This window comes from Corvus cornix, chromosome Z (genome assembly GCF_000738735.6).
Source record: "Corvus cornix cornix isolate S_Up_H32 chromosome Z, ASM73873v5, whole genome shotgun sequence".
NCBI classification, from domain to species: Eukaryota; Metazoa; Chordata; class Aves; order Passeriformes; family Corvidae; genus Corvus; species Corvus cornix.
The window spans coordinates 3,132,624-3,420,981 of NC_046357.1; the positions used below are offsets into that span (position 1 = coordinate 3,132,624).

General features: G+C 36.8%; 3 protein-coding genes across 4 annotated transcripts in view; 2 read left to right on the plus strand and 1 right to left on the minus strand.

Annotated features, from left to right (window-relative positions):
* The first annotated feature begins 728 nt into the window (after window positions 1-728).
* ADAMTS6 (ADAM metallopeptidase with thrombospondin type 1 motif 6) lies at window positions 729-149,246 on the plus strand. The gene is made up of 25 exons (XM_039567294.1): window positions 729-1,062; window positions 6,220-6,587; window positions 7,308-7,672; window positions 14,783-14,951; window positions 20,235-20,452; window positions 20,973-21,056; window positions 21,552-21,697; window positions 59,169-59,212; window positions 62,707-62,812; window positions 75,918-76,064; window positions 85,217-85,358; window positions 95,286-95,393; window positions 100,690-100,835; window positions 103,069-103,132; window positions 110,766-110,868; window positions 112,275-112,408; window positions 114,126-114,249; window positions 114,807-114,887; window positions 119,497-119,660; window positions 121,373-121,511; window positions 131,220-131,349; window positions 134,873-135,077; window positions 138,670-138,846; window positions 140,022-140,178; window positions 145,460-149,246. Exons 2-25 carry the CDS (start codon window positions 6,491-6,493, stop codon window positions 145,567-145,569), a joined length of 3,360 nt encoding a protein of 1,119 aa, XP_039423228.1. The 5' UTR covers window positions 729-1,062; window positions 6,220-6,490; the 3' UTR covers window positions 145,570-149,246.
* Window positions 149,247-186,056: 36,810 nt separating this feature from the next.
* CWC27 (CWC27 spliceosome associated cyclophilin) lies at window positions 186,057-287,478 on the minus strand. Its single transcript, XM_010395323.4, has 14 exons — window positions 287,285-287,478; window positions 286,521-286,617; window positions 284,823-284,935; window positions 283,472-283,615; window positions 282,679-282,777; window positions 282,415-282,518; window positions 281,363-281,432; window positions 278,815-278,894; window positions 276,648-276,681; window positions 272,645-272,820; window positions 218,162-218,259; window positions 208,033-208,142; window positions 205,137-205,240; window positions 186,057-186,468 (listed from the first exon to the last, which is right to left on the minus strand). Exons 1-14 carry the CDS (start codon window positions 287,324-287,326, stop codon window positions 186,306-186,308), a joined length of 1,434 nt encoding a protein of 477 aa, XP_010393625.3. The 5' UTR covers window positions 287,327-287,478; the 3' UTR covers window positions 186,057-186,305.
* Window positions 287,479-287,547: 69 nt separating this feature from the next.
* SREK1IP1 (SREK1 interacting protein 1) overlaps window positions 287,548-288,358 on the plus strand; it is a 9,533-nt gene continuing 8,722 nt past the window's right edge. The window contains exon 1 of one of the 2 annotated variants that reach the window (XM_019283445.2): window positions 287,548-287,642. In XM_019283445.2, the coding sequence (XP_019138990.1) occupies window positions 287,636-287,642 (7 nt within the window). In that variant the 5' untranslated portion in view covers window positions 287,548-287,635. The other variant, XM_010395322.2, reaches the window with a different exon arrangement.

Here is a 288,358-nt window from a genome sequence, read left to right on the forward strand (position 1 = left end):
ACCTTTCCAGCCCTGCCAGACGGGGACACGGTGCCGCGGCCCCCGCCCTGCTCCCCGCCGCAAATGAAACTGAAAGCGCTGTGCGGGCAGGGCCGGGACCCTCAACCCTGGCGCGGTGCTGGCCCGGCTGCCGCTGGCCGCGCGGGCTTCAGACACCGCCTCCCATCCGCTGGAAATGGTGTTGAAGAGGTTTCCTTTTATTAACGCCCGTAACGGGGGCGCGGGACGGGCAGGGCGATGGCAGCGGGGCGATGGCAGCAGGGGGCGGCCCCAGCTCGCCGCCCACCGGCAGCGCCCGTACCCGGCGCCCGCCGCCGGCGCCCCGCGGCTGGGCCGGGCTGCCCTCAGGCGGCTCAGCGAGGGTCCCGCTCCCCCCCCCGCCCCCGCCGGGCGCCGCTCCCCCGGCTGCGCCCCTGCCCCCCGCCGCCACGTGACGGGCGCGCATGCGCGGCGGCCCGGGGCACATCTGCAGGCTGACGTCAGCGGGCCCCGCGCCGTCCCCCGGGCGAGGCTGCCAAGGCTCCCCTGCTGCCGCCGCCGCGCTCGGCTTGGCCCGGCGCCGGCAGCCAGAGGAGGAGGTCTGGGGCTACTTCAACCAAACTTTCCTGAGTCCTTCCTGCTCTGCCTGCCTTCCCTCTACTCCCCCTCTCTTTCCCCCCCCTTTCTGTCTCCCGGCCCCCCTCCCTCCCCCCTTCCCCCCCCCACCCAGATGATATTCACATGGTATTTTGCACAGAGGAGGCTGCTCAAGAGGAGGGCACCCACCCCCACCCCGATATAAGCCTGTTTTTCCCTCCTTCCTCCTCCCCCCCTCTTTTTTGTTGGAAAGACAAAATGTGCAGGGTGATAGCTTGGGTGAATTGATGGCATCCTTCCTCCTGCCAAGCCAACCCGTTTTCTAAAAACCCCTTTTAGGAAGGCTAGAGAATTTTATTCTGTTGGAGAATATAACCCTGATGGTTGCTTGCACAGAGGGGAAAAGCAGAGAGGAATACGGGAATCGTCCTGTGCAATCTCTATTGTTTGAAACTTACTTTATATCAGAAATTGAAGATGAAAACGGTAAGGAAGATTTCACACTATTCAATGAAACTTTTTGCTTTTTTTGTGTCCCGAATAATGGTGCGTGCAGGGCTTTGGGGAGCGGGGGGAGATTTATTTTGCATTAGGCGAGGTGCATTTGGAGTAATTTCAGAGAGAAACCTCTGAGGATGGGGGAAGGGGGTGCGAGGATTTTTCAGCCGATAAGAGAGGTGATTGATCAGGTACCATCTCGAATAGTGCACTTTAAGAAGATTTTTTTAATATATACTTTGAATACTAAGTCGTTGGTAGAAGCAGGAAAGGAAAAACAAAACCAAACCAAAACCAAACAACAGACGAAAACCAAAGCAGCCCCCAGACCCCAGCGACAGCCCAGAGCTATTCCGGATTGCTGCTGAGTTGAGGAAGCCCCACTCTCGGCCGTGCCGTGTCCGTCGGTGTCCGCTGCCGCGGTCAGACAAGTGCACACTTTGTGCCGGGGCTCGGAGGGTCGGCGCGGCCGCCGTCCCGCAGAGATGCTGGCGGGGATGTCGGGCTCTCGCTGGGCTCATCAGGAACATGGAAGCGTGTGGTTTTGATTTACTTCGAGCCGCTTGGGATTTGCCAGACTCTTAACCCCGCGGACTCGTGTTTGTCGGTGTATGTCTGTCTCCGCAGTGGCCTGGGGTTCAAAGGGACTTTGTTTGGTGGGAGGAGGTAAGTAGGCTCTCGCTCCCCGGCGATGTGTGTGCGGATTTTGTCTACGCTACTTTCTTTCATTGTTGTACAAGAAGAGAGAAGGGAGAGAGAGGGAAAGAGTCAGACTCTTGTTTTTATTTGGGCTGCCGGTGCAACGCGTTTGGGCCAAACGCCAAGTGTCTGGGTCACACGCGTTTTATCCAAATAGATTCAGCGCTGCTGTCTGGAAATGGGCTGCTGAAAGTTAACTTTAGGATCAGCTCCACCACAGCAACCAGACTCTTCCCTGCTGTCTCTCTAGGGACGACGGCTTTTTTTTTTCTTCTGAATTTTTTTTGAGGGATGTGTGTCTGGTGACTTCCAGTTTGCTTCAGTACCAGTTTTTTTAACTGTGTGCAGACGTGTACGGATAATGTGCATGTGTGTACGTGTTGAGCTGTGTGTGTAGCCATGTATTTTTCTAGCCGGTTGACTTTTGGGGGGGGGTGAATGTTGCTTTTTCGGTAGATGCAGTGACAGCTGCCCCCTCGGCACGGCCGGCGGGGGAGCCCTGGGGCTGGCGGGGGGGTGGGGGGTGTGATTCATACGGCGGCAGCCCCGTCGTACGCCGGGGCCCGCACAACAGTAATTTTACTCCCCACGCCTCGGCTTCTGGTTAATTCCCGGGGAGGAGGGTTCGGTCCTTTCCCTTTGTACGTGTCCCCCTCCCGGCCACCCCCGGCCCCCTTCCTTTTCACCGAGCTCTTCCCGGCGCGGTCTGCGTGTCGCAGTTCTCGCCTGGGGAAGCTCCCGGGGGCACGGCTAATCCCCGGCTTTTGAAACCCTGCGACGCTTTTCACGGCCAGCCGCGATACCTGTAATTGAATTTGTGTGATTGATGCCCGTCCCCCGCCCCGTCCCCTCCCGCCCGCCCTCCCCATTTCCTTAGCAACCACTCGTAGTGCCGGGCGGGCGCACGGCCGCCCCCTGCCCGCGCCTCACCGCGGGCTCCCGCCGCCCGCACGGCCCGGCCGCGGAGGGCGGGAAGGCGGCGGGGGCCGAGCCGCGGGGGCGGGGGCGTGGAGGACAACCCCCTGCCCGCCCGCCGGAGCGGCGAGTCCCTTTCCCGGTCGTCGCTCTCCTCGACCCCGCCCCGAGGCGCAGCAGCGGTCTGGGCGCTGTGGTCCGGCGGTGCGGTGTCGTGTCTTCTCGGGCACCTCGGCCGCTAACGGGAGACCTTGGCGCTGCCGCCCCCGAAGCGCGCCGGAACCTGTCGGTTCTGCGGTGAACGCCCCTGGTGTGGCGGTTGTCTTGGGACACCAGTCTCGGATGCTACCCCGTCCTAAAACTTGAGCTACCTTCTGGTTAAGTGATGCGCCCAAGGCACCTTTGGTTAGATGGAGGCTCCCATGATGACTGCTCTGAGCAGTTTGGCTAGTCACCTCCTCGTAATCCACTTTATCACGGAATCATTTAGATTGAAGAGGACTTCTGAGGTCATTGAGTCCAATTTATGATCGAACACTACCCTGTCAATTAGACCGTGGCACCAAGTGCCACATCCAGTCTTTCCTTAAACGCCTCCAGGGATGGTGACACCACCACCGTCCTTAGCACCCCATTCCAATGTCTAATCACCCTTCTGTGAAGAAATTCTTCCTCGTGTCCAGCCTAAACCACCCCGTGCAGTTTGAGGCTGTGATCTCTCCTGTCGCTGGTTGCATGGGAGAAGAGACCAACCCCCACCCCGTCACACTTTCAGGCAGTTGTAGAGAGCAGTAAAGTCATCCCTGAGCCACCTTTTCTCCAAGCTAAACACCCCCAGCTCCCTCAGCCACCTCTCATAAGACTAGTGCTCCAAAAACTATGGCCTTTTTTTTCTCCTCACCGAGTGTCACTGAGTAGGAACTTCATGACACCAGTGACAGGACTGCCACAGTTATCATCACTGCCTTCACAGAAATGCCAGTGCTATGCAGCTGCTTTGTCATTGGCATCAGGAAGCATCTTGTACTATTCCTTTCCTATTTGGCAGAGCTCTTAGAGTTAGACGGGGTCTGTGGTTGTCGGTGGTGATTGAGGACACTGGTAAACCTACGAATGTGTAGTTCCCCACATGACACACTAGAAGTTTCTTACTGTAAGCTTATTTGTTGACCAAATTTTGCATCTTAACAACAGTCTACAGTAAAATGCTGAATATAGGCTGCCAAGGAAGGTGGAAATAAATAAAAAAAAAAAGGTATAGAGTCCAGACTTTGAGGTTCCTACCAAATATCATACTGAAAGTATTTTATCTTGAGGTTACCTGAGTGCTTTATCATTCACATCCATTACCACTCTTCAACTGGGAACATTAATATAGCTTCATATGATCAGGTTGTATCCATGGTCAAGCTGGCAATAAATATTTTTGAAGAAGAGGTAAAAAAATCTGCTGAAACTTCTGCTGAAGCTTAATATGAAAGGAGATTGGTCTTATACGAAGCTTGAAATGAGGGAGACCACTTCAGGGACCCCTCCAAGGACACTAGACATGAGTGACTGTTTGACAGTATTGACCAGCATGTGGTTATGGTCCATCATGTGGGCCATTGGTGGGTAAATAATAAATAATGGTACTAACTAATGGGTGCTGTTAATTTATGTCCAGTATTCTGAGCTATCTAGCTCCTTAGGTACTGCCGTTTCAGGAGATCTTAATGCTAGGATAAGTTATTATCAACCTAACAGGCTGAACGTGAGCTCCCTGTTAGGATATTTTGGCTAAGTAGAAGCTGTAAGGCAGTTATTACCTCTATATATGGCAGTAATGAGCCATGACTGGACTACAGTGTCCAGTTCTGGTGTCTGCAGATGAAAAGGGATGCTGGTGATTTGGAAACAGTTCAGAGAAAAACTGCTGAAATATTTGGCCATCTGGAAACTGGATTATACCGAATGAGATAAACTAAATAGGTTGAGCTGCTTATCAGGAAGTGTCCAGAGGTGCCTGTATCAGATTGTAACTATGCATACAAGGAAAAGAAACCAGCTCATTAGCAAACAGGGATGAAGCAAGATGCAGTGACAAGAATTTGAAACTATACATTCTCAGATTAGAAATAAGGTGCGTTACTTATTGTACTAACCTAGCTGAAAGAGTACGGGGTAATTATGTATCTTCAAAACTTGCAAAATTCTAGGAACTGTAACTAAATATTAGCTAGGAAATAAAGGTTCTACATAGCAATGCAAACAGCTTTTTTATTGGTGTGCTTTGAGGCCTTGCCCCATGTGAATGGCATCACAAAGTCTTTATGCTTCACCAGGAAAACAATACTACTAAGCACAAAGCATGTTTGCAAAATATCTTTTAGTCTCTTTATAAACCTGATTAAATCCTGGGTGCTGTCTTGAAAGATATTTAAAAGATAAGATTAACCTCATTTGCAGATTAACAATTAGATAGGTTTCAAATTAGCTACGTTACCTAAATATTAATTGTAATGTTGGTAAATGGTATTTGGGTGATGTGATTTTTTCTTGATATTTTAGGTTACAGCTCTTTATAAAACCTTCACAAATAATCCACTAGCTGCAGCTGTATTACCTGTCTGAATGAGTGTTTTAAATCATTCCAAGAATTTTAGAAAGACAAATTTATCTGGTGCATATGTAAGTGACTCTGTATGCTTGTGGAAATCGGATTTTAAACAAGCTCCCCTTCTTAGGTGTTCTGTTTCTCCATTGTCTGCTTCAGCAGAGTTTGTGCACAGGTGTGCTGCGAGTGTGTAAGTGGACTGATGAGTACCAGCTGACACAACACATAGTTTGGTGTCCCATGACAGTGGACTGTTAGTTGACTGGATGGATCTTCCATTTAATCCCTGGCTGCAGCTAGAGCTGCTTTTTACGATTGTTGCAATAGTATTTTAAATGAAAAAAAAAATGACAACAAATATTTGAAATATTAGAATGTGTATGATGAATAGCTTTAGATACTGAAATCTGTTCTTTAGTATTCTAACATGCAGCATTCCCATTTAAGTGAATGGGAATTCTGTCTGCATAAGCAGAACCCTAGCCCAAGCAATAACAAAATACATGCTTCAGAAAGATCAGATAACTGTACTCTGGATTCTTTCCCAGGTTCTTCCTTTATCTACCAGTATATTGGGACCTGTTATTAACAGTTGAAATCAATGAGTGCATACCATTGATTATAGGTGGAACAAGTCTGAACACGGTATTTGAGCTACAAGAAACACTAAATAGGTGTAAGAATTCATAAAAATAACCTGAACCCGATAAGTGTGTCATAACTGTATGGATCTGCTTTTCAAGGTTAATGGTAACCCTTTTTCTATTTTTTTTCTTTTTGTAAGCTCGTGATCTTGGAGGTGACCATAAAATTGATACTGAATATTATTTCGAAATGTTGCCCTGTGTAGTTCACTATCATGGCTTAGTATTTTCCAGCATAGATCTGTTTTAATAGAAAGAATTTGCCTTGACTCATATTCTTCTGTTTTTCAGGAAAAGAAATGGAGCAAGTTCAGTAACTATCCAATCTAACATCTGTCTCATATCTTAAGGAATCTTACAAATACTTGTTTTGAATTGAGAAAATGACTGCAGCTATAGAAGAAAGTACCTGTCCAAAAAGTGGAACATCCTATAGTTAATTCGGAAGTAGTATAAAATAAATAAACCTGTTATGGTGCGATTCTGGAGTGAAGTTAACTCTATAGCACACAGGTAGCTCTCCAAGGAGAAAGAAAAAAGAACTTTCTGCTTTTTCTAAATTATGGAAATTTTTTGGAAGACGTGGACATGGATTTTGAGCCTAGTCATGGTTTCATCGGAATTTCACAGTAACAACCAGCTCTCATACAGTTCTCAAGGTAGGGATTTGATCTCTGTAGCTGGCAAGAAGCATGTGTTTTTGCATTTGTATTTGTGTAATATTTTCTAAACCACGTTTATATAATTCATAAACTCATATGGGCTCTGCTCTTAGTTTTATCATGATTAATTGTCATGCAGATTAAATTTCCTTGTTCTAATATCTCTTGGTCTAATTTTAACTGTAGGAAAGCCTTGCAAATTAAATCTTGTAAAATGTACTTAATAATGCTTGAGAGGCTTGCTATGATAAAATTAACATGCTTTTAGACTAGGGAGTAAGAACCTAATCTTGTTTTTACAGTATAATCCTTTTCATTACTACTGTTTGTATTCTTGCAAGTGGATTTTATAGCTTTTGTCTTTGAATGGTATCACTGGGAAAAATATGCCCTTCTTAAGTTAGCCCCAAATATTTACATATTTTTTGGTAAATAGGAAAAGATATGTATTAAAATTTTTTCATATTTCCAGTGATAAGCAAATTAATAGGAAACCAAACACATTTCATTGACTTACAAAGAAAGAAAATAATGTTTTATTTTATGTAGTAAAATGCTGCATTGTGTGTTTAACTGAAAATGACTTTTACTCACGAGAGTGATGAAATTTACCCAAAAATGGTCTATGTTTATGCTACTACTTGTTGTTTCCTGTTATATTTTCTTTTCTTCTATGCCCACTCCCTGGACTGTCTTACCTTGTGATTGATTACAAAGAGGAATTCCTGTCTTACCTTGAACACTACCAACTAACAATCCCAATAAGGGTTGATCAAAATGGAGCCTTCCTCAGCTTTACTGTGAAAAATCCTAAACCCTCAAGAAGGAGGAGGAGCACAGACCCTTATGACCAAGAACTGGCAGCATCTAAATTATTTTTTAAACTTTCTGCCTATGGCAAGCACTTTCATTTAAACCTGACTCTCAACACAGATTTGGTGTCCAGACATTTTACAGTAGAGTACTGGGGGAAAGATGGACCACAATGGAAGCATGATTTCTTAGACCACTGTCATTACACAGGATATTTGCAAGACCAACACAGTACAACTAAAGTGGCCTTAAGCAACTGCAATGGTCTGGTAAGTCCATATTAAATGTTATAGTATAACAGTGTGCTTGTCCCTTTTAAATTACAGAAGAAGAATTAAATTGGCATATCTTTCAGTTTTTTTGAGTCCCTGTGGGAAGCAAGTAGACAGGAAGGTGCAGAAAACCCCTAAAACCTGATCTAGGTTGTGGGGAAAAGTAGTTGTTTGTTTTTCAAGCTTAATATAAGTAGTAAGACTCAATTCTGTAGTCTTCTAGCTGGCAACCTCTTTAGTGTTTACAGTGTCTGCACTAGGGCTGCAAGATTAGGTCTGTGCTGAGATCTTTAGAGTTGTAAGAACCTTCCAGGCTCAAGGGGCAGGAAGGAGGAAACAGTGGATCCTCCAGGATGCTGAGTCTCTACAGAGAGATGTTGATTGAACTGAACACCTGCTTGTCTTTGAGTATTTGGGTTTAGAAATTGAGTAAATAAAACAAGAGGAATTGCTTGGTGTAGACATCATCATTGCTATAGGTTCAAAACATGAAAAGTCTTTAGCAGGTACCAGTATCAGAAAGTAATTATATAACTTTTTTACCAGAAAGATTTTGTTTCTAAATTGTAAACCTTTGCATTTAGAAGGAAGATTGGAAGTTCTTACCTCATTTAGTCTCATCTCTTCTCTTACTGGTGATCTTTTGATGACATGACAGTAGTACCTTCATGGGAGAAAGAAATTAGAAAACGAATGCAAAGAATTAAAAAAGCAAGAGTATTGAGTAACAAAATACTAAAATAGAAAGGCACTAAATCAAGAGCCAGTGTTTTCTCTAGTAAAAATATACATGTATATTATGGTTACTCATTCTGGTTTTTATTATGGTAGAATGCTGGTCGATATTCTTGTTAGGAATAGGCAGATCTAACTAATTGCTAAGTAAAAAAAAAGATTACTCAGATTTGCTAAACTATTTCCATTTATCCTTGGAAGTGCTATTGAATAATGCCTCTTGGCATGTTATTTTCAAAAAAAAGCCAGCTGTTTCAGATCTAGATAGGTTGCATTACACCCATCTACTTGTGATATCGCTGATACAGTCTAGTTTAACATTTCAGAGGATTCTTGAGGAAAAATATTTAATGGGGATTTCAAGCGTTAAGCGAACACTTTTAAAGAAATGGACTTAAAACGATGTTCCATTGAGTGTGGTATCACAGTTTGTTCATGTAGACTTATAGTAGATAGGTCTGAATTTAGTACAATTTTCACTTTGATTGCAGTTTCCATGTAATAGCTTTTTTTTTTCCCCTCTGTCACAGTTATTCAAGCTTCAACGTTAGTACACTCCATCTTTGCCTTTGAGTTCTTTTCAGCTAAAAATATGATGGAGACCAAGTCCCTTCTTTCAGAACTCATTTCTTTAAAAGAGGCTGCATGCCTCTTTATTTCCAGAATTTCTGCTAATTGGTGCACAGACTAGTTGGTCCCCTTGGAGCCTGCAGTAAGTGCCATGGTGATCCCATTTCAGTTCCTCTTTGACCTTGGCTAAGGCAGTGAGCCAAGAACTCCTGCCCTTGCCCTAGCTGACTCTCGTTTTCCTTTCATGTTAGGAAAATAAAAGTGGGATGAAGCAGAAAAAAGCCCATATTTTCCTGTTGTCTTTGCTCATCTGTTGCTCCTCATGGCACTTAATTTTCTTCAAAAGCGCGTGGAAGATGTCATGAGGAAGCAGAATCTTTTTTTTTGCTTTGGTTTGCCCAACACCCTGAGGTGACAGTTAGCACTCCCATTGCTGCAGGTTTTCCCTTTGCCCTCAGGCTGTCCATTTTGCTGGAGTGAAGGTGCCTGTGGTTCTAGGTGTCAGTATGTTAACTTTGTGTTTGTAAGTTAACTTCAGTGTAGAGTGTTTCCCAGTTAAATTGTCATCTTCAGTGACTGTGGTTGTTGTCAGTTCTTTTGTCTGTCTTTCTGGTATTAAGGCAGCCTTAATTCAAATTCAGTCTTTAGGCACACAAGTTCAGATAAAGCCATCACAATGTTATTTTTGAATGATGTTTCCTAGTAATGAATGTTTTGTTCCACAGCCGCTGGTTAGAACATGTTTAATAAAGCCATTGGCAGTGAATATTGAAGACAATATTACTTGTTTAAACTTAGCAATAGTTCAGAATGCTTTATATTTAAGGCATTCATTGTATTTTCCAGTTTGATTGCTGGTCTGTAAGTGACTGCCAATCATATTCTAATAGCCCTTGATTGACATCTGTATCAAAGCCGGTCATTGGAAGTTTAAAGCAGGTAATAAGTAATCATTAACAGTGAATGTTGCTCACAAACAAAATGTATGCGTTACATTTACTCCAGTTGTCCTGTTACGTTTCACTGTTGACAAATAGGTCAAATTTCTTCCCCTTATTGAATGTCTTGAATTACTCTGTTTAGTTAGTTAGTTCAGAGTGGTTATGTGAGAGCATGATTTAAATAACATATGTTGCATGACTTTGAAGAACACTTATATTTAAGATAAGTGTAAGGAGGGCTTTCTCTCAGTTTCATTATAATAAAAGTGACAAGCAGTCAGTTCATTTTCCTCTCACTGTTTCTTGTTTCAGCCTCTCCCTCTATATTTCTCATTACCAAGTGTCCTAGAATTACAGGCTGCTGCTTACTGAAGTTTCACTCCAGCAGTTTCCATCTGCTGGGCCCTGATTATGCTATAAATTGTCTGAAGTTGTGAGGAAAGCTCTATAATCCAGTGAGCATTCATGTGAGGAAACTGAAGGTCTTGTCTGCAGGCTTGCTAGCTTCCAAGCTCATATGTGCTGTAGTGGATGCTGCACTTGTGGATGGATTGCAGGTTTGGCTGTATCATGAAAGAGCCTGCAATGAGCAGCACTTTAGGACCTTTAGGCAACCAGACTGAGGCATTCTCTAAGCTGAGTGTTTCATACTGAAGGAAAGAAGAAAAGAAATGGTGGTAGACTGGCTGAAGAGAGAAGAACTTCACCTCTGGGGAATGGAGTTTGACTGACTCTGAAAGGAGCAAACCTCAAAGAAGTTTTGGAGTCTTCGGTAATGGAATCAAGCAAACCCCAAACTTTTCGCATTCTCATTCACCTTTGTCTTCTGCCAGGTGTCAAAGCTCTTAACTGAGTGCTCAAACAAGTTTTGCATGGTAGCAGATTTTGTAATTTTGGGCTGAAAAGGTCAGTAGTAGGAACTATTTTGAGGCTACTGTGGTCCCAAGTAAATGGTTAATGTAAAAGACACAGTATTTCCATATATGTGAAGTTTATGCCTTGCATGATGTTTGTGCTGGACAGTTACCTCCATCCAGAAATGATAAAGAAAGCACAGGTAGGTGGCTGTGGCTTAAAAGCATGAGCTTACTTGTTTAATGGGCAGTTGTTGGAATTTCTGGAAGACTTAATGTTTGCTTCATGTATTTCTAAATACATGTATTTATAAATTACTAATAATTTTCCTAGGAGTTAGCTCATTTGAAGGCTGAATTTACTCTAAAGAATACATCTAGTTTTATAGATTATCATGTGCATGTACTATGGTATTTTTGACTGTATGTGAAATAATTCTATATCAGTGTCTTTAGGGCTATCTTTGATACTTGTATGTTTTTGCAGTATAACATTATTCAGAAAGTTATATACAAGCTCTCCCTATCCTAGTTTTAAGATGCATTGTTAGATTCCATGATGTGCTGTCTCAGGCCAGATCACTATTTTTTTCATCTTTGAGAGCGCAGTAAGTTAACGGAATCTTTTTTTCTCAGTCATAAAATCACAGTGTATAGCCAAGTGTTGACATACTGAACAACACTGACACATTTTCAGAAGTTCCCGTTATTACTACTTTATATTAAAAATGGACAAAGTATAAAGCCTAAAAAGATTCAAGACATGGAAAAATTGTGAAACAGTAGTACTGTGTGGAAAAGGCATGCGCTTACTTGTCCCCCATAATTCTGTTTCCTTTTGCAACTGATGGATGTGCCCCATCTGAAGGAGGTTAAGGCACTGGCTGGACGGCCTGACAGAAAAAGATTCTTTTTCACAAATTCAGGGGAACTCCACGTGGATTCACAGATTTGTCTGAGCATGTCAAACTGCTGGAACCAGACCTTGTATATGTTAGCATGAGTTGGCAGTCTGTAGTGGGATTGGATAACACAGGACCTCAAACAATCTGTTTTAGATAATAATCTTGGGAATGTTCCTTGTAGTAACGTACTTGGTGCATTCAGCTTGTTTCTTATATTCATGGTATTTTGTCAAAACCTTTTCTGGTCATTCTTATGTCTTAATGATATTTCTGATGCTTTGGAACAGAAGTTTAATTTATGAACTGCTAAAATACAATAGCGACACTTAAAAAGAAAATGAAAATTAATTCATTTTAGTGCTTTAAATGGGCATTATTTCAAACTCCTTTTTCAACTGAAGTCTTGTTTTCCTTAAATAGTGGATTATAAGTCAAAGCTGCTATTTAGAATGTTGGTTTGCATATAATAGTATACTTCCCACTATGTATTAATCAGGCATTGCTGAATACATAAACAATGGAAGTATCTCTAGCCACATGAATTTTTGAAACTCAGATTATATGCTGGCTGTCACCAAGGTACTTTTTAGTCGCAGAACTTAGAGTGCTTCTTAAAAAGCTGTGATTTCACTGTTGAATCACTGTGATTCAACAAGATCACTTGCATCAATTTAGCACTGGAAGAGCAGTTTTGTTTGCAAGCAAAAATACTGTTAGGCTTAAAATGGTATACCTATGCCAGACTTATGGGAAGTGCATATGCTGGGTCAGTGTGTTTCCGTGCTGATGGAATCACTTGTTTGACTGCAGTGACTGACTACATATATGTTTTCACTGCCTGCTGGTAGATTATGTTAAAATTTATTTGCAGTTCCTTAACTAAATGTTATTAAAATATCTCTTCTTAAACACCATAGTGTTTGGGCAAATGAGATCAGATATCAGCTAGGCATTGGAAAAAGTTGTGATACTCTCCCTACCATTTTAACTGCTGGTACCTGAAGGAACTGTGACCATTGTTTGCAGACATTTTTTAGTTATTTGAAGGAGCAAATATGCAATTTGTATAGAGAATTAGTGCTGCAATTAAGTATTTATGCTATCTGAATTGACTTAGTTCCTCTGAGGTAATCTTGCCACTTACAACTACCAGTTTCAGTACCTGATATAATTATCTTATTCATGCTTAGGCTTGTAAACATGGCTGGACTTGAGTACAGATAGGAAGGATGTATGCTCTGGAGGAATTTAAATTAGGACCCACTCAGTCTGAGAGACAATGCCACAGATTGGATGGTACCTCTGTTTTCTCAGGCTTGGCATGAGGCAGACAGGCTGATGGGGTTGGCCAGAACCACTCTGCAGGACTCTGTTCCTGTGGGAGCATAATAGCAGAGCTTACAATGGCTCAGGATTCACTTGAACCCAGATGTCTGACATCCACACTGGATGCAGTCCAAACTGTCAAGGTTCTTTCTGCGCATCTGGCAAGCCCAGTTACAATTTGGTTTATATTTTCAATACTATTTAAGCTGCAGTATACCAGTAAATGATTTATTTTCTAGTAAAACCTTAGACTTCAAGTAACAAGAAGGCATTGTGAGAGGAATTTGATACTGGCATCTTCCAGGTGAATTTAGACCCTGATGTTACATTCTGAGTTAATAATTGAGTTAGTAATGAAAAATACCCCTGAAGTATTTTTGCATTCACAAATGAGTAATTGAAAGCTGTTCATACATATACTTTTCACAATTTATTATACAGTTCTGTTTGGAAAATACTGTTGTTTCTGACATATTGCATAGGATTTTTTATTTTATAAGTTTTATGTTGTTGTTTCAGAAGTGAAGAACGGTAGGCATTTTATGTACAAAACGGTAGCAGGATGAGAGCTTTGACCAAGAGTACAAAGGCAAGCTCTGATCTTTGAAAACAGCTTTATGATACTTAGAGCAGCTATGGAGCAAGTAGTCTTATGGCTGATCATAGAGGTCTTAAAAAAAGATTCATGCATAGTACTTGTTTTACAGATCAGAGGTGTGGTAGAAATTTGAGATTCACCAAGTCAGGATATGAATGTAGAAGTTCCTGCTCCCAGGCCCCTGTCTGATGAATAGCTCTTCCCTGTGTAGAAAGTTTATACATTCAGAATTTTCTACATAAGGGTATCAGAATTTTTTGTTTAGCAAATATGGGTGCAGAAATCTGTTGGGGCTTATTCCCCACTATTTCTATATATCTGAAAGGATCCAAAACCTGAATTTTTTGCTAAAGTTCAGTTTTAATTGCTGAAGGTTCAGGAAATTGCATAGTTGGCCTGAAATCTCCCCTTTCTTCCATAAACCACTTCCTGTTTGGAAGAAGCTGAGTTCACAAATGTGAAAGTTATGAGAATAGAATATCTGCTATTCTGCACTGCAGTATGAGGAAAAGAAAATGTTCATTTGTTATGGAGAATGAGGTGTAGTATACAGTCTGCAATAACTCTTACTTGCTAGATTTGTGGCAAGACTTTTTATGGACTGAATGCTTTGTAGACAGTGTAACCTAAGTCAATATAAATAATTTGATTTCTATTAACTAGCTCAGTTTTGGGATTGTGTCTGGATGTAAAATAATAAATAGTTTCTTTGAATATGTGTCCTAAAATTAATCCTTCATGGTGTTTGTCTTTGAAGTGTTTGGCTTTAAGCATATAGCAATGTGGCATCACAGAGCGATATTGGACAGATGTTGCCATAATGGCTTGGTGTAATTTTTAATGGGAATCATTGTAGTTTTGGAACATATCTGTGAAGACACTATTTGTAATATTCTGAGAATATCTCTTGCTTTTTTAACTGCATCCACCAAAAAAAAAGGTGAAAGTACTCCAAAAATAGGACTATAATAATTTTATTTTTTCTCACTGTGTTGTTTGTAGGCTTCCACTCCTGCTCATACTAAAATCAGCAGAGGAGAGCTGGCTCATGCACTGTTTTATGTGTTGGCTTCTAGCTGTGGATTTCTTCACAGAGAATGTTTTTCAAAGTTAAGTTTTGTGGTAGTAGTTTCATGTTGTCTTTTGTAAGCTTTTGTTTTCTTATCTGCTTCTTTAAGCATGGAGTCATTGCTACAGAAGATGAGGAGTATTTTATTGAGCCTTTAAGGAATATAACAGAAGATTCTAGTGACTATAGTTACGAGAATGGTCATCCTCATGTTATATACAAAAAATCTACCATGCACCAGCAACACCTCTATGATCACAGTCACTGTGGAGTCTCAGGTAAAGAAGAATGAGTGTCATTCCTTTTAAAAAATGATAACCTAAGATGTATTTTAAGATCTTGCTTGTTTCATATTTAAGGCGCAGTGGAGAATATAGCAATGAGAATCCTCCTTGTGGGTGTTCTAATATTTTGTTGAAAAGTAGTTTTGCTTTTTTTTTTTTTTTTTTCCCAGCTTCAGATTGAGAATATAGTGTATTTCAAAAACTAAGACATCGGGAATAAGTCTTGTTTTATGCCTGTGTTGTGTACAGTGGTGGAAGTGAGCACCGGCTTCCTCAAAATGGGTATAAATGTACTTCATTCCTCAACAGGAAAACATGATTGAGTGACTACATATTACAGCTCAATGTTTAATATGTGCTTCATCTCATTTGAAGAAACTTGATATGCAATAAATATGTCAGCATTATGGTTATCAATATGTTTGGAACTGAGTCCACATCTTTCTTGTTTACAGAGGTTTATGGTGATTTGGTACTGGGTTTTGGTCCAGTTGGTTGATATTATTCTGTTATAGTCAAATATGTGATTTACATGTGCCTTATGGGAAGGATTATATAGTTTTGATGGAGAGATATTTTCTTTGTAAAGTAGTTTTAACTTCTACAGATATACTTTTCAAGTACTCTGACATGGCCCTTGATTAACTTTAAAACTAATTTCCTGAAGACAGCATGGAGTAAATCTGACAAGTTCTTTTAGAGCACAAAAGTAATTGTTTTTTTAACATACTTAGAAAAATGTTCTAACCTTGTCAATTGTTTATATTTCAATAGTAGCTTATTCTTAAAAGTTCGGTCCAGACAGTTGTATTCCATGAAATTCAGTGCATGGAGCAGACAATAACTAATCTTAAAATAAAAAAAAATCACTCCTCTTTGATGTAATTTATTTTAGCTTCTTTTGGAGTTTATAATGTTTAGTGGTACCAGCTGTCTAAGCCTACAGTACAGAGTGTCTACAAGATCCTATTCTTGGGAGACAGTTTTTTTTCTTGAGTGTTTCAGTTAATTGTGTTTATGGAATGTCAGACTTCATGTATGTAACTTCTGTTTTGAGAGCATTAATCAATACACATTCTTCTAATATTGCTAAACAAGTCTCTTAACTGTTACTGCCTGCTAATTAATTGTAAAATAAGGTGGTAGTATATATTCATTTTGCAGGGACAGCTGTCACTTAAGCCCCTTGAAATAAGTGGAAGGTTTTGAAATGTAGGAACATGCAATTTTTACCCTTATTATATCCCTACAAAAAGAAAGGATATTGGCTTCTGTTGGATCTTGTCTTCTAGAGTAATGCTTAGAAGTCATTCTCCTCCAAGCTATGAAGCAGAGGGAGCTAGTTTTGTCAGGTTGTGTTCAGTTATTCTGGTGGTATCTGTCGCATGGATCATAGGTTGATTAGAGCTATACATCTTGCATGCATTTTTTGTAAAATGTGGTGTAATATTTAGCATTTATTAATTTGGATAATTGGTGATACCTTTGTTCTTGGAAGCTCCTGTGCACTCCCTGAGCTTTTATATCCCAGAATCCTTAATTACTGAAGTACTAAAGCACTGCTTTTTACAAGCCTGAGATTATGACGATGCTCATTCATCTCAGTTTCTCCTTTTCATGTTGTTCTGTATACTATTTGCACTTCATGAAAATGTCTAAAAAAATTTGTTCTCTGCCAAGACTGCAAGGTCTTGCTTTTCCAGATGACATTCTATTTTACCCTCATGGGTACCAAAGCCTTTTAAACTCATTTTCTGAGCACTGTTGCAGCTTTATCTTGAAGGGAAATGGCATACAAAGCATCCCGAAATACCTAAAAAAATGTAATAGCTAAAAAGTAAAGTCAAATATTAATTTTCAGTTTTGCAGCTTTCACACCCAAGGATTAAAGCCAGGTATTCAGTGATCTTTAGGGAATTTGACTGGTTTGGGAAGTTTCGAACAGTCCAATTTTGTGTTTTAAAATGCAGTCATGACAAAGCTGTAACTACCTCTTGGCAGTGTATGATTTATTTTGTCTGGAGACCGATTTTAACTTTACCTTCAGAACAGTTTTCCTAGTATTATATTCAGGGAGGAATCTGCTTGAGTGACTGTGTGAGTTATTTGTCACGTTTCCCCTACTGTAACCTAGTTTGTTCTGTACCTGTCTCCATCAGGGAAATGGTCAGGATTTTGAAGTGTTGATAGAGACAAAGGGAGTGTAGTTTCTGATCTTTCTCAGACAATAATAGAATAGAAAGTGGAATACAAAATTTGGTGAAGGCATGATCAGAATTGACTGGGATGAATAAGTGATGGACTGCTTCATAATAGATGGTGGAATTATGATAGCTAATACAAAAGGAGAATTGGAGAGGCAAGGAGATTCAGATAAGAGCATAGGATAGATTTTCACAATTTAAATTATATTTTAAGCATTTAAACATAAAAATGTTCCAAAAATAAAACATTGAAATTGTGTGTCATGTATGTATTGTCACCAATTAATTACGTTTCAATAAATACAGCTGAAATCCCTAAGGCCTTGGTAAGAAATTTTCCACTGCCAAATTCCAATTACTTCAGTGGGGTTTGAGACCACTGGATTATCTTGCAAAATGCTGTATTTGGATAAGAAACAACGAAAATTGACATATGGAAACTGCAGAGTGGCAAATTATTTCTGGATAGCTCTACTATATTTTGATATAAATAGTGATTTCACTTGTGTCAGACTTTACAGTTGGTGTATTATAAAATGAAATAAAAGCTTGCTAGATGCATGAAATAATGGTGCTAAAATATTTAGAAAAAAGCAGCATAATGTTTCTCTTCAAAATATTGTCATAGTTGCATCTAACATAAGTTTGCTATTTCATTTTGAGATGTTTTTCTATTTGTGCCTCTTTCTCTCCACCTTGACCACCACCCAATATCTTAGATAACTGACGTAGGAAACCTTGTGAACTGTAGTTGTGAACTCCATGTTTACATGGGTTTGGATTTCTTTGCAGTTGCAGTGTAAAACCTAATTTAATACTATTGCCATAATTATTTTGGGGTTAATTATAGTGTTTTTCCTGATTTTTTTGGGTGGTTTTTTTTGGTTGTTTTTTTTTTTTTTTGGTTTGGTTTGTTTTGGTTGGTTTTCTTTTTTTTTTCTTTATTTTTCCTTTCCATTTTTTCCCTTTTCTACTTCCTTATAACTATGTTCAATGTTGATTGAGTTTAATTTTCTTTTTTTTAACCTATGAATATGGCGAAAGAATGATGTAAGTTGCCACATAAGTATTTCTGTTAAATAAATTGCAGATCTTTATTTATTGATATATTTCAGCATTTTAAATAATTTAGCCAGCATTATTTAGTGCTTTTTAGAGAAAAACAGCATAAGCATTGATAGATCCTGGAGCGCAAGGACTATTTCCAGCTTTCTCATTACTTTGAGATCAGCTGGAGCCTAAGCTTCTTATCTGATAAGAAAATGAGAAATGGTTGTTCTTTTGAAGTCTCCTGAAACCTTTGTTTAAAAGATAGTATTAAGATGATTCCAGAATAATCTTTTTTGTCCTCTGTAAGTTTTATGCTTGAAGTCAGAAGTTTTCAAATGTTTAGAATAATTTGCATCTTCGAGTGAAAATTTTGAATTAATGTGGAAGCAATATTGCGTTTCTAAACTACTTCTAGCACTCCAAGAGCATCAGAAACATCAGCATTTGTTATTTGAAAAAGAATGAATTAAAAAAAATTTTAGTACAGTAGCTATCAGAGAAAATTCGACATTCCTAAGTCACTGTTTAAGTGAGATGAAAATCTTTGAACTATACAAGAAGCTTTGAATTTTGTACAATAGAGGTGAAAACCAGGAAAAAATTTATTAGTCAGTGTAGAATCCAAACCAGGCTTTAATACTTTGTGCAGGTTTTTTTTTTTAGAATGGATTGCAGAGTGAGGACAATTTTGTTACTGGTGTTTTTATAACTACCAGGTTGATTTAAATTTTTTGACTTTTCTAAAATATGCGCCTTTTAAAGCCAATACCATAGCCTCAAAAGTGATGAAACACTGCAAGAGTGAGAATGCTGAAGCTTTGTATTCCTGGTTTTGATCTGAACATACATTCATACCTTGCGGTGTAGTTTTCCTCTTTGAAAGCAGTGTGCGTAGCTGACTTGCAGAAAGCACTGCTTTTATATGGGAGGTACTGGTTCTATCTCTAATCATCCTTAGCTGACCTTATTTTAGTAGAGGTAATGATGCATCTCAGAAATTGCTCACTTGAGGAGTCCTGTTCAGACAGTTATAAATGTATCTATTAATGTTCTTATGCTCATCTGTAAATACCAAAAATAACTTGGGTATTTTGAAATTCTACTTGGATAAAACCAGACTAGCAATATACTTTGCTAAACTTTAGCTTGAGATCTGTGTTGGCTCTTGTGGAAAAGGGATACACACCAAAAAAGCCAGTTTTGCAGGATAGGATGGGTTCAATTTTGTCCTGAGGACAGGAATTAGAATTCAAAGTCAGTTTGTAATATTTGTTTTGCTGATAATTACAGCTCCTTGGATTTTTAATGATTTATTTCTTGCAGACAAGAAATATTTTTTTCTATATATTTACCTGAAAGAAAAACAAGAATCAACATATTTGAACTGCAATTAGTGTTAAAATAACTGTGGCAATTATCTCATGTCAGACCATTTAAAACTTTTTGTTATAGTTAGTTCACAAGGTAGATAAAATATAATCTGATAGCTTTCTGAAGAGAAAATGGATTCATTTTAGGTATGTAACCCTAACTGCCTAAAAATTACAGACTTTTGCAGGAGAGAAAAAACTTTTTAGTGTTTTATGAGCATATTTAATTTGTTAGTAAATTTTGATAACTTTTACATTAATTTTGGATTTTTGGTTTCTAGTATTTTTTTTTCCCAGATGTTGTAGCTGTCTTGTTCTCATTCCTAAAACTCTGTCATGTGCTTGTGGCTAATTATAAGTAATCTTTAGTAGCAACATAAATGTGCAAAATCAGATTTGTTAAGAGAAGACTGTAGATTTATCATCCTAATTCAAATTTAAGGAGAGTTGAGATTATTGGAGTTCAAAGTAGGCTTTTCATTATATAAGTTTTTAAAAATAAGTTAGGAATTAAATAAAGTTGATTTTTCTTTGCCTCAAGAAAGACTTCTTTGTTAGAACCTTGAAGATGGCAATCTCAACATAAAACAGGTGCATTTGAATGCGTTTTACTAGTGACCCCCTCTCAAGAATTTAATTGTTTTGGTTCCTAGAAGACCTCACAAGAAGCGGCAAATCTTGGTGGATGAATGATGCATCTGCTTTTCCAGCTTCACTTCCAGTCAATGACACACTAAGTAGTCATAGTCGGCAGAAGAGATCTGTAAGCCTTGAACGGTTTGTGGAAACGCTGGTAGTAGCAGACAAAATGATGGTGGGATACCATGGTCGCAAAGACATTGAACACTACATTTTGAGTGTAATGAATATTGTAAGTTTCATCCTTCTCTGTGTTCGTATCAATACATACGTACTGTAATGATAATGGACCTGTCGAGTGTTTATTTATTGCCAGGAATAATGCCTTAATATATGTACTAGCTTGCAGGAATGAATAGTTAAAATACTGAAAATCTTAGCATTTTGGGAAAAATGCAGTACTTTTTCTGTCAAGACGTATGTTGTGATCACTTTTAAATTGTTGTCTTTAATATTGAATTCAAATAATTATGTACAGATTTTACAGTTCTATTCTGCTTATATTGACACTCTAAATCCTCATTGTGCTGGATGATTTATGAAACGAGATATAAACAGTTTCAATTGAAAAGTATGACTCAAAAGGTTTTTTTTTACTGAATTTTTTGGTCAAAAAATAACTTGTATTTAGGTGACAGTGATACCTTACATTATGGAACTACATGAGGAAATTGGGTTAATTTTTAACCATTTAGGAAGCAAGTAGTGTTTCTTGTCTGACTTTGTGCCTTTTCTTATTTTCTGGAGGTCAGGTTGCCAAACTTTATCGTGATTCCAGTCTAGGAAACGTTGTGAATATTATAGTGACACGTTTGATTGTCCTCACTGAAGATCAGGTAAGGACTGTTGTGCTAAGCTTTATACCTGTGAAATACAAAGCACATTATTGTATAATACAGAGTTCATTTAGTTATAGCTTGAAGTGGCTGCCTCTAAGTACAAACCTATCATGTAATTTTTCACTACTTTAATCAAGATGAAGCAGTTCAAATGAATATTCCTCGTGTATCATCTCAGAGAGATCTATTCTTGCTTCAGGTGATTATTATTACACCTTCGGGGATGTCAGTTTTATTTTTAGATCTGTATTTTGATTTTTTTTTTTTTCTGTATTGACATAATGATTATTAAAGTTGGAGCGGAAAGAATGATGGTTCAGTAATACACAGCTGAACTTGGGGTCAGATTTTACAGAAATAAAATTTGGCAAGAAGAGTTTATTCCTAGAAACCACTGCTTCTAATTATAGTCCCATTTTAGTTTTCAGAAGGCTTAACAACTGACCTTAGTAATTTGTTTGGAACATTTCTGGTATGCATGTTGTATTGCAGCCAAACTTGGAGATAAACCACCATGCAGACAAGTCCCTCGATAGCTTCTGTAAGTGGCAGAAATCCATTCTCTCCCACCAAAGTGATGGAAACACCATTCCAGAAAATGGGATTGCCCACCATGATAATGCGGTTCTTATTACTAGGTATGGTCATTATAAGTATTGTGTTTATTTTATTTCTTGTAGCTTTCTTGTTCTTAGCATATGTATGTCTAGAGGCTAGTTGCAAAGTAATATAATTGGTAGGTAACCTTAAAAGGAGGAAAATTAATTGATGGCTTGTCTTAAATATATCAGATTATTAAAGTTTAGATTAAGAATTTGGAGGAGTAAGATCTGCAAATCACTTGCTTCTGCTGTTATTTTCGCTTCATAATTGCCAATGCAAAGTATTACAGTAGAAAAGATTGATCCTATTGAACATTTTATACTTTGATAATTGGAAAGAGTTAATAAGATTGTGGAGAACAAAACAGGAGGGAAAATGTTTTGTTAACCATGTAAAGTGTTTTTGTAAGAATTTCAAGCCAGAACTTCAACTAGTATATTTCTCTGAAAACAGGTTCTTGCAGATTCCGGCAATATGAGACTCTACTTTGTAGCTGGTTTGATTTATTATGTTTAATTAAGATGAGAACTGACAATTTTAATAGGTAGTTTCAAAGCCTGCATATGTGCCCATTTGTTTGCTTCTATTTCACTGTTAGTGTGATGAATTCAACAAAACCTGCACTGTAATCTTGAGATCCTGATAAAGGCATTTGTGTCTGTCCCTTTGCAGTTAGGGGTAGGCAACTGTACTTTATTAGGAGATAAGTCTCACTGTTGTTTAAGGGCACTATTTATTCTCTTCTGTTTTGTTTAAGTAGCAGCAGGTGCAACAGCTCTAATTTGGATTAGGATCTTTTTATTATGATTTCTCCTTTCCAGGACAAATTCTGTTGTATGTAACCTATTTTGGAATCACTGCATTCACTGCAGAAAAATTGAAATAAGGATTAAAATAATGCATCTTCTGTATAATTTTGCATAAAAGTTGTGAAAGTTTGGGTTTTTTCCTGAGGGAGGTGGTGTTTTTTCTTGGTTTTGTTTTGCATAATGAACAAATCTTTTTATTTTTGAGAGGAAATAGAAGCTAGTGAATCACTTGCATGTATTTTGTATTCATATTTCAGATATAATTGTTATGTATGGTCTTAAATAGTAAAAATCAGAGTGTTAAAATGCTGGAGTGATTCAGAAAGCTTCTACATTTCAAGAAGTATAAAAAAAGATTAAAGTCTAATACAAATAAATTGAATGAAATTAAAAACAAAATAGTTGCATTCTAAGGTCTTAATTTTTCACAAAGGCTTTTGTTTATGATCAGTTTTTTTGCATATAAGTAATTCCTTCACTAGGACTTGTGAAACTGAATGTGTCTTTACAGCTTTGCTACACATTAAACTTTTACTGGTATAATTTAGGTGAGAGAAAAAGTGTAATCCATGGGTGATGTAGTTGTGTCAGTTGCAGTCCCTCAATATACATACGCATAAGTTGTATTGGCAACTCTGTATGTAGTCTGCTATGGCTGACTAACCTGACACTTTGTTGGTGTTATTCTGGCACTACAAATCACAGTTGTTTTCTGTCACAGTTGTGCTTTAATATTATTATTATTACTGTATATTCTGTACTGGCTTCCCTGATAAGGTAGGTTGTTCCCAGTGTAGCTATGAACAGTTCTGTGTTCCAGACAAAAGCTTAAGCCAGTGTTAACTCTCAGGCCTCTAACTGTAAAGTAGCAAATTTTGAGAGAACATCAGTAATACCTATTGAAAATAACTTTTTTTCATCAAAACACAGTAAATACTGAGGACTTTTTTTATTCTTCATTGTGGGGGCTGTAATTATCTAAGTATGTAGCATGTGTATGCTGTCTTTTAAAAGGGATATAAGAATTTTATAACTTCCTAGTTTACTTCTAAGAAGTTTACACTTCTAAGTATATACCTATATTTTAAATCAACAAAGTACCTCAGTGTTGTGTCTGCAGGCTAGTAATACCTACCTTTATAAGGTTCAGTTATATATGCTTTCACAACAAAATGCTTCTATTCATTTATTTATATAATAATTATAATTCCTTGAAATCATCATAAGGGCTACACTAATCAATTTGAGTGGATAAATCAAGCTTTTACTGAAACTGCTAGCTATCCTGGCTCTTTCTAATAAAATGAATCAGCTTATGTGAAGAATAGGTAGTTCTTTTTTGGGTTGGAATGAGTAAAGACAAATTTATATTCATATAAACATGTAAGTCCACTAACTTTAATAATTCTAAATGAATTACTGAAATGGGGATATACTTGTTTTCATTTTGTTGTCTATCTTCCACTTGATGAACCAGATTTAAAGCATTAGATGTGAAAGAGAAGGATATAGCTATGGTTCTTTAAATTCATAATGTACTGGAGAGGTCTTTAGTAATCACGTCTTTCCAAAGGAATTTGAGCCTATACTACCAAACATTAGGATACTTTTTAGCCACTCCAATAGTATTTTGAAAGCAGTTTCCTGAATCTGTCCCACTGATGCTGCTCTGCTTTGTATGGAGTAATTACATTTTTATTGACTTTGACACTGGAATCAATTTTTGCTCATTGTGTGTACTTCTATTTTATGGAAAGTAGGGAAGTTTCACTTCAACATTATGAATAGTTTTGTGTTGATTAAAACCAGATTTTTCAGTAAGTAATTTGATGTATTTGAAAATATTACCTAGTCCTAGTTAAGTATTTAAGTTTGCAACAACAACAGTCTTTATCTGAAATGTGGGGCAAAGGTTTTAAGAAGATGAGTCATTATCTTCAACCACATAAATGAAGACAACACGTCAGCTTTTCTTTGCAATTCTTCCATGTTGCTTTCAAAGATGACATGGTCTGATCTGGGAAAAACAGTATTAAGGCTGCTCGTTCCCTAGGGAAGTCTGCTTGATCAATGCAGATAGTTTGTATCCTAAACAAGCTGTATGCTAAAACCAGGTAGCCTCACTGGAGTGGAGGTATGCCAAACTGATCTCTTAAGTCCCTTGGAGGCGTTGCTGTGCCTATTAAGCCACCAGTCTTTGGACAAGAGCCTGGTGTTTGGTGCCTGGCGTGTGGGCCTATCTGTCGTGGTCCTGCAGCCACCCTCCAGTCTGCAGGTCGATACTTTACTAGGTGCATAGGGAGTTGCAGAAAACTTCTTATTTACTAATTAAAAATAATGCAGGCCAGAGACTGGTCTAAGTAAGTCCTTATATTATGTACCACCTACATTTTTCCCATAAGAGAATATTTAAGTCTCAGACTTCAATGTTTTATCCTGAAATTGTCCCAGTTGGGTTCTTGGAGGCAGGTGAAAGTAAAATACTCAGCAGACAGACTTGAAGTATGAGGTTGATTAACGGTGTAGTGCTGTTAACACAATGTTGTCTTTTTTTGGTGAAGATTTTAGATAAACCTAATGATTCCTTTAAATTATTTTGTGCTACAAAATAGTAAAAATAGGAGAAAAACTTGTATGGATCTCTAATCTCAAATCCTTGGGTAAAAAAAAAAAAAGCTCTTGCATTTGGTTCCTGTGTTCCTGCACCATTATGTGATAATCTTGCTTTTTAGCATAATGTCAGATTGTCAGATAATTAATTTTGAAAGCCACTGTAAATTTTGAGGCTTGTGCATCCCACCCTGGTGTAGAAGTATCAATTTGCCTTTTTGAAATTAGTTCTTATTTGGCGATTTGTTTTTTTTTTTTTTATCTTCCCTGTTAGGCTGCTTCCTCTTTTTGTTTCTTCAGGAACTCTTTTAAGAAATAGGGTCTCCATAGATTGCAAGTCCACAAAACTTAAGAGCTACAGAGCACAGCTGTTACTTTATTTTTACTAATACTTTGAACAGAGCTCCTCTTCCATTTCAATCAGTTGCTTCCTTCTCTTGATCCTTAAGATCATAAAGTAGGAATTGTGGTATTCCTTAGCAATACCTTTGTTAACTATACCTTATGAACAGAACTATTCCTTTTCCTATGTACCTGCACAGAATGGTAAGGGCCAGAGGGTTGGATTCTAGGTTACACTTTATATCAGGATTGAGAAGGTGAAAAATTTTTTTAAATGCCTTTTGTTTTTCTTTTAAGCTGTAGGAATTCTCTAGTGCTACATTTCTCTGTAGCTCAAGAGAGTTAGTTTGATTTGTCCAGGTACTAAATAGTTGTTTATCCAAAGGATGTGTGACTGACTCTCTAAACTTTGCACCAATAGTGTTTTGCTGCTGAGAGGAAGATTACCTTGCCTCCTGGTGTGTTAGTAGATCAAGTAAAAAGGCGTACCAGACAGGCCATAGAAAGGAAGGTTTCAGGGGGAAGTTGAGGTGTGTATCTTTAAACGACAGAATCTGGTCTTTGAAATGCAATTGTTTTAAACAGAGAAACATTTGAAACCTCATTCACTTAAGGAGACAGTACTTCTCAAAAATTCCTGAATGAAATGTCATCTACTGTTGGTAGTTCACACACCATGGGTTTGTTTTACGTTTTAAGAAGAATACAAGTTCACTACACTTGACAAAAGCGTTAAGATCTCCTTGCAGCTAGGGTGCTTTTATGGGAACATTCCTTGCAAAACGCTTACTAGAATTAATTTTAAGACTGCAAACCTGTGTGGTTTTTTGTAGATTCACCTTCTGAAATTCTTGACTTAAAATACCTTGAAATACAAAAATCTTTTACTTGGATTGAAATCCACTTAAGTTCACGAGTGGTTTACTACTTTAGCAACAATTAATTCCACAGCCCCACTGAACTGATACTGTTGGAAGAATCCTTATTTGATTGAATAAAGAATCAGAGCTGTAAGATGTTTTTATTGATTAAGTCAAATACACCTGGATTTGCAGTTGTACTGATGAGGGTAAAAATGTTCAGTACCACAGATGGTATATTTTTTCTATTTGTCTGGGTCTTAAGTGGGTTTGTATATGTTAATACCGCGAGACAGTGAATGAGCTCTTTCTTAATAGACACTTATATTTTTGCCAGGTATCACTGTACTTGTAACTCATTAAGTAGGTGTATTGCCAAGCAGTGTGGTATGGCTGCTGTTAGCATTAACACCACTGTTAGTATGTGGCATTTCTCTAGCAATGCTATTGAAGCCCATATGGGAGGCATTGGCATTGTTACGCAGTTGGTGGTTTTTTCAATTCTTTCAAGGAGAGAATTTTACAGAACTGGTTTATGTTTATTGTAGATATATATATATAAGATTAACTTCAAAGTGCTTCAGTCGGTTCCTCATTCACGTGCCCTTACGGGTAAGGGGCACTTTCATTTGTCTGTGAGATGCATCCAATGTGTAGGCCAATGCTGCCTGTTTTTCTTAGGGGCCAGAAAGTATATTTAAATGGCAGCAATTCTAAACTCCTTGTAAGTCCTGTGGTTCTAAGAACAGAAATGTTTCTGACATTGCTGTAGATACTCAAGAGGAACAAAACGTTTCTTGTTTCATTTTGCATACCTGTGTAGAGCTGACCACAATCATGCCTTTCATTTTTTTAATAACTTTAAGAGTTTTTAGGCAGCCGGGGAGGGTTTTGTAGTTGCATTGTCCAGATAGCAGTCCTAAAAGGAAATTCGTTTAATGGACATTGTTGCCATTTTTCATGTCAGTTGCCTAAAGGTTAGTAATATATTTTTATTCTGTAATAGTAAGTAACATTACCACATCAGGTTCTGCACTAGTTAAGGCATTTGGTAGTGAGGTGAGGCCAACCAGCCAGGACTCTGCGCATTCCTTTTCTGCTGTAGGTCCAAGATTGTTATACTTATTTTCTGAGGCATTTTTCCACTTTTCTTCTTAACTTTCCACTTTTCTTCCACTTTGCGTCTTAACTTCTTGCAAAGATTCCTCTTTTATACAAGGCACTCTGACCCTGGTCTGTGAGCACAATTTCCTAGCTTTGTCCAATAAATCTGTAGATCTTGAAGCACTTCTGTTCTCATGAAGCCTTGTCTCTGATCCTCATCCTGTGGCTAATTCCTCTGTTAGTGAGAAGAGCTCCAATTTCAAGCAGTAATTCTGTGTCTTGTTTCTTACTTGACTCTGAAGTCCATTAAGCAGTTTTCACCCTTGTTTATTGTGTAGCCTTTTAGTTTGTTCTACTGAAGTTCCTTGAAATGAATTTAAGCCCCCGACAGGAGACTCTGTTTCCTTATTTGATTTTTGTGCAAAAATTGTAACAGTGTACATTGACTTAGTTTTCTTGTGACCACATGTGTAAGATTACTTCACTGAGGGAGAGGTTTGAAAAGCTGATTTTCAAAAAAAAAAGGCGTATATTGCCCTTAGTATCTGTCTCTGCAGATATATAAAGTATAAGGAGCCAGCTTTCCAAATAATAGCACTAAATTCCCATTCATCTTTGTTTTCAGGGAATTGAAGGGATCTAAGAGGAAAAAATGTATCTGCATATTCAAAATTATGTATTTGGGAAAAAAACTCTAACAAAACTGCAATGTACTAGGGCTCTGCTCAGCAGACTGAAGAAAGTGAGGCATTTTATTTTGTGTATGGTGCTTCACACAGGAATATTAACAACAAGGTTTCTATACAGGGTGTATTCCTTACACTCCTTTTTAGAGACCTGCTACTGACCACTTGAATCAGTCATGTTGCTAGATATGGCACCACTGTCATAGCTTTTATATTCTTACTTGTGTGTCAAAACCATGTTTGGGGTCTTTGCTATCTCCTAAGGCATATTCTTTGGAATGATGACGCTAAGATTGACAAAAGAGAAATTGTGACTGAGACATGCAGCATAACAATTGTGAGCCATTACAGCAATACATGATCTGTGTGTAGATGATTCACTTTAGGTAAATCTGGGTCTATAGCCATGTTCCAAGATTGCAAGTGCTGTGGCGGGGATAAACCTATTCAAAGATTGCAGGGAAGAATTCTCTGTTATCCATTTTCTGTATGTCTTTTTGTGAGGTGAGAGTCTGTAGGCTGTGACATGATAGAAATCAATAGATAACACAGGCAACAGAAGAAAACAGCAAGGAGTTGGGAATTAATAAAACCCCTTGGCATATTATGTAATTCCCCTTTCTGTGACAGTCATAATCTTGTTGGGTGGGTTTTTTTACTCCCCCACCTCATGTTAGCAGAATAAGGTTGGAAATATTGTTCAGGTGTCCACTCTTGGCTGAGAATGTTTTTTGTTAGTGCTTTTTTTTTTGGGGTTTTTTTTCTTTGGTTTTTGGCTTTTGGCTTTTTTTTTTGAGGGATAGATTAGGGTAAATTTTCTCTTTAAACTTTATTCCTAGATTTTGTAGCTGAAAGGAATCAAATAGACTCTGTGGGATTTGAGAGAACGCATGTGGAACAATAAAGTAGCTAGAATGTGAATCTGAAAAACTCCTTATTGCATGGCAAATGTCAACCAGCAGGTTATTTACAGCTAATTAACAAGCACAACGTGTGAGTGGAATGTTTTCTAATCAATAAAAAGGCTGTTGTTTTTAATTTCTGATGACATTATTTGACTCTTAGTGTACAGTTGGTTAGCTACAAGATGTGTATTCTGATTTAATTTATAAAATTTGAGTCTGTGAGGGTGAAAGGATGGAAAAGGTATGAGGTATACCCAGAGTTTGCCTAATCCATTCCAGATGGACAAAATGTGTTCAAAGTGTGCTTTACTTAATACCAAATCCAGAAGAGTGACCAATGTCGTGGAGTAGAGCTCAGATTTTTATGCTCTGACTTGAAGTCTGAACGTTTTTTTCTTTTTAATATTTTTTATTAGATTGATTAAAATAAATGATACAGAATAAAAAGACTTAGTAAAAATAATGTCCTCCTCTCTCAACTGAAGACAGAAATTTTGAGTGTAATTCCACAAGCTTATCTTAAGATGTGCTCACTGAGGGGAGCTGGTTACACGCCTGATGATTTTCTGAATTGGAAAACTTGAGAATATCTACCAGCACACAGGATAAACAATGCAACTCATAACTGCCCCAGTTAAAGTCTTCCTCTAAATGTGGAAATGAAACTTCTGGCAATTAAAAATGCATCAGGATAAACCTATAAAATGCCAAACTACATATGCTGTTGAGAGTAATGATATATTAATGTCTTCTGTAGTTTACAAATAAATGTTTCCATGCACTAGACTTACTAGAGAAAGAAAAAAATCCAGTGAGAAATACTTTTTTATGCTCTATTCCAACCCCTCCCTCTCCCCCCCCCCCTTTTCTTTCTCCAGGCATTCACCTTCTGAGTTGCACAAAGGGTCATAAAACTATTCAAATTGTAGTTTTTCCAGGAAATGTTTGGTGGTAATAGTTTGGGATATCTGCTAGAACACTCAGTTACTGCTTGGCCAGATATCTGACAAAGGGCTTTCTAGCAGTTTGAAATGTTGTAATTTGCTTTCTTTTTTTTAATGAAGTACACACACTTGTTTAAAAATCTCTCATTTTTAAGTTTTCTTCATAGTCTAAGTAGAATCCTTACCTTCTATGTTCTTGCCTTCTCTTGCTCAAGTATAATATTGAGGCTGTTACTATTTTCATAACCTACAATGACTGGCAGAATAATACATTTGTTAGTGAGTATTTTGTTTCTCATTCTTAACAATCCAGAAGAACATATCCAGCCAGTTTATTTGCTGGATTTTCACCAATTTTGGATTTTGTCTGTGATCTGTTGCATAAATTCTGTCTCTTGCCACACATGAATATGTACTATATTTTCATGTTTGCTTCACATTTTAAACATGAGTCTGGGCTATTTAGCTCAGCTTTACAGCTACCTTTTATTAGATTGGTTATATATAAGAGTACATTAAAAACATGGTTTTAACTAGGACACTGGTTGTAAATTCATTCTTTCAGTGGCAACATCATATCTATTTAATTTTAGTATTCTCTTGTTTTTGATAATTTACACCAATCTTTCCTAATGAGGGGCATGATTCTTTATGCTTTGAGGTCAGTTGCAGCATACCCATTATTTCAGTTGGATCTGGATAAAATTTCAATTTGAGTTCATGGCTGGTTCATTTTAATTATGCAAATAATGAAGTAAAACCTAAACTGATCACTGTCTGTTCCATGCTACTTAAAACCTTCTGAAAAATGTTGCAGTGAAATAATAAAGTAATGTGCATCAGTGTCTTAACCTTTTTTAAAATTAGGTGTGGTATTTTCTCTGAAGAGTTATCCATTTCTGTATTAAATTAATGGCTTTTATAAACTTCCTAACTAATTTTTAAGTATATTCAATGTGTTAAGTGTACTTTCCAAAGTGATTAGCGCTACTTACAGTGGGTTTTTTTGTGATTTCTTTTTCCCCCTGCTTGCTTGCTCTCTGTGAATTCACAGCAAAGAAGTGACACTTGAAGGCAAGTGTCTGGAAATTTTCCAGTCAAAGAGCAGGTGTGAATAGGCAGGAGCAGAGGATATTACAGAATCATCTTGAGTAAAGAAATAAATTGTAGTTCATGTCTGCAGTTGTATCTGTTGTGTTTCATAATGTATGATGAAATGTAACTTTAGTAGCTATTAAAATTCTGACAGAACTGTATGGTGGAAGTAAAGTAAAAATCTGCAGTTAATATTCCATGCTTGAATATTTTGTAATTGGCGTGCTGAACTAATCACATGTGCAGGGTTAATTGGTACTGAAGCTGATTTTGAAATCAGATCTGCTAAACAAGAGATAAATTTTTTTGTTAAACGCAAATAAAATCAAACTCTTTCGATTTCAGCTCAAATACAAAGGTTCTAATGAATGAGAAATTTGATAGACAAAATAAGAAACCACATTTGTTTATATGTGGTATATTCAGAATTAAATTACTGCTTGTGTTGCATTCCCAATTATTTCCTTACCTGACACTTCTACTTTTCTAAAGATAAATGTTTCACAGTCATTACTGTATGAAGCAAGTTAAGACACATATTATGCAGTCTTTGTTATATAAAGTTAACTCTGGAAAATATGGTTGCTGGGATATAAAGACTGAGATAACACTGAGAACTAACTGAAATTCTGGTCAAATCTTTTATTTTGTCACAGCCTGTGAAAGAGCAGTTGTCTGGCAAACTGTAAAGCATTAAAAGTGCAATTATAAACACATTTAATGACTAGCAAGTCTTATGTAGATTTGCTCTTTCATACACTATATTCCAGTTCCTCCTACCATTATTTTTTCTGTTTTCTTGTGTTGCCACCACATTGACCTATTATCAGCAGGTGAAATTGTGGCAGTGGGAGTATTCCAAATGGGAATATACTCCACAAATGCAAAAATTTCTGGGTTTTTTAATGCTTTAATTCTTACTTATTTTTAGATTTGTAAATCTTTGAACTTCTGAATTCCAGCCTTTACTAGCTGTATGTCTTCTCATCAAATACAGGCCAGCAATAACATAATCAACACTGTGAATAAAAAAATCTCTTCTAATATTGCATTATCAAATGTCATTCCTAGATCACTAGTCATTCATGAAACATCCAAACATGCACTTATGCAAAATTCTAGATACTCCTAATTTAAACTATTAATATACACTATATATAGAATTTCAAATCTGTATTGAAGCAATCCATGATACCTGCTCTACTGCGGGCTGATGGGGTCCATCTGTCAGAGTGGAAGAGGAGCATCTTCAGTCATAGGCTTGCCAAGCTGGTGAAGAGGGCTTTAGGTGGAAATTGCTGGAGGAAAGAAACCTCAGTTTGTTCCACTCCTACCAGTTTGATCCCAGGGCCAGCAAGAGATGCCCAGAGCTTGGAGAGAGATCCCAGGTCAGCAGGAGAGCATGTGAAGAGCAGCACAAAGGGTACCCAGCTGCTCAAGCCAGTAAGTTGGCTTCATCCTTCATCAAGGACCTATTTTAAGTACCTCTGTGCTAATGCATTTAGCATGGAGAATAAATGAAATTGAGTTTGAAACCTGTGCATGCCTGCAGGGCTATGGCCTTACCAGTTGCAGAGATGACTCCTATGACTGAGTGTTGGAATGGAATGATCAAGGCTGTTTAGAAAAGCAGGCAGAGGAGACAAGCAGAGGATGTTGCCTGCTGTGTCAGTTACCAATTGGAGTGCATGGAGCTCTGCCTGATGATCCATGGAGAGCCAACTGCAAGCTTACAGATCACGATCAAAGGGAAGACAGGTGACATTGCAGAGGGGATCTGAACAGGAAGACCAAGTAGATGAGGCCCTCTGTAGACAGATAGGAGCAGCCTCATGTTCCCAAGCGCTGGTCCTCATGTGTTGAAGGGCCACTCAACTGTTGAAGGGACAACATAATGGTAGAGTACTGTGGGATAAAGACTTGCATAGGGAAGAGGGGCCCAAGAAATCTGCTTAATATTCAAGGATCATATCTTCTCGGTCAGAGGCAATGCATCCTAACAAAGAGGAAGTCAGGCAGAAGTTCCAGGAGGCCTTCAAGGATGAACAAGGAGTTTCTGGACAAATTCAGGCACAAAATAAAACCTACAGAGGGTGGAAGCAGGGAAAAGTAGCCTGGGAGGAATACAGAGAGATTGTGTGAGCAGCCAGGGGTCAGATTAGGAAAGCTAAAGCAGTGATAGAATTAAGCTTGCTGAGGGCTGTCAAGGGCAACAAGAGAAACTTCTCTCAGTATGTCAATGATAAAAAGAAGATTAGGGAAAATGTGGGTCCTCTCCAGAAGGAAGCAGGAGACCTGGTTACCTGGGACATGGAGAAGGCCAAAGTACTTGATTACTTTTTTTCCTCAGTCTTCACTGGCAAGTCCTCCAGCCACATTGGCTGAATTGCAGAAGGCAAAGGCAGGAACTGGGAGAATATAGAATCACTGGCTGTAGGAGAAGATCACGTTTGAGACCATCTAAGGAACCTGAAAGGGCATGAGTCCATGGGACCTGCTGGGATATATTCAACTGTCCTGAAGGAACTGGTGGAGAAAGTGGCTAAGGCACTATTCATCATATTTTTGAAGTTACGACAATCCATTGAAGTTCCAGTGACTGAAAAGGGGAAACATAACCACCATTTTTAAAAAAGGAAAAAGAAAAGATCTGGAGTACTACAGGCTAGTCAGTCTCACCTCATGCTCAGTAAGGTCATTGATCAAATGCTCCTGGAGACTCTGCTGGAGCACATTGGAAAATAAGGAGGTCATTGGTGACAGTCAACATGACTTCACCAAGGGCAGATCATGCCAGACCAATTTGGTGGCCTTCTGTGTCTGAGTTATAGTTTCGATGGATAAGGGAAGAGTGAATGGTTGATGTCATCTACCTGGACTTCGGAAAAGCTTTTGATCCTGTCCTACATGACATTCTCATCTCTAAACTGGGGAAACATGGATTGATGGATGAACTACCCAGCGGATAAGGAATTGTCTGTGTGGTTGCACTCAAAAGATGCAGTCAACAGCTCAAAGTCCATGTGGAGATCGGTGCCAAGTGGCATTCCTCAGGGATCGATACTGGGACCAGCACATTTTGAATTCTCTGTTGGTGACATGAACAGTGGGATTGAGCACACCTCAGCAAGTCCACTGAAGCACCAGGCTGTGTGGGGCAGTGACACGCTGCAGGGAAGGGATGGCATCCAGAGGGACCTGGACAGGCTTGAGAGCTGGGCCAGTGCAAACCTCATGGAGGTCAACAAAGGCAAGTACAGGGCTCTGCAGTTGGGTTGGGGCAATCGCAAACATGGATACAGGGTGAATGGAGAATGGATTGAGAGCAACCCTGCAGAAGGGGTCTTGGGGGATCAGCGGATGAGAAGCTGAACATGACATGTCAATGTGCATTTGCAGCACGGAATGCCAATTTTATCCTGGGCTGCATCCAAAGGAGTGTGGCCAGCAGGGCAAGAAGGTGATTCTCCCCCTCTACTCTCATGAGACCCCACCTGCATCCTCCATCCAGCTCTGGGGCCACCATCAAAAGGAGGATGTGGACCACTTGAATTAGGTCCAGAGGAGGGCCACAAAGGAAATCAGGGGGCTGGAACTGTTTAGTTTGGAGAAGAGGAGGCTCAGGGGGACTGCATGGCTCTCTACAACTACATGAAAGGAGGTTGTAGTGGAGTGGGGGCCAATCTCTTCTGACAGGTCTCAAGTATAAGGACAGGAGGAAATGGTCTCAAGTGGTGCCAGAGAAGGTTCAGATTGGATATTAGACAATATTTTTTCACTGCAAGTGTGGAATAAGCATTAGAATAAGTTAGTAGAGTCACCATTTCTGGAAATGGTCTGGGTGTGACACTAAGGGATATCGTTTAGAGGTGATAATGGTCATGCTGGTTTAGTGGTTGAACAGATGTTCTTGAAGGTCTCTTTCAGCCTTGATTATTCTGTAATTCTCTAAATTGAAAGAGGGTGGGTACAGGAACCAGCAGTGCCCTGGCAGCCAGGAGGGCCAACAGTGTCCTTGGGGGGCATTAGGCACAGCATCGCCAGCCGGGCAAGGGAGGGGATTGTCCCGCTCTGCTCTGCACTGGGGTGGCCTCACCTCGGATGCTGAGGGCAGCTTTTAGCAACACAATGTAAGAAAGATTCTAAACTATTACGGAGAGTCTAAAGGGTGCCATAGAGATGGTGAAGGATATAGAGGAAAAGCTGTGTGAAGAGCAGCTGAGGTCACTTGGTCTGGAGAAGAGGAGGCTGAGGCAACACCTCATCATGGTCTACAGCTTCCTCACAGGGGGAAACAGAGGGGCTGACACTGATCTCTTCTCACTGATGACCAGTGACAGGAGCTGAAAAATGGCATTATAGAGGAGGTTTAGATTGGATATTAGAAAACGTTTCTTCACCCAGAGTGTGGCTGGGCACTGGAACAGGTTCTCCAGGGAACCTTGTGCTGTGATGACAGCACCAAGCCTGACAGAGTTCAGAAAGTGTTTGGACAATGCTCTCAGGCACATTGTTGTGATTATTGGGGTGTCCTGTGTAGAGCCTGGAGTTGGGCTCAATGATCCTTATAGGTCCTATCCAACTAATGATATTCTATGATTTAGATTAGTTATTAGAAAGAAATTTTTCACTACGTGGGTGCTGAGGCACTGGAAAAGGTTCCTCAGAAAAGCTGTGAATGCTTCATACCTGAAAGTGTTTGAGGCTGGGTTGGATGGAGCTTTGAGCATCTGGCGCAGTGGAAGGTGTCCCTGGCGATGGCAGGGGTATTGGAAGTAGGTGCTCTCCAAGGTCTGTGGTTCTGTGAACACGTTATGGAGACAGCCCAGAGTTGTTCTGTGTGCATTGCCACGGCTTACCACTATTGATATATATGGTAGAGGTACCTCAAGCCAATACATTTAATCAACAATTTTTTTTTTTTTTTTTTAAGTTTATGTACAGTTACCTTCTTTTGAGTAATGACTGATCACTTCATTAATAGGCAACAGTTATATTCAAGCAATTTAGAATGGTTTCTCGAGTCAAAATGTTAGTTTCTCAGTAGTGATGGGTATTCTTATATTTGATGCTTTGGCACTGAATTGTGTGTAAATCCTTTGTACTGAATGTTTCATGTACTTTTGCTCTGTTGCATTTTGTCAGTATTTTATATCAATAGAGAAGTGGATTTAAGTTATAGATGCTGTTGAACTAGACTTGGAACAGTAGTCAAGATCAGTTTCAACTATCACAAATAGGAAAATACTGCTTTATATAAAAAGTGCTTTTATGCTTAAGAAGCTTTTTATATTTAGGTTTTGCATATTAAGGATAAACTTCAGGTCTTATGTAAGGGGAACAAGTACTAAAATGAGTAGGGTTGTGCATGTTTTATTTTAACACCTTTTTTCATACATAGTTAGGACAGTAAATTCCAGCAATATGGTAATTAACAGTAGAAAATATTAGACCTAGTGCAGAGAACCTCTGGGTGATGTCAACTCAAACTGCCATGAAGGTGTTGCTGATTATTTGACTTGCAAAGTTGACCCAAAAATCACTAATTTTTTAGCATATATTGCAATGGTCATTTTCTCATTCTAGTTTTATGTGAGAATTCTTTCTCTTTCTCTATGATTTGTGGACCCAAGCCTAAAACCATGATTAAAAGTGATCTTGGGTGGATTTTAAGTACCTAATTTGTATCTTCAGAGTAATTCCTCAAGTACACTGTACTTACTTTTGTATACGAAGTAAGTAATAGGCAAAGACCAGTCTTAACCAGCTAAAACCCAAAGAACTTTTTGTTCACCTTTGTGTCTCTTCTCATCTACTTTCATCATGCATGGTGGAAATATTCTTTAATTTTGACTAGAATTCTTTTTGTACGTTCTCAATTTATTCTCTATTATTCTCATTTTTTTCTCTGTTTTGGACTAGATTATCACTAAGTCCCTTCAAACTGAAATAACACCTTTCTTAATAGTTTATGAAAGCTTTTACTTGAAACTTATTCAGGCAAGCACTGACTATATAAAGTGTTTTAGTGTGGAAGGGTGTAGTGGTGAACTTGCATTCTTTCAGAGAGAGGAGAGGTATTTATTTTCAGTATGTATTTTCCTGCCTGAAGATTAAAATTTCCTTTAAAAATCTTTATACCACAGTACAATTTTTTTTTGTGGTAGCACAGTGCAGTGAAATATAGTACATTCTAGTTGCAGCAAAATCATTATTTCTTACATGCAGCAGTTTTATTTCAATAAATTAGATACATCTAGTTATGTGTAATGGATAAACTACAATTGTTCTGGCCATTAGAAGAATAAAAAATATATAAAAACATTTAGCTGTTAGATATCAGACACACAGATACAGTGTGGCTGTTTTGGATGTAAAAGAAGATTTTAATCTTCCTCAGCCTCATCCAAAAGGCCTTTCTGCCATCAGAATAATACATAATTATATAATTATAATACATAATTTTATCATGCTTTGTGACCTCTATACATGTAACTTCTCTTTAAGAGTTTCTGTTTAGTGAGTTATCAGGAAGAGTATTTACTATGGCTACAGTCCTGTATTTTGATATATAAGTCAAACTCTAATACTAATGCCAAGTGCCTTAAATATTAACTTGGCTCTGCACAATTATATGTATCTAAAAACTAACTCTGCATGAATACATCATATTGAAGGATTTAGGCCATTTAAAGGGCAGAGTACTTTCTTCTTGCTTATAGGTGATAACATCTAGATTTAGTGTATGGAAGGGAGGGCGAGGAACACAAGAACATTTTGTGTGTGTGCATGTGTGGGGAATGACACCAAAACCACTTTTTCCTTCCACACTTTAAAGCCAACAGAACCATGTAGATTCCTCAGCCTGAATCACCAAAGTGTGGCTCTTTAAACAAAATGTAGTACTTGGGACTTCTTTTACAATGTCATGGTGTTATTTTTAAAAAGCATTTCTCCCAGCTTCACATGCTTTTTTTTTCCCCTGCCATGCTGAAGTTGTGACTTGAGTTCAAGTTATATGACTTCTGTAGAACTAGGAAAGAAATTGAAATGTTAATGGTATTTTCTTTAAGCATGCAAAATTATTTCTGCTATTTCAGTGACGGTATTTCGCTGTGCCTTCTTTCAGGTGTTAGTGACCTACTTGTATCTTGCAAATAGTGTATGCCATAAGCTCTTCTGCCATCCTTGAGATTCAGATGCATCCTTTGCTCCCTTGTTGTGTGTTAAAGAGAGTCTTCTCCCATACAAATCTTAAATCTCTTGTTCCCCAAGTGTCTGGTGCAGCTGTATGGAAGTATTTTCTGTGAGGTAGTCTGGAGCAATGTTTTGTGGGACTGGTGATACAGATGTGTTTTAGTGTCCTGTTTCTAAAATCACCTCATCTGTAGAAATAGAATTGCTCTATTGTTAAACACTTATTTGGAATCATACACCCATAACAGTGTAAAATAAATGTGTACTTCAGAAATTTTTTTTTAAGGTCTAGAGACAATAGATACATAATAAAAACTCACAAAACTGAAGGGTTCATTAAGGTCTTTTGGCTAAGAATTTAGTTCCTGTGCTACTCTGTAGTCTTGTGGAAGATTTGGCAGTGAGAAGTCATGCTCAACTGTGAAGGACTTTTCTCATTTAAAATTCTTTTCATTCCCATTGGGTATTTCATTAAGGAATTTCAACCTTTCTGTTGCTAGATCATTGTCTTCAACTTTGGAAATACTGGTGTCCCTTGATTCCACATAGTTGGAAATATGCAGCCTGTAAAGTCTGTTCAGAGGCTCAGAGGAAAAATTTTTTTATACTTAGTAAAACAATATACAGTCCTCAGTGTGTAAACCTCCTTCCTATGAGTGCATGAATTTTGGGTTTTGGACACACTGGTAAATGTATTTGATATTTGCAAATGACAAGCATATGAGGAATTTATCAGTATGTGTTTTCAGAGACAAGACACTTGGATAATCAGTTTGAGTGGAGCTATTTCCCCCAGTTTCTTTTAGCTTTACTGTTTCAGTGTGTGTAGTTTATTCTAGTTCACAATAAAATACTTTGTTTCTGGAATTGCTGTTTCGATTGTGTCAAATACTGCGATTTTTGTAGGTAAACTAATGTGTAAGATGCTAGATTAAAAACTGGGTAAAAATTAAAGAGTATAATAAAAAAAGACAGATTTTGTGTTTGATAACACAATATCAAAGATACATATATGTGTAAGTGGCAGTTTAGTGCAGTATTTTGAATAAAGGGGATTATAAAGACACAACCAAGAAAAGGTCATGACTGTCTCATACATCTGAGGAAATTTCAAACATTACCCTTTCTCCTATCACAACAAGCTCTTGTAAAAAGTCTCTCTCTCCAACTTTCTTGTAAGCTCCCTTTAGGTACTGGAGGGCTGCCAGAAAGTGTTCCCAAAGCCTTTTCTTCTGCAGGCTGAACAATCCCGCTCTCTCAGTCTGTCCTCACAGGAGAGGTGCTTCAGCCCTCTGATCATTTTTGTGGCCTCCTCTGGACTTGCTCCAACAGGTTCGTGTCCTTCCTGTGCTGGGACCCCAGAGCTGGATGCAGCGCTGCAGGTGGGGTCTCAGCAGAGCAGAGCAGAAGGGCAAAATCCCCTCCCTGGCCCTGCTGGCCACACTGCTTTGGATGCAGCCCAGGATGTGGTTGACCTTCTGGGCTGTGAGCACACATTGCTGTCTCATGTTCAGCTTTTCATTCACCAGCATCCCCAAGTGATTCTCAGGGCTACTCAATTCATTCTTCACCCAGCCTGTATTTGTGCTTGGATTCCAGAAAGCCAAATGTGGCCTGGGTTGCATCAAAAAGATGTGGGCAGCAGGTTGACAGAAGTCATTCTGCTGCTCTGCTCTGCTCTTTGAGATTCCACAGGGAGTATTGCATCCAGCTCTGAGGTCCTCAGCACAGGAAGGGCAGGAGTGAGTCCAGAGACAGAATATAAGATGATCAAAGAGGAATGTAAAACCTCTCCTATGAGGAAAGGCTGAGAGGCTAAGCTAAAAGGAGACTATATGGGGGCTGGAGAGGGACTTTTTACAAGAGCATGTAGTGATAGGGCAAGAGGGAATAGTTTTAAAATGAAAGAGAGTAGATTTAGGTTAGATATATGGAAGAAAGTCTTTACTTGCAGTGGTGAGGCACTGGGAACAGGTTGCACAGAAATGTATCTGATGCCCCATCCCTGGAGATGTTCAAGGCCAGCTTGGACCCTGAACAGCCTGGTCTAGTGGAAGGGCTCCCTGCTGAGGGTGGTGAGGTTGGAACTAGATGATCTATAAAGTGTGCTCCAATCCAAATCATTCTATGGTCTCCAACACAGGGATGAGCGTTCACTGTGAACACCAAGTGATTGCTTGGGATGGATGTGGCTCTGTGTAGAGATACATAGTTGCTATTGCCCTGGATCCCAGGAACAGTCTCCAGAAACTCAGTGCTACATTGCAGTCCCCTAAAGCAAAGATGATGTGTATTGATGGCACTGTGAGAAGGAAGCAAAATTACTACTGGTATCTACTGTGCATCAGAATTTACATTGATGCACCATGTTTTCCCATCCTGCTTTCTCCCTTCTAAGTCTTCACAACCTTGATTTTGAAAATTAGGGGAAATTGTCTGAGTGTATGGAGCAGGGGAAATCATACCAAGTCAGTACAAACCAGAAAAAGAATGGTTGCCTGTCAATACTAGGGCAAAAAAAGAAGTCTGTAATCATATTGGTAGTAGTATTTTTATGAGAATGTGCATTTGGATGAAGTATCTTGAAGAACCCTGTTTGTTGGCAAGTAACGTAATTTATGTGATCCACCAAAATATCTTACTTTTTTTCAACTGTCATTCTGCCCTTAATATGTCACAGCACATATTGTTGTTAGGAATTACATCAGTTTTATATGCTGAAATCAAGCTGAGAAATTCTTGGTTTTTGGTGTACTGTACACTCCCTGAATACTATATGAGACATAATTTTATAGTTGCTCTCAAGCCAAAATCTTGATGATCTCCTACTACACGCATCTATTTTTTTTCCAAATAGTTACCAAGTAATTTCCTGTTACATTTGGTAAGGTTAAATCCAAGACTGCCAGCTCATGATTGCTTCATATTTCCAAATACAGCTTTTCTAAGGAAGCTTCAGAAACATGGTCAGATTTCTGAAGTTTTGCTTTCCACAGATGAAATATTTAAATTTTTTTTTTGAATAGCCATCATAAAGCTGTGGTTGATCATACTTGAGTAAACTATCATCTGTATATGTTTGAATGTGTTTTCCCACTAAGATAGCAAAACACAAGTGAGGCAAGCTATTTGAAAAATGTAATGAAGGAGATGAAAGAGTTGAAATCGAACACTATACAAGTGTTGTAATAGTCTTCATGCAGCTTTTAAGTTTGGCAGGGGTTCCAGTAAGGCAATGTGCTATTGTTTTACTATGCTGTATTGGAAAACAAAATTTACGATAGACCTATGACCTTTAAAGAGACATTGGCAATGCAGTTTGTGCTCCGTTTCTAGTACTTTTCACTGACCAGATTTCAGGTGTGTATTGTGTACTTAGCAAATATATAAAGCACAGGAGGAATTGGTTCACAAACATCCAGAACTGATGACTTGCATTGTACAATTTAGGTTAAAGAATTTGAAATCTGTCCACAAATAATATTCTGCTATATGTGGCAGAGTCAGAAACAGAACACACTAAGAGGTTATGTACTTTTCTTTGACTACTTCACATGCTTCTAGAAGTAGTTAATTTTGCTGGAAAAGTATGCTTCAGGTTGATTGTCAACAATTCTATTAATCCAAAGGTCAAATAAATTCAGAATATCTTCTGTAACTGGTTCTTTATGTTTTTATTTTTTAATATTTTATCCTCCAACATAATTATACTCAACACCAGAATCTCATATGAAGGAAAAGAAAGGCATAAAGGCCTTTTTCAGGTGTCACTTTGAGTATCTTTGTGTTTCTGTGTCCAAATATGAGGGTTTTTAAAGAGGCAGAATATTCAGAGAGTGACGTCTTTTACTTGGAAACCAAAGCTCCTAGGTTATTTAGAAATAGAGGCATTAGAAGCTATTCAGAAATATTTTAAGTGTAGCTATTAATTCAGCTAAAACACTAGCCCACTAAGAACACAGAATCACCATCATATAAATTGTGGTAATATTTAAAAATAAAAAGTTTAGATTTTCAATAGGAGATAGAAAGCACTTAAATATTGCTTTAAAAATTCCTTTTCTTTTTCATGACAAAAATATGATTTGCTGGTTATATTATAATTAAGTTATTGACTCAGTAGATGGCACTCTTCCCTCTGAGTCACCAAGGTGCCTAGGTCATCTATATTTAAGGTTCCCTTTTTTTTGATACAGTATGGAGCTGATCCTGACTCCCACTGCTCATTAGAACATGAGTATCAATTGTCATATTCTGACAAAATTTCTGTTTAATGATTACATTCTGCTTGCTTGTCTCAGTCTTTGCTATTGCTGCTTGATAACATTTTGTTTTGTGAACCTCTGTGTGTGTTAGTACTAAAATACTTGTTATGCCTCCCCATACATACACTACTCCCCCCTTCACTCCTCAACTTGCACCTAACAGGGCCTGATTGTCAAATCTTTAGTCTTATGACTTCAATGGAGTTGTTTTCTTGCCAAGATGAAAATTCTCTGTGTAAAACTTGCTTATCTTTCTTAACTTAGTTATCTTTCAATAAAATTTTTTGTGAAACTTCAAGACATTCAGTTGTGTTGATACTCTGCACTCACTGTATCCAAACAGATCTCTTACCATGGATTCTTATCTGCTAAAAGGTCTGATTGTGCCACTGCAGGCACAAATACAAATAACCAAGAAACCATTTTAAATATAAAGTACAGTACTTAAATACCTGCTTTTCATATGCATGTTATTGAAATTCACCTGAAAGTTAATTTCCTGGCAGTGTCCTTGGGTCATATAAAGTTACAGTATTACAATTTTGACTGTTAGTACCTTTGTCCATGCCATGCCACAGATGTCTGCATCCCCTGAAACCATGGCAACAAGAAAAGTGGGCTTCACTATTACTTCATTATTCTTAGTACTTATGCCAAAGACACTGTACTTTTTTGCCATCCACAGACTTGTATAGTGTGTGCTTTTACTTTTAGTCCCTTATATAGCAGATTAGGGTGGTCTGGATTCCTCTGGTTTTGTGCAGCCTGATCATTGAAAAACGACATCCACACCTTCTTCATACCTTTTCTCTAGTTTCCGCAGTAAGAGAACTTAGAAAGTTACAGATGGAAATAAGAACCAGGTTTAGAAATATGCTAATGTAATATGTAATGCTGCTCATTCTGTTTTATGATACAGATTTGAAGTAGCATTACTGGACACATCCAAAGTTTTTTGGTTTGTGGTTTTTTTTTTTAGTTTGCTTTTTTGTGTTTTTTGTTTGTTTAGTTTGGTCTGGTGGTTTGTTTGTTTGTTTGGGTTTTTTTTTGAGAGGACAGGTAAATCAGGAAAGACAATCTTAAGCTTTTTATAGCATTCAGTGAGAGCTTCCACAAAGCAGAAAAGAATGCTATATGCTTAATTTTTATAATTATGCTTAAGACACATCTTCTGCTATTCCTCATGGATTTTGTTTTACTCTTTAATTGGAGTCTTTCTTTTTCTTTGGAATCTGGTAAAATGAAAAGATAAATTCTCTTCAGCCACCTAAACAGAAATTATGACTGAGGTGTACTCCTCTGATGGTTTTGTGATGTTTGGTTCCTGATATCTGTGATATATTTTCAACCAGCAATCTATGACTGGTCTAGTAAAAGCCATCAGTTATCTGCCCCTGGAATTGGTGATCTGTTATACAGTGACGAGGACAGAGGAGCAGGTTCTCCCTGAATCACATTTCTTTCTGTGGTGACTTTGAAAGCAGAATCATGATTTTGTGCCCTTTCCTTCTTTAATGCACTACTAGCCACAACTTCCATTTTTTCTCCAGATTGGATGGTAGATCATCTTTCTTTCTCTAGAATTTTAGGTTAGATTTAGACTTTTAGACACTATTATATTTCTAGATTCTAAGTTTCTAGATTCCCACCTGCCTATCCCCTGGCAAAGAAATCTTTACATGACTCGAAGTAGTTAATTACCTGGGTTTTTTCTCCCAAGCCCTACTTGGGCGAACAGATTATCTTGAATATGTCCCCACAGCTTAAGTCCACAATAATTTTGAATCAGTACCTTCATGAGTTTTCAGAGTTTGACAGTTTACTGTTAGTCTGCAGTCTGAGTCTTTGTGCATGTCGTATTGCAGTTTGCTGGAAAGATACACTTGTGTCCTGGGTACTGCAGAAAAAGGATGTTTCTACACATGTGCACTTTATATATATATATATATATATATATATATACACATTTTAAATGAGCAATCATTGTGACTTTCATAATTTGGAATCGAATTTTTAAAAATTATCTCTCAGAACATAATTGTCATTCGGGACAATTCTCTGTTTAGGTAATTATTATAATTAGTATTTCTCCAAGTAGAAGATGATGTATGCCATATTGCAAAAGTTGCTGCAGTGACTGACATTGTTTTTAGCAATCAAACTGCATTAATGATCTTTAATAACTTATAATAATAACTGATAGAGTCTTGTATCAGTTTTGGGGAGATGCTGTGAAAACACTTGCTCTGGCATTACAGGTACTAAGACAGGTCTGTGGATAAATGGAGAGATTTTTTCCCTTGTAAAAGCAAGTTATTATTAGTTGTTAGGAATAAGAGATTTAATTAAAAATACTTATATAGAAATAAAAAAGGCACAAAATATTACATTGTTTCAAGTCAAATACTTACTTAATTTTTCCCCGTTTCTAATTCTGACACTCCACTCCCCCCCAGATAAAGTGATTTTCAAAAGAGTGAGATAATTTCTGATCTGTTGTTGTTTAAAAAACCAGAAAATGTTGTCAGTAAGATTTTTCTTCTTAGTAATGAGATGTAATTTTGGTAGTCTGGAATTTTTGTAACCTTACTAGTTACTCACTCAGGAATGATGAAATCTTGGAGCTTTTAGTAATGGCTTTAGATTCTGTATAAGACTAACTGGACTGTCAAATCCTGGTCAGTCTAATGGAGAAGGAAGACTATTCAGATCATTTAACTGAAATATTTTTTCATGTGTGTGCTTGGATTCTTTCTGAAGTTGAGACTTGTTTCCTAAATGACTTACAGTTTTACGTGTTTTGGTGTTTTAAGTACCTGTTGACCAATCTGACTTTTCTGGGAAGACTCCTAGATCTACACAGAGTAGACAGTAGGAAGTACCAACTAGATAATAGAAGTTAACTTAGTCCACAAAGCTGATTGTTTCATTGTCAATAAGCTGAGAGTTAATGCAGTTATGATCTTGAAGGACAAGATGCCCTAGTGTCAGAGCAGGAAGGATAGAAACTGCCAAAATTTATTATTTCTTTTTCATATGGCCAGTTACAAAACCTTGTTTTAAAATTAGCTTTGTACTGAGTTGTTGAAGGAATGACTATCCAATACTGCTGTTTGAATCACATCGCTGCTGTAGGTATTTGTAATATTATGTTAGGACATCAGGTGTAAATTATTAAAGTTAATATATTTGTTATTTCTGAACATTTTGTTCAGGTTTTGTTCTGAAAACTGTGGAACTTGTATTTTTGGGAGCTGATAACATTCAGCTTCCAAATGTATGTGATTTTTTTTCAGACCTTTTAAGATGGCTCTTTGGAGAGCACTGAGGTTGCATTTGGATTGCCTTCACACTACTTCAGCCAGACCCATGTAAATCTCTCATTTATTACTCTCAGCAGCTTGAAAAAGGGAGTGCTAAGTGATTGGATAAATAGGCAGGAAGAGGTACAGGCAGTTCCTTAGCTTGCACATTAATTTAGCTGTAATGAAAGGTATTTGCTTATATTGTTATTTTAGGACAGTTAGTCCTGCTTAGAAATTGCAAGGTCATAAGTAACGCTGACAAATGTTCATTGTCCAGATTCTTTCAGAAAAAATTTCTGCCCTATGAGCTCTTTCAACCACCTGCCAAAGCAGAGTGAAATATGTTATGCAATTCTGAATAGTGTATTTGGAATCACTAAAGAACAAGAAATTGTACTTCAAATATTAGCAAAACCAAGGAATTTTTCAGATGTGTGAAATGCAATCTGTTAGGCCATGGAAGAGCTTATGGGTCTTTGACCAAGACTGGTTTTGAAGCTATTCCATTTTAGTCAGATTTTGGCTATGATTGTTAATTATTTAGTGGTTAAAAAAACCAAGCATAATACAATAGCAATAGTATGAGATGCAGTTGGTCAGGAGAATTGCGATGTTTTGCAATTCTATTTTTGGTTATGTCTTGAGTCAATTAAACAGATTGTTTGGCAGTCCAAAAATCTGTTCCTGTATGTCCCTTCCTAAAAATGGCATTCTAAATAGTATGGTGCTATGCTAGAGGTAGTAACTTCACTGAAACACGTGGTTCTTCTTTACAGTCTGTTTACTGTTGAAGTTGCCATCTCTCCCTACATTATCGGAAGGAAACTCTTCTTCTGCACATTCTCTTATGAGCTCAAGAACTTCAACAGATTTATGCATCTTGATTTTATAAAAATTTTTAACTAAAAAAAAAAACCATTTTAATTCAGATTTTTTGCTTTAAGCTTTTACAAGTTAGAGTCATAGAATAATAGAATCATTAAGGTTGGAAAAGACATTTAAGATTATCAAGTCCAACTGTCAGCCCATCATCACCTCCATTAAACCATATTCTCAAGTGTCATCTTCACATGTTTTTTGAATGCTTCCAGGGATGGTGATTCCACTACTTCCCTGAGCAGCCTGTTCCAATACTTTACAACCCTCTCTGTGAAAAAATGTTTCCTAATATCTAATCCAAACCTCCCCTGGCACAACTTAAGGCCATTTCCCCCTCATCATGTCACTGGTTGTGTGGGAGAAGAGGCCGACCCTCACTTTTCTACCCTCCTTTCAGGCAGGTGTAGAGAGTGATAAGGTCCCCCATTGAGCCCCCTTTTCCCTGGGCTAAACACCCCCAGCTCCTCAGCTGCTCCTCACAAGACTTGTGCTCCACACCCTTCACCAGCTCTGTTGGCCTTCTCTGGTCTTGCTCCAGCACCTCAATGTCATTCTTGTAGGGAGTGGCCAAAAACTGAGCACAGCACTCGAGGTGTGGCCTCACCAGTGCCAGTTCAGGGGGACAATCCCTGCCCTGGTCCTGCTGGCCACACTGTTGCTGATCCAGGCCAGGATGCCATTGGCCCTCTTGGCCACCTGGGCACACCCTGGCTCATGTTCAGTTGCTGTCAGCAGCATCCCCAGGTCCTTTTCCTCTGCGCAGCTTTCCAGCCACTCTGCCCCAGCCTGTGGAGCTGCCTGGGGCTGTTGTGACCTAAGAGTAGAACTTGGCATTTTGCCTTACTTGACCTCATTCCGTTGGCCTCAGCCCATGATCCAGCCTGTCCAAATCCCTCTGCAGAGCCTTCTTGCCCTCCAGCAGATCAACACTCCCACCCAACTTGGTGTCATCTGTGAATTTGCAGAGGTTTATCCACATAATTGATAAAGATGTTAAACAGGACTGGCCCCAGCACAGTCCTGAGGAACACCACATGTTTTTTTCCAGGTTCTTCCAAGCAAAAGTGGGAATTTGATTAAAGTATTTACATTTATAAATGACTTGTATTTATTGAATAAAGCCATGCTTAACAATATTAGAAACACTAAAATAACTTAAACTGAACAAATGAGAACCAGACTACTTTGTATATAACAGAAATTACAGTTAATAAATTTTAAAAAATCAAATAGTGGTATTTCCTACATGTTATCCAACCTCTTTTAAAGCATCCTTACTTTATTAAACTTCTAGATTGATCCTTCATTTTCTATAAATGTGGGGAGAAGTTAAGTGTTTTTGTTCAGTAACTTTACATAAATGAAACTAATAATTAAAAAATAGTAATTCTACTACCTTAATACAATGAAATTCTCCCCATTTTTTCAGCCACAATTGAAAGAAATATTTTCTTGGATGTTAACCTTTCTTGTTTGTAGATTTTATGGTATTTACCTCGAATTATTTATAATGGTTTAGCTACATCAATTTCTAAGATTTACTCAGGTGAAAAGAAATAAGACATACTTACTTTTCTTTCAGCTGGAGCTTCCTGGATTTCTTACAGTTAGTGTTTTAGGCAGTTGTGTTGGCATCACAGAAGAGACCGTGCTTTACAGAACATTGTCAGGTGTTTCAAACTTCACAGTCAACTAATTGGGGAATGAAGTTCAAGAATTTTCATGTGTAGTTGTTAGGAAGATGTCGAATTGTTCCAACTTAGAGTGGAATGGAGAGGGAGCCTCTTCCCCCAGTTTTCTGTATTGATAAAACATTTAATACAATACAATAACTATGGTTCTAATGATGCTTTCATTTTGAGTATGTAACTTACTTTCCAATGAATATTCTGAACAGTTGTATTAGAATGTAATATTTAGTTTTCCATGATTGTTAATTAAATGATGTGAGGATTTTTAGAAAACACCTACTTAGAATCTATGGGATTCAGTTCAAAAGGGAGCTCTGGAGGTCTTCAGTCCAATGTTACCCCCTAAGCAGGATGAGCTATGAGATAAAACCAGGTTTCACAAGGCTTTACCCAGTCAAATCTTGCAAAACCTATTTGGGCAGACAACTTTACTGCTTTACTGCCCTCATGGGGGTAAAGGTTCTCCTTAGAGCCAGCCAAAATTTCTGTTCAGCATTTAAAATTTTATAAAACTCATGGGAATAATTATTTTAATAGTCTCATGGTAATATTCAGTATGTGGTAAAAAATAAAACAGAAGGTCATGTCAATTTTAATATGAAAGAGTAGATTGTCACTTTAAAAAAATAATGGAACTTTTCTTTCATAACATCTGTAGGGGGAAACAAACTAGTATTGGAAATACAACTGTAACCATTTACAGGAAAGACAAAAGTGGCTAAATGCTTAATGGGCTTAATAAATGTAATGAAGAGGAATTTATTAATTTATTTTTCCACTTCAAGATATAGGTTAGCTTTGAAAGACTAGTTTACAAGTTCAGACTTGAATAATGTATGGAAGGTTTAAACCTAAGGAATCACTGAGAAATTCCTTTTGACAATCATGTAGTTTTAATATGGATTGAAGAATTCATATACAGAGAAAGGAGTCCTGACATGTTCCTCCCTTTGCAAGACAGATCATGGTTTCTGCAGCCCCTTTTTTTTCCTAGCTAGTTCTGTGATTCTTTTTTTTTTTTTTGTCAGGAGTAATAAAATAAATTGGACCAGCTTCACTCTTATATTCTTCAAGGTAAGGGGAAGTAAGAATGTATGTCTGCAGACAGTCTGGATAGATACAGTTGCCTAATCCTGACTTGTATACAGTAAGAGTAATATGGTTTATGAGGAACCACTGCTGTAAGTTAGTTAATGTTCTCATGGTATTCAGCCATTCATTCACGACAGTTAGTTGCTGTTGTCATTAAAATGATTTGTAAAAAATAAGTTAGAAAGAAAGTGATCATAGATGCTACACAAACTTTTTTTGTCTTCAATAGAGCTAATATTTCTTCCTGGCTTGTATTACATGGAAAAGAAGATGAAACAAAGACTTACGCAATTCTGAATTGTATGCATGAGTTCTGCTTTTCATACAGACACACTTCAAAGATCCATGTGAGGTGCATGTATTTCATTTGCCAGCCCCTTTTCAAAACACAGAAAACCGAATTAAGTTTCTTCTGGTCTTAACATGACAGGTTGATGTGCTCTAACGAACTTGGACAAGATCTCAAGACACATTTTTTTCCTTGTAAACTTCATCTGTGTATTTCTTTTAAACTGATCCTCTTTGTTAGAACAGTCTTTGCTTCTGCTGCGGTTTCATTCTATCACTCTATGTATTTCTTTTCCTTTCAGTTCACCAGCGCACCAAAAAATATGCTAGCTTCAAACTTCGTTAGCTGTATTTCGCACGTCATCTGGAAAACTACCACAGATGAGCAGCAGTCAGTTGGCTTTGTATTGTTCTTTAAGCAATCACATCAAATCGTTTGCTGAAATTTCTTGCAGAGAAGAAATTCTTTATTGTTACTTACTGTAACACATAGAAAAAAGCACTAAACTTGTAAAATATATTGCTGTGAGTTTGCTCTCAAGACAACAAATTCTTTTGATTATAGTCAGGGTTAAAAATTATTTGGGTGAAATGACTGTCTTTGTTTTTGACCTTTAGAAGAAGTCAGCAATTAAACTTTATTGCATTGACTGAAGAAGGTTCTAATTACTGCATTAAGCTACTGAAATTTAGCTCTTTGTGTAAATATAACTTTGTGATTCTTTAATTCAGCCCAAGCACAATTGGGCTGAGTGTACCGTTCTCATTATTTTAAAGAAAAATAAGTTGTGACAGTATATGAGTAAGAGTTTCAGTCTTTTTCTCAGAAATTTTGTACAAATATCAACCAGAAGTAGCAAAAAACAACCACTGTTCCTTTTATTGGGTATTGTTTTTATTGGGTATATTTTATTATTTATTGGGTTTTATTATTACTTTTCTGAGAATATTTGGGCTACATGTCAAGTATACATCGTTAATCCAGCCAAAAAAAAAAAAAAATTAGCGATTATTTGGAAAATAATAAAGAACCTTATTATGCTATTGATTAAACGGGGCATGGTATCCTAGATCTTGAATAGTTTGTATTATTCTGGCCTTCTCATCCCAAAAGGTTTTAGGAGAATTGGAGAGGAGAAGCAAGGATGACTTAAACATACATGACTTTCTTTACAAGGAATGACTAAGTTGAGGACCCTCTTACTTGGAGAAGTCAACTTTTAGAAAAGTCACATTTGGGACAATACTACAGTGATCAAACCAGTTACAAGATTGTATAGAGGGCATAAATGAGAAAAAAATCATTCATAGCATCTTTCACCACAAGAACTTGAGGTTGCCCAGAAAATGCAGAAGAAGAAAGACTCAAAACCAGGAGAAGGGAGGCAGCCCTTTTTAATGCAAGGTTTAGCTATTGTTGAAACTTCTTGGCAAGTCACTTTATGGAAGCTGAACTTATGTATAGGTCGAAAGGTTGGCTAGGCAAGTTCACAGAAGAAAAATCCATTGAAAGTACTAAATACACAGAAGCACATCTGTCTCAAAAAATCTGAGCCAAAAATAGTTGGGAGAGTACTGGTATAATTGACATTTTATGCTTGCAATGGTGTTATTCTTTCTCGGGACTTCTCTTAGTTCATTGTGAAGGCAGGGTACTGGGACAGTGGAATCTTGCATGGTCTGGCCCATGTTGCAATTCTTAGGTTCTTCTGTACCGGGTGTGGTCCATCATCCTAATGAACTACTATTCTTTATAGCCAATGCTTAGCCTTTTATGCCATATGTGGTGTCAGTAAGGGTAATAAAGTGGACCTTTTGTGTATAAAGATGTGTGATCTTCTCAGAGATTGTAAACTAATTGTTCACAATATTCAGAAATTTAGAAAAGAAAGAAAGGCATATCCACAGAAAAATCGCAGAAAGAAGTCATAGAAAAATGTAGAAATATATATACAATATGCTATTGCTCTAACTTATCTAATTTATTTTTGTACAACTGAACTGGAACTTGGTTAGCAATCATAGCTGTTAGCTGTATTTCCCTTCTGCCAGAGGTCTAGACTGGTTGCTTCCTATTTTCTGCTGTGTGGCAGGATGCCCCCAACCACACCTATGTAATTAGTTTTGCTAGCTTTCCTTTTCCTCAGACTTGGTTGCATTAGCACATTCTTAAAAATATTGCCCTACAAGCTGCTTGAGCTGTTCACTGTCAATGTCCTTTAAAAAAAACTTTATGTGTTAGTTGCCAGACTTATCCTGAATGTACTGATAGAGAAATTATTAGCAGTGTACTTGGGAGTAGATATGTAGATATTTCTGGTTTATTCTCTAGCCCAGTTTGAGCTGGCTACATCTGTGTAACTCCATCTAAATTGTGGCTCAGTACTGAGAATGCAATAAAAGTTTCAATCACTTTTGAGATTCAGAATGAAACAAATTAAGTATTTCCTACTTCCGGTGATAGTGCAAATGCTGAATCTCTAAATTGTTTCTGAATATTATTGAAATCACCATTGTCACTTAGGGAGGTGGCTCTACATTTCTGATGCACTTGCATAAAAATTTTTGTGTGGATCAGGAGTTGTCTGTCCTAAGGGCAGTGGTAATACTACTGATTGTGATAAACTTGCAAATGCTACTGTAATGTTATATTGCCGAAATTGATGAATACAAATGACAGCTTTAAAAATTTTTTTCAGAACTGAGTTTATTTTTACTTTTTTGAGTGCATTAGCAGTTTAGAAAATGTAGTATTAGAAGTGTTTCATTTACAGTGCAATTATTTAAAAGATTTATATAAATCAGGAGAACTAGAACTTATAGCAGCAGTAGCTTTTCTGGCTGTAACTCAGAATTTATCCACCCAAGCAAAGTATCAGAACAAAGTCCAACAGAGACAGACTTTGGTTGTCTATGGCAGCATTAAAGACATGGAAAAATAATAATAGAAAAAGCTATTTCTGATGAGTGATATGTAACATGTATGTTATTCCTTTCCTTCCTTGGTTTAAATAACTCTTTTGGTTTGAGGTTTTTGAGGAAGGAATCAAATAAGACATGTTCTTTATTTTAAGGCAGAATGCTGTTGTGGTGTACCACTTTCTGTAATGCTAAGCTTTTAGAAAGACATCAAAAATACTGTGTAGTAGAGAGTATTACTGTTGGTAACCTGTGCAAATCTAATGAATGACTCGTTGTCTTAGCAGTTATTAATTCCATTGCAATTCTCTAGTATTAGTGACATCCAGTTCTCTAGCAGACATTGTCTGCACTTGCAAAATGACCGCTTTTTAAATATAGCCAAGTATATGTATACAAAAAAATATGGTGAAAATACAGGCTAGCCACTGGGGTTTTTTTTCTTTTTATTTTCCATACTTTAGAAATAGGAGTTGGAGTTGTCAGAGGGTTTTGATCCGTTTAAGAGAAATCTGAGATTTCAGTCTGATCTGGCAGCAGTTCTGTTTATAGTAGTAGGTGTTGGAACTAGATTTAGTTTTTCAAAATAGGTATCTTTTTGCCTGGTGTTTTACCTTTATTCAAAAATGAGACAGCTATGATTGGGTACATAGATAAATCATGTTGCATAGCATGAAGAATAAAAAGTAAAAAAGATAAAACTAAGGAACATATTAGGCTTATTGTTGAGCAAGGGTGTGTGAGAAGCATGGTCCTTATTTAAATAGCTTGTTCTTAAAACCTATAGTCATTAAAAAGTGAGTGTCAAAAAGTATAATCTGGTTTAAAAGTGAAAAAAAAACCCTTGCTTTCAGAGATAACATGTCTGGAAATGTTCCCTAAAACTGAAATCTTAATTATTTGTAGTATTTAGCTCTGTTTACTCTTAGTCAGGAGAGACTCAGTTCTGAGGCTTTATTTTGCTTTCTGACAACCTTTTCAAGCAGATTAACTGGAAAATGGTCTAGTATTATATATATGAAGTACATGTTCACCTGTCTGAAACTTACAAAGAGCTTCATGTCCAGTCATACATATTTGTTGGTTTTGTCTAGCCTGAATTTTCTTACCTTTTTTTTACATTTAAATTCCATCTGTCTTGGTAGGTTTTCCCTCAGCGATTTGCTGTGATTGTATTTTTGTCTCCTAAATTCTTTTCCATTAAGAAATATTCCTTCAAAAGCCTTGGTTATCTCTGTCAATATATATCTTAAATATTACTCATACTTACTGGTAACTTTCAGAGTAATTTTGGAGTAGTTTGATATATGTATAAGTAAACAGCTGGTGTTTCATACTGATTTTAAACATTTTGTTCTTCTAATAAGAATTTTCATGCTTTACTCACTTACTGTACTTAAATAAAAGATATTGTGGGGGTTATTCTTGTTGTTTAATGAAATTCTTTAAAGTGTATCTAATACTAGTATTCATATATGTTCCCAATCCTATAACAGGTGTATTTCTATCTCAGTGTTAATTTGATGCAAATAGTTCTTTCTGGCACGCTGGACATTTCCAGTAACATACAGCTAAGTAATGACAGTGTTTTATAGAGACTCTTTTCAGTGAATGGGCCAATTTGGATAATGAGACTGATAGAAAGGGTAATGCTATCCTTGAATTTATAAATACACATTAACATGTAAGAAGAAATAACTCATTATGCCTTTGTATCTACTACTGTTAATGCTACTGTTAGAACAACTTTTTAAATTGTAATACATAACTTGAGAGAGTTTAAAAAGCCTGTGAGTGCCCATGGTGGTGACAGAAGGGCCACAGTGTAACAGTACAATGCTGAGAAATTCCATATATTAATCTGATTTAGAAGAAAATTTAAAAAGTTATTTCAACGGGACAGAGCTCTACTCAAACAGGGGGACTCAGCTTTACTGATAAAGGCATAACCATATCCTCGAGACACTGAAATAATTTCATTTTTCAGAATAAAGAGGAATTAACGAAGGGCTGAAGACATTAAAAGAAAAATCAGTTAAATGATAAGATGCAATCTCTGTCTCTGAAGTACTCTAAGCCACAGAGCTGGGGACTTCTATCAGGGAAGGTATGAGTATGAGCTGTCCTGTTTTCTTTGCAAACAGTCAAAAATGACTGCTGTGGAGGGAAAGGAAGATAACTGGGTAACCTAGTACAGTTGTTCTCAAATTATTCTGTAAACAATTCTTAATGTGAGATTGAATAGCTTTTAAGGAGTATCTTTTAAACTTCTCTAGCTTCTAGAATGAATTACTTACATTTTTATTCTAAGAGTGGGTGGAAATATGATTGAATCATTGTGATGCTTTCTTATAATCAAATGTGTGAATTAGTGTATCTCTTTATTTAGTATTTATTTTTATTTTTAATGTGGGAATACATTTGCTTTCATAGAACTCAGTGGGAGCTACATAGTTGCACAACTGCATGCATTAGGCCTGAAAACGGACAGTTTGCAGGGATCAGGACGAATCTTCTCTCCTTTCTCTGCAGTGTACCAGGAGACAAATGGCTGTATTCCCCTAAGGTGCCTGGGATTGGCTGTAGCTGCAGATAACTTACCTGACAAGTTTGATCAGTGCTTACAATATTCACAGAGAATTTGTCTTCCTTATCTGTTTGACTTAAGTGTCCTACTCAAATGATCAGGATCATGCTAGTCATCAGATTTGCAAAGGAAATGGATTTTTCTTCAGGTTAGAGTTACTGATAAGGGAGACTGCTTCAAGAGATAGTCTCTAGCTTACATCTACACTAATACATTAAATAAACATTTTAGTGGCTTTTTTATTGCACTGAATACCACTGGCACAGATCTTGTGTACACACTACTAAGATGTCTTCTCCAGAAAAGATTAGCTTTGCATGTTTTGCCTGTTAATAATTGTATGTGGCCATCTCCACAACTTTTTATGGGAGTTCTTTGAGATCAGTTGTTCTCATGGGCCAAATCTATGCAAGGAACTAAAATTGTGATAGTTTTAAAACAGCTTAATAATGCAGATAGTAGAATTTCAGTGTCTAGTGTGATTCCTTTCACTTTTTAATACAGAGTGCAAGTATATTTTAGCATGGTGCCTGCATATCCTGCCAAAAAAGACTAGAATTTTTCTTTTTAAAGTGTCATTGTATAGTGCTGTTTAATCCTGGCCTGACAGGAGTGTATTGCTGCTCCAGTTCTTGCCCATTGTGTTGAACAGATAATGGTCTGTCTATGGAGTTTCCTTCTGGCTGCTATGTCAGGCAGAGTTGTCAGTGACAGTTGTAGTTTCACCATGCATTTTCTATCTGTCTGCTGTAGCTCTTCAGCAGTCCCACAGGAATGCCCAGCAGTCCCAGACCTCTTCCCCATCTGCCTCATGAAACGACTTCTGATTTGTTCAGGGCGGGAATGGCCATGTAATGAACCATCTTCCCTCCTACCTCTTTTCCATTCCACTTCCCCAGTGTGGTCACATTTCAGGGGCAGTGCACCCACTTTATTTGGAGTTATATGATCTTCTTTTTTGGCTTGGGCAGAGGTTTTTCTTGGCTGTCTCAAAGTGATCTGGCTGCCATCTTATCCTAAGTTATTTACCTCTGTAACTGTGTTCTTTCATTCAGCTTTTGTGTGGTGTCCCTCTTACACCATCTGTCAGTGAATTGAACAAACATTTTTGCAGTTGTCATAATCATGACTGTTGCCATAATCTTTAATAGTTAGTTGAGATAATTGTTGGCTTGAGAATCTACCTTTTGGGTCTCTTTAGCTCCTGAAGCCTTTACTAAGCTCCTGGTGATCAAATTGCACCTTTGTGCTGTTTTTCTGGGTGTGAGCTTTTTGTTTTGTTTGTTTGTGGGTTACCTTTTTTTTTTTCTTTTTTTTCCCATAGCAATTAGACCTATCTAATCTCATGGGCAGTCATGATGATTTGTATTTTCAGTGGTTTCTTGGCTTAAAATTACTATCTGTCAAGTATTGCATCTGTAGTCTTCCACATTTTGGAACCCAACAGGGCTAAATGGATTCCTTGAAGATTCAAAATAAAGTTAAAGGAAGTGATGTCAAAACAAAAAAAAAGACAAGTTAGTCTGATTTAGTTACATCATATAGAGAAACAAATAATGGAAGCAAGCAATTTGGTTCATAAGAATGCCATGAGCGTTCAGACAAATCACAAGCAGAAACCATTCATATGAAAGCAAAAAGATGAAAAAAATGGAGCCGGAAGATGATGTAGCTAAAGTAAATCACTGGACATTGAAAATTTATTGGTTTTTTTTCCTGGTAAACTGGGTCTAGGAGAGTTTATGAATACCCTTGCAGGAAATTAATCATTGTCTATAAAATTTGAATATTTAATGATGGCATATTTAGAACATGTTACTACCCATGTATGTTCTTGCAAAAATAATCAGTGAATTGGAAAATAAAGTTCTCTTTTCCTTAGTTTTATTATCTAATTTAAGTTTCATTATCATCATATTTTCTTAAAAATGCTAGCTTATGTGTAATGAAGAACACACACTTCCCAACAGAAATTGAAGAATACCATGGTCTTTGTTTTTGAAAAATGTAACAGAAACAAGGGACTTAATTCATATCATTCTCTCTTGTCACAGTTCTTTGTGAAACTGAACCTTAGGTGAGGAGTAACTTCAGATTCATAAGTAAGTAAGTTGACTCAGGCCATAAGGCACATTTTCAGCTCTGCTGAAGTCAGTGACAACATTTTTCTTGAGTGGAATTTGCTTTATTATTAAACATCCATTTTATCTAAGGATGTATGCCTGTAATAGTTTTCTCTGTATTACCGTTGGATATTAAAAAGCAGAAGACTAGTACCTCCTGTGTATTTCAGAGACTACTTTGTAAAGACATTCAGTTCTCAACTATGTTCTAAAGAATTTAGTTAGGGTTTTCTCACTAAATAAGACTGAGCCCTGTCCGCTTTCTCTGAGGAACAAATTTTGGTTGAACTTCAATAGGATTATGTTCAGGCACTGTCCTGAACACAGAAATAAGACATTTACTTTCTTAATTATGTAAAAGGCAGGAAATGTTCAGTCAAAATCCTTCTTTTGCTCTGAATCTGTGTAATCTTGAAACTTAGGGACATTTTAATGATTATATTTCAAGAGAAATAAGAATGGTTTTTATGCTGACTTGGTTACCTTCCCCTACTCCAGACAGCAAACGGAAAATTAGTCCGCGTTTGAAGCACCTCAATGAGATTAGTGCACATGAACATTTAAATTCAAAATTATAGCTTAATCCCACAAACTGCTCCACACTCAGTACCCTTTAAAAATCAAAGGAATTCCATGTGGTCACAGCAGTCTGCATGCATAGAGAGTTTACTGGATTTGTTCCAAATTTTAAGCTTTGTTATTTTGTGCATGGATTTGGCTTGCAGACAGACTATAACTCTTTTAGCAGTGAAAGGTATATGTCTTGTGATCAGACTCCTATGTGATAACAGTCCTTACGGTATTTTTAACAGAAAATGTCTGGTGGCCTGAAATTAGTAACTATTTGGGTTTAAAATGAAAGCATAAAGATGGTGTCTTTTCATATTTTTTTCACTTGCCTTTCAAAAGAGTAGAAATTATTCTGAAGCATACTGCAAGGAAATTAGTTTAAATCCTTGGAAATCAATAGCCTTGTGGGAGTGTTCTTTTATCACTAAACATATTATAAGATTGCATATTCAAAATATGAAGGTGTAATTAATGAGTGACTGCTGCATGACCACTGCTATTTTAAAAGCTATGCCACAGAAAACATCTTAATTTCATTGCTAGCTCCAGATATTTATGTATTAACTACACAAAAACTCATTAGCTTATGTATGTGAAGGATTGTATTTACAATGACAAAAATGTTCCTTTAAAGAAATTTCTTAGCTTTTTTCAAAAATGTTTTTCATTTCAGTTTGTTGGCACATATTATTAAGATACACTATAATTATGGAAGGATAATGAGAAGGGTACTACATTGACAGTTCATAAGATGTTTTTTAAAAATGGTGTAACAATTTAAAGTTCAATTTTTAAATTCGAATCAAAGTCTACGTAGTACGACTTACACATAATACTTTTTAGTTGGTAAGTGTTAGACTGTAAGACGCTTCCAATTATGTTGATTCTTGAGTAAAATTTAAGGTTTAAGAATCAGTAGCAGTCTATAGCCATGCTGCTGTAAGTACATAACAGAATGGTGGACTGCTTTATGGAGCTGGTGATTACAAAGATCCACTTTAACCATTTTTTTCTTACTGGCAGGTGTCCCACTGGCCTGAGGCCAGCGGCTGTGAGTGTACTGCAGCTTGTGGTTTACACCAGAGTGTAGAAAATGCCGACACCAGCTGGCTGCACATAATTAAACTGATTGCGGTCTGACAACTTGGACTGTGATACAGATATGTGATAAATATACAAAGTATCTTACAAATGTGATTCACTGACATACTCTATCTACTTTTTTTTCTTAACAGATACGATATCTGCACTTATAAAAACAAGCCTTGTGGAACACTGGGTAAGATTATAAAGAGAAATTTCAGCTTGTGTTTGCTGTTTCCTTACTTTATACTTAGCTATTGATTTTTTGACTGATTAGTTATTTTAAAGTTTGTACTTTCAAAATTTTGTAGTTTTATAAAGCTGAAAAATAAAAGATACTCGAGGTGGATTTTGGCTTTGATACATTGCTGGAAGTTTGAATTATGTCAGCTGGTGCTGTGTATTTCATCTCTGACAGCTGTAGTTCTGATAAAAGCTAGAAGATGACTCAATTTTACTTCTTACAGAACAGAACTTGCTGTTTATTTCCATTTACTGGTCTCCATAATCTAGTTTAAAAAACAGAAGCAAAAATCCTCAGGAAAGTTATAAAAGTACCCCCATAAACCTTACAAAAGAAATGGACTTTGAGGTTTACACTGTTGCTGTGTTGTACACAGTGAGTGCAGCTTCATATTTTTCCTTTCACAGACTTAGGAAAAGATAGCACAGTGAGAGAAAATACAGTAACATTGAAACTACAGTGCTTTGGCAATGGAGAAGTGCACATGGCAACCTTAGATGAGGGACAGAGAGCTATTGTTCTCTCCATATCTAAATATGTCACCAGAAGTTATTTACTACAATAAATAACTATAGGTGACCTATAACTATAGGTTGTTGCCTCCAATGATGCTTTAGTATATAAAGGAAACATTGTTCAAAGACTAATGTAGCACTTGTTTAGATTTTTTTTTTTTCGGTTTGTATCCTTTCATAAGCCTCATTCTTGCACGTGATTAAAGATAAAATTCTAATTCAGCTAGTTCATATTATTAATACTTTTCTCAGTCAGAGTTCATGATTGTATTTCCTTTGTCTTTCCCTGTATTACTGTATGCTTTATAGCCTTAACCCATGTTAATTTTTCTGTAAGTCTCTTGCAAGTCAGTCCAATGCTTTTGGCAGAAGAGTGTAGTTTACATGGGGAAAGGTACCAGAATTTTGCCTGCTATAAATATAAGCAAAATCCAGAACATGCTTTAGTAAAAGGCAAATCATGATGATGAATTTCTAAATGTAATTCATTTTATTTGACATTGGAGGTGACGAAACTGAAGAGACTGTCTATATTGATGTCTTAGAAGTAGCTTTGCAAGCATTAAAAGAAAAAAGGTTGAAAGAGAATACATTAGTGCATGAACTATTTGATATTTTTATATGATGCTTTTAACAGAGATCATTAGTGTACTAGTTCTTACTGTATCAGATCTTGGCATAAAGCCAAATTCTGCTTCACTTGAATGCAGTGTAGCAGAGGATAGATTTGGCAAATATTTTATTAAACAAAAAGTTTAATTAAAAAAAATTAAAAATAAGAGTCACATATGGTATCAGTTCCTACTCACTGTTATAGGAGTCTTGGCAACAAAACCATGGCAATTTTTCTGCAATATAGGCATTGAACTGGAGAGGAGACAAGGCCCTGTAGTCCTCTTTTGCAAGGCATTTCATACGCTTAAGTCACACTGACATCCAGTAACTAAAGTTAATCATATATATAAGGAGTTTGTGAAAAAGGGTCACAGAGAGGTCTCAGAAGGTCAGAAGAAACCTGAATAATTGGTATTCTAGGAAGAGACAGAAGTAAAAGATTTTGTATGGCATAGACATCTGTATCCTGTTTCAGACACCTGAAGCAGGGGACCTTTCATGGAACCTCTTAGAAAAGATAGACCTCAGACATCTTTGCAGTTTTTCTGTGGCTCCAGTGAAGGACAACAGCTTTTGAAATCTGAGCCACTGACTGAGTTCTTAACTTGATCTCTGTCTCTTTCTGCAAGCGTGGTGTGGAATTATGTTACTCTGGTCTTCTAAGTTGCCGAAGCAAGTCCTCAGTTATAAGACATGAAGATGAAGATGACTTTATCATTCAAATATGGTGGACTTTGCAGGGGAACATGATAGTTGTATATCTATATGTATTAACATGTTATCTTCAGAATTTCCTCAGTTGGAGCAGCATAGGTGAACTGTAATTGGTTTTTTTGCAGGTTCCACACTGCAAACTCTCCAGACACACATTGTCACCTTTCGCCCATGTCAATTTGGCTGTCAGTAGTTTTGGTGTGTCCAAACTAGATTTGTTTGGGAGAAAACATGGAACACATACCCCCCAAATGGTCTCTATATGCCTGCAGGAGACCTGAGATCACCCATGGGCTGTGTTCTCATGATACCCCTACAATATTTTTTCCCTTCAGGAAGCTTTGAGCCACATGTGTAGTGACATTCAGCCCACAGGATTCAACTAGTCAAGAATGTCCAAACCAGCATGCAATGATACCCGAAGAGCCTCAACATCAGGGCTTCACTGTGCTGATCCACTCCTATGTCTTGAAATTAATTGCTGATGTGGACACAGCAGGAAGCACTTGTCATATTATGACTTCTTACTGTTAGTCCAAATAGAATAATTTGAAGTCCCTGCTCATATAAGGAGTTTGCTTTCTCTCTTCTCCATCCCCTGTTCCATTCACTTCATCTCTCAACCAAAGTTAAACTTTTTCAATTTTTTTGTTATTATTGTTGGGGTTCTTTGGGTTTGGGTTTTTCTGGTTGTTGTTGGTGGGGGTTTTTTTGGGGGTTTTTTGGGGGTTTTTTTGTTGTTGTTGTTTCTCTGGGTTTTTTTGGTTTGTTTTTTTTTTTGTAGTGTAGGTTAACTGAAGAGGTAACTTCCTTAAAGAAAGGTTTACTTCTTCTTTCAGATAAGAAACTCTAGGGAGAAATACATTAAATAAACCTGATGTTTAAAGCTTTCTCTAGTGGCACTAAATTAAGACTGCAGTATGTTCTGTAATAATCTGTTGCTGAAAAATGTGTAAGATACAGAAGAGTCATAGTCCATAAATGCCAGTGAAAGAAGAAAATTTTTAAAAGCCCTTGTAACACAATAAGGTTTTAATGCCAGAAGATGATGGGTGATAAATGGAAAAGACTTCCGTGGTTAAATGCGTGTTTGTTATTAACATGTCTCCTCTCTCTTCACTGATGCATTCAGTTTTGTTTTTTTAATTTTTTTTAATGTACCATGTGAGGTTTTTCATAGCTAAAAAAGTTGCCTGTATGTTTTTATGAACCCACTAAACTTAAACAGATTTCTTTAGAAAAATAATGTGGATACATTTTGCTTTCTTCAGGCTCAAGAATGTTAAAATAGAAATGCTTTCCTGAATTCCCTCTCCTGGCTCAAGTTACTAGGTGGTCCCAAGTTAACAGAAGTAAAATTTATAAATCTAACCCCTAGTCTAGACATTTTCCAGCACTGACTGCAGTTCAAAAAATATTAATGTCTAGCCGGCAAAGTGAAATTCCCCCCAGTGATTTTGCAAATGACTAGAAAGTTAACCTTTTGCCAACTGCTCCTTCTGTGCATAGAAGTTATTAAAAAGAATCCAGGCATTTATAACTAGGGCTTTTAAGACTGAAACACCTTGGCATGACCCTTTGTGTCTCCTTCTGTTTATTCAGGCTTGGCCTCTGTGGCTGGAATGTGTGAGCCTGAAAGGAGCTGCAGCATTAATGAAGACATTGGCCTAGGTTCAGCTTTTACCATTGCACATGAGATTGGTCACAAGTGAGTGAGTTTAAAATAAGAATACATTTTAATTCATCACCTTTTTAACGTTAGTTAATAATAGACATAATTTTTTTCCTGCACCAGCTCTATTCTGATGTTCCATGTTTCTGTATATGGTATTCATGAGTGGCAATACGTTTTATTTAGTATCTATTACCAGGGCCTTTAAATTTAGAACTGAAGACTCATTGTATACCCTTTGATTTCAGATTCCAGTTAAATCTGTCCTTCTGAGACTTGACTCACAACCTTCCTAATCTGTTTCATATTTTTAAATGTTTGGCTTTGAAAATTTTCTCTCCCCTGTTACTTTTGCTGCCTTTCTTTATGTAAGAGAAGTGGTTAAAAGGTAAATTTTTTTTGCTCTTTTTTATTTTGTCTTTCATATAATTCAAACTCTTATCACTGAAACATTGATTCCATTGTCAGTATTCATATGCTTTAAGTCCTCTTTCACTCAAGCATGATCTATATAAAACAGGCATAGAGCAGTCATAGCATCAGTTGTTACATTTAAAGTATCAGCATATAGTTTTAAAGAGTATGTTGTTTTGACACTGATAAAATCTGAGTATTGTTTGGTCTGGAAATATTTCAGGTCTTCCCTCAAAGGACAGCACTGTTAGTACACTGTGATGACTAAAAAGACTGGGCATCTTCTTTTTATCAAGAGGCTTCCTTCTTTTACATGGCTTGACCAATACAGATATGGATTACATGCTTTTCCACTCATTAGCTGATGAAACTGTCAAAAGTTGCAGTGTAGACTGAAATGAAAGCTAGCGATCTGCTGATCAAAAAAAGTAAACAGTTATTTTTAGCCCACCTCTTACGTGAGATAATCACTGGGCAACTGTGCTCTCATTTATATTATGTATGAAAAAATCTTCACATCTAGTGTAGATGAATTTTAGAATTCAAAAGCAATTATATAAGATCTGAAAAATAACAATTTAAAAATACATGTAATAACTCCCTTGACCTACTTTCCTTCCTTCCTTCCTGCCTACCTGCCTTCCTGCCTGCCTGCCTTCCTGCCTTCCTGCCTTTCTGCCCTGCCTTCCTGCCTTTCCACTGTTGAGGAAAGAGCTCCTCCAATCACTAAATATTAATAGTTCTAAAATTCCTGTAAATAATGTCTTGTATTGTATCTCGTCCAAACCCCTGCCAAGGCAGGGTCACTCAGAGCAGGTGACACAGGAACCTGTCCAGCTGGGTTTTGAATGTTTCAAGAGAGGGAGACTCCATGACCTCCCGGGGCAACCTGGTCCAGTGCTGTGCCACCTTCAATGCAAAGAAGTTCTTCCTCATCTTGAGTGGAACTTCTTGTGTTTTAGTTTTTGTCTGTTGCTCCTTGTCCTGTTTCTGGGCACCACCGGAAAGAGTTTGGCACCATCCTCTTGGCACCTGCCTCTGAGATATTTGTATGTGTTTTATACATGTTATTCCAGAGATACACAAAATTAATTTAATATGTGCCACTATTTTATCAGGCAAATATGGAATGATGACCAGAATTTATTTGATGAGCTTAGACTGGTTAGAATCTGGAAAAACCCATATAGTGATAGTGTATATCCTGTGATCATAGGAGCGTTTTTACCATCGATCTTTGTATGTTTGATATCTTTTGGATTCTTATTACATAAGATCCTTTAAAATTCTGAAATCTCAGCTCTTTGAGGCTTTCAGCTAATTCTATAGAGGACATGATATGTCAGATTCTGGTTTTATAAGAAGAGGTAATCATATTCTTTAGCTGTTATACAATGCACAGTTATTAAAGAAAGTTACACTACAAGCTTGGTTTTAAGAATTAGCATACCATATAGATACCATCAGTATAACCTGGGAAGAATACGTGACCAAAAAATCTTCAAAATCTATGTTTTGTGGTAGTCACACATCACCTGTCATTCTACCCACGCTGTGACTGAATGCCCCTACAACTATGTTAAAGTTGTTCTTCCTCTCAACCTCCTAGTTTCCAGTACCTGCTAGAAGGTACTGGAGTAAATATGCGAGTAAAATAATTGTTTCTGAGAGCCTTGTAAACATTTTTCTTTGGCTGTACCTCTTTTCAGACTTGGAATAGGAAACTGACTTCATTGTTAGGTGAAAAATAGAAGCATTTAATTAAGGGACGTGCCTACACTGAATATGTAATATGCAACATAAAAGCACTAGATTACACAGAATCACAGAATGGATCAGATTGGGAGGGACCACCGTGGATCATCTGGTCCAATCTCCCTGCTCAAGCAGGGTCATTGTAGAGTACATAGCACAGGTTGTATCCAGATCGTTCTTTAGTATCTCCAGTGGGGGAGACTTCACAACCTCTCTGGGCAACCTGTTCCAGTGCATGGTTACCTGCGCAGTATTCTTCCTTATGTTCAGGTGGAACTCCTGTGCATCAGTTTCTGTCCTATTCCTTAGCATCTCTGAGAAGAGCCTGGCTTCATCTTCTTGGTACCTCCCCTTCAGATACATATAGACACTGATGAGGTCTCCTCTCAGTCATCTCCTCTTGAGGCTGAATGGGCCCAACTCCCTCTCAGCCTTTCCTCATAAGAGAGATACTCCAGACCCCTAACTATCTTCACACCCCTCCACTGGACCTGCTCCAGGAGCTCCATGTCTCTCTTGTCCTGAGGAGCCCAGAACTGGACACAGCTCTCCAGGTGAGGCCTCACCAGAGCTGAGTACAGGGGCAGGATGTCCTTCCTAATGCCCCCCAGGATACCATTGGCCTCCTTGGCCACCAGGACACTCTGCTGGCTCATGGACAGCTTGGTGTCCACCAGGACCCGCAGGTCCTTCGCTGCAGAGCTGCCCCCCAGCAGGTCAGCCCCAGCCTGTGCTGGTGCCTGGGCTTGTTCCTCCCCAGGTGCAGGACCTGGCATTTGCCTTTGCTGAATTTCAGAGGGTTCTTCTCTGCCCATCTCTCCAACCTGTCAAGGTCCTTCTGAAGGGCTGCACAGCACTCCGGGGCATCAGCCACTGCTCCCAGCTTTATGTCCTCAGTGAATGTGCTGAGCAGGCATCTGCCCCTTCATCCAAGTGATTGATGAATATACACATAAAAATGTACAAGTGATGAGGAACAGAAGCAAAAAGAAATTAAAAAAAAACCCTATAAATATTTAACAGAAAGTATGACTGAATATTATAATCACAAACAGACTATTAATCTCTTAGGTTTTCAAGGAGAAATGCTTTTCTGGATAGCATTCTAGTTAGATAAGAATGTGAGAATTTCACTTTGAAAGATCATGTTTTTATTAATTGTACAGTTGCTATGGAATACTGAGTTTTAAAAACCTTTGAGCTGAGGATCAAAATTCTTTTGTGATTAAGAGAGAACAATTATGATAATACATATTCTTGATAGATTATCCACAGTTTCTCCAGAATTAGATTTATAGGCTTCCCTGATGGGAATATGGCTCAACCTGTTATTAATACTTTACTGAATTATAGAGTGATGAGAAGTCATTAGATCCTTCAGTCTGAATTTCTGTATATCATAGTGTCATAAATTTCACTCCTTTAACCTTGTATTCATCCAACTTAGTTCCATTTGGTTGAAAAATACTATCCAGGAAGTACTTCTTTAAAACTTAAAAGGACTGGTAGTCTGAGTGTGATTGTAACACACTCTGTTAAATATTTTATTAAATATTTCTGTTAAATATTTTCATTTTTTAAAAAAGTTTTTTTTTGGCTTCCATTCCTTACCACTTGTAGTGTTTATATGTGTATAACCTAGTTTTGGTGCTGTCCAGCTGTGTGCAGTTCAGACTCATAACCAGCTGTTTCTATTGTAGATGGTCATACACAGTGGTTGTTTCTTTCTTGAGTGCATAAACAATGGAGAAACTAACATTTTATGATTGTTTCTCCCTAGCCATGGTTCAAAGAACAGCCTTGTATTACTCTTAGTACTTCTGTGAATTAGATACATTTCAGAGTTGGGTCTTTAGACTTCCACATAGGTTCTCTAGAAAACTAACTTCTGATGCTTGACATGCAGAATGTCTGCTTTCCTACCATTATATTTTTCACACCAAAAATGCTTAAGATTTCTGGTAAACAAATATCACAAACTGATTTCTTGTACCAAGAGTGAGAATTGAGCGTGTATCCCCTAAATTGTCAAGCAAAGTTTGACTTTTTCTTCTTGGTGAAAAGAGGAACTCTTTGCAGGCCTGATCTCGCTTTTATCTCAGACAAGTTAAATGATGTAAGATCCAGTCCCATTTTCCGTTTCCCTGTCAGCTGAGTTAGGTGGCTTTCTGCTCTATGCTTTTATATTTGGATACATTCTAAAATGTCTAGCATGTCCTGTGCATGCTGTATAGCATACTTAGTTGAACTGGTAAGGAATTCCAGATTTCACTTGAAGAGGTATATTGGTAAAAGAAAGGCATTTTGCCATTCATTGTTGCAGTCCTCTGGAGGAGTTAGCTGTGATTTGAAAAGTGAAAAACAAAGTGAAAAAGAATAAATACAATAAAAGTGGGTAAACAAAGGAAATGTCAAAACATGAGGGTGGTGGACTAGGCTTAGGGCAGAAAGTTGCCTGTAGAACTTAGAGTAAGAATAACAGACAAGCATTGAGGGCTGTATGAAAGGAGCTGGTAGACAGGACTGGTCGCTAAAATAGTTTCTGAAAAGTCAGAATTGTCTTGACTTATAGATGATGTAATGAATTTAAATTGGACAGTTTGACAGTCATATCTTGATAAAAAAAGATGTAAGAAATAATAAAAACATAGCTTATAGTCCAACTGATTAAATTGTCTTCAAGATGAAGAACAGCGATAGTTTCAAGCATGTGTTTAGTTCTAAATTAGTTCATATAGCTAGGTCTGCAGTTCTAGCACTTTTTAAAGTCTCTTTTCAGCCTGTATGCAAAGTGAAAAATATTATAAGTACCTCTCCTTCTATATGAGAAGGATAGTCTTCAGTGCTGGAGTAAAACTTGTAATCTGGTGGTACTTACGGAAGATGCTTGTCTTTACCTCATTCTTCAATGACCAGTGAGCTTTATGTTTGATCAGTGCACTGGGTTTGCATGGTCAGGTTTTAGTAGCAGGCAGGCTACAGGGGTGTCTTTTGTGGGAAGCTGCCAGAAGCTTCCTCCATGTCCCATAGAGCCGATGCTAGGAGGCTCCAAGATAGACCCACCAAGGCTGGGCCCATCAGTGAAAGTGGTAGGGCTTCTGGGATAACACATTTTAGAAAGGGGGTAGAAAAGTTGCTGCAAAGCAACAGCCAGAAAAGATGAGTGAGAATAGGTGAGGTAAACAACTCTGCAGACACCAAGGTCAATGAGAAGGCACTGGAGCTGAGGTTTCCCTGCAGCCTGTGGTGCAGACCATGGTGAGGCAGCTGTGCCCCTGCAGCCCATGGAGGAACACAGGGAAGCAGAGATCCGCCTGAAGTCCATGGAGGACACCGTGTTGGAGCAGGTGGATGCCTGAGAGGAGGCTGTGACCCTGTGGGAGGCCTATGCTGGAGCAGGCCCCTGGTAGGACCTGTGGCCCTGTGCAAAGAGGAGCCCATGCTGGAGCAGTTTTCCTGGAAGAATCCCATGGGGGACCCACACAGGAGCAGGCTGTGTCTGAAGGACTGCACTCCATGGAAGGGGCCCACACTGGAGCAGTTCGTGAGGGACCGCGGCCCATGGGAAGGACCCATGTTGAAGAATTTAATGGAGAACCGGCTCCAGTGGGTGGGTGGGAGGGACTGCATTATGGAGAAGGAAAGAGTGTGAGGCAGAAGGAACAGCAGTGATGTGTAACTGACAGTAACCATCATTTTCCATTAAGGAGTAAATCTGAGCCTGGGAAAATGGGGTGAATGGGGGTAAAGTTGTTTTAAGATTGGGTTTTTATTTCTCATTCTCCTACTCTGATTTGATTCGGAATAAAATTAAGCTAATTTCAGAAAGTTGAATCTATTTTGCCCATGATGGTAATTGGTGAGTGGTCTCTTCCTGTCCCTATATCAACCCGCAAACCTTTCCTCAAATTTTCAGCTGAGGACAAGAGGGGTGGGCACCTGGCATCCAGCCAGGGTCAACTCACCACAATCAGTCAAACCTCAGCTGCAGCAGAGGACCTGAGTTTTAGTGGGATGTTTTCTAGAAGAAGTGCGTGTCAAGAAATGTATTTGGTGTACAACTACAAAGAAAATATTCCAGTCTGAGGTAATAGAGACACATATACCAAACTTCACAATAGCTTTTTTAAAACTAATTAAAACACAGCTAGGATGGATTGTACTAACATCACCTCCTGTCAGCTCTCCAGCTGATGCAATTTTAATTGTTTTGTCTCTGACAATGATGTCTTCCATCTTTAACTATAGCAGACTGTCTCAAATCTACAGTGTAGGAACACCTCAACAGCAAACAGAACACATTAAGCTTTTTCCTGCTAGATGTCTAGGAGTGATGGAGTTCAAATGGCTTGAATTTTAGGGACAGTTTAAGTAAGTTTTTTAGTTTAAAAACCGCAAACCAAACCAAAACGAAACCCAGAAAAAACAAAATGAAAAAAAACGAAAAGAAACCAAACCAAAACAACCAAAGAAGCAAAAAACCGAATAAAACAAAACCAACAAAAACCTTAACCAAAATGTGTCCACAAGCCACATAAGACCATATAATTATTTTCTAACTCTCTCACCCCCCACCCTCCATCCCCTGCCTTGATCTTTTTTGCTAAAGGAATGTTATTTTATGCTTGCTTTTATAATATTGCAAGTTTTTAAAAGTTTTCTCTGGGACTTCAGTTTTAATGACATGCATATAGAATGAAATATCATAAACATAAGGCAAAACCTCCCAATTATGTGACACGTTTATATTTAAAATCTGAAAAAAGTCTGTCTCTACATACCTTTGAAATATTATTTGAAGTTTAGAATTTGCAATACTAAAATAGTTTTTCTAACAAGCAATTTTATCAAGGAAAATGGATGTAGTAACACTTCACAAGTCTTAAAAAAAGTGCAAGAGAATAAATGGGGGTGAAGTGGAAGGTTATCATAACCTTCAGGGCATCTTGAATTTCCAAAGGAAATCTGAACTCAGAAGTTTGCTTCCTGATTGGAGCCAATACTTTCCACTTTGGCCTGCAGTGTAGATACCTGATGCATTTGCACTATTGGCTTTGTGTAGTACACAAGCCTTACTTGATGGTATTATTGTGCCATGAAGGCTGGATAGCTGTGGCAGTGTAATCCAGGAGAAGTTTGTGCTCTGCTTTTTTGTAATAGTCCCGTAGAACTCTGTCATTTCCCCATGAGAAAGTTCAGGTTTCTGAATAAACTGCATTGGTTTTTAGTAAATTAGAAATTGCTGTGCTTTTAAGAGCCTCATATGTTATTTAATACTAAATGATGCTCATATATAAAAATTCTACTTGATGGGGTGTTTTGTCATCATCCAGGACTGAGAGGAGAACAGTATTTAGGAAGTAAATAGGAAAAATTATGATAGAAGTGTGCTAAAATTATGTTGAATTTCATAGCAGATATGCTTTTTATAAATCTCCTATTATTGAATTAGTTTGTTTCCCAAGTTTTCAAGGACCTAATGTGTTTGACCAAAGTTAAAGTTTAAAATTTTGCATTACTTCAAAATAAAACATTAAGGATATTCCAAACTGCAGAATGATCTCCAAATGCAGGAAATCAGCAGTTAAGGTTAAAAATCCGTGTTAAGATATGAAAATAGAAAGTGAAGTAACTAATTAACCTTGATTCCTCCCTTGAGGAATATGTAGTGTTAGGTAGTTTCAATAAATGCTATCAATGTTTGGAATCCTAAATTAAAATAAATTGATTTTTCAATACTTTTTGATTATTTATCCCTTCATTTGTAATGTCATTTAGGGGCAAATTTTAATTTTCATGCTGTTATGTAGCTATAACCAATACTTTTGTACCATTGACTAAAAATATATGGAGGACTACATAGAAAGAGGAGAATTTTCTGTTAAGAGATGTATGGGGAAAATATTTATAAAAGTAAAGAAAAACTGCTTACCTTTGTTACTGAGAAAACATAAAATCTGATGATTGTAAGGTCTCCAAAATTTACCATAATCTCGTAACAACTGGAAAATATTTCACTCCTAGTAGACATGAGAGTAATTAATAAAATTACCATGACCATGTATGTCCACATAGAAATTGTGCTTTGTTCTGTGTAGCTCATAGCTCTGATATTGTAGGCAAAAAAATTTCTATTATTGTTTAATAGCAGTTTATGTTCATATTCACTCACTTTTTGTTGAACAAAATAATGTTGAACGTGGTTCTCCCCTTGTGTATTTTCTACTGACACTAAGAAAAGGCGTATTTAAAGCCATGCCTGTGTTTACAGATGTAGGGAAGCTGACATTTCTAATTTTTCAATGTAGGCCCTAAATAGACATTCTAAGCTATATGAAATACATATATAGATATTTAAATTACACATTTTAAACTATGAGAATAAATACAATACACTGGCAAAATTACTTAATACAAATTTTATGAAAATTTTTGCATCTAATGTAATAAACTCAGTTTCTCCAAGCAAATTATTATTTGCTATTTCAGTCTTCTGTCAAATACAAGAATACTTTTTCAAGCATGCCTACACTCTGGTCGAGATTTACTTTTAGAAAGTTTTAAAGTATTCTTCACTGCTGCACTTTATGACCCTTCCCTACCCTTTATTTCACTCTCCATAAATGTTAGATCAGTGTGTCTAACATGCTGAGACACTGGAGGAATACTTGCAGTGTACCTAGGTCAAGATAATTACTTGAAAATGGCCCATTTCACTCTTAGCATGTGTGTTTATCTCCTAGTACAGATAATTAATATCATAAAACCTCTTAAGGTGTAAGTTTCTTTACTTTGTTTTAGAAAGATAGGGTGTCAATTCTTTATTCTGAGCATATGTCATCTTTGCAGCTGTGAATCAGCTTCAGATAATGAACAAGAAGATCCAGTGCTTGACTTTACGGTATTTCTCTTGCTTGTGTTCCTGTAACTTTGTTTCCTCACCTGTCTCACAATTCTGTCTCTGGCATACTTCTTCCTAAGGCTGTTAAACAAGTGGCGGAACAACATAAAAGACACTGCTTTAAAAAAAACTGGGTCAAATTCAGGTAACTCATGAATTGGTAAGAAACAAAAAAATTAACATGAAATAAATTAACTCTATTGTATTTAAAGAAATTAAACATTAGCAATTTGTGCTTTTCTGAATGCTCCAAACCCTAAGAAAGCTAGGGAAGGTTTTGATATGCAGATAATTAGTACTTCAGTCAAATAGCAGAGATAATTGGTTGAGAAATGGCATTTCACCAGAGTACCACTTTTAAAGGTAACTTCAGTGCTAATAAAGTACATGGTAACAAAGTAAATCTCAGCACAGATTATGGAGATGCATTGGTATGGATCTATTTTCTCTGAATCTTAAGTATCTGGATAGTAAATAAGAATGGAAGCGTTCTGGCTGTCTCACAAGAATAACTGCTGTAATTTCATATGTATCAGCAGTAAGTGTTTTGGCAGCCATAACCATCATGGTTTAGAACCATCAAATGTATCAGTAACCAAATGGAAATGTAGGGACCTGCAATGTTGGGTTTTTTTTGCAAGATAAAGGAAGGCTAGACAAGAAGTTTACATTCACATCCTTCCCTCTGCTTATACTCCAGGGTCTCTCCTTATCTATTGCTGTTTTATTCAGTGCAGCTGACACTAGTTATCTCCCCTGTGATTTTTGAGGTTGGATCTTAAGTAGGATGTGTATTACAAATAACTTCCTCAGATAATTTTTTCAGATATAAGGAAAAACAGATTGCCAAAAGGAAAAAAATCTGTTCAGTTACAGATGTTAGTAAGCGAAACAGGCAGTGAGCACTACTAGGATGTGCTGCCTTAGAATTTTTTAAGAAGTATACAAACTAGAAATAATTTGCAGGAGAGTTTCAATTATAGTTTTAAGGTTCTTAGTGTTTCTACTTTGCACAGTTCTTAAATGTAAGGTAAGTGCTCTCTTGGGAAATGAGGAGCCATAATGCTTGAAAACACAAGAGCTGCTGGGTTAAACATTCTTCCTTGAGATTTTAGGTGGAAAGATAACTTCACATAATAACTTCTGTATCACCTGAGGAGACTTCAGTCTCTGCTCATTCATCTGGCTGTTCTTGTAAAGACAAAATTATACTGGTAGTTTTGGACAGGCTTTTTAAGCCAGTGAAAGGAATACAGTCCGTGTATGTTTAATGAGTTTGAAAAAGGTAGGCAAATTATAACAGTGGCTCCACAAAGAATATTTTATGTTCCTTACTTTCTTCTCTACCTTTCCATGCCAATCCAATTGCAAACATGCTTTTGTAAAGACCTAGTTTTAATGTAATGATGGTCAAATATGACCGGCATGTTCTGATGGAAATAAAACTGGCAGTTTGGTCAGAAATGTGTTTCCATCTGCAGTCCTGCCCATAGGAGTGCAAATTACTGGACTGTAATGGCATGCTGCCACAACCATCTTTGGAAATGATGACAGTAATTGTAAAACCCCTCTGCAAACACCAGAAAAAGTTACCTGCACCTCATGATCACTTTCCTCCTAAATTCAGAAGCAAGGGCAAGTAGAAAAGCCTTCTTGGAAAGGAATAGATGATGTCGGTGAATGAATATTTATAAAAAATGAGTATACCATTGGCTCATGGAAAGGCATTGATTGAGTTCCCATGTGCATCAGAAATTATGGCTTCCATTCACAGACATGCTTTTTATCAGACATATCACTGCTACTGCCGCCAACATCATCTGTGAGAGCTGATGGAAGGAAAGTTATTAAACTATGAAGTTTGTTCTTTTAATCATATGCCCAAAAGATAAAAAATTTCAGTTCCCAGAGAGTTGAAATCAGTAAGATTTTTAGAAAATGGAATACACTAATTAGAGATAAAATGAATGTAAGAATCATCCAACTCATTTCTATAAACAAGTAATTTATGGGGATTATTTAAAAAGAAGGTTTTCTGTTTTCAGAAATGGTACAGAGACAATTCAAAAAGGAGTATTACTGTTTGAAGTACCTCAAATTCTAGGAGATTATTGCCATTGATAATACGTAAATAAAGCACATTTTTCATTGTTAAATTCTGGTTCAGTTTGTTGCACAAGACATCTAAGTTCTTTCCTCTCCTAATATGGACAGGTATCTGATAAGATCATAAGAATTAACACTGGTCTGAAAGTTTCATTGCGTTACGTACATTGCTCAGATAAGTTAATTAAAGCTGTATTTTTTATATGCGAGGGACATTCTTTATTTGATTATATAACAGTCTAAGCTGTCAGACCTTTCCAGTGTATAATACAGTATACAGCATTCTGCATTTGTGAGAGATCAAAAACAGCCAGATACAGGCAGGCATTGCTGCAGAATAGGTATTCCATAGGGAGACATCCCATAGGCAAGGAAGCCGTGCTTTTTTGTTGATTAAGTCCTTCCTGGTATTGTAGGAAACATCCATCATTCACAGATGTTCTTTTTTTTTTTTGGAAGGAATGGTACCAACACCTTCCACTTGTAAGTTATTATGATCATCTGAAGAGGTGAAGTAGTACTCAGTGTATTGAAGCTCGGGGTAACATTAAACTCTTGGGGTTTTATACCACATTCTGGAGCAATGTGTTTAGATTAATATAACTCAACTGCCTCAGCTTTCAGTAAAGGAAGTGGCATGAACTGGTATGAAGTGGTATTGTCAGCTGATAAATGGTCAGTTTCTTATGTACTACCATAGTACATTTGTATGTTCTTGCAGTCAGTCCTAAATACTACAGAAAATCAAAACTGAGTGCCTCAACACATTTGTGTTCCTGAATGATGAGTAAGAAATCAGAGAGCCTTTTAGCATACAGAAGACTCCAAAGACAGACCTCTTTGCATGATTCTGGAAGTTCAGAGTCTCAGTTTTGGCATTGTTTTAATCACTTCTCTGTCTCGTAAGTTCCTGTGTCTCTTACTGTCTGCCCCTCTGATTTCCTAAGCCTTGTACCCTATTTGAGAAGGAGTAAATTTGACCAAAGCTTAATATTTAAAAAAATAAGAAATGAGGGAACAAATTTTTTCCCCCAAGTGATTAATGGAAATTAATCAAAGACTAAGAGAGTGGAGTTTTAGAAATGTGTATACTATTGAGAACTATATGTGTATACTATTGAGGTGCCTCATTTATGTCACGTCCATAAAGTACACATTGTTGATTGTCCTAAACAAAGACAGTCTGCAATGAAAGTCTGTTCAAATAGATGGCCTGTGAAATTCTAGTTTTAATTTAATGGTTATGCTGATGATCTGTAGTTCAAGGGGTTTTTAAGACATAAGGATTCTTTAACCATATTTTTTTATGAGGGTCATATCATCTTTCTTGAAAGTTAATTTCTTGCCTGAAAACCTCATCTGTCCAAGTTCCATGCAGAGGTTTCTTATCACATTTTCTATTTTTAATTGTCTTCATTTTGACATTCTTTGACAAAGCAAAGCTCTAATAGAAGGGCTCCAAGTCCTTCTGTGAGTAGATACAGAGGGGAAGTGTGAGTACAGGATGGCCCTAGGAATTGCAAACCCCATGTTTGACTTGAATTATCCTTGTTTTCAGTGTGCCTATATATACTGTATTGTTACAGCAACAGCGCCTATTTGTCCTTTTTTACTAATCCAAGAGTCCGAGCTAAAATAAATATTCCATATCCAGGTACCATACCAAATAAAGGCTTCAGTGCTCTGTATTCGTCTTGCAAGGATACTGTTATGTTTTCTTTAAAAGATTTAGAAAACAAATAAAATACTTCCAAAAATCCATAGGAGGAAACATGGTTATGTAATTGTGCCATATTCTGAGATCTGAATAAACTAAACAGAACTTAACTGACTGTACACTTAGGAGCTCTCCTGCACTGTGTTGTTTTGGGTCCAACATGATTGCTGTAAAGGTGACATTATGTTTTAAGAGATATATGATGCCATAAAAGAGTAATGGGCTCTTTCTCCTTCTCTTTTGAGCAGTTTTGGTATGAATCATGATGGAATTGGAAATTCCTGTGGGACCAAAGGTCATGAAGCAGCAAAGCTAATGGCAGCTCATATTACAGCAAACACCAATCCTTTCTCTTGGTCGGCCTGCAGTCGGGATTACATCACCAGCTTTTTAGAGTAAGTAATCTCTCATGAAAAATGAGTTTTCAAAAAATTGACACCTTTTGGGATCAATTGTAGAAATAGAGTGATCTGTTCTGATGGTTTACATTTTTATATTGAGTAGACAGAAATATAGTGAGTCACTTAAGACCTTTTTTCTGTAGAGCATTGTTTCTATGTAACGGCAAAAGCTTCTTTTGCTCCATTCCCAGTTCTCTACTGTTTTTAATCTATTCAAAAATTCTGAAATGCTGATCATACCTCATTACTTCATTAATCTAAGAGTGAGAACTAGAGAAGGGCAGAATTTGTCTATGGATCATGTTTTGCATGCATGCGTAATGTGAGGGAATCTAATAAAGGGAAGAAGGCTATAGCTCTGTTCCTTTTACATTTCATTCGTCAGATGTTTTTTATGCAGTCTTGTGGGTTTTTACCTATCAATGTTCTTTGGTACCATTGGTGAGAATATAAAGATTATAGAAGAGGATGGCATAGATCTTTCTATTAATACCTTAAAATTCTGATAACCTCTACTTCTGTGGTGATTTTTATCCAGAAGTAGATTGCTACCTGAAATTTCACTGTGAAAAAATTCAGTCGAAATATGTTATTCACAAAAATGTACTCATATCAATATATTCACTGGTATAGATGATTCATAATGACGCTTTGTATGTGTTTTAAATTTTGAAGACAAGTACATATAACCATGAGTTCACCAATAACAGATTCATAACAGATTTTTTAGATGCTGAAAGAATGGCTTTATTGGAGGAAAACAACATTTAGTTGGCAGGTTCAGTGTCATTAGTGCAGTCATTCCCTTAGGAAACACAGGTTGTTCAGTAACTCAGACACTTACTGTACTTTAAGGGAGGGACTTAAACCAGTCAAGTGTTTAACTGTCAGGCTACCAAGAACAAAATTAGCATCTCCTCCTCTTTCAGGGATCTAAATTCAGAATAAGATGCTGTCTTCTGTATCTTGTCTGAAGGGACTCATCCAGACCAAAACCTTTAGGTTGATTCAAATGTAGCTTCCCACAGGATGTAGAGAATCACTGACTTGGGCTGATGAGGTGCTTGAGCTTCCTATAGAGTCAGTGGACAGAGACAGACATTTAATGTTGTTGCTATTCAGAGGAAGAAAACTTGTCATCAGTTACTGTAATAGGTGGTAATAGGCATTTTGTATCAGACCACTGAACTGTGCACCCACACAGTTTTATGTACTGGTGTATTTAAGATTAATATCTAAAATAAAGCAATAAATGTATAAATCATCCTTACCATATATGTGTGATACAGGTTTCTCACAATATAATTTCATTTGCTAAGTAGATATATATATATAGGTATATATATATATATGTATTTATTTAACACTAGCATTATTTAAAAATATATACATAGTTATTTTGTTTTATAATTACCAGTTATTTATTTTCATTCAATGCTGTTCCCATTAGTAGTCTTTCTAGTATGTCATTGCAGCCTGGTTTTGACCATGAAAAAGATTAATGTTTTCATATCTCTTCTAAGATCATTTCACAGCTTTGTAGTCCTGACTGCAGGCTTACATAAGTTCAGGTAGTATTTGGGAGCTTGTTCTTCTTGTTACACTTCTGCAGTTCTCTGTCTTATTTACTTCTATTTGTTGCTCTTCTCCAAAAGACTGCATTTTGGTCCCATAATTGTCCTGACAATAAGTTGTCTGTTGACGAGGACATAATTCAGCATAAAGTGAAGAAGTTATTTCTTATTTATGGATTTTTGGGAAAGGAACATGATAAAATTCTGTGGCTTGTGTTGTTATGCAAATATAATAGAGCTGGACATTTGTTTATAATGTTCCTGCACAGTTTCAAATTTTAGCCTGATGTATGCAGTGGTCTTTCAAATTTTTACTGCCAGTTAAAAACATTTTTATCTTGAGCCTTTTTACATCATGGTTTTTCAATTGATTTATTTTATTATTTACTTTTAGCATCTCCATTATTCTTTTCCATTCCATAGGTTTGATTTATGGTTAAGTTTAATTTTGTAGTATATGGGATGGCAGTGAAATTGCACTTACATCAACATAAATCCAGAAGTATTCTGTTGAATCTATTCCCACAGTTCTAATCTCCTCAGGTTTTTTAAGATACTTCTCTATCATTGCCAGTGTTTGCAACTCTACTCAAATTACTACCATCTATGAATTAAAAAAAAAAAATTACTGAAGATACTAAGTGATATCTGAGCTAGAGTAAAACAAAAGTCTATGCATAGAAGATTCAATAATGAATTATTTTTTATAATACTTTAGCTGTATTTTTGTAACCTGGAATGGAAATGTTATTTTTTTTCAAAGCCACCTTGGACACACATTATTTTACACATTGCAATTTTTATAGATTTTCGAGTTTTATAGAATACTGTGTTAAATACTGTTCTAAGAGTCAAATATAACTTTTCTTTCATCTAGTAGTTCTGGAATCTGTTTTTAAAAATGTCAGATTTCTCAAACATGATCTGTTCATTATAGATCTATGCTTATTGTCTGTGGATCTAATATCAATTAATTGATAATTTTTTTCTTAAAATATTTGATTTATTATTTCATAAGGTAGAGTAGTCTGTAAAACTGTAGTTTGTTTCTCCAGTTTCTAGTATCCTCACCAGCTTTTATGCCATCTCAATGACAACAGGAAGCTGTTAGACTAACACAAGTACCTGCAGGATAACTGTCAGAATGCAAAATCACTTTTTACCCATTCACACCTTTCCTTAAGACAGAACAGCTCTAACAGCAGATAAATTTCAGTTGTAGGTAGTAATCAGTTAGCAAGAAGCAAAGAAAAATAGCAAGTTTCATGTGGCAACATTTCCTTGACTGCTTTTAGAAGAGCAGAAATCTGCATCCTGATGAGAATTTTTTTTTCCCCTCATATTTCTTCATAACTTAGCAACAGGTGAGAAAGATGCTGATGTAGAGCTTTAGAGGCCAAGCTGGTTTGGAATTCATTTAGCTGTGTCTAACAAGAAAGATAGGACACAAGGATTTTAAATGCTCATAGCCAAGCAGAAACCTGGTCTGTGAGACCTTTTAGATTTATATCTTTGGATCTTTGTACACATTTGGGCCAGGCTATCATAGTACCACATTAATGCAATTGGGATGAATTTTGATAGAATCTCATTATGTGTTGAGAGTGTTTTACGGTAAAGTAGATTAATGTGGATTTACTCATTTGCCAGTTCAGGTCACCACTTGCTACAGCAGTTTTGCACCGAGGAGTAACCATTAAGTGTCACCTGGAGGGTATCAGTTCAGTCAGGCAGTAGTTGGGAACACAGATTATTTTGCGGAAGTGCTGGAAGGAGGATGGAAAGAGGATGAATATGGCTCAAAGGATGACAATAAGACAAAGAAAAGTTGTGTATTGCTAATAGATCTACCAAAACTCTCAGCAAGGATGGTCAACCAGCACAGATATAGCAATGGCCAAAGGAAATATTTTTTTTCTGGAGAAAACGTTCCTTGAAGCACATAATAGCTGTTGTCTGCCAAGCTTATAATAGCTGTTGTCTATCAAGCTTTTAGGTAGAGTGAAAGATTGGCATCATTCCATTTATCAACTGAATTGTTCATAAGTGCTTTGCAATGGCTCTAATTTCACTAACATTATATGGAACTAATTACAGTTTTACTGACTGAGAATTCAAGGCTTGGAGAGCAGTATCTGAGGACAGAGATTCCCATGGGATGAATAGAAACCTGCAATATCTGTTCATAGGAGAAAAGGACCAAGCCTAAAATTATTTTTAGTGACTGAAGAACAATTAGTATAAATTTCATTCCATGCAATGTGTGTGTGTATCTATTACTACTGTGCTTTGTTATAACAAAGACTGGGTGATTTCTGGAATCACAGTTTATTTTTCTTGCCATTATCAGGAGAGGAGTTAAAAGAAGCAAGATGGCCAACTCTATCTTTCAAAGGCAGGATTGTCTTTTGAAGATGGAGGAGAACCAAGAGTCTTAAATTATTTCAGTAACATCTATCACCGAAAATTCTTGGAGACACTCTATGATTGCCATACAGCAGGATTTAGATCTTAGACTACAACTTTGTAACTCTGGAAGGGAGCCAAAACTATCTTGGTCTAAACAAGCCCATGCAGACAATATAGACAAAAATTAGAATTCATTCAATGTTCTGGTCCAGACATCACCTGCCCAAGAATCTTGAATATACAAGTGGATATGCAAGCTAAATATAGGATACATCTATATATGCCTTGTATACCATCTGTGGCACACTGACCAGTTCCCTCATACTCCAGAAATGAAAAGTAACTTCTGAAAAAAAGTATAAACCAAGACTAGTTTTGAAAGATAAAATCACATCAATCGTCTCAAAATTTAGTATCTCTTTCTACAAATCAGTGGAGAACATTCACATTCAGTATTATGTGTTGACCAACACTTTGGATTATAATTTGCTTCTTTAATTAAATTATACTAATATTTAAATTTTTTTTTTGCTAACGGATAATTAAATAAAAAGCACCTGTCCTCAAAGATTTCTTAAACTTTGAAAGTCTTATGTTTTACTTAAAGGGCTACCTAGTTGAAAAAAAGACCAAAGATTTTCAGTAATCACGGGATGGCAATATGGCTTTGAGTGTTGACTTCGCAATTATTACTCTTTGTCTACCTCTTGAGTTATTTAAATATAATGAAATTGTAAAGGGCAGAATCAGCAGCAGATTTCCATTAACTTATTTGTAGAATATCTGATGAAATAAATGATTGGTCCAGTATTTTATAGCTGAGTATCTCCTGAACTCTTAAAACCAGATTTTGATAGGAGGATGGTTTTGATACATGAACAAATAGATTTTTCTTAGTATGGCTGCTGGATAATTATTCCAATGAATAAAATAATGCTTTGGAACACAAGACAATATGGGGGATAGTATGCATTAAAGAAACAGCAAATTACTACCACCAAGCAAAGGACAATTGAGTGTGATTAAAAGATTGTGCAAGATTACAAAGCCTTTTGTATGAAATAGATAGTAAGACAGAGCCAACCTTACTTAAAAGATTGGAAAGAAGAAGATTTTTATCAGGAGTGTGAGTGGCAAATCTGAATTTCCCTAACATTCAAGAAAGTTTTAATTTAGTAATTGCATTTGGCTTCATTTTAATTTTAAGCACACCACTCCAAATCACACTTCTGTTACTTATGTCCAGATTCTCCAAATATTTATGCTTAGATCTGTAGACTACTGAGCAGTGTGCAGAGTTTACCCATTAATGTCAAGTAAAGTAAAGCAGCTTTTGTAACCTGTACAGAACTATATCCTTGTGCTCTTAAAAAATCAGTTTTTACTTATAAATATGAAGTAAGGATTCTGTTAGGATCTGGGTTAATTGGAATGTAAATAATTAATGGTTTGATTGGTATGTATATGTAAAAATGCTCTGTGTTCTTTGTTAATCATTTTTACTTTTGCTTTTTCCATATTTTATGGGTAATTTGGTATCAGAATTAAATAAAACATTATGTATACTATCAATGTATTTATGTATATGATTGTTTAGCTATAACAGATATTCACAAATATTTATAATACATTTAATTTATGATCATTAAGAGTAGCTTGTGTTATAGTCCACATCATTACTATGAATGAGGACATTCTGTAACATTAAACACCAATTTTCAGAATGAGCATTCTGGGATATTTTCTTCAGCCATTGAAGGAGTTGTGTTATAATGTGTAAGTTGGGATATTTGGGAATAGATACTGTAACAGGAACATAAACGCTGAGAGATCTACATCCATGGTTTTTGCTTTTTCTCTTTATTGGTCTTGGATACAACTGTGATATCTCTGCTGAAGGTGGTGATCCTGAGTTTTGTCTTGTTCAGTCTGTAAAGATTTAGAAACACTGAATCCCTGATTGGCGTTAATTTGGTTGAGCAGTTAGCAGTGATAGCAGTCTGAAATCTTAAGCTTTCCTAGAATGTTCTAGTATCCTTGATATCCTTTCAAACAGAAGAATAATTTGCTGTGCTGTGATATTAAAATACAAAATACAAAAAAAAAAAAAAATTTAAATTATATTGTAGAGTATTTTAAAATGATCTCTGGAGACACTACACTAGAATACTGGGATGAAATGACATCAAGCTTAGCTATTTTATAATTGAAACAAGTCCCAGTATGTCCCATAAAACTTCAGAAAATTAACCTAAAATTAGGAAAATGAGAAAGTCATTGAGCACTAGTAGTACCTTGTAGAGTAATAGAATGTAACGATCAGTTTGAGATCGTCTTATTTCTGTTGCAGACATTAAAGATTTATAAACCCCATGTTCAAGAATGGAAATGCTCTGCAGGGATATCCTGTAGAATTTTTGACTTGGTGTATATGCTTCCTATATAAGATAAAATCACAGAGCACAGTAGCAATTGTGAGTAGAAATTTTCTAAAATTGTGGATATGAAGGTATTTGGGGTGTCCTTTCCTATCTTTTTTTTAAGTGTACACTTTTGTATGCCTGAATGATAGTACTATTAGATAGATCTCTGTTTATAAAGTTCTCAAAAAACATTAATCTTCTTGGACCGTTTTGGTTAATTCCCCTAGTTTCACATAATTTTTTTCCTCAAGTATCTGGGTTTTGCTTTGATGGAACAAAGAAAGAGAGGAGAACAGGGACATACACACAAGAGTATTGGACCATTCCCAAGTCCTGTAAAAGTTTTCTGGAAAGGTTATATGGTCCTCAGCCTGTATTCATCCTTTGCACAGCTTTGGTCAGACCTTTCATTACCAATGGAAAGTCTCTGGTTTTATTAATGTGTTTATAAAGATCATGCCGTTTCTTTTCCAGGATACTTCAGTTCCCGCAATACAGTATCAGGGGTCAGTTTTGCTCAGCTGCTTGAGATAAATAATGGAACTGAAGCAGAAGGGAAGACAGAAATAAATTTTCAGTCTAGAGCTTGTGGTATAATTTAGCTAATAAGAAAATGACTTCTCTGTAGTAATTTTCTCACTTAATTACTTCAGCAATATTTCATTATGATGCAAATCTGGTAATTAGACCAGAATACTCATATTTTTCTATTCTGTACAAGAATTTTTGACTTGCTTTTCTGCCATTATATGTCTTGTAGAGCAGGTGTAGATTTTAATTTACAAGTTTAGTGAATTTAAAGATTTAGAACTGATTCTGTAACCTAATTTGGGCAGGGGTACATAGGCCTGTGGAGAGAAGTCACTGAAGGTAATGAGGTTTTTTAAATGCTGTGCCCTTGGCCATCTGTTTACAAGATCACAGTTTACAGTTGTCATGTAAACTCTGCAATATTGGAATCTATGAAAATGTTCCCATCATACGGCAATCCTAGCTCAAGCTGATGCCAAATGCTAAACTTCTCACTGCTTGTTTAATCAAAGATTCTATCTGCAGTTTAGTCCAGACATTGCAGAAAAATCAGCTTGTATGTGAGTTTCTTTAATACTGGAATTATTAACATGCACTCCTCATACATGCAAAATACAACACTGAAATATTTGGAGAGATTGAAGGATATTTTCCCAACTTCTGCTACTAGAAAATACATATACTTGCAATAATTACATGGGTTAAAGGGGAAAGTGCACTATTTTTTTATGCCAGAACCACACAGTTGGTATTTTAAAAGTAGATTTTGGCTGAGGGGATGCATGGGTGTGGTGTGTATGCATGCATGCAGGTGAATCACACCAAATTCCTTGGAATTTGTCACTGAATACTGTATTTTTTCCAGTATTTACCTGCTTCTTGTGTTAGTTGCTATTTGCCACCTTCTTGAACTGGTTGGCAGATGTTTGTTTCTTCATTTTTCCAAAGGACCTTTTGTAGTATTTTGAAGACTTGATCAAAATAGGATTAAAATGAGAACATAAAATGCATAGTTAGAGGAGGCTTTTTGCTCTTTTTTTATCTGGAGATGAAAAGTTTAGAAAATTGGAGGTCTCCAAAAAACAGTGTAGAACATTCACTTCTGAAATTATGTTCCTTTGGCAAGGTACATGGAAAAGATTTGGAAAAAAACAGAACATAAGTGCTGGCAAAATTGGTAGGAATGTCGGAAAAAAATTTTAAGTGTTGGCATAAGAATTCTTTGAAAATCCTCACTTATTCACATGTGAAATGAAAATAAAAAAGCATCTGTCCTCTTTTATGCACACTGACCCAATAAAACTGAATAATTATATTTAGCAAAGTACAAAGTTTTCTAAACAGAACTCTGTCTGCTTTTGGCTTTCTTTGTTATTTATTCCACTACACTAGAATATTGTGGTTAAATATGGGCATATTTTGGAAAAAAGCCATCAACCACTGAACAAAACAGTGAATATAAAAAGAAGAAAATACTGACGTTTTCAAAAATGATTCTTTTGGCTCTAACATGAAAATTTTAAGACTAAATATTAATACAATAAAGAAGATCTTGGACCCATGTAAATTTTTTCACTCACCCTAGTATAGGTAAATTTGAAGTTCCTGCAGAATTTTTACCTCTGTAACCATTTTCTTCACTCAAATGAAAGGAAAGCTTGCATATTAAGGTCCTGATCCTATAAACATTTTGTCATGTTGAAACTCAAATGTGTTTTATTTTTACATAAACCAATTGAGCTGCTCATATCTATAAGATTATACTTAGCTGTTTGAAGGATCAGAAGAGTCATTGCAAATTGTAAACTGAATTTCTTGTATTTGCTTAATTTGTTTATTTTTCATTTTATTACCAAATGTAGCTGTTCTTCAGTGAAAACAAACAGGAATCCTAAACCAAAAATGAAAATCAGTCTTGTGTGGCTCAGAAATTATCACACTTTTAAAAAAGGATAATTCATGAAATTATTTCACAATCTAAAATAAGCACTTTATAAAAATAGTAATGATGAAAAATTATTTTAATTTCTTAATTCCCTCTAAATATTTTCTCTTGTTAATATGGGTGTACCTTCTTACTGTCTGTTTATTGCAATCATATTTGTTTCACACCCAGCACTGTTAAAAGTAAGAACTAGATACGTAATATCATTACTGTGATTTACAGTCAGTAGAATTCCTAATTGATTTGGTCCTTTATGTTGAACAGTTCGGGCCGTGGTACTTGCCTTGATAATGAGCCTCCCAAGCGTGACTTTCTTTATCCAGCTGTGGCCCCAGGTCAGGTGTATGATGCTGATGAACAGTGTCGCTTCCAGTATGGAGCAACATCCCGCCAATGTAAATATGGGGTAAGAAGTCTTAATCCTTATGCTGAGTGTTCTGCTTAGTCATTTGTATATATTCCTTTAGAACATAAATCTTTAGTTAGTTGTAGTAGTGGGTTACAGATTGCCAATAGCATATCCGGTGCCAGCATTTGTAAGTAAAGGGTTCATTTTAATCCTTATGCTGCATCTTTTGCTTGAGCCATTTGTATGTGCTGTACACTAAAATGTGGGTAACGATGAGCCAGGTAAGCTGTTCCGTAACTGTAGGGGAAAAAAGAGCCCAGAACACTCGATCCTGATTCTTGTAAAGTGTAATAGAGAATTTTCCCTGATTTCAGTTAGTTGAGATCAGGTTTATGTTGTATTAATCTTGAAACATAAAGTCTGTTGTGTTGGCTTTAACCTTTGAGTATAAAGCTACAGTTTGAACTTACTTTTTTACTTGTCTTGATTTATCAGATCTGATTTTATTTTCATGTTTGTTTGTTTGTTTGTTTGTTTTTCCCCTGACATTGAGTCTGTTGCATCTCACATTATTCAGATATCTTTTTTGAAAGATGAATTATGGTTATGGGAACAGACGAACATGAAGCTAGACAGCTGAATAGAATACTGAGTAGCAAAGTACTAGCAGAGATTTGGCTGAAAGTACCAGTGTGCAATAATTAAAGTAAATAAATTTACAGTAGAAATAAAAACCTTCACGTGTAGGTCATTGTGTTACAAATGTTTACTTAAAATCCTCCAGCCAAAAGTATGTAGTTAAAGGACACATTCTGCTATGCTTCTTATGTAATAATCAGCTTGAGACCACACTAAGTAAACATTAAGAACATATCTTATGGTTTAAAAGTAAATAGTTTTAGTAATTTAAAATTTTTAGATTATTCAGATAAAATAATGAAATAATACAAAGAAATTCCATTTTTAATATCTCTGGGGTGATAAATACAGTATTATTCTTGGGATGCCTCTTTGTCAGATTGCATTTTGGAAAGGATCTAAGAGCTATGTAGCTTGCTGACTAGCTCTGGGTCTTCTGATTCCTCATCAAGCCTCTTTTGGCCTTTATTGTTCCTCTTTAAGTTCTCACTTCCCATCACTGTTCTTTAATGGCCCTATTTCCTGTCTCTTCATCTAAGTCATACCTTTTTTTAATTTTCTTTTTTTCTTACAAATTTTCACCACAATCTTTTATTTTCAGACTAGGGAAATCTGCAGGTATTTATTCTATGATTTATAGCACAGTCTTTGGAGACATATTGCATTTTAAATTAAACTGGAAAGTTCATAATGTGCAAAACCTGGCTTTTCCACGTATATGTAGGTTTTTTTAAACACTGTTAAACTATGTAACCATTGTTATGATGATCCTGCTGCACAGAACATTTTCTTTCTTAACCCAGTTTCTAAACCAGAAATAACTGGAAGTAATGAAGATGTGTAGGTTATCTTTGCTTTTTGCCTTCTGCTTCCTTTTTTCTTAAAAAGCTTTTTTTTTGGATTCCCTTAGAGTTACAGAAAAGACGTTGACACTTAATTGAGACAGTGTCTTCATGAAGGGAAGCTTCATTACCACACCTCTGAATTGATAGAGTATTGTGTTCCATCAGTGTGCCATCAGTGTGAACATAACTTTCGAGTGTCTCAGAAAATAACCACCCTATTTTTGGTCATAGGATTCAAACTGCATATACTAATAAATAAGTTATTGTAGAAGTCTGGTAATATCCATTCTAGGAAATAATATGCATTTAAAATAGTATCTACATTTTAAAATATCTGCCATGGCCATAATGCTCTGCAAATGTGACCATGGTGATTATTATCTTGGAGATTTGAAGTGATAATTTTGAAGAAGCAGCGTTTGGGAGATGGTGGTGCAGATGAAAAATACCTCCCTAAAAAAGGATTTATTTACATAAGAAAGGATCTTAGGACTGAATAATGAAACTAGATCTAAATCCCAGGATGAGCTAAATTGAATGCTCAACTCTGTTATTATCAAAAGTAAACAGTCAGTGCTTTGGATATTTCTTTTCGATGTATTATTCACGTGAAGATGCCATTAATAGTTCATGGATCTTTTTCTAACAGACACATGTGTAACTATGGTGGAAAAACATAGAAAAAAATACCTAATTAACAGTGAATGTGGTTCATATACTAGCTCCTTTCAAGCATTTATTTTAGCCCTTCTTATTTAAAGTGTCTAGTAAAAAAGGGTGTAGAGCAGGTTTTCCAACAGGGCGTTTAGTGACCCAAAAGAAAATAAATTCCAAATTTCAGAGAAAATGGCTTGCTTTTTTCACTTGCTCATGTTCTTTACTGGTTTTTAGTGGCAAGCCATGACAAGAGAAACAGTTGAACTCTCAAATCAAAGGCAAAAACTCTTCAAGTGTCCTATGGGCTGTGATGTACCTGTTGATATAAGTGATGTTTTTAAAGTAACTTGGAAAATCTTCACATTTTTTCTGCTTAGGAATTTTGCCATAATCTTCTAACCTTTAGAAAAATTACCTCTTTCAACCATGTAACTTTAATGTTAATCTGTGTTTCTTGCCTTTTCTCCCTTATTTTCTCATCCACTCCCTCTGGATCTTTAGTTAAACTCTTTGTTGCTTTAGATCATAGGTAATGTCCTAATTCTGCAAGGAATTTTTCACAGTTAAAGTTGGAGCTGCTCTTACTTAGGAACTTGAAGTTAAATATGTGGAGAGGTGTTTGACCAATTAAAGCATCAGAACTCAATTACAAAAAGGGACTGCAAGTTTCTGCTTTTGTGTGTGTTTGTTTACTGAAAAGGGGACAATTTGGCATAAAAAGGAGCTCTTCAGTAGTTTTGGTGCTATTTTAAGGGCTACTCCTGGTTAAACAGTTACATTTGGACAGAACTCTTCTAGCAAAAGCATTGCAGCTATTGGTCAGATTTCTCTGTGTTGTTAAGCACATTAAGTGAGAGGAATTCAAAGTGATGCCTTAGCTGTTTGAGCTGAAAAAATAAAGCTATATTTTAGCAAGTAGACAGTGATCCTTTAGTGTTACATGTGCATTGTTCTTTATACTATACTATGCTATTCTATATACTATACTGTATCCCTTCTGATACAGGGACAATTTAACAGAATTTAGGTGAAGAAATGGGTATTTTGAATAAAGAAGTGAAAAGCAATGTCTCAAGCTATTTAAAATATTTCAATTTTAGGGTATATTTTCACACTCATTAGAATGTTAAATTTATGACTTCTGGTGAGCCAAATTCTAATGGTGGAAACTGTGCCATTTAATACTGATGCATAGCTTTTTCCTAAAGGCAGTACATGCTTTCAGGTATCTTATTGGATTCACTGCAGTGGAAGACTTAGAGATTGTTAGAAACAGTGCTAGTTCCTCTTCAGTTATGTAACTGCTGGATATCCTACGTCTCCTAGGATGATGCAGTGTGGATTTTCTTCTGCTGATTGTCAGATGTGTCTCAGTTCTCTGCTCTGTGTGTTAGCTCCACTGGTAGTTCAGAACCTCCATTAGTCTTTTGTTTTAGGTGATTGTAAGGGGAACTTCTTCATTGACTTCTGATATCCTTTGAGCATCTGCCTAGTAACAGTTGGCTGTTGGCTGTCTCTGGGTTAACTCAGGAAAGAATTCCACTCTTGACTTTCAATTTCTCTACCTTATGACTTTAAATAATACCTGGAAAATGCCGGACTGTAACTTACTGATTTTGTAGTTCAAAATAATGCTTTGCTTTAGAGCTGTTCCCTACATTTTTAGGACTAAAACCTCAGATATTTTAAAAGTAGTTAACACTTTATGCATATGGTTGGTATTGCTGTGTTGCATTTTACGGTCTGCGAAGCTGCTGGCTGCTAGCAGCAGGGTTTCAGAGATAGTAGCTTGTAATTATTTGGTATATTTTTTTTGCATTTTATGCTTTTCCACCAGAGTTGGTCAGCTGACTTCCAAATCCAGCAGAGTAAACACATCACTATACACCTATAGCTCTACAATATTTCCACTAGAGCAAAAAGCCTAGTGGAATTGCAATTGCAATTGCAATTGACCCTTGTAATCAGGTCATACAAATGTTTGTGAATTAAACTGTCACTTTTCTCATTAAATACTGATGTGGTTTACTCCAGTTAAATAACGAGCAGTAGTATTAAGATTGGTGTAGGGGTTTTATAGGAAGATAGAAGCAGATTCTCGGAGCTGGTGATTTTTCACAAGGAAAGGCAGAGATGCCACTGGTGTATATTTGCACCAAAGCTACTGGTTTCCTTTTGTTCTCTCACCATTGATACTATGCCTAGCATCATGCATTTAGTTGAATTTGGACATAATATCTGATAACTTATCTTTTTTGACCACAACTTCATATATCATACCATAACTAAGTCGCTTTATACTTCTTGTTTGTTAGCTGAGAGTAAGTAGTTTCAGTAGATGGATTTACATTGCATTGTTCATGAAGTGGTGTTAAAAGTATGTGTAAGGAAAGAAAGGAATTGAAGATCCTGGTATCATACTCTGTCATTTTTTATCAACCTTCCCTTTTTTTTTTTTTGTTTGCTTCCCAAGGTCTGGCTAGTCAGTTGAAAGAACTCTCATCACTATTGTGCAGGCCTTCAGTGTTACATATTAAAAGTTTCAAACTTTTCTTGTATAAGGACATATAGGATTGTGTTGAAATTAAATTAATTTTGTTCTCTCTTTTTTCTGAGTTTATGATGTATATAGCCAAGGGAAGTCCCAGAACTTTTGCTCTTTCTGGAACCTAAAGTACTTTTTGCATCCTTTTTTGAACAAGTTCCCGCAGTCCTCTTTTTTTCTTCGTTAGGACTATCTGGTCTCCAAACCTCCTTCTCTTTTCCTTCTTTTCTGTCTTTGTTTTTCTCTTTCTCTCTCATAGAGACACAGATGTCAACACCAATGTGCCTGCACCTTATGAATGCTGTTAAAAAAGTGCAAGGAGAGGTTGGTGACCAGAACAGGAGGAGTGCATTAGGTGATTGTAGAAGCAGTAACGAGATTCCAGATACCAGAATGTTATTTGAACAAATATGAATAGGTTGTGTGAGTTTGAAAGGGAAGATGGTACTGGGAGGTGATTGACTTTGTAGGGTTCCTGTAGTTTCCCAGTATTCCCAACATAAGCACCCAATATTTAGGAAAGAATGTTGGTAGCATAATACGAAGGTGTGACTTAAGTTTTGTATTCTTTTTCACATTCTTTTGGCATGTTGTGATTCATAACATGCTGCACCCCTCAGTGAGCTTTTGGTAGTGAAGCACTAAAATGGTAACTTTTGGGTGCTTATCTGAACAAAACCTTGAACCTTCTGGAGTTCACTTACTGATTAGGGTCTTCTAGTTTTAGTCGAGTTGTCAGCTGCATTTCAGCAATGAGGCTGAAAATACTCTGTTGATGATTTTCAGGTCTGAATTGCAACTCAAGCTAATTATTTTTATGCTGTATTTTAGCAATGCTCATCAAGAGGTGCAGCATATTATAAATTAAACATGCTGAAGTAACAGACAAACCTAATTAAGATTTTAAAATTTTATGAACAAAAGGTGAACCTCCCAAATTATCACAATTTAATATGCTTTGTGAATGTATTTCCCATCTTACTTTTTTTTAAATTTTATGGGCTGAACTGCTAACATTTGTTGGAAGCTTTCATTAGTTTTGAAAACAAGAACAGCACAGTAATTTGATCTCTGTTCATATTACTGAGTTTTCATTGTGCTGTATTGTAACAATTTATGATGATTATGATACAGGATGCTTAGATGTTACATAATTTGAAATGCCTATATGTAAATTTGCATGATGCAACAGAAAGAGGCTCCATCATTTATAATACTTAGGCAAAAAGAAGGTAATTTGATTTGCTGTGTTTTTTTCTCTAGATGGGTTCAGCTTTGTTTAATTTACTGCAAATACAAGCATCCGAATTCCAAACTGAAGTCATGGAGCCCTAAGATACACCGTTACAGGTTGTTATCTATCTTGTCTTGATCTTGTGAAAGGCCTCAGCTTCAGTTTATGTTTCCAGGATTTTTAAAACTTTTCCCTTGTTTGCTTTACAAATTAGTAGTTGCTAAATCCAGACGTTTGGAGACTGACATTGAGGTCATTTATTAATTTTCAGATTATGCTTCTTTCTCTTAGTTTCATTAAATTATTCAAAAAATATAATATTGGCAAAAGAGATATTAGCTTCATCCTTCTCCATGGAAGAAAAGACTGCCCTAAAAGGGTCACCTGTTGTGGGTGGGTGTGGGTGGGTGAGTGTGCGTGCTTGTATGTGTGAGTGTGTGAAAAAAAAGCAGTATACTTTATATTAGTGATTTTGGGCCTGACTTTTTCAGGGCAGTTTCTCATATGTTTTTAAGGCTGGCTTATTAAAAACTATTGATTAGAGATGTTGCAGATATTGGGGGGCGTAAGGAAATAGCTCCAGTCAATGACTATCCTAGTAGCAGCTATAGGGATTGTGGGGTTGACCTGGAGAGCAGGTCAGAACTTCTTTGTTTTCCAAGGTCAGTTGAAAATAAAGACGACATAGCCATAAGAGTACCTGGTATAATTCAATTTTCATTTAATGGAATAACAGCACAGATGGATTTTTCTTCTTTTTAGGTATCTCATTTGTTTTCAAATGACTGTCAATGTTATTTTTCATTCCATGTACAGGGTGATAAAGAATATACTGCAGACTCTATGTTTTCTTTTAAATGCAGTACAGCAGGGAAAAATAAACAATATCTTAAATAAGTTTGGCTGTATTTGAAAGATATTACAAAAACCCTTTCATTTCTTGGGTTTAATATAAATTACGTCTACAAATTGATACATTGGGTTATTTTTGTGAATCTTTGGTGCTATGAATAGTTTTTCTTTGAGGAAATATTCTGTTGATTTTAGGATATTGTATATCTGTCTCAAGCAGAACTCCTTTCTGATTTAAGTAGAGGTGTTTGCTCCAACATTAATAGCATGATAAAGCCCATAGTAATTTTACACTATTATCATTTTGTCTTTAGGGATTTACTGAGGTAAATTCCTGCTGAAATTATGGTCTGAAAAAGGACTCTCAGACTATGTCAGTAATAACATCTAGTTTTAATATATTGCTTCTCAAAACAATTTAGGAATAAATATTTTTCTTATTTTGTAAAGTAGGGAGGTGAGTTGACATGCTTGGAGCCTTCCTGCAAACGGATGAATGACTAAAATAGTTTTGGAGTGCTGTATTCATTAATTCACACTGTTGTGATGGTTATCTGTTCAGAATTAAAATGTCAAGCTGGTATTAGATCAGTGAATTTAGAAGAGTCCAATGCACCAGCGAAGCCTGAATATACAGAAAGAATCCTATTGAAAGGAAGTTGTCAAATGCTCTCATTTGTAGATATGTTAGGCTGACAAAGACATGTTAATTATTACTTCCACTTACATGATAATATATAGAAGGTGTACTTGTTTAGGCGTATTGGAAGTGGAATTCTGCATATAAACTCTTGATCAAAAAACAGAATTCTGGATTCAAATCATCCTGAAACATAGATGTTTTAAAACTCCAGACTGCTATCCAGACCTAATTTTTTGCTTTTGTCCATATCAGAATGTTTGAAATCTTTTGTTCCTTAATGCAATTGAATGTTTTGGTTTTCAGAGCATTGAAGCAAACTCCACAAAGTCAGAACAGCTGTTAATTTAGACATTTGAACTTGATCAGATCTAAAGTAAATAGAAGGTCACAAGTAGAATTGTCACAGTCTGACACTTTTAATTACTATTTGACAATGTAAACCACACATGAAGCATGAACGAGTAAATTACACCAATTTTGTTCAGCAAAAAGAGCAAGTAAATTAAAGGCTAAAGTAAATAAGGCAGGATTCTGACAGGAGGACCTCATACTGTGTCTGAAAAGAATCCATTTCAGGTTTTCACTTTGAAATCCATACGGTATTGAAGTTTGGATTCATGGTTGATTTAGATGTGAAATTGATGTTGTGTTGAATTTTAGCACCTTAGTGGCTGTGAAATTTGTAATCTAGTTATATTTTTCAAGAAGCTTTGTGATGTATCTTCTGTTACTTCTTTGTTGTTTTACTTTAATGAATATATTTATGTGTATCTTAATTTTAAGATTTTTCAGCTGAGTGGCAAAAAATTTTGTTCAGAGCTTTAAGTTAAGTAAATATTTATACTCCTTGCATTTCTTTATTGAAAAAAGAAACTAATTTGAAAAGTTCTGCCTTGGTTACAGGTAGACTTTTACAGGTGGCAGTATTTCTCCTAAAAGAGGCTTAATAATTTAATTTAGGTTTTCATAGAGCCAGACACTAAATAGGATGAATTAGCTTAGGCATAATTGTCAAAAATTGAATGGAAACTCCAGGAAACATCAGCTTTCAGTCCATATAATTTCAGACTATTCTTACAGTTTATTTTTTTATGGATTATAAAGAAGATACCTTGCTTCTGCCAGTCATGAAACTAAATACGCTGTATTAACAATCCTGCAAGAATGGCACCAGCTGATTTTGAACTTCATAAATAATTTTGATTTTTTCAAGAAAATATTCTACTGTTGAACTGTTGCTGCAGCTGCTAGTGAGTAATGTATAAATAAATCAATTTGCCTATGTAGTACAATGCAAGAAATGTGAGTCGCAGTGTAAAACGTAGCAGTTATTCCTGTTGATGTGTACAGAACACATGATACAGTGTGTATAGGTGCCAGATAGTTATTCATTACCTCAAAGAAGCAAAGAACCTGGAGGGGAGTGGACAATAACTTTAATTTATTCACACTGTCTTTTCCTTTTCCTTTTTCTTTCAAGTGTCACTGTAGAATCTATACAAGGATTTTTTGTAGGGTATTATTTTAAGCAGCAGTTAAATAAAATGAAACAGTAAGGATTATCATAAGATCATTTTAAAGATCTTGTTCTATTCCAAATTTTTTAAAGTATTTAAAAATATAAAATACGTGTAAGGAAGCTGTGAACTCTTGCACCGATCCCAAAGTAATACAGCAAAGATTATTGTGTAAGTAATTTACTGTAAAAGCAAACCTCTCCTGATTCTTTTGTGCATACACAGCTGAATCCAAGAGCAACTGAAGCAACTGTAAAGATTTCTGTTGTTCACCCAATTTTAGATCATATCCACATTATGAATTTCAACCCTTAGCTAGTTTTAACAATATATCTCCAATGTCAGTAGAACTGGCTCAATTTAAATTAGTAAATGGGCAAAACCAAATGAGAAAACATGGTAGGAACAAAAAGATATTTTGAAAATCTCAGTTAGTTTAACACTGACAACACAGGGAAATAGGATAGGCTAAAACATTTATGAAAGAGCAGCTGCAAAACTAAAAATCCTTAAGGAAGTATTTTTAGTACCTAGGTTAGTTGGTTCTAACTACACATGCACTGCTTTAGCAAATGTTGCAGAAGAGGGGTGCAGGTAGTCTGAGCTCAAAAACTTTCTTTTTACATAAAGGAAAGAAAAGTAATTGTTGCTGTTTCATGTCTCAAAATTATTGGTATCCTTTTTGGCAGGTAATTTTGAGGCAGATAACAACCTTAATGGAGACACTACAGCTCATCCAAAGACTTCTTCTATTACACTAAAATATACTAAGCCCAGTCATAGCACAAATCAAGAAAAAAGCAATTATAAAACATTGCTTGCATGGCAGGTGTGAATACCACATTATTGTCTACTTTTGATGCTTCCAGAATGTTTTATTTAGCAAAATATTCTTAGGCAAAATATAGTGGCTTCAAAATAGCCTTCTTCAGATTTCTCTCCAGACCATGTCTTAATTGTTCAAAACAAAGTTGTGTATATGTGCGTGTATGAAGACTGGAAGAAATTTTAGACTTTTATTCTGATCAACTTGCTTCTGCCTTCTTTCCTAGGAAGTGTGTAGAGAGCTCTGGTGCCTCAGCAAAAGTAACCGCTGTGTTACCAACAGCATTCCAGCAGCAGAAGGTACTCTTTGCCAAACAGGGAGCATTGAAAAGGGGGTGAGTACACACAGCTTACTGTTTGAAGAAGCAATTTATTGTTCAGATACTATGAGAAGAAAGAACTAGAAAATTAAAGTATTTCACAGCAATTATAACAGTTCAAACAAAAACTTAGTTTTTCAGAATACATGTGCCTCCTAATGGAAAGTGTCCTACAAAATTTTTTCACATTTATTTTATATGTGTAATTTAATAAAATATTTATCCTCTCTATAAAACTCTATAGCCTGAATCAAAAAACAACCCCAAAACATATTCTATTTCTTCTGTATATTTTTGAGTAATTTTTTTGTAAAGACTCTTCTAGTTTAATCTTTATTAGATTTTACACTGCTCTTCCATAAAGGATTGTTACAGCTTTAGGTCTGCCATGGACTTTGAAAATGTGCAACATAAATCTAGAGCCTTAACTATGTCATTTTGTTGGAAGGGAAAAGAATTTTATTTTTTCAGATATAAGCCAAATCATACAAATGTATAGAAAAAATGTTGACTCCTTAAAAGGGTTTAATAAAAGCCTGTATTTCCCAGTGACTTTTCTATTTTGACTTTGAATTATTCTTGCATTATTCAGTTATGGTTGCATAACTGTTTAGCTTTATGGATTTTGATGTGCAGTCAGATAAACTCTTCCACCTAACAGAAAAGTACAGAAAGTCAGTGTTGCAACAGATAAACTTAGCACTACAATATCTGCCTGAATATGAGAATTTTGATTTTAAAACAATCTCTGTACATCAGTAGTTTCAGACAAGAATGTTAGAAGCCTGTTTCTCAGTTACAAGGTAAAATCTATGTAGGTCTTAAAGAGGAGAGAAAAATATTTTAACTGATTTAAAAGATACGTACTAGGGAGAAGAAAATGCATTCTACATACCTTTTTTCAAGATAATATATTTTATGCAGATTTATATGAAGCAAAGACAGCTTGTTATATTAAACCATTTCCAGTATCTCTCTGAGAGGTGCTGCATTTGTTCATGAGATTCAGTGATCCAGATTGGTTTTTTTTTTTGAACAATGACCACTGACATATATTCTTACTCTGACTTGTCATGCTAGCTGAGCTGGTTTCAACAAAGATAACAGTGCATTTTGACTTGCAATCTGATGTTTAAACAGCAAGAATGAAAGCTTTTGGGCAGCTGTCACAGTTTATTAATGTGTGTTGACAGCTTCATTCAGGGCCCATGACCTGGTGTCGTTCTGATGGCTTTTCCATGCTGGGTTTGGAAATAGTGGTAAGCCATGTTAAAGAATTTATTGAACCGGTCATTTTAAAGAAATTGAGTGATTAGAGTTAGCCAGTAAAAATAGAGAGACCTTCACATTGTACCAAAAATGTTACCTTATATTAGAGTAATAGAAAATGTTAGAAGCCCTGCTCTTAAATCAACTGTCTAGGTTTATTTTGGAACCATCCCTCCTTTTTGATGACAAAGAGTAATTTACCTCAATTTATGTTTTTTAAACCATGAGACTACAAATTGAGGCCCTTTTAGACAATGTTGATCTGTCCCCTTGTCAAGAGGTTTTAATCAGTTTCCTCTCTACCAAACATCCTTTTCCAGCCATCAGTATCTTGTTCCATTGTTAGATTTTACAGGGAAATGAGAGAATCCATGCCATTTTATAAACATAAACCTGTTAACCAAAGATGCTGTTAACAGCAAAGAATTGTGTCTATAAACTGTATCCACAAAGGTTCCTGTGAATTAATAGTTCCTGGTACCAATAAACCAGAAATCACGACCTCTTTCCAAATATGTAATTCCCTTTCCCAAAGACTAAGGTGAAATAAACAGGCTATAGTGCTGTAACACCTTCTTATTGTTATTATTATTATTGTTATTATTATTATTATTATTATTTCTACATTTGTACTGCAGTCATGCCTAAAGGCCACAACCAAGTTAAGCCCTATTTTGATGGACTCTGGACAAATATATAATAAATGACATTTCCAGCTCTAAATGCCTAACAAGATCTCAGAGTATTTAATCATATTTAGATATTTACTTATGTAAATTATGTGTAATGAAAAACTCAAAGCATAATTTCATGCAATATACATTAATATCTTATTGGCCAAATGTGAAGGGATTCCTACAATTAAAATAGCCTAACCTTCTATTATAAAACCTTATTTCAGTTGCTTTTATAAACCTTCCAAGCTTTTAACCCTTCGGGTTGAAATTTTCCATGGTTTATATCTGCTTACACCCGAAGGTTTTTAGAGCATTTTCCATAAGAATTACTCAGCTGTTTTCTGCATGCAGGGGGAGAGAATAGAGTGGTTTCTTGCTGCTGATGGAACTGTTATGTCTGTTCTGTTTTGAAGCTTTAAAATGTCCATGCTTTGGTGAAGGGTTTTACATATCAGCTGGGTTAAAACAGATACACTTTTCCTAATCTGTAATAATAATTTTAAATATGCATGAAGTTTATCTCTGGTATTCCCAGAGATGTGTTTGTGAAGATAAATTAACTGATAGATTTTAAAAAATACAGTGATGAAGAAATTGTGCATATAAAACAGTTAAGACAAAACTGATAGGAATGCTTATGTCATGCTTTAATTTAAAGTAATTAAAAAAGAAACTCTTTTTGTAGATCATAGATTACATCCATGCTAGGCATGTAAATGAGGGGCAAACATGCAAAAAATGAAAACACAGGGTGCTGAAAGGATAGTTTACATATCTACATTGTGGGATGATTTAACTTATCATTGGACATTAACATAAGATAAATGCCAGTTATTGTCGAACATTAAGCTTTCTTGAAAAATAATTATAGAACTGATGATTGAAAATTAGTAGTTAAAATTCAAATTGACACTAATATTTTTCTTCCTCATACAAAATATCAATTTTCCTCAATATTAGAGTACTTGCTGTGGGATTTTTGTAAAATCATACTGTTATAAATGTTAATACTGTAAAGCAGCTAATACTCATAAAAGTGATCTCAAATGTGCCACTGTATCATATTTTATTTTTGTTAGTCACTACTTTAGGAAGAATTTCAGTGTGCTTACCTTATTCACAGAGGATTTGCATATTTTATATGTATTTGAATGCATCACTGTAATCTTTCTGTTGAAATAATGGAAAATTATTCTTTCAGTGTTAGAGAAGAATTAGTATTTCAGATCTAAACCTTCCGTAAGGAACTTTTAAAATAGCTGTCACCTCCTCTTCTTTCTTCATATGGTGATTACTCAATAGTCCTAACCTCATTATAGCAGATGAGGTTGCTGTCATTCGTGGAGGACGCATATTTCTGCGGTCCTATTAGAAATAATGAAGATTTTTGTCATTTGTAATTACTCTGACAAAGATTCTATGCATCACTGGCTTCTAGTGAAACATAAATTTTCACTAGAAAATTAAGAGACACAGAGGTGAGCATTAAATGCTCAGATATAAGTTCAGTAGAAGAGAAAACTGAGCATTTAAAAAGGTTTTACAGGGCAATGTGGGAATATGGAAGATAATATTTGCATGACAGTGGAAATTACACATTATAGGAATTTTATACAGCTTTGGAAAAATAAAGCAGGTAAATTGCACCTGCCTATTGTCTCTGTAGTTCTAATACTATGGATTAGTAGATAGTTTACATACTCAGTTTTATATCTGTGATATTATGGGTTTAACTTTAAATCTGAGAATCTTGTGTTTCTTGGGTTGGATCTTGATGTTTGTAATGTATATAATGTAATTTTAATTAAATTAGTAGCTTACATTTTTAGTCTTAGAAGTATTTTCATTTTAAGCTTTTGACTTTAGCATTAAATATCTGTTCATGTACTAGTGTGGCATCTCTAATAGACTGTAACAAGGAGATTTTTGTATTTAGTCAATACAATTTTTATCACTTATCACTGTAAAGAGAAGAAAAACACATGATTTTATGCACTCCTCTAGCTCCCATAAATACTTTATTCTCCATCCTGATTGTGCCATTAGAGGCATTGCAAAACACTGCACTGTATGGATATATCAGTAGCTTAAAACGTGAGTTCACTCACTATATGGCATGAATTGCGTTATGCAGACATTCAAGAATAGTCTAGATTTAAGAGAAGCTCCATATGAAGGGTACAGTCCTCTCATGAAGTCCCAACTGAGTCTGTAAATTTAGAACTCCAAGAAGAGGAAGGGAAAGCTTGGCTTTGCTGTACATACTACTCTGAAGTTAAGACTGTCTTCCAGTAGTGTTTGCAGAGAGACAGGGATATGTCTGTCCATGTCTTCTGTGCATGTCTCAGTGTGTTTGGTCAAATTCATATGGCTAGTTTTGGGCACAGAAGTTGTCTGTATTTCTTTTTGGAAATGCTACAGAAATTCAAGGGAGTTTAAAACCGACACTTGCTCCCTTTTGGAAGTGAAATGAGCTGATTCAGGTCATGGAAGACCTGAGTCCATGCTCTGCTCTGTCACCTAAGCCTGCAATACTAGGAAAGGGTATCTAATTGAGCTGCTTCAAATTCTCAGTGATACAGTAGACACCAGAATGTGGATCAAAATATAGGCCCCAGGATTATTTCTGAATGGTTTAGAGAAGGTTTCTGATGAAGGAAATGATAAACTTGTTTTAATAGTTAATAATTTGTGCGAATTGTTTTTCATTTTGTATTTCTAATTTAAGTAATAATATTGCAAAGTTTAAGTGTTTGCTTGAATGATGTACATGTGTTCATTCTGCCCCGAGCAAACAGCCAGCCACTATTCTAAAATGATCTTCTGTACCATGTCTAATGCTTCATCACTACTTTTAGTATGTCTGTAGTGTTAGTATAAATGAAATACTGTGAAAAATTCTTCTTTCATTGTAATGTTGTCCAGATTTTCTTTTATAAAAATAAACACTTTCTTTAAGATTCTGTCAGGGGAATTTTTAATTTTCTGTAATGAAGCCTCTACATGAATCTTCAGTGGAGGGTATTTTACCAAACCAGGCTTGGAAATGAATCTTAGTTTTTAAAAGAATGTAAGCAACTTGTAGTTCCTTAATTGTGAAACATTAAGGAGGCTGATGAAATAAAAAGTACTTCTGGTGTGTGTTAGGGACCTATAATTCAGGACGGAGTGGAGACATTTAACAAATCACACACACCTTCACCAATGTCTAAACATGGCTAGAAAAAGTAAAATACTAGTCTTGTTATCTGTACAGGGAATGCTAATGCCTATAATTGGTCATTGTCTGACCCTTATATTTTTCTGTCCTGATAGCTCTGTCAGCCTCCAAGCTAATTTTATGTTTTTTTTGTGAAATCTTTCAGTGGTGTTATCAGGGAGAGTGCGTACCTTTTGGCACTTGGCCCCAGAGCATAGATGGGGGTTGGGGTCCATGGTCAATATGGGGAGAGTGCAGCAGGACCTGCGGGGGAGGAGTCTCCTCATCTATAAGACACTGTGACAGTCCAGCGTAAGTAGCTAAAGTAAGCCGGAGCCAACAAAAAGACACATTTGGAAATTATTCAAAACTGTGGTTTCACATGTTATCTGTAAAAATGTTTTGCTAGTTTGCCAACATTTGTCTTCAAAATAGCAGACAGAAATGCTTAAACAGGAGAAGTTCGCTAGACATACTTTTAACATTTTTAATGTATCTTATGTACTGCAAAGATAGCTGGATTTATATTTAGCAGTAACCAGAATGGTTTTCTTTATGCAACTTGGTGTTCATCAAAATATATTTAAATTATGTCTTAGGTAGATTTCTTTCTTAGGGCATATTTCCTTTAATGCTTGTCTCAGATATAAAATAGCAATTGCCAGTTACTTACTAAAAAAACCAACCCAAACCAAACACAGTATTTCCAAGTTGTCAATATAACTGCTTGCATACAAACCATAGGTAGTAATATTATCTTGAATGCAATATATTTATGTGCTGCCTTGTCCAGCTCTTCAGTTATGACTTCCTGCTGACTCTTAAAACAATTCAGCATCTTTTTTCCCTGCCACTACTCTCTATTGGTCTATTTGCCCTCTCTGAAGAGGGGCCAGCTTCTTCACTACAACTTGATCTGTTGTATACACCTGTACTTGTCTTACCATCTGTCTGTTTTCCAATGTCCTGAGCACTGTTCCAGAGAAGTTCTGTCAGGTAAGTGCTCCTCTCTCTGTCACTATCACTTCTCAAATGAGGAATGCTTATTTCTATCGCTGTTCTTTGCTGAATGAATTGCTGCTCTTTTCTGTTTTGGCTTTTGCCTGTTCTGATTACCTCACCACAGCTATAGGTCTTTGCAGGATAGTTTTATTACTCCATGCTCTCTTCTTGTCATTTCTCATAATCACTATCTCTGCCACCACTATTGGCTTTTAAGACCACTTTTTCTGAAAGTCATTTGTGTTTCTTTCATGAAAATACATTCTGTGTCTTGTGTCATTCCTTTTCTTGTCTTCTACTCTCTGTTCACTTAGGTTATTTGTTGCTTATATCCATGTTTTCCGAGCTAGGCTGTCCATCAGCTTTCCACTGCACTCTGCAAGACAGATACCATAATGACATATCACTGCTGCTTAAGGTGGTCTGTTTGCCCCCTATTATTAGCAATAACTACCCAATCTGGCCAATATCATTACTTACTCAATGGATTCAAAAGCAGAAATTATCTGTATGCATCAATAACCTGTCAGACTATGTTAGTGAGAGAATAATAAATTGATTATTTTTTTCAAATAAGTATTTGAAAGTCCTAGTGAAATGTTTGTTTGGAGCATGAATAATGTCCTAAGATTTTTTTTTTCCAACTTCTGTCACCATGTATTTGGCTTGGTGTGATGAAAATGATTAAATTTGAAATGTTCAATAAGCAAATGTATTTGGGAGAGGATATGTCTGCATCAGGAAAAAAAACCAACCCTGTTGATTAAGGGTAATGTTTCCTGGTTAAATACTGTAGTGTGAAAAATAGCATTGATTTAATTTTCAGTCATTTGTTAATTGTAAATCTAATTTTTTATTATAAAAGCCTCACAAAGTATTTTTCCTTTCTGTTTCAAGTTGCAAGCCAAAGAGCTTATGTGTGATTAATCTTCCATATAAGTCTAAGTTAATTCATTATTTGACCTCTGTGGAAGATAGGGTTCTTGAACAGTTTGGGAATTTAGCAGCCAATTATCTAATAGAAATCTGCTTACTCTGGAATTTCCTCTGATTTGATACTGATTAATTCAAATCAGAGTCAAATTCTTGAACTAGAATATACAGTCTTTTCTGGTTCTGAGTATAAAACCAGTCTTTGCTGGTTTTCAAGTAAGATTATATGATTAAGAGAAAGCATATCACATAGGTTGTTTACTCATTTCCCATTTTAATTTTATAAAGCAAGCAAATAATTAAAACCAATAGTTTTTTTATGATGTTCAAAATGCAATTAAACTGTACTGCTTGGAACTTATGCAAACTACATTAATAATATATGAGTGATGATTTTTCAAGTACCCAGTAATGTTTTGTGTCTGCTCCAATGCAAGTCAAAGGTACAATTCTTATTAAAATCTCATCTTAAAACTTGAATGTATTTTTATTTTTTATTTATACAATACATATCTCTTGGACTTGTATTAATACTAATAATGCATTAGTATATCTCATGCAGTTGTGTTTGTTCTAATGCATGTACTAACATATAAACATGTTTCTCCAGGCCTTCAGGTGGAGGCAAATATTGTCTTGGAGAAAGGAAGCGTTATCGCTCCTGTAATACTGATGTAAGTAATCTTTGTTCCACTGTGATCAACTTGACTGGTTTATGTTTTAGCAGCAATGGATGCCTTTTTTCCCCAGTTCAGAAAGTGTATGGATTCTGTTTAATTGGCAAACAGTCCTGTAAGGCACATCTGTATTGTAGGCACCCTGTGTGTTAGGATCCTGTCTCAATGTGGTGCCTAGCTAGTGCCTTTGCATTAAGGCCTGGAGTGAGTTCAACTTGAGCTTCCATGTTAAAGGCGAACAAGGATCATTCCACATCAGAGCAAAAATCTGTCTAGCCCACTGTCTTATCTCCCAGCAGTGTCCTGTAACAGGTTTTCAGAGAATAAATTATACACTTGTGACAGGTGAGGGATGACTTTTCTATTGGTTTACCTTGTGAGTTTCCAAAAGCTGTGTGTCTTAAGTTTGCTGGAACTCATGTTGTATCTGTACCACATTAACTGCCACAAGTTAAAGTATCCTCCATGAATCCACGTTTAAGCCCTCTTACACTTTTTATACCTTTGTAACATCCAGTGCTAATGTGTTACACAACCTTACACGGTCTGTGCAAATGTATTTGAAACCTGCTGTTTTGCCACTGGGTATTTGTTAATTACTGTATTTACAGAATGATCCCGCACTTCCATTTTAGAGCTGAGCCCATTGAACAGTGACCTACAGCTAAAGGGGTGGGACACAGTATAAATGTATAAGGTCAAATTATGAACCTAAATTACAAGTTCAAGTAACTTAAAATTCAAACGAGAAAAAAATACACATCAATAAAGAATTTCACTAATAAGTTTCTAAGTCAAATTACAGGTCAGTAGCACTGCCAATATAGAAAGGCTGTCCTATTTTAGTTTTAAATTCATATTAATTTTCATCCTAAATAAAGGAAGTTTGTAACACTGAGAGAATCTGTACCTAAAGATATTGTTTCACCTTTTTATCTTTTGATATATTCAGGAAAATATAATAGTTTATATACTGATTCATTGAAAAAAAATTGCATTTATGATCATTATTAATTATCATAATTATTGTCCCTGCAAACTTCTTTGTGGAGGTTATTCTCTTTATTAGACTGTATTAAAAATTTCCAAATTAAAAATTACTTTCTTGCTGTTGATCACAGCTGCCCTGTTCACACAGCCAAGAAGTGGCCACAGTGTAGTAAAAAAACACAGTGAAGTTTAGATGCTGGTCCAGTAGGACCTGTAAAACTTTTCCAGTTGTCCAACCTTCCAAATCCCAGTGCACCATTCTGCAACCTTGACTGTGTTACTGTTTTTCTGTAGATGTGTATCTTTGCATTTGTCTGTCTTGGTACAATTTTAATTTGAATGGATCTGTTTATCAGATCATACTCCAATTAATTTACCTTTCTCTTTACTTTCACTCAGGTGGTCTTTTTGTAATTGGAAGATTTCATAAACAAGAAATATTTTTGTAGTTGTAGTTCACAAAGGAAAATATTGAGTCACATCAGGTGTCTTTCTATTCTTTCAATTGATAGAATATCCACTTTCAAATTCAGCAACTACCTGATGACTGCTTATTGAAATCTGTCAGACAATATTTAGTAAACTTCACATATACTTTATTGAACTATTACAACATCTTCCAGGATGTTGTCTACTATTAAGTTAAGTAACTTATCAAAATCTAAGCATATTTCATTATTCTTTTACTTTAACCAGGAATTGTAATAAGTTTTAGTTGTTAAAACTTTTACCAAAAAATTCTGATTTGTATTATTGTTTATCTTTCTTTTGTGTAAGTCAAGTATTGGCCAACTTTTCTGCCTATTTGGGATTGATATGAGGCAAACTGTAATCTAGACTATTCTCCTAATACTTTTCAAATAATTACCTTTTTATGCTAGCACTGTTTCAGTTTGTACACAAGGTCTAAAATTTGTTAAAAAACACACACTGGCACACAGCAGCCCTCCTCCTTTAGCTCTTTGAAGACTCTTGTCCAGGCATTATTATTTCAAATATTGTATTTGTCTCCGATCTGCCACAGTAACTAGTATATAAAAATGTTTACATAATATGTAATCCTGTTCCTTCACAAATATACAGTTTTTAATGCCTTTTTATTATTGAGAATGATGCTATAGCTACCTAGACATACCACTGAAATGTTGCTATGATTTGTTTTATTCTTATCATATTAAATACCTTATTGTCACTTTTCAGACAGTTTTATTCGTGGTTGTTTTTGCTTCCCCTATTCTTTATTTATTTATTACGGAGATGCAGTTTACAGGGTCAGAAGAGGAACATACAGAAGGTCTCTGAGGAGGCCATTCAGGCTATTCTCTGGCACAAAGACAAAACAATTCTCGAAACAATTCTTAACTGATGCTTAGGCACCTGAACTGGTTTGAAATGCCTCCAGTCCAGGAAATAACATTAGTATTTTTCAATATCCTTACAATCAGTATAGTTTTCGTAAAACATAATGTATGCTTTTCAATCCGTAAAGATCTCTACTTACTCTTTCCTCAATAAGAAGATAACTGATATTATTCCCTAGACTGGAACCTTTCCTGTGTTTGCAGATTACTATCATGTCTCTTCTTAGTCTTCTTTACACTAGTCTCCATGTTGATAACCATTGGGATCCCAGTAGCACACCTTGAAGCACTAGGCCTCAAACTTAGTTTGTCACCTTAGTGATGGGATTCTGTTTATTCATTTTAGTATTGTTTTAATTTTTCTTACAGTAGTGACAATGTTCATTTAGTACATGTTGATTCATTATGCCCAAAACTCTTTCTTAAAAGCACTGTTTAGGAAGTCACTCTTCAGCTGTGCTTTCACAGCTGAGTGTTCATACCCGAGTGTAGTAATTTGCATCCATTCAAACCACTGCAACAATTTATCAAAATATTTTAAAATTACAGAACTCAATTCCAAGATACTGGTTTCCTACTATTTCAATCAGTAATTTCGACAAGTTATTTGAAAGGGAACTTTGCATTTCATTGCCTAGGTCTGAAAAACAAGTGATTGCAAACCCAAGCCAGGCAATTTGAAAATGCCATCCTTAGAGTTTTTGATCCATTTTTTAAGCATGTTTTTTGGTATGGTTTTACAGTGCATGAACATATTGGTACTTACAGAAGTCTAAATTTACAGTCTTAACGGTTTTGACAATTCTAGTCTATTTCTTTTATATCAATGTGTAGGATTCTATATCACTAAGAATCAGAAACTAGTTTCAAGATATATATAAGTCCTTAGTGCTTGAGAGTTTTTATGGAATGGTGTGTTGATTAATGTAAGTGTTAAGAGCTTGCAAATATGTTATTGTTTTTATGAATAATGTGCTGTTTGTACATTTTTTCTGTTGAAGTTTATTTTGCAGTGTCAACATTCGTTGCCCATCCGTAACTTTCAACATAGCCCTGCCTAAAGTGCCTACTCTTCATAACCCAAAAAATGCCTCATTTTGACTTCATTTTTTTTGCAGAGATGACTTAGTTCTGTTGTCCCTTTTTTTGATCATTTTAATCCTTTGGAAACTGTGCACACACTCCTACTAGACTTATTTCTTGTCAAGCACTTCCAAAGCCATATATGACTTCTTAATTCGAAAGGCATCTGCTAATGGAAACACTGAGATCAGCAGAAAATAACATTAGCTAGTAAGTTCTGGAAACATAAGGGTGGTATAAAGAACACAGTCATCAGAAAATTGTTTTCTACTACCAACCACATTATCTCTAACAAAAAAATATGTCTTTTTTCAACCAAAGTGTTTTTAGTTAAAAAAATAATACAAAATGCTAGTAGAACCATAAGAAACATTATTTCTCAGTTAAAGTAACTCATTGATTTAAAATATTTATAAGGATGTCAATCTTAATTTGATATACATCTAAAATTGTAAAAGTCTACTTTTTTATATATATAATGAAAAACATGGTTTGCTTACAAATTCTGGGAATGTTTTATGTATATAAGTGTGTGTACATACTTGTTTAAAAGTTTCTTGTTCTTCAGTCCTTTCTCTTCATAGCATGGGTTTTTTGTTGGTTCCTTTCATTATGCATACATTCACAGATATTGTTACTTTCCTAATTTTAGTATTTTCAAGCAATTTTTTTCTGAAATGAATTTATGTGAGAAGCCACATTTTGTAATAGTACCTGAGTTTGAACTGTGGCTCTTCTGGCTGTGTTTCTCATCTTCTTTGAGGTCTTGTATAGACCTTTGTTAATAGGAAATGATGAGTTCAGTTGCTGAAATCTGCCTGACCCCAAACTCCAAGATAAGCAGGTGTTGTGTCAGTGTTGGTTCAATAATTTGTTAACGCTTTTTAAACTCAAAACCTCTTCTTCTCCGGACTTTCTTCAGACCTGATTTTAAGTTGTCATAAGCTTGCTAGATTCCTACCTTATGATTTGCAGTCTCATAAAAGAGAATTTGGAGACACAAGCAGTCTTTACTTGACAAGAGTTATCCCTGTACTGTGATTGCATGAAAAAAGTGAAATATCTTACCCAATAAAGAGAAGCAGCTATTCCACATTTGCATCGGGAAAAGAACAGATACACAGAGTTAGTGCCAAAGAGCTGACATTTTGTAAATGCATTTTGTAGCTTACCTTGTAGTAATCTTTTTGCATTTCTAGGCCTAGGTTTTCATAGAGTCTTAGGTTGGAAGGGACATCAAGGACTATCTGGTCCAACATTTCTCTGCAAAAGCATGGTCTGGACAAGATGGCCCAGCACCCTGTCCAGCCAAATCTTAAAAGTATCCGCTGTTGGGAAATCACCACTGCTCTGAGGACAATATTCCAACCGCCATTTGTTCTCATCGAAAAAAGCTTTTCTTCTGTGTCCAGTTGGAATATCCCCAGGGATTACTTGCACACATCACATCTCCTCTATGTGACTCCTTGTAAAAGAGAGAATCTCCATCTTCTCTGCAGCCACCCTTTAAATACTGGAACAAGAGGATAAGGTCTCCCCTAAACCTTCAAGGCCCTCAAGGCTGAACAAACCCCGTTCCCTCAGCCATTCCTCACATGCCAGACTTCCCAGCCCTGTGATTTTCTTTGTGGCTCTTCTCTGGATCCTCTCCAGCCTGTCCACATCTGTTTTGTACACCAGGGGCCAAAACTGAACACAGTATTCCAGGTGTGGCCTGACATGTGCTGTGTGGGGTGGGATAAGGAATTCATCTCTGCTGGTGAAGCCCTTGTTGGAGCCACCAGGATCTTGCTCCCTTTGTGTGCTGCAGGAGCACACTGGTCCCTCAGATGGAGCTGAGTCCACCAGGTGCCCCAGACCCTTTCCAAAAGAGCTGCTCCCAAGCTGGGTAGATCCCAGCCTGTGCTGTGCTCCTGGATCATGCTTTCCTGGGTGCAAAACCTTACTCTTTTCCTGCTGAACTTCACAATGTTCTCATTAGCCCACTATTCCGGCTTATCCAGGTCTTTCTGCAGGGTGGCTCTCCATTCCCAAGTATCCACTTCCTCAGACAGTTTATTATTATTGGAAAAATGCACCAGGATACACTTGATCCCATCCTCTAGATCACTTTGGAAGGTAAACAGTGGTGGGCCCAGTATCAATCCCTGGGGACCCCACTTGTGACAGGTTTGAAGAGGAGTGATTGACCACTCACTCCCCTGGGTGCTGTGGGTCAGCCAGGTCCCCACCCACCATACGGACCCCTTGTCTAGGCCATAACACAGCAGCTTCTCCAGGAGGAGGCTGTGGGAAGCAAGACTGAGAGCCTTGGAGAAATCCAGGCAAGCAACATCCACCACTCACCCAACATCAACTGTGTTATAGAGGGCAACCAGGTCTGTCAAGCATAGTTTCAAATGCATTTCTTGAGATCATAGCCTTTAGCTTTACCTCCTGTCACATATTGGTAAGATACTAAAAAACAGTAGGAAAACTAGGCAGGAAGACTACATCTCAAAGATAGTGAGAATTTTTTTGGAGTATAAAAAGAAAATCTTGATCCTTCTTTACTCATTTTTGTATTTTATTATTTTGTCCTTGTATAAATATTTAGATAAAGGGTTTAATTATGGGGGTGATTTATTTAACTGGTAAGGGGAATTCAGTGCAATTAAAATACCAGTTGTGTAGAGCTGAGCAAGTGGTACTGATGAAGTGTGTAGTGAACAGTACTGGAGAGATTCAGACCCTAGCTTTGAGGAGTGCCAAGACTGGGCCTTCTACTGCTTGGAGAATGTGATGCAGAGAGGCAAATTTAGTTTGGGTTACTATTAAGAACATCCTAAAATTCAATTTTTTAAAAATTTATGTGGTTAAAATTTGTGTAGTTATTTTGAATTCTTATTGTTATCATCTGAAGGATTATTGAATCAAAATAGTTGTACTCTCTGTTCTTACCAGTTAATGCATTGTATTTAAAAATGTATTTTTAATTCGAAGGAGGTAATAGGGTAATAGAGAAAATTTAAAATATAAATACTCTCTAATGTCCACTGTTATAATTCATATTGCTACAGCTTCAGAATCTGAGAAAAAAAATTAAAAGTTCCTGAATCATATGGCAGTGGGCTGGCTATCATGAGATCTTGATTAATATACAATGAGAATCATAATTGTTATGTTTATAGTTGCATTGTGCAATACACTTTTAGAGTTTATAGAGTCCTTTTCAGTTGAACGCATTTCAGATTCCTGAGAAGTGCTAACTGGCTTAGGTACATAAGAAGACAAGTAAAATGCCATAAAATTGACTCTTCTCTTGCACATAAAGTAGTAATATTTATTAGCACCTTTGATATCTGTCCAAAAAATCCTTTTGTCTTCCACTCTAAACAGGATTTTAATCTGCATTTTAAATACTTTCTGATGAAGCTTGCAATTTCAACAGGTACTTAAACATTGATAACAATGTTTAATATGCTGGGGGTCTATTCAAGAATACTTGGAATATGCTGATGAAAAATGTTATAAATAGCAAAGAATTCTGTTTCTCCTGTAATTCTTTCCAAGATTAATTTTAGTTAAATCTACCCTCATTCCAAGTAAAAAAGATACTTCATGGTTTTGTAATTGTTAATGCAAAGCAATGAAAAAGTAAATGAAAGTTTTTATTTCTTGATGCACGGAGCCTGGTAATCAGAGCCAGACGTGCTATCTATTCTCATTCTCAGCCTTAAAACAATGCTTTTGTCAAGGCTACGTGTAAGCAGGAATGATATAGTTCTCTAGAAACTGTTTTTTTTTCTTGATGTCTTAATAATGTGTCTCAGTATAACTGCCTAGTACAGCATAATTGAACCTACAGCTCCTACCAGATTTTTTTTCCAGCTGTTTTAAATGTGTTTATAAGAAGGTAGCTGATGGATTGATTATGACACATAGTTTGACAGGATTCTGGTTTTCCAGTTTTATGGAAACTGTTATGTAACACTTACTTTTCTTTAAATTACTTCAGCTATTTCATGCCAGCCTAAGATTGCAAATAGACACTTCAACTGTAAAGTAATAAAGCAAATTTCAGAATCAGAGCCACAAGACAAAACAGGAAACCACCTTCTAATCTCTTGCATGATTGCATTTGCAGTATAAGCATCTAAGCATTTCCTTTCATGTTTATATTGGGAACAAATTAACTATTTTGTCTCATTTTTTAGCTGTGTCCTTCAGGGGCCCGTGATTTTAGAGAGAAGCAATGTGCAGATTTTGACAATATGCCGTTCCGGGGAAAGTATTATAACTGGAAACCCTACACTGGAGGTAATGGTTAGCATTGCAGAAATATTATCGTATGTGAAGACTTCAAAATTATATAAATGTTGTACAGAGAGTTATGTTTGTAAATACAATGTTTTGATTAAAATAGCGTGAGCTAAGATTTTTAAGCTTGTACTTTCGTCAGTTGCTGAAAATGTTATGAAGAGCAACATTTCTTTATTGTAGTAGATTTTGTTTTGGTGTGAAGGGGAGTCAGCATCATTGTAGAGACTCCACTTTAAAAATAGGGAGGCCTTCTCCACCTGCATCTGTAATAGAATTAGAGATTCCATAGGTGATTATTACCGCAGACCTGGGCCCTAGGGTGTATCACCGTGTCCCGCAGCCATGGGGAGGAGGAGGAGAGAAGATCCAGCAGGCAGGAATTGTGCAGCAAGATTGATTTATTTAATTATTTTACAAACTCTTTTATAGACTTTTTTCTTCATAGTCTAATTGGACAAAGGATCAGCCACCCCTTGGGGGTGATTGGCTAAAATCCTAAAACATCCATTGTCAAAATATTTTTCTACTGTACCATAAACAAGACTTTCCAAGGTTGCAGGTGGCTTGGTTGTTTACAGTCTCTGCTACCTCTTCTGTGAGAGAGAAAAGTCTCTCACGGACTTAGAAAATAGCAAGAAAATCCTTGCTAGCAGCATTTTTGTATCTCCAGGTGATCTGCAAGTGCCTCTTTTGCCACAGTGATGAGTTGAGTAATCTTGCAATAAGTTTGCCTTTCCTAAAGTCAGAATATTACAAAAAGGAGAAAGATGTAAAAGCATTTATAGGAGTCTCTAAAGACTACTTCAATAATTGCATTATTTATAAGAATATAGTTTAATGAATTATTTTCCAATTCTAAAGCTGGAGGGCATAACTTGTGTTTTTAATACATTATTGACCTGAATGGTTTTACCAATGATTTTTAACTTAACAGCCTAAATGGTTTTACAAACAGTTTTTTAGATTAAGAGCCTAGGGAAGGTCATCACGATCATGTGATCTGAGTGTAATTCAACAGGACTGAACTCTCAATTCAGATATTCTGATCACAGTTTTGATATACTTCTAGCACTACATTCTCTTGCTATTCCTCCTTTTCAAATAGTGAAGTGGTATCCTTGTTGTTTTAAATTTTTCAATAATCATTAGGACTGTGCTGGCATAATGGCATCATTATGGAGCCAGCCAGCCTTGACATATATTGCTATGTGAAATAATATTTTTTGCAAAAAAGAAGAGTCAAATAAATCAGTAAGGGGAAGTTAAATAAACAGTATACCTTATATTTGTCAGGTATGAGATTGTCTATTTCAGATCTGTTTATGTATAATATTTTTAACTAAACCTTAACTTTTCAAGGTTTCTGTTAATTTTTTTTCCTTTCATTTGTTTTTGTTGTCCAGGTGGGGTTAAACCATGTGCATTAAACTGCTTGGCTGAAGGGTATAATTTTTACACTGAACGTGCTCCTGCAGTGATAGATGGGACTCAGTGCAATGCTGATTCACTGGATATCTGTATCAATGGAGAATGCAAGGTTACAAATGTTTTATAAAGTACTTATGGATTACTTTGTTGTGTCTGCTGTCAGCTATATTTAGTTATGGTACTTGTATATTACATAAAAGGAAGTGTTGACAGGTCAAATTGTTAATAAAAGTGTAAGATTGAGACAAAAAGTTAAGAAAGGTATTGCATAAAATAGACGAATAATTTGAATTTCAGTAACTTCTCAAAGACATTAGTAGAATCTGCCATTTTATCTGGCAGATAAAATACTTGCTTTATGGTTTCTGTTGAAGAGCTGATGGAAATGGCAACAGGAGATGAACAGGTTCCTTTCTCTCTTCCAAGGCCTGTTCCATGATTTCAGTTGGAACTTCACTCTGGTTGAAAAACACTAAATGTGAACATATTAATTTGTTTAACTAGCTCATCCTATTGCAAAAAATCATGCTGTTAATGTAGTTGGAACAGAAAGTCATCACTATTGCTCTGTGGTTCTAGGAAAAAATGTATTATGATGTAAGTATTTGCCATTTACTAAAAATCTGATCATCTTGTAAAATTCCTATAGTACAAGAATTTCAATAGAATTGGGGTCCTATACGGTATTTTTTGGTTATTAACATTCCAATGCTTCCTCAGTTTAGCGAAGCATTTAATTATGTACTTAGTCTAGACATTTGAAAAGTACTGGTGACTCTAAAAATTATTTGATTTCAACAAAACCACTAACATAACTAAAGCTTAATGCTGAAGTTCTTTGCTAAATGGAGGGCTGAAGATGTATGTTTATTGAATGACATAGTGAGATCAAAAGATTTTGCCATGTTTTAGTAAACTGATGGAAAAAATCTCAAGTTGAGAATGACCTGTGAAGAAAGTTGGGTGTCTGTCATCTTGGTGAATTAGTAGTTTGAAATGTAAATAGTTGAAATAATAATGTTTTGTCAGCTATTTAAAGTATTTTAACTTTTCTTATGAAGTGTGTATTAGCTGTTTACAAGGTGGCAAATAATAGTGCTAGACAGGAAACAAAGACAGCTAGACAGTTATGTAGCTACCTTCTTCTTTGTATGACTCCTGGAAAAATACTGGCAAGCTGCAGTCTTTATTCTGTTTACAACCTACTTGTTTCATCCTAATTTTTTTTCTTTTCCCCAATGGTTCTGTCTTTATTTTAATTTATTTTACTTTATTTTCATCTATTACAGCATGCTGTTCAGCCTTTCACTATGTTTCATTCAGTATTTATTATTACTGTGAAGTCATTTACACTTTATGTTCAGACTTATTAAAATTTCAAGTTTCCCGTGCAGCATTTGGAAATATGGTCTATGAAGCTGTAATGCCTTACGAATACTACTTATGCTGTCAGCAAATGTTTACCTTGAAGAAGCAATATAGATGGCATGCAGCTGTTTTAATATCAAATAACTGCATCAGCAATCATTTATTGATAAGTATAATAATTATATTATTTGCAAAACACTGTGAAATCCCTTACTGGAAGTCACAGTAGAAATGCAAGGCTTTTATTAATCAAGATTTGATAACAACCCAAAACATGAATTATTCTCCTTTTTTATCTTCTTTCATTGTCAAGTGAGAACCCACTTAAAGTCTTGGTTATCAAAAATAGAGTAGATAAAAAGAACTGAATATCTCAAACTTGAACACTTGAAAGAACTTCAGAAATAGTGGTGCATGACCATCATGCTGTTAAAATGTTTGTTTTTATCTGCTCTCAGCATGTAGGTTGTGATAATATTTTGGGGTCTGATGCTAAGGAAGATAGATGCCGTGTTTGTGGAGGAGATGGGAGTACATGTGAAGCCATTGAAGGTTTCTTCAATGATTCATTGCCCAGAGGAGGTATGTACATGTATGTCCATTCTGTTGCACAATGCGTGTAGATGACTCTTTAGCAAATATTAGTGCTGTCTTCAGCACTAACTTCCCAGCATGACATTGCTGTTGTACAGTTTCCATCTCTGGAGTTTTTCATGACCCAGCAGGATAAAGCTCTGAGTAACTTGGTCTGATCTATTAGCTGCCCCTACTTGTAACAGGAAGTTGAGCTAAATGGCTGACTGAAATCCTCTACCACTTGAATTATCTATGATCCTAAGGCCCTTTTAAATGTTAATTCCTTAAAATACAGTGTTGAAAATATTTTATTAGCACTTAAAAAGGAATTCCTGAATACATAAGTTCTTGCCATCAGTTAAAAATTATGTGAAGTTTAAAGAATTTTCCTTTGTATCACATGAAAGAAAATGTTCAAGTACATTTGAATCCCATATCTCATACTAATTTTATTCTAAAATTATTCTAATTTATTACTAAAATTAATTCATTAATGGTTATTTTCATTACTTAAAAATGATGAAAGAAAACAACAGCAAATAAAATGTATCTTTGTCTTACAGGGTATATGGAAGTGGTTCAAATTCCAAGAGGTTCTGTGCACATTGAAGTAAGAGAAGTGGCGATGTCAAAAAACTACATTGGTAAGGGGAATCTTTATATAGCAGATTGTTGTTAAGTCAGAGTGTATGTTGTGACTTGAAAGCACATTTCCTGGTTTGGTCAAACCTTATACACAATAGAAGCAGCAGAGGGAATAGTTAGCTGTTAATACAGCTAAATTGGGATAAGACAGTTAGTAGTGAGTTAGGGTGTATTCTCTTAAATGGAGCTACGTGTTTCCTCCTTGTCCATTCAGTGCAAAATCATGCCAACTTGACTATAGCTAAAGTGTTAGACTTGAACTGAAGTGGATGAGGAAATAATTCTCAATATGAGGAAATAAAATACTTGGTAACAAGGAAATAAAATTCAAATAATCTCCTGTCCCACTGTGAAGTAGTGTCTTCCATCTGGAAAGTGTCTTGGGGGATTAAACTGTTTAAAAACACGATTTTATTTCATCAGCAGCCTAAGTTACTTAAATGCTAACAATCCTGTCTCTTTACTTCAAGGGAATTTAATGTATCAATTACACAATGTTGCTGCATTGTAGGTTCTAGACACCATTCCTGGTTTCTGGGTAAGAAAATTAGGTGCAGAAAAAGTATGTGATTAATTGAAATCTTTCAGGAAGCCTACTGTAAAGCCTAGGATTAAATTCAGAGTCTCAGATTTTCACTCATTTCTCTGGAGATTGTTAAATGTGCTTTCTGTTTTTTTAATACTGATATTTACAGATCTGACTTAGTCAAACTCCAGAGAACATGCATTGCTGAAAGTTTATGTACCTTGGTTTGCATAGCAGTCAGTTGACAGTGGTTCAAGAACACCAGTTTTAGTCAGAAATGGATTAGAGAGCTAATTAGTTGTACAGCAATCTAAGAAATTAACACTAGCAAAAGCTATTACCTCTTTAAGCTGAAAAGCAACTGCTGAGGCGACTTCTTTCAGTCTTTAGTGCATGTAGGTGGTAAATAACACTAACATGTTGGAAAGGATTGTGATGTGTGTGAGTGTGAGTTAGAAAGGCAATTATCCTCATCGGAACATGAATTCCTAAGTAGATTATATTGACAATAATTGTTGCTGCCTGTTCTGAGTTTCCCTTCCCCCTCCCGAAGACACTTGCCTCTGCCATGTGCTCTGAGCTCCTTTGTTCTAAGCGTGGGCAAAACCAAATGTAACTCAGACTCTTCAGCAGTGTCTCACTGTCCGGTCACCCCGGGTCCGCCCCCAGTCCTCCCCTTTCCCTTCTCCGGATACAAGAGACGATCGAGGGAGGCCCCGCCCTCTCCTGGCTCTGCTATCCTTCCTGTGAGCGTCTTGTCGTCTGTTTGTTTTGAAAGCTTCTAACTGGAGGAAATTGAGCGAGCAGGGAGCTCTATTTCTCCCTCTTTGCTTCTGCTGGTGGTACTTGCTCTGCAGCTGATTCAGGTACCGATTTTAGAGCTACTAAAGTGCCAGATTGCCCGTGCTACCTCTCTGGGCTGCTCAAGGCTTTCTAAGGCATTGAAATACAAGCGCTAGCCGGTATAAAGCTGAAAAGATACCTCTTCAAATAATGGCACCTTTTACTGCTGAATGCCTACCTTTCTTTCTGCCTGCCCCCATCCTTCTGTAATTCAGCAGACAGTCAATCTCCCTCCATTCTGCAGGATTAATAACACTACCAGCAACTGAGTGCTTACTGTTCTTTCAGCATCATGCTCCCCAGGACCCCTCTCCCATGTCAAAATATACCACATTTAAGTCTGCTTCTGTATCCTGCACTGACGTTTCAAAGAGAGGTGGCAGGAGGGAGTCATGCTATGTATCTTGTCATGGTCATTATCTGCCAAGAACTCTTTAATGGACAGCTGAAAACCAGAACAAAGATGCTGCTGCAGTTGATTGTCATTCTTTTCTAAGAGTAGAGCAGAGGATGCTGGAAAAGCATTTTGATTGGCACCGTCTGAATAAAATAAATGAAAAATACAAGTTTTTTGGTTTAAATAGATAATACATACAATGTCATTGGTATTTAATCTGGCCACAGATCTAAAAACGTAAAGTTGTACATAAACACCTTTTTATATGCTTGTCACAAATTCAAGGGATTCTTGGACTTTCAGGCTCTGCCCTCACTACCTTGTTTCATGCCACAGAGCCCTGACTCCAAATGACCAAATGACCAAAATGGGTGCTTCCTCTCCTTTACTAGTTTTTTGTGTTTCCAGCTTTCAAAGGTGCCATTATATCCTAGTGAAAGATAATCTTTTGAAGTTGCAGGGGCTATTTCATTTTGTTATGGTGTATTTTGTTCATTGAGTGTGAACCAGATCTCTGTTTTAGGATAACCAGTTTCTGGGGAAAGGAAGGCTTTGATTTGTCTGCTCCCTTAAAGGAACTAGACAAGCAAAATGAGTTTATTATGTCTAAGTACAAAACCCAAGGGTATTGTTTTATGAATATTTCTTCAGTGGCAGTGTCCACTTCACAGCTCCTTCTCTGTCTTTATGGAGTTCCTCTTGTTGTTCCAGGACAGCTCTTTGTGTGGCCATACCATGAATAAGATTATAGAACTGATTCTACTGAAAATAACCATTTATGCATATTACTATATGTTGTCTTATGTGCAGTACTGCCAAATACATGATTACAGTTTAAGAAATAAATTTCTCCATTTGAAAGTATACTAAACCTTCTCAGTTTTGTAGTAGTCAAGACTGTTCTAGTTGGAGATGTCCCTGCTTATTGACTAGATGACCTTTAAAAGTCCTTTTCCATCCAAACTATTCTATAATTCTAAAATACAAAAAAATAAACCCCTCTTCCTCTGTTGTTGTCACACTGGCTCCTTTATTCAAACTAAGGCTTTCAAACTAACTCACAGCAAACATCCGGTAGTTCCTTAAACTAGAATGCAGTTCTTTGAAAGCCATGACCTCAAATTTGGGGTGCAGTTAGATAATTCAGTTAGCTCTCTATGTGACAAAATAGGTGTAAAGCCCATTTCTGGAGCTGCACAAATAGTACAATATTTTAACTGATTTCTCCAACAGATAACCCAGCAGCAACAAAATTTTTTGTGTTCAGAGCTGCAGAAAAAACTGCATGTTTAGTAATGCTGTTACCTTCCCTTAAATGGCTTGATCCAAGGTGACACATGGCTTTATATTCCTCTTATGCTAGTTTTCTGTGGGCTTCCTGCATTTCAGGTTCTCATAAATGATTTGATTAGGAACATGAACTTGTTCTTTCTGTCTCATATGCTACTAGCATTATACCACTGCATAATTGTTATTATGTAATTATTGGACTACTGTTCACAGCTGTGGCCTTCACCTGTGCATAACAACTCACATTAGGTAAATATATTTACAGAATGAAAATGCATTTTTCTTTGGCAGTCAAGTAAAAAATTACCTGCTTTGCTTTTGGATGTATATTAGTTTAAGCACATATAGCATAGGTATGTTAATTTTCAGACCTTATGGTGCTGATGGAAATGTTTACTAATTTCTGCTGAATATCATTGTCACCAGTAGAACAGTACCACCTCTCGCACTATCTCCCACTCACATTAATGCTCTCTGATCTGTTTTAGACAGTTTAAGCATCACCAAGGCATTTTTTCTGTTTAAGGTAAACTAACACACACATGTAGTTGAGAATAAAGTGTCAGATAACTGAAGTTGTCTTACTCCTTTACATTATGATGTGAAGTTTTTCCCTATCCAGTAAAGTCACTTATTTGTCTCAACCAAAAATGACATGTGCTTTCACTATGGGGTTCCAACCATAATGTTTACTTTAAAAATATGTTTTATTTAAAATAAATAAACTATGTAAAACTTGGTAATCTTCACCTTAAAATCAAGAAGTCAATAGTTAATTAACTGAATATTCACCTTAAGATACAATGTCAGTTTCATATTTAGAAACTTAATATTATTAATAAAATATCAAATACAAATCCCTGAATAATATGTGCTTGCCCATCCTAATGGTCGGTTAGCTATGAAATTTCTGTTTTATCTACAATGCTTTCATGGTTCAACACTGTAAATTAAGAAGGATAAAATATTTTACCAGATTAAGTAGCTAATTTTTCAGTTGTAGTAGAAATATCTTGTATTTGTGCTTTAATGAGGAGAAAGAAAAAGTCGTAGACCTATGCAATAAAACAACAGCCAGCTGGTGCCATATGTCAGACTCAATGTTCCTTCTCTTTTTTTCCTCTGCACATTGTCTGTGATACTTATTCCATGCCCCCAGCTTCTTAATCTAAACATGAGGTTGATAACTGATTATACATTTCAGGCATGCATGTATCTCATGTAGTTCAGCATACATTGCACATGGAGTCAGTTTTAAAGCTGAAGATATATTTCAAGTTACATGAGGCGTTCTGGTTCATTTCATACAGCATCTGCATGTTGAAATGTGCAAAATAATCTGCACATTGAAGATTATTGCAGAGGCAAAATTGTTGATTTACATGAAGGATATTTTGACCAGGGCTAAAGAAAAGGCTTTATATTGTTTGAAAAAACAGTGATATAGAGCTGAATCTCACATAGTTCTAACAGATTAGTAGATTAATTTACAATGGCTTCTCCATTATAAATGCTGCTTCCAATTTTTAGGTGGCTTGTATTTTTTTTTAAGCTTTAAAATCTGAAGAGGATGACTACTATATTAATGGTGCCTGGACTATTGACTGGCCAAGAAAGTTTGATGTTGCTGGAACAGCTTTCCATTACAAGAGGCCAACAGATGAACCAGAGTCTCTGGAAGCACTAGGCCCTACTTCAGAAAACCTCATAGTCATGGTAAAGTTATAATAAATATATTTTTGAAAATTGAAATGTGTATTTGTGTTCTGAGAAAAGACAATGCCATTAATGAAATCAAAATAGGTTGAGTTTACAAACAGGATACAGCTTGCGTAGCTGGGACTTTGTGTGAGTGTTTTAACACAGATTTCCTACCTTTCAAAACTGGCTGGCAAACATTGTCATGAAATAGGGATAAAGTCAGAAGAGCACCAGGAAATCTCACTGAAAATGAACCACATCTCTTTAAATGTGGTTCACAGTAGTGGTAGCCAAAATTGTAAATGGGCCATATATCGTATTTTTGCATACTGCCAACACTTGACAGTTCCCAACAGTTCTGCACGTGTCAGTAGCTTTAAGCCTGAGTGTGACCATATATACTCTTACCACAGAATGAGTATAATGGTATGACGCGTGTTAAAGTATACTCCTGTGACATACATTGCTCTTAAAACATTTTATAAAGTATGAGAATGTAACAGAAGGTATGATCCAGGATCCTAATATCATCTCTGACAACAGGCAATAGTGAGCCTGCTGTTTCACTACTGTGTTGAGGAGGAGTGTAAGAACAAGGTGATACTTTCCCAGTGTATTCTGTCAGCTGCCAGATTTGCAGTTCAGGGATTGCTTGAGCCAGATAGGATATTTTTTTGTATAGAATAATTGTTGCATGGATATCCACATTTTAGGCAGCATTTCCAAACACCTGAATAATCTTTTTTCCTTCTGTAGCTGTCCATAAGCTAGACAGTCCACACAGAATGAGTTACACCATTATAGTGGCTTCTTTCATTCAGTCTGTGTCACTGACTTCCTTTCTGAAAGTTCTCTGCTCTTTTTGCCCTGTGGAGGTCGGCAGATATGCTTCTGCAAAATGTAAGAGAAAGTAAAAATGGATGAAAAGTAGCTCCAAGGTGAGTCAGATTGCTGCATCTAACATGCATTAGCAATGAAAAAAAAAGTTTGATAGAGAGTCAAAGGCTAGTGTTGGACACATAATCTGTAGAAGTACAGTTCAACAGTGAGGATAGACAAAAACTCATGGTGATTATTGCACTTGTGTCTGTGTCACCTGCAGTGATGTGGCTGCAGCAAGAGTTTTGTTATTCCTTTAAAGGAATCACAGGTGTGATTCCACCAAGCTTATGTTGTTGGCTATTGCATTAGGGGAAAACAATGGCCTCAACAACAGTCTGTTGGTGTTACTATCATTACTGGAAGTAATGTAATGTACTGTAGTCACTAGAAGGGCTAACAAGGGAAGAGATAGGTTCAATTGTGGCTTGTACTCCTCACAAGATTTCAGTTAGAACTGCTGCATGTTTCTACAGTAATGTCTTTTTCCAGCTTTGTCCTCCCATAATTATTCAGGTCTCAAGTTAGTTTCCATGAAGATACTAATTTTGTGAAAACTAGCTTTTTCAAACAATTTGGTCAGGAGTAAGGAACTGACAGAAATAATAAAATTGTGTTAAGGGAGAAAAAAAAGATAAAGCTCAGCTTAGATAAAAATATTTCTCTTTTGTATATAATTTAAATGTTATTACAGATTCTTTTGGGGGATATCTAAGTAGAATGACTGTGACTTCCTTTATTACTTTTTTCCCATTCAGCAGAACTCAGCACGTGCCTAGAATAAATGTCACTGTGTTTGCCCTTTGCTTGCCTGTTTTAATGGTATAACCAGTTGTTTTCAACTACAGATTCTGCTGCAGGAACAGAATTTGGGGATAAAATATAAATTCAATGTTCCAATCTCTCGCACTGGCAGTGGAGACAATGAGGTTGGCTTTGCATGGAATCATCTGCCTTGGTCAGAATGTTCTGCCACTTGTGCAGGAGGTAAGACACCACCCAGTCAAGCTACAGGGTAAACTGAATTGCAAGATGCACTTCACTATATAATTATCTAGGTGACTAATTGAAAACATTTCTTTCAGGTATGCCTCGAACCTTAACAAACATTTATTTTAATCACAGCGGATTTTGTTGGTTTTAAGTACCTTTAATATGTTCAGATCTTTTTGTTAATACAGTGTATCTTGGCACAGTGTCTCTCTTTGCTGATAATTCTGAGACTCCCTTGAAGCTGGTATGTTTGTTTTTCACAGGAGCTTTGCTGATAAAGGACATCAGAAGTTTTAAGTAAGGAGATTAAAAGTGAGAAGGCAAAATAGGCAGTAAATAAAGAGATGTGTCTCTGTGTGTTTGTAGGTGTGCTTCACACAATCCTAGTCAGCCCTCCTACCCTCCAGCCACCAAAGTTTAGGATGCATTTTGGCAGCTCCTCTGTAGAAGATGCTAACAATTGGATTTTACTTGCCAGCCCATAGCAATATCTGAGAATTGTTGCCCTTGGGCAGCAGTGGGGGATTTGTAGGTTGTCCCATGCGGTTCATCATGGGTGGCTTTTGCCCACAACTTACTGTATTCCTAATCCTCCCTCTAGTGGCCACCAATGCAATTCTTTACCTCTGGCTGGGAGAGCAGGACAGTTGGCTTCCTTCAAAGCCAACACCATTGCTGCTGCAAGGACTGGTGAGTAGAAGTGCTGTGTGAACAGTATCTTTCTTCTCTCTGGAGACTGAATGAATCATCTCCCCAACATACCTCTGTTCCAGAAGATATGGGAGAGTGCTTTAAATGCATCTCAGAATTTCAGTTTCTACGGCACTGTGGAAAGCCCGTATCAAGAAGAAGACGCCATATTTTTTTAAAGGACCTTTGGACCAAATACTTGTCACTTTCTTGTTTTTTCTGTCTGTGGGAAGTATTCATGTTTAGAACCATCATGACTCACCTTTCTGCTGGAAGCTGCTGTGGCTGTTTCTAGTTGTCTGCAGTTGAAATACAGCCAACCCTACATAATACACAAAGGACAACACAGATTCTTTTCTGTGCCACTAGAGAAAGTCTTGAAACAAAATAGAGGATGATGCCAACTTTTCCCAATATTTTTATGTTCACTTGTTGGATTGCTGGTTGACAGATTGCGTTTTTTAACTCCAATTTTAGTAATGGTAAGTGTGGCAGGGAAAAAAACATTTTAAAGGAGAAGTACGAAGAAGAAAAGTGCCTGGTTCCTAGAGAAAGAAAGTTCCAATGATCAGAACCTTAAAGGTATTGTCAATTCCTGGTTTTTGGGATGGTAATGAGCTAATGATCTTTCTGAAGTCATGGGAAAGCTCCCATTGATTTAGGTAGAGACAAGATTTTAACCATGGATCTTCTGCCATGAAGGTCATTGTCATTTCACACATTTGACAAAATACAGTGGAAAAAATAATTGGCTCTGAAGGAGTAAGTACTAGTCTAGATTAAAAAATTTTGATGTAATTATTAGATTTCAAGGGAAGATTTGTGAATCCCTAAAAGCAGCATGTATTTATTAATTTAAAATCAGAGGAGGTGGAGGAGAGATTTTCTTTGGTAGCTTATGGTGGCCAAATCAGGCACTTTTCTCTCCTCTCTTTCAGTTTAATTAAAGGATATACTGTGGTCGCTTATTTTCACTGAGCACCATACTCATAAATAAATATTTCATTGTAGCTGTAATTAATGTTAAAAAATATATCTGGTTTCTCTGTGAGAGAACCTGCTATTCCCCTCAGTTTATGAAACACCTTTCTCCATATGCCAAAAGAAGACACAATTCTAAGGAGGAGCTGAGTCAGGAAAAGAGAAAAGGGAGACAAAGGTTGAAGAGAGCTAATATAAATATGAAATATTGAGGAAGCTTAGAAATGAAACCACTGTATAGCTGTATTTATTTCTATAGTATTCATTATTAAGTCCATGCTTGAACTCGGTCTTTAAAAGACACATTTTGATAGACCTCAAAATACAACACAATATTAAACAGCTAAAGAATTTCTCACTGAAGGTAAAAAAGGATAAGTATGTGTGAAGAATATTGGCATGGAATTTATTTTTTATTTATGAGATTAAAGAAATATATTGTGTATTAGGAAAAGACTGTGAACAAATTAAAGGCACCAACATTTTCCAGCCTCTTACTGTAGCGTATGGGCTAATTAAGTTTGATCACGATTTGTCTTGATCTAGGAAAGCTCCAGATAACATAGAGCCAGATATACTTTTATAGCCAAGTGTAGGGTTTATATCAAAGCTGTAGGCAAATCTGTCCATCTCTGAACTTGTCTGTGTTTGAAGGTTATGTCTTTTTATCTAGGTGTATGTAAGACTTAAAAAGCTGTCTTAGAAGAACATCAGCTTTGCAAGTATTTAGAAGCCAGGACATGTCAGAAATAAGAATGATTATGAAATACTGTTTTCTGTAGTTACATGTGTTCTATTAAAGAGGGACCAATTGACCAGGGACTGTTTTCAGAGGCTGTTAACAGGCTACCTTATGTCCACTCAACATTGCTTAAGTCTAGTTTTTTTCTAAATCAGGCTAACTGTATCTGCGTTGCTTATTTTGACCAAGTCTGTGACTCTTAAAACATGGATATTACTTGATGTAGTAACCAAAGTGAACTTGAGCATATGTGTTGAATGTCATGGAACAGAGCATAAAGACATTGTGGCAGTACAAAGTTTAAATAGTTTTGGAGTACTGTATATGGCAGAAGTGTCTGATTTTTTGTGCTGTTTCTTCTTCATAGTGTTTTGAGAGCAATCCACTGCATTCAGCTCTTCCTAGAGCCGTTAGAATGCCTTATCTTGGAGAAAGGTAACTAGAGCAGGCAGGAGCCAAGGAACAACCTAAGAGCAAGCTAGGAGGAACCTACAATCTCTGAATAGTAACATGCTGTCTTTTCTGCTGGACTTCTATATTATGTTCATCTCTGCTGTGCTGAGGAGTTACATCAGAACAATAAAAATGCATTAACTTTTCAAACAGAACCTCTGTTCTAGGATCTGTCTTGGCTTTAAAGAATAAGAAGACATAGTAAGTGGAATGGTAGGAAGGAGGAGAAAGGTTTCCTGTTTACTACAGCTCAGTTCAAGAGCTAGAGGTCTGGATTCCATTCCTGCTTCCCCTGTGTGTTTCTTATGGTACTGAGCAACTCAAAGCATATATTACACTCTTACTTGCTAATTATGAGTTCATGATTGTATACATAGCTCTCTTTAATTTCTGGTCTCTGAAGCTTTCAAGGAATTTAATTGTCTCGTGTGAAAACTCCTCCAGGCACCTGAAGTCAATGGGCTCTTCACAGTAGACATTATGCCTCCTGATCCCCTGTATTCTCAATAGAATGATCTAGGAGATAAGTTAGAGTTTTTCATGAAAGAAACGGTTACGTGATTAGATTGCCTCTAAAAGGCAGAAGTCTTATATGAGAGGCAACCTTGGCTGTAGTGACCATGAAATTGTAGAGTTCAGTATTATATTAAGAGGTAGCTGGACAGCAAGAAAGATTACAACCATGAACTTGAGGAGCGCTAACTTTAACCTCATCTTTTTGGATCTTTTTGGAAGAATCCCATGGGAACAGGCCCTGCAGGGAAGAGGGATCCAAAAGAGTGGATTGATGCTCAAGGATCACTCCAGGCTCAGGAATGCTGCATCACAGTGAGAAAGAAATTGGGCCAAGGGGGCAAGAGACCTCTGTGGATGAATGAAGAACTACTGTCATTACTCAAGTATAAGCAGAAAATACACAGGAGATGGAAGCAGGGTCAGGCCACCTGGACTGAATATAGAGAGGTGGTCAGGTTAAATGGAAATGAGACTAGAAAGCCAATGCCCAGCTAGACTTAAATTTGGCTAAGCATAATAAAAAGGGTCTTTTCAAATACATCAATAACGAAAGGGAAAAAAATGATAATGTGGACTCAATATTAGATGGAGACAGGACCCTGGTAAGAGAGGAAGAGGAGAGGGCGGAGTTACTGAATGCCTTGGCATCAATCTTCACTGACAAGACCAGGCCTCAGGGATTCCTGGCTCAGGAGACCAGGGTGAAGAGATGTTGAAAGGAAGACATTCCCTTTAGTGAAGGAGGATTTGGTCTGAAACAACTAGACAGATCTACTCAAGTCCATGGGCCCTGTTGGGATGGATCCATGAGTGCTGGGAGAACTGGTGCACATGGTAATGAGGCTGCTCATGATCACCTCTGAAAAGTAATGACAATCGGGAGACGTGCTGAGAACTGGAAGAAAGCAAATGTATCTGTGGGCCAGTCAGCCTCATTTTGATCCCTGGGAAGGTGATGCAGCACCTCATTCTAGAGGCCATCTCTATCCATGTGGAAGACAAGAAGGTGATCAGGAGTAGTCAGCATGGGTTCACGGAAGGTAATCAGGTGTTTGGCCAAACTGATTGCCTTCTCCAATGAAACAGCTGTCTGGATGGATGAGAGGACAGCAGTGGATATTGTCTACCTCAACTTCAGCAAGGCTTTCAATACTCTTTCCCAGCATCCTCATAGGCAAACTCAGGAGCTGTGGACTGGATGAGTGATCAGTGAGGTGAATTGAGAACTGGCAGATTCCAGAGGTTTGTAATCAGTGGCACTGGGTCTGGCTGGAGGCCTGTCACTGGTGGTGTTACCCAAGGTTCAATATTGGGCCCAGTTTTGTTTAACTTATTCATCAGTTCATCAATGAAGGACAGATGCCTCCTTGGCAAGTTCATTGAGGACACAAACCTGGGAGGAGTGGCTGATACCCCAGAGTGCTGTGCAGCCTTTCAGAGGGACCTTGACAGGTTGGAGAGATGGACAGAGACCATCTGAAATTCAGCAAAGGCTGGAGCTGACCTCCTTGGGGGGCAGCTCTGCAGGCCTGGGGATCCTGGTGGACAACAAGCTGTCCATGAGCCAGCGGACTGTCCTGGTGGCCAAGAAGGCCAGTGGTATCCTGGGGGGCATTAGGAAGGACATTGCCAGCAGGTGGAGGAAGGTGATTCTGCCCCCGTACTCAGCCCTGGTGAGGCCTCACCTGGAGAGCTGTGTCCAGTTCCAGACTCCTCAGGACAAGAGAGACATGGAGCTCCCGCAAGATGGTGCCAAGAGGCTCTTCTCAGTGGTGCTAGTCAGTGGAACAAGAGGTAATGGGCAGAAGCTGATGCACAGGAAGTTCTGCCTGAACATGAGGAAGAAGTTTACTGTGCAGGTGACCGTGCACAGGAACAGATTTCCCGGAGAGGCTGTGGAGTCTCCCTCAGTGGAAAGAACTGCCTAGGCACAATCCTGTGCCATGTGCTCCAGGATGACTCTGCTTGAACAGGGAGGTTGGACCAGATGACCCACTGTGGTTCCTTCCAACCTGACCCGTTCTGTGGGAGATTGTAAACTGTGTATTTTGTCGTGTCACTTATGTTAAAGGAAAGAAGTACACATAGTTTTTCTGCCAGTGGCCTTGATGCTCACTGTACAGTGAACCAAGCAGAAACTAAATCTCCAAAGTCTGAGATCTATTTTAGTATTTTCAATTTTTTTCCTAAAAAGAGGTTCTTCAGATTTACAATATAGTTAAAAAGGCTTGTCTGATGACAGACAGCTCTTATTTTTCTAGGATTCCTATGCTCATATGTAGGACAAGAATATAATTTCATTGATGTTTAATATCAGTAGTGTTCTTAGGCTTGGGAATCCAGAATTGCAGCTCTTCTTTTTGTACACTAGAACCCGTATTTTCTGTATTGAAAAATTTTCCTCTAATTTTCCTCAAATTTATAGTATCTGAGCTAGTTCTTTCTTTCTGGGAATATTATTTGAGCTGTTCTACCAGTATTCTTCATATTACTTCCCCTTTTTCCTGAAAGTACACTAATAACTCTTCTATTCTGAGGCAAGGGTTTTCAGAATAAAAGTTTGTTATTATCTCATTTAGGTCTTTATAGCTGGTGGCAAACTTGGACAAGACTAAATGAAAGCAATGCCAGAGAATACCGGCATGTACAGTGCAAATTTGTCTATAGAGAGAGGAGTGGGAAAGGAGAGAACACAGGGAAATCAGAAAAAATTGATGGCAACAATAGAAGATTTTGTTTAAGGGCCTGATTATTATTTAATGAGAAACACTGAGAAAATGAAATATAAAATATGTAGAAATAGGAACTGAAACAATACAATGAGTTCTGGAATTCTGTGAACTTGTAGATCACAGAATCATAGTTTATTAACTGTCATGCATGTCTTTCCTTGTATCTTGTAATTTTCCAAGGGCAAGTGTATTACTCTGTCCAGATCCACAAGTATTCTTAGTAAGGCAGTGAGCTTCTGGTGGTAAAAAGCCTAGAAAAGGAAAAAGATTCCTTCTTTATGTTTTTTTATTTTTATGCATTTAAAAATAACTCAAATAAGTGCCTACTCCCTTTTTAACTTCTTTCATGCTTAATTAATTCTAATGGCAACAAATAACAGCATATATTGTCTGGAATTTGCCAGTACTCCTAAGCATTGGTTAGGATTTCATTCATTCTATTAGAGCTCATCCAGATGAATTAAATGTTTTAGATAATCATGGGGTTTTTTATAAAGTAGTCAGTGTACTATTACTATTATAAGTAAACTGGTTGCTGTTCAGTTTTCTTTGCTGCTCATGACCCATGTAGAGTGGTGCCTACTATGTTTTTCTTTCATGCCCTCAAATGAGTTATGAAACTATCTTTAGGCATATAAAACATACTTTTCCTCATCAAAGAAAATATAAGTTTGGCTCTGTGATGAACATCTTGTGATCTGATGAGTGAGCTCCGAAAATATGTCTGGGTTAACCAGCATGCAGTAGTTTTAGTGATGCAAGAGTCACTATATATTGGTACTGGCATCTTTATAATTAACTGTTGCAATCACAAGCCACAATTTTTGGGATTGGTTTTAAAAATAGGTACAGCATTTACATGCCTGCAATTTTAATTCAAGAATAAAATGTGCTCTGTGTAATTTAAAATTCGACTGCTGAAAGTCATACAGACTATTTGTGAATTGAAATCTGCAAAACAGCTCAGTTCTCCGGAGATTATGGTCACTAAGCCACTGGAGTTTTGTTTTCTATTAGGATTGCCTTGACCGGTCATGAGAACATTTTATGTCTTTTATTATAAACTAAAAATCTGTAGATTTGAAAGCAAAGTGTTTCTGTCTAACTGCTTGTAATTATTTTCCCCAGAGTATAAATGAACTAGTTTATCTGTGCTTTTTAGATTACTTATAAGAGAGACCATATACTCAGGAAAGTGTTGATAATTTAAAGATAATTTTTCAGTACAGGGCATAACCAAGCTGTAGCTGTTGTCTGGAAAAAATAGCACTTCTAGCTTTTTCCATATATTTTTCTTGTTTTAAAAGTTACTATCTGATCTTTTCTCTGAGGTTTTTTATTAAATAACATTGTAGTTAGACAGGAATTATGTAAAGTTTATATACTGTGTGACAAGATGCTGCAGAACCTTTTAAAAATGGATTAATATATCTCCTGGCATCAATTAAAGATTCTTCACTGTAAGTGAATGGGGTCAATACTGTCTTACTGGTGATATGCTACCTGAACAACACTTAGTAAATAACACACCTGAAATTTTTTTTTAAGCTGACCACAGTGATACTTCACAATCATAGAACTTTAGAATATTTTCTTATTCCAAAATTCCTCAAAAATGAATTTGTTAAGGCTGCCAATTTTTAGCCAAATTCTAGAAGGAAATGTGTCTGATGCCAGTAGGAAATTCAGTAAAAATATAACATTAATATCAATGCTATATGATAAGTACATTTGTGAGAACGGTATGCATCGTTAAAATGCATAATTCTAAAGTGTGTATAAATTATTTTTAAGCAAATATATTTGAGGAAAATATCATTATGAAGGCCACATTCAGCCTATTCAACCAAGAGAATTAAAGCAGTTTGTGATAGAAAGGATAAATGATTAGTCAGAACTGAACATGCATTGCATATCAGCTAGCAGTGCCATGTTACTAGCATTGCTATAGCTGTTAGATACTATTTCTTATTGTGGTAAAACATGAGCAGAAAATTGCTAGAAATACTCCTGCTTAGGTTGTGTGATCTAATTCAAATTATTGTCATCTGTTAGCAGTTTTTGCACTGATTGTAGAATTCAAAGTGAATCTTGTCACAGCTTCTCAAATAGATCTTTCACTTATTTTTCAAGAGCCAAATGAAGATATTATTTCCTCCTATGAAGAGAGGCTGAGAGAATTGGGTTTGTTCAGCCTGAAAAAGAGATGGCTTAGGGGTGACCTAGTTGCAAGCATGCAGTATCCAAAGGGAGCCTACAGAACAGATGGAGACGGACTTTTTTTTAAGAGCATGTGACAGGACAAGTGGGAATGGCTTCAAATGGAAAGAAAGCAGGTTTAGATTAGATATTAGGAAAAAATTCTTTACTGTGAGGTTGGTGAGATACTGGAACAGGTTGCCCAGAGAAGTTGTGCATGCCCCAGTCCTAAAAGTGTTCAAGGCCAAGTTGGATGGGGCTTTGAGTAACCTGGTCTAGTGGACCAGGCAGGGGGTTTGGAGCTGTATGATCCTTAAGTTCCCTTCCAACCCAAATCATTCTGTGATTCTATGCACATCTTAAAGTGGAGAGATGGCTGTTAGGTAAAGTTGGCAGATATTTGAAGCCAGGAGGTTTTAATCCCCTTTTAATTGTATGCATTTCACATTTTGGAATAAGTTAAATATTTAAGAATATGAAGAAAGGTACAGCTTTTTGCAGCTTTTATAATACAAATAATCCTATTCTTTATGTTTTATAACTATGCATGTTCAATAAAAACTGCATGTGAATTGCAAATCCACAGTTTTTTTATGCTAATGAACATCGTATAGTATGTTTTTAAGAGAGGAGGAAGGCAGTGTGTATTACTCTTTACAACATTACACTGTCATCATATCAGTGGTCCTTTACTGCTTTAAAAAAAAAAAAAAGGCAAAATCTGCTTAATATACTACCTTATAATGTTGCCTTGGCAGTGATGTATCATGTTTTGGGAATAATGATCAATTCTAAATTGCCCTGTTGATGGTTAACAATGAAAGAGGAGCTGGAAGTGCCAGGCAAAATGAGTATTCACAGAGACAAACTGCATCTTTCAGAATGAATTATAGTTCTGTTATTTCAATGAAGAAAATTTGTAGGATAATGTATAAAAATGCAACACTGTTTCCCAGTATTGCTGGTTTGTTTTAAACCAGAGCACATAAACAATAATTCTGCATCGAAGTGTGACCACATTCTATTTGGTGATGTTTTCTTTGGAAATTTAAGTGTCTTTGGTAGGAGAGGATGGCAGACAGAGAATGGACTTCATGCAATACATAAATAAATAAAAACAATCTGCTAGTAAATCTATAAATATATTCCCTTTGTTTTAGAAAACAACAGAATTTTAAATTCCTTGCTTAGTGGGGTAGCCTAAAATTGAAGGAAAATAAAAAAATAATTGCAGCTAGGGGTCATTCAGTTAATTTAAATTCTCACTGCTGCAGCCTTCAGCCAAATAAAGTGGGATGGTAGAATTAATAATCAATAGGTGAAATACGATTATACTCAAAAACTAGAAGAACAGAATGATTAATTAATGGTCTTTCATTTCATCCCAAGGTGTCCAGAAACAAGAGGTGGTGTGTAAAAGGCTGGATGACAGCTCCATTGTACAAAACAATTACTGTGACCCTGACAGTAAGCCACCAGAAAACCAAAGAGCCTGCAACACTGAGCCTTGCCCACCTGAGTAAGTTATTAATCACTTAATATGGACATCTGTTTTGCATAGAGAGAAAAGTCTTCATAATCTATAACAAATCCTGTTAACCAAATGTATATAAAATTCTCATCAAGTATTCATGTCCTATCTTGTCAGAAAGGCTATTTGGGTTTGCTTTGGTTTCTTGTTGTGCTAAAATCAGCTGTGAAAAATGCATTGAGGATTGAGTTGCATTGATTTGACTGAGGAACAATAATGATGTTTGGACTACACCAAACAGTGCAAGTGAAAAATACTAGCAAAACAGTTTCTTAGGATCTGAGTGTCGTATACAGTGAGTAGTGCGCAGAGAAGAACTGGGGACCATTCTTATGGCAATAATGATAAAAGAGTGTTGAGGTGAGACTTAACTTTGTCCTAGTTATTAATATTGCATCTGAAATGTTTGCCATATTTTAAAGTATGTTGTATTAACACTTGGGTTGAAGGGTTCACACGAGAAGTGGCAGATACAGAAACTGCTAAGCAGACCAAACAATTTCCTGACAATAGTTTTGTCAAACTTTTTCTCCCGCATATTCAGTGTTGTACAGTAATGCTGAGTGCCTTTAGGATTAGGTGCTTAGATTCTATTTAGATTTATTTTTAAAGATAGCTGTATGCTATATATAGATAATTAAAAACTCAGCAGCTCGTTTGATCAAAAATGAAGTTTGGCAAGGACTTATAGCATAGCTTTATCTTACTACAAAACCTGTTTAGAAACAGTTGTGGTATTTTGTGCTGGGAAATAATATCAGCATGTGAACAACAGCTTCTCTTATGTTTTGAGACAAATAAAACTTGTGGAGAAGGTGGAACAGATACAACAGTTTCTTGATTCCCAAGCTCAGGTTAGTTTGACTTTGGTGGTAGTCCTTAGCTGTGTTCCAACTGGGCATGAAAATCATTAATGCTGATTAAATGGAAATACTGCACAATACGGTGGTCACCTGTAAAAGTCTCTTAGAAACTGCTGAATTGTAGCATGAAGGACGCTAGGAGGAATGAGACAAGATTATTGTGCATTAAAATCCCAACAGGTCTTCATGAAGTCAGTCTCTTCCTGGAGTTTTAGCTGCTTCCCTAGTGTGGTGCCTGGTTGCACAATGGCAGAGCAGTGTCTCTTACACTTCCTGCTGTGTCATGTAACACATTCATTTGACATAAAGCCAAGTGAAGCCATTGCACTGCTCTTACCTTTGAATGCGAACGAGCTGTGTCACAGACAGGTCAAAATTAGGTCAAAATCATTGTCCCCACAGTCTATGTGTAAATATGTGTTTATCCTGGAAGGATATGCATTTATTCCCTGTTTGGATAACCTGTTTAGCATGGCTCTAAATGCACCAACCAGACCTGAGAGCAGGACTTGAAAAGCGGTTGTGTTTGATCAGTTCCTTTTTACCAAAGCAGTCATGTTCAATCAGTTCCTCTTTACCAAACACATTCCAGTTCCTTCCTTTCTATGGCTTAGCTATTAGCAAATTAACATTTTAAAAAGTAGTGGTAATAAAGTTTTTCAAAACTAGGTAAATTTTGGGTGTCCTTTTGTTGTTTTGTTTTGTTTGTTTTTTTGTTTTGGTTTTTTTTTTCCCTGCCACTACTTAAAAAACCCCCACAAACCAACAAAACCCAGCCCAGAAAGTGGGAAGCTTTTGGATTCCCCATCCAGTATGACAGGGACATTGATGATCATTGTGAAAGTCAAGACATCAGTATTCAGAAAATGGGTAGAGTGTATTAATTAGCATCTACTTCAACATGTCAGAGCAGTTCAGCCCATGTCTGCCTCCATTCTGATGTTCCCCACAGAGTGAATACAAAATGCCAAACTAAGGAAAGGTTCTTAATTCCTGATTCTGTAAGTAGTCTAGTTAGAATGCTGTTCAAATAACAGATAGTTATCCAAAGAAGTTTGACCCTTTTGGCAGAAAGTTTTATCATGCAGTAAGACTGAGTGTTTACGTGGACTGGCCAAGTATTTCCCTTTTTAATTAGCACAATTCTACTCTTCTTGTGGTGTATACCAAAAGCAATGAAAATGATACTCTTTCTAACTGAATGCCAGTTACATTATACTTTGATGTCTGTGAACAGCAGAAGACTATGTTTGTTTTCAATACTTATTATATCTTACATTTCAGATTTCAAGAAAATACTTTTTCAGTTCTATGATTATGAATAGTGCTATCTTGTCATACAGTATAAATATTAGAGGTACCTGAGAGAGAAATCATTTGAGCAAATCATAGTACCAATTGAAAATTAACACTGCAGCCTCTTGAAAGCTCTGAAGAGCTTCAAATTCTCCCTATTTTGGTAAAAGCATAAGATTTTTTGATGAAGAATCACAAATTAATTTCCTTTTGCTGGGAAAGTAATGACAGAATGTGGCATAATTGTTTCCATCTCTGCATTGATCTAGCTTCATGTTAGGATATATGACACATAATGTAACACAAAAGAGGATAGCAGCACTTTTTTTTTTGACAGCAGCTTGAGAAAATGACAGATCTTATGAGGTAGCTCCAGGAATACCTCCAGGAACATCCACAGTGGCTGACATGCCTGACATTTTTGGCATGTTGGCAACATGTGATAGCATACTCGACTTCACCTTCATCCTTTGCAAGGATGACTCAGGCGAGTATCTAATCAACATACGAAATAATGAAGACCAAATGTGCTCGTCAATATGAAGAGATATTTCGATTTAATTGAGCTGCATTAACCATCCAGAAATAGAAATATATAACCTTACAGCCAGATTAAAAGCTGCTTTAATCTCTGCAGTAGCACAAAGCAATCTAATATTATTTACAATTCTTGACTTCTACTACATACACAGAAACACTCAGAAGTTCCCTCTAGCATCTATCATACAGTTCTTTAAATTTTAAAAGATTTTGTTGGGATAATTTTTTTATGTGATGAATTCATGTTTTACCAGTGTTTGCTTCACTTTAAAAAATGATAATATTTTGCATTTCAGTATGGTGTCTTATTGAAAGGTTTACAAATGTTTCATAATCAGATGATAATTAACTCTCAGAAAGCCCAATTTTGAGATCAAATTGTTTTATTGTAATGATACTAAAGAGGCAAACATCTTGGCTTTTGACTTGTGGTGTAAGTTACAGCAATGGTTCCCAAACATTTCCAGTTGCAAACCACTTTCACAGAAATTATTTCAGGCAAGTCCAATACAAAATACTACATAAATAGCTTCAATTTTGTCAGGCTCAAAGACTCCTAGCTACTATAGGCTAGATTGGAAATTGGTGCTCTAGAAAAATACAAAGTAGTGTTATTATTGGAAAATATGTTTGCAGTGAGTAATAAATTAAAATATTCAGTAAAAATACCCATAAGTTTATTTCACCATGAATGTGTGTATTGTTAAAAATTACTTAGGGTTAGTAATTGAAACTGTTTGCATTCTTGGTTTGTGCAATTATCAACTCTGTTTCTGAAACATTTACTGAGTCTCCTAACATTTTCTATCCAGATGGTTTATAGGAGATTGGTCAGAGTGCAGTAAGACCTGTGATGGAGGAATGCGTTCACGAACAGTTCTCTGCATCAGAAAGATTGGACCTTCTGAGGAGGAGACGCTGGACACTGCCAGCTGTTTAACACACCGGCCTATTGAAAAAGAGCCCTGCAACAACCAGTCCTGCCCCCCACAGTGGGTTGCTCTGGACTGGTCAGAGGTAAGGAAATTTTGCTGTGTTAGCTCATTGGTAATAGTGGAGGCAGGACCTCTGGCCACTGAATGTTAGTACATTTCCTGTCACTGCTTGCTAAGTAAAGGATTAATAAGAAATTTTCCCAGAGGAGGTTTCACCTCTGCCTCATTGTTTTGTTTCCTGCCTCTTATGAAAATGCCCATAACCTACGATGTGTCAGTGTACCCTAAACTAACTCCATGTCTCTCACAGGTATCACATGCTAGTCACCTAAAGTCATTTTACTCTATTATCATGTCCAAGCTTGTATGCAGGAAGGTCATGTTATGATTTTGAACAAAATCATTCTAATTTAATGATTCAAGCTCTGCTAAACTTCTAGTTGTGATAATTAATCAGGATTGTGAAAAAGTACCAGGCTTCTTTCTGGTGTGAATTTTATTTGTGTAGCTTGGCAGACTGTCTTGACTGATGATACCATTTCAATATAATGAGAAAAGTGGCTTTTTTATTTCTGTGCATGGCTTCCAGAAATATAATGTATTGAAATCCCTATAGTAATATAAATGTAAACATTTTTATATGCATGTTTATATGAATTTCTGACAGAAGCATGAAAAGGAAAACAAGAGTGTACATAAAAAATAAAGAGCTAGATACTCCTCCCATTGAAACCAATGGCAAACCTTGCTAATTTCTCTGGAATGCAAGTTATAAAGCTTTTTTTCATACCCAAAACAATGCATAATACAAATAAAACAATTATTGAACTCTTTTATCTGTACATGGACTTGTTGAGAATCAGTATAATTACACATTTTTAAAATTCTCAGTGATTATTAACAAGAAATTATGTACCTTTTTGGTCAGAGAAACAAAGCCATTTTGTAAACATACAGGTTGAATTAATTCCTTACAAGAATGTAAAAGGGGTTTTATCAAATTGAAATCAAAACTAAGGATGTTTTTCCCACTGGAATGTAGTCATTTTTAGGTAATGCCATAAGGTTTTTCATACTTTGCAATAGTTGAGCTTTGATAGAATTAATCCAACCACCATAAATTACTCCTTTTATATTTTTCTGGATAATTATGAAAAAAGCAGAAAAAGTATTCTAAGGATTTCTTGGGAAGAGCTGTATCAGACAAGCACTTATAATTTGCATTCATGACTTCCACAGAGGGAGGCAGAAATTCTAGAAGCATTTAGTAATGGAAGATAATTTTTTGTCATTTGGTTTATCTGAGTATTTTGTTTTCAATTGCTTTGGAAGTGTACAATCATTTTGTTAAATTTTACTGATGTTTTTTATTTTCAGTGATTCAGTATTATTGAACGCAACCTATTTCCTTATTTCACTTTCATTTCCGGGATCCAGGTGTAGTCCATCCAGAATTTTTGCTATAACTCCAGAAAAGGAGTTGTGGAATGTTGTTTTCTTCTTGTACCAGTAGCTGGAAGAAGATCTTTCTCAGATGGCATCTTAGACATGGATTAAAGATTGTGTCTTCAAGCAGTAGAAGGAGGATGCTCCTAAACTCAAAGTTTGGTCCTCAGAGTCTTCCCTGCTTGATGACATGCTCTATAGATTATGAAACCTCACAGGCACATTGGGTTTTGACATTTTGACAAAGTCCTTTCAACCTTGTCACTTTTCTGTTTGTTTTGACAGACTGACATGATTTTTAAGCACTCAGCTAGGAAGGGGCTCATACTTCTACTTCCTACTTAAAAGTAATGCATTTTTCATGAAATACATGTGGAAGGAAATACAACACTCCTTGGAATTTAGACCTCAATTGATGAGTCATGATCATGGCATCAAAGACCTCACATATTAACTGTCATGGGGTTTTGGTCTCTATTTTTTTTTTTTTTTTTTGTGTAGTTCTGCCAGAGATCTTCTCTTACTTCCCTCCTTCATCTAGTTTTCTAGTAGGCAGTGTGCACAAGATTTGGTGTTGAAGTCCCTTCAGTAAAAGGATGTTTGAAACTGTTTACTCTGTATCAGAGTTCTGGAGACTGAACTTCTGTAGATAAGGAGGCTGTACCTTGGTAAAAAAAAGATAGAATAGAGTAGGATAGAAAGAAAAGGTTACATTTTAAGGAAAGCTGTTATATATCCATTTTGCATTCTGGATTATAAACTCCAAATGCTAGACCCATCTTTTTGCAGCCAGTTTAAGATCCTAAACCCAAGTAGAGATAACATTTGGGATAAACCTGTTTTTTCTATATGGACTAGTTTAGGTGCCTCCCTCTGGAGATTTTCTTCTTGTTTTGAGGTATATGTAGATGTAGATAAAAAGTTCTACATATTCATAGGGTACATCCTTACATAATACTGTGAACGTGTTTTAAAATTTCTATACATTACTCAGAGATGCTTCAGGATTAGGCATACAATAATGAAGCTTGCATCACTCAAGTAATTTTTTTGAAAATCAATCTTAGGGGTGTTTCTTTTATCCCCAGTGATATACTGAGTTGTTTGGGATGTGTGGAAAGCCTTTGGTATGTGACCTCTTGAATATTGCTCCAGTTCCACATAATGTTGTTTCCCAAATAATGTTTTGTCCTTACATTTTAAAGGCAATTCCAGTCTTGAATATGTCAGCATAATCTGCATGTAAGATTTACGCTGTTAGAAACTGCTTCTGATCCAAATACTGCAGATACACTTATGGGATAAAGGTTAACGTGCCAATAGAGGATTCTATTGAGGATACTGAGGATATTGAGAATATGAGGATATTCTATAGAGGATACTGTGTACAGTATCACCTGTTAAAAAGGGATCGATTTGGGAAAGGTCTTGAGTTTTAGGAAAGTCTTAAGTTTGTTAGCACTTGTCTCTTCCTCATTCTGCAGTTGAGCTACTGTATATGACAGTTAATGGTCAGTAGCAAAAAGGAAATAGAATGGCAGCAACACCACTATGAAGGAAAATGAGGAAAAACAGTGATCATCTGGAGTGCTTCTTTTCAAGTTACTGTTTTATTGTCTGCTTGGTGTCAGAATAGCACAAGAGTGATAAAAGGAGGGAAAACTATGAAATCAGAATTAAAATTTAAATAGGAAAGAAGAGGAAAACATGCATTGTAGGAGAGGGTACAATATTTCTATATATCTGAATGATGTGTTTCTGTGAAGTCAAGCACGGCATTTATCTTCCCTTTTGTCTGTTGAGGAAAAATGTGTTCATTGTCTCTGGATAAAGTGAAGTGGATAAAGACTGTACTAAGGTGATATTAAGAACAGAGAGTCTTACTTTTAATTATTGAAACATTTAAATTTGTTTCATAATAGTGTTACGTGTGGCAGACCTTTGTGCTTTGCAGCAGTGTTTTTCTTTAATGTAATATAAATAGTCCACTTTAGCATAAACAGCAAAGGAAATCTAAAACTTAGAAAATCTTGTACATAATAAAACAACCATCAGTGTCAGCTTGTTTGTGTTTCTAAACATTTTTAAATTATTACTACTGTATTGTGATTATAATTTAATTGTAAGATCATAAATATATTGTCCTGCTTTACAAATAGCATTTCTGAGAATTTTATTGGCTTTTTACTGAGATTTTAATTATTTATTTACGTCAACATTTTTTTCAGTGCACACCAAAGTGCGGCCCAGGATTCAAACACCGAATTGTTCTGTGCAAAAGCAGTGATCTTTTAAAAACCTTTCCAGCTGCGCAATGCCAAGATGAAAACAAGCCACCGGTGCGCATCCGCTGTAGTTTAGGCCGATGTCCTCCTCCTCGCTGGGTTGCTGGAGACTGGGGACAGGTGAGATCGTTCATGCAAGACTTTATTGCTGTTAGTCTCCCACATTAGCACCTCTTAAAATAAGATATCGATGGAGATAGATAAGAGATGGCTCCCATGACTGAGGGAAACAGCAAGCTTCTGCCATTTTGTGTCAGATTGAAATGTGACTCTTTGTGATGGTTGTCTGAGAGCAACCTAGTTGCTACTGGATGGGTTTCTATATGCACTTTAAAAAAAAAAAAAAATCCTTACTTTTTTAAAGAGTGTTTTGAGATACAACGGTGTTGCAGGGTTTAGTATTTTTAAAACACACGTAACTTCCTTGAGGAACATGATGGAAATAAAAAGCCTATTCCTATTGTAGTAGGAGATCTGTATATATATCTATCTCTGAAAAACCCCACTTTGAGATCAGTATAATTTTTTACATAAGATACATTAATTACCATACAGGGAGCTAAATTACTCCGGGACAGGCTGAATAGTGCTGTCATTATGCAGTGCTTCTAAATATGATTATTACTAAGTTTCCTTCTTTCTTTACGTTTTTCATCTCAATGGTGATGAATGACCTGTTTTTAGAATATTAAATGAAAGATTAATTTTCTGTTTGCTGAGCAATTTGGCTCTATGAAAATGAAACACTTTAGTTTAACTAACGAGTAGAAGATAATTTGTGATATTATAGTCTAGTTGGCTTTTTTCTATGGTAGTTCTTCAGATCCACTTTTATATTTAACTAATATTGTACTAAAATTGTAACTATTTAGTTATAGAAATTAAAAAATGCTTTGAAACAGCAGAGTATTTTTGTTTGAAAGATGTTTACTTTTTCCTTAAAAAAAGTCCTCTAGTAGATTTGAATTCTTGAGCTCTTTGTTTTTTCTTCTTTATTCTAAAGTGTCAGTGTGATACATGAAATAGTGTAAATTATATTCTTATATTTCAAATCTGAACTGTTCAGGGAGTCAACATTGCATTGCATTTTCTTTTCTTTGAAAGACAAGTATTCACATATATTGTAAAACAATTCTAAAATATTTTATGAGAATTCTTTTCTCTATTACTCACATCTTCAGATGCCTGTCTTCTTTAAAATTTGTGAATATGAAGTGTTTCTGATTGCTGCCTATTGCTTTATTTTATATTTAAAAATTGGATCCAAAGCTTTTAATTTTTTTCTCTTTCTTTAGTGTTCTGCACAGTGTGGTCTTGGGCAACAGATGAGAACAGTACAGTGTCTCTCATATACTGGACAAGCATCCAGTGAGTGTCCAGAAACCCTCAGACCTCCATCAATGCAGCAGTGTGAAAGTAAATGTGACAGTACTCCCATTTCCAACCCAGAGGGTAAGTCTGCCATGTTATATCATTTATTCTGAAAAAGGTAAAGTGACGTGGTCAGCGTTACTGCATTGGTAAAAGTCTGTATGTCATAATCTCTCAGGCTGTGAATGATTTTTTAAAAATTATTTTCTGATTAGTCATTGTAGTTCAATGGTAAAGTCAATGAAAACCTAAGTACACACTGTTTGTTTAAAAAAATACCCTTAAAAATACAGCCTAAGTCATGGAGAAAATACTATTGTTTGTGTCACTGATTTTCTAATCTTTTTATTGTTTCAATGGAAATGTTCATAATAAAGGGGGGCACATGATACACTTTTCATCACTGACCTTCTACCTGCCTAATCAGTGTTAAACACAGCAATGTAGAAGCAAAAAATAGTAAATTCCATGTTCACTGGAAGACTGGGACCATAGATTTCATGCTACATGGTTCTTGTAAGAACAAGTCTGTTCTTACACTTTGACATCCTTTCAGCTTCTTCTAACTAACTTGTAATTTTTTGGGGGTTTATAATGCCTGTTCGAAATATTTATAGTATTTTTTGCATTATACAGTCCAATTTAATTAGACTGTTAACTAACTTCATCATAACATATTTTTGGTAGATGATATATTAGATAATATTGTGAAAATAAGCTTATTCACATTTATGAAGTACTTTGGATCTGAACTTATAAGTGGTCCAGTCCAACCTATTAGGAAATGCTGACTTCAAAGTAGACTTGGAGTGCTAGGCAGTAAAAAATATGTTTCCTCGATGATAATAATTGATTAGAATATAATTGATTAGAATAGTTGCTCATCAGATGAGTACAGCTCATTTTGTGTGGAAGGGGAAAAGGAATAGAAAACACAGCACTAATAGTTCTTCTAAAACACTTATTCCCTTAATTGTTATATTGCCTAAATTTTGAGTACTTGTCTGCAATGTCGCTAACACGGCTGCTTTTAACATAACTAATCTCTGTGCAGTATATAATTGAGTATTTTTTACACAGAATCTCCTACTCCATTGGAGTTTTAATGTCCCATCTATGTGGAACAAATGCTCTGATTTAAATTTATTCCTGCAGTCTACCCAGATTTGGTGGTCATTCAATGCCTACTGTATCCATCCATGTCCATGCCATAGAATCAAAATTGTTACAAAAGTCTGGCAAATATAAATGTCTGTGAAGAAATGGGAGCACACTAAAATCTTCCCAAAAATACACAGATGGTTCAATGTATGACCACTCTAATTCACTATTTTTAGTAAAGTTTTAATTTTAAGTAGAGGTTGTAATGTTGTAATTTGAAAACATGCTCGTACCAGAATTTTTCTTGGTTATTTTAATTTGCATTATTTCTGTTTAGTGCTCTCATGTAATCTTTAAGTGGTAATTATCAATCTAGGAAACTTTCTGCCTTTTAAATCTCAAAGGGTGCATGATATTTTATTTCCAAATACAGATGCTGACTTTAGTCCAAAGTAAGGAAGGTAATAAATTACTTATAAGTGGACATGATTCAGTCCCAGTCCCAGTCTCCTCTTAATTTCCAGATTACAAGGTCATATTATTATTTGTAGTAATTACACTAGTAATTCTTCAGTGTTATCAGGAAAATATACTAATCTCTTAAAGAATGCAATCAGGGGTTTTCTCTGTGTGATCTCTGTATACTGGGTGGCCTGAACTTCTCTACAGTAGAATTGTGCAGGCTGTGTACAGTCAGCCTGTTGGTAATTGTGTTTTTAGAGTACACCTTCACTGGAAAAATTTTGGGATCCACAAACAGAAAATGTTGAAAGTCACTTAGACGGTACTCCAGATGGATGTCAGTTCTTTGGCCTCCACTCTGAGAGAGCCAGGTGCAAGCCAGCTCCTTACTGACAGCCATCCAGGCTCATATAGCACAGTATCTTCTGAAGGATACAGTTCCCAACACTTTGCCACTTGGTGTCCGTTTTTTATTTGTGTCCCGCACTGGAGGTATTTATCTCAAAATTCATTTAACAGTTTAAAATGCTTAGATTCTTTCAGTAGGATTTTGCTGCAATCTTTGAAAGACTAAGGATGCCCCATCTCAAAATTAGGCAAAAATTCTGTCTTCAAAGTATTTTTTTCAATAATTGTGCAAGTATTTCTTTTTTATATATATATTCTAATTTATATATTTTTTAGAGCTGCTCTTAAATAATGAATATAAGAAGCATAAACAGGATTTTCAGAATAATGTACGTATTTGTCACATTTCCTGCCTTAAAAAAGTCACCTTAGACACAAGAGGAGCTGTTGTTAGTTGTCACTTTAAACAGAGAGGCCTATCTTTTTCACCATCCTGGAGATGATGAGAAGATTTCAAGAGCTAATTAATCCTAAAGAGCACAACTATTTTTGGAAAAGTAGTATTTTCTGGGAGAAATTTTGGAGCTGTATTTGTGAGTGGGGCATACTGTGCCTATGTGCTCACTTCTGTCACAGTGCAGGTACTGTGGGATGTGATCTGACTACCAGTATTTGGATTTCAAGGAAGGAATCAGGTCTCCCAGAGAGAGGGTTTGTCCACTTGGGAGTGCATGTGTGTAGAAGAGCATCCTTGCCAACACATGGGGACTTTATCTATGTGCCACGTTGTAGCACTGCCTCGTACTTAGGGCTCTATTGTGAGCCAACTCCAGCAGCAGTGCACCCGTTTACAGCAGGGTCAGATTATCTGAGGGGGCTCTCTTCCTATTTCAAACCCCAGCAAACCTGATTCCCTTTGTTTGCCAAACACCTGTGCTCACAGACTATAGAGCCTGTTCAACAACTTCTTAGCAATTTAATTTTGCTAACCAAAGATAAAAACATACAGGGTTTTGAGGAAGCTTGAGACACTCTGCTGTATAATGATCATGTTGGTAAAGCTTGGAAAATTTTTCTTTGGGAAAGTATGAGTTGTTTGCATAAAACAAGTCAAAATTTTGGGGACACAGAAATAATAAAAGAAAGTTACATTGAATCTTGTAATATTTTACATGTGCTTTAGCTCTGGGGTTTTTTAATTTCTCATTGGTGATTTAGAATATTGTAGATGTGGTTTTTTTGAACATGGGCTGCCACTGGCAAGGGTAATATATTGCATTTGCTGCTGAAAGTGAACTATAGGCATCATTTACCACACCATTTGAAATATATTCAGAATTATTCTGTTCTCTTAAATACTTATATGTCTGCTGAATCTAGACTGCTAAAGCCCATTTAAAAGTTTATTTAAAAACTGTTTTGTGTATTTTTATGTCATTTCAGTTTTTCTTATATTTTATGTGATACATCTTTGCAGTTTCTTTAGCTGGAGGCACAGTGACATTTTGTGATTTTATTACTGTAAAATGATAGTTAATATCATAATATTGTCTCATCTAGCCACAAAGTTCAGGGAGGCACAGCTTGTACATGTAACTTACCAAAACCTATTAACACTAGTTACTAGAAAGAAAAAGGACTCTGCTAAACCTTTTCCATTCAACCACAGTCCTGTGAAGAATAGGCTACTTCATCAGCCACCATATCTATTTCAAAACTGATTTTTAAAACAGAAGTTGTGAGGAACTTCCAGAATATTCTCTCATTGCTGTCCAAATGGCATCGGCTGAACAGGGTCCAGTTTTACTCAAGAGGAAGAATAACTTAAACATGAAAAAGGATAATTTCAAATCCTGCTTTTAGCAAAAATGCAGTTAGTGGCTTTACTTGTATTTATAAACAGTGTGTTTGAGGGTTATTTTTGGGATTGAGTGAACTTTTTATGTCTTGTCAAGATCAAGTGGACTTATTTTATTTTTCACTTCCTTTATAATTCAGCATCTGTCTCACCTATGTTACCAGTCTTCACAAACATGAGGACCTGAAATATTTCTAGAAGAGACTTGAACTCTTTTGTGAAGAGTTTTTGAAAGTCAGTCAAACACAATGACCGTGTGTGGTTGCTGATAGAGAAATATATCTTGTTTCCACCAGCTACCCACAATGTCTTTTCTCCTGTCACTCATTTATGTTTCCATTAAGAATTAAAAAAAAGAAAAGCAGTATGTAAAACATCATGTAGGTGGAGTAAAAGAATTGCAATGAAAGTGCTATGTCTGTGTTAATAAAATGAAAGTTTTAAGTAATTTCCTAACCGCTCCTTGCTTAGCTAAAACCATGCATATTGCCATTATCAGAAATACTGGTCAGTACAGACCTGGAAGTTCAGCGTCATCAATGCTTTCCTATGTTCAAATACTAAAAATTCTCATCTGCACTCAATTTGCTACTACACTATGCTTGCAAGTGCTAATGCAATATCTGTAACTTCCTGTCCCACAGCAAGAATAATGTACTAGGAGATTAAATGGAGAATAAAGAACTGTAGAACCTGTGTTGTCAGATGTAGCTGTTTCTCCAGCTGTATCAGGATAAGAACTGAGTAGGGACCAAACTATTCCTTTCCCCATTCCCACCTTCTTTCTACAGGTGAAAAAAATGAGCCAGAGGAGAACTACAGCATATTCCAGCATTGCTCCTGCAATGTACCCACAAGGTCACTTTATGTGCAACCTATGTGGGATGCAAAAGAATAAAACCTTCCTAAATGATGTTGAGCTCTCTTCTCCCTTCCTGGGAGAGCTACCTCCCAGCATAACTGGGCTGCTGAGGCAGTAAGCCCAGCATACAGGGAAAACACAACTATGAAAAAAAGCTTTTATATCTATTACAGGCATAAAAATGGCTTTCCTTCTAGCATAAAATAAATTGTGCATGTGTGGAATCAAGCCTAAAGAATAATCCACCATTCAGTTTGGTCACTGAACTCACCCTGTTGGCGCCATTATCCGTAACACTTGCGTACTTTTCTCTGTCCCTGTTAGCTGCAGTGCACATTCTGTTTTAAGGATTCTTACAAATGCACAAGCATGGTATCAAATAGTGTGAAGCATGATAGTGATAACCTCTCATGGATGCATAAAATAACTCCTGAGAAGGAAGTTAAAAGTAATATAAAAAAATGACTCACATTTTCTAGCTGTGTAAAATGATCACTTATCCCAATAAATAATAATTCTTCCAAGGCAAAGACTACACACTTCTAAACCTCTGAAAGCCCTGCAAACATTTTTATGGCTTTTTAAAATTGCAATATTGTATGCACTAGACTGTACTAGTAGTTACAGAGAAAACAAGATGGATGGATAGAGAAACATATTAAACATCAAATTTTCTTTGTACTTTAATTTGTATTCCTGATTTCTTTCTCTTTAATGTTCTTAATTATTAGAGTGCAAAGATGTGAACAAAGTGGCATATTGCCCACTGGTGCTGAAGTTCAAGTTCTGCAGTCGAGCATACTTCAGACAGATGTGCTGCAAGACCTGCCAAGGACACTGACCCACAGGAAGCATAAGAATGTGCCTTGTTATTATCATTGTGGAAGAGTGTCCATCGAAGAGAGCCACACAGTGGAATGAGATTGACGTCCTCGCAAATGCATTACCCTGTGGAAAACATAACCACTGGTCAGCCCCAGCTGACAGGATTTCAATATTATTTTAACTTCTGTGAAGTGGGATTTATTAATCCAAAGTGCTGGACACAGTATGAGGGGATCCCAAATTTGAAAGATTCACACAACACATAGAATAGCTTACTGTGGAACCTTTGTGTTCTTTTGACTAAATCCAATAGTCTGTTTACATCCTTGGACCATTAAAATAGTTTTTATTATGGACTTAGCAATGACACTGAATCCATTTCTATTTAAAACTGTTTAAAATGTAGTTCTTATGAGTTGATCTACTATGGAAGTAAAGAAGAATCAAAAAAAAATGTTAAGTCATAGCTTAAAAATGTTAACTATTTTATCTCTTGACACAGCACCAACTTAAATTATAAAATGAGCTTGGAAATGTTATTTAAGGAGCAGAAATTTTTTAGAAAAAGAAGTATTTTTCCTTCATTCCACCTAATTCCCTTTGGAGTAATCCATATTTCCTGAACACTGCTGTGAGCCATATATAACGCTGTACTAAATAGAACAGCCATGAGGGACTTAGTTTTAAGAGATGCAACAGTTATTGCAGTGGTGCATGAAATACAAGTGTGCTATGAAACAAAATGAAATCTGCATTGCAGGTTTATAGCCATCTTACCATTGTACAAGTGAAACAGATTTCCACTGAAAGGGAGCATATTTCAGTATCATGGGGGAGGCAGATTCCAGCAGTGGTGAAGACCGCATTTCCAGCTCCTTCGCTACTACCATAATGGTTGTTTAGAACTTACACTTTGACTCCAGCTCACTTTTGTTTACAATACCAGCCACAAAGAAGAAACACCTTGGTGGGCTTCTAGATCTGGTTTACATGTTAGGTTTGATTCTCCAAAACTGAGGAATTTGAATGCAAAAGATAAGCCTACTGTGTAATAGCAACAATCCTTTGCAAAGCTGAAAGTTAAAATGGATTCCAGATGTTCCCTCCTTTGATACCATAGCAGAGGTATTGTTTATGAGAAAGAATATGTGAATGTTCTGTTCAGGAGACCACATCCGGGTGGGCAAGGATTGCGACCAAAGAATAAGTGACTCATGGAGGTATCTAGGTTCTGTTCAAATGAGAAGTCAGTAGTGTGCTTGAGCCAAGAGGCCTGCTGGACTATCAGAAGTAAGGCATACTGGAAATGCAGTGGCTGTAGTGAACTCTGGCCACCTTCACCTGAATGGCCAGATACCTATTTAAAGCTGGACCATATTTAAAGCAAGGGGCAGCTTTTGGCATGAGACTGGAACAAAGTCATGCATCTGGATTAGAAGCTAGATGCCTTAACTATTCACTGCCATGCTCCACTCATTCATGTTACCCTATTTTTAATATTCACCAAGTATTTTGCATTTTTAAAAGTGAAACCAAACTTCTTAGGCAAGTCACAGTCAGGAATATAACAAAAAAGTTAATTATCATGCTCCTCTTCCCCTTCACTTTTCAGTAACAGACTCAACAAGGAGATGAGGAAAGTAGATATTTGTTTATAATAATATATTGTACTTGAATATTTGCAACAGGTACTTCATGAATGTGATTGTGTGTCCAACTATGACTCCTTTGTTGTAATGCAGTTAAAATTATGTGAACAATAATGTGTTACAAATTCTAACTCAAATAGCACTTTTTAAAAAAAGGTAATCTTCTCAGTGAAAAATAATTTCAAAATATGAGATTGAAGTGTACCAATGTATTTTACCAATAACAAACCAAGTATGTTGCACACTATTTACTAATGTGAATTAACATTGAACAATAGATACTGTTAAGAGGACTCATGCTATGAAATCCCCCCAACATATTGACAATCTGTCAAGGGGTTTTGTGTAGCCCCATGTCTGTACTCAAGACCGTCAAATTCCTGTCATCTGCTACCTCTTGCCAGTATTTCCACTTCTGTATGCTTGTGACCAGTGGAATTAATTTTCAGTTGGCTTGCATGTATTCACATATGCTTGTTATCTGTTGCTCTCATCACCATGTAAACAAGTCCTGTTAAAACTGACACCAGTAGATAAAAACATCCCAGTTTTTGGGAGTTGCACATAGAGATTAAGGGCAGTATGTAGTCCTTGTCTGTTAAGTGAATTGACTTCTTATATCCTTTTGACAAAACACCTTGGTGCTAGCATGCCCTGGTTAGATCAGAAGTATGATGAAAGGGGTTGTTACAACATTCCCTAAGCAAGAGGCCTCTTTGTATCAGAGTCCTGTTTTCTCCAGGGCATGATTTTGTTTATCAGCTAATGTGTCGTTTCAGCTAATGAGAAAAGGGTTTTCTCTGTATTGAAAAGAAACCTTTTTTTTTCTTACCTCATTTGGGACATGAAAATTGTAAGGAGTGTTTCCAAAGACACATTTTGCTCTCTTAACTGGTGCTAGAACACCGGGGATTCTGATGTTTACTCTGCAACATAACAGCACTGAGGTTGGATTTTAAAGAACTCCCTAGAGCAATGTTGAATTGTATTGTTAAAGGGAACAAAACACAGAATGTATATGGATTTACAAGCTAATCAACACTACAGACTAAGACTGAAATATGAAACCTAATTTAAAGAAAAATAATTGGTTTCAACAGCACAGTTCATTGCTGCTGCTACACTGTAGCCATCTATATAATCTAAGCTAAATAGTGTTATATTCCTAAATAGTGACAAAAGGAGTCTTTGTGCAGGCTATAAATATGACAGACCTAGAATCAAATAGTTGAATACAAGATGCAGAAACCAATCTGGTGCCAGTACTTCCACTGAGCAATACTATCAGCTGATTAAGATCAAAACAGAAAGAAAAATCTAGAGATCTATCCTTCAAGGTGTATACATCCAAAATAGTCCATTTCGTTAGGAACTTTATAATGGAGTGAATGTCACATAGATATCCTTAATAATACAGACTGAAATTACCTTTGTATTATTGTGATTAGTTGCTTATTATTTTATACTCAGTATTAATGTGGTACACTGTTACTTTATTATTATTATTTTTGCTTTTGTAAATTATATTCTAATTTATTGTCATGTTTCTTAACACTTGTTCTACATGCATTCTCCTGCTTGTAATGAAAACAAAAATATTGTAACACTTGATGCAGTGAAATTCCACACCAGGCACAGATGTGTTTTTAACATAGATAATTTAGTAAAATAAAACTGCAGCTTTTAAGATTGATACCCATGGTACAGTTGTCTCTTCCCTGATTTACAGTTACTAGAATTCTGTATGCTTAATATTTGCTTCATCCGATGCATCAAAATATATATATAAGGTGTCTTCTTTCAAGTAACATCTGTGTTATGCTAGAATCCTGTCCTTGGCAGCAGCAATGTTTGTCATATATAAGGAAATAAGGAAAAGGAAAAGTCAAGAATATGGTCATGTACATTATTAAGTAATATTTTAGCCTAAGCAGTAATGTAGATCAAGAATGAAATTAATGGCAGCAAAAATATTCTGTACTTCTTGGAATTATTTCATTAACAGCCAGTCAATAATAACAATAAAATGTCCTTCTTGCATTGAGCTTTTAAGGTTTTATCTGAAGTTTATCTGAAGCCATGATGTTTTTAAATACAAAGAAGAAAGTAATTTCAGTAGACTTGGTGCTTAGGTAACTCTTGCTGAGAGCTGTTTCCTTTCTTACCTGGTACAGTATAAATAACTTGTGATGGAAATATCTGATCAAGCCCTATGAAATATTTCTTATTTCTGAATTAAAATCTAGTTTCTGGTTTAATGAACATAAACACTCTACTCTTGTGAATAAGATGTTAAAGGAAGTACAAAGAACCTTAAATATATTGATGAGGTATTTACTAATTTTGGTTATTTTTGTTATTCTGTTTACAAATGAGGATTCAAAAACCAATTACTTGTTTGTAAAATATGGGTATTTCTATCTGTGCTTGATCACAAAATTTTATTGCCCTTCAGATCACAAGTTAAAGTTGGATAAAGTCTTAGTAAATAACACTTTAATGACTGTTTTCTCTGTCATTGTGAAGCTGTTGACTTCCCTCCCATACATTCACACTGCAAGTTATAATCTGATAGGTTTCCCATTATTTTTCAGTTTGTAGTGTTGTTTTTTCCTACTGGAGTGGTTGTGTTTTGTGTTATAATGACAGACTGAGAGCACTGAAACAGATGTGTTTCTCCCTCCTTTTCTCCTGCTACCTTAAACTTGACATAACCCATGATGACTGTAGAATTCCTGACACAAAATTCCCTCCAGTCTTCTTAAAATGCATTTTTTTCACCAGATCTTCATTCCAGAGCCAATCATGCTGTTATAATTCTCTGTTACCCTTTGTCAGTGTATTTCTTGAGGAAATGAGCACCATTTTTACCTGAGATACTGGCTTTTCTTTTCCCTGACTTCCCTTTCTATACCCCAAAACTGTTCCTTCTCGAGTATACTCGCTGTTCTATCTGAAGCTATCTGATGTATAAGAAGCATTTTTAAATACCCTCTGTAGAATTCTGAACAGGCTTTGATTATTTTCCTGACTTCTTTATTATTTTTTTATTGTTACTCGGAACTAAGATCCAGGACTCTTCTGGAACCTCTTCTGTGGAGGTTTACTGCAATGGACTTTGGATGAGTCCTGTGAGCCTCATCTGGAGGCAGTCAGTCATCAATCTAAGAGTCTTGTAGAAGGCCATTACTAAGCTGAGGCTGTCATTCTGCAAGAAGTGACACCCTTATCTGGCTGTTTTCCCTTTACCACAAACAATTAGGTGGAAGGGATAGATGACTGCTTCTGTGTGGTCCCTCCCATGTTCATTCTAGACAGGATGGTGTAAGAGCATTTCCGTGCAGTAATCAGGATGAAATCCCAAATAGATTTATAAGGGCTCAGTCAGCCACAGAACAAGGTTCATTACAGAATTAGTGAATTGGTCATTTCCCAAGTGTATTTGGCCCAGCTAAAGTGGAAGTTCATGTCCAGTTTAGGAAAATAAGCCACTCAAATTGTGGTGTGGTGTACGTTTAAGTATACTGCATCCCTTAAACTGGCATACCACCTAAGCAGCACTTGTCATTTATTTTGTTCTGTTTCTGCACGGGAGTGACATTGGCATTGAGTGGGACAGGCTACAGGACACAGTTTATGTTCAGAGGTCATATAGCTACCAGTCAGCAAATTATGGAAGTCTGTCCTGGAAAGGATATATGTATTTCTACATTAAGGACTGGAAGATGCAATTTCTACAAACGGGAAGGCCTTTTCAGAGAAGACCTAGCAGGATCAGTAAATAAATAATCTCACTTCTTTAGTAATCTGGTTTGGAATAAATTTATCAGATCACAGTTTGAGATAGAAGAGGAAGTGTTTTGGAAGCTAGAAGTGAAGACTCAGCCAGTGAGTGCTTCAGGCTTCAGTTACTGTGACCACACAGAGAGATCAGATTTGGCCTGGCTGATAAGCGATAAGCTGTGGATTTTGGAAACTGGATTTCTTCATCTGTATCAGGATGAGTATAGTTATTTATTCTTCTCTCCAGCCCCACCTTGACATCAAAGTCTACAAATGCGCACACTCTTGCAGTGTTTACAGCACAACAAAATTATCACTCACATTGTTTGAAAAACTCATCTTGTAATATGATTTATCTTTTGCAATGAAGATCAGTCTTCTTTGTAGAATTTACCTCCTCTTAGAAGTAATGCTGAGTAGTGCTTCTGAGTAACACTTCGTCTGCAAATTAACTGTGAGGTTACAGTTCTGGACATGTGGAAATACCTTCCAGTTATATCTCTATGAAAAGGCACAGATCTACTCTAGGAATTTCAGAAGACAAGCTTCAGCTGAGAATGCATTTTACGTTATTATTGTCCCATTTGTTCTGAGGTCAACTATGCTTTATAAAGCAAATAGATTTACAGAAGTGCCGTGGTCTTAGTAGGGTCACTGCCTTCTAACACTGACCAGAAACAGGGGCAGGACCTTGTGCACGAATGACAGTGTGTGGTTGAAAAGTTTACAGTCCATTTCCAGGACACTCTCTTTCATTTCTCAGATTCCACTCCTCAGAATCCACGCATCGGTACAGGACTACGCTTCCCTCCATTATCTCATCCCCCCTGGTCGCTGCTTCTCCTTTTTCTCACTGCTTTAAAACATCTGTGCATCTCATATTTGGTGTACAGTACTGCTGTCTTTGATCATATACTTTAGTGTGAATATTCTTGAGAGTTTTCCACATCTGTAACTTAACACAGTTATTTGCTAAAAATGCTCATTTTAGGCTAGTTTTGTGAATTATTTATTGAAATGTAAAAACAAATATAAAATCTAAATAAGGATTTCAAGAAAAAATCTAGAAATGCATTAACTTTTTTTCAAATAGTAGTCCAAGTAAAAATAATATTTAACATTTTTTTCTACTGCAGTTATTAGAGGCCCCCTCAAGATACTTTTCCATATTATGAAAAACACTGAGTTAGGAGCGAATACAAACAAGAGGAACCGAGCCTCTCTTTCGGTCTCAGATTCTCTTTCACATGTAGCCTTTGTACTGAAATGCACTATCAAAACAAGACATTCTGCTGCAAAAAGGAATCTCAAACATCTCATTTGGCCTTTCTGGCTCAAAGTTTCCTTAGAAGTTTATTTACCTAAGATAAGATTACATTGTTGAAACTATCCTGTCAATTAGCAATAACATTTGACTTCAGAAGTATAATTCTTCAAAAGCATTTTGCCAAGGATAGGGCTGGTAACTGATTTTCTAGAAAGGAAAATGATGGCTATAATTACATGTGTCAATTAACTATATATTGTTCAGGGTCCTTGTGAAATAAAGTGTAGAATAGCCTATTTAATTAAAAGAGGACAAGGAATTAAGGTGCATTTTATACTAGCTTCAAAAAGAAAATGAAAGGGCCAAATATTCCATTTTGATTTTCAGTGAGGTTTAAGAAGCTGGCTCAGCGTTGGTTGCTCACTGCATTGTAAAATGTTTGTAAAGCTGAAGACAAAAGACCTGAATTCTATTTCCATGGAGGGTTTAGGTTTTTTCTCTGTTATCCTAATCCATCTAGGAAAGGTCTCAAGCACTAAGACAAACATCTTTCTGTAATGCATCTCTCCCAGATTTGTGGATTTGTTATGCTGTTTATTTCCCACTTCTTGCAGTTGTGATGATCACAAATTTTAATGAGAAAAAAACTCAGAATGATGGGTTTGAGGCCTTGGTTTCATGGCTGTTTCTTCACTCCCTTTTTCTTATAGCTGGAAAACTGCCATGTGGCCTTTCTTCCCCCAGCATGAGCAAAACAGGCACCACAGGCTTGCTGGCTGCTTATCTGCAGTGTGGGCAGATGCTCATGAAAGACCCAGTGGATGGATGTGGCTTCAGGTATCACAGGTGCCTTGGACCAGCACTACATAAAATTGGTTCCTGTGGAATGTAGCCTTTCTGTCACCTGGCTTTCATGCTGGGGACAGAGTTCCCAGAGCATGTTTCCAATTTGGCCAGCAGCCTCCTCTTGGCCTACAGCAGCAGGTGTCCCTCAGCTGTTTGTTGGGGCTCAGCTGTGGCTCATGGCTGCTCAGAGCCACAGCCAGGATGGGTGCTGGAATGCTGGAATGTGCAATACTGCCACAGCAGCTGGCAAGCTCTGGTTGATCATGTTGGTGTGGAGAGCTGCTGAGCTCTGAGCTGTGGTGGGTCTCCTCTGTGAGCAGCTGGTACGCAAGCGTAGGCTGAGAGCTGGGCATGGTTTGGTTTTGCTACAGGGAACTCTGGGTCTGGGAAGTGCTGCTTGGGCCAGGCTGAGCAGCAACTACTGCCTGGCCTACAGATCACCACAGCTGCCTCCTCAGGTGGAGGGGTGAAGGAGCTGCCACAGTGAGCAGCCATGACAGCTCCTGCATGAGAACAGGAGGGCTTGAGCTGAAGTGGAAGGCCAGTGACAGTGTTTTTGAGGGAGCTATGCTGGGGCTGCTGGTTTGGGAAAGCTGTGGAGGGGCTAGAGAGTAGGAAGGGAGAGTGGGGCCATGAGATAGAGCTGGGGGGTTGTACTGGTTTTGCATGGCCTGGTTTCTGGCAGCAGGGGAGCCACAGAGGTAGCTCATATGAGAAGCTGCTGGAAGCTTCCACCATGTCCAGGAGAGCCAATCCCTGATGGCTCTGAAGATGGACATCCTGCTGGCCAAAACCGGGCCTGTAAGAGAGGTTGGTAATGCCTCTGTGATAACATATTTAAGAAGAAAATCAAAACAAAGTCACACAGTTTTGCTTCTAGCCAGAAAAGAAAAGGAGGTGAGAACATGTGAGGGAAAACAACATGGAGACACCAAGGTCAGTGAAGAAGGAGGGGGAGGAGATGCTCCAGGCGCCGGAGCCCAGGTTCCTCTGCAGGCCGTGGTGCAGACCATGGTGAAGCCGCTGTGCCCCTGCAGCCCATGGGTCCATGGGGAATGCAGAGATCCACCTGCAGCCTGTGGGGGACGTGCCCCTGCCGGAGCAGGTGGATGCCTGGAGGTGGCTGTGATCCAGTGGGAGACCCAGTGGAGAGAGGGCCCTTGCTTCCAGGCTGGAGCAGCCTGTCCTTGTAGGACTACACCCCGTGGAAAGAGAGACCTAAAGCACAGCAGTTTTGGGAGGACTGTTTGCCCTGGGGGAGGGACTCACATTGCAGCAGGTGTGGCAAGACTGCAGCTCCTGAGAGTGGACCGATATCAGAGAGGTTCATGGAGAACTGTCTCCTGTGGGAGGGATCCCACAGTGTTACAGTGGAAGGACTCCTCTCCCGGAGCAGCAGAAGGAAGTCTCAGTGAAGAAGTGACCAAACCCCCATGCCCTGTCTCCCTGCACTGTCGGTAAGAAGGAAGGAGGGGCTGGGGGAAAAAAGGTGTTTTAAGAGCTTATTTTAATTCTCATTATCCTCCTCTGATACTGTTAGTAATAAAATCACTTTGCAACTTTAAGTTGAGCCTGTTTTGCCCTTGAAATGTTTCTCCCAGTCCTTATCTCAACTCAGGAACCCTTCGTTAATTCTTTCTTTCCTCTACCCAGCTGTGGCAGGGGAGGGTGAGCAAGCAACTCTCTTGGATGCCTGGCGCTGGGCCAGTATCAAACCATGACAGGGGTGTGTGAGGGGCTGAGGAAATCTCAGTGAGGGGAGCCTGGGGTAAGAGCTGGATAAATAGGTCAAGACCACAGGTCCCAGCCAGAGGTACCTCTACAGAGGAGAGGACATGGCTCATGTGGGAAGATGGAGTGCAAGAAACTTGCAGCAATGCCTTGAGTTTCGAGACATCCCTTGCAGAAACTCAGTCTTTAGGGTGGAGAGTGGAGGGCCCTTGCAGAGACTGTGGAGATGGGAAGACCCTTGGTCTGTTTAATCTCTTTCGTGAACACCTCAAATGGCATATATACTATTAACCAAAGAAGCTATGAGCCTGTCAGTGACTTGCAGCAGTGAGCAGAAGTCTATACCACTTTGGATAACCTGTTTTAATTGTCTGTGCTGTATTTAGCAGATGTGTGAACTGCAAATGATTACGAAAAGTAGCAGTTGCAAAAATCATGTCCGTAAATCTGCTTGCCACAAAGACAGCTGCATTCTTCAATGCCAGATGCTCACTGCGTCCTGAGTAATTCTGCTGAACTGATGAACAAATGCTTACAGGGTGTGTTGACTCTCAGCTGGTAATCAAGATAGTGAAGGGCTGCCAAGAGGTATGTTGCTCGTTAAGCATATGACACTTATAGCCTTCAAAACAATGAACCTTGAATCTCCTTTAAAAATAAAAGAGAGAAGTAACATGTTTTGGTAACTTTGGGCTGAAATTTTGATCATTCCTCTGTGGCTTGAGCAACTTGATTACAAAAGTAGTGACCTTGCATAGGGTATTTGGAGTTGTGCAATGCAGTCCTGCGGTTACATGTGAAATCTCAGTTTGATCTTGCTTGTGTTTTCCTTATTATACCATGTATGTCATTCAGCAATATATGTTTATCTTTGTTTTGATTAAGTTCATGATGATTTTGGAAGTATGGCCTATTCTTACCTGGATGTAGTCTACAGAAGTTTGAAAAGGGGATTGACAGATGAATGATCAGCCCTTCTGCACAAAAATCTTTAGCCAGGATTGAGAAAACAATCATGCAGCTGTCTGTGAGAAATAAACCACCAAACTAAAATTAAACTTCTGAGTTACCATTCTCTTACTAGCCTTTTTTAAAGTCTTATGGTTTGCTTGTTTCATATTTTCCTGCTCTGTATACTGAGGAAAGCCAGAAAATCACTTTCTAAGGGGAAGGAGAAAGGGAGGAAACTCAACAGCTAGATTTATGTAATTGAATAGTCTTTCAATAGAAAACACAAAACCAGTGCCTTTGGCTTCTTTACACTGCTTCTTCATCGATACCAGCCAAAGGTGCTTGGGCAGTCAATTGTAGGAATTCCCATTTGGGCTGTCTTTTTTTTTTTTCTTGTCCAGATACTTTCTGGAATGAAGGGTGCAAAAGGTGGCTGCCTTTGTCTTGGTACCACAGTACCAAAAGATAGTAGATCATAATATGATAATATTTTTCAAGGTCTCATTCTTAATCAAGGCCTCTGTTAATTACGTCATCAAAATTTGCCCAGTTGAGACTGTAGATACATCTGCTATAAATACTTGCAGAGCAGCTTGAGGCTGACATAGCATTATTCCAAATAATTTTTAAGCTGAAAAATGTACTTTTTATTAAAAGACTGATAAAAAGTGGATTCCTGTGTAATGAGTAAAGTATGTAGAACTAATTATAGTAGAGCATTTATTACAAAGCAACTGTTAAAAATCTTGAGAAAAAAAATAAATAAATCACACAGACACAATTTAAAATCATTTCTAGTAAATAAGCATGGAAAAAAACCCTAAAACTAAAACAGCTTTTGCTGTTTAGAGGCAGATAATCCATTCTTAGTCCAATGCACAAATTTGATTTACAGTGCATTTCAAAATATTTATCTTCTTTTTAGAGTTTCCATCACTGCCTAAGCCAATATCCTGCTGTGTTTGAAAATGTCTGGGCAGTAATTTTAATTGTTTTTAAAGCTATTTTGGAAAATAGTGAGCTTCGTTGCATTTTGCAGATTTAAGGAATGCAATTATCAACATTGTATATATAAACCAAGTGACCTGCTGGCTTCAGAAGCCCAGACCCATAGAAAAAAATTTTAACCACAGCAAAACGTTTGTTTAATTTTTATTCTGTAGTTGGTCAGTGCTAGGTGAATTATGCTATAGCCAGTTTGGCAATCATATGATTAAATAACAATTCCATATAAGTACATAATAGTGTTGAAGTAAACATACAAGGAAAAGAATTATTTTTCTGGGTGGACAATCTGACCCATTTTCATATGTCAGTATTTGATGAAGTACTGTGCTGATATGATGGTATCTGGGTACTCCTGTGATTCATCCAAAATTGTTAACAAACAGTTAGGTCTGAAAACTCAACACAAAGTAATACATCTTAGAAACTTATATGTAAACAAGATAATAGATAAAGAACTGAATTTTCTTTGGTGGTGTTCTTTACAAACTCATAGAGATCTTTCCCAATCTATTTTGTCTCCTTTTTCTTCTGTTAAGGATAAACCTACATGAGGTTCCAGAGTGAATACATTTTTCTGATAGGCAGCTGTTGAGGAAGTGCTAGGGTGAGGAGATTTGAAGAATATGTTGGATTTTCAGTTCCAATTTAAAAAAAGAGAAGCACAAACAGCATTTCTGACTTAGAACTAAAATAACAAGTCAGTATCTAAAAGCTGTTACCAGTCTGTTTTAAAAATATATACATGCACAAGGAAGAAGACTCACAAAACATTATTTGGAGAGACAACTTTGAAACAAAATTTTTCACCATGATCCACACGCTGCATAGTTAACGTGCAATTGCAGCTTATTGACAGCAAAAAAATATTGACATCTGTCTAAAAGGCCATATACAAATAGGTATTGGACTGTACACAAACAAAGTACTTGAACATTTGCAAATCAGAGACTCCAAAATGCTTGTGGAACAAAAGTAGAATTAGAATTTTTTCCTCCTGAGGTCCTGTTGTGTTTCCTCGGCTATTTTGGGTGTATTAGGGAACTGACTTCTTCATCAGTCATACTCCAGCTGGGCACTGGAAATACAGAAAGGTTTGAAAAAGTTTGGAAACCATCTGTGAACCTTTTGCTGAGAGTTTGAGAAACCATTTGTCCTAGGTAACCTCAGGCACTTTCTAAAGCTGATAGAAGTCGATGTCAGGCTGTAAACTGGGTTTATTCACACTCTTCCATTTCCTCTCAAAACTGCCTTTGGGTGCCTGTGCCTGTTGGGAGCCTTCCGTGGGGGAAGTTAAGGAAGGTTGTCAGTGTGTTCTTTGATGTTTCCTTTGAGGTTTGGAAGGGTGTTTCTGGCATTGCTGTTAGAGCAATTCTGTCTGAAGGAAGATAAGTCTCTTGATGATGTTCCTGTGACTTGGGGTTTGAGCATACAGTTCTAGTGAATAGGAAGTTGCTCCCAAATTTTTTCAAGAGGTCTTTGTGGTGCTATCATGAGCTGATTTCTTGAAGTGATAAAGTGGTCCATACAGATGCCTGAATTTCACAGGGGATGCCTGATCTGGAGCTGGGAAAAGCAGCAAGCCCATTTAGTTCATGGGGATTTGTGTGGAGCAAGTGATCACATTTAGTCAATTCTAGACATTCTGTTTTACTCAACAAAGTTGTATGAGAGCAATTAGGAACATACAAAGGCAGATCCCAGGCTGACCATGGTGTTGCAGAGTCCTGTAGTCTATGCTTTCTCTCTCTATTTATATTGCATAATTTTAATATTATATATATAATTTTAACAGTTTATCTCTTACCCTGTGGGGCATTCAATAAAGGGTAAGATATACAAGATGGTTGCTGTTTGTAATCCCTTTTGAAGGTTAGAAGAAAAGGTTTTTTATCATTGATGGAGAGTAACACTTTTTCCCTAGTAATTTCATTGTTTTTTAGATCTCTGCTTAAAGCAAACAGGTAGTAAAATAGGCTTGGTCTGATCCCATAGTACTGGGAACCCATAACTAAGCCTGCCATCAGTCAGAAGAACTTCAGTGCTGATGGTGCCAAACAGAGCAAGTAACTCCTTTGGGACTACAATGACTTAGAGCTGAGATAGTCTTAATTTTCAGGTAGTTAATGCAGTTTTACTGATGTTCCTTTCAGGATGACAAGGGAGGTCACCTCTCTGATATGACAGACAGCAAGCATTTGGTACCTGGTAATTAGGTGAAAATTTACCTTTCAGAGGTTGTAGATTATGCAGACATTAGCAGAGCAAGAATAAGTAAAGATTTGGCCTGACTAGCCAGGTCTGAAGATCCTTTCAGAAGATAAAGTGTCATTCTGACAGCCTTTGCTTTGAAATCCAGCAGTTCTCTGGCATGTGTGCACATTAAGAGGCAATTCAAATGGTCATCACTGAGCTCTGTTAGTCTAGGAGACTAGATCCTGCATTTGTGTAATTAGTATTTTGAGCCCTTTTAGGACCGACAGAGAAGCAGAAGCTCTATTAATAATCTGCTTTCATGTAGATACTGATTTTTTTAAAGAGCTGATAATAAATTGAAAGAGCAGTAGTTTAAACGTTGCTAGGTTTAGTCTCAGTTGCTATATTCTTGATGTTCAAAGAACTATAGACGCTGCAAGCCCAGGTGGTAAAAAGAAACTGCCAAATGTTTAAAGTTGCTGTCTTGCTGAGTTGCTGATCACTTGAGGAACAGTGTTATAAAAGAGAAATCTAGTAATCGTAATAAAAAGACATTGCTAATGGTCAAACTTAGGCTATGCTAGTTAGAAAAGACCAGTTATGGTTTCTCTTTTCCTTATCCCAGGGAATTTTAGACCAAAGGCAGTAAAGTGAGATTCCCCTTCTTGCACGTTTATAATGTGTTCATTGGCCTCTCTATTAAGATGAAGCCAAAAATCCTTTGATGTTATATTTACTGAATTTCTAGTGCATTACTGAACTCTGTCTTATTCTAAAAGCAGTGGAAGAAGTTGAGGTACCTACTGTTTGTGCCAGAACTTGTGAGATCTAGAAAAAAATTAAACGCTTGGCTCTAATCAGACTCTCTGTGTCCAAGTGAGGTTTCACTTGAAACCCACAGTCAGAATGTATACTTATCCCATCTAATGCTACTTATCATCACATATCTGTCACTTGCTATGTGATATTGAAACAGGCAGAAGCTTTCTGAAAAGATGAAGCTAAGCATAGGACAAGCCCAGGAAAAATACAGCTCAGAGTGTGTTCAAAATATGTCTTTTAAGATCAGCTGAGCAAAGCAGTAGTATGAGAGAAAAAAAGGGAAAAGTGCAAAACCAGATGAAATTTTCTTTTTTAAGCACTGCTTTATCTTCACTTTACTTCCTGGCTTCCAACAGTGCTTTTGTAACTGTCGTCATCATTACAGCTTGAGACTGCTGAGGATAAATGGAAAGCTTAAATTATAGATAGTAATTTTCTAGGTATGCTACAACTGAATAGCATCCTTAAAAATGAATATTTTTTTTCAAATTCTTTGCCTATTTCTTTATTTCTATATCTAAGTGATAGGCTATGTGACAAAACACCCACAAAGGAGCTCAGAAAAGACAATGGCAGGAGGGGGGGGGCTGCCAAGCCCATCAGAGGAACCAGCAGCTCACTAAATGCCCATCTGCACACAAGAAGCCAAATCAAGGGCTCCTGAGGAATGACCACCTTGTCTGGTTCTTCCTGAAAAATGGAAAGAATTAAGTAGAAGGGGAGGATCTTGTATGTAGGGAGTAGTCTCACAATGTGTTTGACTCGATACAATTTTCATTATCAGATACGGCAGACAGAAATCAAGACATTCCTGGATCATTCTTAATGAAGGGAATATCTGCATTCCTAAAAAGCTTCTGCAAATTTTTTAGTTTAAATTGGAAACAGAATTTTTATTTCAGAGCTGTGAAAATTAGACAAATGTGTGTCTTCAGCTGCAGTCTCATAAAAAGGTGGCCTACTTGTAGGATGAAATCTGTTTAGATGCGCTTCTTGGGAACAAATTAATCAGGCCTCCACCTAAATGCCTGCAGGCCTATCAAGTGTGCTACTTCAGTGATCCATCTGCAAGCCTGTAACTGGGTTTTGTACAGCCTTTGATCAACTGCTATGGCCTTGGTAGTGAGCTAGTAAGAAACATGTTACGAAAATTTAGGTGGGATTTAATTTCTGTAAATCTGGGCTAGCATTACGTCTTTATATTTGGCTTCTAATTTAGGGAGAAACTGTGCAGGTATGCCAAGGAAAAGTACCAAGAAGTAGCAATATTTTTACTCAACTTGTAAACAAGACACCAAAATTTGGTCAAATTATTTTGATTTTATTTCTTTTTACCTTTCAACTAATATATGCAGATACTATTTTGCACTTCTTGTTTACCTTGAACCAAGACGAATACTTCTATAATATATTACATTGTACTATACAACAAGGCATATTTTGGAACTGAACATATGTAAACGATCTGTCTACCATATATTTTAGACCTGTTCTCCATAAGTTAAATCAGAAGGGTTGCTGATGTTGCCAACATGGAGAAAGCTACCATTTAAGGAGCATCTATTGAAACACAGATTTCTACATTCCTTTTAAGAGGAAGGGAGACAGGCCACCGTCAAACTTAGACATGAAGTTTTTTGAGGAAGGGGAGGGAACAAAAAGGAGTCCATTACAACCCTATTAGCCAGATATTTACCTCATTGCTATGAACTGACATTTAAAGATAAAACACAGCCCTGTGATTAAGAGCAATTATCAAAGCATGCAAAATTGAGAGATGAAGAGTCATACTTAGTCTGGGATGCTTTGTACTAGTTTCTTATACCAACAAAATTGAAGAACTAACCTGTACTTCAACACAAGTAAACAATCAATCTGATCATCCTCCAGCCTGTATTGATACCAGGGTTTGACCCAACCCAGGTGAAAAACCTTGTGCTGGGTCTTGTTGAACCTCCTGAGGTTCATGTGGACCCACTTCTTAAGCTTGTCCAGGTCCCCCTGGATGACATCCTATCACTCAGGTGTTAGCTGTACCACTCAGCTTGGTGTCATCTGCAGACTTGCTGAGACTGCACTTGGTCTCTTCATCATGTCATTAATGAAGATCTCAAACAGTACTGGTCCCATTACAGACCCCTGGGGAACACCAGTCATCATTGATCTTCATTTGGACTGTTGAGCAATAGCCTCTGCAGGTCACCATCCAGCTTGTCCACCTAACAGTCCACCCATCAAATCCATTCCTCTCCAGTTTAGAGAGAATGATGTTGTGGGAAACAGTGTCAAGGTGAGGTTGACAGGTTGGTAGTTCCCAGGATCCTCCATTCACCCTTTTAAAAATGTGTGCAATATTTCCCTTTTTTTCACTGGGGTCTCCACCTGACTTCATACATCACAGAGGGGGCTTGGCAACTATGTTAGCCAATTTTCTCAGGACTCTAGGATGGATCTCATCAGGCCTCAAAGACTTATGTATGATCTGGTTCCTCAGGTGGTCATGAACCTAAACTTCACTTACAAAACCAAAGACACACTTCACTTTCACTCAATTTTTAGGGAGAGATTTCTCAATCATGGTCAACCTGGAGTTCAGTGTTAGAGAGGAAAATTTCTTTCTCCCAGATCTAGTGCAATTAAAAAAAACCAAGGAAGGGGTAAAGTGTAAAGTAAGCAGGAGAAGAAACAAACCAGCTCATTTTAAGATTAATCCATGTAGGAAACCCACAATTTGTCTGTGAAGAGGAGAAAAATCACAATTTAATTGTTTAGTGTTTTGCAATGATTTTGGAATATATGTAGCCTGAAGCCTTGTGGTCAAACTAGTATCAGCTGAAGGCAGTTTATAACAAAGAAAGAGGAAAAAAGAGTAAAATCTTTATTTGACCTTGTAATTACTTGTCAACTTTTGTAATAGGGTTCTCTGTATTTTACAGACCACAAAGAAGGAATGTACTTTCTGTCCTGAGGAATGAGCTCTACTGCAAACTGCTGAGGTTCTTCTATTTGACATTAATTTTCTAAAAAAATTACATTTTAAAAAGTGTTAAAGACTTGTTCTGTGAAACCTTAGAAAATAAACAGGACTATGAATAGTATTTTCTTAGTGCAAGCTACTTCATTAATGAAGTTCTAAAAATGTAAAATTGTAAATGTAGTTTTTTGTGTTTAAGACAAAGAAGATTGTATTAGATATTTTAGAGATTCAGAAGCTCTGCACAGAATAAGAGAAAATGGACTCTCATTTATCTTCATCTAACACTTGTTAATGACAGTATAAAAATAATAAGGTATAAAAAAATAACAATTATAATTCCAGATTTATAACAGAATTGCTGTTATTTTTCTGCTTTTGAAATTTAATAATTACTGACCAGGATGACTGTGCTAACAGGAAAACTCTTTGGAATTCTGGATTCTGTTGGTAACGAAACTCAACATTTTTAAGCAGGTCCTTAATACGATGTATAGGAGTTTTGCACATAGGGCCAAATATATTATGCAACTTTATTTGCTCTGCTACTTCTGATACTATAACTGTTGATGAAATAACAAGCAAATCAACATCTACACCTGACCATATTTCCTGTGCTTTTTAAAATTATGCTAAGTAAATAGTTTTATTAACTTCCTGATTGTTTCTTATGGAAATTGACACAATGGTATCTAAGCATTCTCAAATAATAGTCAGGTATCACTAATATTTTCAAAACACTTTAAACAGGTTAATTGGTCCCATATTTCACAATTTAATAGATCAGAGCTAAGTCTTGCAATTCAATGCTATAATCCACTTTTTGTGTCCAGTTTCCAGATTTCCTTCCTTCCTTCCTTCCTTCCTGCCTTCCTGCCTTCCTGCCTTCCTGCCTTCCTGCCTTCTTCCCTCCCTCCCTCCCTCTTTTTCTCCCATGTAGCATTGTACGCCATTCTATAGCATTCACTAATATGAAAGTGTTATGCAGAGATAGGTCCAGAGAAAAATGCTCTAGATCATCACTTATCAGCCCTGACTATGAAACCAGACTCTTCTTTCTGCAGTTCTGGCTTTGTTCAAATATTTCTCCCAGCTTTTTTGGCCAAGCAAAGTGCTTTCAGAAGACAGCCTTTTGTACTTCATATGCAGCCTTGATTCACTTTCCAAGTTTCAAACGTACAGAATGGGGCAGAGGTCATTAATGAAAAATTGTTTTGTGATCATTAAAGTATGCAACATAACATCATGGACAGATGAGGGGAGGGAGGGTTGCAGACTCATAGGGAGTGTCCTGAGGTTCAGGCTCTCCCTGCTGAAATGCTGTTACTTCTCTCAGTTTTAGGAATTGCCACGTTCACAGGAAAGGAATGCAGTGGTGTTTAGTCTCTTAGACTGGAATCAACATTTGCACAAGAAAATGTTAGACAAGTAAGTAAATAGCTATTTACCCAACCTCAGGATTAACTCCATAGTTACAATGTTAACTTAGATGAACTCCTGAATGACTTTTTCCTTTCATCTGTTGAAGACTTTCATACTTCACATCAAGAATAAGACTCAATCCTCCCAAATTCTGTCTTGGATATAAAATGATACATGTAATACTGAACTTGCCCTGAGGTTTTGCTCAGATTCAGCCCCTTCTCTCACTAATACAAGCACGTTCAGAATTGAATGTCACTTGTGCTTGTGGCTTGTTCACAACCCCTACCTGCCTTGAACTAGAAGGACTCTTGAGCAAGTTTCAGGCTCCCAACAGTAAGCAGAAATTTTAATGACTGTCCTGCTGCTGAAGTATATACAAAATGTTACACTGTTGTGAGAGGAATGTTGGACTGGTGATGTGGGATTTGTTTCTAAGTGTTTGTGTAACTGCTTTGTGATCTGAAACCTATTTCTCAAATAGGCAAATTGAGAATTTCAAAAGCATGCACAAATAATTGCTAGTTCTTATCTGAAACTGGACAGGATGGTTGTAAATAACTTTCTGAATGGTAATAACTCCTGGGTGATTGATTTTGAAAATCATACTGCTTTCTCCAAGGTGTTTTTTTCATTCTAAATAGACTGAAATCTTCGGCCTATCAAAGCAAGTGCTTTGAAGTAAGCAAGTAATTGGCAGCAATAACAGGCTGCTGTCCTCTATGTGGATCTTGGATGTTTTGACAGTGATTTTCATAAATCTAGCTGGTGAGGGAAGAGGGAAGTCAAAGATGGGTATTTTCAGTAAAATCATGTATTTTTTAAGCTCTCCATTTTTTTTCTAGCCTTTTTTTCTCAGAAACACCTCGGTCATTTTGACTGACACATCAAGTATGAACTTCTTGCCTGCACAGGCTGCTCCTCCCAAGATCTCAGACTGCATTACCGTCTTACAAAAAGCTGACAAATTGTCAAAGTGTGAGTCTTTACCTCTTACAGACAGGGACACAAAATGAAAGCTAGTACTTTATTATTAGCATTAGCATAAGTCCTGCAGAAGTGCTATAGAGGAAAATTCTTAGTCTTGATATTTAATGTATTGTAAGCAGACATTTTTGGGGTTTTTGAAATTAAACAGTAAAAAGTTTAAAATATGCCAGGATTTAAAGTTGCTTACTGCTGAGTGGAGTTTATCATTTGAGGCTCAATAACGTGCTAAATGCACAGTATGGCTTTTCATTCAGAGCTGGCGTATGTCCTGCTGGCTCTGTTTGGGTGGAATTTTCATGTGCCTGCCTGCAAAATGCCATGTAAACAAATACTATGGGGGGAATTTCCAAGAATATGTAATGGCTAGATGCACAGGACCATGTTGTGTCAGGGTAATGGGATATCTCCCTTAGTGGCACATGCCTTCACCCCTTGCTTAAGGTATCTCACAGCTTGGTGTTTGGGGAAAAAATTATGAGAAAAAGCATAGGTGAGGTATGGATTCTAAACCTCAGGACAGATGTAAGTACACTGCACCCTGGTCTCCCATGTCCTGGATGAAGGGGTAGGAGATAATGATGATACACCCTTTGTATCTTGCTTGGAAATATATGTGGTCTGAGTGCATATACCCACAAGTGAGAAAAAGTCAACATCTCTATTCTGCACGTAAGGATTAATCTAGTCCACTCCTGTTTAATGCATCTAAAGTGGCATGCATTTAGGTACACGCCTAAATCTAAGTTAGTTTCTTAATAACTTTGGTAACTAGTTATTTACAGACATAGGTAGGGTGGCTTAAGGAACTAGGTTTTGAGGGGTATCTAAACAGATGCAAGTCTTGAGCCTCCTTATGAGCTAAATATATTGACTTCCCCTGTCCTGACAGTAACCAAAAAATACTTCTGTTTGTTTGCCAGAAGGTCAGCCTTGTAACATTTTCCTGTACTTGGGCTAATTAAATAAGATTATGAATGAGAAAAAAAATCTGTTTCAATGTATTTGAGAGCTGAATGTTCTTGCAAAACTTGCACTGCATTTAAATAATGTCAGAAATTGTTTTAAGAGGGATGAATCCCGAGGATAAGCATTGATTTTTATGGGTTTTGACTAGCTAGAATATAGAAACTGGGTGTTTGGGGTTTTTTCTACTATCTTCCAAATTTCTCTTAGCTTCTCATCCCTCTGGGGTAAGCTATACACTTTGGAAGCTTGGAAAGGAACAAAAAGATTTAATGCATGCTTATGCAAAAAAATCAATAGCTGAAAAGGATAGTTCTGTGAAAGTGTCATGGTTTATACAGCACAAGGTCAGCTTGGAGTTTTTGAAGCCTTAAGAAATGGATGATTACAATGCACCATATGCGATCAGAGATAGCATAGTTTGCACCTGCAGTTGCTTTTTCAACCTTTGTACTCTGCAATTGATTGCTCAGAGGCCCCTGAGGCTATCCAAGATGATACAGTCTGACTTGGTAAAATGAAGAATGAAAACATAAGGTAAAAAACAAAAAGAAAGAAAGAAAAAAAAAGTAGTATATGCAGAGAAAGTGCGTCAAAAGTTGAATTAGAAGCTATTCTGTGTAGAGACAAAAACCATCACAACTCCTGTTTTTCATCTTGTGTATAACTAGCAAATGGTCCATATTGCCGTGTAGCACTTACAATGCCAGCTATGTTAATTTCTTCATTCAATCAACGTTTTCAAAGGCTGTGAGAAAATGGTAGGAATAGGGAGTGGAAAGACAATCCATAGGTTCTTAGCTTCCAGTGAGGTTAACTGTGTAGTTTAGAATACACAGGCATTAAATGACAGATGATGACAATTCAGAGTGGTGCTACATAGACCTGTCCTTACAAAATATTGGAGATGCTAAGATGGCTGTTTTTATTGTTTCTCTTCTCACAATTTTTACATTTAAAAATGAGTTGTATTGAAGTTCCAGCACTGCTCTTGTCCATCTGTCACAACTTCCCTGATTCAGTGCACTTCATCTTTTTTCCAAGTGTGTTTTCCTATTCTATGGTAAGCATAGTTCTGCTGAATTTGTGTGTTAATTGATGTATGACCTTATATGAAAACTCTTTCTGTGATCTTGGTACACAGATTTAGTACACAAATACTTCAGGCATTTTTAGAAGACAGGAAAAAAAAAAAAAGTGGTACCAGATTCCAATTCACTGGTGCTTGTATGGACATTTTTTATTGCATGGTAGAACTTTCTTTGCTTCTGGATTTTCTTTTCCTCAGTGAATCCAGCTCTTTCTCATCACTGCTGTTATCAAAGGCCAGGCTGGATGGGGCTTTGATTAACCTGGTCTAGTGGGTGGCACCCCTGTCATAGAACCATAGAACTATAGAACCCTCCTGACTTTTAAGGTCTCTTCCAACCCAAACCATTCTATGACTCTATGATACATATGTTTCAAGTTTATTTTAGTTTTCTGATGATCAGAAATGTTGTTCATAATAAGAAGTTGACATGGTGATTAGGGCAGTTAGAGGTGCCACTTAATGAACTAAACATTTCACTGAAACTAAAAGTGGTATTTCTTTAATTGTAGCATACTGATGACGTGTGCCAGTCTTTTAACACCACTTCCCACAGAAACTCTTTCTCCCTTTGGAAAAGATAAATTGTGTGACAAACTCTGGACAAGAGTGTGCACAGGCTTGCTGATAAAAAGGGTAAAGGCTTTTATTTAAGTATAAAGGCTGCTCTGTGGCTCTGCCTCTTATGATTATGGCTATGCTTTTCTAAGCTTCATCTTGTTAAAAAATGTTCATACTTCTGTTTTGAAAAAATATGCTCCATGCATTGGTGGTATAGTACTTTTCTCCACTAGTAATGTGAAGTGGTATGAGAGAAGATCTTTAAAGACGTTAGTGGATTAAGTGACTACCTGACTCTCAACTCCATGTGCCAAAACACATTATGGCAAGAAAATTGGTGTTTGGAGTCTTTTTAATTTGGAAGCTCAAATGTTGTACTCAAGAGTCTAAGTGGACAAATAGAGAACAGTAATTAGGTATTTCTGACACTCTGATCTTAGATATTCTTCAATTTCTGAGGCTAGTAAATTGTTATAAAAAGAAAGTAAAAATTAAAAACACAAATTAATGTCCTCCAGAGTAAATGAACAGTAATTTAGAGTGCTTTGGGAGAGAAAGGGAAGGGATTGTGCACATTCACTTACTGTTTTTAGTCTTTTGGCCTTAAGAGATTAATCTCTTTAAATTTTTTCCCTTTTACTCACTTTGACCATGCAAATTGTGGTGTCTGCATTTATAAAAGTGCTTACTTATTAAAGACACTTCTGAAAGTGTCCCTTCAACATTGAGTTGTGACTCATACGTCTTTCAGTGGTCTTCTGCTGCTGCCCCATAATCTCTGAGGGCTATTTACATATCTTCACGGCTTGTGGCACTTCTGAAATGCCTCTTAAGTGGTCAGATGTATCTGCTGGGTTATTCAATTAAATTCTGCTTCTGTGAGTTTGGAGCCTGCCATTGGAGTGAACACATTCATGTTCTACTGAGTGATGCAGCTGTCTGATAGGTTCTTTATCAGGAAGAACTGCTCTCTTCAACTAAAAATGCCCTGTAACAATCAACATGAATACAGATATGTTCTTGCCTTAAACACAGATAAACGGCCTTTACTGCATATGCCCTTTTCTATTGTTAGGTGATCAATATTAAAGGTGAACAGATATCCAAAGAAACAAAAAATAAGCTTTGCAAATGTGAGCTCCCTATCTTCCCTTTCTCATTATTTCCGTATCTTGTATCAGTGTCACACAAATTTTTTATCTTTTCTAGCAAGCCTTTCCTATATCTGTGTCTACAGCTCAATGTATTTGTTCTCTGGCTCCTTCCTTCCTCTATTGAAGGTAATTGCATCAATTCTTTCTCCAGCCCTTTTGTAACACCCTGTTCCCAGTAACCTGTCATAAATCTTTTCTGTAAGGTTTACAGTTCTCCTCTCTTCCACTGGGTATTTAAGTCATCCGGGTCTAGTGCTTTGTTGGCTTTCAGGAGTTCAAATTGCTTTCTTATCTATTTTATGGTGAAGGTAAAGCTTTTCAACAATTCAATCGCCCAAGCTTAACAAAACATACCTCAGTCCCTAGGATGTTACCGTCTTTCTTTTTGTGTGGATTGTCAAGAAAAAAAAAAATTGACACCTGCAACATATTGACCATCTATCACTGGTTTCCTACTTTGATCAGCTAGTGTTCCTCCTGTATAATTTCTTTTTGTTTTAATGACATACTTTTCTTTTTGTTTTTCTCTTTTTCTTTTTCTTTTTTCCTCTTTCTCTCTTTCTCTCTTTCTCTCTTTTTCTTTCTCTCTTTCTTTTTCTTTCTTTTTTGCTATCATTTCTTAGTTGTTTTTCCATTTAGGAACTGTCTCATTTATATGTTATAAATACTTTGATTTCATCACATATATCTTGTTCATTTCCTCTCTGGGAAACATGAATTTCTGACAACCTGATCCCTTTCTCCCTTGTTGATTCTCCTTTTTTTCCCCAGAATTTTATGTTATTTTATGATTATGATGCCTGTTGTTTGCAAAATGGCACACAAGAAGCACTGCTCATGTAACTAAATGGGGATCTATACAATTTTACCTGTATCTATTTCAATAACTCTAAATATGTATTTCCTTGCCAAGTGATTCAAATTTCTTTTTACTGATTGCTTAGAACTAAAAATGAAAAAGCGTATTGGTCCTATCACTATCCAAACAGTCACACTGCTTGCAGTTTTCAAAGCTCTCACTGCATGTTCTAAAGTTTGTGTGTGGTATATTTTGTTCATTTTGGTTGTTTGCAGGGTTTTTTTTTGTGTGTGCTAACACCTTACTCAGTGTGGGAGAGGGAATGGAATGAATATTGGCTGAGTGCAAATGTCTGAGTCCAAATGAATCCCACAGGAGACTGGGAAATGTGAAATCTGTCTAAACAATCAGGTCCTATTTCGGCATATGAAAATTAAAAAAGTAAAAGTAATACGATGTAATGAAAAAGTATGTAAAGTAAAGTAAAAGTATTAATTATAAAGGTTTAGTTACGCTTGTCCTTTCCCTCTGAGATCTATCAAATGATAATCTGTCATTTGCAGATGAAACAAATTATTTGATTTCCAGACACTTTCAGTAATACATCCCCTTTCATAAATGTTGATCTACATGTATTTTTTCTTTCTTTTTATTTATTTATTTATTATATTCATTTATTGCTTTTCCAGCCTCTATTGCTATTTTTCTGGTAACCTTATGTTAGTCCAGGAGAGACTGGGTGAAGTCACTGCACATGGTTCCTGCACATGGAGGGAGTGAGTAGCTGCTTGTTGAAAGAACCTGCAGAAGCACCAAGAGACAGGAAATAATGTCTTCTTTGTTGTTGTTGTTGTTTTGTATTGTTCAAAAGAACTTCTCCCTTCCCTAAGGCAGTAATGTCTTAGTTATATCACTCTGAAAACTCTGATAATGAATGGGTTTCACTGATGTTCTGGAGAGAAAGCCTATTATCTTCCTAATTTAAAAACAAAAAGAACATTGGGTTCTGACGGATTTATTGTACTTCCATAGTAAGTTCTGTGTTAAGGGGGCATCTTTTACGTCTTATATATTGCTAGTGTTCCTTGTTTATGTTCTCTGTCCTTTTTGAGTCATCTCCTATTGCCCAAATCCACTAGGGAAGCTGTAGAGGTCCTTTATTTTGGATGGATGATGAAGGATTTTAGATGATCCCATAAAAGGCGACCTTTCTCTCAGTATTTGTGGATAAACTATACCTAATCTGAGCTCATAAGCCAAGATGGTCCTTGTCTTATCACTTGTTAGCTGGGAGAAGGGACAGACCCCACCTTTCTACACCTTCCCTTCATGCAGTTGTAGAAAGTGATAAGATCTCCCCTGAGCCTCCTTTTCTCCAGGCTAAACACCCCCAGCTCCCTCAGCTGCTCCTCATATGATTTGTGTGTTCCAGAGTCTTCCCCAGAACTGTTCCCTTTCTCTGGACTTGCTCCAGCACCTTAATGTCCTTCCTGAATTGAACTGAACACAGCACTCGAGGTGTGGTCTCACCAGTGCCCAGTACAGGGGGACAATCACTGCCCTGGTCCTGCTGGCCACACCATTGCTGATCCAGGCCAGGATGCCATTTGCCCTCTTGGCCACCTGGGCACACCCTGGCTCATGTTCAGCCACTGTCACCAGCATCCCCAGGCCGTTTTCCTGTGGGCAGCTTTCCAGCCATTCTGCTTCAGGCTGGGGTTGTTATGACCTAGGGGCAGGACCAGGCACTGGACCTTGTTGAACCTCACACCACTGGCCACAGCCCATGATCCAGCCTGTCCAGATCCCTCTGCCCTCCAGCAGATCAGCACTCCCACCCAGGTTTGGTGTCACCTGCAAACTGACACTCAATCCCATTGTCCAGGTCATCAACAAAGATATTAAACAAGACTGGCCCCAGTACTGAGCTCTGGGTAACACCACCTGTGAGCAGCCACCAGCTGGATGTAACTCCATTCACCACCACTCTCAGGGCCCAGCCATTCAGAGTTTTTAAGCCATGAACTGTGCACCCAGCCAAGCCATGAGTGGCCAGTTTCTCTGCGTGAATTCTGTGGGAGAGAGTGTCAAAGGCTTTAGTAAAGTCCAAGCAGACAACATCCACAGGCTTTTCTCATCCACTAAGAGTGGCACACTGCCATAGAAAGAGATCAGGTTGGTCAAGCAGGACCCGCATTTCACAAATCTGTGCTGGCTGAGCCTGATCCCCTGGTTGCCTGGCATGAACTGTATGATCACCCTCAGGATTATTTGCTCCATAACCTTCCCTGGCACCAAAGTCAGGCTGATGGGCCTGTAGTTCTCTGCATCTGCCTTCCAGGCCCTCTTGTAGGTTGGCATCATACCTGCTAATTTCCAGTCAATTGGAAACTCCGTGGTTCACCAGGACTAATGGTAAATAATCGAAGGTGGCCAAAAGAAGAAATCTGAAAAAAAGGGAAACCAAGGAGAAAGGAACTTTTAAAGAAACTCTAAAAAGGTAAAAGGAGAGAGAAAATGAGAGAGAAATTGAGCTGGATAATTTATTTGGGTTTTAACCCCTCATAATTTTTCCTTTCCTTGTGCTATACATAATTCTAAATAGACCTTTTATGCTATACAGAAGTCCAGTAATGACTCCAGAATAGAAAGTATGATGACAATTATTTTGAAAGAGTGACTACAACATATTTCATATGGTAATTTATTTATTTTTTTTAATTTCATGAAGTTGATGCCTAGGTTTTAACTTTTATATTCTCCTGATTCTGTACTGCTTAGAGTGTAACTCTGAGGTTTCTTGTATCTTGCTAATTTCTGCTCTCTCATGCTAGGTAGACATAACAAAGCCTCTCCGGGCCTGCTCTCCAAGGACACCCAGACCGTCCTAGGCCCAAAAAGTATAATCCAAAGAGCTTCTAAGGGGGGCAAGCGGAGGGGAAATTGCATCATTCACTGAAGCTTTAATTGGAGAATTAACCCTGATATGCAAATGAACCAAACCTATAAAGGTGTGAAGGATTCATGTCCTGTCATCCATCTTGGGGTCCATTTTGGCAGTAGCCTCTGGCTCCCAGGGTGTACCTTTGAAGGCCTTTCAAATAAATACCTATTTTATTCTTTTACTCCTGTCCAGTCTCTGTTTCTGGGAGGCCTCTTAAGGCATCAAAGTAATTAAGTTTACAGGCTAAGAATAAAATTTTTCCTTGGTGACTCCTTGGATGGGAGCTGACTTTCCATTCAACAGTTTCTAAGAAGATGGAGAGAGAGAATAACTTTTCTACAGCAGCAATGTCTTTTTTTAGCTGTAAGGTTGATTTATATGAGAACAGATTGAATGAGACCTTAGTCGTATTCTTCTGTCCCATTAGCTGTTAAACCTGTTTTTATTTTATGAAACATGTTTTTCTTTCTCTTCAGAGAGAAAACATTCGTATGCCTTACCTTACCATTCACAATTAATTTTTGTGCAATACTAACTCTCTGATCTTGCCATAATACATTGATTGTGGTGAAGGAGAGAAAGCTGTAATCAGCCCAGAGACTTTTCTTTCAGCAACCTCCAATGATATATGATGATACCATATATCATTATGGTATCAAACTTCAGATGTTCATAAATGAAGAAAATTGATCTGAATCTATTTTAATAGTATTTGCATTCAATCTATTTTGTGCATCAAATGGATTTAGAATCATAGAATCACAGAATGGTTTGGATTGAAAGGGATCTTATAATCTTCCAACCTGCCTGCCATGGGCAGGTTCACCTTCTCCTAGGCCAGACTGCTCATATCCCCATCCAGCCTGGCCTTGAACACCTCCAGGGATGGGCCATTCACCACTTCTCTGGGCAATCTGTTCCAGTGCCTCACCACCCTCACAGTAAAGAATTTCTTCCTAACATCTAATCTAAATCTACACTCCTTGGTTTGTCCTGTCACTACAGACCCTTGTAAGAAGTCCCTCTCATCCTTCCTGTAGGTTCCCTTCAGGTACTAGAGGGTGATACAAGATTTCCACGAAGCCTTCTCTTCCCCAGGCTGAACAACCACAACTCTCTCAGTGTGTCTTCATAGGACAAGTGTTCCAGTCCTGTGATTAACTTTGTGGCTCTCCTCTGGACTTTTTTCTACAGGTCCACACCCTTCCTACATTGGGTTCCCAAGAAAAGGAGAAAAATTGGTATGAGGTTCAATAGGCCCAAGTGCTGGGTCCTGCACTTGGGTCACAACAACTCCGTTTGCTTCAGAAAATATTCCCAGAATTCTCGTGAAAGAGAATTCAGAAGACTACCTCTAAACACCACAAAATGCATGATGATTTTTTTTTTTTCTCGTTAGAAATGTCGTCTGATGTTTAGAGCTTTCAAGACTGTGTCAGTTTCAAAACTCTTAAGTACTTCAGAATGGCTTTTAGGTCTCTAGCTAGTCTAAACCCAAAATCCTGAGAGCTGCTCTTGAAATACCAGGCCAGTATTCAATACCTAAGCCCCTAGTTCTACCTGCATGTAAAATGCAATCAGGTTCCAAGTACTAAGAAGGGATATGCTCTGTTGGATTCTAGGGGAATGAAGTGCTGTCTTCGAGCACTTAGTTTAAATTTTGTTGGTGAGCATGGCCAATGTAGCAAGAGACTGCAGCTGTAGTATTTTGGAACTGAGTCGAACTGCTCTCAAATAGCATTGTCCCTGTCTGTCTTCTGCCTCCCTACAGCCTAAGAGAAGTTTGGCATGGGTACTATGGAAAAACACTTGTAAAGAGAAAAATGTCATATTAGGAAAACCCATGCAATAAGATGGAAGGTTTAATATATGCTTTTCTGTTTGGTCTTCTTCCAAGACAGATTTTGGCCAAAAATGAAACCCCAAAACAAACACAGCTTCTTGGTAACAGTAACTTCTAATATCAAGTAAGTAAAAATAGTATGTTAGGTAAAAGAGAAGCAACTGTTTGGTACAACCAGTATATAAAGAAGTAGTGTTCTTTACCTCTGACACCTTGGGCTTTGCTCTAACAGGAGAACAATTGTTTTTCAATGGACAGCATCAAAGCATAAATGAGGTGCAAGCAGACAGAGGAGATAAGTTAGCCCTGTGTTTGAAGCAACATGCAGGTGTTTCCAGCTAAGACAGACTGAGCTTCTGCAATGTGCTTCTCAGAAGTACAACCCAGACTGCAGCACTTGGTCATGGCTGTTTTGCCTGACAGGTTCTAAGTTCTGCTTGGGAGGGGCGAGGCTGGCAGTACAGTATGAATCCAGTTCAACCTTGATTTAGGACTGCTTTAATTCAGTTATGAAAAAATGAATATTTAACCTTTCTCTTTAGATCTGAAGAGGGTTTTTTTTCTGTAATTCCTATAGTAGAAGGCTTCAGTCTTGTTTGTCATGCTAAAAAATCTTCTAATTTCAAAAAAATGAGACTGGTGTGTGTCTTTTGTAGGAGATGTATTCTGACTGTTGTTTGGCCAGCTGTTTCTTATTGTCCGGGGAATGAAAATTCGGAGTCCTAAGGCACAAGCTACTCTTACAATAGCCACATCTGTTCTGATTAAGTAATGGCCACTGAAAAAAACTTGTTGAAGAAATGCAGAAGTGTTCATTTATTCAGATGATATCATATTTGGGTCTGAGGAAAGCAGTGGCTCTGTTCAAGAAGTGTTTCACTTAAGAAGAGTCAAAATTTTGAGGATGGGAAGGGATAGTTCTGCAGATGGCATGAAGACTGTGTTGATACCAAAGAGTAATCATATTGTATGTCCAATATCTCTTAGGAAACAACTGTCACTACTTTTTACTTAAAACAGATTGCTCTACTAATTCCAGGATTAAAATAGTGTATGGTAACCCTATTCCCCTAAACTGTACTGGTATGCCAGCAGGAACAAGGAAGGGCAATTGCTTCCCAGTTCGACACTTTTCAAGACAATATGTATTGTTTTCCTTGGATTTTGTTTAATGAACTAGCAGATCCCATTGACAAAAATATGTGATTTGATTCTGAGAAGATGGCCAAATCAAGCTATCTAAGGTCTCACTAATGTGCAGGGAAAGGTGCCAGAATCAAGGGCTAGTTACAGCAAAGACCTGATTAGTTACAATAATCAGATAGAAGATGTGTTCTGATTATGTGTCCAATATTTCAGAAGATAAAAGAGGAGAGATTCACCCTCAGCCTGACCACTGACTGAATAGATTCTGTTTTCACATGCAAGGCTGGGGGCCTTTTTAGAAAATATCCCATTATCTCACCCTATATGCCGTTGGCTTTCATAAATGTGAAATGCTGTTTTACATTCACAGTCACAACTAAGTATTTCACACACTTAGCATCTCCCTTATCTTCCTTCTCTGTAGTATGTGAGCTTCCTCTCAGTGGCAGTACACTTGACTAAAGTGTAAAAAACCATGTGAAATCTGTCTAAAAACAATTGCTGGGGCACTTCACTTCCTTTGTGCAGACATGGCAGATGAGTTATCAAATAACAGATGAGAACATTAGTTCTGACACTTTAATTCTTTTCCTTTTCACTTTCTACCTTGGTATGAGGAATTATAACCATTCATATGAGGACTTACAGGAAATTAAATTGTTTTAGTTACTCTGTATACATGACACAATTTGCCATGTCAACACAAGGAAGGAGCCTCTACAGATTCCCTTTTTCAGAAGGAGCTCTGTAGCCTTGCTAACATGAAAAGACTGAGAAAGCTCAGGAGTGTTTACCTCCTTCACACCATTCTGTTCAGACCCAGAGCTGCTTCTTATTCACTTTCACACTTTCATCCAGACAGTTTAAAGGACTTGAGGTTTGGGGTATAGTAATTCTTGCCATTTGCAGCCGGGTGTTATATTGCTATTGTTCATGATACACCTGGGGAAGAGAAATGCCTGTAACTGAATGGATAATCAGGCTTTAAGCCTCAGCTCTGTGTTAGCTTGGTTCGTTGCTGCTGGATTCAGTCAAGTATGAAAAGCATTTCTTATCTTACATAGTCTTTATCATATTAAGGATAAATTGCATCTCAGAATATATTTTCCTTCCAAGGAGTAGATTTTTTTTCCTCCCTCATATAATTCTTCAGAACATGATGCAATTGATCTTAGTTTTGATAGCATAAATTTACTCTTATGGCCTAATTTAAGTCTAGTGTAGGATAATAGGGCTTTCATGTAGCAGAGGAGTAATGGAAGTTTGATGTGATGGCCAAGCCATGTGATGGTTTGACCTGTTTCATACGGCATTCTGATAAGCAATCTGTGAAGTAGTGAGTTGGTGAAATTACAGCTAGAGGGCTTCCAAGAATTTTGGAGAACAAAACAAATTCATAATTTTTGCAACTATTTGATAAAACACACCAAAACAATAGAGTGCAGTTCAATATGGATGAATACCAAATACCACTCTTGGGAATAATTAATTGCTACAATAAAAAAAAACCAAAAAACCCACTAATCAATAGGTTAATAGCAAAGAATTTGAGATTTATAAAGGTTCAAAGCTGAACATCATTAAAAAATCCTGTGCAAATGGAGGAGAAAGGAAAGCCCATGCTTGGGTGAACAGACAGGGATGTTGTGTGTCAAGAGTCATTCCTCTGTTCTTAGCACGAGTAAGACTTTGGTGAGATTGCTGTGCCCAGCTTTCTTTAGGTACCACAGGTAAAGAATGTAGGCCAGCTGGGAGAAAAGCCAGAGAAGATTAGTAGGAATGATTTAGAGATACACAAAACATGATGTAGCGAGAGAACTAAAATTTTGGGATTGTTTATTCCAGAGGAGAAAAAGGACATGATAAATCTTTCAATACGTAAAATACTGCTGCAGAGCAGAAAAGGTTATTCATTCAGACTGGTAAAAGAAGTTACGGGTTGTGCTACAGCAAGGGACATTTAGGTAAGATTTTAGGAAAATATTTCTGAAGACAATAGTCATGCACTGGAAAAAACCCATATGTGGAGTATTGAGGGAGGGAGGTTAGACAAACCTCTCTTAAATTACAGAAGTATATCTGATTATGTCCTGTCTGTTCTGACCTGAAATGATGTTTAGTGGCTATGTTATTATTATTTGGAAACTCAGTAGAAATAGGATGCTATATGTATGCAGAGAGCCAAAAAAGCATGAAAAGAGAAGTTTCAGGAATATTTGTTTCATATGTAGCCCATTAGATGTTGGTGTAGCTTTGGTACTCAACATTCTTGATTAATTCACTGCTGTTAAAGGACTCTAGACTTTCGTTTGGTCCTGTTTAGCCTTTGCACAACAGCACCCTTTTTTTCCCTTATTAGCATTGCAGCCTGTATTCTCCTTTCCTAATGTTGCCTATATTTCTGAAGTGCAATAATTAGTGCGCAATAGTGCACAATAATCAGTTCACTAGTTTGTGAATAAATAGCACCTCAGCCTCCAAACTCTCTTTTTAGGTGCATTCATACTATTTATAAGTGTGTACTTCAGGTATTCAGGGTAGAAATCAATAGATAACTTGAGGCACTGAGTCTTTCTTTGTGTGAGATATCTTTGGACTTGCCCTCTAACCAGGAGTTTAACATATCTTTCTTCTAAAACTACATTCCACACAGAGTGTCCAGGAGCCAAATGCTGTCTGTCCATAGCTGCGTGATACTATATTGGCTTACTCAAATGGCTCTGAATGCTTGTGGCTTTCTGCGGTCACAAGGGACTACTACTCCAAAAGCCACATTGTGGAAATTGCAAACACTTTGTCACTATGGAAGTTCCTTACTTGCCTCTCCCCCTCCTGTCTGGAACCTGAACTAAACCTGCAGTCTGACAACTGAAAGACAAACTTATATTTGTGAAATATAGATCAGACCAAAACATTAGAATGGCCAGGACAGAAAGAGCAACACTCCACCGTCTGCTGCCAGTCTCAGTAATGTTGCTGCTTTGACCAACAGTTCACAAGAAGTATTCTCAAAATTAAACAACAATAAAAAAGGTTGCTTACCCTGCTGGTGTTTTTATCATATGGTAAAAAATCCCAGATTTCTGCATGTTTTGGTGCTGTCAGAAAGCATGGACTTAAATGGCACTTTAACAGAGGAAGAATGGCAGGTATTCCACAGTTCTGTAGGGTAAATAAACATTAATTTTCCATATTGAAAGCAGAACTATTATAGAATATTATGCAGTGGCCTGTGAACCATGATTGTCTGGCTAAGATTCTTACACAGCTGCAGTACTTTTCCAGCTCCTTCCTCAGTCCTCGGGGTCTCCTCTTGTGGTTCTGTTCCTCCAAATCTTAATTACACTTAGTCTGATGCACTGAGATTGTTTGGGTGTCAGCTGATTTTCACATGCTAAAATGTTCTGGTGTATATGGCAGAGCTTGTCTGGTGTGGATTTTGTAATCTTGGGAATGTTCACAATGATTTTAGTCAGCAACAATGACAAGTTTCAGCCCCTAAAGAATTAGTTTGCCAGAAAAACTGTTACAGATTGACTAGAAGTAAAGTCTATGGATGAAAATAATTTTCTAAGAATAGAGCTTGAGAAGAAAGAAACATGCTTGTTTTACTCTAATTGCCTTCAGAAACACTTGGTCCTGGTACTAATTACTTTGGCTTTGAAGACTGTGTTGTCTTCACCTCAGTATTTTTAAAAAGCTTTTTATTGGAGTTCCGGTCATTACTCTCCTATCCATTCCCTGTTTTGAGACTGCAGCTGAGAATGTGCTGTCCTGTCTGCTTGTGAAGCCATATGTCTGTGTTACAAAGTCCCTTTTGAAAAATATCTTTTTTGCATTTTTAATATCCAGGTAGCTACTGAATTCACATCTATTTCTCACTTGTGCATTCATATTTCTGGTTAAGCTCAGGAATTCCAAAAATAATATCAGAGAGGAAAACTCAGAAGCTCATTGCTTTTGTGGCTTTTTTCACTGAGGCCAGTTTTAGCCCGTGTTGCCAATGATCAGTCTGTACACTTTAGTTCTATATTGTATACTTAAGCTGTGTGTGCAACAAATGATGTTTTCTTAGCCTCTCCATACAGCCTATTAAACAGTGGTTGGAATACTTCCATCTGTAAAGCAAAACCTTTGGCATAAATAATATTGTCATTTGGATAGGCTAGACATACTTTTGCAAAGTGACCTTGTAAAAATATTGTCTGAGGTATGACTGAGCCTAAATTATATGACAGTGAGGTAGTATATTTTGGTCTCTCTGGTATATGAGGTCTCATCTTGTAGCAGTGAAACCACCTGAAATTAAACAAAAAACAGTAATGTGCATCAGATTTAGAAGCTGAAAAAAGCTGGGCTGAGTTTTTGGGTTCTTTAAATCTATTTGCAGACTTTTATGTAAATTCTTTGTTTGGCAAAGGCGAACATTGCTTACTGTGGTTTTCCTGTCTGATGATTTTTGTCTTTGTAAAATAAAATGATATGAAACACTGGGAGGAAAGTCTTTTGACTACATTATAAGTATAAGTAAATCTGGAATACTTTGGTCAGAATTATTTTTTCCTCTCCCATTTACAGCTCTTTCAAATGCTTTTTTGTTGTAATTTGGGATAATTTGGTTGTTTGGGTGTCCTACATCCTAATCTATAGGGCAGGGATAGGTATTGTAGTTAATGATCCCATTTATCAGCTCATGCCCCTGAATCGTTATCCAGATGTTCATACTTACTATACCATCTTGCCAAGTCTACTTGAACACTTAGGACCAACTCATGCTCTGACATTTGAAATAATTCATGTGTTTAATGTGTACACTTTTCTGTTTGTATATTCTATAAATGTAAGGGAGAGCACACTGTAGCTGTAATGGAAATATTTTTTTAAAATGACTGACCACATACTGGCGGTTATTTTCTGCCATTTCAGTGAAATAGCTTTTGAGATGGAAGGATGCAATACCTCATAATACAGGTCAGACCATGCTTCCCAAGACTGTAGAGAGTCTCTGTTCAAGCAGGTGAAGGAAGTATCCTTTGAATGCAATGTTGTATTAAAATCTGTTTGACTCAGAAGTTACTTCTGAAGAAGAACGTATGTGATTTTGGAGCCAAGTTTTCAGTAGGGGCTACAAAAACGTGATCTTCCAGACTGTGTTCAATATAAAGAGGTTCAGCTTTCAATGCTTTACTGCTGCCAAATAAAGCTGCCAAAACTAAAGGGTATCCTAGGGCTATTCTGTAACTGTGCCCTTTTACTACTACAAACAAATCACAGAGGGCAAGTGTATAGCTTAAATAACCTTATGAATATTGGACTGGACTTTCAAGTCTGTAATTCCCAATGACATAGAAATATGACTATCATATCTTGCTTTGTTCCAAAGCCAGTGAATTTCATAAATTAAAAATAGGAACCATAGTAAAAGCTGTTCATATCAGGACTTGTTCTCTCTTCCATATGATCTTCTAGGTCAAGAAGTGTAGATTTCCCACCTACTTTCCCTATAATTAATTTTTTTTCATTTAGATTTGGTGAATTAGTCATAAAAAGGCAAATTTTTTTCTGATGTGTTAAGGTTTAGGATCTTTTTTTTCCCCAGAAGGTGCTATCTTGTCTGTAGTTTTCTTTAAGGTCTATAAATATAGAGTTGTTCAGGGAGGGTGCTTTTTTAAACCAGTGTTTTAAGAGTAGAAGGTTATTAGTACCAACCAATTTGTGTTTTAAAAAGAGGTTTTAATTTTGTTTTCCAAAAAAATAGCTTTCAGGCTTTTGTACTGTTTGGAGTAATACCAGATAACAATTGTAGGTTACAATCAGCAGATCCTCATTCTGTGGCCAGATCGGTATAATGCTATTTTCGTATGTGTTTCAGGAATAATAATGAAAAAAAAAGATATATAGAGGAAGTGTTTAAAACATAAAAAAAATTAAAGTCTACTCTCTGAAGCTTTGGCTTCATGTTTTTTGCATTTGTAGTATGTACAGAATCTACACATGCACATAATAAAACACAGCTTCAGCTTTTGTGTGTGACTTGTCTGGTGGATTACAGATTCTCCAGCTCTGCACTGTGAAACCAGGAAACATACAGAGAGCTGGTGAGGGCAGTGGGGCAGAGGCTAGCTATAAATGCAACAGCTATTGAAAGACTGAGGAGGGGGAGGACATAAATTCTTTCTCTGGCCCTTAGTAATAGAGGCTCACAGGGAAAACATGATGACGAGAGAAGTGGTGATGAAGTCTGTAGTGGCAGAAACCAATTCTTATGTGTCTGTGTGAGATGCATAAGAAAGACCTCCACAAGTGTGCAGTAGCTTTTTAAACACACTCTTCCAGTCTGTGACTTACAAATGAAACTTGTACTGTGTGAGCAGGTTCTTAAAAAACCAAAAGAAGTGAAAAATCAAATGGAAAACCCCATCTGTGATGGATACTGAAGTGGAAGTGAATTCCTCTAAAGTACTACGAAAATGAATTCAGAGGAGTATTTTGTTGTGACAGCAGCTGAGGTGCACTGGCCTCTGACAGGCTGTGTGCCACCTGCCCTGGGTGCCTTGCAAACCAGAACTCATCCATCAGAGATCCCCCTGTGGGTTCAAGGTGTCTGCCAGTTTGCATGAGGAATTTGTGACTATCAAGCTGGAATGTAGCACATCTGCCCAGGATAACCAACGGAATCACTTTATGGCATTAGACTGGGATGTAGCAAACTTCTGGTACTTACTATACCAGTAGGGCAGGAGGGTGCTATCAGATACATTCAAGAACTTTTCAGTTTACATGCTCTGTGCTGTATATACATCATCAGGAACTTTGTAAGTGTAGCAACTATATGATCAGCTCATTCTTTCTTACAGTGAAAGATGTAAGCAAATACCTACATCTTTTACTGAGAATACACAGGTAAGAAGACCCCTCATCTTCTAACAGCCCAAGTCGGTCATCATTTAAGTAATGACAGATGCACATATCTCTGCCAGAATGAGGCAGAGTCTGGAGCTATGCTTTCTGTCTGAAGCTAGTTTTTATGTTGCCAAAACATAATTGTGTCTCTTGCAAACTTGACGTCCTCTAGACGAAAGCAGAGAACATTGGTGTGTAGTTATTTTAACCATTATAGTTCAGACACTCTTCTACTGGGGAAAGGAGACAGTATGGGAAAAACCTCTTCCCAAACCTGTTCATGCTGGAAGCCAGCAGCTCAGGGGAAGTTACCTAATGTGGCATTGCAGACTACACCCCTAGCAGCCTAGGCATAGTGGCTATTTGACAGAAATAAACCAGGCTTTGTTGCAGTTCAGGGTTTTTTTAGCTCCTAAGCAAAAAGGGCACATTGTACTAGCTGTTGGCATCACTGACAGGATTTGAGGCAAGCCTTTAAGCTCTTCTCGAGGATCTTGCTATTACCAGATGTGACCTAGAAGGACCTTATCTACTCAAAATCCAGCTGGTTTGGAAATGAAAATGCTGACTTTACCAACACAATGGTATCTGTAAGGATGAAAAACTTTTTCTCCACCCTTTCTTTTAATTTAGGAAAGTCACATTCCCTCTTACAAAATGAGAGGCTCAATTAATGTTTATATTAAAAGAATGGCAGGGATGACTGGAAGGAGATGTCTCACAGAACATTTGTCAAAACTGGCCCACTGTGTTAGCAGCAAAGGTGATGTATTGAAATTGCAAGTTAGCTGCCACTAAAAATTGGTAGACCTTTGCTGGTGTAACTCAAAATTCAGTCATAGTCGGGGTTTATACCATTTTTAGCTTAATGTATAGAGTAATCAAAAAAGCAGGTGGTGATGGTGGGGAAGCAGAGCACACAGAGCAATTTTAAACACTGACTTGTCTACAGAAAGGATTACATATCAGCGTTGTGGTTTGCATCTTCAAGCTAGGCAATCTGTGCACGTAACTAGCATTTTTAGGAAGTAAAGCTTCACAAGCAACTGTTAAAACATTGGTTTTAAAACACAGACAAATGTTCCTAGCTGTATGTTACAACTATGTAGAGATTATGCGCATGTTTATACAGACAGGTGAGGTGGTGGCCATAACGGTGGACATAAAGGATGCTTAATAGATTTAAGAAAATATAATCAGTCAAAAATCTCACTACCGTAGAACATATTCTTCCTTCAGCCACAAAACCAACTGTTCCTTCCGTTTTCAGCCATTAACCTAGCTCAGTATGACTGTTTCACGGAGGGAGACACCTGCCCACATTTTATTTCCCACTTGATTTTCAATATTGGCAAATAAAAGGTGTAACTCTGAGCACACACATTTCACAGTCTATAAAGGATACTGCAATGCTGTACCATTCAACATTTCATGTAATTATAGCAATGCCAGGTAATGAATGAAATAGGTTTGAGTTAAAATCATTCTGGTAGCTTGGCAATAGGAGAAACAGGCAGGATTGCTACTGGCAGAATGGGAGTTACCTGTGACACTGCAAACTACTTGTTTCAGAGAAGTGGCATCATTTCAACTTCTTTCTGTGAGGTTCTTAATCTTTGGTGTTGACTTTACCTGAGAATGTACTTCTAACATAAACTTTTCTTAACTTTGCTCCAGACGTCTCCTAAATGAAATACTTTTGCTTTCATGAAATAAGATTTAGACACTTTATCCTATTTCTAAGTGACTCTCAGTTGACTAGTTGTGATAATTTGATTTTCAATGCATACTTACCAAGAAAATGTCAAGATAGTTACTCTCTTCTTCTTGTCAGGTTACTAGTCCTGGGTATGCAAACCTCTTCCAACTGAGCAGAGCCCTAAGCCCCAAGTTAAGTTTCCTCTTTATGCTTCTTTAGTGCTTAAAACTGGGAATAATCTAATACAGCTTACTAAGAGCTGCTGCAAGTAAGTCAGCAAAAAGATTCAGCTAAGAAGGGCGTTAGTCAGCTTGTCCATTTATTGACTCATGTATCCTCCTTTAGCTTGCAGGAAAAAGATGAAATTAGAACGTTTTTCTATGCCAGGGGCACTAACTGTCCTGGAATTGATGCTCGAGGTTCTTTCCAGATCTAGCCCTCACCTTCCTCGTGCTCACCACCTTGTCCTCCCCCCCATCTCCGCGAGAATGGGGGTTTGATATGCTCATTTCCTGTAATGACTGATTTAAGATTTTCTCCACGAAGCAATGAATAGAGGTAGTAGCACATGACATTAGATGTTCTTCACTTTGCCAGCAGCAGCCCGACAGAAAATGACTTAATGATTAAAAAACTTTGACTCACTAGTTTGTGAATGGCTGTGTTAAGGAATGTAACCCCTCTTAACTTCTTTACACCATGGCACAGTATAATTCACTCAGCCTAAGAGGAGGATAATGACAGCTTTATACAGGATCTCACTTCACACCTCCAAGCTTTCTCCTTATCTCAAAGGTTGCACTGTGCATTAAAGCTATAGCCTGTATTAATCTAACCTCTGACATTTGGGCCATATTAACCCACCAATGCAGGTTTATGTATCTCACACCTCAAACTCTATCAAGAAATTTGGCAGTGGCAGTTTGATAAGGATGCCGTACCTTACTGAACTTGTTCTAAAAACAACATCAGCAAAAACACTGCTCTGGTGGCACTTTTTAAAGATCTTGTTCACTCTTCTTTAGCTATTGCCCATTTGGATAATTCATGTTCCTGTGGCACCAGAACTGCTGTAAAGAAGGAGCAACAAAAATTCCTGTTTATCTGTAAAAATATTAACACCCAGGGTTGTAAAAAATGCAGAAAACCTATAAATTGGAAGCTTGAGCTGTTCAATTTTAGATGACAGAATAATTGTTAAAAGCAGGGTTATGCTTTTAATGAGACTGATGACATTTTCTTCTGTTTCTGTACTGGACTAATTAACAAACCAATCTTCATTACCCGCTACTTTACAGTGAAAGTTCTACCAAAGGAATGTTTTTGGTATTGCAACAAGTGGTTTAAGCAACCATTACAGCATATTCAGATACTCTTTTTTTATTCATGTGGTATGGATAGTGAAATAACACATCCAAAATGTATTATCCCAGCTTCCCAAGCTGTGATCTGTACTGGAATGCATATTTCAAAAGAAAGAGGCAACAGCCAGATTCTCAAATTAAACTTAGCTTGTTTCAGGAAAGCTGGGACCATTCTAAATGCATCACCTTAATCCTGTGTCAAAGTGGTTCAGGCAGGCAAAGTTTACATGTCTTTCAAAGAATAATGAAAATAATTAAAATTGCAGTTTCATAAAATCTTAAAAGCCTGCAGATGGGGTTTCCATCTTCTAACTTCACTCTCACTTTGACAAATGCTCATTCATGAAAACTTTTTGATTACACAGTGATTTTGACTATTGCAATTAAAACACAGACAAAAGTCAAGTCAGCTGTTTTATTAAATACGTAATTCTAAAAACCTTTAGAGAGGTTGGATAATGAATGCAGTGAGAGCACTTGACCACGCAACTTAAGAAACAATGATAGCTCTGCTTCAAAACTGCATGACAGGTTCTTGAGAGATTCTTTTTCACACTTGTCCAGTGGTATTTTTAGGATCAGCTTACAAAAGAGCCAGTGCTTTATTGCAGTCACTTTCCAAGGCAGCTCTGGCTAGCTTTACACTCCTTTTATCTCCTTTCCTTTTTTTCTCTCATTATCTTCTTGCTTTCTTCTCTTCTCCTCTTAGTTACAGGATTCCGTGGATCATAGATCTCAAAAGTGTCTTCATCCTGCATGCTTGCATCTTTCACCTTTCTGCTTCTGTCTTCAAACTGAAGCACATGTGACATCCTACAAAAAAAATCAAAACAACAAACTCCAAATCAGTGAAAGAATAGAAGCTGTGATTTGTAATTATGATATGCATGGCAAGATTTCTGATTTATTTTTGGGCATAGCAAAAAAGAACTGACCTGGGTTTCTTTTGTTGGTGTTTTTTAAAAAAAAATTTCTTAAAAGATCCTTATAAGGTAATAATTTTGTAAACACTCCTTTTGAAAAATACAGCTGAATACAGATAGAGTTGTCTCTGGATTTTATTTCTCATACTAAACTCTGTTTTCTTGTCTTTTTCTGTTTAGCATATCTTTCAAAATGTATGGCAAATTTTTCCCAAGAACAGGGAGTGTTTCTCAAGTTTTCCTATTAGTCACTTTAAACACCTTTCACCAGGGTGGAAGATTTTACAAAAGTGGGGAAGAGTTTACAAGGAAAATGCTTGAAGTAGGTACACAGAAGATCAAAAGGGGAATGCTTCATGTCCCGCTGCTCCACATTAACTTGGTACAGATCATGCTTTTTAATTCCCTGAATACCAGACTAAACAAATGCCTTGTTCAAGTCAATGTTTTTCCTACTGTTGATTAGAAGTCTCCCCCCCATTAGATACTTCCTAATTTCGCCAAATTTCCAATAATCTCAAAACATCACTGTTACATAACTGAGAAGTGGCCCATGTGAATCTCAGGAGGTTCAACAAGGCCAAGTACTAGATCTTACACCTGGGTCAGGGCAACTGCTGGTATCAACACAGGCTGGAAGGGGAAATGATTCAAGCAGCCCTGCCAAGAGGAACTTAACGGGTGCTGGTGGGTGAGAGGCTGGACATGACCCAGCCATGGGCACTCACAGCCCAGAGAGCCAAACGTGTCCTGGGCTGCATCCAAAGCAGCGCAGCCAGCAGGGCCAGGGAGGGGATTCTGCCCCTCTGCTCTGCTCTGCTGAGACCCCACCTGCAGTGCTGCATCCAGCCCTGGGGTCCCAGCACAGGAACTGCTGGAATGAGTCCAGAGGAGGCCACAAATGTGATTAGAGGGATGGAGCAGCTCTCCTGTGAGGACAGGCTGAGAGTTGGGACTGTTCTGAAGGCTCTCAGGAGATCTTATTGCAGACTTTCAGTACACAACAGGACTTTATATGACAGATGGTGACAGACTCTTTAGCATGCCCTGTTGTTACAGGACAAAGGGGAAAGGTTTTAAACCAAAAGAGTATGGATTCAGATGAGCTATAAGAAAGACATTTTTTAAGACAAGGGTGGTGAAACACTGGAACACGTTGCCCAGAGAGGTGGTAAACAATTTTTTCATGGCAAACTCATATGTCTAGGCAAAAACCACACCTAATCTTTGGATCTGGATCGATTTCAAAAATGTCTTTGACTTTGATGGGACAACTTAAGAACTATACTGATTTGAATCTAAGCATATCAATCTTTATGATTTGACTATGACATGTCTTTGTCAACAGTCTTTGTGACAGAAAACCCAGGAAAAACAAACAAGTTTCAAAAGGAAAGTTTTGTGGCCAATGAAATACTGCTTTATTGGTGTCTTGCAACACGTAAGATGTTCTGAATTCAACAGTTTTCCAAGAGCTTTAATGCAAATCTCCACGCATAAAGAAAGGGAGGGAGAAAAAGCTCAGTTACTGCAGATTACAATATAGTACTATTTAAGAAGCCAGAAAAAATTCAAAGCTATAGACCATATGGGATCTGCCTGAATGCTTTAGAAAATTCCTAAAAACAAAAATTGAGAATTTTCATCACAATTGATTCTTGACATGTGCGTTTCATAAACACTTAAAGAGTTGTTTCCAGTAAAAAACTTAGGTAGTTTATTACCCTGTCTACACTACTAACACCCAAACTTATTTCATTTAGTCATCTCTACAATTCAGAATAACATAATGTACCATCAGAGTGACTCATGGTTGCATATTTGTAGTTTAATTATAAAAACATTGTCTCACAGTGGAGGGACTGAAGTAATTTATTTTAGCTAACATGCTTTTTGCATTTGTCATATTCTTCTCAACTTATTAAAGATGAGTACACATATCAAATCACTCTATCCTAGTCTGAATTAAAGTACAGGCCTAAGAGATAGAGTCATGCCTTGGTGCATGGTTTTAAAGTGTGTTATAGGAGTGTAAGTAGAATTGTAGTCACACTTAGTCCTTTCAACAACTCAGGTTTTCCAGGAATATTACAGCACAGGACATAACATGCAGGATATAACTAATAGGAATTAAAATTAAATACATCTCTAATTCTTGGGTCAGGCCATACAGTGTCCCAAGTAGTTTGCAAATTAGATGCAGTAGATTCAGACTAAGCAGTATTTACTTCTCCCCAAGAGCTGAAAGAAGTCATAGTCTCTGACTCTTATTCATAACTTTCCACTAAGGCATTCCCAGCTGTGATTAAAAATAAGCCAATATTAAGAAACTTTTTGATATTCCCAGAATCAATTTTAGATGCAGCATCTCAGAGGTAAAGTAAAATAAACACAGACTGCAGTGCAGATTTTAAGAAATATTTTCCTTCTGTGAATTTAAGCTTATTTTAGTAAGTCACACATCTTCACAGGTAGACCTGTCCTGCACCTATATAAATGGTAAATCACACTGAATACTGTTTTTAAAAAGCAAATATTTTTTTAAGGAACATAAGAAGCATTTAACAATTATTTCTATATTAAGCATTTGAATTTAAACTTATCTTACTCAAGTTCCTCCAATAGGAGTTTGCATTTGCATAATTTTCCAAGTGCAGAGCTAGGGTGTAGTTCCACAAATACAAATTTCATAAGACTTTTCCTTGTTCAGTTTATAGCTCTCTTCCCTTCTGCATGCTCCTGGGTTCACTGAGGAGCTGGCTGCCCAGTTAAGTTTCTGCAATCACTGTGCTGAAAGCACTTACCTATCTCTGGTCTTCAGGAATCCACTAACTTGTGCTTATCGCTGATCGCTGACAGCTCATTTTATATAAGAGAGACATTCAATTTTAAAGTACACTTTTCTTCAAAATTTAAAGGATGAGAGGTAGTCAGTTCTACCAAGCAAAACTCAAAAGAAAACAAATCCTAAGTTTTGCAGCTTAGTTTTTTTTGCTAAAAATTTGTAAAATAGAATAGCTTGCCCAAACTGATGACTCTGGGTTTGAAGTATCTAGGTGTGCAATTGTTGTCCTTCTTTATTAGAAGACATAATCACAAAAAGATTTTCTTAACACCTTTTATTAAGAGTGGGCTGCAAACCAGAATGAGCAATCTTTGCATGGATTTATTACTGAAAAGGGTTGATTTTTACCCTGACCAGATGACAGCATCCTACAGGTCAACCACGGTCCTATCCCGTGTAATGGGGAAGCAGCTGTTCTGCTGTACTGCATTTCTTTCCTTTAGTGTTACTAAAGAACACTCAGTAGTTGGCTCTCTTCTGTATTCCAAAAATGGAATGTCTTGAAACGTTAGACTGCAATACCCAAATTAATTTAACACAGTTTCAGAGACAGCACAGGATTTCAAAGCTACGTGGAAACTCTTACGGCCTAGTGATATTCTCAGGTCAGCAAACAGACCAGGCTCTTTTGAACTACTCTAGTGAGACAGTACTTGTAAGAAAAGATATGATATACTGTAATCCCTCTGATTTTGAGATGTGTGAGCCATGCACGGGATCGGAACCATATGCCAGCTGCTGACAGGTGGTAGTCATGTTAAGTGTAGCGTAAAGAGAAGCCTGGTAGTCCAACAGCTTTGGCCCTTCCAGAACCCCCTTTGGGAGAAACTGAAGTGGCAATCAGTGAACTGAATAATTTCGAATTTTGGCAAGAGTAGGGAAGCACTATGCTTTTGCTCTACTTTTGAAGCTGAAACCTCCAGGTTTCAGTGCATCAGTGATTTTTATACTAACTGAAATGAAACTGCAAAGCTGTATTGCCTAAGACCACACTTTTTTCCTCAAACTGATATAGCTGTTGGCTGTTACCACCTCCCTACTGCCCCCTTCAACCTTCCTTGCCCAGGTGACCCTACAAAGCAAATCTCCTGGAGCCTGCAGGGAAGCCTGGGACATTATCTTGCACTCACCTACATCAGCATTTTAAACAGGAAATCATCAACAGGTGTGAGCAAAAGTTACACCCTGCCAACTCTGTTGTAAGGGTAATAGCTTCTGGCAGAGCAGCAGTCAATTCTTAAGCAGTTTTAGGCACATGCCTGCACTTTGGAGATGCCTGCATAAAACATTGCAGTTGGTGCCATGCCCCGTGTTTTTGCATTAAATGCATACAAAATAAAACTAATGATGTTGCTATAAAATTTAGAGTATCATCATTTTGAACATTATGGCTATGTTTTATGATAGTTATTGGTTCTTTCCATGAGGTTGCTTAAAATTAACACAGAAGGAGTAAGTATCCGTGTCAAGAATTTCAGTGTTGCCTCTTGCATTGTATAGGCCGTCTTAAAAAATGGGACCACTATGGACCATAACTACTAGTACTACCAGTTGTTTCTGAGTTGAACATTGCTTGCAAGTAACATGCTTCCTACTTTTCTCAATTTCACAATGCATCCCATATTTAAAACGAAAACAACGAGAGGTACTCAAATACTACTGCTTTCTTTAAATTATGTTCTACTTGATGCTAGCATTTTCCTTCAAATACAGTAAATACTGTAGTAAAAGCATTAACAATTAATGTAGGAAACATTCTAACATTTTCCTTCCATCATCCTCAAGATACCTAAGCAGTGGATAGAAAAGTAACTCAAGTGAACAGATGAGAATCCACAGATCAAAGCAAAGGAGATCTCTCTCCCAAGGAAAACAATTAGGCTGCTCTGGAAGAATGAACTCACTGGCACTCTTTCCACTCCCAGCAGAGTAGTGGGTTGCACAGGAAAAGGAGAGACATTTGAGAAACACTGAGAGACAGTTAAGAGACTACAAAAGAAAAAAATGAGGAAGGTAAAGACTAAAAAAAAGTATAGGAATGAGAAACAAAAAGAGAGAGAAAGAGATTGATCAAAATTTAAATGAAGAAAATTGTCAAATGACAGTTGAAAAGAAGCATAAATGTTGAACCAAGGAAAGAGAAACAAGAGTAGAAACAAGACAAAAAGAATGTCAAAGCCATAAAGCAAAGGGAATTTTGAAGGAAGAAATACATTAATAACATCTAATATTGTCATAGGTTAGCAAGCATAGTCCCGGAAGGGACGTCCTTGCTAAGGGGTGCTTACAGTTTCCTCTGGGAACTGACAGAACCTATCAGCTGGCCAGTTTGAATATGGACAATTCTCTAAGCCACTTAAAGTTGTGACCACCTCTGTGATCCACATTTAAGAATAGGCAAACTCCCCCCCCAAGCTCTCTCTCATTTCCAGTGCTGGGACAGGTGGCTGCAGGCCCCGTGTGGGGGCCAGCGGGCCCGGCCAGGCCCTGCTTGGGCCAGGCCGGGCCGGGCCACGGCCATCCTGGAGCCGATGGACCTGTTCCAGCCGTGGAACCCCCCCCACTGCCTTGCCGTGGGCAGCCGGAGTGGCTCGGCTCTCCCCCCTCTCCACTGCGATAAGAAAAATTCAACATTCCAGCTGCAAAGCTGCAAGGCCAAGGTGAGATTAACCCTTTTATTGCTGTGAAGAGCTGAAAACCTGAGGGAAGAGAGAGAGGAGATGCTTAAAGCTGAATTTCTGTTGTGGAGCTATGATATATCAGAGTATCCTGTTGTAATTTCATGAAGGTATGGGGGGTGGAGTGTTCAACTCATAAGCAAAAGCAGCTGCACTGAGATAGGCAGATGCTGACGCAGCTGTAATTTCATGAGAAGTTTGGACAGGGAGAGATGGACCAGATGAGGACTTTTGCTCCAAATGGGAAAGGAGAAAACCTCAGTCCCTAGAGATGGACCTGATGAGGACTTTTGCTCCAAACAGGAAAGGAGAAAACCTCAGTTCCTAGAGATGCTCCCAGAGATAGTCCTAACGATGAAGATGATGAAGACCCTTTGCTCCCAGGGAAGGAGAAGGGCCTCTGTTTTTGTTCCTGAACAGCTCAACCTTAAAATTGTACCCCAAAAAACTTCAAGAGTGGACCCTGGAAAGCAGTTGTGGGAAAAGCTGCAAGTCGGGGGAAGGGACTCACACGCAAGCAGAGAGACTCCTCTTCCTAAATGGACTGAACGATATTTGGAAGTGGGCGGCTGTCTCGTTGTGATAATGTTTTCATAGCATGAGCAAGAAGAGACTGCTCTTTCTAAATGGACTGAACAAGGTTATTATGGAAGTGGTAAACAGACTGAACATCTTAAGGGTTGTCTTTTCACATTGTCAGTGGGAGAAGGGAGGAAGGTGGGGGGAGGAGGAGAGTTCTGAAGGTGGTATAATTATTTTTTTTTTTTCTTTTTTCCCTCTTTTAGGTTTGTTAATAAACTTCTTTATATTCTTTCAAGTTTGGTGCCTGCTTTGCATTTCTCCTAATTCTTATCTCACAGCAGATAAACAGTAATGAGTATTTTGGACCAAACCACTACAAATATTTTTCCAGATTTTTTTTAAATTGAGATGCTACAAGCAAAACAAGCCTCTTGGATCAGGCTGCTGTCATTATTCCTTGCATAAGTGTGTCCAAGACCTTAACAAATAATTTTGTAAACACAATGCAGCAGGAGAGAGGAAGTATGTTTATGTCTCTAATGAAATCTGCAACTATCAGTAAGTGCTCTGTGTAATACAGCTCTTGTAAGCAAATTTTGTAGCTTCTGTCTGCCCTGCCTCACCATCCAGCTTTTTCTTCTTGTGCAACATAACCTATCATCCCTCTTTCCATGCAAAGGAGTCTTGTAATCCTAGTCTCTCCCCCTTACAGATCATTAAAGGAAAAACAATTTTTTACCACATACTTGAAGTAGGTTTTGATTCTTACAGCAGTGAGGGTTGATATCCTAAGTACCATGATAGACCCAATCTCAAAGATGGATTCATCTCTCTAATTATCACTGTTTCACACAGCCACTTCTGTCTCAAAAAAGATGTTTCAAAAAACAATTTCCTTGAGTATTTTTTGTCTCATTAACTCATAGCACTGGAACTGTGGTAAATTACCTACGAAAGCCTGTACCCCTGTACTTGGTATTTAAAGCTTATACTGTATCACACACTTCCACTAAGCCTAGTTTGCCAAACCAGGTGTGATTTCACTTTAACTAAGTTTATAATCAGAGACCCATAGAAACACTAAGGTTGGAAAAGACCTTTTCAATCAACAAGTTTGACCATTGATCCAGCACTGCCAGCCCACTAAACCATGTCCTGAAGTGCCACATCTACATGTCTTTCAAATACCTGCAAGGATGGTAACTCAGCCACTTCCCTGGGCAGCCTGTTCCCAAGCCTGACAACCTTTCTGGTGAAGAAAATTTTCACCAATATCCAACCCTAACCTCCCCTGGCTCAACTTGAGGCCACATGCTCTTGTCCTATCACTTGTTAACTGGGAGAAGAGACTGACTCACACAATACCTTCCAGTAATAATTTCTGGTCATAGGTTTCTGCTGTGATTGTTACCACTAAGAGATTTCAGTCTTTCTTTTTTTCACAACTTGTTTCACCATTCCACATTACTTGTTTCTCTTTCCTCATCTCCCTTCCTAATGATCAGATATCTTGTCCCTTTTTAAATGCTTTTTTAACACCATGTATTTTTCATGTTCATTGACTTGATAATTAAAAAGAGAAGTAAGGTTTGTTATTCAGATCTAGCCAAATTCAAATAATTAGTTTTTCCACAGAAGTTTTAAATGTTAAAAAAATGCTCAGAAGAGTAGTGAGAAAAATTATAAATACAGCCATACTGCTGTCCACTTCAAAGGTTAAGTATTCACATCAAATACTTACTACATCAAATTAATATTGTTTCAGTCCATGTTAGTGATTATGATACAATAAGCAGATTTTACATGGAAATTTTAAATTTTACTATTGCTGTAAACCCCCCCACTCCACCCCATTCTCCTGAGGTTAATTTCAAGACACTAAAGAGGCATTTTCTGGTTTTCAGATGAATGGAGTACTATTAGCTGACAATATTTCAGCTTTCAGCTGTTTGTGCTGGTTTTGGCTGGGGTAGTTAACTTTCTTCACAGTGGCTGGTGGCTGTGTTTTGGACTTGTGCTGGACACAGCGTTCATAATATGGAGATGTTTTTGTTATTGCTGAGCGGAGCTTACACAGAGTCAAGGCCTTTTCTGCTTCTCTTACTGCCATGCTGGTGAGGGGACTGGGAGTGCTTGGGAGGCTGAGAGGAGACACAGCCAGGACAGGTGACCCCAACTGACCAAAGGGATATTCCAGACCCTGTGACATTACGCTCAGTATACAAAGTGGGGGGAAGAAGGAGGAAGGGGGGATGTTTGGAGCAATGGTGTTTGTCTTCCCAAGTTACTGTCATGCAGGATGGGGCCCTGCTCTCCTGGAGATGGCTGAACACCTGCCTGCCCATGGGAGGAAGGGAATTCATTCCTCCTTTCACTTTGCTTGCGTGCGGGGCTTTTGCTTTCTTTATTAAACTGTGTCTATCTCAACCCATGAATTTTTCAAGTTTTGCCCTTCCATTTCTCTCTTTGATCCTGCTGGTGGGGCAGTGAGCGAGCAGCTGCCTGGGGCTTGGCTGGGTTAAACCACAACAACAATGGAGGTATGACTGCTGCTCTTGCACAAAGCAAAAATGTCCCCAGTGTTAAGCAAGTAAAACTCATGAAAACATGCTTTAAAAATATTATACAAAGTCAGCCTGTACACTTCTGTTAACTACGACTAACCCTTTGAACTTGTATACCACAGTTACTGGAGGACTGAAAATTGGCTTAACCTTTTCAGAATAACCAGCAAGTTTTGGGTCCTCCACAGGACAAAGAATTAATTGTTTATATTTTCTCATTGTATTGGCCTACAGCATAAAATTATCAGAACAGAACTTCTGCAGAAATTTCTAAAATAATACTTTTTGAGATAGTTTATTTGAATGTTATATGCTTAGTTTTACCACAAAATAATCACTGCAAAAATTATACGAAATTAATAGTTTCACTAACCATAGGACCTCCAGCTTAAAAAGAACCTCAAAGATACCAATTTTTGCAAAGCTAACAACAAAGTAACCTAATCTTGGCAAAGACTAATATAGTATTGTATCCTTGGATTGTTCAAGATAGTACTAACAATCTTTTTCTCTTGAAAGAACATTTAATTGTAAGCAACCTTCTAAGAGAAATGGAAATCACCTTAACTATGAAAAAGCTCACCTTATTCAATGATAATCTGTGGGAAAATGTGATGAGTTCTCATAGTATGAGAACTATGTAAAACTGTGATGACTTACTTTTTCAAGCAATAGGTATTTTTCTATATAAAATTCAGTTATCCTATCTTGATATTGCTTCTGTTCTGTAACAATTCATATAGAGTATATTTATACTACATCCTTGACCCCTTCACAAAAATGTTAAGTAGTTTAATGCAAGAAGACGGGTGCTTTAAATAGACAACTGCTCCTAGTAGAGTAGATTGGTATGGAAGACTAAAACGCAAATTCCAGATGTTGTTCCAGAAAGCACATCAGTGAAGAAAAACTCTACATAGCATTTACTACAAGGACATGGGAATCACCACACTGGAACAGAGCAGTGATCTATCCAGTCCAGCATCCTGTCTCTGGCAATAGCTTGTACAACATCTGATACTCTGAAGTCAGCCAGCAAATCACCTCCCCAAGTTAACACAGTCAGGCATTATTGTATCACCACAGCAGAGCTGGAGTGAAAAGAAAGGAGAGTATTTCTAGCACAAAAATACTCACATTTTCATAAAATTCAGCTTTCTCTAGACACCCTCCCTTCTCTTTTGCCCCTTTCTCTCTCATTCTAAATATATCCAAATCCTTACTTAAGTATGTCAATACTGAGACGAAGTTGGGGTGCCTGAAAAGGTGTGTAAATATGCGGGAAGCTTAAACCAGGCTAAAAAAGATTTAGAAGATTATTTTTTCATTCTTCACTAGATTTGCTGGCAATAAAAAAAAAGTAAGATTTCCAGACTGTAAATCTAACACTAGATATCCCTTGACTAAAGCACGGATCATCTCTGAATTTAAGTCAAACAGTAGTCAAAGCTCAGATGCCTAGTCCAAATAAGCTCAGATATAGAGGAATTAAAAAAAATAAACAAGAAAAAACCCCACTCCAAATGCTGAGATTCTCAGACATGCTGAACAGCTAGAAGCAACCAACATCAGCAGAAGAACGATTTGTTAGTATGAATTACTGACTGAAGCGGTGGGGTAGGGGGTTGGCATTTACAGATCAAGAAAGGTCTGACCATATTCTAGTAGTACAGGGGTGAAGGTGGAGACAAAACTGGAGGAAAAAGAGAAAGATTTACAGCAGAAGAGTTTTTTTCTTTCTTCCTTTAAAGGTTAGTGGCAGTCCTAAAACCCAAACAAAAGCTTATTTTTTTGCCAAATAGAAAAGAAACCTCTCTTTCCAATGTGTTTCTAATACAGATCTCTGGCATTCATTTATCCTTTGTAACAATCAAGTAAGTATTTTGTCAACTTTTAAAATATGTAGTTGAGTAAATCAATGGCCTTAGCAGGAGAGACCTAATATAGAGCCAGTTTTTCCAGACTAGTGAAGGAACGCTGGCTGAAGTCTGGATGGGAGGAGGGGAGCAAACATGGCTCTAATCCATCTTTGTGCCTCACTGGCATAAATTACAGCAGCACTTTTTCTGTCATTCCCCAAGCTAGCATCAGCATGTAAAAAAGACTGCAGCTTAGTTTTCAGGGGTTTACTGTGTTTGTCACAGTTAAGCTTCTGCAACTGAAGCTGCAAAGACTAGTGCTAATCTTGAGGAAGCCATATTTCATAATCCTAAATCTGAGGTATTGTAGTAAAGAAAAAACTGCATTTTAGAAAATGTATATAAAGCAAGGTTTATAAAAGAAATATAATCAGTATTTTTCAGGTGTCTATCCTGAAGAACTTCACCCTGCAAAGCTCAATAGTATATGCTGCAGTAAATAGGAAATCCTGGAAATAAAATGGAACATATTATCAAATGTATATAGAGTAAATACTAACACTGTGCATTGTGATTTAGTTCTTACTAGAAATTAAATATTGTAACATAAAAACAGTCTGGCTAACTTGAACATTTACGTGATTCTGATATTGCTTTTTCAGTTAAAAAAGATCCAAGCCCAAACCAATTCTAGCCTATACTCTACAACAGACATTGAAAAGTCTGTTGTATCAATGACTTGATACTATTTCAAGACCGAACTCTCCCTCTGTTACAAAGCCTTTTACTGTAAGAATACAAAGTAAGAAAAATATTGTGTGTTTCCACTCCTAACTGTGCCACATTTCTCATAAAACCGATCATAAATATTCTGAAAGGAGTTTTCCTTGTATTATTAACAAAACATTTCTTAAAGAAGATAGAGGGCATAACTACTGATGCTGGATAAATAATACCTTCATTCAATATACAGATTTATTTTTTGTTTGTTCTGGAGTAACATAAAACTATCTCTACAAACTGAGTAAAAAATTGTAACTCAAACTGCAGTTAATGTCCTGGCAAAAAGAACTTAGCATTCGCTCCCAACATTCCCACAATATTTAAGTGGCCTCAGTGACAGTTTTCCGAAATTTGGATTACTGTATCTGACTTATATAAACCAGGCTGCACTTCAAATGATTAGCACTGAACTTTTGTGAGTTTTTTTGTCCAGAGAACCAATAAATTAATAAAAACAGACTTATTCCTTTCAATTTCTGCTATAATCAGGTGATCTGATCTATGTAAAGCATCACTGTGCAAATCAAAATATTTTGTGACCAAGAAGATATGTTTAAAAGCTTTTTAAGAGGCACAAGATTTTAAACAGTGCATTAAAGTAAGCAGTGTCATTAAATTAACTTGAATTGGTTTTAATCCTCACTATCTTACATGAGGTTTTTTTACAAATAACTTAGAGGACAATAGTTTCGACAACACTAGTAATTACACAACATGGACATGAAACAATCCATTAAGCAAGACCTGAAATATAAACAGAAGACCTTTACGTCACACAATTTTCACAACAACTTTTGTGCAAATTGGAAGGTATTTTCAGGTATTGACTTTTTCACTTCAATTTTAAAAAATGCCTCATGATTCATACCTTTTCCTATACCTCAAATTAACCAACATTTAGAATAGTTTAGACTCAACAAAGGTAAGTAACCACAAGAATTTTAGACTGAAAAACCATGTGGAAAGCTACCACCTCATTCCAAATTCCCATTTTATTCATTCTTTCTTGCCCTACAGTGTATCTGAAAGCTGAATGGATTTATGTTGTTTCAAATAAAAAGAAAGACTAAGTTTCAGAGTCTAGACATACTTCCAAAAATACTTAAGTGACTTATTTATATTTGTCACTTAGTTACAGCTGTGACAGCACTCCACAGGGAAGGAAAAAGCTGATCTCTTGTAAAGATTAAGAAGCTTTGTGTTCACATATAACACCTTACATTCCACCCAGGAAACACTGCAGTGGTTCAGTTATGAAGCACTGGCATCACATGCTATTAATTAAATGAACTATGTAGCATGCTGGCAGTCTCAGACAAATTCTAAAAGGCTGCAGAGTGCATTACTGAGAGCAGATAAAGGCCAGTGATGAGATTTGAATCATGAAGGAGAAATTCTAAACTTCTAGCCAGGCGTAGAATGAAGGAAAAATTACTGGGCTTCACTGTAGCAGAAACTCTAAAACCAGCTGAGGGTCTACTTGCAGCCCTGACTTGTGAACTGATGAGATTAGTAACAGACCAAATCCTTCTACTGAGGATGACACAGATTTTGGCTGATTCCCTGGTGGCAACAATTTTAATGCACTTCGCATAATCATGTTCATCTGGTAAGGAACAACTTTCACATGTTAGTATTTCAGTTTCTACACTGAATATTGAAGGTCCAACAGGATGAATTTGGCATTTTCCACGAAGTCAAAACTGAAGAAGTAACAACATAAAGCCATATTTATCAGAACACAGATTACCACACAGTTTTCAAGCAGGAACAGAATATTGCCTCAATGCAATGTTCATATTATAGAAACATAGAATGGTGTGGGTTGGAAGGGACCTTTAAAGGTCACCCAGTCCAACCCCACTGCCATCGGTCATCTGCCACCTCTCTGGGCAACCTGTTCTAGTGCCTCTATCCTCTGAGTAAAGAATTTCTTCCTATTATCTAATCTAAACCTCTCCTCTTTTAATTTAAAATCATTACCCCTCACCCTGTCCCTATTTGCCCAAGTAAAAAGTCACTCCCCTCTTTCTTTTAATCACCCTTTAATTACTGAAATAAGTACCCCAATAAGGTCTCTTCAGAGCCTTCTCTAACCTAGCCTGAACAACCTCAGCTCTCAGCCTTTTCTCACAGGAGAGGTATTCCAGCCACCTCTGATCATTTTTGCGTTCCATCTCTGGACCAGCTCATAAAAGTCCACGTCCTTCCCGTGCTGGGACCCCAGAGCTGGATGCAGCACTGCAGGTGGGGTCTCAGCAGAGCAGAGCAGAGGGGCAGAATCCCCTCCCTGGCCCTGCTGGCTGTGCTGCTTTGGATGCAGCCCAGGACACGTTTGGCTCTCTGGGCTGTGAGTGCCCATGGCTGGGTCATGTCCAGCCTCTCACCCACCAGCACCCCCAAGTCCTTCTGGGCAGGACTGCTCGCAGTGAGATCATCTCCCAGCCTGTGCTTTTGTTTGGGATTGCCCTGGCCCAGGTGCAGCACCTTGCACTTGGCCTTGCTGAACTTTATGAGGTTCACATGAACCTGTTTCTCAAATTTTTCCAGGTGCCCCTGGATGGCATCCCATCCTTCCATTGTGTCACCTGCACTGCTCAGCTTCCTGTCACCTGCAAATGTACTGAGGGTGCACTCGGTCCCACTGTCTCTGCCATTGATAAAGATACTTCTTGATCAGTCCCAAGAAGTGAATGAACGGGCATGTGTTTTCAATCAATCCAAAAAATAACCCATCAGACTTCCTACTCTATGTGTCTTCCATGTCTTATAAGGTTCTGTAAACATGGTATTTTAGTGGTATGGAGTGATGGTCATTTTGAGTTTTCAGTTACTTGATAAAGACAATGAAGTTTTAAATTCAAGAACGGTACTGGAGTTGATTCCTGAGCACTTTCGTGCATTTTGTCTGTGAGACTGCATAAATAATGAAGATCCTTCATACATATATGCTAAATTGACTCGGCAACCTGGTGAGTTTTCAAAAAGGAATGTGGTTGCTTCTTTACTACAGAAAATTCCACCAACTCAAAAGCTGCCATAGCACTAGATATACTTCCAGTATGTCAATAAATCTTGCAGTTTTCAGGAAGCCTCCACTTGTTTTAAAAGATCAGAGAGAAGAGTGTAAGACAGTCCAGAATTTTGGTTAAGGACATGATGTGTGGATTTTTATAGCAGAGAATCTGTTCCTTCCACAAAAACCAGTATTCCATATGGAAAAGCATAGAAATATTTCTAACATTTCACAAGCATGTAAAGTTGCTAAAAATTCAGCTGGAGAGCCCTGTTTTTAGGAGTAGATAGCCATAGTTTAATGTCAAAGTGAAAAGCTTAATGTAAGAGTTGGTTAGTTCATTTCCACTTATGACTGTACCGGGGAAGAATATAATTATAGCACATATGTATAGTATGAAGTTTTGAATGTTTATTGGAGTCTTCAGAATTCATGTGATTTTGGCGAACAGGAGTAGGAGTATGAAAAATGGGATACAATTTAAAAAGTGTAATGGCTAAATTCTAGTAAGAGTGATCAACAGTATGGGTACAGGACAGAACTAAGTTAGGCCACCATTCAATAGGAAAGGATTTGTAGCTTAGAAAGGATTGGAAACCAGACATGAATAAACCAGCAACAAATAAAGTAATCCTTCCACTCAACACAGACAAAGACTTAGCTGAGTGCTGTATCTAGTCTCAGATTTCACATTTTGAAAGAAGCACTTGGAACTCTCAGAATTACTTGATGGAAGTGTTTCAGAGTACTAAGTATCACTCTTATCCTATTTGAAGAGAAATATTTTGCACAGATTAACTGAAACAATTAATTTTTGAATGTATGTGATTGCATCAGAATTTTTTAATCTCATCACTGGATTCTCTCTATGAAAAATATTTTGTCATGTTCACAGGATCTGCATCATTAGTTTCACTATCAGCAGGTGCTGTAACACCTTCTGGAATGAAATCTGTGTTTGACTACAGTTGTAACTATTTGATATTATCATCAGAATCCTGAAGTGTCACTACTACCTGTATGGGTATCACATGCATGCAATTGTATGTGTTGCAGTAGTCTAAGTCCTAAACAAGATGAGTAGCAGCAGGGTTCTGTGTAAATGCAGCTTGTGTAATGTTTTCTCTTTCAAATTCAGGCCTATCAAGTAAACCAAGTGGCAAGTATCAAGTAGATGAACTATTCCAGCTGGGTCTTCTGTTGTGACTTATTTGGTTTTCTTAATACTAGTCTCTAAGCAAACGACACCTTACTGCCACTATGTTTGACCTCACCTACATTTTGGAGAAAAGTCTTCTTGGTTAAGATTTTAAGCTGAGAATGTAACTGAGTTCTGCCAGATAATCTCTACATCTGCAGCACTCTGTACAACCTTTAAGAAGGAGAAGAATCAAGTAATGCATCTGACTCCTTCTTATTTGGATTGTAAGCAAATGAAGACCAACTAGTGATCAAATAGTACTGAAGACATCCAACAAATCATTAAGAGAAAAGCACCAACACTAGTTCTCAACACGAAGGCACAAGGAAAATAATACCTGGAAGAACTCCGATCAAGAATGTCTTTCCAAGGTACCTAGATGCTGTAAAATTGTGTCCACTTAGTTATTGTCAGACATTTTTATTCTCTGACCCCTTCTTTGAGCTGATACCATGTTTATTATGATATTTTTAAATTCTGCAAGGGAAATTGGATTTTGATTGCTGCAGACAAATATAGATAATCATTCCCACACAGCAGTAGAGGTTGCAATAAAATGTCTCAGTAAAGATTCTGATATTCCACATTAAAACTTAGTATTATGCATTTCTCTTCAGCACTCTTCACAACATTTCCTCAGATGCGTTCTTAGACAGTAAAATCTGGTAATAATTATCAAACACCATACACACTGTTTACAATAGAGTCATATTTCTTCTTTTTTTATTGCATAAAAAGTAGAATGCTGCTGAAAAGTGCCCAAATGTCTGCTACGTGCCATGCCAATACAGCAGCTCAGCCAAATATGCAGAGAGAAGTTTGCCAAATAAAAGAAAACATAACAAATTGGTAATGGTTTCTATCTTGACAGAGAACGAAAATTATACCTCTATGTGTGGCCACTCATGGACACATAAAAATGTCTTAGAGGCAATCATTTTACCTCAGATAACACACCCTGACAGTAGAGCAAAGCATATTGGCAGGCTTTCCCTTCCCATAAAAACAGCAACCATGACCTACAAAATGGCCTGGAGGAATCACGTAGTTTGTATGTTTCATATATGCATATGTCATACACTAATTGTATTTAATAAAAATAAAATAAAGTAAAATACTGTCTTTTGAGAAGTAGATTCAAATTAAGACAGAATTTTAAAATGTAAAGTCAGTATAGTTATATCAAATACTCCTATACAACAAAGGTACTGAAAATGTAAACACTTAATTCAAAATACGCAATTTAACTTTTCAAGTGCTTCTAACAATCATTAATAGCTTTCTGAAGATTCCATTGCTTTGTTAATGTTGTTTATAGCCCATTTGCGTAACATACATTTTACAATTTACTTGGCCTCAAAGTAAATTATTTGGAAACAGACTGTCTCATCTGAGACTGTCTCATCTGAGAGAGCAAGAGGTGGTTGTGGGTGTGAGAGTGGGACTGCATAGAGAGCACCCATGGAGTGAGTGGGCAGGCAATGCTGAGGCAACAAGAAAACAAAGTTAATATGCACACTTACTGCGCTGCAAAATTAATATGATATTAATTATTAGTCTATTATGTAGTTTCATATTATTCCAAGTATCTTGTTTTAGTGCAATTCTGAATGTAATATTATTTTCTGAACAAAAATACAACTTCATAATCTGAAATTGCAACAGTTCTTCACTCAGTAGGAATTACAGTGGATAGTATCACTGACAATTAGTTACTCAGGTTTGGGTTTATTTTCAGTTTTTACCGACAATATCAGTAGTTACTCAGAAAGAAATAGGAAAGATATGTTTGAACTCTATAAAAGTATTTAAAAGACTGATTGTACTACTGTGATGAAAAAATATTTGACATAAAGATCAAGTTCATAAGAAGTTCATAAAAAGGCCAGATAAGGGAATCTTATACTGAACATGGGAGGTTTAGACCACATATTTGGAAGTATTTCTATACCAAGAGGGTGGTCAAACACTGGAACAGGCTTCCTAGAGAGAAGATCAATGCCCCTAGCGGGTCAGTGTTGAAGAGGTATTTGGGCAATACCAACACGCTATAGCTTTTGGCCAGCCCTGAAGCAGTCAGGCAGTTGGACTGGATAAATCACTGTAGGTCTCTTCCAACTGAAACAGTTGTTCTATAATTCTTGGAGGACTTAGAAGCACTTTGGTAGCTCAGAAGGATCTCAAAATATCAGTGAAATTCAAGGATCTCAAAATGTATATTGTATGTTATCTCTCATCCTCAAAGCGACTGAGGCAGGAAAAGACATAACGAAGGAAGAAAACATGGTTTGAAGAAGCAACAAAATTATTTTAAGTCATTTGGGATACAGAAATACTGGTTGTCTTAAAATACTTGCCAAGAACTTTCTTAAGGTTTCTATTTTACTGGTAGTTTTGCTGCAGCTCTGATGGCTTATGCATACAACTATGGAAAAAACTGTAGGCAGAGACAGCCTATTTTGTTGGACCAGCTGTAGTGTTTGCCTTATAAACGGAGATGATCTATCCTTACAAAACTTTTTTGCTAGGATTTCTTTTCTTTTTTTCTAGGCATTTTATGCATTTTTGCATTATGCATACTTTTATGAGCATCTATCAGCATGCAGCCTAGGACTTCAAGATTACACTTCCAATCATACTGATTTTTATCCCCTTGCTTACCTGAGGTGGGTTCTTTGCATGAAAGATGAACATGAGACAGCAGGCTACACACTGCTTCCTTGACTGAGAGGTGTTGAGACAATAACTTCTGCAGTGCTTTATCAACTTCAGTAATACCCCACTTCCTTGGGGTCACCTTACACTTCAGATCAGTCAGTCTACCTTCATCTCATCCATCATTTAAAAATAGTTACCATCCCCAACACCCAGTTTTAGAAGGACTTCAAACTACGGAAAGCTAAGTGTCATCTACTCTTACGCCTTATTTTTCAGAATGCTAAATGAATACATTTTAGCTGACTCCTAACGCAGCAGGTGCCTTCACATTTGGTGTTTTCTGCTACTCAGATTCTGCTTACCAGTAAGACTATGTTAGTACAGTAGGATTTCCATTGGTAAAGACAGAAATCCAAACAAAGAAAAACTCACCATCCTTCATCATTATCTACGTCAGGTTCTGAAAGCTCATTTTCAGGAGTTTCTTCAATTGCCTGGGTTAACTTCGATTTAAATCGGTCCAACAATGCCAGTGTCTGAAATGAAACACATGGTTTTACAGAAGTTGTATATTTCTGTATTTCTACAGACCAACAGGCATACACAACATTTTTATTATTTTGAGAAAAAGTACAATGAGAGTGATCTTTCATATGAATTCAGAAGAAACACTTTAGAGAGGGAAGTGAGAGAGCAAGAGGTGGTCGTGGGTGTGAGAGTGGGACTGCATGGAGAGCACCCATGGAGTGAGTGGGCAGGCAATGCTGAGGCAACAAGAGCAAGCAGGGAGTGGCCCATCAGGTGTGAAAAAGCACTTCTCTCACCATCTAGTGAAATAAAAATGCATATTTAAGGAAGAAAAACTTGTGGCTGCATAAAGAATATAACAGCTGATTAAATGACACTGCTGACAATGAATTTTACTTTTTGGACCTGCTACTGTCCTCTTTTAAAGCAATCTACTGTATAAATTACAAACCATTCAAGCTTTGAAGACCCAGTTTAACTGATATTTATATACTTTATGTTGATGATCTTTAAAATTATGTGGGGGTATTGAAAAAATTCACCACTTTTGCCTCAAATAAAATGAACCACCTTAACTATTTCTGCAGATACAGGTTCTTATGCTGCATACATAAAGCTCATAGTCATTTAAATTTGGTATTTTATTCTCAAACTGACATTGCCTGGTCTTTCAGGGACAATGAAGTGACCAAATCTCAGATGACACCTGAATATCATGCCACAGTTCTTGTTTCTCATCATCTGAAATGGGAGTTTGATTACACAAAAATTTTGTGTCTGAGCCTTGTGATGGGAGAGGGGGCTCTTCAAAAAAAAGCATAGAGTGTATGAATAATTTGCACAGCCCACAGCTTTTTTTTGCTGATATTTGAGACATTCCTGAAAATGAAAGCATCCGGGAATAAGGGCCTAACTGAATTTATGTGGCAGGTTACATTTGATTTGTAGGTGATAGGTTGGCAACTTATGTTGTAAAACACCTCTGTATGGCTGTGTAGTTTTGTTTGGTCAAGTTTTTCAAATTTAAAAGAATAAAAACTAAACAAGAATAGAAAACAGAAATAGGAAATACCAGAAGTGTTCACTGGAATCAAATTTCCTTCTGGGAGCAATCTTAACTTGAGGAGTTTCCTGGCTTTTGAATTCTTTCAAAAACATATTTTAGCACTGCCAAGGGCAAATTTTGGAGGACTTTTTTTGCATTTACTTTCTTTATTTTCTGTCTAATCTTCTGTTTAAGATGAGAGAGAGGAAAGTTTTGAAGATATTTGGGCCTACAAATCATTCTAGTTCTACAGCTTTCCCCACTATTGCAAACAAACACTCTACTTGCAACACCTGAAACAGCAAACCTTTGCGCCTAGGCCATCAGAAGGAAACAAACTGACCCTTTTAATATGAAATTGTGACCAAAAAAAGCCACATTCCTTGTGTCTTGTCTAATTTTCTCTGGCGTCAGCATTCCTGTGAACAGACCTGATGACAGAAATAATTTTGAAATATCTAAGTAGGCACTTTTGCAATAAGTCACTAGATGCTATACTGTGCTTCAAATAACTTTATAATTTGACCTTTGTAGAATAAGATGGCTAGGACTTACATTATCCAGTATTTTAGGGAAACATACCTTCTCTCCTTCTTCCTTACTTGTTGCACTGAGGATGGAAAATAGTATTGTGCTGTAGGATCAGTTACAAGGGATGCAAGACTAGAAGAGGCTCTCCACAAGTGAAATGGATTACAAAGAACTTGATTAATTACTGTTGAATAGTTGCCAGCAAGGTTACATAAATAAAAATTAAGATCTACTAGAATACATATCCCTATCATTTCATTTTGTTTTCCTGTGATGTCCATGACAGGGCTGATGTAAATTCATTAGATGTAGTTTGAAGTCCCTTGATCCACACTGCCAACAGAGCTTTAGTACTCTTTGATTCAAAGATAATGGGATGTTGAATGTACAAAGTTTCCATAAACTTCTTAGTTTAGAACTAAATCAGCTTGCTACATATATCAAGGTTTGCCAAATGCTGCTTTGAAGTTACTAAGCCTCAAGTTTCCAGTCTCTTCTAGATTCAACATGTGAACAGGAACATCTTCGTAGCTGAACTGACATGCACTGACAAACCAATGTGTTTGATGTACTGCACAGATTTTAAGTTGATGGTATTTCCACTTCATAGGCAGTTTCATATATTTAACCATTTCAGACCTTCCTATTTTAGAAAAAACAAATACTTTTGTAAAGTAAACTGTACTTTGCTCGTATTTGCCTACTAAAGTCTACAGACATCCTAGCTAATTTTGAATAATAATTTTCATTGCATTTAAAAAAGATTCTCTTTTTACAGTACTTATAAACTATTTCTTTCATTTCATGACACCAAGAAGTACTGATGAATTTAATCTTTTTAAACCATAATTTAAAATGCTAAAAAACCCAGCTAGAATAAATGCAAGGTATATAAACTTCTGTCCCAGTGTTACCTTATGGCAAGGAAAGTGTAAGGTGAAGAAATGTGAACTCTCACAAATGTAATCAAGGACTCTTCTTCATGACTAGCATTTCCTTCCAGAAGATTTTAGTAACTAAACTGGGAGCCCTTTCAGACACACATTGAAAATTCATTTACCTGTCCACCTGGGTAATTAAAAGATTTATTCTTACAAATAATAACTTTCTTTTAATGGAAAATGAAACAACAGATTTTAAAACTTTGCTTTTATACAAATGAAGAGATAAATATATTCAGAACATTCTTCTGGATTTTTGTTGCCCAGGCTATCAAACTATTACCTGATCTTCACGGGAAACTCCTTTCTTTGGCTGTTGCTTTCGCTTGTCTTCATATTTTCTCTTCTCCTGAAGGTACTCCTCAACAACACTGTTTGGAGCAGGTTCCTCCTCTGAATAAGCAAACATACTTCGTTAAACAAATTTAATTTGGTTTCATGATTTAGTGTCTTTTTGGAGATAAAATACCAAGCAAAACACTCCCATAAAACATTTCAGTTGTACTGCTTTCTCAGCAGTAGAATGATTTGCTACTTACCGAAATGAAAAACACAACACTGTACCGGGCAGACAATGAGTCAAAAGATTTTTGTTTCAGTTATATTTTATTATGGAGCCAGGGAAAGCAGGGTAACAGAAATAAAACCTCTGATAAAAACTGCTGAAATTCCTTTAACAAGTTGACCTTAATTTCTGAAGATCTTTCTTGAAGCAGTTGAACTGTTATGTGTATTAATATTCTGTGACTATTTGTTAAAAAGTAGACAAATAACCTACAGAAAAATTCACAGTTTTCTTCTTTTGTAGGCTGAAGTAGCCACGAATCAAATCCTTGATCTTGCAATAGGGAAAACCCCCCTATTTTTAAAAGTAACATTTGAACTTTAAACAGAGTCCATCTTGTCAATCAGGAAAAAACTCTTTTTTATATAACAAAATGATACATGGATGAGTCAAGAGCTGCTCTTCTTTGTCTTTTTTAACAGTGTCTTCACTGCAAAGTATTCACTGTCCCATTAAATTATTTGTTAATAATTTAATGCGACAAAAACTGAATTGGAAAATTGATCAATTCACATTCACATTTTCTTCTTGAATAGCATTAAGACATTGTACATACTGAATTACTATACTTGAAATTTATGTACACATATTTATGCAATTGTTATTCCTGGTAACAAACAGAAGAGTAAACTCTCTGGATGTCCATTGCAAATGATGAACAAAAATACTTTTGGAGAAAATTGTTTCAACAAATTTCAGGATATATAGCCTGATGAACACTGTATCTAAATGAATCTGTTGTTACCAGGTTTTTCAGATGAGTGCTGACAGCTATATAGAAGAAGTGTCTGATTCCAAACTAAATTTCTCTCACAACTGAAGTTTTCTATGAAGTTTATAAACACAGCACTTTGTAATAAAAGGAAATAAATTTGTTATGATATATCTACATATATTTGTTTATGTATTTCGACAAATAAAATATCTTATTTCCTTTTTATCTTCATTTCTACATTGCATTTAAATAACATTTAAACTCTTTCTACATTGTATTTAAAGGGTACCAGGGAAAATAATCAAACTTACATAATAGCATTCAGAGCTGGGTTTTTTTGCTGTTTTCCAGTTGATATGTTGGATATAATGATGAACAGAGTATGGCAGGTACCAGCAAGATAAAGAAAGAAAAATCCATCTTCCAGAATGAGCAAAATAGATAAATGCACACACACACACACATTTAGGGATGATTAAACAGCTGCCATAAATCTGTCATAAAATCTCATGCAGCATAGTATCAGATGAACTGAGGAGAACAGAAGTACAGTATAAAACTACCACACATAATGACAAAACTCAGTATTTCCCCCTATAATGTCAATCTCTTCTACAAATTAAAAATCCCGTTCTTAATTCAAAACCAACCCCTTGTGAAAATAATGCATTCGTTTTTGCATAAATGCATGTATCCAAACTGCTGGCTATCTGGAAACAACATAATGTCTTCTTTTACTAACATTTAGCCCTAGATAAATAATTTCAACTACAAAACCATCTGCTTCCTTATTAAAAACAACCTTTCAGGTGACATTTACCTAAATGAGTGCTTTGAAAGGAATTGCATTTACGCCATGATCAATGTAACTGCCCATCTGTGAGAAGCAAAAGAACTGAGAAGGGTGTTCTTGAGTATGTATGAAAATGCCAGTCTCAAACTGGACACAAACATTTAAACCTGCAATCCACCCTTGATATACATATGCTGAATTTTAAGATGTGATCCTTAGTCATATAGGTTTTTTGACTAAAATTTAGTTTAATGTAGTGCAGCTCAAATACAATGCTCATACAAAAAGGGTAAAATTCCCAAATTCCCCTTTTTGTGGTTTTTTTTTGTTGTTTGGTGGTTTTTTTGGTTTTTTTGGTTTTTTTTTTTGTTTGTTTTGTTTTGTTTTTTTTGTTTGTGTATTTTTATCACTCTCATATGTGTGCCACTTACTGTTAATACAAATAATTTAAATTTCAGTTAAAGCCTTTTTTTAAGACCGTTGTTTCTTGGGTCTTTGCCTGTCAGAGGTTTTCTAATCCTCAACTTCATGCTCTCTGCCTCCTAGAAAAGCCTTTTCATAAGTTAGACAAAAGATAATCAGATCCACTTGAACTAATGTCAGAGTGAGTCAACTAAAAGAGCTGGGCACTTGTATGCATCATATTTTTGCATCTTTCATTAAAATGACTTAAAGACAAACTTATATTTCTTCATGAAGTCCTACAACCTATCACTTAACACTGAAAGCAAGCAGCAAAACAGAAGGATTTTCAAGAGCCCTTAAGTCAATGGGTTATTAACACATTTTCAAACTTGAAACCACCAATAATTTCAAAACCACAGAGTACTTTTGAATATAAATTATATATTCAGTTTTTGATAAGCAGGAATTATTTGATAAAGTTATTTTGTGTCTGACTGGTAATCAGCAAGTTAGAAAAAATGTCCAGAAGAGAGACTTTGGTAAGAAACGTTTTTAAATGTAAAAGTAGATTGCTGCCTACTACTCTGCAACCCAGATTCCCTGCAACTGTAACTGCAATTTTGCAGCTGAATTGAAAATAAGAGGAACAATAGCACTGTATGAAGGATTTGACCTTCATATCAAGGTAGACAAATTTAGGTCCAGTTTGCTGATTCAGCAAAAGTATAAGGATCATGACTTTGGTATTAATCTCCTTAATCTAAGAGGATTTACTCAGGCAAAAATTAATGAAAAATGACATGGATATACAGAAGTGAAATAAAAATTAAATTGAATTTAGGTATTGCAAGATGCAGAAGGTAATTTAAGTTACAGGAAATCTTGCAGACTTGTTCCCTAGGAGGATCTCACCACAAAGAGTAAATAGCATGAAGCAAATAATTTCTTCTTTAGTTTGAACAAGCTGTTGTGTATATTCTGTCACTAAGGAAGGTGAGGGGGGGAAAAAAAGAAAAACCAAAAAAGATAACCTTCCTTATTGAAAATATATTTCACCCTACTTTCAAAAGAATTTTTAAGTACATTGCTAATTACATCAGCTAGCTTGGGTTGCTACCAAGAAAGTCTTCATCTTATTGTGGCAAACACTTTATCATTTAAGTAATTAATTTTCTTTCAGACAGATTCTTCTATCCTGAAATTATGGCCAATACATGCCAACATGATGGTGTAACCTAACCTAAAACTTCGGGTTTGGGACATGGTTTTACAATGATAGTCTGAAACTACGAAGGAAATTCTGAAGTCCTTAAACCAGAAAGGAAGAGATTGATTTTAAAAAAATATGGAAGACCTTATTTTGCTCACACTTAAATAAGGAACAGTTCAAATGATGTCAGCTTTTAACTAGAAAATGATAGAAGTATAACAAAGACAAAACTTGATCCAAGGGCATTGAATGGAAATGAATGGATGGTTTAATGATGGATCAATTCCTAACAGGAAGTGAAACAGAAGAGAAAGCGTGATAATTCTAAGCTTAGTTCCAAAAGCATCTGGTAAATTTAACAACATAACAAACACTCAACAAAAGGTGTATCACAAGTGCTCTATTTTTGAAAGTGCAATTTTAACTTCCACTTTATGGAAACCAAGAAATGTGAATTCTAATTCAGCTGGCCTGTGGTAGATCAGAACAGAATGATCACTGCTTATGCTCGCACTCATATTGCCCTGAAAGACAGGGCTCCATTTCTAGAACTGCAAGTAGGGTAACTTTACCTTTAAAAGTCCACCAGTTGTGGGACAGATAGGGTACAATTTCACACAAATACAGGTCTGAGAGTATGCATACAATTTTCCACAGTACAAACTTTTTTAAACAAACCTTGTAGTAATTACTGTCCTTGTAGTTAGAACAGGTATTTTTTCCTTTTTAAGAAAGAGATAATAAAGCTGTGTATAAAACACTTGTTGGAAAAAGAAGGGAATTTGGTTTGGTGAAAGTATTACCAGAAATACAGAAGAGCAGAAACAATACATATTGTGACAGAAAAACACATGCTGATTCTGAAGGTTTAATGTCACCATAAAAAAGGAAGAGCCTATTGCACTGAAAAGGATCAATGAAAGACTAGTTTATGATTTTTCTTTGATGAGATACAACTAGCATGAAGATTTTTACACACACTTAAGCATCTTACATCACAAAACATTCCTGATATGCTATACTTCACAAATGTAATCCCATTAACTCTTATAATGCAATTTTCTCATATGTAATCATGAGTTTATACAGAACTGAGGTAAGATAACAAGGAGAATGTACAAAGATACCTGTATTAAAAGGTATCCCAGTTTACTTAGCAGGGTTTGTGTATGTTTTAAATGTGGTGGGCCCATACATTTTCCTTGGTATCCAAAATGCATTCTTTAGCAACTGAGATGACACATTTCATATGATAAAAGACCTATTGGACAAAAATGACAAGAAATGCATGGCATAGCTAGACTAAGTATCAAGGGGGAAAAAACCTCAAAAACTTCTTGTCTGAAGTGAAAGAAATTATGATTGAATGTTTTGGTGAATTAAAATAAGAGGCCTAAACCACATTCCTGTATTAGTTCAGTATATTCCACTTTCAGCTCATCAATATTGAGTTTATATTGCATTCTTTTGGAATTGTAAAGGTATGCAGTACTGATTTTAAAAATCTTATTGAGATGAAATCTTAAAAAGAGAAGCTGTTTTTGTTCCAAACCAAATCAAATCTTTACAAATTACAAAATAAATTCTAATATGCCGTAATATTTCAGGAATTAAAATGGAATTCCTATCAGAAGTTACAAATACAGAACTTAGAGACACTTTAGATAATTAAAAACCAAGACAAATAACTCACTTCTTCCAGAATTAGGGAAAAAAAATTACAGTTTTAAATACTATATATATGAAACTTAAAACATTATAGTTTAGTGTAAAGTAGTGTAAGAATTAATAAACCAGAAAAAAAAAAAAGGAAATAATTTTATGCTTGAAAGAATTAGTAACATCCTCTCCTGTATATTTTTGCTTAGGACTAGTTCTACTAGTGGATTTATTTGCAACTTCAAGAACTGTTCAGTTACTGTTGCTATAGCTCGGGCCTGCCTAAGATCCTAAAGAGCCACTGCTTGCCAAGAAGTTAGGTAAGAGTCAGGAAATATTTAGCAACTGTGAACAACTGAATAGATTCGTTTACAGAATGAGCTTCCAGGGCTGGACTGATTACTAGATTTTCAGTTTGCTACAGTGAAAAAAGCAACAGTTCTAGAACAAACCTACTAGTTCATTTAGCCAACTCAAATAATAAAATCTTAGAAGTAATTCCTAGAGCTTCAAAACACTTATTTGAAAGACCAGAGCAGATTTGCAGAACAGGGTGAACTGCAAGTTTTGAGTAAATCCTTTCTGAACTTCGGTAGCTTTTAGGCACATGGTCCTAGTCTAAAATGCAGTTAATTTTCAAATGTCAGTGGATTTTGAGTACACATTTAAGATTACTACTAAAATCAAAGCTAGTTTAACAGTGAGGTTTTGTCCTTTTCTTCTGCTTCTGCAGACAGAGAGACCAGAGGAAAAAGGCATTCACTTTAGCAGGAAGGGGACTGCATAGTGATGTTGGGTACTAGGAGATTAAATGTAAAAAACCATGCAAATAGACAAAGAAAAAGTTTTGCAAAGGTCACAAATTCAAGATGGATACTTTTATACAATGCAGCTCTCCTGCATATACTGAAAAAATCTTCATACTTAATGCATTTATGCTGCAAAGTTCCCAAACCATCAAGATTTGGATGTTATTATTTTCAGAGTGTTCTGAAGGGTGCAAAATTCAAGTCCCAGACTTAAAGAAAGCATCCTTCCATGTAACACAGGGCTTAATTCTTTGAGTGCCCCTGACATTACCCAAACCTTATAATACAACAGAAATAAAACATAATCTTACACTGGCATCCTTACTTGATTTTGAAAATTTTCTAAACATTTCAATCATTTGACTACCATATCACAATTAAAAACAAAGCAGAAAACACTGCATGCCTCAGTAGAATTCTTACCCTTGAATGTTGGTTTTTACATCAGTTGTTAGGTTTCCCTGCTCAGACAGTATATTACAGCTTTTCTGTTTTCTCATGTGTGTGTGACAATTAAATTTCACCACAGATTATTCGACAGCTTACAAAAATGCTCTAACAAGAAAAAGTAAAATGTTACTTCCTAAATACTACTACTATTTAAAACCAATATACAGTTAAACAACTGGGCAGATGCTGTATGTCTAAAGCAGATTTCACAGAAGTACATTCCCAGGTTTACTCTACAGAACTTTGAAAAGTGTATCTTTTTTGAGTATTTGACCAAGTACCTCAAAATGCTGAAGTAATTCAGCACTCAAATTATAGTGTTTGATGTAATTTCTGGCATCACTACAACAAATGTCACATAAAAGAAAAACATCTTATTTAAAGTAAGGTCTTGACAGCAGTCTGGCATAGTCGACAATACCACTCACAAATTGGAAGACTGGTTATAATCAAACATGTACGGAGGGAACTATTTTTTTTCTCTGACCTCTTGAAACAATGTAAACACTTAAATTTTCACTCTCCAGTCTTTCTTAATTAATCTAATCTCTGAATACAGAAAAATATTAGGTAAGCATAATATGAACAATTTGAAGAAGCGATACTAAATGTGATGCCAACACTAATAAAGATCTGTGCAGTGGACTTAAAATAAACGTGTCATGCTGCCATCCCTTCCTTAGCATCCTCCCAGAAATAGACCCAATCCTGCCCAGTATGACCTAAGCCTTATTCTCACCATTTTGGGATCTTCAGTGAATTTCTCCCACGATGGTTCCAGATTTTGGCTGAGATTTAGCGTTTATTAATCAAGCACATAATCATATTAATGTGGTTACATAGCCTCTGAACTAACATTTTTTCCTAATGCAACCAGCTCAAAGCATAGGCAGACACACTGCAAGTGTCTGCACCATCTGCACAGACATACCTGAGACAGCATGACACAACTCACTCTCCCTCCCACACTCCCCAAGAGCATAGGCAGAGAACAATGGAAAAATCTCCTGCTACTTACACATCAATGATAGAAGTATTTTTTAAATAGACACAATTTTTTATATGTAAACTAATGTGGAATAGGTAAACTATTATACATTTAGCAGACTGTCTTCCATGTTGACAGCTCTATTGTAGTGATGAAAATTCAGGCCAATAAATATAAAATGACTAAGTGAACTAAGTGAAATATATGAAATGCTTTTAACTTTGGAGCAAGATTACTTACTTGGTACAACACTTCAACTTCTGTTAGAGTTCATTATGTTCAAGATAAAGTGTTTCTAAAGTCTATTCTATTATTCCTCAGTTGTAAATTCTGTTTCACAATAAAGGTATGCTTCATTCCTTTGACCAACCATCTCTAAATACTTAAGATTCCACCCTTCCATCCCACTCCCTACATAAATTACACGTATCTCCAAGTATCTCGTAATAAACCTGTCCACATAGTGTTCTGCTAGTTTTGGGTGTTTTTGTCCATTTTTATCAAATTGTTCATTATCTTTTTTGGTGGTACAATACTGGGAACTGAGTGCAATAATACAGCTGCACTTTTATGGTTACTGCATTTGTAGCAACAACCACAGTGACGGCCACATCACAGAATAAATTAATGTTCAGTTTGTTTTCTAGTACAAACCTGAAATCTTTCACTACATTTTCATTAATAATTTTATCCCTCACTACTTGCATCTCATTTAACATCCTTTTAATTTTACCTTAAATTTTAGAATATGTTTACTTTTAAGATTTTTATTTAGGCACTCCAATAACTAGTTCAGTAGGTTCTTTCCTGCCATCTATTTTTCTCAACAGGTACTGGAACAAACCCCTCCATATCACAAAAAGGAAAATCAAGATTATTCAAAATTATTTTTACCATTAGCTGTTACCTGCGTATTTCCAATTGATTTATGTCCTGCCTTCTATTTATTTTAAAAAAAATACAAGCCAACCCCACCAACCTTGATGCTCCCTTTGCTTGAATAAAAGGTATCCTTCCAAACTGTACCATAGTAGTAACTATTCCCCAAGTATTATTTTAGTCTGTCACTGTAAAGGTAAATTTCCTCAAATTACGAAGTCCACTGACTTAACTGGCATCAGAACAGGAATTAGTTTAAGCAATAGTGTAAGAACTATTTATCATATATGTACAATTTATCATATATGTACGTAAGAACTACACTTTACCTTTTCTATACCTCTACTCACAGATCTTTTTTTACATGGCTCATGACAGCATTCATTATTTTGCCAGTGAGAGCTTATATTCATTCAGTGATTCCTACAACATTTTCAGAGTCAGCAATTTTTAACATCTGGTGCCAGATTTCATATACAAGTTCATGATACTGTATTTTTTATTTTGTCAAAACGGTGCTGATCAAGCTCACCTGTTATTCAAAAGAGTCCATGAGTTTTTCTAAAACTATGTTATACTTTCTACCACTCTTGTAAATTGTGTGTTACCTGAATTTTTTTAAAAATAATTTTATATTTTCTTTCAGATTTCTATGATATTGAGAACTGAACTACAAAGCTACTCTAAAAACGTGTCTTGCAACTCCAGAGTGTTTAAAGACACTTTTTTGTTTCTTCAGTTTGGCTAAAAAGAGGTGCTACATCCATCTGGAATAAAATGTGCACCTTACTTACTATTATAAGCTTAGCAATTTATACACATTTTAAAAGAAAGAGAATATAAAAACTATCTGACAAAGAAGTGGGCAGCTGAAGATCCCATTTTGCTAAGATTTAAGGAAAATAAATATGGTAGTGACTTTCGGAATTTGAGTTCCATTGGTGTCCTAAGATACATACAAGTTTGAAGTCAATAGTTTTGAGTCCAAAGTTAACCATCTACATTTAAGAACGCTTCCAAGTCAGAAAGTCAGGAAGACTCAGCAAATCAGAGGTCATGTTGGGGTCACTGAGGCAACAGCTGAGGCAGCTGCTGGGCCAGAGAGCCCTGAAATAGGAAAGGCCTGCTGATGGAAAAACTCAAGATATTTGACATACCACTCTCACCTTTGTGTTAGTAAAGGAAAAGCCTCTCCCAGAATTCCCTGCAGACGAAATGTAACCTTTCACACCCCCCAGACTCTGGTTGAAGAAAACTCCTCTCCAAGCAGACTCTGTGGCTGCATACCTGACCTGGTCGCCCACTCTGCCCCTTCCCTCTGCTCACTGGTTCCCTTCCCTGGTCCCGCCTGTGTACCGCCCCCGTGCCCTCAGATCACTGGCCCTTGTGACCCTTTGTAAACCTGAGCACGAACACTGGGGCCTCTCTCGCACCCGGTCCTCTCTGCAGAGGATGAAATAAACCTCGTCTGTGGAACGCGCCATGCAGAGGGCCCTCCTTGACTCCTCATCTCTGGTAATGTTGAGCTATCTGTGTTGAGTGTGTGTGTGTGTCCTCAGTGCTAAACATCTGCGGGGCTGAAAGGAGAAGCTTGCTAGTGGCTATACTGCTGCACCCGAGCAGTCTTGAGCCCAAGACGGTTTTGGAGAACACAGCAGCGATCTCCCTATCACCCTAACACCACACACTCCTATAAGGTCACAGCACAGATGTAACTAAAGAACCCTTAGGAGGAGAAATACTACCTGATTTGAAAGAACAAATGCTACCTGTACCATTTCCTTACATACTGGCATCATTACATTACTACCATTCCTAAGGAAAGAAAAGAAAAATCTGCATTTCAACAATAGAGTCTACATTTATGTACACAGAGCACAAAACCAAAAAAACCTTTAAAACCAGAATGTTAACTGGAGATCTACACAAAACCTCTTACCTTCTTTTTCTTTGGGTCTTAAAGCTCTTTCTTCTTTTTTCTGCTTTGCTTCCAGCAGTTCGCGTTTCAGCTGTCGTGCTTCCTTCCGTAGCTCTTCACTGCAAAGAGAAATATTTACAAGAATATAATCTTCTGTGATGTAAAATCACTCAGAACAAACAGAATTGAAGTGAATGGGCAGTAGATTTTTGATACAAACAAAGAGAAGGTACAGACTCACTGATGCTAAGAACATGGCTTAAAAATTAATTAGGACCTCAGAAAGTCCATATTTTCATTAGAAGGGATAACAAAAGAACATTAGTCTTACTTTAAGACCCTAATAGAAATAGGCCAAGGAAATAAATAATAAAACAAGGAATCTGCATCTGAATTTTACTTTAACATTCTAATTAGCCATGAGAACCACACAAAGATAATCTGGAACAGAGGCACTGCCAAATAAATATTGCATGTTTTAAAATTCTGTTTACTCAAGTAGAATCTTAGTATCCTGGATTTTTCGGTTGGACAAGCAATGCAGTTTTTCAGCAACAAAGACATGAAATGTATGTAAGCGTATACTATTAAGATATGAAAATTAATTTCATTCTACAAATTTTGCAAAAACCTTATGTGATAACACTAGAAAGAAGAAACTAAAATTTGCAAGTCATTGTGCCAATATCAAATGGAATATTGGTCTTCACAGAATCACAGGTTGTAAGGGACCTCTGAAGATTAGCCAGTCCAGGTTCCTTGTTCAAATGAGGGCTAAAAAGAAGAGGTTGCTGAGAGTACTGTCCAGTCAGGTTTTGACTGTCCAAAAATGGACACTCCAAAATATCTCTGGGAACTACTTCTTAACTTCCCTCAATCCAAAAGAAACTCTTCTGTAAATTGAATTTAGATTTAATTTCAGCTCGTGTCTATTTGTATCCATCTTATGGTTACATGTGCAAAAGAACTGATAATTAATTCAAAATTTTCAGGTGTTAGAATTTTTATTTTGCACTTTAATTTTTTTTTTAAAGTTTAAATTAAGTCCTGATTGATTTAGATTTCATCACAATCAAAGAATTGCAGAAATTATTACAATGCAGGAACATGACATGCAAGCATTTCCCTGCAGTTGTTTTATGTACCTCAATTTTCATCTGTAATACCATGACTAACTACAGCCTTTTCTAAGCAAAAGACTTGGAACTGTTGGATGACTGCTTTTGATTTTGTTATTTGTATGTATTCACAAACACAGAGCTTGTGAAAAGCACAAGCAAAGAACACTGTCACTGTAAAGTTATTCAGTCAACCACAGCAGTAGGTCTTAATTTTCAACAGCATGGCAGAAATTACACTAAGCCAGATTAACAGGTTTTACGTAAAACTACAGTTCTACTTTTCTACCTGAGCAGAAAATCATAGGGGAAAAAAGAGATAAAAAGATATTTTTAATCCAAGCAACTCCATTGCTTTCTATAAACTGGGGATAGTAAACAAACATCATTAAGCAAGCATGCATTGTAAACAAGATGCATTACCATAGTAATATAGTATACTGTAACATTTTCCTATTGAAGTTGCACAGCAGGAACAACACATGTCAATAAAAGGCTGTATGTTTAAAATATTTAGAGTGCTAGACAGTGACAGCAACACAGAGAGAGTGGATTACAAATGGCATTTGGGAATAACAGAGCCTAGCAGATCAGAAGTTTCCTGTAAGAGGGACCCACTTTCTCTTAATTAGCCAAACACTATTGCAGCATGAACAATGAACTAGCTAGTGACAACTATTCAGCTCCGCCACCCCATTTTTTTCCCCAGTGGAAAGAGGTTTTAGTACAGAACACAGAAGGTCTTAATTCTTAGAAAGTCTAACTCCAAAATGTTTTTTCAAGCCCTTTCTATGATCAGAACCAGGTCAACAAACTACTTTGATACTTGGCTCTTTACAGACTCCACACTTTGCGTATTTTTTATCCTATACTCACTTTGCCAAATTAGGTTGATGAGAAGGGCAATACAAGAAGGCTTCAAGCTAAAAAGGAAGTCACAAGAACTGGCTGATAGGAAAGCCAGACTACATTCACAAACCACATTCACTGGAACAGAACTAGAAATGATTCCTGACTTTGTTAACAGGAAAATGTCAAACTGAAAAGGCAGAGCAGAATCAAAGTAAGGGACTACAGTCTGTACCTGTCCCTTTCATCTTTGAAGCATAGGTCTTTGCATGCAGTAAATTTGCATTCAGGTTTTGTATAACATAGCTGTTGGTTTTTGTAATCAATTATGTAGGTGCCTGCTATCCCTGAAAAGTTTCTGTTGCTATAAAAGCATAGCCCTCTCTGCTCCATCCTTGTCTCATTGCTCCCTTGATTCCACAGCTACACTGCAGGCTCGTCTCTTCCTCTTCCTTCCTGCTTCTTCCCCTACTTCCAGGTTCCTGCAGCCTGGAAGCAGTTCTTCCACTCTCTACACACAGAGGTACTGCCAGAACAGATGTAACCTTCCTCTGCAGAAGACTGAAAAGGATCTAACCAAATGGTTCGTAATTCCCGAATTTTCAGATTCTACTCAGAAGAATGAAATTATTTTATCTAGAAAATTTATATTGAAATAAGTCTAGGATTCCCTTTGAATTTCTGGTTCAGCTGTGGCTTGGTTTGATAGCACTGTGAACAGTGAACTGATAGAAACTCCAGAAGTTAAGAACTATGAGTACTTAGGTAACTTTGGGCTGAAATTTAGTTACACCCTAATGACACCATGTATGTTGAAGGCATCAGCTTTCCTAGTAAACCATCTGAATGCATGATCAAGGAAAAACAACTGTTCATTGTTAATTATGGTAGCACTCTGACTTCCCTTTAGCACATTAATTCATACTTTAAAAGAGTTCTTTTTGAAAGAAACATTCACTTTAATCACTTCTGTCTACTTCAGAACTCCCTGCAGTATTTCCTCAGCCCTTCTGAAGATGGACTTCAGAATCAGATACACTGATGAGTTTCAGCTTTCCTGCAAGTCTCTGTTGGTGGCGTACTTTGAGTTCCTAACTCAAAAAGGAACATAAGGTCATCACTGCACTGGACACCCATTTCCCATAATGACTCTCAATTTACCTCTTGGTCACTTCTTTCCAAAATGTCATTCAGCAGTTGTACTGTCCTGCAGCTACAACCTGTGTTTTTGATTTCCAACTGTAAAACATAGCATTGAGTTGTATTACAAGGGTATTTTTATTGTATTGTGCCAACTTAGGTATTAAATTCAAATTATTTGTAATAGTTTGTTCACATGTACTCTATTATTTTCTTATAAGGACTTTTAAAAAATGAAAGTAAGAATGTCAGTGGCTTTCAAATAAATGATACAAATCTACCTGTACTATAAACACTGCAGAAGCTCAATTATTTCTCTAAATCAGAAAATCAACACTCTCTGAACCTGTGTCATATCATTCCCTACCTCAAGTTTTCCCAAAAGGCAATATAGTTATCTACTACCTACAAAATCACAGTAACTAGCATTAATTTCAACTTTGGTAATTTTTTCTTTTTTTTTTTTTTTCCTGTAGAGTTTACTGAACCACTCTATTATACCTGCTTAGGAGTGAAGGAAGGCTAACTTGCCTTCATTTCTCTGTACCATACCTATCACCAAGATCGGACTACGAAATAGTAGTTCTGTTCTTTGAATTCTTGTAGTTTTCCAACTTTTATTAAAATGAATATTAGTAGAGCAGAAAGCATTACATGTTCACCAAAGTTCTTAAGTTAGCTAGCCCTATTATCTGAAAATGGTTAATCTTAAAAGATGGTGGAGCAGGGGTTTGAGAACAGCCCTACTGAGAAGGACTGGGGGGTGCTCATGGATCAGAACATGGCCATGACCCAGCAGTGTACACTCAAAGCCCAGGAAGTCAACTGTGTCCTAGGCTGCATCAAAAGCAGTGTGACCAGCAGAGACATGGAGGTCACTTTCTGCAGTTATCTTCTTAACAACATATATCCCATGCTTCAGCTTTCTAATATGTGCATACGTTTTTCTTTTGGTTTTTTTTGGATCAGATTAATACCTCAATTAATAAGAAATAAAATCAGTTGGAAATTTAGCTAAATATTTTGAGTTAAATGTATAGAATTGTTTCTAAGTGCCATGCACTAAAGGTGTTTTTTTGAAAAGTAATTAAGGGTCTTCTGAATTTACAAAGTAACAATTCAAAAAAGAGAAGTTCTGTATTTGACTTCACTTTGGCAGAAGAAAAGAGAACTGATTACAGAAATAAGCAGTAATTGTGACTTTGGTGTAAGTGACCGTATGATAATACTTGCTATGCACGAGTCCAAAACCATTCCTCCTATCCCACATACATATATGTCTCTTTGTACTTGTATGCTTCTGCATACATGTATATAAACCGTAACTGCCTGTATTTATTTAAGCATACCAAGTCTCTAACAAATAAAATATATATTATATACAGACACAAATAAGACCTGGAGAGGCACAGTATCTTATTCAACTGTGATTCAGGGAAAAAAATGGCTGCATATATTCAAAACTGTAATTCAGATATTCCCATCCAGTGATGACAAATCTCAGTAGATGCTAAAATTCATTCAATGCTGATATTTCAATCACAAAGTGCTGGAAAACTTTGCATTCTATGCATTTCCAAATTTACCCCAACTCCAGTCTAAACTTCACTACAATTTAGAGTATTTGCTACACCCCCTCTAAACTCCACCTAAGACCCTAGAGAGGCTCATCCTCGAGGCTACCCTAGCACACAGTCATTCACTGATTCCAGTACAAACAGTATTAAACAAGACCACATTCTTTCAAAACTGAAGTATTTAGGTGGTGGCAAAACAATACAGATAGCCTCACAGTCAGAGGATTTACTGAGATAAATGTAAATTTATAATGGAGGAACCATTCAGAGACTGAACAACTGAAAGATCATGGTGTGTTCTGCATAACTGGGCCTGGAGTTTTTCTAAAAAGCAAGTTGCAGTTGAAACAAGAATTAATCCAGGGAAGTGCTGTAGTAATGATTAAATTATTATTTTTGATGGCATAGCATATTATTTTCCCTTCTCTTTTTTTAGTATTATAATTGTATTACTTATATTTTTTTAAAGACAATTATTTTCATTTGCTTTTGCTGTCTTCTCATTCAGTAATATCAAAAGAAAATTACTAACTGGTTATCCTTAAACAGTAACATTATTTAGTAAGTGTTGTTCCAATAAGCATAACAGAACAAGGAAAGTAACCCAAAATACTCTAATTAATTTTAAAAGTAATTAAAAAATATTGTAACTAATAAAAGTGTGTCCAGATTGTTACGTAAGTTTAATTTTTACATGAGCAGCATCTTGTAACATCTTAATAAAATAAAATGAATACTAATGTACTTCAACACTGCTCATGGTAATTTCATGGAAGAAGAGATGATTTTAATTCAGTTTAGATAAACCAAAAAAAAAAAAATCAAGCTATAGTGCAATACTGTCCTTTCATAATGTAAGCTAATAGCCTGGAAAGAAGTCTTGGATTCAATACCTCCCTGTTACAGGCAGTCACCTATTTCCACAAATGTATTAATTCCACTAAAAGCACATTTCATGTTCTCTTCCTTATATTTATTAATGATAATTTTCAATGCCCATGATTTATATGGAAAGGTAATTCTAAAACTGACAAACAGGCACCTTAATAATACCAAAGGCAATGAGGAAGAATCTCTGTTCGATAGCTTTGTTTTCTGCTACACACTCTTGAAAAATGCCTAACATTCTGTTTGGGAGTTCCAATTCTAAGTTAAAATACAAACAGTATTTTCAAATAGAGAACCCCAATGATAAAATGAAACAATATAAAACGTCATGTTTGCACAACTAACTGATTGGCAGAATGTGTGGAAGAAGCAAGGTGAATATATATCTTATATCACATATCATGCTCTACATGTCAGCTCTGAAGCCTTTTCTGATATTCCCCCTTCTGCTCCTTGGGGTATCTGTGAACATGCAATTCTTGGAGTGGATAGCAAATTCCCCATTGGCATGTACATCTAAGACTCCACTAGGGTTCAAGAATCTTATTCTTGTCTGGATTGCATTACTGTTCATCTCTGGTACTGCAAGAATTTTACAACTGTAAATATGAGAATAAAAATTATAGGTTTGGAATATGCACTGTGTCTTTCTGCCAGCCTAGTTTTGCTGTAGAAGTCAGACGTATATATGTCTGTTTTCTGCAAATGGTGTATTGCAGTTGTATCTCAAATGGGATGATTATGTAAAAATCGTGGCAGACATATTTAGCGGTCTTGACATTGGAAACCTGTAGATGAAATATTTTAATATAGCTGCTGGGTCCTGTATGGCCACCTGTGTTAACAGTAAGGCTTGACAGTTAATGCTGTTTTTGACTTTAGCAGTATCTGGTATACTACAGTTGGCAATTAGTACTGTAACTCTTTGTTTAAAAAAACAAAATGTTAAAAACTTCTGCATTGAATGAATTTATGGATGGATTACCAGTATTTATTACCTACGAAGGATTTCAATGCTGAAATCCAAAAGGACTGGCATGTTTATTAAAGACTACATGGGCAACTGTTACTGCCTTTTCATTACCATAAACCTGAGTGTTAATAGGTGCATCACATCATTAACACTTCAGAGAACTGGCACACTATTTTTATGTAATTATACATACTGGACTGTAAGCTACATGGTATATCAGCAGTCCCAGTATTGTGCAATGAATTCTCACAGGCTGAAACTGATGAAGAATGTTACTGTTTTACTCTACGGGGAGAAACTCAGCAAACAGCAGAGCCCATGAGCTGAGCATGAAGTATAAACTTGCACAAGAAAGATACTAAGGAGAGGCAATATATTTTCTTATGGTAACTAAGACAGATGTAAAGGCAAAGAAACCCACAGGTTTCAGGGCACATGTGCTCTTCTTCAGCTAGTTTATTTTTCTTCCACAGTTTGCTTAATAAAAAGTATTAGCTTTCACTATAAACTTTCTTTGCTTACATTGTTCAGCCACCAGTTACACTGCCAGAAAATGCAGATGTATGCATTAGGGCATGTATAGAAGTATATATCATATATCACATATCATATATTAAGGCAGATTTTACGCACTATCTGGACCTTCTGTGTTCACAGCAGATCCTGGAACAGATAGGAGACCCTAAATTTTCTCAGTTTAAGAGGAAAACCCAACTCCGCTTACTGCAAGACAGTTTACAACTGTAAAACAAAACCAGAAAAAAGTGGAAGACCAACAGCATCTCTCACCCAGACCGATGCTATACCTATCTGGATTGCAAATTACTACCTTAATGCTTGCTAGAAGTATGTTTGGTCGTTTTTTTTTTGGAGGTTTTTTTGTAGTAACACACCACATTGCAGACCAACAGAGCTGTTGCAATTAATAGGTTTTCCTCTTACCCTGTCACTTCTGAATGATGGCCTACAGGAGGAATTCTTGGTTTTTGTATGATACTATGACTCCTAAATTTCACCCTACTTCTATCACTCAAACTTTTGAGAACATACAATTTTGCATTAGGATATTCCTATCTCATTAACATTACATTTCAACTTTATAGTATTTACAAGCTTCTTTTAACAAACAGTGGTGGGGATTTTTTTAGTATTTAAAGTAGTACTGAAAACCTGAAATTAGAACTAGCCTATAAATTTGACCCGAAAAAATAGCTTTCAACATACCTTATGTTCTCTCCTAATCAATTTCTTAATTATTTTACAGTTCCTGTTCTGTATTTACCTCTCTTTAACCATCTCCTCCAGATTAATCCCAAATAAATTTTATCATGAACATTTAGCCTAGAAAGAAGCTTACCATCGCTCAGGAAATACCTACAGGCAGGTTAATTTATCTGAATCTTTTTCAATAAACCAATTCAACATGTTTTTTCTATTAGCCACTAATAACCATCTTTAATATTCTCACTTTCATATCTAGATCATTGTCTTATATTTTTCTACTATATTAGGGGAAGCAAACCAAATCTGTAACTTGATATGAAAGCTTAGAAGTGTGGTTTCACCAGAAAAGTCAAACAGATTCCAATATCTTAGATAAAAGTAATAAATGCTTTAGAAGTAGCATGCATGTAAACCAGAAAAACCAAAAAGTATTAGTTGCAATGCAAAGCTCACAAAAAATGGACCAGAAAGACAAGCAATTAAGAGAGTGTGACTAGCAAGTTGTAAAACAATTTTTAGAAGAATTTTGCATCTGTAAACCTAAAGCTAGAGCTGTCAGAATAGATTGTAGTAGGTCATATGTTAGAAGGTGTATAAAAGGGGCTATGATGAGTTTTAAAGAGGAAACAGCTGAAAGTTTAATGCTAAAATGATTGAACTAATTAAAACAAGAAAACATAAAAGAAGCAAGAGGTCACTAGGTCACATGGGATTAAAGGGAATAATAAAAGTAAAACAAAATCACTGCTGATTGGATAAATGATTGATTTGTGCCAGCTTTCTCAAAAGAAGATTCTAGGGAGATAACTCTCCAAGAACGTAACCTGGTTTGGACATAAAGATGAGACAAGACCAGAGGGACAGGTGTCAGAAGGGTACATTTCAACCAGCTGAAGTATGATAAAGCTCCAGAGTACATCCTCAGGAGGGAACTCAGAAATTACTGTTCTGTTAACTCACCTTAAAACCAGTGTTGTACCAGATGACCAGGTAGTAACAAACAGTGTACTTCTAGCACAAAAGGGATGACCAAGGAGCACACAATGAACATCATGACAGCTTCTGGTGAAGTGTTTTAAGTAACTAGTAAAATAAAAATCATCTTGAACATTGAGTCTGTAAGTTTTCTCACTAATCCAGCAGTTTCATTCCAGTGTATTGGTAAAGGTGTGGATGAACAAAGTGATGGACAATAAGGTGAACAGCTTTAGATATTCAAAAAGCCTATACAATGACCCTTTTAAAAAGAGAGAGAAAAGGGTGAGAAGTGGATTGAAAACGAAGCACACAGTGAAAAAGATTAGCCAAACTAAGAGAAGAATAGGCAACTACTTCCCAGTTCAACTAGGTTAATATTTCAAGTTAAATACTCTGAAAAAATGGAATGAGATATATTTCCAGAAGATCCAAAATCAGGAGCTCAGCCAATCCCAGACAAAATATGGTGATTTCTCATGGTTTTAGCTCAGGAATGGAAAATCGAACAAACAGGTCCTCAGAAACTCTAATTAAATTATCATACAAAACTGAAGAGCCTACAGAGTGAAGGACTGTTACCCTAAAGTAACAGAACAAGTCCATGAAAAAAGCCTGTGAACTTTACTAGTAACAGCTCAATGAGGATCTCTACCAATATGTCGGTGTGGAAAATAATAACAGAAAATTTATCAAGGAGAATAAACATTTATCAAGGAGAACAAACCAAGAAGTATTATAGCAGCTCTACAAGAGACAGCCAATACTACTCATTTAGAATACTATAAATGAAACCGAGTATCCCATGCCAAAATGGCCAACACAGTAATACAGAAACTCCAGAAAAGATGACAAAAATTATTCCCATCACGAAAAATCAGCCCTGATGTGAAGATGAAGAAAAAAGGAATTATTAATTTCAGAAGAAGATGAGACAAAGGAAACATGAAAAAGTGTAGTGAAACCACAAATACTGCAGACTTTTAATATCTAGGCAAGTAGGCACTCAACAATATCTCAGCAATTAGAAAAGAAAATATTTTTCACTTCTTAGATGAGACCACTCAGTTTGAGGTAAAAAACCTTCACATTATTAAAAGTATGTCAGACATTTACATGAAAACCAGGAGCGTCTATTTAGAACAGTTAATGCTAAAAATGAATTTCAGAAGAAATAGAATACTCCATGCCTTGGGACCACCCAATTACAAATCAGCTTATGGGTATTGCTGATGGATTCCTCTCCCACTTCTCTGGTACTGGCCACTGGCCAGACAATTCCATTTGCAGATTCCTACATCATCAGTGGAGGCAAAGACACTTCAGACAGCAGCACATGCCTGATGGAAATTTTTCACTACAAGTCTCACTCTGACTCTCCATTTTATGAAAAGTGTTGTGAGTGCTCATGATTACTAAGTACCAAAATATTTGTATCAGCACCAAAGTCTTCAAAAGAATATAATGCAAGGAATGATGGAAATAGCTTTCTATATATTCTACTAATACTGGTATACCATAGGTTATTTAAAACAGCTAACTGCACAGATTAAATTAAGAACATAATATATGCCAATTATATATCACCATTTCTTGGAAATTGGATAAAACACTTGCTCTGAGTTTTGCCTGCTGTTTCCCAACATCTGATAAAAATTTTTAACAGATGGAAATGATTGCAAAGTGAACAGCACTCCCTTCATGTTTTCTATTCTGCTGATTTAATCACAAACCCACTGAATCTGATAGTAATGAAACAATAGAGTTGTTGCTGATGAGATCACCAAATGGCTTCCATAAAAACCTATCAAACACTGTAAAATACAGTCATCACAGACATACAGAGTTATTTTCTGACCTGCCATATTACTTGTCAATACAAAATAGGAAATTCTATCATAGGAGCAATGTTAAATAAACAAATTTTATTTGTAATTACATGGAAGAACCATATTAAAAATAGAATTTTGCCAAAAATCTTTCATAGAGTTAGCTGGCCTAAACATTTATAGATTTTAACATTCTTCCCTATTACAAAATGGCAACATTATTCCTGAGTGAGTTTGCTCTGCAGTCTCTATATAACAGGTACTTTAAACAACTGAATCATATGAAAATGATTTGCTACTGCAAACTACAACTGAGAACTCAATAGCTAGTAGTTCTAATAATGCAAAAAAGGCTTGAAGTTAAGTATATCCTGAGGTGCTTTCAGGATCAATGCTGAAATGTCTGAAAGATCAGTTAAACATTCTACAGCATCTACCTAGTGTATGCCTCCACAAGCAATTACAGATTTTCTTTTTTTACTAAGACTTGAAATAAGTAGGTCTCTGAAGAGAAAATAATTTAATTTTTCTCAAATGTCCACTTTACAGAAAACTGCTTTTTTGTACATAAAAATGTCATCAACTTAATGCCAATTTAAAGACTGTCTGCAGAATGTTTCAAGTCTAGAAACAATCACTGAGCCTCATTCAAAACAAAAAACCCCTACTTCTTCCAGTAGTACTATTGGAGCCTCAAAGGATCCAACAGGGTGATTCATCCAGCCTGAGGATCCTCCCTGGCTGCCCCCTCTTCTAGGGGCTCCTCTGATCCAGACAAGAGAGAGCAGACTGGAAAGAATTTTTCTGGCAGCACAAAAAGAACCTAGCTGCAGCAACTGCTTTTCTCAAGCCCTCTTTTGTCACATGAAGGAACCACATGTGCATGATGTGACAGGGTAGAGATGTAGGACACTATGGGAAAGTCAAAAGCCAGGATTTCCACTGTCAGAACAATTTACATCATACTTCTTCTAGGGACTCCTGAAGACAGAGATTGCTAGGTACAGGCTGGATGAGATGCTCTGGTAGCAGCATCCTGCTCCTTTTCCTGTTTAAGACAGAAGACACAGACATACACAGTAAACATGGCACTTCACGGAATTACTCTCCAGAGTTGCACAACAGACTGCAGTCAAAATAAGCCAAGTAATATATTGTGAATTCTCTGTGTCTGGAAAAATTATGTAGCTCACTCATCAGTCAAGCACTGTTAGCTCAGCCTACACCTGCTTCTGTATCAGAACACAAGGGTGGTTAAGAGAACCTTTAAAAAATCCCGTGCCTTAATTTGATGATCCCCTCTATCTAAATAAGCTGACAGAAAGAGCAGATCTGTTTCAACTGGGATTTTGGTGAGAATGGGCCATCAAGCCTTTTTGTCTGTCCATTAAAAGAAGAAATCCTCATGTCAAAGTTTGTTCAGAAATCAGATTCCAGACATCAGAGACAGGACGCGATTAGAAATACTGTGTACAGACACTTCGTATGGAAGGAGAATTAGTATATAAATGGACATCTGAGTGAGCCTGAAAAATGTATCCAAACAAACACAGGACAGAAATATCTTCAACAGAATGTAAGCTACAGGTGTTACTGGCTATTTTTCAGATGACAAAGACTTGAGGGTATGAAATGAAACTGCAAGACAGCAGATTTAAAAGAAATAAAAGGCAATACTGTTGACACTGATTACAATTAAATTGAGGAATGTATTGCCACAAGACACCATACAGACCAAAAAGCATGAACAGGTTCAAAGCAGCTAGATCTAGTCACAGAAGAAAAACATACCACAGAACATTAAATAAAAAAGCCCAAATGAACTTCCTGACTAAGTAAGCGTTGAACTTCAGATAGCTGGAAAAAGGAAAGGCTGCCCTATAGTATCTTAGCTCTATGCTGCTTCTGTCCACCATCAGAGACAGGACATTGGGCTAAACAGATCTTTGATCTCATTTGGCATAATTTATTCTTAAATCAGTTAGAATTTCTAAAACGTGACATTTATTATTTTGACTTAGTAGCACATAAGCGTTGAGTGATATCTGCCATACTGGAGAGCTCCATGTCTGAAGGTGCACAAACTTATTTATTTTCTTAATTGCTTTTTTGAATTAAGTATCTCTCATGTAAAAATACTCCTCATAGAAAATGATCTGTCATTTTCTGTTTCTGAATAAAGGGAAACTAGGTTTTTTTGCAGCTCCAAGAAAGATCATCTTCTTATTTTGTGTAACTGGAAAAGCTTGATATAACTTTGAAAGCAACAACTGTGAGTTATGCAATAGTAAAACAAAAAGGAAAAGCATTCTAATTTTATGGAATGCATCAATGGTCAAACAAGGAAGTAGATTAATAATCAATAGATTGATTTTGAAATACAGTCAAAGCCTGACTCAGTTTAGGGCCTGTGTGAACTTCCTCCATATTGAACACTTAATACATGACCATATGCCACAGCTGATGCAGAGTTATCTAGAGAATGCCTAAAGACCATAGAATTAATTACACCGACGTATACACAGTCAGAAGAACTCTTCCAGCATCCCACAGTGTTATCAAAGCATGTATTTAAGTGCATAGTATATTCTGTACATTAATTTTTTAATTTCAAGTATATGAGTTGACACTCCCATGCCGTAATTGTACCTCCCCTGATGGAGAGTTTTTAAAGCCTTTGCCAGGAGTCCAAGACCTTCAGCCTTCTCTGCTTTCAGATAGTTGTTTATTAAGTCTTATCAGAGAAACAGGGCCACTAACGTGACCCAGACATAGCACAAAGCAGAGAATGCAGGAGAATGCCAAATTATCAAGATTACACAGTCTTTTAAAGGTAAATCAGCCAATGAAAACTTAAAAGATACTTTCACTTTTCCACCAATGTTCAATAAATCACTTTGTCACGTAGACAGGAACTGTGGAATTCTTTATCCAATCATCCCAAACTACTTCTACTGCAGAATATGGGGTAGTAGAAGAAGAAGAAGGTCTGGAGAACAACAACAATCCTCCATTTTGAAGTTTTTTGCTTTTATCTATTTACTATATTAACAAACCCAAACCCTCTAAATTTTTCACCCTGTGACAATCTTACATAATATTCTATCACCTAGTTCACACCAGCGTCGATTCTAATTCTTCCCAAAGGGTAGGAAAATTTTTCCATGGACAAAGGTCAAAACCAGTGTTGTCCAGGGGGGTAGAACCCTTCAAAACAGGCAGAGAAATGCCCACATGAGTCACAAAAACCAGCAACAAATCAGCATCATAGTAAGACTACTACAAAAGAATTAATAAAATTAAAGAGATAGATTCTATAACAATTATTATAATCTGTGAATATCCAAAATTAAGGTCCGTTATCTCAGAGTTCTACAAGCATCATCTCAGCTCTAGGTTATTTTACAGAAGAATATTTGATTCCAGATGGATTTCGCATTCTTGAGAAGTAGTTTCGTCTCTAATCTCTTCCCATTACCCATTCCCTGCTCATGTGAAAAAAGAATGGTTCTAAAATGCCTCACATCATTATCACATCACATCTGTACATCAATTAAGCATGGACTATATGTGAATGAAAAGTATTTCTAAATTGAGCTAAAGCACATCTCAAAAATGAAATCAAATAGCAAAGGTGTTTTATTTTTGCTGTAGATCTGAAACTGGACCTGAATCATCATGTTGCAATGAAAGCCTACTTCAGATGATCATCCACCCTCAGGTGTGATTGAAAAGTTTTGTAACTGACTAATTATGAACAGTATTTGTATCAAACCTATTTAAGGACATTTTATTCTAGTAGCCATAGCACATTAGAGACAAAAGATTGGCATATGCAATCATGTTAATTATTTCTATTGTACGTAAAGTCTTCAATCCTCAAGTCTTATACACTGCTTTACACATAAATTATTCTACTGGGTTACTATAAGTATAGTTTAATGTATTATACCTATCTCAAAATGAAATAAAATGGAAAAAAACAAACCTGGACACATCTATTACTTGTATTACGTAGGCTTAAAATGTTGAGGCTGAAACATGTCCAAACAACTAGCTATAAGTATAAAAGGAAAACTAACCTTATATTTGAGCATTTGCAAGAAAGGTGCTAGTTAGTATGCATTTTATCTCACATATAACTGCTTCAATCAAGAAATATCCTGCAAGTTGAATCTTTTTAGGCTTCAGTCAATTAAGTTTTTGTCCTTACTAGTTGAATTTATTATAAAACAGCTGACTAAATTTTATATTTAATCTGGCATCGGTAATATTTTCACAGTTCATATTACAAGAACAGTTCAATTCTTGTAACAATGCCACCACTGACATTAATTTGATCAGTAGAAGGCTATAGAGGGCATTTATTTGTCAAATATAAACACACTGTCACGTAAGTGAAGTAATATTTTTAACATGTGTAAATATACTACTTGATTTAATAAACATGCAGCTGCTTTACTATTGCTTAAATAATATACTACATAGTATAAATAATATACTATAACCATACGGTGTTTTATACTCTATGAAGTAATGCAAATTACTCTTAGTATAGACAAGTTCTATTAAACAGACAAGAAAACCAGCTGTAACACACAAATATTTCTACGACCTGCTGAAGACCGTGTTCGTTTTGGTTAAGGAACAAAAAGTTAGTAACTGGTTCATCTCTACTTTGGGAACAAAACAGGCATGTGGCATCATAACAATGGTTGCAACGGGTGTTTTAATTAAGTACAGAAACGTCAAGGGTGAACTTTGTTTTGTTAAAAAGTCTTAGAATTTACAGGAGTCTATTTGTCCCAACTTCTCAGCATTAAATACTGTGCTATCTCTAAGCTCCTTTGAATTTAGAATCATAGAGTCCAGCTAAAAATACTAAATTCTACCAATAAACCAATAAAACTCAGTGCTTAAAAAGTCAGGTAAGGAGTTAAAATAATGATGATATCTGCAGTTAGAAATCAAAGGATGCTCCTTCCTTTTAAATTTTCTTCCTAAAATTACTGGAAAAGAACAATTGAAGTCAATAAAGATAAAGAATATTATGAAGAAAAAGATAAAAAAGATCATACCAAGAAAAAGATGAAGAAGATCATACCAAGAAGTAGTCTTACTGCAACAACATTAAAAGAAAAAAAGGCAATATTCTTTTTACTTTTCATCTTATGTTTAATTTCTTCATTGCACCTGTTATTCAGTGTTAAAACAATAAAGATAATTAGACACAGATAATAGGTCTCATGATTTTCAATGTTACTTTTTCCTTATATTAAAAAATTTCCTTTCTATCATGAAGTCTATGCATAACAACATAAAAAATAATACATATGCAGTAATCTCGGGGTTTTTACTTCAAAATTTATAGCATTATAACAGATAGAGTCTATATAGTACAGTATACTATGTAATATATATACTCTATTATATAGAGTATTAGTTACTTCTCTTTTATCATTATCAGCATTTTGGGATGTCGTTTTCATTTGTTGATTAGTTAGTAAAATCCTATTCCTGTTTTCACTGAACTACTAAGGTTATCACTAAATATTCTCAAGTAAGAAATGTCAATTCAAATGTTTTGTATAAAACTCTCTCATGTCATTTAAGTTACCATAAATCAGATTTTTTGTGACAGCCCATCTGATTTTTACAATTTAAATTTAAAAATACTTGGAAAAATGCTTGTAAACGAAAATCAGTAATTGCTTCTCATTCAAGCTAGATGTACCACATTTCATCCTAGAAGTATTTTATATCTGTAATATCTTTATAAATAGAAGGTTACAGCTGTATGCTCCAAAGCTCATATTCTAAAGGGCTAAATGCAGAAAAAAGAAAGTAAGACTAAACTGAGGGATGGCAAACATGTCACTTGAAGAAAACAAAATAATGGATTTAAGAAATTCTTCAGTGTCAATAGATTATTGAGATAAGGTTTATTCGTGAAGTCAACAAGTAAGTATTAGATGATAGTCAAACAGAGTTTGTTGATGCTTTTTTTTATAAAAAGAAAACTTGAAACATATGTGGCACACAGCCTCAGTTAGGAGGCTGCAAAAGGAGAGCAGGGGATTCAGCACATATTTTATTAACTTGATTTTCTTTTCAGCTTTGCAGTTCACCTTTAAAATAAAAGCTTAGATTCTGCTGAAAACAGCAAAATTTGTGGAAAATCCACAGGGAGGCTCCAAATCCTTGGGATTTGTGGATTTTCTGTTCGAACAGATTTTTATTGTTCCTGTTGATTGCCCCAACACTCACTTTCAGGGACCAGGCAGCTTGAGTTATGTTATCTGTGGGCATTTAAACAGTACCAGCAGGTAGCTTAACTTTCCAAACTCATTTTTCCTAGAAGGTAGAATGCCAAATAACTGTTTGGAGAGACATGAAAATGTAGAAAGAATGATCTTATCAGTTTTGTTAATTTAACTTGGTTTAATAATTGCCACTGACTTGTTAGATATATTAAGTTATAAAAATATTTTTATATGGACTGACACCTCTATTTTCATTCTTTTTGTTATTGCCTGATCACATACTATAGGAAAAATGGCTCTGTCTGGGCTAAATGCCCAGAACATTTGAAGCATCTCATACTGAAACAATAGTAGTCTTTGTTGAACACCATCTGCTAGCAGTTTTTTTTAATCATTGTGTGTCTGCTAATACAGATGCACTGCACTTCCACAAAAGTGGAATTACATTTACGCTCAGACTAAATACTATTCATGTAAAAAGTGTTTCATTTCACATAATGACTGAGCTGCAGTTATATTGATGCAACACACACAAGATAGGCATGTTCTATGTAACCAGATTATTCAGAAATATTTGCTCTTGCTCTTTTGATTTTTACACAGCCATCATTCATTTAGTACCATAAATCTTACCTTTCAGAGATCATTTGTGTTTTGAATTTGTTGGTATTTCTCATAACTCTGTGTTTCTTCACTAGCTATTATGGGTGAACTGACTTGGCTAAATTACGAATCAGACAGTGAACAGTATATTAATGAAAATCTGCAGACACTAAATAATTGTTATCTGCAGTAGGAAAACAGAAATGCATTAACAGACTTATAAAAATTAAAATATGGGCAGAAATGAACTCTGTCTTGAAAAGTGCAAGAAAAAAAACTAGGAAAGATAGTTAAAAGTGCGGTTAGTCAATAGGAAGAACCAAGTAGTAACATGAAACCCACAGACAATGCAAACAAACCTAATTAAAAACAGCATTGTGGCTATATTCACAGTTCTCTTTAAAAATTGTGTGGAATTAATATTCTGGTTATACCAGTCCTGGCTGAAATTCTACTGCAAAAAGGACATGACAAATGTTAAACTGATTTTTGAAACAGCTAAAAAAAGGACAAAATTTGTAGAAAAGTTTTAAAGCTGGAAGAAGAAAATGCAAAAGATCTACAAGGTTACTTAGTTTATCTGCTTCTTCATTTCTACAATACATGTCTTAATATAAATATCTGAAACAATCATTTCCGTATGTTTCATAATTTGGAAAATATTTCTGATATCTAATTCAAATATTCTGATTCTCCCTTCCTTTCAGCATCTTGGAACTTTTCTGGTTTTGTTCTTTCAAAACTCCCATAAGAAATATGCTACTGTACATCCTCAGACATGAGCAGACACTAAAGCTTTAGAAATGACCTTGTGTCCCCTGACCAGTTGAACCTGTATAAACACTCAGGCAATCACAAATATAAAATAAAGCATATTATCTTAACATTAAATTAAAATGTCAATTACAGCTTCTCAAGGCAATTGATCTTGTAGTTGCACCATGTCAATTCAACTGTTAAGATTTTTGGTAAGCCAAGCCAGAAGGCACTTGTTTAAGACTATATTCAGTTGTATTTCTAAACTCAATGGAATTCAAGAAATAATGAAAGTAGCATGGATACTTTAGAGACAGATTTTCTGTCAAGTTTAATACCCAAAATGCATTAAAAAATTAAAATGGGTAACTGGCTTCTTTTAAGGTTTCCTTATTCTGTAGTAGGTACAGTAAAAAAAGTAATTTGTAAAGAAAAAGCTGGACAGCTATTTTCAGGATCTTACAAATCAACTAATATTTCTAGTGAAGAAAACCAGAAATTTCATAATCCACAATTCTACAATTTTGGAGGGTTGTGGCCACTGGAAGACAAATCCAGTATACCAAAGCAGTATTACATATCTTAAGTCTGGTACTCTTTGAGTAGCTGATTAATACTTTATATAATACAAATACGTTCCAAAACATACTCCCAAATGAGTTTGTTATTTACACCATCACATCTCTAAAATTCTGACTTCCAAGACAAGACTGCTGTTCATAGCTCACATAATTTAGGTGAGGAAAACAGTTAGTCTTCATTGTATTATGAAGTAATGACATACTAATAACTAGACTATGGGCCTATAAATGTTTCTCCAGCAAAATATTTTACATAATTTTTAAGTGTCCTGTATAAAAAAATCTCCCTTGCATATCTGTTCTCAGAAATGATCAAGCAGCCATGAACCATTGTACATTTTGTTTAAAATAAGTCTTACAAGAACAAAACATAGAAAGAGAAGATAAATAATGGTTTCTACTAGTGACATACACTGCAGAACATTTCACAATTAGTAAAACCAAACTCTGTTAAACAGAGCTTTAATAGTGAAGCAAGTATTACATGAAGAAACTTTCTTGTAACTCATTACTTTCCGAAGAATTTCTTTACTTCAGAATCTCTCTCAACAAGGGATTTCAGTACCACTCAATATCTTTTTTAAGTGATCCACTGAAGCGATTACTATACAAGAAAGCACTAATAGGAAATCATCAAGTTAAAAGCTGGCAAGTAATTTTTTTTAGAACTGTGTATATAATGCAAGCCCTTAAAAAACAGCAACAGTTTACTGGATTTTGGTAGGCATAACATGATCAAAGTGTTCCCTAAACCATGAAAACATGGAACTGTTAATTGCATGTTCAGAACATTTTTAAAGTACATTCCATTAAAAAAGTGCACATTAAAAATAAAGAAAAATTGAACTCCACATTTATATGGAAGCTGCAGTGCTCATGTGTTTATGTCTCACAGCTACATGAATATATCATTCATGCAGGTTGCCTCCACCTGCTCTCAGGGGTTTTTTTTAAAGCTTGTTCACACCTTCTTCTGTAGGCTTTCTTTCCACAAAAATCTATTTTTTCCTGATAATGAAACCTGCACTAGGCTGGAAGCTAGCCAGCTCTTTCACGGACTCTTTCTGTAGGTACTTAACATAACTCTGTGTAGCTTGGATGCAGGAAAAGAACTATCCTGTTTCCCTCACAAAGTAACATTGCTTTGTCTTGTCCTTAACAGCTTCTCTTCTGCGTCAGTGCAACTGCAAGAATCCACTAAGCTCTTCTGTTTCACTGTTACCAGAAAATAAAAACACCATCCAGATGATTTCAGACATTAATACTTAACACTAAAAAAACCCATGAAAAATTAAATATCCAGTAAATCCAGTGCTAGCATTTATTTTAGGTACAGGAGTCCTTGATACTTACTTGGTTATTCATCACAGTGAGACATTAATGTGTTTGACATCAGTTTTGGCTCATGGCTCATGGGTTTTCCAGTAGATACTGTTGCAACAGTTTTTCCTGCCTTTCTACCAGGTATTTTTCTTTTCAAACTGTTCTACCATCTTTTTTTTCCTTTTAACAATTCGCCCTTATGTAAACTATTGCCAAATACTATCTTTAGTATATTTGCGTTATCATTCTTGCAAAAGATTAATCACTTGTTACAAAGAATGCAGCAACCTTCAAGTTACACATTATTGCACAATTTTTGATCTGGTATAAAACGTAAGGAAAAAAAGAGAATGGATTCATTTAACATTTCTGACTGGTATATGAGATACTGAAAAGCCATATTATGTATACTTTTATCAATACCTTTATTAAAACTACTTAAAAAGTTAAAAAGAAGGGTTAATTCATAAAGAACAAGTTTTTCCACAACTAGTTTAAAGTATGGGAAAGATTGAAACCAGCAGCATTAGAAGTGAGACCTACTAAAGTACAGCCATGTCTTTCACTTTCCAGGCTTCACATCTGCCCTTCCTACACACCCCTGACAGTAAGCAGATATGTCAGAACCCTATGACAAATGAAAATTATTTCTTTAACATTCCTGAGAAAGCAGTAAAACTGCTCAAGTAGGTAGGGCAAAATTAATAAATACTTCTTATAGGGGAATATGTAACTTCTTAGCTACATTTAATGAAGTATAGCATTAGAAAAAGAAGCAGTCTTCCAATTACTTCATTTTCTTGTACCTTGTGATATTCAGCACTTGCTAGACAAAGGATTTCATACTAACAGAGAACACTGCCTTAAAAATTGTGGTGGTAAGTTTCTCTAGAAAGCAAAGCAAGGTAGTGGGAGCTTAGCCAGTAACAGATGACATACCACTAAAATACAGCACCAGATCTATCAAAAAAACAGAAAAACTAGAAAATAAATTCATTTGGAGAGAGACTAAGTATTAACTGCATCCACACCCCTGGCAGTATATGGTAGGTGTTACCTTCAGACTGCAGAAATATGGCTTAGGTTCATAACTCTCCATAAATACACTCTAGAGCATTTAGGAAAGAAAAGATGAGTGGATATGTAAGCTTTAAACCTAAATTTCAGAGATTCCTCCTTAAACCAGAAAATTTATTACAATTGTATTTTTCAGATAGTGGAATTTACTGCTTCTGGAGAGGACTGATGCCTTTAACTTACAGGAGTATATCAGAAATGTATTAGATTTGAGAGAAGAAAAAGAAATGCAAAATGAAATTGACCCTAAGTGATGATTAAAGTCTTGTCTTCCTTTGCAATAGAAAAGACAGCATAAGAAATAAGAAAATAATGTCAGTTCTTGCTTTTTTTCTTCACAAGAATATGCTAACTGGTATTACAGAAAAATACAGAGTCTGCCTTGGGTATAAGTAATAGAAACAACTAGCTCAAAATGCTACCCTGGCATTTGTAGATTGAATATGGCAACACCACATGTTCACTGTTGATTACGTTTGTCCAACAGGAGATCAGTCTCACACAACTGGGTAAGACTGTGTGTTTTGACTCCAATCAGACTCCATGAGCACAAGGAATATGAAAATTTGGGTTTACTATGGACAAATAAAAAGACTTCAGGCAACTGCCTTTCATGCATCTGCTTGGGTGTAAAAGAACAAGTCACTGCATTCCCATAATAGTTCAGCTTTGTACATAAACACTTCTCAGCTCCTCCCCCATACACTATTTCGCTTTCTATTTTCCTGACCCTTTTGTCTGGATTGAAATTCTGTGATAAAATCCAGATAGAAACTAAAACTTCATCCTCAAAAGTCTCCTGTGTTACTCATCCTCTGCCCTAATACCCACAAACACCCAACTGATACCATATGTAAACAGATGTCAGTCTGTAGCCCCTTCTGTCTGCTTATTTTTCCCACTGTCCTTCCCTCCTCCCTCTTACAAAACAGTAAACAAAAAGAGCAGAACTACATTACTTTCTAAAGACAACCTTATGATTCTGTGCTCAGCAGTTGTATGTTGCATCTATACCCCAACTCCACTTTTCTGATGGCCTATAGCTTGGAAAAACTGCAGCAAAAGACTAGCAAAGACTGTATCCTTTCCATGCTAACACAGGATCCAGCTTGAAATTGCGTAAGTCCAGTTACATATGGTGGTATTGATAGCCTCACTGTCAATAATCCTCAAGACTATCAAGGAGAACAAACTACTTTTCTTCACAAAAAACAACTCTGCCAAGTGCTTCAAGATCAGCAGGAATACTAAGCATAATTTTAAAAATTTAAAAATTATCAAGAGACCTTCTTCCAAATGGGCAACACCATCAAGTGGCAACAAAGAAAGAACAGCCATTTACTATTTTTACATGCTTATTTTGTTAAAAATAAGCATGATCATCTACCACCAGATTGGATTTATACATATACACACACAAAAAGTAATTTTTTTCTCTCCAGTTTTAATTGCCAAATGCTTTTAAATATGAATACAGTAACTAAATGAATAAAAAGACTTACTTATACAGAGCAGATTATGTAAATGGAAAAAAAAAAACCTTGCAGTTCAAATGCACATCATGAAAGAATATTTCAGGGACCAAATTCAGTGCAGTGTCTACATCATATTTTAGAAAGTTAATGTTGGACAATAACTGAATACAGCTCATGGTGTTGGTCTGGATGAAGCTACTTCTGTAGCAATCCTGCATTCCATGCCAGTTAAAACCAAACTGGTTTATTCAGGCAAGGAATGGCTTTAGGAGTTCTTTAGGAGAAAAAATTAATCACTTTTTAATCACTAATCATTTTTTAAAAGTGATTTTTTAAAAATCTGCACAGCAGACTACTAAAAATTGTTTTTAAGAATGAAGCCACTACATTTTAGAGATTGGTAAATATATACAAAATATGTCTAAGCTGCAGTAGAGGTGGAGACCCACTTGCTATGTTGCGAAATCCAGTAATAATTTTGTTTGCGAAAAACTATCAGTTGCAATAGTTAGCTAAAAGCTTGGTATCTCATCAAACAGGCTAGCAGCCAGGAGAATAAAAGGAGCATATATATGTTCTCTCATATATACCCAAAACCTGCAAAGATGTACATATTAAGTGATGGGCAGAGGGAAATAAAGGACAAAACCAGTAATTCATTAAACAGTACTTCTTAAGTGAATAGTTTTTAGTATTGAAGATGCAAAGATTCCATAAAGTATTTTGAGATTATTGCTATACATGCATTTTTACTCATGTTTCAGGCCCTTGTTTGGGTGGGTTTTGTATTGTTTTAATTTTGGGTGGGTATAGGTATCACATATTTGTTCTCGAACAATTCACAATTCATGATACCACTTGCAAATGATTTTTACTACTTGGTGTCTTATCTGTTTCGAACTCAAAAACTAAGACTGAAACTGGTATTACATATTTAATATTTTCAAGTATAGCAATAACGGAAGAAATAACTTGTTCTTCTGTTGTTTCTGTAATTGGAAACTTCTGGCTTGTCCATATCCCTTTTCATCACTGCTAGATTAACTTAATATCAAGCAGCTTTTTCAGGCTATCTTTCAATATGGATGAGCAGGAATTACATGCGAAGAACTTTAAGTCAATAACCTAAAACATAGCAAGTTAAGCTTTATAAAAATGCTAGTCTGGAAATGAGTGCAAAAACATGTGACAAAACAGTGAATATTAACTGCCTTAAGGCATTGCTCACTCAGACTCTCTCTCTTCAGACAGTGTTAGCAGTCTTTTTCTGACCACACCTGTCCCACAGGAGTCTCCAGCGGAGAAGTGATGTTATGTTTTAGTCTCAATTCACAAAGAGAAAAAAGCAACCTTTCATCTGCTTGGGGGGCATATAAAAGACATTTCCAGCACACATAGTGAGTTTTCATTAAAATGCTTCCCTTTCCTCTAACTTCATTTCCTTAAGATACCTCCAAACTCCTTGTCTCACCTCCATTCTGTGCTACATGTTTATGTATTTCATAAGAAGTTCTAAGGCTTGGACAGTGTTTTGTCTGTCTCCAGTTTCAGTCTTAAGAAGCCTCTCCTCTTACTAGACAACACAGAGCGCAGCCTTTTGAATTCAATGAGTCAGCAGCTTTTACCTTCCACTAAAATGTTTGCAGAGCATGCTATGTCTCCACCAAAAGGTGAACTGTATGCACTGCATGTAGAAACAACTGAAAATTTACAAAAAAAAGGCAAATAGAGCCATTACCTACTTCCACTTAAGCTCACAAAATATTTAAAGCCATTTTGTGAATCCTGTCCTAAGTTTTAGAACTCACATTACTACAGCTGTACTGTTGCAAGTTTTTTTTACTTGCTGCCAGTGTTTAAGCTAGTGATAAACCACACACAGAAACTGCCAACTTTAAGCAGAGTCAATGTCTAGCACCAATGGAGAGAAACAGATCCTGGCCAACAATGTAACTTCTCATTACATGACGTCAAGGATTTGCCCTGAACATTCATGATTAATCCATAATAATTTTTAATAACAACAAAAGAAGTAATTGTTAAGGTATTTTATATATATGAAAACATTTGGATCAACAACCAAATGAAGGAATTATTATTTGATTTCAGGGAAAAGGGTGAGGAAAAAACGCTGAAAAGATGGCTATATCGAACAACTTCTACCCACACACACAGAGGGATCAAAAAAAAAAATTAAACAACAGCCATAACACATTAAGCTCCCAATTTTTTAATGAAATGGTATTTCAGATGACCCTCTTCTACTTTTCCAAGAGCATGATTACCTATTGATGTAAAAAAATCAGTACACTAAGAAGTACGGTGGATCAACAGTGAATGAGACAATGAAATTAGTACAGTTCAACATTCTAGTGGAAAATATAGAGGGCTAAGACACATGAACTCACTTCCTGAAGCAGTCTTCAACAAAACAGAAAAACATATCAGAATTGCACAAAAGATCCCTGTTTAGAAGCAGCCATGTAAACTGGATTTTAGGAAAGAGCACCACCATCTGAAAGAACAGGGCACAAAACTAGTAAAACCAGAACTATATTGCTGAAACAGTTCTGTTTGACCAAAACAATTGCTAGTACCTTAAAGTTCAGTTACTTAATAATTCAGTAGGAAAAATACAGAAAAAGGTATTCTGCTGCTGGGAAATATACTTTTATGTGGAGTAATTAAGAGATGTGATGGAAGCACCATTACTCTGAACATTTTGTTCTCAACACGACTTTAGACAATATGAAAGAGTATAATCCCCCTCTGATGAGATGGCAGACTAATATATCCTAATATATCCCTTCTGCATTGAGATTACCTGAATTTAATGCAACATCCTTATTTCTAGTAGGAATGATCCCACATTCCAAGTATTAAGTGATATGACACTAATTGGTATAATTGGGTAACTGATAAAATTGACAGTACTGAAACCACCAGGGTCAATACACATGGAGTGTTGAAAACTCTAGCAGGAAATCAGTGAATAGAATTCTAGTTAAGAAAGACAGTGTAGAGTGAAAGAAAGTAAAGAAAGTGAAATTATTTTAAAATACTTCTGAAGCTGAAGGGCTTTCCCAGCCTGAAGACCAGACTGATAACTAAAAAAACTGAACATCCTGAAAACAGAGTATCTAGAGATGTTGTCTACAAAACAAACCAAAACTGAAACAAAAAGCCAAACAAAATTAAGTACAATACTATAAAATTATCTGTTCATAACAAACTGAGAAAAATCAGAAATTATCCTGGAAGTCCTGATTAAAATAGCTTATGGAGTATTACATGACCTTTTAATCACTGATATTGCATTCAACACAAAGTATTTTGGATTTCACTAGGAGATGAAGGTTAGTTGGTTTTTGAATTGAAAGCAACTGTCCTAGAGACCACTGATCACAAACTAAAATAAGAGAAAATAAGAGCAAACTGGCTCACAAGCATATAAAAACAGTGTGACATTTGAGCTAGTTCTCCAACAGATAAAAATTATAGAAGGATTGCAGAATTATTACAAAATTGAGAATACTAGAATGCAAAGAAATTGTGATTGCATTTGAAAATCCTTGAAGACATAATTTAGTTGGCCTCAAATCACAATTCTGCAGCACATAACAAGGACAATACTGGCAGGAACCCCAGACTGGTTCACTGGGAAAGTGAATGCAGCAACTCGAGTTGAAAAGCACTGCATACAACAACGAGGGATACAAACTCATAAATAACTCTCCATGTTTGTCAAAAACCAGAATCATGCTACACAAAAATGGTGCACAATTTTTCAGTCCATCAGTTGCAAAGGAAGTTGTTAGAATTCATCTAATGGAATAATAAATATATTTTAATCTGTCAACTTCTGTTTAAATTCCCAAAAGGATTAGTTGAGTGACTCTCTGTCTCCTCATCTTTTGATTTATCACATGAAAATTAGAAGACTGAGAATATGCCAATCTTTGCAAAGTGATAAAGGATTATCCAGTGGTTTTATTGGCCAACTGCCTCGGTATTAACAAACTACTACATATGAGAAAAAGATGAGAAAAAAAAAAGGTATTTTGTAAAAAGTAAGCGATAAATTTTCAACTATTAAAGATGCGTATGGAAAATACATGGTCTTATTTAACAAGTGCAACTTCATAGGCAGCACAGAAGAGAGCCAAAAAATTGCTCAGCTACTGAAGAAAATAGTTTGTACAAAGAATCGTAAAATCATGGAATGTTAAGGGGTTGAAATGAACCTTAAATCATCTAGTCCCAACCACTCCTGCCATGGAAAGGGACACTCCCAGGGGTGGGGCATCCACAAACTCCCTGGGCAACCTGTTCCAGTGTCTCACCAACCTCACATCCTCCAAATACCTAACCTAAATTTCCCTTCTTGCAGTTTGGACCCATTATTCCTTGTCCTATCACTACAGCTCCTGATGAAGAGCCCCTCAGGCTTCCCTGTAGGCCCTTTCAGATACTGGAAGGTTGCCGTAAGGCCCCCCCTCACACAACCTTCTCTTCTCAAACCACAACTTTCTCACCCTGTCTTCATAGGGAAGGTCTGTCAGTCCTCTCATCAGCTTCATGGCCTCCTCAGAACTTCCTCCAGCAGCTCCTTGTCCTTCTTATGCTGGGGGCACAAGAGCTGGACACAGCACTCCAGCTGGGGTCTCATCAGAGCAGAAGGGCAGAATCACCTCCTTTGCCCTGCTGCCCACACTGCTTTTAATGCAGCCCAGGATTTCCTTGGCTTTCTGGGCTGGTTAATGTTGAGTGTTTTACCTACCAGCACCCCAAGTCTTTCACCACAGGGCTGCTCTCAATCTCTTCTCTGCCCATGCTGTTGGTGTGTCTGGGATTGCCATGACCCAGGTGTAGGACCTTGCACTTGGCTTTGTTGACCTCCATGAGGTTTGCACTGGCCCAGCTCTCAAGCCTGTCCAGGTCCCTCTGGATGCCATCCCTTCCCTGCAGCGTGTCACTGCCCCACACAGCCTGGTGCTGTCAGTGAACTTGCTGAGGGTGCCCTTGATCCCTCTGTCCACATCCCTGACAAAGATGTTGAGCAGTATCGGCCCCAGCACTGACCCCGAGGGACACCACTCGTCACTGGTCTTCACATGGACTATGAGCCCTTGGACCACAACTCTTTGTGGGTGGCCACCCAGCCAATTCTTTATCTCTCCAGAGGTCCATCCCTCAAGTCCATGTCTCTCCAATTTAGAGACAAGGATGTTGTAAAGCCATGTTGGCTGTCACCAATCACCCCTTTCTTTCCATGCGCCTTAGCAGAGTTTCCAAGAGAATCTGCTCCATAATCGTGCCTGGCACAGACGTGAAACTGACCGGTCTGGTCTGTACTTCCTTGGGTCTTCCAATTCCCCTTATTAAATAGGAGTTTATATTTCCCTTTTTCCAGTTATCTGGAACTTCAAAGACTACAACACTGTCTGTTCTGTCTTTCCGAGAAAAAACAATTAAGATGACAGACAGTGTAAGTGTACAAATGAAATAAGAAGAAATAATACCGAGAAATGAGGGCTAACATTAGTAGAGAAAAGCAAAAAGACATAGTTGCTGGTAGCAAATTGGGCACAAATGTTTCACAGAAGGTATAGCCAATTACTAAAAGAAACTGACAAAAGAAGTGTATTCTCCACATTTTCTTGTCTTCACATCATAATAGCCACTTCTTCAAAACATTCTGGAACTGAGCACAACTTCTGCCTTCAAAAAACATGGATTATTGGGCTTATGAAAAGGGTAAATAGGACAAACCATGGTATAATGAAGGTCAGACTAGATGATGTAATAGGTCTAAACATCCATGCTTTTTTCCATTACTAGTTTACATGATGGGAAAAAGGAAATATTCACGTTTCCATATCTTTAGCCAAAATAAACATACTTCCTTGCCAAGCATTCAAAAATCCATAGTGCCCAAAGTTAACTACGATTTATAAACCAGAACACAGACTTTTATATAAAAAGAAATGAGCAAATCATAGATATCTGATCAAAGTTTCCATCACACACTATCCCTTTGGACAAACATTAGTATGAAGGTAACAGAATCAAGCAGGATTTACTCACTCACATACAGAGAGAGCACGGTTTGCTCTAACATTTTGGATATTTATCTACAAAAAATTCAAAAGGTATATATGGTGAAAATCCTTTGATATATGCTGTACTTTCAAAAGGTAGAATACTATTAAGACTATTTAAGCCCAAGTATTCAGACAAATTCAATAAACACCGTGGTTACTTGAGTTAATGCCAGAAACATGCAGACCCACAAGGAAATACTCTCTTCCTAGTCTCTTCCAGGCTCTGCGTAACCTATGAAGGATCAAATGGTTACATCTTACTGCTGACCTAAACATTTTGTAAGTGCATGGTAAACTTTTTTTCAGAAAACCCATACAATTATTAATTTTCTCTGTTTTGCACCTTCTCTTCTTCTTTGCCTCTGTTTCGTGAGTTCTTTAACTCAGAGTTCGGATTGAAATGCAGGGGACACAGAGTTTATCTTCGGATTCAGATGTTTATTATTTCTTACCTATAGTACAGCTGCACAGAGTGTGCCTCTAAGTTAACAAGGTGAAAATGGCCCCCCAAGTGCTACCTTCCAAGGTCTTTTAAAGTCCAATCTATCCAATTATGGAATGCCAACTAATTTATTTTTACTTATAATCCAGTAACTAAACATTCATGTTCCACACTGTGGGTTTTTTGAACCAATACCAGAACACCCAGATTTGTGAAAAAGGAGGAGGAAAGAAGAAGAACTAACCTACACCCAAAATCCTCCATATTTTTACTATATCCCATAAACCTAATTTCTCTACATCTCTACATATTCTACTCAGTGATATAACTTTAATTACACAGCAACAACCTCAGTGTTATCACACAATTTGGGAAGCTTTTCCCAAGGCCTCAGGTCAAATGCAGTGTGCTTCTGAGGATCATTGCCTGTCAGCACTGAAAGACTGGAATTCTCTGAACTCAGGGTTCCAACATCTCCCCCTCCTGTTTGAACCATGAACACTGCTTTAACTGCTTTGTTAAACCATTGTCGGATACACTGAAGTAGACAAGGTACAAGTACCGTCATGACTATAATGACAATCAAAACATACATTCCCACTCTCAGAAGCTCTCTCCACAACGGAGCGAGGCTCAACCAATCAAACAAATCATCCAACCATGATCCTCTTTCAACTTTGAGTTTGATGATACCTTCTTCTAATTGTTGAATGCTCTTGTGTATTGATACCGAATGGTCAGAAAGGTTTTTGCAACACATTCCATCAAAATCTTTGCATCCATGTCCATGCACTAACAAAAGGAAATCTATTGCTGCTCTGTTTTGCAAAGTTGCATGTCTTGCACTTTGAACATCTGTTAACAACTTGCTCAGTGCAAGAGAAATGGCATGAGAGTTCTTACTTAACCAACAGCCTAATTGATCCAATTGTTTCAAGGCTGCTCCTGCAGCAACTTGAGGTACAAAGAGAGCTGCAGCAAACATTCTATACTCTTCTCCACAAATCTGACATATTTGATGGAAGAAATATTCCTGTATGTAGTCATATCTCTGAGACAAACAGGACTGCTGGACATCTGAAAGTACATGATGCCTCAATACTTTGGGTCTATTAAGTAGGAGCTTGTCTGACCTAAGGTCCCTGTACTCTGCGGTACAACACAGCTGCAAAACTCAGTTTACCTAGACTAACAGACAAAAACCCCAAAATGGACTCCTTCATTAGGAGAAAGCATGCATGGGTTGAAATACCTCTTGATTAAGCATAACTGGTTTTGCATCGCTTTTCAATCGTAAGTTTAGATCAATTGAGACAGATCATGAAGTACCACAGGTGTTTAACAAAGGCATTTAAGCAAACAGGGTTTAACATGAACACTTCATACATGAGTGTCATACACTTCTCCTGATACAAGACCAATCTGTAGTATAAAGCTTAGTTGCCTGTTGTTTTTTGCTTGCTTTTGAAAGCCAATCTGTCATCCAAAAATCTGCTAGGTATCAAGTTATGAAGCACTATAACATGTATATAGACAAGTGGAAAATATGGAGGCATTTAAGGTAAAAATAGATTGAATTTCTAAACTGTTATTTAATCCAATGCAGTTTTAATTTATGTCCCTGAAGTTATTTGCAAACCCTAATCTCAGTCAAATTCAGGAACCAAAAAATCCACAAACTGAGTGCTTCTGCTATTCTAATTTATCATATTTTTGAAGAAAAACATAAACCAGCATTTATTGAAATTGATTCAATTGTTGATAATCAACAACCATGTGTGGAGCTCTTCCTCAGACATTTTTTAAAAGCTAAGAGCATGAGATGAAGTTAAAGACTACAGCAGTGCAGTGCAAATTGTTGCAAGCCATGTTTTTTTACACCAAGAGGTTCAAGTACTCTACTCCACCAAAAAAGGCAAAAACCCCTCAAAAAGCAGAGTGGAGTTCAGTCTGAGAACCACAACATGATCTCAAACAGCAATCACTAGTTATTGACCTTTGTAAATCACGGTATAAAAAAAACCCCCCACCCTCCTGAGGAAGTGGATGCCTAACTACCTCTTGAAGAAGCAGAAGTTTCTCACTGAGAGTTCGCATGCCTAATCCTGTGTGTCACGGCAGAACTGCTGCTGAGCTCCTGTTCTCCACTTGCTTCCCATGGAGCTCAAAGCTTAACTTGGCAGCTCTGAAAGTTCTCACTGTAAATGGTTCGAACTGTTTACCATCACATCCTCCCACACACATGCAAAAAACCACAATGTCAAAAGTCATAGATATTTTTTAAAAAACATGAAAATCATGGAATCCATCACTCTTATGACAGCCATGACAAAAATGAAGTTTCAGTGATGGGTTGGCAAAAGGTTTATGTAACCCTAAACTCTTATGCAGAGAGTGAGTCTGAAGGCATTGTATGGTTCATTTAACATTATAGAATTTTTTTCCTGTTTTATATAGTTAGAAGCACTTAAAGCCTGAAAAGAGCATAGGGTGCACATGAATTCCATTTTGGCATATTTTGCAAGAAATCAATATGAAACAAATCAGGTTTTGAAGTTCCTGCTATAAAAAAAATAAAACTTGAAAATCAAAACACTGGAAATATTTATAATTTGTGGTAGCATACATTTAAAATCTCAAATCAGTTTAAGCAATGGATAATAACTTATCACCAACTGGAAAGGACACAAGAAAGAAAACAAACCTAACCCAATTTGTGACAGTGCTCAACATGACATCAAAGCAGATCAGACAGAAGAAAAAGGAAAGAGAAAAAGCTAGGCAAGAAATAAACTATGCAGATTTGAAAAACAGGCTAACAAGATCTCACAATGGCAGATTATTATAGCAATACATATGCTACAGAAAAGAAAATATAACTTTGAAGTAATTAGTAATTTCTCTAGCCTTCTTTCAAAAACTTCCAGGGAGAGAGGGAAATCAACTTAAGAAAAATTGCTCTTTTTCAACTTCTGTTGAGTCTATCTGAACCTAACAATGTAAACAGAAACAATACCATCTTAACCCTTGAAAACACATTTGAAGAAGAGAAAGAATATGATCATGTATTTGAATTCAGCATGTAAATTCCCAAGGAAATAGGAAGAAATTTGCTGTTCTGCATTAGGCTATTCTCCTCACCATTGAGAGAACGGTACTAGTGGAAGAAGTGGTAAAATATTGACTGTACAAGCATCACTGATGCACTCTTTCATTCATACTGAGATAGAAAACTGTTATTGGCAACATGCTGGAAAAGAATATACGGACTGAGATTCTTAAAGTATGCACCTCAAATCCTAAAGGCAATAAGGACATAATTTTTAAAATAACAGATATATTATTCACACATACACTTTCTTCCCATTGAGAAACTGAGGTCTCTTGCCTTTCCCTGGACATGCTATTGTATCTGACTACTGCAAGACTGGCAGACACAGTAGGGAGAGAAAACCATAGATCTTAAGTTAGGGGTTCCTGTACCAAAAAACTTGGATTTTTTTGTTTCATATTTTTTCAAAGAATATTTTCTACCGTAACATCACAACAGTCCACATTTCTCATTCACAATTAAGTAACAAGTCTACCTGTAACTAACGAATGGAATAATTCCATGGAAAGGAAAAGATCAAAAAATAGGAAAATACTGAATGTGTTACAATACAGTTGGACAGCTGGAAACTAACACCGAAATTCTAAAGAAACCATCTGAGATTTAGCATCATGCACAGATGAAGTTCTTATGAACAGCCCAGCTGTTTTAACAGTTTGCTGACACTGAAAACAAAAGGTATTGCACTACTTTCCTTCCTAAATTGCTCTTCCTTCATCTACCAGGACATCTAGTTTAGGCTTTTGCTCAGTTACCTTTCTTACAGGAAAGTGAAATAAGTCAGTGCTATTCTGATGAGGGCTAGAACAGGTGTGGATGGTAAGTAGTAAAAATGCACAACCAGGAGCGGGGGATATAGGGGAAGCAAGTAATAGAAAAGAGATTGGTAAATTAATCCTGCAAACCTGCTGATGATCATTTGGAATTACCAAATAAGTTTTAATTTTTGCTAAGTAATCTGGTCACCTCTCTATTTTTCAGGTTTGTATGCTTTAAATATTCATAATCACTAAGCTAGTTTATGGCATTTGCTGGGTTTATCTGTTATGCTTCTGTGTATCTACACTGAGAGAACATACCCTTTAGCATACAGCCATAAGACTCAGAGGAAAGAAATACATGTGATTATTACTTAATGCAGTGACTTTGTACTACTAGGAAGTCCCCATAATTGGATATCTTTTACATCATCCTTTTAATAGTGAAAAAGGTTTGTTTTTAAAAAACAAAGTAAGGAACCCACAAGGATTATCAAAGTCCCAACTCCTGGCCTTACACAGGACAACCCCAAAAATTACACCATGTACCCAAGAGTGTTGTCCAAGCACTTCTTGAACAACAGAGTACCTATTTCCTTTAGATTCCTAAGAATGCAACAGTAAGATTTTTTCACTCTTTACATCAATGCTGCCACGAAATATGTATAAGATATGAAATACACTGTTATACTGTGAAATAGGAACTCCAACAGCTAAAACTATTACTAAGGAGAGTTCCCTAACACACACTTGGAACAACAGTCTTTCATAACTCCTTTTAAGTACTCATTTTAAATACAAGTTTTTTCCTTCCGTATATTTTCTTTCCGCAAATATAAGGCTTCAGACAGTAAACTAATATCACTGTGACTGAAATTAAGCATGAAAAGAAACTGCAAAGGAGCATATTTAGAAAAGGGAGAAAAGCACTTGGAAACAATAGGACCAAATCTCTTGTCTAGTACAGAATGGTATGACACCAAATCTTTTGTCCCAGAAAGGAATGGAGCCTGTCTATGAGAAAAATTTTGATTGGTGTGGACAGCATGCATTATTTAGCAAGGCTTAAAATGACAGACCCTGCCCTTGCAGATGATACCTCATATGAAGAATCTCAGCTGATACACAAAGGTTTTCATAACTCTTAAGTCTTGTCGTCTGTCGACGTAAGAACCTAGAGATTTGTGGAAAACAGGTTAGAGCACCCATAATTTCTGTTTTTGAGAGATTCTCTGGGCAGATAATGAAATTCTAGAATTTCTTAGGTTGCAGTGGACCTTCAAGATCATTGAGTTCAACTGTTAACTCAGCAAATGCCAAGTTCAGCACTAAACCACGTCCCTAAGCACCACATCTACATATATCTTGAAAATATCTTCACCAATTTTCTGGTCCACAACTGTACTGGTGAAGGAATTTTTTCTAATAACCAGTCTAAACCTCTCCTGGTGCAACTTGAGGTCATTTGCTCTTGTCCTATTCTGGTTATGTGGGAGAAAAGACTGCCACCTACCTCACTACAACCTCCTTTCAGTTGGTTGCAGAGAGCAATAAAGTCTCTCATGAGCCTTCTTTTCTCCAGGCTAAAGAACCCCAGTTCCCTCAGCTGCTCCTTGAAGGACCTGTGCTCCTTCACACTGGGGGTAGATGTGGCCCTTAGGGACATGGTTTAGTGGTGAATGTGGCAGTGTTAACTTTACAGTTTGGTCCAGGGATCTTAATGGTCTTCCCCAACCTAAAAAATTCTACGATTCTATCAACTGCAACCTCAGTAAATTTGCAGACAAGACCAAGCTGGGTGGGAGCGCTGAACTGCTGGAGGGCAGGAAGGCTCTGCAGAGGGATCTGGACAGGCTGGATCATGGGCTGAGGCCGATGGTGTGAGGTTCAACAAGGCCCAGTGCCAGGTCCTGCCCTTGGATCACAACAACCCCAGGCAGTGCCACAGGCTGGGGCAGAGTGGCAGGAAAGGGCCCACAGGAAAAGGACCTGGGGGTGCCGGTGACAGCAGCTGAACAGGGTATGCCCAGGTGGCCAAGAGGGCAAATGGCATCCTGGCCTGGATCAGCAATGGTGTGGCCAGCAGGACCAGAGCAGTGATTGTCCCCCTGTACTGGGCACTGGTGAGGCCACACTTCCAATCCTATGTGTTCAGCTTTGGGCCACAGGACAGACCTTCTCCCCTCTTTGAGCAAAGAAGGAAGGGGTGATATCATTTTGGTAACATAAATGAGAAAATAGTATTTTATTCAGTACTGCATTCAGATTACTCTAGAAAGTCAAAGCAAGGCTGTATCAAGAGCTTCCTTCTGCACAGCTAAAGGGAATTAAAAGATTATGCACAGAACAGAGACTTAGTCTACAACAGACCACTATTACAGCAAAGTATATGCCCCATGAGGATGCACTCATTTTCCAGAAAATGAAATAATAAAAAAACCTGATAAAGCTCAAGTAAGTTTCAAGGTGCTTAACTTAAGCCAGTAAAAATAATTTTAATAGAGGGAGAAAAACCAGAAAAAATGACTTGAACCTTCCGGTACAAGTCTGAACAATTCTTATTATTTAATAAAATAAATGTGTGCAACCCCACACTTTAAGACTGGGTCCTGATATTCCAGTAATACTGTAAGTTATCCAGCATATTTGGAACCATGGAAGCTCTAGAACACATTCATCTGCAAGTGCTCTAAACCAGATAATTTCACTCCACTTGTATAGACTACAATTTGCATTGTTTGGATCTCAGAGCAAGGGATAACCTCACCAACTTGATAAACATAAAAATCATCACTGGAAACATGAAAAAAAAAGAAATAAAATAACATTTCCCATAATTTCTTCCTCAAATACATATGAATCCTAGAAATATATATTTTAAAATTACATTTAAATCTTACTTCCTAAGAATTTCACTTTCCACACCATCACTGTATTTATGGACAAGACATGTAGAACCGGCACTTAGGGACATGGTTTAGTGGTGCACACTTGGGAGTGTCCTGCTTATATTTGGATTTACTGATCTTAATGGTTTTTCCAACCTCAGTAATTCTGTAATTCTAAATTAAAAGTTTCAACATATGCTACAAAATTTCTAAAAGCATACATCTTACATTGCTGTAAAGATGAAATACTGTAAAGATGAATTCTCTTTGAGAATTCCAAACTTCTGTACATATTAAAATATTTCAAGAACGACAGAACATTTTAAATCCAAGGTATTTTGGAACATACATTTGTATTGTAATTATATGAATCACAAATATCACTTGTCACAAATGCATTTAAATAACGCTGAGTATCTTTTGGAGTAGGCTCGCAGAGCCTGAACAAACAATTACGGCACCAATGCTTACCTACAGTTAGCCCAAATGTAAGAAATACTCAAAGATATGAGGGTATGAAATAGGCACATACTATTTAGCATTTTAGGATATAAATTTCAGTAAGAGCACTGGAAATACATTTATTTAATAAACACTACATAACTCCTTGTAAGGGTTAGATAATGCCTTGAATGTTCTAGTATCAAAATAGTAACATGAAAGTAGAGAGACAGAAATAGAACCTCATGATTTGTAATTGTTTCAAGAATTATTTTATAAATCTACACAGGACAAATGTGTAAGGTTTATTCCTACTTCCTAACAGATACTAGTGGACAAATTGGCTAGCAAGTGAGAATTCTGCTGAGCAATATATGAAGTTTAATACAGCTTTTCCCACCCTGAGTCCTTAGGGCTTTTTGTACTGTCATAGTTTATCAGCAACTTATTTCCATGATCAGGAGACAACATTGTCACTTAATCTTAGCAGGCATTCTTGCTGATCCTCTAGCCAGAGGGTTCTAATGTTAATAGAACAATAGCCACCATTCAAAACCATCCTCTTCTGCCAACAGCCTGCAACCACCATTTCATCAGTCAATGAAAAAAAACAACAATGAGCCTAAAGGTTACTGGGCAGTAAATTTGTGGAGGAAATGCTTGAATGAAAAAAGACACCCATGAATGCATTTTTCCCTCACCAGTATTCTACCACCTTACTGATGACAGTGTTTTGAAAAGATCTGCTTAATCCTTTAAATTTACCATCAGAAAATGGCTACCACTACAACTCTAAAACCTTGCTATAACCTTATAATAACACATCTGCCATGGACAGACTGCAGATAAAATTCTGCAGATGCAAAATAGAAGTATTTTTATGCCTTTGAACAAGTTAAGCTATTTATTTTTGTCTGTTTCACAGGAGAAACCTCTAACCATACAAATTAGACAGGATTTGAGAGACCTGGAGAGGGCTATAGATCACATGATTAAAGAATTGTCTCTGATTAAGGATGGTCATATTATTTGGATAATTTTTGTTAAAGATTCACCAAACAAAAATCAGATTGTAACAGACAATAAGCCTTGAAAAGTATCACTGAATTTTTATTAATACAAAAAGCAATATTAATACTGTTTTCTTGGCAGGTGTAAGTATTTTTTTCAAAGATGCTTACATTCAGCTATACAGGAAGGTGCCTTAATAATGCCCTAAAATCTACTAACATTCCACCTACTACAACTCTTTTTTTCTGGGCAGAGGTGTTATTAAAAAATCCAACAGCTTCAATTAAAATGTTTTCACTGGATCATGCACTTGTTTTTAAAAATAAAAATTTGTTTTTAATTCAATTTTTACACTTTAAAACAAATTCAAGATTATTGTCAAATATAATTCAATTACTTTTTCCACTAAAAACAATTACTGTGAAGATATTATCCTCACTATGAAATAGAAGGGATAGCACGACATAAAATCACAGCTATTTTAAGTAGATGAAGGTTTATTTTTCATTTAAGCACTTATTTTCTTCGATGAGAAAAACATACTTCGTTGATGAAAGGTAACGTTAACTCAGTAACTTGAACTTCATACATAATGCTGATAAACAATTTCACATTTTAGATGGCTGAAGAGATCTGGTTTTCTTTGGACATTTTAACAGAATGGCTAATTTCCTTATTTTCTAATCAAAATAGCTAGCAACCTGAACATACCTAAGAAATAGTTCGGTAACTTTTTGTCTTACACTACTGTGAATGAACACGAAATTGCTCAGTGTTGAATTGTAAGAAAAAAACCAGCACATAAAGCATCTATGAAATAATCTGAAACCTGCATCATATTTTCATTATAAATATAACATATTTCATCAGAATACTCCAAAGTACATTGTAATTAATATCCCAGTAAATCTTGAAGAAGCTGTAAGTTTGAGTGTTTCACAGATAATATGCATTAAAAATGAAAATTTTAAAAAATAAGAATACAAAATTGGAGTTCAAAATAAGCTGGACACATTAAGTCCATCCTCTTTTCTGGAGGTGATTATGCAACTGCTGACCTCAATTCACACTAAAAGTTGTTTTTTTCCATTTTGTGTGCTAGTCACTGAAACAGCCACACAACCTACTTGTTTGAGAATGCTATCTTACAGAGGGAAAATATATCTATAAAATTAGCTTGAACCCTGTCCTCTACCACAATGAAAGTGGCATAAATACTTCACTCACTCTCATCTATCGCATTACAGTGAATTACAGCATGCATATACTTAAAATGAGAATACTACCATAATGCCATTTCTGTGACAATGACATACTATACATAAAGTCACTACTATTTCTTGAGGAATTATTTGGGAAAAAATAAAACATGGGCACTGTACTAGGTTAGTATTTAATCCACATGCATTCAGAAACACTCTCCATTCCATATACAACCAACAGCTTCCAAAGTAGATGTTACAATCTCACAATCAATATTCAAATGTTAATTCAATCACGAAAACCATACCAACTTATACCCTTTCCTGAAAAAACATGATTCCTGTGCTGCAAGATGTCATGAGAGTAGCCTGATAGGAACGACTTGGAGTTGTGCTGGATAAAATGCTGAGCATGAGCTGGCAACAAGCCATTGCAGCCCAAACAACCATATCCTGGGCTGCATCCAAAGCAGTGTGCCCAGCAGGGCCAGGGAGGGGATTCTGCCCCTCTGCTCTGCTCAGACCCCACCTGCAGCACTGCATCCAGCTCTGGGGTCCCAGCAGGAAGGACACGAACCTGTTGGAGCAGGTCCAGAAGAGACCCATGAAAATGATCAGAGGATTGAAATATCTATCCAATGACAAAAGGCTTAAAGAGTTGAGGTTGTTCAGCCTAGAGAAGAGAAGGCTCTGGGGTAACCTTACTGCAGCCTTTCAGGAGGCTACAAGGAAGATGGAGATAGTCTTTTTATAGCAGGACCTGTTGGGATAGGGGTAATGGATTTAAACTAAAAGAGTGTAGCTTCAGACTAGATGTAAGGAAGACATTTTTTACACTGGGGGTGGTGAAACACTGGAACAGGTTGCCCACAAATGTGGCGGATATCCCATCCCTGGGGTTCATTCAAGGTCAAATTGGACAGGGGTCTGAGCAAAATAATATGCTGGAAGATATCCATGTCCACTGCAGAGTGTTAGATTAGGTGACCTTTGTAAGTCCTTTCCAATCTACCCTATAATTTTTTGATTCCCTGGTATCATAACTTTTAGCAAGATTATTCCTATTTAATAAAGAATGTTACAAGAGATGTTTCAGTTAAGTAAACTTATTCAAGTTGTTTAAATAAATCTAGCAACTTGCTTTTTATACATAATGTACAAAAAAGACAAAGGCAAATTCTATTGCCCAAGACACTCAGATGAACTTTCAAAATTCAGGTACAGTATCAACATACGTAGAAAGTATTTTCCAGATTTATTGCAAGACTCAAACTACTTAACTAGCTGAAAAGCACACTAGAGTTACAAGATAGTTTATGTATATAAATAGCACCAACATAATTACTCATATATAATAACTATACTAAAAATTCAGTCTCCCCAGATAGGATTACATGATAAAAAGCAGCACAATGATAAGCACCTGAGAATGCTGAGGACCCAAACTCTCCGACATGGAAGGGAGAGCTAAATACCAACAAATACACTTGTATGCATGTGTACATAAAGATATCTAGACATATTTCACTGGATTCATATTAATTTTACACTCATATTTTAAAAAACACAACAAATTCCAACTTTAAGAACGAAGTTGTAAAGAATTTTTCACTACAAAAGACAGACCTACAAATTGATACATTCTTAAAAAAATGTGTATGTTCTTAATGAAGCATTGCCTTAAAAGAAATGAACCACAGACTTTATTTCCTTTATCATCTGCACCGTTTTCATTTTGAGAAGCTCACGTCATGTGCTGAAAAGTGACAATCTGGATTTAACAACCATGACAGGTTGCCAAACTAAGATTACATCTAACAATGTTTCACAGTGCACCAGACTCTCTCCTGCCGACCTTTCCACACGTGGTTCAGAGACCACTGGATTAGAGCTGTTAACAAATCACAGGTGCAGCCAATTAACCAAGAAATGACGTAACAATGACTTCCAGTCTTAAGCATGAGGCTTGTTCAGCAAATAATGCTTTTCCATCAATGAGCTCAGTATGGCTGCTTATCAGCCAAACTTAAGAAGAACTTCAAAAGGCCTGTACTGCTGATACGCTTCTCATTAAAAAGTGATTTTATTGTGAAATTATCCAACTGTGACTATGGTATGCTTTGCTGTTCTCTAACTTGGGAAGTTGTCAAACAATGTGTATTAATCTTCTTACCAAGAGGATCACAGATTTTCTGGTGCACAATGAGCCAAAATGAGAACTAATGGAAATAGAGGTAAGAACTACATTGTTGTGTATTTTGTGGGGTTTTTTTTGTTTATTTTTTAATAATGAATTCATTTTTTTGGTAGGTTGGTTTTGTTAATTGCCTCTCCACCTCACTTCTCAAAGGTGAGTGTGTCTCAGTACCTTCTGCATTCTGGAGGTCTACAGACGCTATGGAGAAACAGCTGTGCGCAGCCCAGATTTTGCAGGACTCAGTAAACCACACTGACTCCACACACCATCATGTGGTCCCAAATGGTCAACTCCGCTGCTCTAAGAACATGTGCAAGAACACACAGGGTGTCTCCACATGTCATTTGATAGGGTGGGCATAATTCTAAAACTTTCATTCTACATTGAAGTAACATAGCTTATACAACTTTTAAAACTGAGTTCTCTTTGCAGACAGTTAAGCCACATTTCTGTAGCAATGCACAAAATCCACTAAAAGTCAGACTGACCTCTGACTAACCATTACAGCAATATGTCTTTCTTTTGTAATATCCCTTAGCGAGAAATGAGTGGACAAGAATAATAAAGCACGGCAGCATTCTACATTATTCTCTCCTGCTCACTTTTATGGTCCCTATCTCTCTGATGCCTCGAAGCATTCCCTGATTTACTGGAAAGTGAAGGGAGAGTGGCACTAATCTCAGAACTCTGAAACCCAGGAGAACTAGAAAACATTTCATAGGGAAAGCCGCAAACTGTAAAATGAAAATTCACGTGCTATAGCCAGCTCCATGAAATTGTGTATTTTGAACTGCAGGTCCCACTGCCATTAACAGTGCTACTTGTATTACCAGAGTTCTCCTCTCAGGCCAGATGCTGTAATATCCTAATAACCCCTCAGAGTAACAGTAGTTCTGTACCATTAGTCCAGACCTTTTACACCTTCTTAGTAATAAAGGCAGTCTCTACTAAATGCCATGCTCTACAAAAACTAGCAATACCCAGTCCAGTTATTAGTAAAGGTATCTTGGGTTTAAGACCATAGTAATCTCCAACAGAATAAGGAGAAACTACATGAATTCACCAAAGAGTTTTCTGTTGGGTGTTCATTCATAGACACACATATTTACAACTTTTAACATACTAAAAGACAAAAACCCCCACACTACTTTCTAATAAAAATATTATTTAAAAAGATGCTATAAACATATGCTACTTGGTTTGATACTTTGATTTTACCACTATCTTTAATTTTATACTCAAGGTCCAAGAAAATACAAAGAATAAACACCTGTACAGAACAAAGGGTGAAACAGGTTATTCCTAATTTGCTGCCAAAGGCCCAAAGCAAAAAACAGTACCAAACAGGAAAAAAAAGTCTTAACTTGGCCTCAGATGTTATTTTTACATAGAAAACTATTTGTTAAACGACCATTGTCCATTTATTTATGACAACAGATGCAGCTGAAGTTATACAGACATTCATCTTCGAGCATATACAGAAACCCCCTACATTATTATTATGTTAGGGATTAAAACCTAAAAAAAAAAAGGAAAAGTACTTACAATGTAGAGAGGGGAAAAAAAAGATTTGATAGCTCTTTCTGTTCATATATCAGAGAAAGCAAGATATGATATCTGAGGATGACATATTTTTCTGTCTTCTTGAATTATCCCAAAACAGAAAGAAAAGCAACTAAAAATAAGTGTCAGAGAAAAAAAAAAAAAGGCAACATGGTCATGCAATTTGCTTCCAAGTGTCTTTTAAAGGACGCTTATAGAGATTTTTGGAACACTGGTTGTGAATAAAATGGGAGGAAAAATCTAGAGACCCAGGGGATGAAAGAAGAAGGGGAAACAGTAGTGGTGTATCACTCTTTACAATGAGAAAAGATAACTCAGATAATTATATGCCTGAGATTGATAAAGTGCTCTTGAGCAAAAATAACAGAGAACTGTAACATAGAGCCATGAAAAAAATATTTCTACTACTTGAGGACATAGACTAACAAACTATCTTGTGTGAAGGAAGAAAAATACAGCATACTGTCTGATGAAGCTGACACATAACAAAAGCTGGGGAAAATGCCACAAAACAAGGTTAATGCTCAATGTACTCGATGCATCAAAGTCCAAGAGAGATTTGGTACAATTTTCAAATGAAGATATGCTAACAGAAGGCTAGCAGATGAGAGAAAAAGAGTCCAAGGAAAGCCAAAAGGCAGCCTGAAAAGCAGCAGCATTTTTATTTACTTAATAAGAAAAGCACTTACCAAAGAAAAGTTTTGTGGGGTATATTCTCTAAATTAAAATGGAATTTTTTTCCACCATAGAAATGTAAGACAGAGACAAACTGTAAGAATGAGATAAAAGAATTTAAGAGTCTTGTGTGCTTTATTAGGTAAAACACTGGATGCAATTATCCGAACATCCTTTTCTGCCTTATCCTCTCAAAGTTCAGGCTTTTTGGATGTTTTCCACTTTCATTAGATAAACAGCTTCTTCTCATTAGAAAAAGATATACCCTTATAAGGATTCAAGTTGGGTTGCCTTTATTTATGTTGACACAGATTTTATTCAACCCCTCCAACCTTACCCATTCTGTGAGTCAGCTAACAAAGTTGTCTGATTTATTTTGTTTCACTATTATCAAATGATCAACTACTATTAACTACTAATTATCAGAAATGTAACACAACAACTTTTTAGACAATAATTGAATTCCCTTCTTTTTATTTACAAATGATTACTCATTATAAAGATTCCACAACCAGAATCTGATAACCAACATCACTTGTTCTACACTGTATTAGAAATACTTATTACCTATTTGGCTCTCTAGGAAGGCATGTAAAAATAATAAAAATATTGAATTGTAAAATGGACTGACTGTCTAGAGTTAAACAGCAGGTGTGATGTTTAAAGAAAATGTTTGAACATACTGCAGTCATCTTTCACTACAGTACCACTTCAAGATATACCACTCATATTTACAGAAAATACATTCTGTAATACAAAGAAAACCCTCAAAAAATTTCTTCCCATGCTACTCTACTCTGTTGAAACAAAGAAAGGAAATGGAGCATGAACATCTAGCAATTAAAAAGTACATGGCTATACCACTACTAAATCCATCTTGTTATGTTACAAGGAAAAAAAAAATCACACGTGCAGCTAAACAACTGAGAACACTCCAACTCTCTGAAATGGTATCTTACCCACTATATAGTGCTAACAATTCACTGTATAATAAGGATTACACGTTCTCACCTTCCATCACACTAACTGCATTTTCATGGGTCATATACGCATCCTTTTTTACAGGTGACTAGACAAATGCACACACAAACTTCACTTAAAAATACACTGAGTCTTGCCAAGTAGCAGCAGGATGAAATATACCACAGTAACAATCCCGTCTTTGTCCCAGCCTAACGCTATACCTATTAACACACTTTGATGCTCAGCCAAGAAAAATCTCAGTGCAGGGATTCTGGGTTTTGTGCCCAAACAATCTGGGCTTGTGTTTAATATAATATAGTCTGCTTTTAAGTTACTGCCAATCATTAACTCTACAAAGAGTATGTCTGGGATTATTTTTTCTTTACAATGAATGTTATTAAGGTAAAGAAGGCAGAAAAATTAACATTATTTTGAAAAGAATAAGTGGATCATGCAATCCTTAGCACTAAGAAAACAGTCTTATTCAGAAAATAAATGTATTTCTAAAACCAATTCCGAATCTTTGTTTCTTGTATGTCAGTAATATGTGTCTGAAACACTGAGTTTCTTGAACAAAATACAAAAATGCAAATTAAAAGAAACACACACTAGTTTCTTAAACTTACAGGTAAGTTAAGAATTCATTTTCACCAAAGGAAAAGAAGGTAATAGTTTTCAGTTTCTTAAACAATTACACAGAGAATATCATCAGTCAAAAAATAATTTAGGAATATATTAAAGAAAAATGGCTAAAATATGAAACATTACACTTAGCTAAACCAAATATTACTATCCTTACAGAAAAATAGACTGAAATGAGTGATCCCTCATGCACTGAGGAAAAGAAGTATGTAAAACAAAAAGAAAGTATCAATTACGTGTTAGCAGAGAAGATGAGAAAAAAACTAATAACAAAATGACTTGATGAAACATATAAAAATTAAAACGAGTAAATATCATTCAAAGTTCTAGTCCCAGCAAGAGGCTGCTTCCATTTCACTGTAAGACTGATATCTTTTATACAGTATGCTGTGGACAGAAGGTCATGCCCACCTTCTACAGCACTAAAACTTGCTTAGAAGTCTCTTGTCTGTGACAGCTTACTTCTGGCTCTAATTTTGTAGCTGACTTTTTTTTATTTGATTTACTGAGGTTGCATAAGCAATCTATTTTATAGAGAACTCCACAAGCAACTGTAACACTCTAGTTGTGTAAAAACTGGCAAGAAAAGGAGGCCAAGTAGACAGGAACAGAAGATGACAATCCCTTGAGACAGTCTTCAAAAAAAAGTTACTCAATTCCAAGTGTAAGGATTTTTTCTGTCATTTCAGACAAAATATTCCTTTCTCTCCTCTTTTCTCATACCATAAGATGATCAACAAATTCCAGTCCTAAAAAACTTCATTGGTTCTCAGGCTTATTTATGAATTTTTGTTGACATTAATAGTTTCACTGGAATTATTGAGTCATGCAAACATTTGCAGAAGTAATCAATTTCCATATGACTGCGGATAAATGGCAATTTACAAATTAGCAATTTCGTTTCAAATCCTTATTGAATTTATATGCTATGACAAGTCACTCAAAAGCATACAAAATACACATGAATTAATGCAGAAACCTATCAAAATAAATATCTGTCATGTAGGGAAGTATGACTGTAAGAATATATTACCTGTGGGTGACTGTGTATGATATAACTACAAAATTATGGTATCAATACTGAACTGAAATACTCTGAAAACATTTCTTCTTTCAGACACTTGAAGTGCATAGAACAAAATCTCTTCCTTTTTTCTCTTTACATCTCTAGTGATTAGTGCGTGCGTGCGATTCTCTAGTTTAACATTAGCCGTAGTCAAGATCAAGCAAGGCACCGTAAAAGTACCTAACATTATTTTTCTGGGGATCTAGTGTATAAAGACATCTTCACAGAAGCCAAAGAACCCCCAAACAAAAACAAACAAAAAGTTCAAATTACAAATTACAAATATGTGAAAGTTTAAATATTTATATTTTTTGAAAAGCAGACGCTTAGAACAGCTACTACATTAATCACACACGCACTCAACCAAACTGCGTTTTAAAAGAATACATAAAAATAAGTTCCTTTTTCAGGTTACTTCCATTCCCACTGTTTGTGATACCTAGACAATGAATTCCCACGTGTTAGTGTCTATGCTTCTTCTTAACATCACAGGAGAGGAAAAAAAGTTTTCAGGTAGCTTCAGCTCATGCAAATCTGCGTATCATAGCTGTGGCAATAAAACACAAGGCATTTCTCTCAGATAAAACAATTTTAAATGTATTTAGAATTCAGGAGAGTTCCATCTGCAAGCCACTGGAGGCACGTGTCATTTTGTCTACTTTATTTCTGACATAAACTCCAAAATTCTTCAAAGGCAGTGCCCCACTTGCACTCTGAGTACAAGCCAAATTTGGCGTATGTGAGCAAGGACTGTATGTCAGAGCACCTGTAACTACAGTATAAAATCTGGAAAATGTGTTGATCTTGACAACTGGCAGATGTTTTCTGTATTCTTATGCTGTAAAGTCAATTAATAAATAATGGAATAACTTCACTACTTTCTCACAGGTAATAATCCAAACTTTACCTCTTTACTGGGGCTGAGTCCTATCCAGATTTCCATAAAATGCTTTTCTAGTGAAAGAGCACTGTCCTGATATACACCAAAAATACTGAAGTAGGTACTACCTGCATAATACAGAAATTTTATCTCCTACAACCTTGTCAGGTCTTCACAGCCAAGTTCACATGCTTGAATTAAGACCTTCTCAAGAACTTACATGATGAACAAGAAAAATTGTCTAATTCAGCTGGTGTTCTTGATGTACTGTATCTAAGGCAAACGACTAACCTAATGAAATTCTGCTTGGAAACACTTCAGTCAAGATACATAAAACCAGAAAGACTAAAGTAGTGCCATACTGTTCTGTATATGTATCAGCATATTTCACATGCCTAGTTCTTTTCCAAGGAGCTTTTCAAACGACAATTCAAATCAAGAGTGAAAGAACAGAAATAGAAATCTATGAACTACTGAAGAACAACAAGCAGATCACTTGAAACAGTCCTAAGAGTGTTTAGCGTAATAAAGGCCACTAAAAGTTAGGATTTAAGAGAAACATTTCAATACCCTGAATTGAAACAGGATGAGTAGCAAAGATTTGCTTACTTCCTTTCTTGAAATTCAGCACTGTATGAGTTTTTGCACTTTTACAGAAATATCGGTTAGAATTTTATTCAGTATTATTTAAAATTATTTCAATATGTGATTAAATAGCTACTTTTGCATAAAGTTGAAATTTATCAATTTAACATATCAATTGTTTAAAATTACTTAAAGCTTTGGACAATTATTTTACTGTCAAAATGGCCTGCTTCAAGTTAAGTTAAAATTAAACAACACAAGCTGTTTTGCTGGTTTATTACTAAGGATGTCTCCTAGTTTTAAAAGAAAACCCATACAAAGGAAGCATAATAAACGCAGAGTGAACAAGTCTTTTTTGACATACAGAATTAATGATTTTTGATAAAATAAAAGCATTTACAATTTCCCCATGAAATACAAGCATTAGCTTTAACACTTTAGAGATACAGAACCAGGGAATGGTTTGGGTTGGAAGGAGATTCAAGAGGCAGAATCTTAGAATGGTTTGGGTTGGAAGGGAAGGTTAAAAGTTATTGCGTCCAAGTCCCTACAGTGTGCAGGGACATCTTCAACCAGATCAAGTTGCTCAGAGCTCTGTCCTGCCAGACCTTGAACAAACTGCATGGGTGCAGCATCCACCACCTCTCTGAGCAATCAGTTCAGCGTTTTACCATCCTCATTATAAAAAACATCTCTGTTATAGGTAATCTGAATCAACCCTTTTTTTGGTTAAAACCATTGCCTCTTATTCTTAGAGCAACAGACCCTGCTAAAAAGTTTATCCCTATCTTTCACACAGGTTTTACCTCCCTCGCCCAGCTAGCCATTCTTCTCTCGATGCAGCCCAGCTGGTTTTCTGGGCTTCAAATGCACGTTTCCAGCTCATGTCAAGCTTCTTGTCAACCAACACCCCCAAGTTTTCTCCCCAGGGCTGCTCTCAATCCATTTTATGCTCAGCCTGTATTTGTGCTTAGGATTGCTCTGACCCAGGTGCAGCACCTTGCACTTGGCATTGCTGAAATTTAGAGTACGAGTTTCATTTTGAGAAAAAATTGAAAGAGGGGAGATTTAGGTTTCAGAGTAGCATATAGATTCTGATACAATGCTGTTGAAGAGTTTCTTAGCAGAACTCTGTATATGCTCGACTGGTTGCTAACTTGGCTAATTTTAGAGTCAACCCAAAAAACTTGAAAACTTGCTTCCCAGTACGTACATGTAAGGAACTCTTAAAAAAAAATATAGTGACACAAAACAGGCCAAAAAAGCATGTTCAAGAATTAGGTTACAAAGTTATTGCTTAAAATAGTTGTCAGTGGCACATTAACCACTGAGTAGAAATATACCTACACGCTGCAGGGAACTCAGTACTAAATCCATTAGTAATGAATTGCACGAACTGTCACAGTAGAAAGCTCTCATACCAGAACTGCTAGGCAACCTGGGCTTCCTGAACAAAACAAAATCTGAAGACATCTAATTGCCAAAATCTAGGATCTAAAAGACAGAGAAAATGAGAAACTGTTTCTCATAGATTTATAATTGAAAAAAAAAATTGGAATGCCCTAGCAATATAAGTGATAACAGTTGAACACCTGTAAGAAGGGCTGACAGGGTCAACCCGTGGTTCAAAGTGTGAATGAACAGGGAGGTGGAAGTAAGAAAAAAAAAAAATTGCTGCTCTCTGTATACAGCATTATTAAGGCTAATAAGAGATTAATGATGGAAGAGCTTTAAAGAATGTTGAAAATTTGGAGAAGGAAAACAACCCAAACCATAAAGTAATTTGAGGATGCTAAAAAATTTACTGTGAAAGCCTGAAAGAATACAATTTGTACCGCTTATTGAAAGGACTCGATTAGAATTTAAGCAGTTGAACTAAGAGAAAATAGAGCATGCTGTAGTGAACTTCAGAAAAAGGCACAGCAAAAAATAATTCGGTGGCTACAAGCTGAATCCAGACAAGTTAAAATCTAAAGCTGGAAGAGGTACTGTTAGGAATAATGTATCTTAAGTACTGGAATAGAATACACTCACTGACTAAATATGGACCAAACTACACTCTTTTGATATCTACAAAAATTATGTTTGAATGCCTTTCCTGTTCAGATGTAGCCAAACACTGAATTCAACACAAGGGTAAATGGCAGTAAACTATGGCATGAGATATACAGGTTATCTAATCATCTCCTTTGACTTAAAACACAATTATGAGAATATCTGAATTTGCTGTATGAAAACAGCAGCAGTTCTCTAGGTACAGGGAAGTACAAAGTCAGAAAAACTGCTTCTATTTAGAACCTCAAAAGCCAGTTTTATTAACATACAATGTGTATTTTCTGGTGCTAAACTGAAAAACCAGGAGACAAACTCTTTTGTTGAACAAAGCCTGATAGTAAGTTATACTTAGTTTAAAAAAATGCTAGTAGGATTAGAAGTATAGTTAATAAATTTAGAATAGGAATTTTGTGAACAAATATATCTGTTTGTTTAGAAACAGATAAAACTTAATATACCAAAGTAAGTAGCTCTAAAATATGGTATTGACATCACACTGAAACTGACAACATTAACAATTAAGTAGCTTGCTGAACATGAGATGCTAGATCAAGTTTAAATAAGTAGAAGCATATAAATTTACATTTTAATACTCTTCATTATAATGCCCGCCTTATAAGCACAAGGTAACAAGTGCAAAATAAATGCATTTAAAACAACATATTCTAACATAAATTATTAATTTATAAATACAAAATATCCAACTCATCGTTTATAACAACTGCAGATTTATAAAGACAGAAAAGTTTTGATTAAAAAGTATTTTAAAAAAGACTTCCATGTGATCACATAAAATTACCTTTGGCTTTTCCACACCACAGTACTATAAGAGCACTTTAGAAAAGCAAACTTGTGTGCTCAGTTTGGCAATGTTTATTCAAGTAGATGGTAAGAAAATGTTGAGGTGTCTTGACCATATTCAATTTTTACTACCTGATCTGAATTGGACTTAGCATGAACTTGAAACCCTGCCTAGCATTATTAACTATTTTTATTACACTTGTGCCTCACTGACAAAAGGACCGTGGGGATGGAAGTTATTTGTCCAAGTTATTTTGTATTGTCTTTCAGCAAAAAACTAAGTCTGAGGAATTACACCTTGAAAACTGTTATAGGTTTCTGCTTGGAGGATGAAGGAAGAATATATATGCACAGAAAATATGTAAAGCTTCACATATGATTTATTTCACCCATGACAAGCAAATGGGTATAAGAAAAAACAGGAATGCAAAGGAGGCAATACAGCTACTATTAATTACAAGTAGTTAATAGTTTCTACTACTACTACAACTACTACTACTATTCATCCCCTTATGATAGTAATAGCTTATAAACCAAATGTGGTTACTTAGTTCAACTGCTAATTATAGCATTATTAAGAGAAAAATATACAAGAGGAGACACCAAATTAAATTCAAGTGATGTTAGTTACTGAAAAAGTCAGCTTCTCTTCCTCAAGAGCTTAGCTATTTTAAGCATTTCTTTCATATTGCTATTTAATACCACATCCATTACAAGGATGCAACTGAACTTGTTGACTGTACAGTGAAAAACTGTAAAGTCTACTGTATTTTACTCCACACTACATGCTGTGCAAAAAAGAAGCACTGAAAATTTTTAAAGCTGATAATGAGAAATGTGTAGCATCTGAGCTCCACCTACAGGATGAAAAGGAATGTATAAGAAATACTTTTAATTACCAGACTAGAAGAAGATTATTTACTCTGAAGCCTTCAGATGGTCATCTCGAGCCACTGCCATTTTAAAAACTCAATGCGATGCTGAGAAATTTTATTACTTACGCAATGATGGCAAACACTTCTTCTATCTCTATATATTCCTCATGTAAACAGCTGTTCTACAGTGACAATCTAGGTTTAAGCTTTCTAATACAAAACCCCAGACCTGTGGAATTTCTCTAACAACTTGCCTGAATGACTGGGAAACTCTTTTTCCCAAGTTATCTTACCCAATACAAAGTTTTAAAGTGTATGAAACTATTTTTAAAACATACATAAGAGGTTAAAATGCATACTGAAATGACTAAAATTAACTTCGCCATTTGAGCACTTCAAGTATGGTTGCATTTAGAAGTGGTATTGGATCCCAGTACCGTGAATTTGAGAAGGTGTCTATTGTTTCCATACTGTTTCTCTAAAATAGATGTGCAACCTTCAGACCTCACAGATGCACGGATTAAAAGAAACGAATACAGTTTTGCAGAAAATGTCATGCATGTTAAAGACAGTACTCTGAAACAAATACTCTTAGAAGTTCATTTATTCTACTAGCACATTTAAGTATCTGATGAGTTGAAATTTTGATAGATATCCGAAGTTTCTTCACCCTCTGATATGTCAATAGACATTACCCTCAAGCTATGGATAGCCCATCCAACTTTTTCTTTGATGTTTACACCTCCCACATCTCTGCCTCTGGCCAACATAGGCTTTGACTACAGTGGGTGGTGAACACCCACGAGTATATTATCAAACATCTCCAGTACACTTAGAAAATAGTCACTATTTCAGACAATGAAACTTGATATTGTTGATCTTACTTTATCTAAAGAGACCTCGAATGTAAAAACACATTATTTATAACAAACAATATCATGCCTTTGATTTTCACGCCAGAGGACGGCAGACAATTATTTGGAAAACAGTAAGTCTAGAAATTTATGTTACTTGAGATACTAAGCAGTATCTCCCAAGGCTATGGCTCCCAACTGCTAAAAATGCATCCAGTAAAACCCTCTTCTGAGTTAAAATAACCCATCTGGCTATAATACTATTACAACTACCACCCTGAAAGAGTACAATAACCACAAACAGAGCACACTGACTGACCACATGTAGAGCCAGCAGCTTACAGACTGACTATACAAATGTCTCTGACAATGAGCTAAAACATGATGCAAGCTTGGGCATTAAGTATCTCATTCCTAGGAGTACCCTCTAGCTTTGTGTTCTCTTCATGCTACAAACTTGTTATTACACCTTAGGCAATTTTGTTTCCAGCAGTCATTCTTATAAAACTCCAGCGACAATTATAACAGATTGGTGGACAGGTAGTTGGACACATAGGGAGGTAGTAAATATGCACAGATTCCAAAGCCTTTTCCTGTTCTAAAGATGTTATTTGACTGCCATATACTTCAAGGTTCTTTTTCAGAGAGAGCTTTTCTTGGAGACTTTTCAAATTTCTGAATCCTTGCCTCCACTACCAGATATGGCTATGAAATGCTAAACTGTACTTGTTCAGTCTCTCTCCACAACCAGGAACTCTGAGACTCTGAGAAGTTTAAACTTGTGTCAATCTAAACCACAGGACTAGTAACCAAATTTTGGGATTGAAATTATCCATCATACTCATTGATCTCAGTAGACTTCCTGTGGACCACATGTCTACAACAGAGATAGTACTGCCACCAATTCCCAAAGCAACACACAGCACAACTTCAAAGACAACAGAAAGAAAAGTCAGGGGATCTGTTTTACAAGATGTCTTGTACATGTTCCTTTAAAAAATACCTAGTTATATCTAACATAGCCATAAAATCATGATATTGTATTTCATGTACTGCAATTTACGTGCTCTTACAGAGAGAAAGGAACACTGAAAAACAGAAAACCAGTGCTCAAGAACTTGAGTTTCATGCTGGTTTCAGCCGGGGTGGAGTTAATTTTCTTTGCTGTACCTAGCATGGGGGCTGTATTTTGGACTTGTGTTGAACACAGAGTTGGTAACACAGAGATGCTTTTGTTATTGCTTAGCAGGGCTTACATAGAGCCAAGGCCTTTTCTGCTTTTTGTACTGCCACAAAGGTAGGAGAAATGGAGTGCCTGGGATGCTGGGAGGAGACACAGCCAGGACAGGTGACCCCAGTTGACAAAAGAGGTATTTCAGCCCATGTGGCATCATGTTCAGTATATACAGTGGGGGGAAGAAGGCAGAAAAGGGGGGATGTTTGGAGTGATGGTGTTTGTCTTCCCAAGTCACTATTACATGTGATAGGGCCCTGCTCTCCTGGAGATGGCTGAACACCTGCCTGCCCATGGGAAGCAGTGAATTCATTCCTTGTGGTTTTTTGCCTGCATGTGCAGTTTTTGCTTTCCCTATTAAACTGTCTTTACCTCACCTGAGTTCTCTATCTTTTATCCTTCTGATTCTCTCCCTTATCCTGCTGGTGGGGCAGTGAGCAAGTGGCTGCATGGGGCTTGGTGGCTGGCAGGGCTTAAACCACAACACATGACTCCACAAAGAGATGCGATTTATGTATGGTTCCAAAAGAAATGGAGTAACATCAGTTTACAGATCTAACCACACAGCTCTTGTTGACTACATAAAATCTGACGAATCAGGGAAGTTAGTTACCTAGCCTCTAACTAGAATTAAATCACATGACAGGATAAACTAATGCCCATTTAAATTATAGATTTTGTTTAGAGTTTCCTTATTTTTGTTATTGTGCTGGGCCTTTGATGTCAAATGCTCTTCTTATGTATCTCTGGCTATTAAGTGGCTCCTCTCTTCGGCAAACATAAAATTATGAGGAACTTTAGAAGTAACATCTCCCAAGCCTGAGAAAGAACTGACTGGAACCAATTCAGATTTGCTCAAACTGCATAGGCTTCTGTACTGTACCTGGTGTGATTCTTAGACTCAAATCAATAATGAAGATGACGTACAAAAGACACTGAATTTCCCTCTCAAATTCCATGAATATTTTAGTTTCTAGAGCTCTTCAAACCTATTAAAATGGTTAATACAAATTGCTTTCTTAGCAATGTTGTCACTGGGCAGCAGGTACACTACAAGAATGAGTACTGTGTTAAACCAGGCTTCACTGATGATGACTCTCCTTTCTGTGAGTCTCAATGGTGGACGATTACAGATAAAGAAGCTGCAAAACTCAGTCTTACAACTGAGTAGAAAGACAAAATAAAGAGTGACAAATACATATAAAGACACTTAATTTCTAACTCACAGGGAAAAATAAAACTCCCATACAAGGTAACAGTAAGTGCCGAGTGCAACAAAACGCAAGTTAACTGTTTGTTATAAACTGCCAAACAAAACTAAGAAATGACAAAGAATGAAAGCAATAGGCAATCTCACGTTCCACAGTTGGAGGTGGGGAGGGGTGAGTATTTTTAATGTAACACTCACCTATCAACGCTGTAACTGCAAAACTGGAATTGAGCAGAAAATCTTAAAACTGTAAACAATCTAAAGAAAAAACCCAACCAAATAAAACAATCCTTACCTGCGACTAGTTGTTTTCCTTTCTGATTTAGTTTCTTCCTCTTGAAGTTGCTGTTTAGCATTTTCACTTGTATCAATTTTCAATTTCTTGGCAATGCGTTCCTTTATTTGAGATCTGTCATTACTAGCCGCTTCATCTTCTACACTATCAGCATCTTCATCATGTTCTTCTTCGTACTTTATTGATACAAAATGATAAAACTCCTTAAGATATTTTTAGTACAGAATGACGAATACAGAAATCTTTTTCTTATAAATACGATCTCTTTCAAGAAAAAAGATGAATACTTCATTTCAAAGCAAACATTTCAAACAAATACATCCTTATTTGCTTCAGAGGGAACAAAAGAATACAAATATGATTAATTTCTTTTTCATACACAAGTTACTTCTTTCCTGCAGAGTTAAAAAAATTAAAACCATCTATTCTAGACCACTAACTCTTACAGGTCTACAGAAGACATCATAGCAGTGTAATATTACTCGTATCATTGTTCATGAATCCAAAATTTGATCAAGACAATATACTAAACTTTTCCTTCATTTTCCACTGAAAGGAAAACTTAAGAACTTTCTACCACATGGCTATATATACTACAGTCATGATGGGATGGAAGAGGTAAGTCCATCAGCCCGTTAGGGAACTTACAGATACTAAATTGATCATAGCAGGCTGTGAAAACCTGTGGAATCAATCATCCCAGCTTGCTACAGAGGTCCAAGGAGAGGCCTCAGGCCTCCATGACTAGCAGAGGTTGGCAAAAGGTGATAAACCACCTTGGATCAAAGACATTTGAAGGGAGAAATAATTGGAGAATGAAGAAGTGGCCTGACTAGACCAAGGGATCTAAGTTTGACTACTTCCTTCCTTGAAGAAGGAAGTCTGTAAGAATCGTAATTAAAGAATGCCAGCTCGAAGATGACATGGTACATCTTTTTACATTTATTTGGTGTGATGCTAATCAGCAAAAGGAAAGAGTAAAATACCACATGATTCTAATTTTATCCAAAGTAAGAAAAGACACTTAGTAATCTGGAGGACTCTACTGTATGCAGGAGACCGTCAGAATGTAAGCAGTTGGGAAGGAAGAACATCTACATGTCCTGGGTGTGGTGGACAGGTAGGAGGAGGAGTAGTAGCATGAACACCATGTCCATAAACATGGAGGGGGAGAGGATCGAAAAGCAAAAGCAGCAAGAAGCAAATTGGGGAAACAGAAGACAAAAATCAAGAGCTGGATTTCAGAAGTTGTAGTGGAGTCACTGTTTGGGAATCTTTAGACTAACATGCTTAGGTTTGAGATTTAGGCAAGACAAGACCACTCAGGAATAAAAAAGAAATCTCTGGATATTCAGCACAGTAAAATAGCTGAATATTTTGCCGATGAAAAGACTGAAAAGTTGTTGGGGGGGTTTTGTCTGTTCTTTTTTAATAGGGGAAGAGAAAAGTGGAACAGGATCAGCATTTCCCTCAATTTCCCAGAAAGCTATTGTTTGACACAGGAGATAATGACACTTTCTCATGGATTTGCTTACGTGCTAAGTTTTCAGAGAGATGGGTGACTGCAGACCTCGACAGCAGGGGGAGGTCCAAACAAGAAAGTGACAGGACTGTGTTCAAAATGTTTAACAGTCAAGGATAAAGACAGACTGCTGGTGGTGATTCGGCTAGGACTTAGGTAAGAGTATTTCACTGAAACACATGGAGTTGGACAGAAGAAATTCTGAGACAAAAATGGACAGCTCTAGACAACTTGCAATTGCTAAGTAGTAAGCTAGTTAAAAACTACAGAAATCTGAGTAACAGGAGGGGGGTTAAAATGGGAGGGACAAAATGGTTCAACTTGTCCCACTTGGCTAAATTGCCTACTTCCCAAACTGTCCATTACCCTCAGTTTGCACAGTATTTCACCATTTTTCTTCTGGAAAAAAAACAGGGAAAATAGGATATAACCTTCCTCCTCAACCACTTTCCCTCCTGCAGCTCTACTGTTTTCTCCTGCCCAGTCTCCTCCTTCAGTCCCTCTTCTCTCTCATTAAGTCCATCTGATCTCAACTAATAGATTTAACAGTAGATTCAACAACCCAAATTGAACTGCATGGCACCTCTAAAGGCAAGTGGCTGTTCTGCTGGCTGATGGTTGTTCCCCATGAGACACAGAAATGCAAAACTGCCTGCCTGAAAGCAGTACCACTTGCTGCTGTTATTAGCTGGGTGGAGTTGCCCCATTCTTCTCTTTAACAGGGAAATAAAAATGTAATTAGACATTTTGTGACAGAATGACTAGTGGCTACTGTATATAATATGATTTTCCTATTTAATAAGATTATTGAACTGAGGGGTGGACATCTAATTTTATCTATTCATAGTACTGCATGAAACTGACTGTTCAGCAACTGACTGACAAATAGGCAGAGGAAAAGATACTGTGCAGAAAAGAGATGTCACTGGTGGGAAAACACTTCATATAATGTTTTCAATTAACAACTTGGGCACAAAAACAATATTAACAAATAGCTATCAGTTATTGCTAATACAAAGGCTCTCTCAAAGAATTAAATGTACAACTTTGAGGACTGCAATTAGAGAAACAGGATGGTATTTAATAGCATGAACAGCAAGGCCAGGTGCTTAGGGAATACTAGCAAGAGTTTCCCTTACATGCTATGGGCTTGTTAGCTGGGGGAGGTAGGGAGATCTGGAAGAATTATTTTGCTATATAACTACCAACACATTGCAGCTGTGTAAATGCAAAAGTGATCCTGTGATATTTAACTAAACTCCAAGAGAGATGATAAACTACTTGTACCACTGTACAAGACCCAGGTAACTGCCTGAAGTGCTAGATCTTAGCTAAAATCTTTCAATGAAATTAACCTAAAGACAACACTTCTCCAGGAAAAAAAAAAAAAAAGCCTTCATATTTCCAACTTTGGCTTAATTAGGTATATTAATTTAAATTTTTATTATTCAACCTAACACATCCAGGTTCTGTACTCCCTGAACCCAGTTTGCTTAAGAAAGGGCTATTTAAACATCTGAAGAATTATTAATTAAATAGCATTCTCCAAACTTTTCTAACACTAAAATGCTCCTGGCACAGCAGGAATTACAAAGGAGAAGAGTGAAAAAACCTGAATTCATACTGTGCCTTGTGAAAAAAGGAACAGGATGTAAGCAAATGCTTTTTTTTAGGCACACGAATGGCACAGACTGTGTTCTTCCTTTACTTCCAGTGTGTCAACACACAGTGTAGTTAATACCTGTGCATGACGGATAGATATAGAAAACAATATTTTCAGAATTCAGTTAGGGGAATGGGAGATTATATTCCTAGTCAAATACTACATCTTTATCTCAACAGCAATTCAAAAGGGTACCCCCATGATCTATGGCTGGAGACAGAGACATAATGCTTATCTGCACTATGTATGACAATTTTCTTGTACTTAAATTGCCTCCATGTTTAGTTGAATGCTACTGTCTGATTATTCAGACTTCATGTCTTTCAGAGGTGACAGTCTTCGTCAAACAATTTAACTGCTACAATTTAACAATTCACTGAATTTTTATTCTCCTGAAGAAATCTTTCAAACAAGAATCTGACTCACATGCAGACTTACCCTCAAATATTGCAATTATATAATTATTCATAACAAACTTGATTTAAACTATTTTTTTAGAAGCAGTTTCAGGGGTTTTATCACTCTGGTAGTTTGTCACTGGATGGTACACAACCCATATACCATACTTCTATATACCTAACCTACTGACTGAAATACAATATAAACAGTTTTTACAAAGGGTAGCAGGCAGTATGCTAATTCTACCCTGCTGTGAATAGCCAAATACTAGAGCTCGGAGAGAGCCCTCAGGCCTGTGCTGGAAATCTGACCTGAGCTAGTTCTCAGAAATCTCTAAAGTAGCATTTGTTCCCCAAAGAAAATCTATTCTGCACACAGTAAAAAAAAAAAAGACTTATTTGTAAAAAAATGATACTTACCTCACTCAAATCCTTTTCTTCATTTGCTCCTTCACTAAAAGAAGAAAAAAAAAAGTAACTACTTTGAAGTACTAGAGGAGATTCAATACAGTATTTTAAACCCACCATTTCTTAAATTAAAAAATTGCTAGCCACCTGAAATTTTTGTGAACTTACTGCTTTATATCATCCTCACATTAATCTTAAAAGTAGCAATTAATATTATTTTCTATCGTTTGACCATCATAATCTTTTCTAATTAGAAATGCTTAAAAACAAGGACTTTCATACAATGGAGAAATCCTAACCATACCTTGAAATATTCAAGAAGAACACTAGTGTGTATAGTTGAAACCACCAAAACCCAGTTGAGATATTTTTGATCTCTTTTATCAAATGATTACTAGCATTTCATTGCAACTAGTTTATATTTCGGAAGATGCATTTTACTGATAATTAAGCTTAACATCAAGATTTTAATTTCTTATACAGCTTATACAGGTTGGTGAATTAAAAAATAAATCTATTTGAATATTCTAAGGCTAACACACTCACTATTAATTATCGCAAATATAAGGACCCTTGAACCTTTTTAGCCCAGAATTTAAAAAAAGAAGTTATGTTAGAGAAAAAGCAAGGAATATTAAAGAAGTCACAAAAGTTAAGGCTTTGAAGTGTGCTCTAAGCAATCAGTAAGTAATCAAGACCATTAAAAAAACTCTAGATGTGTTGCAATCAATGACATTAATTTAATAAAGTGCAGCACCTGAGTCAGGGCAACTGCTGATTATCAATATAGACTGGGGGATGAATGGACTGAGAGCAACCCAGCAAGGAGGACCTGGGGGTGCAGGTAGATGAAAAGCTGGACATGAGTTGACAAGGTACACTTGAAGCCCAGAAAGCCAATTGTGTCCTGGGCTGCATCCAAAGCAGTGCAGCCAGCAGGGCCAGGGAGGGGATTCTGCCCCTCTGCTCTGCTCTGCTGAGACCCCACCTGCAGTGCTGCATCCAGCTCTGGGTCCCAGCACAGGAAGGACAGAAACCTGAAGGAGGGACTCCAGAGGAGAGCCATGATGAACACTTCTCCACTGAGGAAAGGGAGGATTGTTCAGCCTGGAGAAGACTCCAGGGACACCTTATTGTAGCCCTTCCATACTTAGAGTGGGTCTATAAGAAAGATGGGGACAGACATTTTAGCAGGACCTGTTGTAAAAGAACAAGGGGTAATGGTCTGAAACCAGAAGAGGGTAAATTCAGACTAGACATAAGGAAGATGTTTTTTATGATGCAGCTGGTGAGACACTGGAGCAAGTTGCCCAGAGAGGTGGTAGATGTCCCCTGGAAACATTCAAGGCCAAGTTGAATGGGGCTCTGTGTTACCTGATCTAGTTGAAGATGTCCCTGCTCATTGCAGGGGGGTTGGATGTGATAAATTTTAATGGTTCCTTCCAAACCAACTAGTCTACAATTCTAAAAGAAGCAAATTCTTGGAGTTAACGTATTTTCATGGAATTTTCTCACTTTAACACTCAACAGTGGTTAAAATCAGAATTTATAAAGTACTAAAAAGAAACAGAGAAGAAAACCAACTTTATCCAAGCATATAGATTCATGATTCACCTAATTTTTAGTGTGTTCTTTAGATATGGAAAAAAAATAGATATTTTCAATTATAAGCTGGATTGGAGGGTTGGGAAAAGCAACTAGAATTATCACGACACAGAGTATCTTCTGCATGACGAAAATTTAAGTAACTTTAAAAGTTTAGGCTAGGAGATGGTCTAAGAAAGGACTGTAGTAAAGAGAGGTATAAAAGAGACTGACTGCTCATTGTCTCTACTAGAATGAGAGCTAGAATTTATGAAGTGCCACTGGTAGCATCCAAGTTCAGGACAAAAAGGGAAGATACTACATCAAACTCTTGACAGTCCTCTGAGGTGAAAGTTGATGGAGGCTGGGACACAGATAAACATTATATTTGCCCTGCTTTTATTCTTTACTGGATGGCCAGTGGTGGTAACAGCTTGGTGGGTTAGAGAAATACTTAGTCTGATGTAGCACTGGCACTCTTGATTTTTGAAAGAGTAACAGGAGTTAACATTTCTTAAAGAAGTATTCATTATCATAATTGGGTATAACATATTGAAAGTAGATCTGTTCTAGAAATTAGAAATCACATATTAACCTTTTGACAGCAGGAACTGAGCTTAGATGTGGATCATCCTTCAGCAGATCATGACTACTTTTACTTTTTCCCTTCATGCTCTGTTAAAAGAAAAAAAAAAAAAGAAAAAAGTTATTCATTTCAGTGTTTAAGAGGCTAGATAGTGAAAAAGGATTATGGTAAGAAAAACATAATTTATTTCTTGTTTAGCTTTAGCCTATCCGGTAAGCTTAAACACTTTTAAGAGCAGAGGAACAGAGAAAGTGTTCCAGAAAGAGAAGCATCAAATTGACTCCATGGATTTATTTTTGCAATAGCAATGCACTTAGTTTTAAAAGAAAGAGAGAGAGAAAAAAAGATACTGTTTAGTCATGACAACCATTACACATCATAAAGATGGTAGGCCTAGCACATATACATTTGAGTGAATGAAGAGCTAAGAACTTGACTTTCCAATAATGACACATGAAAACTCAGAGAACCACCATCTACAAAACAATACTTCTTAATTGGAAGAACACTAATTAGATCCCTAGGGGAAAAAAGAAGAAATTAACAAACTGCAATACATCAACCTGGAATACATCATTCAGGAATCATCTACTGACACAAGGACTCAAACAAATCTAACAACATGTAAGAACTTCAGGCAGAAAGACTGCAGTTGGAAAGCATTCTACATGCTAATCTGAAAAAAAGTATACTTAAAATTTCAGAGAGGGATCAGACTGAAAATCTCTGCTACAGAAACAGTCTGTATTGTGACCTGTGTTGTGAATGTCTCCATCATCTAATGCTTTTGGGAAGAGAGTAGAGTGTGGACAAAATCTTGCTCATTTAAACGCAACTAAAATTTTTTGTTATGTAGAAAACACAGACTAACACATTCAGCAACATGAAAAGATAATTCCTTCATTAAGGAAGGGGGTGGGGTATTTGGAGTGGTGGTGGTGCAAAGTTAAAACACAAAAGGAAACAAGTACAGACAATAAGCAGTTTGGACACTGAAAGCTACAGTTTAAACTGAAGGAACTAATCAACAACTGGTGGGGGCCCTACAGCCAGAACCCTGACTACACTAATAGCCTTCACGGCCTTGAGGGGTTTCACCCAGAGCCTCTCTGCCCTTCTTAAACAAGCAAGACTTACTGCATCTAGCAACCAAAAAAAGCTCGTAAGATTCTAAGTTTGTAGGTGTCAAAGGATCTCAATAAAACTTTGACCTTCCATTTCTCTTATCAGAAACAGAGAATGAAAGTTAGTGCTGATGTTCATGTACTTCAACTTAATCAGGATTAAGATAACAGCCAGAACTACAGAGACACTGATCTAGACCTCTTATGAACAAACAATGAGGTTTCAAAAAGAAGGTTTTATTTTGTTGCAAAGAATAAACAAATTCTTAAAGAGCTGGTGTGGTTATTTATCTAGCTACAGCTAGACAAGAATTTAATCAGGACAAATAGGCAGATGAGATTTTCAGGCTGAGTTGAAAGCATGAAAACACTGAAATTAGGCTTATCATGAAAGAGGCATTCTAATTAGACAATTTTAAATTGCAAACAAGTATTTGGCATGAAAAGTAAGAAAGTCGAAGCAACTGAGTTAAACGCAGTATTACAAGCCAGATATACAGCAAGAGCAAAACGGCAGATGAACATACTAAGGTAAACAAGTAAAGTTTGTCTGAGTGGTAAGCTGAAAAAAAAGAAAGAAAAATAGTTAAAACTGCTGTTGTAATAAAACTCTACTATCATTCTGACTGATACCATCTCACTATAATATTGTCCATCATTATTCATTATTTTCCTTTTGTATTTTAACTAACTTCTGAAGACTGACAACCATTTTTTCACTTATGTGGCACAGGATGCAGGACCATATAGTCTGATCACTAACCAAAACAGCAAAGTGCTGTAGAAAGCCTACGGGTCTAGTAAAACAACTTGGTCAGCAGTAGAAATTAAATCAACAATTTATTAAAGAAATTTTTAAACTAACCTTATTTAAGTTGCAATGTCAGGGAAGTAAATGTTAGACCAAAAATTACCTCTGCAACCCTTGTTCTGTGAATGTAAACATTTCACTACAGCGCACTATTAAATTATGATAAGGGACTATTTTCTCCACAATAACCACATTTTGCACACAGATGAAAGGATATATGTAAGAAAATGGAGCTAAGCATGCACTGGAAATGCATAGATGATCTTCAGAATTCAAGTATTTTACCATGTAATCACACTCATAAGTTAAGGACTTGAGAAAGAATAAAGTACCTATCGCTTCCATGACTTTCAAACAGCAGACACAGATCTATACTGCGAAACTTCATGGAAATGTAAACATTTCATGAAGTAACTGAAGGCACCTTCAAAGTCAAGAGAGTTAAAAACCTCTGTTTTTTCAAAATGCCGTAACAGCAGAATCCTAAAAAGTAAAGCGATTTCTAGTATTATTGTTCAAAATGTAAACATAAGAACAAGACTAAGAACTTTAAAGCTTTCCACAAATATACAGAAAAGGTAATGAGGACAAAAAGAAAAATAAGGATAATTTGGTACAATACCTGACTAACTCTACTGACTTCTTCCTCTTCTTCTTCAGCTTCTTCCCCAAAGGAAAGTAGGTTGAAGTTTCTTTAGGAAAAAAAAGAAAATTTCTAGTAAAATTTTAAACATAGTCTTAGTAACATTCCACTAACTTTAAATATATTACATTCATATTGTACATGATTTTTTAAAAAAACTTTTGTCCTGCTAAATGCACCAATTCCAAACAACTACCGCATTTTGCTTTGCAGTAAGTCATAAATGTAAAGCATGTTCTATTATATTCCTGAGATAAAACAAGGATAGCAAAGCATCAGTTAAGACACTGTTTAACAAATTCTGTCTTGACTAACTTTCCCAGACTCTTGAATGCTGACAGTTCTGTTGCATTTTTTTCCTCAGAAGAGCAGCATTCAAGTAAGACACAAGATTTTCAAGATATGATGGCTCAGAAAGGTATCAAATGCGTACACATTCAAGGAATGCAATTAAAAGAAATTATGATCTGTAATTTCTTTTTCAAGAGTTAATTATTTACACTATGTTGGAATCAGTCAGCTGCAACATGTTCTATTTTTGTGCAACAGAACTGACAGCATGCACACTTTAGAGTTCTTATTACTTTTCACTGTGTGTTTATGACTATGAATTTTCATTCACAGAAACTAAAATTTCCCATGTCAAAATGCCTGCCTCTTGCTCAGTACTTCAGTGGGGGAGAAGTGGTATCTGATAAAATAAGTTCAAAAAATCCCGAAGAACTGAGCTGTGACCCAGCTACTCCTACAAGTAGGTTTTAAATGCAGTGTAATCTCAGTCAGATGACTGTTCATTGTGGCAAGTGGGAAAGATACACTACCTTTTATTATTTTCAACAAGCTATCACATGCATGAAACAGTTACAGCTCAGCAGATGCACAGTAAACATTTCGGTCAGAGAAACTAGATTTGCATGATCCTCCCCGGAAACAAGGAAGCGCTTCAAAGGCAGAAATGAAAATAAAAAACTGCCAAACTACAAATTAAAGGTGAAAGAAAATTAACCACCACTTATGTTGCAGATATTTACTTTGTGCCTTTTACTTTGGACTTTTTAGTTTCTTCTTCTGGTTTGTCCTTCTTCAGTCTTCTATTTGGTCTTGGGACAATGTCATCAAAAGGATTAAACAAAACCTGTTAAAAAACCCAGTACTTTAGACACATCTTTAATAAGCATTTTGTGATTAAGTGATTCAACATTTTAAAACACTATGCAAAAGGACAAACCAAATTTTCTGAACACTGTGCACAGAAGAATTTTAAAATGTCACATTTCAAACCAGAACACGCTCACCTCACTACTTCTTATTTTGTGCGGACTGAGAGGTCTCTCTTCCTTGTCAACTTCTACTTCAGCCAGGCGCAACATGTTATATATTGTATCCCCTGTAACCTGGCAAATTTACAAGAAAAGGTTTGAAAGTCCTTGACTGAAATTTGTGTTATTTACTCTGCAAATTACAAAGCAATTATTATGTAAAAAGTTTTGAAAGTACAAGTGATATAAAAAATACTGTAAGCACGTAAGACTTCTAAAAGACAGCAAGTACAATGTAGAAAATTTTGGGGTTTTAGATTTAATGGCAAAAGTTGAAGGAATACAGGTAGTTTTGAGAATGTACGCAGAGGAAGATGTTGAAGTCTTACTGTGAACTATGTAGCAGAAAAACAAAAAACACCGAAATAAAAAAATATTTGGTTTCTTTTCTTTTAAGTAAATCATGAGAGTGGTAAATTCATCTCATGTGTTTCATTTTCCTGATCCTTCCTGGGTAGTTAGAATCTACAAACAGAATTTTCTAACATGTCATTAGTAGTAGATGAGCAGATTAATAACAGAGCCATAATAATACTAATAAGATTATTTAAAGGCAGCACAACATAAAAATACAATTTAGAAGAACAACAACAGCAAAACAGATAATAACAGGAACAACCCACAGAAACTTTTCTACCGGATATAAGAAACAAAGAGAACAGAGAGCCTAGAAAGCACTGAAATAAATTTCAGCACTAAACTGGCCTTCAGAGCAACCTGTACTAGCTTCTGTCAGACTTAAACTGAGACTCTAGTTCATGTAACAGACCTTTCCAAAGATTGTGTGCTTGTTGTTAAGTTCATCTGCACGACCCAATGTAAAGAAAAATTGACTCCCGTTATCATGGGGCCCAGCATTTGCCATAGCAACAAGTCCTCTTCGATTAAATCGCAATCGTGAGTGGAACTCATCCTGGTAAAAGCAGGGCAGAAAATAGAACGGTTTCAGTATAAAACTACTTTTTCACTCCTTTAGCTACAGCGTGATAGGAGGGAGAAGTGATATTATTTATATCAACCTGCACACACAGAAAAATCTGCTAATTTTCTTTTTAATTCAGACAGTAATAAATCCCAAGTATTTTGAAACTCAGTGCCAGAATTGTATTTAAAAGCTTCTACTTTGAGCAGCAAAAATTATTTTTAGTGAGTATTTCTAATCCCTAGTGCCTATAATGATGCAAGAAAGTGAACAATCTTCAAAAGAAACCATAAACACATAACAAACACCAAACAAAAAATTAGAAACTAGAATATCAATAACAGAAAGACACATTACTAATTAAAAAACCTCTAAGTTCTGTCTTGTTAATTTTATCTTTTCCCAGTCATTGCCTAAAAATCAATTGTTATTCATTATTTTCATTTGCATTCGTTATCTCCCTGATATTAAGAAAACCTAAAACATTTTAAAAAGTAACTGCATTTCATACATTTCTTGCAAAAATACCATTCTTGACAATCACTGCATTTATGCGAAAAATTCATTTAAATCCTAATTCATGAAAGCACAGTAACAGGTTGTAATAATAGAGTTACGCAAAAATCCACAGGAAGAACATTTTCTGGACCTAAGAAGACAAAACAGGACTCCCTTCAAAGCAAGGAGAAAGTGATAAATACCACTGCAATATCACGATGCTAAACACTGCAATACTGAGATACCACTAATTTGAAGCAGCAATGCTACTACAATATCGGCAATTTTTGTTTTGTTCTCTGGTCAGGTACCATTCCCTCCCACAGACTTCAGGTTTGTGCTAGATTTAAAAGTCTAGCAGCAAGAAGATGGAAGGCCCAGAAACAGGCTTTGCAGCTGCAGCCAGAAGTTAAAGGTGCCTGCCCCACCTGAAATAAAACAGGCAGGCAGAACAGAATACAGCTGCTGAGCCAGTGTGTAGCTTCCCTCAGGTTTCTCAATACACCAGAGCAGCTAGATTTAAGAACTCTCAATTTAGAAGGGCATATTCAAACACACTGAAGCAGCACATGAAGGCAACTACTGCACATGTATGCATTTCATAAAAGAGCTGATTTTTCACAATCTAATGTGGTAGAAAGAACAACAGATACAGAACAACAAAAAATTAATGTGTAGGACATACACACAAGATACACACCTTGAAAGGAGCTCCATAGACTGACTCTCCTCCTGATCCAGTACCAGTGGGATCACCCCCTTGCACAATAAAGCCAGGCACTACTCTGTGAAATACTGTATTATTGTAATACTCTAAAAAAAAAAAAAAAAAAAAAAAAAAAAAAAAAAAGAGGAAAAAAGAATAAGATATTAAATACATGTAAGTGATCTCAAACCCAAATTTTCACATAGATCATACAGAGATGTCCAGAGACTGAAGCTCCAGAAAGCAGGTACTGTAACTAGATTCCACTGTTGCCTTCCGTTTGGTTCCCTTCTGTTCTTCACAGTCTTACAAAAAAACCCCTGTGGTGTCATATGTTTCTTTTGAAAAAAATCCTGCTCATCACAGACAAGATGATCTTGAGAACTACTGTCTTTTCAGCTTTTAAGTTTTATTACTGGAATGATACTGTCAAAATACATCAATTTAAAAGGAGAACTAAAAATACTATGCTCTATCCTGGATGACATCTCATCGACAACATCAGCCACATCCATATACCAGATGATTTGCACTTTCACTCACCAGCATGGAACACCTTTCATCACCTATACTGTACCTAAATTCATAATTTTTGCTGAATGAAACATGTGGTACATTTTGCTCCCATGTTTTTCTTCTTTTATCTATCTACCTGATAAAGGTTACAACACCATAAGAAAACAAAAGGAATGAAAACATAACTTTACCTGAACTATACTCCTGGTTGATATAATAATAATAATAATAATAATAGTAATAAACAAAAATATACCTACAGCATGCTGCAAGACAAAGTAGGGTGTGCAAATGTTGCAGCATAACTAGACACAGTCACGGATGGTTACAAGGCAGGATATTAACGAGAAATACTTAAATGTATTATACAAAGCATAGGATACTACACAGCATTTTAAAAAAATCAGAAAGGAAATAAAGCCCACTAAGGATACGTGAACCCTTATCACAGGCTAAGAAATTCCTTTACCACTCCAAAAAGTCTAGGGAAAAGAACACAAAACAGACCAGATCTGTGCTAGAGCCATAAAGCCTAGACTGCTACTTTTGTTTAACAGACAAAGGCTAAAAGAACTCTAAACAATTCTATAAATGTTGAAATGAGAGAATAGCAGCAGTTAGAAAACATATAAAGGCATCAAGTCTTTCAAAGATTTTTGTTACAGTTTTCTCAGCAGGGAGCTTCTCATTCTGGTACCCACTGCTTCAGTGGAAAGTTTTACAGAGCTTCCTTTAACAAAAAAATACAGCAAATGAAACATTAGGAGCACTCGCAGAAAAAAAAAGAAACGGTAGTGTAAATTGTGATGCAAAAAAGAGAATTTTGGAGAATATCTAGCATTGCATCACTGTAATTTCATACACACACTAAAGTTGTTATCGTTTGTAGACATTTGCTGAAAGTAAGATTTCTCAAGACTCTGAAAGACAGTATTTCAAAACTATGTCATCTACTTAATTTGAGAAAACCATCCAAAATTTTTACTTTTTTTTCTCCACCAGCTTCATTGGTAACCTTGAAAAACATTGTCTGTGTGTCAATTAATAACTTCTGAACAGAAATAGACCTATTGACATACTTAAGTCAAAACATAATTATGACCTCTATTTTACAGAAAGGGCACAAAGATTGCATATGAATCAATTTCAGCAATTCCCTTCCCATTCAGTCATTACCTTCCATACAAAGCTGGATGAAATTTCTGCATGCTTTTGGTGCTTCTTTTGACCATAATTCTATATCTATCTCTCCTGCTGTAGTTCTCAGCAAAACCTGTAAACATACACATAAATGCAACATCAGTTTTATTGTAACTTAGACACTGATCAAAGAATATAACTTCCTAAAAAATACATCTGAATTTGTTATATTAGTAAGAGTGGTATACACTTAAGTGTGTCAAGCAGCTACTGTTAGTTCTACCTACCATTTCCAGATCTTGAGATACAGCTCTGAATCAATATGTATAAATAAATAAAGATGGATAATATATTTGTAACAACATAATGACCACAACACAACATAACATAACGTGGCTGGTACTCGATACAAACTTAGATACTCTTCATCACTTCCATAACGAAACAACGTGGGGGAAAAAATACTATAAATCTCCAAAGGCATATATTTCTCTTACACGGAATACCATTACATTCAGTGATAAATCGTAACAAAATTAAGGACGTAAGATATAATCGAGAATAGAGGAAATGAAATTAAACGTTCCGAGGACTGCTCTGTGTTATGTCTCCACACAGCACGCCTCGTGCTTTGACTCTGGTAATGCCAAAGAAGTAACTTTAACCAAACCAGTCCAGCACAGAAACAAGTACCTCCCCACCCCAAATCACCACAACCACCACCACCAACTTCGTGCTTCTGTCGTCTGTCCCCCCATTACCCTACAACTTCTCCAGGATGTTCACCCTGGCAGCCTCACCTTCCCGTTGGTGGGCGGCTCCTGGATGTAGATGTTGCTCATGGCGGGCAAAGGACGAGCCCGGCCAGCGAACACTCGCCCACGGCCGACGCTGAACTCCGCCTCGCCTCCAACACTTCCTACCGCCCCGAGCCCCTCGCCATCTTGGGAGCCTGTACTCAACCAAGGAAAGGGGGGATAAAGTTGCACAAGCCGGGAAGAAGGACGAAGGAAGGAGTCTTCGGCCGGAGTCTCTGCGGGAATCACTGAGAAATGACGTGTCTTGGGAAACACCCGTAGGCTTCTCCACACACCTCTGGTCCCCCGCCGTGGCTCCCGCCCTAGGACTACTGAGACCCCCCTTCCTTCTCTATGAGTGGTACGGTCCGGGAGTGCGCCGGGAAAAGCCTTCCGGCGGGGAGAAGCCTCGCTGCGTGTGCGGGCCGGTCCGGAGAGAGCTGCGGGATGGCACTGCCGGGTGAGGGGTTCCGGCCCGGGGCCGTGGGGGAAGAGGGGGCAAAGCCGGCTGGATCCAGGGCGCGGCATCTGGGGATGGGGAATCAGCGGCGGCTCGACGGACAATTGCGCGGGGAGGGCGCGCGGCCGTGCGCGGCAGTGGGAAGCGTGCGGGGGGCGGCGGGCACTGCTCCGTCCGCGCTGCCGGGGGCAGCGGCAGGGAGATGGAGAGGGGGCCGTGCCCGCGCGGGGCCGGGGCGCTGCGGCCGCGTCCGCCCGAGGCTGCGGGGGCCTCTCCCCGAGCCTGGGGGTGACCCAGCGCTGCGTTCCCGTCGCCTCTGAGGTTAGAGGCAAAGAACGGTGGTTGGCAGACTTTGCTTTTCTCCTCGACTGTCGTTGTGGATTACCGCTTGTGTGCCAATAGATTGTTCTTTTGAGATAGGGCAGGCAGAAACACATGCGCGGTTTGCAAGGTATTCAGGTCTGTGTTGGCCAAACACAATCCCCATTGTTTCACGGTGTTGTTCTGAAAAACGGGGAGCGTTTGGTTCGAGAACAACTGAACAGGCCTGAGCTTTGGTGAGCTGCTTCTCTGATGAAGAGAAGGCCTTTAGAAGCTTGCACCCATTCTAGAAGGCG

Bases quoted from the DNA above. Each gene is read 5' to 3' on its own strand.
- ADAMTS6 (XM_039567294.1), top strand. From the start codon at position 6,491: ATGGAAATTTTTTGGAAGACGTGGACATGGATTTTGAGCCTAGTCATG. The intron at 21,698-59,168 runs GTATGGTCATTA...TTTTCTTAACAG, and splicing joins AATGCGGTTCTTATTACTAG to ATACGATATCTGCACTTATA. The intron at 121,512-131,219 runs GTAAGACACCAC...TTTCATCCCAAG, and splicing joins TTCTGCCACTTGTGCAGGAG to GTGTCCAGAAACAAGAGGTG.
- CWC27 (XM_010395323.4), bottom strand. From the start codon at position 287,326: ATGAGCAACATCTACATCCAGGAGCCGCCCACCAACGGGAAG. The intron at 286,618-287,284 runs GTGAGGCTGCCA...GTATGTTTACAG, and splicing joins AGCCGCCCACCAACGGGAAG to GTTTTGCTGAGAACTACAGC. The intron at 282,778-283,471 runs GTCTGTTACATG...TAAATTTGCCAG, and splicing joins AGCACACAATCTTTGGAAAG to GTTACAGGGGATACAATATA.